This window comes from Crinia signifera, chromosome 3 (assembly GCF_055691185.1).
Source record: "Crinia signifera chromosome 3, ASM5569118v1, whole genome shotgun sequence".
Taxonomy (NCBI): domain Eukaryota; kingdom Metazoa; phylum Chordata; class Amphibia; order Anura; family Myobatrachidae; genus Crinia; species Crinia signifera.
The window spans coordinates 166145139-166433496 of NC_139219.1; the positions used below are offsets into that span (position 1 = coordinate 166145139).

The 288358-nt window shown below is 44.1% G+C and overlaps 3 protein-coding genes and 1 long non-coding RNA gene across 17 annotated transcripts; 2 read left to right on the forward strand and 2 right to left on the reverse strand.

Annotated features, from left to right (window-relative positions):
* Positions 1-6435: 6435 nt before the first annotated feature.
* On the forward strand, positions 6436-156668 carry LAMA4 (laminin subunit alpha 4). 2 transcript variants are annotated; one of them, XM_083176871.1, is made up of 40 exons: positions 6436-6979; positions 35354-35455; positions 48997-49124; positions 51846-51926; positions 65554-65768; positions 68356-68456; positions 71043-71223; positions 74712-74804; positions 78293-78444; positions 81017-81127; positions 83784-83895; positions 92099-92266; positions 94311-94507; positions 98941-99057; positions 103781-103929; positions 107831-107972; positions 109682-109778; positions 114111-114209; positions 117440-117625; positions 119662-119801; positions 120852-121016; positions 122071-122216; positions 123667-123829; positions 124931-125064; positions 130389-130560; positions 130642-130773; positions 131156-131295; positions 132959-133094; positions 134836-134973; positions 141029-141162; positions 142203-142361; positions 143986-144139; positions 147449-147642; positions 148105-148294; positions 149583-149738; positions 151403-151562; positions 153827-153957; positions 154692-154785; positions 156237-156356; positions 156475-156668. In XM_083176871.1, the coding sequence occupies exons 1-40, from the start codon at positions 6779-6781 to the stop codon at positions 156618-156620; spliced, it is 5736 nt and encodes a 1911-aa protein (XP_083032997.1). In that variant the 5' UTR covers positions 6436-6778; the 3' UTR covers positions 156621-156668. The 2 variants fall into 2 exon arrangements, with proteins under 2 accessions (XP_083032997.1, XP_083032998.1); XM_083176872.1 differs by lacking the exon at positions 6436-6979 and adding an exon at positions 32106-32421.
* A 26095-nt stretch (positions 156669-182763) lies between these two features.
* TUBE1 (tubulin epsilon 1) lies at positions 182764-239033 on the forward strand. 10 transcript variants are annotated; one of them, XM_083176875.1, is made up of 16 exons: positions 182954-183074; positions 188206-188279; positions 190948-191000; positions 199642-199699; positions 203567-203682; positions 206697-206818; positions 207284-207471; positions 208281-208450; positions 209236-209376; positions 210750-210890; positions 218088-218262; positions 218937-219053; positions 225308-225433; positions 235941-236102; positions 237509-238292; positions 238788-239031. In XM_083176875.1, the coding sequence occupies exons 1-13, from the start codon at positions 183020-183022 to the stop codon at positions 225362-225364; spliced, it is 1467 nt and encodes a 488-aa protein (XP_083033001.1). In that variant the 5' UTR covers positions 182954-183019; the 3' UTR covers positions 225365-225433; positions 235941-236102; positions 237509-238292; positions 238788-239031. The 10 variants fall into 10 exon arrangements, with proteins under 10 accessions (XP_083033004.1, XP_083033007.1, XP_083033006.1 ...); XM_083176878.1 differs by lacking the exon at positions 182954-183074 and adding an exon at positions 182764-182917 and having other exon boundaries at positions 237509-239032; XM_083176873.1 differs by having other exon boundaries at positions 237509-239033.
* Positions 223217-242292, reverse strand: CCN6 (cellular communication network factor 6). The gene is made up of 5 exons (XM_083176883.1): positions 242008-242292; positions 239926-240214; positions 237112-237354; positions 231082-231275; positions 223217-225627 (listed from the first exon to the last, which is right to left on the reverse strand). Exons 1-5 carry the CDS (start codon positions 242197-242199, stop codon positions 225346-225348), a joined length of 1200 nt encoding a protein of 399 aa, XP_083033009.1. The 5' UTR covers positions 242200-242292; the 3' UTR covers positions 223217-225345.
* A 16053-nt stretch (positions 242293-258345) lies between these two features.
* On the reverse strand, positions 258346-286921 carry LOC146063939 (uncharacterized). 4 transcript variants are annotated; one of them, XR_014471714.1, is made up of 5 exons: positions 285898-286391; positions 281320-281451; positions 277536-277752; positions 260246-260364; positions 258346-258683 (listed from the first exon to the last, which is right to left on the reverse strand). It is a non-coding gene; the product is annotated as an uncharacterized LOC146063939 (long non-coding RNA). The 4 variants fall into 4 exon arrangements; XR_014471712.1 differs by lacking the exons at positions 258346-258683; positions 285898-286391 and adding an exon at positions 286621-286921 and having other exon boundaries at positions 258995-260364; XR_014471711.1 differs by lacking the exon at positions 258346-258683 and having other exon boundaries at positions 258995-260364.
* Positions 286922-288358: the final 1437 nt, after the last annotated feature.

Consider the following 288358-nt stretch of genomic DNA (forward strand, 5'->3'; position numbering starts at 1 on the left):
TACCTGTTTCGTTTTCCCAATCAATGTCGGGTAAATTAAAACCCCACATAATTAATACCTGACCCTGATTTGATGCTTGTTTGATTTGGTTTAAAAGAAGAGACTCTTCCCTTTCATTTATATTTGGTGGTCTATAGCATACCCCTATTATAAATTTGTTTTTTGGTTTCTTATTATTGTCGGTTATCTCTGCCCACACTGTCTCCGAGTTGTCGTCTTCCAGGTCTGTGCTCATATTTTTCTCACATGATGTTAAGTTATTATTTACATATAGGCACACACCCCCGCCCCTTCTATTTTCCCTGTCTTTCCTGTAGAGTGTATATCCCTCCATGTTTAATGCCCAGTCATGCGAATCATTACACCATGTTTCTGTAATACCAATGATGTCGTAGTCATCCCTACTGATCACCGTTTCAAGCTCCCCGATTTTACTCACTAAGCTTCTTGCATTAGCCAGTAAGCATTTTAATTTATGTTTATTTTTAGATATGGCTCTAATATTGTGATTAGTTTCACCCCAGGACCCATTTGAATTCTTTACTAGCTTCCTCTTTCCCCTCTCCCCTTCAATAGACTCTCTACAGGCCTCCCCACCATGCACACTGCCTGCCCTCTCCATAGTTCCGGGAATTCTTCCTCTGTCATTCCCTCCTTCCCGTATACTAAGATCATCTGTACCTAAGAACTGTAATGGGGTAACGTGACTGTTACAACATAACATTTTATTACATGACATTCCTGATGCACCCTGAGAGTTACCCCCGATTATACCCTTGTTATGTCCCAGGACTTTGTCTATGTCTCCGTCCCCCCCCCCCATCTCCTTCCCCCATATGATTCCTGATCCCAGTCCGGCTTCTCTCCCTGATGGTCCCATAATGTCTTGCTGCCCCCACCCCCCCGTCGCCTAGTTTAAAATCTCCTCCAACCCTCTAACCATCCTTCCCCCCAGCACCGCAGCCCCCTCCTCGTTCAGGTGCAATCCATCACGGCAAAAAAGATGGCGCCTGACCGAGAAGTCCGCCCAGTGTTCCATGAACACGAATCCCTCTTTCCTACACCAATCCTTAAGCCACACATTTACCTCCCTGATCTCCCTCTGCCTCCCTGAGCTAGCACGTGGCACTGGTAATATTTCCGAGAAAATTACCCTAGATGTCCTCGCCTTTAATTTCTTACCTAATTCCCTATACTCTTTCTTGAGGACATCCCACCTACCATTGACTTTGTCGTTGGTGCCGATGTGCACCAAGACCGCCGGGTTGCTCCCAGCCCCTCCCAACAATCTATCGACTCGGTCCGCGATGTGCCGGACCCGAGCACCCGGGAGGCAACAGACCGTGCAGCGATCGCGGTCCCGATAGCAGATTGCCCTGTCTGTTCTCCTAATGATGGAATCCCCTACCACCACTATCTGCCTTGGTACCTCACTAACTGTCATCCCGTTTGAGCTAGAGGGACCGCTCCTCTGGTTGCTAGAGGGAGCCGTCTCCTCCAGCTCCGTCATTTCGTCTCTATCCTCCCCCGAAACTTCGTCCAACCGGGCAAATTTGTTCGGGTGTGATAGATCCGAGATGTCGTTCCTGTCCCTCCTGTCCCTCTTGTTTCCCCTTCTAACCGTGACCCAGCTGGCTACCTGATCCTCCTCCTCTACCAGTGACCCCATCTGCAACTCCTCCACCGTTCTATTTAGGCTTTGCTCAAGATTGGAAATATCCCTCAGTCGCTGAACAGTCCGCTCTAGATCAGTGACCTGGGCTTCCAGGGCGGACGTTCGCTCACATCTCGTGCAGATGTATTCGCACTGGGACTCTTGCTCCAGGTGCGCATACATCATGCACAACATGCACTGAGTGAGATTCTCAATCAGGGCCCCACCCATTTTATCTACCTCCCTGCGACTAACCCCCTAGTATACAGTAGAGAGTTAAATTACAATGCAATTACACACAACAAGTTAATTTTTATCAAAATATAAGAAAGTTGATACTTATCTGTTACTGCAGCTGTGTCACACTCCTGGTGTCCTCACACCTGTATCTGTCCGCTTCCTCTGTAATTTCTTCCAGTTGCACGTTTTCCACAGTGGCCCACTCTCAGATCATGCAGCACACTATCACTATACTTTGTGGACCCTTTAACAGGTCAGGCACCTGGGCTTCAAGCAAGAAGAAAGAAAAAAAAAAAAAAAAAAAAAAACAGAAGGGACAGAAGCCTCTTGCAACCCGGTTTAACCCCTTCCTGGATGTAACTCCTTCTTGGATATAACTCTGCACTTATTTAAAAATGGCACTTAGAATAAAATGGCAGTTCAAAATTCACAAGTTCATTACATTCACTTGCCCCCTGCTGTTCTTATACTGCTGCTACTAATCAGCTACCCACCTGAGCAGATAACCACTCCCACCTTCAGCAAAAGTCTGAGCAAAAAATAAAATAAAAAAAAAACACAGTTTAAACACACAAAATATACAATCCCCTCAGGTTAATCCCACAAATCACCTACTAAACACACCACTCCTTCTTGGATATAACTCTGCACTTATTTAAAAATGGCACTTAGAATAAAATGGCAGTTCAAAATTCACAAGTTCATTACATTCACTTGCCCCCTGCTGTTCTTATACTGCTGCTACTAATCAGCTACCCACCTGAGCAGATAACCACTCCCACCTTCAGCAAAAGTCTGAGCAAAAAATAAAATAAAAAAAAAACACAGTTTAAACACACAAAATATACAATCCCCTCAGGTTAATCCCACAAATCACCTACTAAACACACCACTCCTTCTTGGATATAACTCTGCACTTATTTAAAAATGGCACTTAGAATAAAATGGCAGTTCAAAATTCACAAGTTCATTACATTCACTTGCCCCCTGCTGTTCTTATACTGCTGCTACTAATCAGCTACCCACCTGAGCAGATAACCACTCCCACCTTCAGCAAAAGTCTGAGCAAAAAATAAAATAAAAAAAAAACACAGTTTAAACACACAAAATATACAATCCCCTCAGGTTAATCCCACAAATCACCTACTAAACACACCACTCCTTCTTGGATATAACTCTGCACTTATTTAAAAATGGCACTTAGAATAAAATGGCAGTTCAAAATTCACAAGTTCATTACATTCACTTGCCCCCTGCTGTTCTTATACTGCTGCTACTAATCAGCTACCCACCTGAGCAGATAACCACTCCCACCTTCAGCAAAAGTCTGAGCAGATAACCACTCCCACCTTCAGCAAAAGTCTGAGCAGATAACCACTCCCACCTTCAGCAAAAGTCTGAGCAGATAACCACTCCCACCTTCAGCAAAAGTCTGAGCAGATAACCACTCCCACCTTCAGCAAAAGTCTGAGCAGATAACCACTCCCACCTTCAGCAAAAGTCACTCCTTCTTGGATATAACTCTGCACTTATTTAAAAATGGCACTTAGAATAAAATGGCGGTTCAAAATTCACAAGTGCATCAGTGTGTTAGAACACAGGCCACAGAGTGAACTAGTGCATAAGGGATTGTGTCAGTGTGATAGAGCAAGACAGCAGGGTGAGGAAAATTGTCAGTATAAAGTATGCAGGCCACATGGTAAAGGAGAGCATCAGTGTGACAGATGCAGGCTGCGGGGGTGACAGAGTGAATATGTGTGTGATAGAGTGCAAGGTGAGGAATTGTGTCAGTGTGGTAGACACAGGCCACAGAGAGCAGTGAAAGAGTGCAGGTCGCAGGGTGAAGGAGCGCGTCAGTGTGATAGAGCACAGAGGGCAGATTGAGGGAGTGCATCAGTGTAATAGAGCACAGGCTGAGGAATTGTGTTAGTGTGATAGAAGGCATGGGGCAGGGTGAGGGAGCACGTCAGTGTCATAGACGCAGGCCGAGGGTGAAGGAGTGTGTCAGTGTGATAGAGCAAAGGGCAGGGTGAGGGAGTGCATCAGTGTGATAGACGCAGGGTGAGGGAGGGCCTCAGTGTGATAGTAGCGCACCCGCAAGGACGTATTGTGTCTACCTATAATTGGCAAGAAAGTGCATATGAGGCTCTACCTGGTACAATGTGCATAAGTGCTCTACTCGGACTCGGGGCAATGTGTACAAGTGGCACTGTGTGGTGTAATGTGAATAACGGACACTACTGTGTGATGTCATGTGTAATGTTAATTGGTACTATTATGTGACTACACCCCTTCCCCATTAAGCCATGCCCTTAAATGTTTGGAGCATACCTTCAGTGCACATTGACCTTATTTTATGTATGGGGGAGGGGGGTGAAAATTCCCTTTCTGGCACAAGGCACTGTAATGTCTGGCACAGGTACACATGGTGAGATGGCAGTGGCAGCAGTAACAATGGTTGCAAGTGTCTTTAATTCAGCACCATCACAATCATCCCCCAGAGCTGCCCGGGACCTTCACTGGTGGCAGGTTCACATGCAATATATATTGTATTCAGTCCATTTACATATGATATATCACATGCAGGGCCACCAAGAGAAATCCTGGGCACCGGTACAACAACTTCCTGGGGCCCCCACGGACTAAACTCCCTGCTGACCCGTTGTTACACCACTGCTTCCAAGGTGGATACAGGGACAAAAATTGACACCATAATGCCTATTACACATGTCACACACCCATTACATATTATATCACATGCCATAATGCTCATTACACGTTATGCCACACACCGTAGTGGGCAGTACACATTATGCCATACACCGTAATACCTATTACATATTTTACCACATGCCATAATGCCCATTACACGTTATTCCACACACCATAATGCTCATTGCATATTAGGGGGTTAGCATTCTCGTTGCCATGGGATTAACCTGCTCTGCCAGGGGTTAACATTCTCTGCCAGGAGTTAACATTCTCTACCAGGGGTTAACATGCTCTTTGGCATGGGATTAACCTGCTCTGCCAGGAGTTACATGCTCTGCCAGGGGTTAACATGCTCGTTGCCATGGATTTACATGCTCTGCCATGGGTTACATGCTTTGCCAGGGGTTAACATGCTCGTTGTCATGGAGTTACAGTACATGCTCTGCCAGGGGTTACATGCTGATTTCTAGAGTTGGATCTCAGCCCCAACAGCATGTAGGGAGGCAGCAGACACAAAGAAATCAGCCACCCACCTTGGAACACAGTGACCTGGACATCGGTGGGGAACCAGGTCTGGGACTGCTGGGATGGAGACATGGCACTGGCACCTGCTGCTGCTGGTGGTGGCTGGGATTGGAATGTGGGGAGTGGGGTGGGCTGGATTCTGTAGAGTGGGTGGTACTCCCGTGGGGTGGGAGGTGGCCTCTCTCTGACCCAGTTCCTCCCGGCACCCAGGGACTACCTACCTCCTGTTGCCAAGCCATGGTAAACTCCCAAGTCACATGGCTGGCTCTAAGCAGACACTGGAGTAGGAGAGCGGAACGACACTCAAAAGGACCTCTGTGATGCTGCTGCCCCCACGCCGGCACACATCTGGACTCCCAATGCCGCCGCTGAACAGCTGACTCTGGTGCACTCAGACCCACCAAATAAAAAAACTGTGTGTCCAGACCAGGGCCCCCCTGACAAGCCCGGGCCCCGGGTAAAGTGTACCTGCTCCCCCCCTCCTCTCGGCACCCCTGATCGCATACGATCCCAGCCAAGACTGCACAGCCTGGATGTGATAAAACAAATCAGTTCTGCAGCCACACATCGCTTTAGACCTGGTGTCAAAGGCAGTGCCTCACCTGGCTACCTTTTCTGCACATCTCTTATCAAAACTCAGTGAATTTCCAGCAGTATATACTGCTGCACATGTGTATAATGCTGGCATGTACCCCGCGGCTCATACATTGTGTGCAAATCTTACTCTGGTACTTTCTAGGGACTCTTGAGCCATTTACCTCACCGCATGTCCCTGCCTGAGTCGCCACACTATAAGATCAACTCCATGCCGACATGGATAGTGGGGGTATGAGCGTACTAACTATAGTGGGCGCCCAACTAAGATATAAGTACCAAATCATCAGTTTTCAGCTCCTTAAACAGCTAGTCAAGCAGACATGTGACTAATTGATATTTAGGCTGTTAAGATATGATGATTATTATTATTTATTTATTTTTTCAATTTTAATCAAAACTCTACGCAAATGTAATACAAAACCATTGCACAGAATATTTATAATTTCTAATGTTTTATTGAAGTCTTGGTTTTATAGGGTTAATCCTTGCCTGTAATCTGTGTCTTCCTCTCGCAGTGGATACGTGTGAGTGACAGCATGCCTGGTTACATTATCTGTCACTTTGTTATCACTGATAAGACAGCAGCACAGACTAGTGATGCACATTCAGTAATGATACTGTATAGCTGTATCCAGTACTTTAACAATCTCTTCATCCGAATATATATAGTGCTTCCAGAGGGAGGTCCTAACATCGAAGGTAAACTTCATTGCAGAGTGGCACCCCAGTGTGTGCAGTGTGTATCCTGACACAGAAGATAAGGTGCCTAGGGGCTTGTGGAGCAGTGCACTGCACACTGCTGTGTGAAAGCTCAGTTCCCTGCACTCATTACATTATACTCAAGGGAAAGTCCAGCAACTGGCAGAAAGCGGTCTCTTGTATGTGAGGGAAAGGGCAGCTAGCCAGTGACACCCTTCTCTGCCTGACATCTGGAAAGTAACATTACAGCAGCAGTTTATACATGTTAGAAGAGAAGAGGGTGTGTGCCTGACTGAGAGCTGGACTTGGATTCTGTAGAGAACGGGAAATATTACTGAATGCAAGGAAAGGATGGCTGACAATTCCCTAATGTGGTATGCTTTTATGCTGATGACTTTTTTGGGACATCTTTACCCTTGCAATGCCTCACTTGAAGGTAGCGCCATTCACTTGGAAGCTGAAGGTAGCGCGTCAGCCAACAGCATACAGGACTTCAATGCTATAGTGGTGCAGCCTCCTTCCATTCCTACCAGACTGATTCCAGTATCACAGGTACTGTAACAAGCTATCCATCATGGATCACTGTTTTATAGTAGATGCAGCCTCCTCATGTTCGTGTGTGCTACCTTCTCATGTTCACACTGTATGTGTATGTGATACCTTCTCATGTTCACACTGTATGTGTATGTGCTACCTTCTCATGTTCACACTGTATGTGTATGTGCTACCTTCTCATGTTCACACTGTATGTGTATGTGCTGCTACCCCTTCTTTCTCATGTTTATGCATGCTGCAGCTTTCTCATGTGCATATGTGCTGCCTCCTCATGTTCATATGTGCTGTCTCCTCAGGTTCATATGTGCTGCTGCCTTCTCATGTCCATAGGTGCTGCATCATGTTCATATATGCTGTCTTCTCATGTTCAGTTCACTGGAGCTGTAGTATGTTACATTCAGTGGCTGTAGTTCTAGCCTAACGTTACCGCTGTTTCTATTAACACTAACAGTGTTCATTTAAAATGTAGATTTATAAAATAAAGAGTAGATATATACAGTATTAGGACTAAACCTACCCTAAGAATAGGCTGATGTGCCACATATACTGGGCCACTAAGTAGCTGTCAAGGACAATGTATGAAAAACACCAGGGGTTACTACAAGCTTAATAGGAAATTAGTTTATAGCTATAAAAATAGAATTGTATGCAATACAGTGTTGTTATGGGGCACCAAACTGCGTATTAAATATCATTGGCAAAGAGAGCTGGAATAGTGTATGAATAATTACACCTATAGAACATGGTTATTATACTAAACACACACCAGCTTGTTCCCCTCTGATTACTAAAGGAGCTATTCATACATAACGTGAAAACGTGACATGCTGCTTTATGTGATTACATTAATAGCGTTAGCATGTATTTATAGGGGTTTCAATATAAAAAAAAAAAAAAACATATTTGGTTTAACTACACTTTACCTTGAAAACGTCAGTACCTTCACATAGTATCTGTGTGGGCCCCAAACTGTGACCTACAGGTCAGGACCATGACATCATGGAGAACAGACTAACAGCCGTCACACTGTGTGATTTAGACGTTCCAGGTCTGCAAGGGTCATTTATTAACTTTTAGTACCAACACTAGAATAACAAATGCCCCACAGTATACAGTATGTAAATAGTATCCTGTTCCTCTTTAAAGGAAAAGCTAGTAACATGCAACATGCTGTAGAAATATGAAAATGTTTGGCAAAAAAAAGGGCAAATGTCAGGTGTGTGTGTTTTTACATAGGGACTGATTCAGACCCGATCGCATGGATGCAATTTTGCAGCACAGGCGATTATCGGATGAACGCGCATGCACACAGTACGCTGTGCACATGCGCCAGCCGTCCGTGCGAAGGCAGCCATCACTTGACACCCTGTGGCTGTTTGGGGGAGGTCCACGACCCCCATAGAGGGAAACTAGAATAGGTGGCGAGCTTAGCTCACCATCGTGCCCGCAAAGGGCTTTGTTGCGCTGGCCACGCTGTCTGAGACCAGGCAGTCGGGATCCCGATGTCGGGATAATGACTGTCGGGATCCCGACTGTCGGTGAATCATACCACACCCGGCCCGGCAACAGGGAGGGTGAAAGAAGACATCCGTCCCAGGCCCGGATGATCTGAGGGGCCCCAAGGCCAGCCCCCCGCTCAGCCACCTGCTCGCTTATTCCCGCACTCAGATCCATCCTCGCTCAACTACAAATCCTTGGATCACATGCCCAGTCCTGCCGATCCCCCCTAGTGGAAACACAAATAAATGTTCAATAGGCTTAAGCTGGCCATACATCTACAGATCGATTGTCAGATTAGGCTGGTTGGAACAAAAACCTGGTAATATCTGAATGACTGTTTTTGGCAGTTTTCCGGCATTTCAAAGCAAAATGGTCAACTCTCATTTGCTCTCATCCATTACCAGGATTTTGTTCCAACCGGCCCAATCTGACAATTGATCTGTAGATGTATGGCCAGCTTTATACTGTACATTGTAATGTCCAATAACCTGCACATAAATGTTTAATATGAGCAATATGGGGAGGTGCGCCATCCTGCATTAAAAGTGATGTCCCGAAGCATGATGTCAAACATTTATGTGCAGGTTATTGGGCATTACAATGTATAAGCCTATTGAACATTTCTTTTTATAGCTTTAGCCCCACTTTTCAGCAAATTAATTAAATAAACTATTTTTTTATTACAAATGACCAGCGCATGATTGGAAATATATGCTCATTCAGAGCAGTAGAACGCACTCCAGAACCCTCTGAAGTAGGTCACTTATTTTTTTCCTAATCCTGTATATAATTTGTCATTCAAGTGCTTATTCTGAAACTAGGGGGCTATTCAGATGTGCGTGGTGTGGGCCAAATTCGCTACCCAGGCCGATTGTTGGGGCATGTGTGAATATGCGCATTGTGCTCGTGGTGGGCAGCTAATGTCTCATGATGAATTCAGTCATCTCTGGCCAGAATAAAAGTAAGTCTAGCCTTACTTTTATTTGTGAAGGGATAAAAAAATAATTTGATGGTGAACGACCATCGAATGATTTTTCTTTCATCTGGCCTCATGCGAGCGGATATGTATGCTAACACATTTGCTCACCATCAGGCATTGGGGCCCATCAGTAGTTTTCCCTTGTACCCCTGTGGCCCTGTTAAACCCTGCCATGGGAGGCCCAGCAGTGTTGGATTAAAACAAAGAAGAAAGGGCAATTTTTTAGGTGCAGTCACATACGAGATGTACAGTACAGCATTGGATTAGAGAAAAGTATGACACAATCTAACTGGCATAATAAGTGGTAGCAAAATAAGAACAGGTGACAATGTGTACTAATAGCTGAGCTCCTTATTGGTCCATAAGGTCGCACTACCTAAACTGGTTGCAGTACGAGCAGTCGAGCATCGGTTGTCACAGTAAAGATTACCTCATCATACAATACATGGGGTTCCAATGATATTAGGAAAGATGCAGCAGAACTAAATCATATAGAAAAGGCAGGTGAGAGGGGGGGATTTTTGCAAGGAGACCAAACTCCCACTTTGCAGCCCTAAGAATGATCTGTATACAGTACAGTACATCTAAGATATTTGTAGACACAAAAATGAATGCATACTGTACTACAGGTACTTATAATTATAATAAAATTAAATTAATTAAATTAAATTATAATATCGGTTGCATATACTTAGCAAGCAGGTACTACAGAGAGTGAAATTTAATAGGATGAGAGATTCAGAAAGTGAGAGATTTGGTAAGAAATGTCCAGTTTTTTTAAAGCAGCAATCATTTACACTGCAAAAACAGTTTGATTTTGCAGTGTAAATGATTGCCGCTTTAAAAAACTGGACATTTCTTACCAAATCTTTCACTTTCTGAATCTCTCATCCTATTAAATTTTACCCAGAGTGTTTTCCCTGACTGGTTTGGTGAGTGTGCCAGTAACAAAACGTAATACATCAATGTGAAAACCAAATCTCTAATACAGTTTTAATTATATAAACTGGATCATGTCTCCCGATTGCTAAAAGGATTATTACATACCTCCCAACAGTCCCGATTTTAGCGGGACAGTCCCGATTATTAGGGCCTGTCTCACTGTCCCACCCGCGGACGGCAGTGTCCCATGGTGAGGGGGGGCTGTTGGGAGTCCCCCCTGTCGGCTGCTAAGCAGCGGGGAATAAATGCTGTGCGCATGCGCACAGCGTCTATTCCCGCAGCCAGGGGGCTGGGGGCATGGCTAGAGGCTCACAGAGGGGTAGATTTATTATAGCGGCGCTAAGAGCGCCGCTATAACACTCCCTGCTTCGCCTCATTAGCGAGGTGAAGCAGGAGGGGACACCGACAAGATCTACTAAGATCTTGCCGCCGAAGCGGCGGAGCGTTAACTCCCCCCTCCGGCTATGCCTCCTCAAGCTGACAGAGCGTCAGTTAACACTGACGCGCTGTCTGCTTCTCCCTGGCCGGCTGGTCTGCGCATGCGCGGGATCTCACTACTCACGCGAGATCCCAGCGCAGCTCAGAGCCAACAGCAGGGACAGCGCTGTCCCTGCTGTAGGCATAGGGCATCGCCACCTGCAGCTGTCGAAGTCGATAGCTGCAGGCGGCGGAACGGTCAGCGATGCTGAACGTTCATAAATTAGATATGCAGTATGCGCCCTGTACTAAAACTAGTACATGCGCTATGACGCCGTCCCCCCACCGCCGCCGTTACAGCACCCGCACAGCGGGTGTGATAGATCAGGGGAACCGCTATCCCCTGCCATAAGGCACGGGAATAGCGCATATACCCCTTATCGTCAGATCATAAATCTACCCCAGAGCCTCTGGGTCATGCCCCCATAGCGGCAAAATGGGGGCGTGGCCTCGCGGGGGAGATGTGAGTATAGGCCACGCCCCGAAATTAGGCCACACACCCCGAAAATTTCGGCAAGCATCAGCTGCGTCCCGAGTCCAGCACCGTGAAAGTTGGGAGGTATGTTATTATACACCTCTTTGCTTCCAGGAATATTATGTCTTTGTTTTAATTTGTACAAATTCATAGAGGTATTGGAACACACTGCTTTGTGTGATTACATAAATATCTAACGTAATAATGTCTAAAAAATAAAAGAAACAAAAGCCATACATTTTCTCTTACTGATGTTTTTGATGATAGTCATACAGGCTTCTGTCCAAGAAGACATTTTAATGTTCTGAGAATCTCATAACCTTTTAGCATTGGGAAGATCACACGCTGTACAAAGGGATATTTAAATTGTAAAAAATTCCCAAATGTTCAGAACCCTAGTATATTGGAATCCGCAGCAGTATACAGAATAAAAGCTAGTAATGAATGAATCAATACACCATGTGTATGTGGCCCCGCCCCCAACCCACCTCTTTTTCACTCCCGAGATGGCCCCGCCCCCCTGTCTAACTGAGCTGGCTGCCCTCTCCCGGAGAGCTCAAAAGTCGGTAAGTATGGTATAGTGGGCCAGATGAACTAAGCTTCAAAAGTGATAAAATGGAGAGCGATAAACAGCCAGCCAATCAGCTCCTACCTGCCATGTCACAGACTGTGTTTGAAAAATGTCAGGCAGGATCTGATTGGTTGGTTGTTTATCACTCTCCATTTTATCACTTTTGAAGCTTAGTGCATCTGGCCCAGTGCCTGAATCCAATGCTATAAAATTCTTTTGGATAAAGTGCAAAATGTTAAAAGTAGACATAATACTGTTATTTACAGTGAGATTATAGGGGTTATTGAATTGGTGCTTTTTTGTGTTGTTTTTTTAAGGGCAAATTTCAGTTCGACCTATTGAATTGATGTGCAAATTTTTCACTTAGGCGATTCGGCACATGCGAAAAACACATAGATCAGAGAATCTTTTCCTATTTTCCGGAACAATTGTGCGGTTTTGCCCATTTTTTAGTAATTTTTCACCCATGCCTTGGAGATGGACTTAAATATGGGTGAAAACACCTGCAATTGAATTCAATAGCAGCCAAGTAGTCACGTTTTTTCGCCTTGGCAAAAAATGTGATTAATTGAATATCCCCTATAGGTTCCAGCAAATCTGTCTGGCATCCCACCACTGAGAGAGCCACAACAGCCAGAATGTCCAAACATTAATGAGCTGCACCCATAGCCTGCTGTAAAGAATATACACTCGCGGGTCCAAGCGCAGTGTGAACTGGACCCGTGACCGGTTCACAACACTGTAAAGGAGCCACTAAGAGATGCTGTTGCCCCGCATCCAGATGACGTCACCCGTTCGGCTTTATGCCTTGTCGGGTGACTAGTGTGAAAGCACTTGCAAGCCAGGTCGCACCTGGGATTTTGGACCCAGCTTGCAAGCGCTTACAAGTGTGAAAGGGGTATTACCTACTCCATGGCTCTGGTTGGCCCCTTCTCTAGATAAATATCTTGCTCTCCCAAACTCATGGACATACAGACCTCTCTCAGCCAATTAGCAGGTGGTTTCAATGGCAGCACCTGAGAACTAAAGGTTCAAAATTGATAGCATTTGGTTGACAACTGCTTTTCCAATGGAAAATTTAGCATTTTATAATTTTTCAGGTTTCAACTTAATTTGAGACTTGTCAGATGACAAGTATATATACTTTGCATACGCAGGCCCTGACATATGCACACTTTTCAAAAATGGTAGATCTGTCCGCAGAAGGAATCACATGCCACCAGACTGTCTCTGTTTGAGAGCATTGCACTGATTGTTATGTATGCAGGATTTGACTATTGTAGCATCTCATTTACCCTATGATGAGCCAGCTAAAGCTATGGTCACAAGGGCAAGTGTGTTTTATTTCCTATGCTGGGTAACTGAGCCCTTGAGATTAGTCATACTGTTTTCTTTGATGGAAACTGCACAGTAACGTTAAGGGGAAATCTAAACCACACATGTTTTTGTTTAAAGTGTTTCAGTTTCTCACGGAGATATTAATGAGAATCAGCTGTCAGAACATAAGTAATCAACCTGCACACAATTAATGGCACGACAGCAAGTTAAGGATTTACTGTCTTACATAGCTGCCTTCCATGCACAGGGCCTCATTCCATGTGTTCCTAATTTCACATAACACATGTACTGTAGAAAAAACACATCCTTTTTTGTTGTCATCCTACAGAAGCATACCCTCCAACATGGCCCATTTCATTCGGTACACAATGCTCTGTTCCTGGACGTCCCTGGTAATGTATGATTGTCATCACCTGTGTTGAAACACCCTTCTCTTCAATTACCTAGTTACACACAGGTGATGACAATCATACATTACCAGGGATGTCCAGGAACAGAGCAGTGTGTACAGAATGGAATGGGTCATGTTGGAGGGTATGCAGAAGTTACAATAAGGTAAAATTGTATGTTATCTCCAAATCCAACCATTATTAGCCAAAGCTTGCGTGCATTACAATTATGCATTTAACATGTATTATTTATGCTGCTTTCACACCGCAAAACCTGCTTAGACCAGGTATTTAAAACGTTTTTTTTTAAATGGGTCAGAGCAAGTTTAACCCCTTACACATCGCATGTAAATACCTGGTCTAAAGCAGGTTTGCGGTGTGAAAGCAGCATGATCTTCTTTGAAGTTGCATTTACTCATCACTGGTAACCGGCGCACTACTGGACCCAGCCACTCACAGAGATAGCCGCCCAACCGGAGCACCGCTGAGCTCGAAACAGCGAGATTGCCATAAGAACCTGCCGTACAAACACGCTCAGCATCTACTTTGAAGTGGCACCCAGCGTACGAGAGCTACCAGTCAGCCGCACACAGAGGTAACTACTCAGCTCTAACACATAGAGCACGGACGGCGAGGCTGGCTTTAGGACTTGCTGTATCAACACGCCTGACGCTTACCTTTAAGCAGCACTTGGTGCACTACTGATTCCAGCTGACTACATACTGAGCCAGCCGCAACGCCCTTCAGCACAGGCAGCAAGTCTGAGCATTATAGAGATTGTGGGTGGGTCAGATCGTACAGGACGAAGATCTCAGTATTGAACAATTATGTGTTAAAGAGAGACCCCCTGTTAGCTTTATATAGAGAGTTTATGTATAACGCTTGGGGGTGTGCTACCACTGGGACAAAAAAATTGAGATAATTAAAGGGGGAGAAAGGGACAGTTTGTCACGGTAGTGGTGCACCGCAGTAAATAAGAACAACTTAAAATTTAACTTTTAATAATTCATCACATAAAATAGAGGATGCTGCGAAATATGACAGATTACATATAACAAATAACAAGGACAAGTGAACAAAATAGTGCTAATTAAAAACTTGGGCTCATGCGGCGTCCCTTAGCACTTAATTCCTATTATCACAAGTTAAAGCGTCTCCCTCCTGTGTGTCGGCTGATTTGCCTGTTGACACCAGGGGGACGTACTTAGTAGATATAGACAATCCTGTCTGTAAGTTATTCTGTTGTGTCACAATGTTGCCGTAAACAGATGTTCGTGTTTTTGTAACAATTTTTATTAAATGAAACGAGTCATTGTCTGAGGTGTAGCGTGAATAACAAGTCTTGTCCACCAGTCATATGCTGGAGTGAGGACTAAAAATGATATAAGCTAGATGGTATGCAGCGGGCAAAAATCCCTAATATGTGCTGCTAATCTAATACAAGAGATGACAATTTAAGCTTATAGTCTATAAGTCGAGTGACTGTATTTTATTGGGAAACCCAATTATGACCAAACGCCAGAATTACTGAAAATATGCCGTATGGAACTCTACAATGTGAATTCCGCAATAAAGTTGCGGTTGGTTCTCTAGCCGGCAGTTCAGAGTATAATAGCAATTTTCAAGTATAAGCGTGCCGCTGTGCCCTCCTGATGGTTATGGTCAGTCTTACTGGGAGGTGCAATTCACCTGAGGGTGGCCGGCTACGTTAAATTGCTGAGAGGCGGGGGATGGTAGGACCTGTATAGTGACTGGGATTGGGCAGCAGGCAGAGATCGCCTGGTGTGTGCCGCAGTTAATCAATTAAAGAGGTCAGCTACTAAGTGTACATAGCATAACTACCATCATAGAAGAATGGTTCAGTATAGGCGATGGTCAGGTATGGGAAATTAAAGATTAAAGCCGTATGGAACCACACACCCTGCACTTAGCATCGGGGTTGTGTGAAGTTCTCTAGCCGGCTGCTTGGATGTGCTCGTGTCACGCTGAAACACCTAGTATGTACACATAAATGTATACCAATTGTACGATGGCAAGTAGTTAGTATGAGCGTGCCGCTGTGCCCTCTTGTGTGCTAACACCGACCATACGGGTAAACCCTGTGGTTAGGTACGGTTCTCACGGGCTACGCTCTAATGAAAACACTGCAGCATCGCTGTGGACAGACAGAAATTTTTTTTTAAGCTAGACATTAGAGTCCTTAAAAGGACTAGTAAAGCAGACCTGCCCTGAAGAAGACCTGCGAAGCGTACGCCGGCCACCATAGCCGTGCGGACGCTCCCTAAGCCTCCTTATCCCTGTCTGCTTTACTAGTCCTTTTAAGGACTCTAATGTCTAGCTTAAAAAAAAAATTTCTGTCTGTCCACAGCGATGCTGCAGTGTTTGCATTAGAGCGTAGCCAGCCGCCCCGTGAGAACCGTACCTAACCACAGGGTTTACCCGTATGGTCGGTGTTAGCACACAAGAGGGCACAGCGGCACGCTCATACTAACTACTTGCCATCGTACAATTGGTATACATTTATGTGTACATACTAGGTGTTTCTGCGTGACACGAGCACATCCAAGCAGCCGGCTAGAGAACTTCACACAACACCGATGCTAAGTGCAGGGTGTGTGGTTCCATACGGCTTTAATCTTTAATTTCCCATACCTGACCATCGCCTATACTGAACCATTCTTTTATGATGGTAGTTATGCTATGTACACTTAGTAGCTGACCTCTTTAATTGATTAACTGCGGCACACACCAGGCGATCTCTGCCTGCTGCCCAATCCCAGTCACTATACAGGTCCTACCATCCCCCCGCCTCTCAGCAATTTAACGTAGCCGGCCACCCTCAGGTGAATTGCACCTCCCAGTAAGACTGACCATAACCATCAGGAGGGCACAGCGGCACGCTTATACTTGAAAATTGCTATTATACTCTGAACTGCCGGCTAGAGAACCAACCGCAACTTTATTGCGGAATTCACATTGTAGAGTTCCATACGGCATATTTTCAGTAATTCTGGCGTTTGGTCATAATTGGGTTTCCCAATAAAATACAGTCACTCGACTTATAGACTATAAGCTTAAATTGTCATCTCTTGTATTAGATTAGCAGCACATATTAGGCATTTTTGCCCGCTGCATACCATCTAGCTTATATCATTTTTAGTCCTCACTCCAGCATATGACTGGTGGACAAGACTTGTTATTCACGCTACACCTCAGACAATGACTCGTTTCATTTAATAAAAATTGTTACAAAAACACGAACATCTGTTTACGGCAACATTGTGACACAACAGAATAACTTACAGACAGAATTGTCTATATCTACTAAGTACGTCCCCCTGGTGTCAACAGGCAAATCAGCCGACACACAGGAGGGAGACGCTATAACTTGTGATAATAGGAATTAAGTGCTAAGGGACGCCGCATGAGCCCAAGTTTTTAATTAGCACTATTTTGTTCACTTGTCCTTGTTATTTGTTATATGTAGTCTGTCATATTTCGCAGCATCCTCTATTTTATGTGATGAATTATTAAAAGTTAAATTTTAAGTTGTTCTTATTTACTGCGGTGCACCACTACCGTGACAAACTGTCCCTTTCTCCCCCTTTAATTAAGTCTGAGCATTAGCTGGTCCCCTCTGAGCCAGTGCAGTGCATATTTAATGAGCCGGCCGCTCATTACATATGTGCATATGTAATGAGTGGTTGGCTCATTAAATATGCACTGCGCTGGGGACCAATAGTGCTCACTGCTGCCTGGGTATCGTTTCAGACCCGTTCAGACAGCAAAAAAAACGGGTCTGAAAAGGGTAGGACCCTGCTTTTTTTACCGTTTCCAAAAAACGTTTTTTTGGAAACGGTTAAATCACTCTGCACCTTTCAGACCGCATATATTACCATTTTAAAACGGTTAAAAAACGGCAAAATACAGGTTTTTTTGTGCGGTGTGAAAGGGGCATTAGTGTGGGCAGGCAGGGAAATTAAAATAGTTTTTTTTTTATATCAGTATATAGTTACGGTTTCATGTCCATTTAACTTGATTTACACTTCATTGTATCATTTTGAATACTAGTTCACAATCGCAGATATTGGCATAGACCAGTGGTTCCCAAACTGTGTGCCGTGGCTCCCTGGGGTGCCTCGGGACACATGCAGGGGTGCCGCGGCTTGGTGGTCCAGGACAAAGTCCAATTATTAATGCTAATTATTTAGGAGCAAAACCAGTGCTGGGGGCTGCCAATCATAGAATGTGTACAAACAGAAGCAAATCCTGCCCTTTACCACATAACTGACCCTAAGAATCGCATATAAACCCATATAAACCCAATCTAATAAATTTTTTTGGACCTGGGGGTGCAGAGAAAAAAATTCTGATTCTCTAGGGTGCCGTGAATCAAAAAAGATTGGGAACCCCTGGCATAGACACATCCCAAAATGTGTTTTGCCATCACTCCCCATTCGGACATGATCGCACGGCAGTGAATTTGCAGTGGCCAGGGATCAGGTAGATGCTGTCCCATTACAGTGAGATCCCGCCTTGCAAATTTATATGCTCACCGTGAGAATAGATGTGTACGGCTGTGAATCTACTGAGCGCATATGTTCAAATCTAATCATAAGCTGCTCACCATCAAATTACTAATCACCACTGATTGCAGGCTCTGAGTAGCCAGGGACTTACTCAGTAGCTTCTAAGAAATCAACTATGATTGAGGCCGGAGCTGACGTCAGACACCCTCCCCTAAAATGCTTGGACATGCCTGCATTTTCCCTAGGCATGCCTGTGTGTATTCTGGCACGCTTGTGGGTTTTCCTCAGTACACCCATTAACTGGCCGGTTACACCCCCAGACATCGGCTTCCTGACAATAACCGCGTGAACAGCGTCAGCACCCACATTGCATGCAGCCCAGGCGCATGAGCAGTGTTTCAATAATCATCCGTTGTGCGAATCCACACAGCAGCGTTCAGGTCTGAATCGGGCCTTCTTATTGGTGCATCGTACAATGGTGTTCATATAGAGTTGCAGTACAGGTTCAGATGTGCACACCAAGAAGTGTATTACAAATGTGTTGGATGTACCTAGGACTAGGCGGTTACAGAGGCTTGGCTAATCATTTACAGATGTAAAGTACTGTAGTACTGGTGTGTTGCTAAAAGTGGTTGCATATAGAGATGCTTACATTGGAGGCCATACTGAGATAAAAGTGGTCTTTAGGGGATATCTGATGGTGGCGTCTGAAGAATACACAAAGCATGATTATGGGGTCTACAGACACAGGGAAATTTACTAGAGCTTCTAAAAGAGGTGATGTTTCCCGTAGCAGTAACTGTGTCCATTCCAAAATCAGGCACTATGAGGAGTGATTCTGCCCACCTCAGTCGATTCCATGGTCTGTCTGTCTGCCATTCATCATATTTAATAATAAGACTGTTTTGGTCATTTAAGACCTATGTCAAGCATTACATCGTACCAGTCCGGGGTTGGCAGGCAGCAAATGATTTTGGTGTCACACAAACTATTGGTTTGATTTAGAGTTTTTTTCTGTTCATTCATTTTGCATTTAATTGCTAAAAATAATCTAACACTTATTTTAAAACACAGCTCTTCTATTCCCACAAGTGATGAGTGGTCGAACTGTTCTAGGGGAAGTGTGCGAGGCGGTAGAAACACTAAGATTGTGGGTTTGGAACCTGGAAGTAAGCCAGCTGTGCCAGGAAGGTTCCTACCACTTAAAATAATTGATAATAAATTAATATGATCTAATGGGGCAGATGTATTAAGCCTTAACAAGAGATAAATGCAAGGGTGATAAATAGAGATAAACATCCAGCCAATCAGCTCCTTACTGACTTTTTTCAAACACAGCCTGTAACATGGTAGTTAGCAGGTGATTGGCTGGACGTTTACCTCTCTTTATCACCCTTGTATTTATCTCTTGTTAAAGTTTAATACATCTGCACCAATGTTTCAATGTGGTGGTTTGGGCCATATTGCTGCCAATTGTTTTCTTACCTATAAACCTATGCAATGTGATACTACTTATGTCAATTGCAGAGTGTTTTCCTTTGGTCAGCTAGCCTGCACTGCAGACTGAAAGGCTGAGACAGATAAGCAAATATGTAAAGTCAATATAGAAGGTAACCGGTAGAGGCTCTGTTAGAGTATGGTAGCCTGATTACTCGTATGAAAGACGAATTGATGAACCCATAAAGTAAAAAACTGTTGGTGTGACTTATTTACAAAGGGACACTTCATATTATGTTGCTACAGTGGTTAACATACAGCCACATACCATTAAGTATGGTATGTTCCCTCAACTACTAAAGGGAAGGGGAACTGCTGCTGGGGTAGTACTTTATTAGCTACGACCACTAATACATACAGCGAACGTGACACGGGTCGCTCATCCCAGGCACCCATTCACACTGCACTTGACACGGGTCAGAGCCGTGTTCAACCCTGGTCATTTTCAGGGTTGAACTCCCGTGTTGCTCGACCCGTGTTGGCCCTTTCAGACTGCACCTCGACCTGTCTTGGGGCCGCAAGAACACGGCAATAACCCAGGTCTGGATTGTGACCGGCTATTAGCTTGCGGTCCAGCGGGGTCCAACGGGAGAAGGAGACTTGAAAATAGCGGCAGACAGACCTGCTTTGTGTCCTGACTCCTGTGCCACCCGGCCATGGCTCACACAGCCGATATTGTGAGTCTTGGCCTGGAAAGGCGCAGGAGTCAAGACACAGAAGATGGTGTGGGGGGCTGCGCACAGTAACAAAAATAGCTGTTTGCTATTTATGTTATTTATGGTATTTATGTTGATTCTGTTATCAATACCTGCCGATGTATCCCCACATTATAACACACTCGGTGTCTCAGATAGTTGTATATCTGTGGTGCCTTTGTGTTCACACTGTAAGAGGTTTAATTATTTAATTATTTATTTATTTACAGTTTCTTATATAGCGCAGCAGATTCCGTTGCACTTTACAATGGTAGACAGTGATAAAACAAACTGGGTAACAACAGACAGACTTGGAGGTTAGAGGCTTACAATCTATAGGGATATAGGAGGGAAACACAAGAACAGGCACCAGTAATAGCATAGCAGTCCCAACAAGTTACAAGTCCAGAAGGGAAGCTATATAATACATAAGTGCCTCACAGGGTTATGCGTGTAGAACTTAAATATGATAGAGGTAACTTTTCAGGGAACACTTGAAAGTTTGGAGGCTAGTAGAGAGTCTTATTGTGTGTGGAAGGGCATTCCCATAGGGTGGGAGCAGCCCGATGAAAGTCCTGTAAGTGAATGGGAGCTAGTGATCCGTGCAGAAGAGAGACGCAGATCTTGTGTAGAGCGGAGTGGTCGAGATGGGAGATATTTTGTGATAAGTAAAGAGATATAAGCTGGTGCAGTATAGTTAATAGCTTTATATGTGAGGAGAAGTGTTTTATATTGAATACGGTAAGATAAAGGCAACCAATGAAGGGACTGGCAGAGCGGATCAGCAGACAATGAGCTTCTTGCAAGGAAGATCAGCCTAGCAGCAGTATTTAAAATGGATTGCAGTGGCAAGAGTCTGTTTTTTGGAAGACCAGTTAGGAGACTATTGCAATAATCAATGCAGGATATAATGAGTGCATGGATAAGAGATTTGGTAGTGTCTTGTGTGAGATTGATTTGAAACACCTGTTGTATTCAACACGAGCATATATGTGGAATGTAATTACAATTGGACTTCTGCACTACTGTACAGTATATACACACTAGGACAGGGGTTCCCAATCTTTTTTAAATCACGGCACCCTAGGAGTATCAGAATTTTTTCACGGCACCTCTAGGCCAATAAAATATAATTTGATGGGGTTTATATGCGATTCTTAGGGTCAGTTATGTGGTAAAGGGCAGGATTTGCTTCTGTTTGTACACATTTTATGATTGGCAGCTGCCAGCACTGGTTTTGCTCATAAATAATTAACCATTAATAATTTGAGTTAGTCCTGGACCACCAACCCAGGGCACCCCTGCATGTGTCCCGAGGCACCCCAGGGAGCCACAGCACACAGTTTGGGAACCACTGCACTAGGAGTTAGTAGTTAATTATAGCAACATAAGAACTAACATATATTTCAATAACCATAAAAATTATAAAAGTTATAAAATGTCTTAAACATTTCTTAAAAATTTAATAATTATAAAATTGTTTTAAAAAAACATTTAAAAAAAAAGTTTTAATGTGTTTATATAGATGTGCTGATATCATGCTGAAAATTCAAACAATAGAAGTTTTATTCCAACAGATTAAATTTCCTCATGCCCCGACGTTTCGATCCACAACTGAAGAGAAGCTGTTGTGAAGGGGTGGGGCTGTAACTCTGCAAGTGCAGCAGGAGGCCAGCAACCGAAGGTCCTGGCTCCTTGATAAAGGTCCAGTTGTGGACCAAAACATTGTCATGATAAAATTTAATCTGTTGGATTGAAACTTCTATTGTTTGAATTTACAATCAATTGAATCTTCTTGATCCTATGGAGAGTGTTCTATCCCTTGCATGAAAGTGTTGGGGTATTTGGACTGTTTAGGAGGTCTATGGTCACACATATCAACCTCTTTTGAACACTCCAATTTTGTCTCTATCAAGTGTGAGTGTGGTCTGATTCCGATATATATATATATATATAGTCTTCACACCTTGATAAAGAGACCAAGTCTTGAAAAGTTGGGTTATCCAGGTCGTCAGTGTCTTTATTTGAGTGCCACCGCTCCCACCACGCTACATATTGAACCCCTGCCGGGGATTTACTGCGGGGGGCACCAGGTCATTTTTGCATCTTCCAGCAGACCAGAGGAGTGCCGCAGCCATCCAATTGTTGTATATATATATATATATATATATATATATATATATACTGTATATATATATATATATGTTTATATATAGTCGACAGGTTGGGTGTGCTGCAGCACAATAACGGAGGCAGATCAGCGTAGGTACAAGTAAATAATTTACTGCGTGGCAACAAACATCTCTAATGCCGACGTTTCGGGGTTCCGTATGCCCCGTTTTCCTTGAAAACGGGGCATACGGAACCCCGAAACGTCGGCATTAGAGATGTTTGTTGCCACGCAGTAAATTATTTACTTGTACCTACGCTGATCTGCCTCCGTTATTGTGCTGCAGCACACCCAACCTGTCGACTATCTCCCACTAGCTGCGAGCACCGGAGCACACAAAGATAGAAGCTGGAGTGCCGGGCCACACCTGTAAGCTATGTTATATATATATATATATATATATATATATATATATATATATATATATATATATATATATATATATATATAGGGAAAGAGATGTGGCCATTTACTGCGCTAATGGTGGGGCAGCACTTCTATAATGCCCAGCTGTTACTAGAGGCACAAGAGATAAAAATGGAAAGAAAAAGGAATATATGTGCTTCCTAAGTTGTTTTTTCACCTTTCTATTAAAGCAGATTTATAAAAGGTAGTTTTTTATTCAACACATTGGTACATAGATTTACAGTTCAAAATAATTTTACAATCCAGAAGACAATAAAATATGATGATCCAACATCAAGTGTTTTTCACAATGAGGATTTCACAGATATAACCCTACGCGTTTCGTCCCTTGGGACTTCCTTAGGGGTGATCTGGATCATGCGTTGTACGGATGTTCTTTGAGGTCGCAGATAGAAATTAGGACCGATAGGGTAGAATGGTTGTTACAGAATGTTACGTTCTCCATGTAGAACCTTTTTAACATGAAATAAGTTCCAGGATAGCCAGGGGATACATCAAATCTCGCATACAGGGATAATCCGCTTATTGGTGAGTATCACTTTAAGGCAGCCTTTTTAGAAATGTGTTGCTTCCAAATGGGTATAATAGTCCGAAATACAGGGAAGTGGTGTCTCCAGATGAAATGCTGCTTTCATCTGGAGACACCACTTCCCTGTATTTCGGACATTTATTAGATAAAACATTTTTTAAGACACTTTTCTTCCTGGTGATGTCAGACTTCACCAACAAATCACCCAGGCTTTTTGGTTTGGAATAACATGGCATAATTGGGGTTGATCTTAGTTTTAGATCATCATCTGCCTGGATGATTGGCCAATGTTTCCTGACCTTATTCAGTACAAGATTCCAGTGTCAGTGGAACTGGTTCACCCATGGTAATTTATCACTGAGCGTTATAGGAGCCTCCAGCTCTATTAGTTGCTCTCTATTAAAAGATAGAACTTTCTCCTTTATATGCATCAGGTCTGATAGATTATAGCCTCCCAACACAAAGCGCAATATTAATTCATCGATCTGTACAGTTGCATTTTCTATTCTGTCATTAATGTGCATTATGCGCAGCATCTGCAAATAAGGGAGGCTATATTAAAAAAATGTTAGGATGGCAGCTGATGCTATGTAGGAAGGAGTTGTGATCAGTGTCTTTTGTAAAGACAGTTGTATGGATGCCGCCATCACTAACTGAGATCCTCACATCTACAAAATCAATATAGTCCTGATGTATTTTTTGGGTAAGCTTGACTGGACTATCACTCATATTATGGTTAGATAGCAGTTCTACAAATTCTAGCTCAGATCCCTTCCAAACCAACATCAACTCTTCAATAAATCTAGTGTAAAATAAGATTTTACTGGAAACTAAATGATCTGCAAACAATTATTTTTTTCACAGATGACCCCAATGGCACAGCCCTTAGTTTAAAAGGTAGAACAGGCCATCAAAAATAAAATAATTTTTTGACAAAATAAATTCAAGCATGGTACAGTATGATATCAATTTGGTGTAAAATCAACAGACATAACCAAATATGTAATCACCAAAAAATCAGCAGTCTCCCTGATTTTCAACATTGTTTTACGTGACTTAAACATATGTTTTCCGTGCCAAATCACATCGTTATCTAACACTCTCCATTTAATAGGGTCAGGGTGAGTGGCTGCTGACCAAACACATGAAATGATTACTTTAGCCAGTGTGGAGAGATAAAGCCACAAACAACATGTTTCTTCTAGATTCAAGCCAAATAGGCACATTCTAGGATTTAAGCAAGAGAGAGAGAGAGAGAGAGAGAGAGAGAGAGAGCGAGAGAGAGCTGTTAGCGAAATATCATTCCAAACTTGAGACACCATGAGACAACTACACAACAAGTGCCAAAATCCTGAATTCTCCTCTTGATGTTTTTTCAGAAAGTGTTAACTCTGGGGGTGTGGTATAAATTACCGACAGTCGGGATCCCGACAGTCATTATCCCGACGTCGGGATCCCGACTGCCTGGTCTCAGACAGCGTGGCCAGCGCAACAAATATTCATTAGTACCACTGCTATTTTAAAGCAGGGTTGGAGGAGAATATTAAAGTCGGCAACCCTGTATTAAAGTAAATATGCTGCTGGAGATAAGTACTATTTGAGTCCTGTGTATTTTTTCACTGGACTCAGTTGGGATTCATTCAGCATCCTGCAGTCAGGATGCTGGTGTTCACAATACTGATGCTAGTATCCTGACTACTGCCAGGGGACCAGCACTGGAATCCCAACCGCCGAATGTAATTTTGCCAGTGCAGGGTAGAATTAGGGCAGGTGGGGGGGGGTTAGGTTTGGGCCCTAGGTTAGGGTTAAGCATCGGGAACGGATGGGTAGGCACATAAATTGGAGGATTGGGGTTAGGTTGCAGGCTGGGTGTTAGGATTCGGCTGCTTGGTGCACTGGCTGGAGTGCAAACCTTGTAGATCATTCTGAACTGAAGCCCCTTCCTAGAATGTTGATGCATGTTGATGCCACACAGTTACAAAAGAAGCAGGTTTGCATCTGAACAGTGAACAGAGCTAGTCTGTGGTAATGACATACAGTAGGTCAGTACTGGAATGTGTAATGTGCCCTTCTCCCTGAGATGCCTGTATATTGGGGCAGTGCCAGATTAAGGTCTAAATGGGCCTGGAGCTGAAAATTATCAAGGGCCTATTATACGCAATAATTGGGATTGTTGCCAGCATCTAATAACGTTGGGGGCATGACCAGTGTTCTGTTTGGGTGGTCTGCTCATGGGTGTGTCTCTATTTGTGTAAATACTTTCAAATAATTATATATGCCTGGAAAAGGCAGGGGGCTGGCATAGGAAAAATGCAGAGATATATATTGGTGGGTGCCCTCCAAAGGTGCACCTGCAGGATGCCGATGTCCTAAGATACTTGCGAGATGAGGCGGCACTTCAGTCATAAAAAAAAACCTGAAAGCTGAAACTTGGAAGACAACCTTTCAGTACCTTTTATGTGGTCACCTAAGTTTACCACACCATATACCCTTTATACAAATCATGCAACACAATAGTAACCCCCTTATACTGTACTTGCCTCTTATACATTATGCCACATGAGCCAAAATTCACACCGACTGAGCCAAAATTCACACTATGGCACACGGATCGAGTCAAAATTGCCATAGATTATGTCAAAATTCACATTTTGTCACATGGATTGAGCAAAATACACACTATACCAAACAGATTGAGCAATAATGAACAATATCCTTCATATACAGGGGCATTGCGCGGCAAAGGCGCGCATTAAAAATTTGCACCATAATGCCCATTACATGTGAAGCCACACACCGTAATGTCCATTACGTATTATGCCAAACACCATAATGCCTATTAAAAATTATGCTACATAAGTGCTGCTTACCTACATGCTCATTGCCCAGGGCTCCATGCTCATTACCAGGGGTTCCCTGCTCATTGCCATGTGGGATTACATGCTCATTTCCAAGGGGAATACATTCTCACGGTAACTGGGGGACAGCCGCCTCTGGGCAGAAATGACAGCCATTGACAGCCAAGCACAGAGCAGGGGGCTGCTCGGCTGTATTCAGAGCACTGCAGGTCCCGGCTATTTGAAATAATACCCCTTTCACACCAGAAAATGCTGGCCCCTTTAACACTAGCCTAGTCCCTGAATTTTCTGATGTGGGGGGGGGAGAGGAACACACACACACACACACACACACAAAACACACTTTAAACAACCAACTATATCTTTGGAACCAACTGACCCATTTACATGTGGGATTCGAATGATCTTGGTCCTGTGATACTGGGCTGTTTGGTTCCAGAGAAATCTGTCCTCAAACAACATGAACAGCCATGAACTTACATTTCAGAAATGAAAAAATCGGTTTACCTACAATATCTCTAGAACCAATGAACCCATATGGACCAGCCTGGTATCAGATCGAAGGCCCATCGATTTGGGTTTGACTGAGTGGGGGTCTGAATTAGCGGGTCCCATGTGATCCTATGGGGAAAATGTTCCAGGTTTGCCTGGCAGTATCTCCGGTTTCTGGGGGGGGGGGGGGGCTAGCGATGCGGGGCCAGGCTCGTTGGAAAGCCCTGGCCCTCAGCTACAAGATGGGCCTATTTTGATAGTGGGCCTGGAGCTGTAGCTCCATCAGGCCCATTGTTAATCCAGCCCTGTATTGGGGCACAAAAACTTTCTGCTAAAAGGTGTTAAAATACTGTCCAGAGAGAAAAAGTACCAACCGACTATCTCTTACTGTCATTCTACAGTCTGTATTTGAAATATGACGATTTGGAGCTTATTGTTTGGTTATTTATATCTGTCCACTTTATCTTCACAAAGTTTAGTAAATAGACCCTCCATAAAGTGGATGGATATTAAGGGGACAATTCAGACCTGTTTGCACAGTTCCAAATTCGGCCCCTCCACATTGGCGAAAATGAGCATGTGCAGGACCCGGCTGAGAGTGCCTTTGGCTAAATTTCTCAACGGCGAGTGACAGGCAGGGGGCGTTCCTGAGTAGACCCCCAGCATTTCATGGTTGTGCCCACAAAAATGAATTGAAGCCGATCTGTGCAGCTGGTGAGTAACTCCTGGGTCACGCCGTGTCTGAGAGCACCAGGCACAGTAGGAGAAATCATATGATGGTAAGTAACAATTTCTCAAACAGATGTGTAGGCACAGGGATTCGAGCGCGCAGGGGGGGTGCATTCGTGTGGCGATGTTAACCTGTTCTCTAGGCTGCGAAAACCACCTATTGAGCAGATCTGGATCTGGCCTAAGTACCAACTAACCAGCTCCTTCCAGTCTAGACACACCGCCTATAAACATGGCAGTTAGGAGCTGATTGGCTGGCACGTTTCTCCTTCCACTTTATCTCTTTCCAAGGTTTTATAAAATATCTCATATTATATAGAGGATTTTTTTTCTATCTATCTTTTCAAGAACAGATGCAATAAGATATTCTGTCTTATAAGCATGTTATGGTAGTGTCACGCGCATGTCACAGGATTGCACTGGGTTTACACTGTATACTAGTTTTAGAGGCATGGCTTAAGCTAGCATTAGCATAAAGTCACAGAGGCAAAAGATGCTAGAGCATCCGACTAAGGCCCTAAGCACATTTGCCATCTGATTCATAAAATACTGAAATACTCCATGTTGTAATTCACATTTGATTTATGCCATAGGATGGAGGGATATATATATATATATATATATATACACACACATAATTATATATGTATGTATATATATGCTTATACTGTAGCTTTCTGACAACCTTTTCATAAATAGCCACATTAGTATAATGTAAATAATTTGCCCATTAACTTAGCTGTCCCACAGATAAACTTCTCAGCAACCACATTCCACATCTTCAGTGCTAGAGCACAGACTTTCAATATTGTCTGCCTCACTATATATGGAGAGATGACTTCTATTTATATATAACATAGTCATACGCAATCTTTGAGGTCCAGTTAGGGTGACCAACTTTCCAATGGGCCAACCCGGGATGGGGGGTCTGGGTCATTATGGTGTAGGTATCAAGTCCCAGACACAGACATACCCCTGAATCATATACTGTAAAACATAATAGACATTGAGTGTTTATTATCTTCAAAACTCACACTGGCTGGCTGGCTGGAATCACACACTGGGGCACAGGCACTGATGATGGTGGCGTCGCTGCTCGCACCTGCCACCACACACAATTTGCTGCTGTGGCCCTGTCTGCTGTCCCTCCTCCACTACTCCCAGCACGTGCTGGCGGAGGTGGGACAGAGTGGGATGTCACGGCGAGCACTGATCCGCCCGCGTCACCGCGTGCGTCATGTGGGGGTGCGCCGCGGCTGGCCGGGCGGACATGACTTAAGTAGCTGCGCCTGCTGACATCATTGCCAGGGCAGCGGGGCGCGGCTGCGTGACTCAGGGAGCTATGTATGCGGCGAATTCGGGCGAAAAGTATGTAAAGACCGTCCGTCGTCCAGCCAATCTGAATGCAATGCTGCTGCCCCTAGGCATAGGCTGCCGTCCTAGGCAATTGCCTAGCATGCCTATGCCTAGGGCCGGCCCTGGCTGCCCTTCAATCCACCAACAATTTTAGTTAGTTAAAACCGGGACTTTCCACGTCCCTTGATGGGTTTGGCCGGGACTTGGGATTTTAGCAGTCAAAACCGGGACAGTCCTGAGCAAACCGGGACGATTGGTCACCCTAGGTCCAGTCCCAAACATTATAACACATTGTAGCACAAATCTCATTTCAGAAAGATGAGAGATAACTTTAAGTTTGTAAGTACAGCCTTGAGACCATAGTCTATTTCTAGAGATAAAAGCCCTACTGTAAATCCACCATTAAATATTTACAGTAGCTTTGGAAATAAGGCTACAGTTCTCTTTACTAACGAAGCACCCAGCCAGTGATACTTTAGCTATCTCCACAGGGTGCTTTTGGAGGGGATTACGCCTGTGTGAGGAAGAGGCCCATGTGTCTGGGCCCCCTCTTTTCTAGCTGGAAGCGCTGTAGACTCTTTACAGTAGGGGGTACTTATGTAGTATCTGGGCTGCCGATTTTTTGATTGTATGCCTTAAGTTAAGGCATACAATCAGATGCGATGCGATGCGATATCGCATCGCATCGCATCCGATATCGGATGCGATGACCCGATTTTTCCATAGGAATCAATGTTAAAATGATTCCTATGGAAAAATGGGTCCTTTTCATACCCCTACTATCCAAGTGGGCATGGAGTTGGATATAAACCTGTGGCGAGCGTAGCGAGCCACCGAGCCCGAAGCGTGGCGAGCGAAGCGAGCCCCGCGAGGGGACGGTATTCGTCCCCTCGCGGGGCTCGCTTCGCTCGCCACGCTTCGGGCTCGGTGGCTCGCTACGCTCGCCACAGGTTTATATCCAACTCCATGCCCACTTGGATAGTAGGGGTATGAAAAGGACCCATTTTTCCCATTGAATTCCATGTTAAAATGGACTCAGTCCATTTTAACATTGATTCCTATGGAAAAATCGGGTCATCGCATCGCATCGCATCGCATCGAATCGCATGGTCGCATGCGATGCGATGCGATCTCCCGATCCGACCCGATTTAGAAATCGGCAGCCCAGATACTACATAAGTACCCAGTAGGGTTGTAAAGGACCCGAGCACTGTTCCAGAGTCTACTGCGCATGCCTGAAAAGCCAGGAAAATATCTGCAGCACCATTTTCCTGGTTATTTCTGCAGCGCTACTGCAGCCAATGTGAGACACTAGAGCAGGGGTGGCCAAATCGGTCCTCGAGATCTACCAACGGTCCACATTTTCCAGGTTACCTAGCTTGTTCACAGCTGCAGTCATTACGAACTGTCACATTTTCAAACCAGCTGCATTCATTCCTACTATAGATCCACAGGTTGCCTGGAAAACATGCAACGTTGGTAGATCTTGAGGACAGATTTGGCCACCCCTGCACTAGAGGGTAAGTACAGTATAGAAAAAATGGGTGTGGGGTGTGGGCACCCCTGGACCTTGGGAGGCTATGTGCACTGAACACATTGCACTCATTATAAATATGCCAGTGTATCTCCAGGTACTTCTACTTTATATATATATATATGCAGACCTACTTAAGGTTCCTTGTGGTCCTCATAAAAATGTGTCCTCTTACACCCAGATCTGAGGGGAGGCGTATGAAAATTGGGCATCCCTCTCACCCCCTGGAAAGGTGAGCAAGTCCCCTGTGAACTCCGCAGTCCCCCACAAGTCCCCTCAGCAGGGAGATCCGAGGGACGCGATTTATGCAGAATTGCATCATCATGGCTCTGTCCCCACTGCACAACATATGTTTAGCTGCCTACAGTAAGACCCGCCCCTAGACACTAACATCCTGCATGCCCCTACTATTGCTTCATCCAGATAGTTACCCTCTTCCAGGAAGAGGGCAGCCAGAAAGTCGGCTAAGTTGCCCTCAATATGCCATATGAGGTGAAACCCCTTTGCTGACTGAGCCGCTATGAGCAGTATATAAGAGATGCAGCAAAACATCAATAATAGGGGTGAGGTATATGATCCTGACAGTCGGGATCCCGACAGTCATTAGCCCGATGTCGGTATCCTGACTGGCTGGACTCAGACAGCGGGGCGAGCGCAACAAAGCCCCTTGCAGGCTCGCTGCACTCGCCACGCTGCAGGCACAGTGGCTCGCTACCTATTCTATTCTCCCTCGTGGGGGTCGGAGAATAGCTGGTGGTCGTCGGGACCCCGAGTGTCTGGGTTTTGACTGTAGGGGTTCCGATGTAAGGGTAATGACTGTCGGGATCTCGACTGTTGGGAAACTGTCCGGCACCCCAGTAATAGTGCTCTAGAGAAGCCTGGTTGCAACTACAGTATAACTGCACAGGAATTTGATTTCAACTTTTGGTATTGGATATTCAGGAGATGACCTACTAGTACAGTATAATTATGAAAAAATTAAGTTTACTAAAATATATCATTGACCAAAAATTGCCCTTTGACATGAGGTGTGTAGTGTTACAGAATAGACGTCATGAACATTTTTGATCCTGTCATTGTGGGCCACATGTGTCAAGCTTCAAAAAGTGATAAAATGGAGAGTGATAAACAACCATCCAATCAGCTCCTAAATGGCATGTTACAGTCTGGGTTTGAAAAAAAGCAGTTATGTGTTGATTGGCTGGTTGTTTATTGATCTCCATTTTATCTGTCTGGTTAGGGTTTCAAAGTGCCTCCAAGTTGTTGTGGCCATTCCCTGATCAGCTGGGTTTATATACACCATGGCCTTGTCACCCTAATACCTGGGCAAAATATTTTTCATGACACACCTGGTGACCAATCATGCCCTGCTCACATGAATAGAGAATGTCATATATGGACATTTAACCATATTCTGTGCCCTTTCCCACCCTACTGCACAATACTGACTGTCTGAACAGTTTGTGACTTGCAGCAGGGAAAGGGTTACAGTCACTGTGCTGTAGCTGGCATAGGCTGAGACAATTAACAGCCAGGTGCTGTGACTGTTGGCATTTGGGCGGCAGCTATCTTAAGGGAGGGTGTGTGAGGAGACGCTGCGCAAGTGAACTGTCAGAGACACTGTTCCCAGGGACCAAAGTTTGTGAAACAGCAACGGGAGAGAAGCCTGAGACTCCCTGAGCAAATCCACAGCTTCCGGAGGTGGAGTAGAGGCCAAAATCCCATTACTCGATGCAGCCCAGGGAGTGTGGTGATGCAGCTCCCTTTGATACAGGGGCATAATCACCTTCATAAAAGCCTCACCTTTCTCTTCCCCTGGAGAGGAGAATGGGGATCCTTATTGCTGGTGATCCAGAGAAAAGGTGTCATGCCTCCCCTCTCATTGAAAATGTGGCACCCTCATTTGGCAGCACCTACAGTAATCACTGATAGTCACTTGCAAATCCCACCACTGTAAGTGAGGAGAAAGAGACATGGTAAAAGTTGCATATTTAATGACACTATGCCAGGACAGTAATAGTGGTAGTGGCTGCTGCATGAGTCAGAATGTGAGGATACACATAGAGAGGGAGAGTGACTCACACCCTTCATAATTGTATAGTATATGTGATAAAGCAGCAGGATTTGTCCAGTTTCATATCCTTACCTATTAGAACAGAGAAATACCCCTTTAAAGTCACAAAAATAACCCAGGTCGAACCCAGGTTGCTGACATAACGACCCGGTAGACGTGCAGTGTGAGATTGCCAAACCTTATAACCCGGGTCAAGCAACCCAGGTTTTCGACCTGAGTTATAAGAAGGGTTAAATGTGAATGCACCGGACCCAGGTCAGAGCCAGGTTGGACCCGTGCTTGCGATGTGAAAGAGGTATTATAGAATCTTAGGGGTTTATTTACTAAAAGGCGAATTCTAGTGAAGATGGGATGTTGCCAATAGCAACCAATCAGAATATACTTCTTATTTATTTAGCACCTCCTAGAAGATAATAGACTCTGGTTGCCCATAGCAACAACCCATATTCAATAGAACATCTATCCTAGTAAATAAACCGCCTAGTGCAGCCATTAGAGGAGATACCTGGCCTCGGAAGTAAAAATTGTTACAAGTAACAATTTTGTCTGACTGTTACATCTGCCTCCGCCTGCAGTGAACATGGTTTTGTCCATTACAGAGAGAATTTGCTTTTGAGAGTGAACCAGAATCAGGCCCTTACACCCTTTAAGAAGCTAGAGACACCAGGGCCAGTTTGTAGTCTTGTCCTCCTAATCTTAAACCTGATATAGTTGGTTTGAAACGTATTGCCCTGGCTAGGGTTTGTATGCATAAAACAAATAGTAAAGGAGATAAGGGTCAACCCTGTCTTGTGACATGAAATATACTAAATTAATCTGATATTGCTAATTTTTGCTGACGGAAGTTTATAGAGTGCCATGATTCTATGGAGACAGGTGTGACCCAGCCCCAAGTGTCATAATACGCCATACTGTACATGAAATCCAAGTGTACTTTTCTCTGTAGAATGCTTTTTCTGCTTCTGTTGATATAACAATACATGGTGAAGGAGATCAAGAGGTATAGTGAATCACATTTATTACTTTTAAAGTGTTGTCTCATACCCTCAAGGTAGCCATACATTACTATGATTTTGCCCAATTTCACCCATATCCGACGCATTGGGCTGAGAATTTGGGTGAAATCGTACAAGTCACATGTCTTCTACCCACTCTGATCCAATGCGCGATCCCGTGCCCCAGATCACAAGTGCTGCACATAGGACTGCATGCGATATATCATATCTGATCCTGTCGCCCTGGTAGGTACCAAGCAGTTGAAAGGGGATTGTGTGCGACTTTGAGGAGAAGTCATACAAGTGTATGGGGGCTTTAAGACAAAGCCCATCTGATCTCCATGGATCAATTTAAAAAATGTAGACAATTTGCAATTAATTTGGCAAATATTTTTTAAATCTATGTTTAGTAAAGAAATTAGACTGTAACTAGAACATAGGCTGGGGTCTTCTTTACCATCTGTTGGTAGGACCATTATGTAAGCTTCACAGCAACTCTTATGATAAATTAATTTTATCGAATATGGCATTGAAGGCCTGCTTTAGTAGCTCTTATGATAAATAAATGTTATCGAATATGGCATTGAAGGCCTGCTTTAGTAGCTCTTATGATAAATAAATGTTATCGAATATGGCATTGAAGGCCTGCTTTAGTAGCCTGCCAGTTTGTCCTTAAATAGGTGATAGAAAAGCCATCTGGCACTGGGATTTTGCCTGCAGGAGAGGATTCAATAACTTTAGGAAAAGGAAAAGGGTTCATCCAGGAATTCAATATCCTCTTGGCACAGGACAGTGAAGTTAAGAGACTCCCGATTTTTGGGGTAGTCCCCCACAGCCCCAGAAGATTAGGTGGCTCTCCCACATCCTGCCCACTGCCTAGTGAAGTGGGCAGGATTGTTTATTACTCACCGGCAATCACAATAGTCTTGGGAAGGGTCGGGGATAAATGCATGGATCATGTCATTCAGCTCAGCCCCTCACTGTAGACCCTCCCTTAGCTTCCAGGAGGTTAGGCAAGAATGAGTTAATGATTTCTGTGGGTAGTGCACTAGCAGTGCGTGACCGATCTTCACAACATTATGGAGGTGTCATTCTGACACTAGACTGGCACCTCTCCCCAACCCCACAATACATACACCTCAGGTGGCAAGAAGTGGGAGAAGTAGAGTGGAGCAGAAGGGGATTGTGGAGACAGTAAATTATCATCAACATGGAATAGATCATAAAGTGTATAACATCTGTTTATTGTACAGTAAATCATACTGTAGTAGTAATCATTCATTTTTGGAAACCATGCATATAAATACTATTATATTAAGTACAGTAACTGAGCAAAACACAAACAGTGTGGGGAAACATCCTAGCATCAGATAGAGTTAATTTACATGATTTATCTTCTTGCTGGCCTCGATAGCCAGAAATACCAACACCCTCTCAAAATGCTTAGTATCTGATGCCATATTTGGATAGAAGAAATGCTTATTCCTGCCCAGTGTTAAAACAATTCCTGAAAGCCAGTGAGCAGCATTATGTTCCTTTGTGCCATAAAATGACTGTATATGTTTTTGCCCTACAGCTAACTACACAATTCTGATTCTAATTATGGAGTGCACAATATAAGATAGATAAATAAATAAATTAGAACCTTTCCTGTTTCTAGTATAAAACAGGTTCTGTACACAACACAGTAGATTTAACTCAGATGAGCCAAAACCATTTCACTACAAATTTGAAAACTAAAGATAACTAAATAAGAAGTAAAAAAAAAGTCTTAAAGATATATTGCTTACCATGCCATGTGTGTTTATTTGTACAGAGATGTCAACCAGGATTTTACTATTCAGTTTCTGGAGAATGTTTGCCGTGTTCATGCAATGGAAACTCACACAAGTGCCTGGATGGTTCTGGGTCCTGTATGGTAAGATCTATTATTCCATCTATTTCCGTTTTATTGTTGTTTGCTGGAATAGTTTAAACATCTGTGTTTATGAATTGGAAATATAAACAACATAGAAATGTTGCCATGTAGCAATGTGTTTTTAGCACATGCTATACACTTACAGTACATTTGGTGACCAGACCTATCCCACTGTAAAGGCCCCCATGCACTAGTCCGATTTGGGCCATTTCACCCAATCCCGACGGATCGGGCTGAGAAATCAGCCCAAATCGGATGTGTTTTGACATCCCATTGATTCCAATGCGTAGTCTTGTGCCCATCGGAGGTCAGACCTTCATGTGGTCCGACTGCCGACTTGGTCCCCCTTCCAATGACAGGGGACAGGGTCACATGTGATGCATCCTATGTACAGTAAAAGGCATGCGATCCTGCTGCCCAGGACATTTTCGGGCAGCTTAAGGGGAATCGGATGGCCATACACTGCTGCAAGACATCAAACCTTAAGGTTGCAACTTGTAATCCGTCAGTATTCATCTTTCATGCATTTTATTGCACTTTTTTAATACAGGCAAAATAATATACTTTAGTGGAGCACTGGCCCAGCCTCTGGGCTATTACTAATTTTATAACCCACAAAGACTCTACTCACTATCCTACATGTGTCTGTGACTCCCATACATGGAGGATAGCCACATTTTGCTTGATGCTGTGACAATGATCTACATCCCAAATGTAATATGTTTTAGACCTAGAGGTTGTGAAGACTGGGGCATGAAAATGCAATCAAAGAGGCTCACTAAAGGGTGTGGCCAGTTGCTAGAAGGGTGTGGCCATTTCAACAGACAGGACTGGGAAGGCATTAACAGGCAGGGGTGCTGGGATAAAGAGGAACAATTTGGAGAAGGGCTTAACACAGCAAACTGGCAGCAACACTGTTCTCACAAGAAGAAGCCTCAGTCATACCCCTGCCGCAAAACTGCCGCAAAAATGGCGGGTAAGAACCGGGTCAACGGCGGTGTAATTAGGTCACCCCGTGTCCCTTTACACAGTACTTCTTCCCAGGTCCTGACCTGGGTTGAACATGGCCTAGTTAGAGGGCAGTGTAAACATGTACGCCAGGTCATCCGACCTAGCCACCATTTACATCAATGGGGGAAGTCCAACCTCTGGGCTGCAGCGTCCGCAGGTTGAACGGGGGGGGGGCACAGCCTCTGCTGCTGTCTGCTGTACTCCGTAGACAACAGCGGTGGCAGGGAGAAGGTGAACGGAGGCCTGTGTGCGGCATCCATTCACCTCGCGGATGAGGGCTGGGGGGGTGCACGGGGCTGGGGACAGCCCAGCAGCTTACCTTGGTACTGGGCTTTACCCCAAGCACGGCGATCTGCGATCCCAGCGGGGGAGGTCGCGGTCCGGCGCTTGGAGATGATGTCATCTCCAAGCGCTGCCTCCATCTACACTGCGGGTAGGCACCGCAGTGTAAATGATGACAATCCCAGATCCAACCTGGCTTGGATACGTTTTCCAAATGCTTTGTCGGATCTGGGATTTTTGGTGTAAAAGGGGTATCACCCAGCCAGGCAGAGCAGGCACAGTCTCTAAGGGTCATACAGTATGTGCTAATCCTTGAAAGGTGATTAAGTGGAGAGTGATCAAGTACCATCCAATCAGCTTCTAACTGCCATGTTACAGGCTGCGTTTGAAATGTGACAGTTAGGAGCTGGTTGGTTGGTATGTTATCACTCTCCATTTAATTATTTTCTAGGCTTAATACAGATGGAGCCCCTCTCAGTGACTGCCAGCACTCACCAGAATGTCCCCGCTGGTGAGCGCTGTCAGAGAGGGACTCCATTAGACTGGGACGCGTGAGCGTCTCACACGCATACGCGTCCCAGTCAGTCGGCGGCTGTGCGGCAGGACCCTGCCCGTCTCCGCTTCAGGGAGACGGGCAGGGTTAGGGGGGAGGTGCAGGGAGGTGGGGGGCATGAGGAGAGCTCTGTGGGAATGGGGCGCACGAGCCCCCATCCAATGACTCTATGACGCAGGGGGCGATTCTATCTCCAGCCCCTGTAAGCATGACAGCGGCTCCATCTGGTACTTCTGGCCCAATGAGTTACTCCCATGAGGCTGATGCTGATTCTGTGCGTCAGAGGAGCATGTAATGGGCACATGCTCCTCAGACCCCCAGCAGAACCATCACCATCATCACAGTTCCTTTCCTCCTATGGTAGAGGGCATGGCTACAAATAAGTTCTCCTAGGTTTTCCCCAAAATCTTTGTCAGTCTAGTTCAAGCCATCCTAGGGGTATATTTATCAATGGAGGCAGTGGGGACCCATTCCTTCTCGCCAATAAGTAACTATTTTATGGCCTATTAAACATAAAAACATTGTCAGGGCCTGTCCAGATATAGTGGTTGGCTATAACTATAATATTACTGCTGACTAGGGCACTAGTAGAAGCATTGACACTGCAGGGATGGAATCCGACGATGGTGTGAGCAAATGGTTCCAAGGTCCAAAAAACTTGGTAAATTAGGCCAGAATGCAGTCCCCACTGAGCATATCCAAAACTGGGATCTGTAGCCAGAGCAGTAGAGAGCCTGGCTGAACCCAGATACTTTACAGGGTTTGCGGTTCTCGAGAGATATGGCCATGCACCCTTACAATAAAATACAGAAAATATAGTAGTTTAAATACCTGCCTAGCCACCTTGCAGCCCCGCAAATGGCAGCATGTGTTGGGTTGAGAAGAGCTGCTGTTGTAAGGTAATGGGTGCCCTGCTGCCCCCCCATCAGACCTGGACCCGGGTAATTAGTACCCACACACACACACACCCTGCTCCCGGCGCCACTGTCTGTAACCATGGGTATAGCTATACTGGGTGCAGGAGGTGGCAATTCTTTGGGGTCCAGAGACTTAGGGCCTCATTCTGGTTCACTCTTTCTGAGAAAATCCTTCTTAGATGGACAAAACCATGTGCACTGCAGGGGAGCAAATGTAAAATGTGCAGAGAGAATTAGATTTGGGTGAGTTATTTTGTTTCTGTGCAGGGTAAATATTGGCTGCTTTATTTTTACACTGCAATGTAGATCTCACTTTGAAGTAAAACCCCACCCAAATCTAATTCTCTCTGCACAAGTTACATCTGCCCCACCTGCAGTGCATGGTTTTGTCCATCTAAGAATGATTTTGTCAGAAAGAGTGAACTGGAATAAGGCCCTTAGGCAGAAGCAATTGGATATTTTTCATTTTTATTCAACAGAAAGCCCATGTCCTAGCTTTACATTAGTTTGTGTACGCATCAACCTGCTAGCTGGGTCACACGAGAACTTATACAACGAGACAGTGAATAAAATAAAGCTAGCTTCTCTTTTTATCAATAAGATTTGTAAATTTAAACCATAAACTAAAATGTATGTTTCACATCATAATTTCCTCACAAGTGTTTATACGGGTCAGGTAACCTTGTCAAATTAAATATGGAATTTTCCCATGGCAATTTCACTACATTTACAAAACATCTGTCTGCCACATGTTAACTGTATGCCGTTATTTATTACACTATTATTTATTATGTTTTAAGTCCATATAGAAATCCCTAAATACGAATAAAACTTTTTAAACTAAAGCATAAAATACGATATTATTGATGAGATTTCTGTACTACAGTACTTGCTGAAGCCTGATAGTACAGCGCCATATTTGCAGAAGATATGGAACCCATTTGTCACTCACTATGCATGACTAGTAGCTTTCTTGTCTGGGATCTGCTCTCAGACTGACCATTGCCACTGGTCACTGTTACAGTACATGTGAAATAGTTCAGACCAGTGTTTACCACGACTATGCTTCCTCTTATATTTAATTTTCCATGTTTTCCCTATTAGACCATGTTGAACAGGAAGTCAGTAAAGATGAATATGAATCAACAAGTGAATCATTGTTTGGTGCTGTTCCAGAGGAAGATACTTGCATTATTAAAGTTAGGTCATGCCCATGAGAGGTCTATTTCCAGTCCTCAAATGCTTGCAGTAGCTTGAAAGTTCCATTTCATAAATGGGCATTGGGCAGGAACTAAATAATGTTGGAAGATTCCACGTAAATAGGAAAAGATTAACAAACTGTCCACAAATGATGTAGCCAAAGCAGTGCGTCCTCTTGCATCCATATACTATGGAGGTCACTTAGGGCCTTATTCTGATCGGTGCGGATATTCCCGAATTCTTTCGGATGGCGTTTTTTAGCCGTCTGCGCATGCGTGGCGATCGCTAGGCGCATGTGCCACGCATGGTCTCCGTACTTGTTCTCACTAATCCCGTACAGAACTGTGCACCGCATACATTCGGGCAATAGGGGTGTGTTATGGGCGTCATGCGGAAAGACACAGGGGCGTAGTTTCAAAGTGGGCTAAACTGGGCGGAAACATGGGCGGACACGGGGGAGTACACATATATTGGTAGGCGTGCATTCGGACAGCACGCCGAATGCACGCGAACAAAAAGGGAAGAAATGTGCGGTGTCCAAAAGGTTACTTTTGCTTTGCGGACACCACTCGGTCATGCGCTAGGCAATCGGAACGCCTAATCAGGACGGACGCACCTCAACCAATGTCACCTGAACCCAATACAATCACATACTTTACCCATGACTTGTTAATTACACGCTTCTCACTGCTACAATTGGAAGCATTGCAGCTTAAAGGGAACATTACATGCTGCACTTGTCACACACTTTAACACTGCAAATAATGCACACAACTTAATAATATTAATACTAATACACATGCCACTTCTGCATTAAATTAAATCTAAATTAATACAGACATTTGTGGGGCCAAAATAACATTTATTACAGCTTTCCGTACGTTCTCACGCGGTTCTCACGCGGTAAGACCGTGCTTGTGCGGGAAGACCGTGCTCGAATCTGTACGTTTCCCCCGCACACGCATGGTTTATATGTCGTCCGTACACACGCCCTGTTCTTAAAGAGTGAGTCCGTCCGAATGCGGAGGACACGTGGGCGTTTCTACGGACGATGGCCGCACGCTGCCGCACAGCGATGCGTGCGGCCCGCACCGAAAGAATTCGGGAATATCCGCACCGATCAGAATAAGGCCCCTAGAGTAGGACACATTAAATGCATGTCGTAAAGTATGCCGCTTTCACATTCATATACTTTGAGTTTTATATCGCTTGCAAACAAAATAGTCTATTAATTGTGTCATCTTGTATGCACCTTTTAAGTGCGTTACGGTATGCTCTAAGCTATTATGATACAGCTGCAGTATGTATCATTGGAATAATGCTCAGGGCATAATTACATTAATTCATACCTCTACAGCAGGCATTCCCAACCACGGTCCTCAAGGCACACCAACAGTGCAGGTTTTAGTGATATCCAGGCTTGAGCACAGGTGACTTAATTAGTACTTTAGTGATTCTGGTTAAACCATCTGTGCTGAAGCCTGGATATCACTAAAACTTGCACTGTTGGTGTGCCTTAAGGACCGTGGTTGGGAATGCCTGCTCTACAGTGAACAAATCACCGGGGCTCATACCCTGAGCTGGCTCCTGCTAATTAGGGATGGACACTGATGGTCGATGTTTCAGAACCATCAATGTTTTTCAGATGGTAGTGTTTTTGGCATTTAATGGTGCCCTTCCTATGTTTGTCACCATCGAATGCTAATCATTTGATGGTGTGCCAATGGTGGCTGGTTTTTTTCTAATTCCCAATAGCAATGCATCCCCTGGCTGCCGTGTCTGTTTGAGGGAAACTTCCTAGGTTCATTGGAGGCTGTCTGACTCTCGCTGCTTCAGTCATGAGCCTGCTTAGTTCCCCGCCCCTCTCTAGGGTTGCTGCTAGACAACATGGCCCACTGCTAGCTCTGATTGGCTCTCACTGACTCAGAGAACCAATCAGAGCACAGACTTCACCCTGCAGCAGTGCCAGGTTTCAGTGTCCATGTCGACTGTAGAAATTCGGGTCACATTTAAAAAAAAAAATCCCATGTCAACCTTTTTACTGTACTGTAGTATTACCTAATACTTGTGTCGACCTAATGACCCTGTTGACTTAACCCATGTCTACCTACAGTCATGTCGACCATCCTGCATGTCGACCTTAATGCATGTCGATCTAATGTTGTGGACCTAATGCTTGTCAACCATCATGCTGTATACGCAATGATCCATATCTATTCTAGGGGATCCAGACCGGGGAAAAAAAAAGAATGTACACACGCCCTAGCAAAATAACGAAAGTATCCTGTGCATACTACCGTATCACCTGTAGAGAACTGTAACCAACAGCATCTCTCAGCAAACACTTTCTGGAACTAGTACTTTAAAAAGTAGCTGAAGAAAAAAATAATTGGAGTCCTGCTCTCAACTAACTAATACAGGGGGACTATGATTGTATAGAGGGCCTGATTTTGGTTCGCAAAAGCAAACTCATTCTTTAATGGACAATCCATGTGCACTGCAGGGGATGCAGATGTAACATGTGCAGAGAGAGTTAAGGTGCCCATACACTAGTAAGATTTATCTTCAGATCTGGCTGGTTGGAACAAAAACATGGTTATGGATGAGTGACAGTTTGTCAGTGTTCCAGCCTTTCCAAGCAAATGGTCAACTGTCATTTGTGCTCATCCATCACCATGTTTTTGTTCCAACCAGACAGATCTGCAGATAAATCTGCGTGTATATGGCCACCTTTTGATTTGGGCGGGGTGTGTACTTCAAACTGATATCTATATTGCAATGTAAAAAAAAGCAGTTAGTATTTAGCCAGCACAGAAACAAAATAACTCACGCAAATCTAATCTCTACACATGTTACATCTGCATCACCTGCAGTACACATGGTTTTGTCCATTAAAGAATGAGTTTGCTTTTTTACCCCATTTGGGGTAATTTGCCCCAGTACCCCAGAATCTGGCGATTCCCTGTGCTGGCTGAGAGGCGCTACATCTGTATATACATATACAGTATATATATATATATATATATATATATATATATATGTGGAGAACAGACTCTTGTTTCGCGCCTCCAACCTAGTAGCTGATTCAATTGGGCTGCCTTACCTACAAGGACCCCTGTTGGATGGGGACAAAAGGGAATATGGATGGCAGTTGTGGGTTGGCGCCCTTTTTTTTAGACCTTTAGTGATTGGGTCTATATAGTTTAACAAATTCCAAATGAAAAAGTAAAGTCCAGAATTTATAAGTATTTATTAAAAAGTCTCTTGTTCCACACTTCAGTGGTGATTATTTCAGACCATAAAACGTTCAGTAATATATTTCACAATAGCGAATATACGATATCAACGCGTTTCGTCCCAACATGGGACTTCATCAGGGGTTCGCGAAAAGCATTGACATAATTTCCACAGCTTTCATAGGTTGAGTATGACTTATCAGATGTTATGAACTAGGTCCTTAGAAATTCAGAGGTACACTGTAGCTTTAAGACCTTTTTTTCCTCAATGGTTCAATCGGTATAATGAACTTTATAAGTCTGCATGCACATGAACGAATAGCTTGGTGGTTGTGGGTTTCCAAGGTATTATTCCCGATAGTTTATTAAAAAAACTGATCCAATAGTACAGATGGTTCTGTTGTGTAGGTAATGATAACCTATGTGGAATCAGGAGTAAGCACACTCAATATGCCGTTCTTGGACTGCTTGGATTAAGCTTCTTATTGACAGGTGGACCCTCTCATTATGAGGCCGACCTGGACCAATATATGATCGAAGACAGGTACAATCAGTATACAGCTGTATATAATTCAGAGTGTGGTTTTCACTGTCCTTTCTGAGGTGTGTGCCAGTGGAAAGGTTCAGTGGGAATGACTTTCCCACTGAACCTTTCCACTGGCACACACCTCAGAAAGGACAGTGAAAACCACACTCTGAATTATATACAGCTGTATACTGATTGTACCTGTCTTCGATCATATATTGGTCCAGGTCGGCCTCATAATGAGAGGGTCCACCTGTCAATAAGAAGCTTAATCCAAGCAGTCCAAGAACGGCATATTGAGTGTGCTTACTCCTGATTCCACATAGGTTATCATTACCTACACAACAGAACCATCTGTACTATTGGATCAGTTTTTTTAATAAACTATCGGGAATAATACCTTGGAAACCCACAACCACCAAGCTATTCGTTCATGTGCATGCAGACTTATAAAGTTCATTATACCGATTGAACCATTGAGGAAAAAAAGGTCTTAAAGCTACAGTGTACCTCTGAATTTCTAAGGACCTAGTTCATAACATCTGATAAGTCATACTCAACCTATGAAAGCTGTGGAAATTATGTCAATGCTTTTCGCGAACCCCTGATGAAGTCCCATGTTGGGACGAAACGCGTTGGGATCGTATATTCGCTATTGTGAAATATATTACTGAACGTTTTATGGTCTGAAATAATCACCACTGAAGTGTGGAACAAGAGACTTTTTAATAAATACTTATAAATTCTGGACTTTACTTTTTCATTTGGAATTTGTTAAACTATATAGACCCAATCACTAAAGGTCTAAAAAAAAGGGCGCCAACCCACAACTGCCATCCATATATATATATGTATATATACATACACACACACACACACACACAAATGCACAGAATAGCCTCTCTGCATTTTTAGATTTATGTTATAGGTTGGGCCTTTCCTGTTTAGTTGTCACTTTTTCCAGCAGCTGTTATAAAACATTCAGAAAAATTGTGATGAAGAGCTAAAATGCAATTTTTTCCAGTGGTGGTGATAGAAGAACTCTGCGTTATCCAACTATTACAGTCACCATGATGCTGGACTACAGCCAAAAACAATCTTGATTTTGTAAATCACAGATGGCCTTTGTTGTCCTATATATACTGTATGCATAGTTATGCCGCTGTGAGCATCAACCGCCTATGTCAGTTTTTCTTGACCAAGAAAAATAGTCCTTCACACAGTGGCCCGTGCAACTCCGATTTTGTTGATTTTAGTGTGCTGATGTCCACACAATGGTTCTGACCACATTAGTGAGATCTTTTCTATTGTGCGGGATTTCTGTGGGGATTCAAAGCACCTTGAAGTCTGACACCCAGTATGGGGTAACAAATTAAATTATCTAAAGAATTCCTAAACAGTAAATGATGGTCTTAGGTCTATTTTAATAGTACTATAAACACATGATCGGTAATGTCCATTATTATACATTTTTAAGACATAGACATAGATTTTCATGTGGTTCCACTATGGCAGAATCCAGGCTCATTCATATACATTCTGTAAATAAAACATTGGTATTGCTTACAAATCCGAATCATGCCGTATGTCAACAAAGTTATTCTATATATACATTACTGTGACAACTATTACTGTATCTGTAAATTGAACCGGAGACCAACTGTAAGGGGGTATAGCAAGGGGTCCTATTTGTCAATGTGACCTGATGGGTATGATATGGAAGAGCTGCACTGTCTAGATCGACATTAGGTTGGCCATGTATGGTCACCATGTTCTAGATCGACAGGTAAAAGGTAGACAGTGGGCAAGTCGACCTATACAAAAAGTCAGCAGGATTAAAAGGTTGACGAAACAATATTTGACACAAAAATGGTCAACACAAGTTTTTTTCTTTTTAAATTGGGATTTCATTTTGTATGTTTCACCATACTGTATGTGACCACAATCATTAGAAACATGTACCCTTGCAGGCTTGTTTCCCTTGCCATACATCAGGCAAGGTGGCTCACTCATCCCAACAACATCCCATCTTTAATACAACTCCCATCTTAGTAAATTTACCCCTGTGTGTTTTCGGTACTTGTGTATTATAGCGGCGCCCATCGCATCGCATACCATAAGGCATGCGATGGTATGCGATGCGACGCGACGCGATATCGCGCGATATTGTACAATGTCATACAATTTTAAAATTGTATGACATTGTGTATGGTATACAATGCCATACAATGCGATGCGATTAAAAATTGTATAAGCACCCTAATGGGTGCTTACAATGTTAAATGCACCCCCACGCCACCCCCCCCCCCCCCACTATAAACGTGAACCCGAAGCGTGGTGAGCGCAGCGGACCCGCGAGGGGCGGCGGTACGCGTCCTCCGACATTTTCATACCCCCACTATCCACGTCGGCGTGGAGTTGAGAATAGAAAGTGGGGGTATAGTGGGGGTATGAAAAGGTCGGAGGACGCGTACCGCCGCCCCTCGCGGGCTCGCTACACTTCGGGTTCACGTTTATAGTGGGGGGGGGGGGTGGCGTGGGGGTGCATTTAACATTGTAAGCACCCATTTGGGTACTGGAAAAAGACCAATTGTACATCGGGGGCGCCGCTATAATACACAAGTACCGTGTTTTCTCCCAGCCACTGCCCTGTTTTTTCTAAAAGCAGGTTGCTTTCAGGGATTTTGCTTCACCTGCCCGAGACGCCGCACTTGCTGGCTTTTTGGGCTAATTAGTCCCAGCTAGCCTGTTACCTGAGATCAGTGATCTATTGTAATAGGATATCGGCCATAATTTAAAAACATATTTCTAAGAATGGGGAAGCTACTTCTTGACGTTTGTACTAGCGGTAATAGTCAGTGTTTGCAATCACAAGAAGCTCTTGAAGTATGGCAAAGCAAATTGTGTATTTTTGGGATTTGAGAAATAAAACCTTTACATGAAAATGATCAACATTAACTAACAGTTTGATACCTTATATCCCTTTCTGACCCGGGTTTTTGCCGGGTTGACCGTGGTCACTGTGTGGTGTGAAAGCACCAACAGGAAAAACCCAGGTCCAGCAACCTGGTATTCCAACTCGGGTTAAAAGAAGGTATTTACCCAGGTCGGACCCAGGTTGCTGGGCAGTGCAAACGAGTAACCCCGGTTGAGCGTCCTGAGTCCTGTTTATACTATAGGGAGGAGGCAGCATAAGTTCCAAGTACTTGCTTCCTCCTCCGCCCCCCTATGATACGCCGAGGCTCTGCCCCACCCCCGTGTGACATCAGCGACCCACCTCACATATGCCAGGTCGCTCCCGGGACGGACCCCTGTCCAAATCCCGGGTGTGATCCTCCATTTGCAATGTGAAAGGGGTATTAGTCAAACTCAGAGTTTCTACTCTGTCTGGTTAGCAGTAATCGGTGGGTAGTCATAGAGACATGCTCAGCATCGGCAGCATTTCAAATGTTGTAGCAGTGCTCAGCCAATCAGAGCTTGCAGAAAGGCAGCCAATCAGGGAAGCAGCAGCAGCTTCTAATTGCCTGCCGGATCATAAACTACAATTGACTGGCAGCCAGCGCTACATTTTGAATGCCACTGATGATGAATACACAGGTACACACTCCCTATATCTAATTTTTGTTCCCCACACACCCACACTCACTGCTCTCTACTCCCACCCTCCGTCACTGTTCCCTGAACCCTTCCTTACTGCTCCCTACTCCCATCCTCCCTTACTGCTACTGTAACTACACCTACCCTTCCTCGCTACTCCCCATACCCACCAAAAATGGGCCAGGTTTGGCCCCCATAGTGCTGCCCTATTCTCCAATGCATACTTGTTTTCTTATTGCTCAAGAGGAAAGTGCCTGGTTATTGACTCCTATACAGTATAGGGCTAGCACTCACATTTCAGTTGCAGATTTTACTTGAAAACCCGCTAAAGAACCAACCATACAGTCAAAATGTTATGGCAGCCGCAACAGCCGAACAGCCATTTCATGCACAATCAATTGGTCTTTTTCCAGTAAAAATACTGCTACTGAAATGTGAGTGCTAGCCCTTTTCAATGAAAAAGTGAGTATGTATATATATATATATATATATATATATATATATATATATATATATATCCACCTATGCCGGCACTCCAAGTAGTCAGCTGCTCCGGTGCCACAGTTTAGTACAACTAGTGGATCCACGAAAAGAGCACTCTGGAGACTTTTCTTTCAAATCAAAAACAAACTGTATTGCAGTATAACGGTATTAACGTTTTCAGGACCTCAGTCCCTTCCTCAGGTAGGTAACATATATATATGTTACATACACTATCCTTATCAATATTGATCTTCTTGTACAGTATTGCAAAGGCAAGTAAGTGCTGGTCCTTTTCTAGGAAAAAGTGAGTGTTTTTTATATATTATAAAATGCCCATACCAATATTGATAGTCTTCCAGTACAGTCTAGCAACAGCTCCACGCAAGTATGTGAGACACATACCCATGATCCTCTTCTATTCTTAGATAATACTACTCCTTCACACCATAAGCACACCATAAGCAGCTGATTGAACAAATAGTAAGTCTGACTATAGTAATGTGACACCCCATTGAAGCTGTAGTATCATTTAATGCATCCCTGGTTGGACACTTGAAACTTGCAGCAAGCATACGGTTAACCTTGCTCTGAATGCTGTGTCAGGCATAGGGACACTGTCCAATCAGTAAGAATGGATCCCAGGGAGAGTGAGATAGCTTGCACTGTGGCAGTTACACCTCTGCTATGGGACAGTTGGCAGTTGGGTGGTGGTCATCTCAGGAGCCGCCACCCAACTGTGGTATGGGAGGGGAGCTCTGCACAACTTACAGATAGCCAAGTTCTATTCTAGGTGACCAGAGATCATTATTGTAGTAGCACTGATGTAGTGGTGAACTAGGCCACGCTACCCTCTCTTTTAAAGGACAGCCCCGGCGATGGCCTCCCTTTGGAATGACCAATGGTGGGAGGAGCTCCTAACTGTCTGGGTATATGTGTGCCAAAAATACCTGTTATGAGCTGATTGGCTGGACATTTATCACTCTTTATCACACACGCGTTTATCTCTTTTTAAGGCTTAATAAAAATATGCATCTGCCCCATATAATGCATCTCCCCCTTAGCTTCAATGCTACATGCAAGCATAGATTTTTGGGACAAAAAATGCATAAGTACTTAATAAGTTACATTCCAATCAGCGGCTCCTTTTATTCACGGATACCACTAGTTGAACACTACAGTTTTTAATTTACAGTTTTAAGAAGCATCTGCATTGCACGGAGCATAGTAATACAGTATTCAGCTCTCTAGAGACCTGCAATTAATAGTCGCCACTGTCACAGCTATGGAGAGGAGCTGTGGGCTAAGGATATATAGTTGTGTCGCAGAAGTTATATGGAGGCAGTTACAAGGGCTGTCTGACTGAGCTGGAGACAGCGATATATTTAAAAAAAAGTAGAGCTTTGACCTTTTGAAGTCAGTCTAGTTCTTTAAAGCTTACATACGTTCTAGAAGGCTGCGACCTTTCAAAACTGGGACCACTGAATAAGAACTATAGCTCTTACGATTGGGTTCTCCAATGTAAACTATTTTATAGACATAAAGCAGTACATGGGACCCTCCCCATTAGTAATGCAATGTACTGTATATGTTATTACTTTGATTGCTTTTGTTAGTTTGATAAGATTGTTGGCAATTAATAATACATTCTGGAATGTTTTGTGCTAATGTGTATAATGTGTATATAAAAATGTGTATTAAATAAAATTAATTTTATGTTTACTTTTTATTGTGCATAGGATTGTCAACGAAATACGACAGGGAAGCAATGTGAACGATGTCCTACTGGTTACATGGCTGATGTGGTCCAAGGAGTTCTAAGATCCTGCCTACAGTGTCCCTGCCCACTACAGTTTAGCTCTAACAAGTAGGTGACATATCTGTATGAGCATATCATTTGTTTTATCAGATGCATTACTGATGGAAGTAATGAAAAACACAGCTCTCAGTATGTCTATCAAAAGCAGGACTTTCAACTGAATGCTCAGTAGTAGTAGTAGTAGTAATAGTAGTAGTAGTAGTTACAATACATTATTTTTAGGGCACATGGGAAATCTTTGGGAAATGTATGGAGATGTTGCATCCTATGGGAGAGTTACCGTTAATACATTATTGTGTCTACTCAGAACACAGGCATGATAAAGGCTAACCATGTTTACGTACATGCTCAGTATTAGAAATCCTGTGTTTAGAAAAGAAAATCCTTAAATGACTCCAAGCAACACTTGTGTACAGCTCGCCATAGAGAGATGCAGGACTTGCAGCTGTGTATGAAGCGTGAGCTTGGATTACTATTGGCTTGCTTCCTAAAAAGCATCACATGCCTCATTGTGCACATCAAGAGCTCTTACACGTTATACTTACACATGCGTGACAATTGTAAGACAAAATAAGTTGCTGACGGCTGTACAGATATCTACTCATTGATGGCTACAGTATAATAAATAGTGTATAATACTGAGACTTTATTCATTTCCTAGGGTTTGGTGAATCTTATTTGTAGTGCAGGAAGAATTGCATTCACCAATTATAAAGACCAGCTCCATGTACCATAGAAGCAGGAAAGGCATTAATGTGTATGACACATATTACATTTTATTTAATGAAATGTGTGTCAGCCATTGTGTGATACGTATTGCATACAGACTGTTTAAAATAATGTTCAGATGTTTCCTCTATTAACAGTATGAGAGTTTGTTTTTCCTCTAGGGGAAAAAGGGGGAGACACAGTACACATGATGTCATCACAGCTCTGATGGGAACCGTTACTTTCTGTATCGTTCCCATGAACTGGATTCTTATTAGCTTGTAGTAGGAGGAAGCAGATGTAACAATTCCTCTCATTACCCCAGATGTCTCATCTCTTTGTGCAAGTCCAGAAAGAGTTCCCAAAGTAGATATGCCTGATTACTGTAATACACTGAACACTAAGTTATAGTAGATCCTGACGTTATTTACTTTGGTATGAAGATAGCTCCCTGGAGCCGGATGAAGGCTCATTATCGTGAAGTAAAACAATAGAGCTGCACAAAAGCAAAATGCAGCAGAGGAAAAGTCAGTTAAAAAGGAGATATTAAAACGGCAGGATGTGCAAAGAATGGGGAGGTCAAAAAAGCAAAGATAATTGAAGGATATCCAGCTTTTAAGTGGTGCTATGTACACCAGAGCCGGCCCTAGCCTAAATGACACCCTAGGCAAGATTTTGGTTGGTGCCCCCTACCACCGCCACTAGTTCCGCCTCTGACCCTGCTCCCCTTTCCCAGTACCATCAACAGTCATCATAGCAGTCATCATTTTGGTGCTCCTACCCGCAATATTTTAAATAGAAACAGTGCACACATTTGGTGCGCAGCCCAAACAGGGGTGTGTTTTTGCTGGGAAGGGGCATGGCCACACAATAGTACCCCCAATTCACATTATGTCACACAGTAGTGCAACTTTATTCACATTATATCATGCGATGGTGTCCCTTATTCACGTTACATCACACATTAGTACCACTTTACCTTATATACATTTTTCCTCACATTAGAAAAAAATCCTGAGAAAATATTGTATTTTAAGCACCTCCATGGCCACACTGCAACGCAGCACAAAGCAGTGTGTGCTGGGCAGAGGAGAAGAGCTTCAGCTGCTGCTGACTTAAGGGAGGGGGCCCGGGGCCCCCACTGGGCCCTTCCATCAGACTTTGGCCTGGGTAATTTGTACCCCCTACCCCTTTCTCTCAGCATCCCTGATAATACCACACAGTAATGCCGCTTACACATGACACACATTATTAATGTCCTTATAACCATAATGCCCCTTACACATTATGCCAACCTTTATTAATGCCCTTCATACACATAATGACACACATAATGCCCCTTACACATATGTTGCACATTATTAATGCCCTTATACACATGACACACATAATGCCTGTTAAACATATGTCGCACATTAATAATGCGTTTATACTTGACACAAATAATGCCCCTTACACATATGCCGAACACTATTGCACAACCAACCCACCCGCAGACCGCACTCGCACAGCCGCTAACACTGTGACCTCTGCCTCTGCTTGGATACAGATGTTTCCTCATACATCTTGTCTCAATAGGCCATGCAGCTCCTGGCCAGTTCTGCTAACGTTGGGTGCCTTTTTTTGCTGAAAATTCGTCTTATTTGCATTGTTATGACCAGCACACACAAGGAGTTTCCAATTATTAAAATAATATGCGGCATGCCTATATTCTGTGAGCGACTGTGGCTGTACCTGCATACGGAATGCTATGTTACATTGATTTCCATGAATACACTTTTTCATATGCAGATACAGCCTCACTCACACACAGAATATAGGCATGCTGCATATCATTTTAATCAGCAGAAGCTGCTGATGCCCCTAGGCAATTGCCTAGTTGGCCTATGCCTAAGGCCGGCTCTGATGTACACTATCAAGAATCCTATTTATTTTACTTCGAAATATTATATTATTTAACATCATTTGGAGTACAATTATTCAAAATGATTAAATGTATCTAAACATGGACATACAGTATAACCTACTCAATGTTTGATTTTTCTTACTTCTTACTTATAGTTTTGCTCTTACTTGTGCGATAAAGAGAGGTTCTGTGCGCTGTATTTGCAAGGAAAATTTTGCTGGACCTAAATGTGAAAGGTAAGTGCTAAGGATCTGCCTTTACATATTTGCCTCACTACCCTATAGCCATCATAGGGGTCCGGAATCATGGGGGGGGGGGGGTCACTGAGCATTTATCATTGTACAGGGTAACTAAAGACTGCATTTAAAAATAAAGAGGCCGGTTTTGTGCCATGCTTAGAGAGAACTCTTATGGTACCATGTCACAATATGATATCATATACTGTATGTAATACACATCTGCAATTCAGTTCTCCAAATAATCTGCAAAATGCTAGTGTTATTAATATGGTCATTTATTTGTATTACTGCTATAAACTGAGAATTAGCGCTGAAGTTATTTCTAATTCCTATCCTTTCAGAATGTTGTTGTTTTTAACATGATAGGTCAAATGCAATAGGGTGTTATTTTTGATAATGTTTTCTATTTTTGGGGGAGTAAAAGTCGCATGATTATCGCAAATCACACATGTAATAGGGTGTGATAATAAAGCACACATTTTTACCGTTACCAAAAAAAAACACACACAAAACATGTCTAAAAAAAATGCACAATAGTAGGCCAGGCTGGCTGGCTCCACCAGTCAATAAGATAATACCACACCCAGGGCTCACTTTTATATAAGTGCCAGTGACCGAGCCATTACTCCCAACTGATCACATTTGCGATTTGGTGCAAGTTTTTTCAAATGTACACCCTATTACATTTGGCCCGATATGTTGGTTAAAATAATTTTAAGATAGAATCCTATATAATAAAAGTCTCACGCTGCTCCTCACCTTTATAGGTGGAATTCAAATGTTTTGGGTGACAGTGGCTACTAGATGGCGCCTGAAGGAGCAATGCAATTGTTGTTCCGATGGGGCGTACACAGCCGGCACTGACATTACTGTTATGTTGTTCCATCATTTTGACCGACTGGAAACTAGTTATGATATAAAATGACATTTGAGCAGACAACTTTTCTGAAAAGTTCACATTTCTCTTTTGGCCTTTGCAAAATGATTCACCAGCTCATTGAAATTCAAAGGTTTTCCCATCTCCTAGAACACACTTTTCTCACCTCCTGATGTACAGTAACATACATGGCATAACATAGAGATGCTCAGTGGAAAAAAGACGCAACTAAAGGTGGCCATACCTTTATCGCAGCAGAATCCCAATCCCTCCTGAGCCACCGGTCCTTTCACATGCCAGTAATCTAATGCGACCCCGTTCCCTGCCGCCAGGAGGGGGAGCCGGGTCAGAGGTCCGACGGACAGCAGGTCCGACCTCTGGCTCAGGTCCGATGCGCACGGGACCACGCATTAGATCCGAGGGGGAATGTCAAACACATCCGATTTGAACAGATTTCTTGACCCAATCCGTCGAGATTGGGTGAAATCGGCCCAAATCGGTCTATTGTATGAGCACCTAAAGCATCAACCACAGAGTGTATGAGCTTCTAAAATTAAAAAGAATGCATACTGTAGCAACCAGATTCTGTCATTTCTCTATTGTATCCTAGAAAATGATAGACAGATTCTGATTCTATTGGTAACATCACCTCTTTTCCCTTTTAGGAGCTTTAGTAAATTTACCCCTTTGACTCTGACTGTGGTGCATTTCCATATAGTAGTTTACATTTTCATAGGTGGCTTGACATGGTGCAGGTCTGTATGTGATCCACAGTTAGGGAAGCCAGCTCTGCCATTTGTCCTGGAACATTATTCTCCAGAAACATAAGAAGCAAAAAAATATGTGAATGCATGTTAACCAACATGATTATAGCAACACAGCAACTACAGTGACAACCTACAGTACTTGAACTTAAAAATCAATCTAATATTAGATTAACGGATTGTCTGTTACAATGTATTATGTTGAAATCCAGATGTTTTCCCCTATGTTAGTTTGTAGTTTTAGATGGAAATTCCATGGAATGTTCTGTCTGACTAGCTCAATAGTGTATTTCAATGAACATATTCATAAACATACTGTATCTTTCTGAGCAGACAAAGCTGTAATTGTTTAACGGCTGCCAGTTTTGCAATATGTAATATATCATTGATGTGTTCTGTGTGAATTACTTTCTGCTTTGTGCACTGAAAATTGAGCAAAGTAGGATTACAGTATCATGAGATATAATTGTAATGTTAGAATTTGGGGTAAAAAGAAAATATGATGCCCCCAAGCCCTCATTGGTGGCCCTGTCTCTGTCTATAACCTTAGTCTACAGAGCATTTGCCAGGAAATGGTCCCACCACTGCTTTTCCTAATTATGGACCATTCAATGGTTTCTATAATTGCCCACACCTTTACAAGCAGAATTGAGCTTTTCTCAAAATCTAGTTCTTTCTCACTGGGTACAATTAAATTCCCAACATGGCCCCAACTGTGTATAGTTTGTGTATTTTCCCTGTGCGTGTGGGTTTACTTTGGGTACTCCAATTTCCTCCCACAATCCAAAAATATACTGGTAGATTAATTGGTTTCCAACAAACTTTAACCGTAGTGTGTGTGCGTGTTATAGGGAATGTAGGATGGTATTCAATTAAGTCTGTTTTTTTTTTTCCGGTTAGCCAAAAAATAAAACAGACTTTAGTATTCAATTGCGGCCATTTATGGACAGTTTTTAGTCATGTTGTTCCTATGCAGTTTTAATGTTTTTTAGTCAAGTCAAGACTGCATTGCGAAGCATGACTAAAAAACAGTTGGAAACAGACAACATTTAGACAAAAAAGTGTGGATCAGTGAGTAATATGCCCATCCATGTGTTTTTTGACTGTGCTAGATTTTTTGACACTCAAAAAAGCTGGACTGTTACTGATTAGGGTGAATATAAATTCAATCTAAAACTGGCGAAAATCGCAGACACCTCCCTTAGACTGTAAACTTCATGAGGGTAGTAGGTACTGATGTGAATCCCAAAATGTTTTGTGTAAAGTGCTGTGGAATATGTGTGCACTATATAAATAACGTAATAATAATAATAATGATAGTAATAATATTATTATAATATAGAGAGCTACCACTTATGCCCCTTTCCCACTGCAGCCTTAAAACGGAATTTCTTTTTCGTCCACTAGGGGGCACAGGAGTTCACGCTGGGTATGAGAGGTGAGGTAGCAGAGCGTGCACCAAAGGGTTACACCAAAGGGTTACAAAAATGTACCCAGCATGCTCCCTGCCTCCCTTCTCCCTCATAACCCGCCCCCTGACCCTGGGTCACCAGTTTTTTCTTTGGTGCCAAGGAGAGAGCAGCACCATTATCGCGGCTGTTAGAACAGCCATGGGTTAGAGCTGCTGCGGCGGGTGCTCTTTTAGTGAATCACCGGCAGCGCAGCTCCATCACTCGGCGGCGGCAACGGCAGCGCTGGCGACTGGGCTGGGGACTTCCGTCGCGGGACCCTCTCTCGGAGGCTCCCGCATGCTGCACTCCATCCCCGGGCAGGTAAGCGGCGGTTCCCTGCTTGCAGGGAGCCGCGTCTAGCAGCGATCCCCCCCCGTTTGTATGGGAGTCAGCGGGGGGGCAGGCAGTGGGGGTCTGGACTGCTCCACCTTTCCACTAGATCACCAGGGACAATTAGTCAGGCTATGTCCCGGGGGTTGATGCCTGAGGGGGAGGTTAGACAGCCTGGGAACCTACAGCCATACACATTGGAAATGTTGTATATTGGGCCTGGTTAGTACTTGAGTGGGAGACCACATAGGAACACCAGGTGCTGTAGGTTAGTCCCTCCCCCACCCCTGGGGAAGTGCTGAGGCTTGCTCTCTGATTGCCCCAGGTGTCCCAGCTCCTCGTTAAGGTCCTAATCAGCAGCCATTCTGGCACTTGCTGGGTTTAGAGACGGAGGCTGCTGGGATTCTCCCCCACACCCTGCTCCTGGAAGCCTGGTGTGTGTGTAGTATTTCTCCTCTCCTGCTGCTGGCTGGATTGTTGAGCTCTGCTGATGTCTTCTTTCCAATATCATTGGAAGCTTGAAGACAGCCTGGGATCTACAGCTAATGCTGTATATTGGGCCTGGTTAGTACTTGAGTGGGTGACCACATAGGAACACCAGGTGATGTAGGATTGCCCCAGGTGTCCCAGCTCCTCATTAAGGTCCTAATCAGCAGCCATTCTGGCACTTGCTGGGTTTAGAGACGGAGGCTGCTGGGATTCTCCCCCACACCCTGCTCCTGGAGCCTGGTGTGTGTGTGGTATTTCTCCTCTCCTGCTGCTGGCTGGATTGTTGAGCTCTGCGGATGTCTTATTTCCAATATCATTGGAAGCTTAAAGACAGCCTGGGATCTACAGCTAATGCTGTATATTGGGCCTGGTAAGTACTTGAGTGGGTGACCACATAGGAACACCAGGTGATGTAGGATTGCCCCAGGTGTCCCAGCTCCTCATTAAGGTCCTAATCAGCAGCCATTCTGGCACTTGCTGGGTTTAGAGACGGAGGCTGCTGGGATTCTCCCCCACACCCTGCTCCTGGAGCCTGGTGTGTGTGTGGTATTTCTCCTCTCCTGCTGCTGGCTGGATTGTTGAGCTCTGCTGATGTCTTCTTTCCAATATCATTGGAAGCTTGAAGGCAGCCTGGGATCTACAGCTAATGCTGTATATTGGGCCTGGTTAGTACTTGAGTGGGTGACCACATAGGAACACCAGGTGCTGTAGGAGAACTAGGAGGGTGTAATGGTTAGCATTACTGCCTCACAGCACTGAGGTCCTGGGTTCGATTCCCACCATGGTCCTAACTGTGCGGAGTTTGTATATTCTCCCCGTACTTGAGTGGGTTTCCTCCGGGTACTCCGGTTTCCTCCCACAATCCGGAAAAAAAATATATTTTTGCCCCAGGTGTCCCAGCTCCTCATTAAGGTCCTAATCAGCAGCCATTCTGGCACTTGCTGGGTTTAGAGATGGAGGCTGCTGGGATTCTCCCCCACACCCTGCTTCTGGAGCCTGGTGTTTGTGGTATTTATCCTCTCCTGCGGCTGGTACTCTGATGCTGTCTTCCTTCCAATATCATTGGAAGAGATGAAAGTTTGAAACACTGTCACCATTCATAGTATTGGCTTTGCATATACGGTGTCTCCTTTTCAGCTTGCTGAATTGTTGAGTTTATCTGCCCATACCAAATGGCTTTGCTAAAGCTTTGTGGGTAAGGCTGCAAGTGTGTTGCTTGGGTGTCAGTGTTGTAACTGCTGGTGTTTTTTGTCTTTTATCATGGACAGTATGCCTAAGGCCAAACCTGGCAAGGAGACTCCATCTCCGATGCAGCGTACCTGTAGGGTATGTGTGGACATACTCTCTCGGCAGGGGGAGGATATCTGTTCCAGGTGTTTGGCCCTTGAAGCAGATCTTCTGCTGCCTTCACAGCAGGAACCGGCCTGGGCTTCGACCTTGACTCAGGTATTGACATATTGACCGCTTGTCAACTCCTTACCTCCTGCGCCCCTGCCCCCTGTGCCCATGCCCCCTGTGGCAGTGGCCAGCACCAGTGTTGGGGCAGCTCCTGCTTATGTAGAGCCCCCTTGGTGGCAATCCTTTGCACAATCTGTGCAGGAGTTGACAGCTACTCGGGCGGGCAGGGATTCCAGGAGGCAGTGTAGGCAGCAGAGTCCCGATGCGGGTTCTCCGCGTTCCGATTCGGATTCCAGCTCAGTGGCGGAATCCGCAGGGGCCGATGACACTTTGTCCTCAGCGGAGGTAGAGTCTCTGATGCAGGAGGTTAAGGCAGTCCTCCAGAGGGAGGATGAGGCTCCTGCCCCTAAAAGTAAAGACCTGCTTTTTAAGCGTCTTAAGAAAGTATCGGCCCAGCTCCCGCCTTCGGCCCTCATGGAGGATTTATTGGAGACTGCGTGGTCTCAACCGTTTAGAAAGTTCCAGCTTTCCAAGCGACTTACTACTTTTTAACCTGTTCCTCCCACAGAGAGGGCTAAGTGGGAAAATCCTCCCCTGGCGGATGATCATGTTGCGCGATTAGCTCGCGCTTCAGTACTGCCCATTTCAGATTCTTCATCTTTGAAGGACCCCTCTGAGAATTTCCTCAGGACTGCTTTTCACAGGCCGGGGCTATTGGGTGTACCACGCTTGCCGCGTCATGGGTGGCCAAGGCAGTGTCTGAGTGGGCGGGCAAGGTGGAGAGAGGTTTGTCCGACGGCACTAGTCCTTCCTCTAGATTTTCCTCATCCACTAAGGGAGCCAAGCCCTGCACCAAGCAGCTCTGGGCTACCAGACGTCCAGTGGCTAAACAGGTCAGGGAGGTGGTCTCCAGGGGCTATGCCCTGACATTCCGGTTCCCCCCTCCTCAGTGTTATTTTTGCACGGGTCTTCCAAAGGACCCAGCGAAACGACAAGTGCTACAGCTTTCCATCTGCTCTCTTTTGGACTTGAACGTCATTGTTCCAGTTCCTCAGGAGCAGAGGGGTCAGGGGTTCTTCTCCACCCTATTCTTGATTCACAAACTGGATGGTTCTCACCGTCCTATCCTGAATCTGAAGTCGCTCACTATTTTTCTGCGAGTGCCGAAGTTTCGCATGGAGTCCCTGCGTTCGATCATTCTCTCACTGGAGCCAGGGGACTTCATGGCCTCGCTAGATATACTTCACATCCCCATCCGACAGGAACATCAGCACTTTGAGGTTCGCCCTTCGGGTCGAACACTTCCAGTTCAGGGCGCTACCTTTTGGTCTATCTACGGCTCCCAGGGTGTTCACCAAGGTGATGGCGGTCAGGGCTGCACACCTGCACCGGCTGGGGGTTCGGATGATTCCATACCTGGACGGCCCACTGATTTTGGAAAGTCCCCAGACCTACTACGGAGTCATTTGCAGGTCGTGATTACACTTCTGTTATCTCACGGTTGGAGGATAACCTGGAAGAAATCGTTTCTTACTCCTTCCCAAAGGACACTTCACTTGGGAGCTCGGCTGGGCACTCGGTTGTAGAGAGTATATCTTCCAGAGGATAAGATCCACTCCCTTCAGAGGAAGATTCATTCCCTTATAGGTCACAGAAGGGTCTCAGTACACAAGTGTATGGTGGTGTCTTCGACATGGTAGAGTATACACAGTTTCACTCACGCCCACTTCGGCTTTACACTCTCAGCCAGTGGACAGGAGATCATACTCGTCTAAGGAGTCAATTGATCACACTGCCCCCGAAGGTTCGCCTGTCTCTCACATGGTGGTTAAAGACAGACAACTTGTCTCAGGGCCGCCCGTTTTGGATTCCAACCTGAGTCTTGCTTACCACGGATGCCAGCCTACGGGGCTGGGGAGCGGTTTGCAATTCCCAATCTTTTCAGGGTCGCTGGACGGCTCAGGAGAGTCGCCTTCCGATCAATCTCCTGGAATTGAGAGCAATCCTTCTGGCTCTTCAGAGGTTGGGGTCCCTCATCCGAGGGTGCCCTGTAAAGATCCGGTCCGACAGCACCACGCCTGTGGCCTTTATCAACAGGCAGGGCGGGACATGCAGCAAAGGAGCGATAAAAGAAGTCTCCAAGATATTCAGGTGGGCGGAGAAGCAGATTTCTGCAATCTCTGCAGTCTTCATCCCAGGGGTTCTCAATTTTGAGGCAGACTTTTTAAGTCGGCAAGATAGTGTACGCATTCCCCCTGTTTCAACTCCTACTTCGCCTTCTGTGGAAGTTCAGGAAGGAGGGAGGAATGATGATCCTAGTGGCCCCAGATTGGCCCCATCGAGGTTGGTACGCGGATCTATGGAACCTGTTGGTAGCCTCTCCTCTGAGTCTACCTCTGCGTCCAGACCTAATTTCACAGGGGCCATTCCGACACCCGGACTTGAGTCGCCTAGCTTTGACGGGCTGGCTGTTGAGGTGTCTCTCTTTAGAAGTTTTCCGGGCACTTCAATCGTCTCCTTTCGAGCCTCTGGAGGAGGTGGATCTGAAATCCTGGAAGGTGGCTTCTTGTTGGCTATTTCCTCAGCACGAAGGGGGTCTGACATGAGTGCATTATCATGGAAACCGTCTTTTCTGGTATTTCACCCGGACAGGGCGGTTTCTTGTACCAAACTGGATTTTCATCCAAAGGTGGTGTCTGAGTTTCACCTTAACCAGGAAATAGTGGTGCCTTCTTTTCCAGGTTCTTCTGAAGCTGAAGCTTCTCTTGATGTAGTCCGTGCGTTGCAGATTTATCTTCGCAGGACTAAGTCAACTTGTAAGTCGGGTTCACTGTTTGTGTTTTATGGGGCCAATAAGAGGGGCTGGCCCGCTTCCAAACAGTCCTTGGCGAGATGGCTCAGATCAGTGGTTCACCAAGCGTATCTTTCCGCACTGATTACTCCCCCGGAGGGGATTACTGCACATTCTACCAGGTCTGTGGGTACATCCTGGGCCGCTCATCGAGGCGCCTCGGCTGAACAGCTCTGTAAGGCGGCTAGTTGGTCCTCTTCCCAGACCTTTATCAAGTTTTATGCATTCGATACCTTTGCATCGGCTAATGCACAGTTTGGTAGACATGTGCTTTCCGCAGTCCAGGAGCGTCCCCCACCCGTGAGGGGACAGCTTTAGGACGTCCCAGCGTGAACTCCTGTGCCCCCTAGTGGACGAAAAAGAAAATAGGATTTATGGTCTTACCTTGATAAATCCCTTTCTTTGAGTCCATAGGGGGCACAGGACGCCCTCCCAGACGCACCTAGTAGCTGGGCTTCCTATGTAGGAAAGTTCCATGGCTTTAGGGCAGGGGTGGGGAACCTTTTTTGTGTCAAGGGCCAATTGTATGGTGGAAAAATCCTTCGGGGGCCATATGTAAAAATTTCTCTTACAAATTGTCCTGCTGCAGCCGTCCCACGCTCCGGCGGCTGCCGCTGAATAGGACTGACAGTCTCCGGCTGCTGTTAATTAAGAGGAATCTCGCAAGAACTACCGACCTCTCACGAGAAGTCCCCTGTACTTGACTCCCGGGAAAGCTGCTGGGTGGGTAGGAGGGCCACTCAGACCGGCAACGGGGGCCGCATACGGCCCCCGGGCCTGAGGTTCCCCACCACTGCTTTAGGGCCTGTATGCTATGTGGGTGTGCGTTTGCTCTTCCTTCTTCTCTGGCTCTGCTCCTACCTTGGGCTTGCTAACGAAACTGGTGACCCAGGGTCAGGGGGCGGGTTATGAGGGAGAAGGGAGGCAGGGAGCATGCTGGGTACATTTTTGTAACCCTTTGGTGCACGCTCTGCTACCTCACCTCTCATACCCAGCGTGAACTCCTGTGCCCCCTATGGACTCAAAGAAAGGGATTTATCAAGGTAAGACCATAATTCCTATTTTTGCCGATTTTTGAGGGCAAAATACCGTTTAAGGCTGCAGTGGGAAAGCGCCAGAGTTTTAAAGTTAAACGGTATTTCAACCCGTTTTCAGAGCAGGGTTTTAGCCGGTAATCTACCGTTTAAGAGGCAATGGGAATGCCTCTTAAACGGTTTTACCAGCAGATGCAGCGAGGATGGCTCATATTTGAGCCATCATCGCTGAATCTGTATACAGCAGCCGGGCTGAAAGATGCGCCACCTCCCCGCCTGCAGCGTCATATACTCACCGCTGCTCACCGGCGCCATCCCGCTGTCGCTCACCGGCGCGTTCCCGCTGTCAATCACCGCCCGGCAGTCCTGCTCCCCCGCCCGGCCACACAAGCTGGGTGCTCCGCCCCTCCCGGCCTGCTCGCCACGCCCCCCGCCTGCTGAACACGGAGACCTGCTCGCCCCGCCCCCCCCCCGCTGAACACGGAGCCAGTAACGGAGTATCAGCCAGTAATATATACATTGCTGGCACAGGCCAGCAATGTATATATTATTGGTACCACTGCACACCAATGATTATTTATCAGCCAGTAATATATACATTGCTGGCACAGGCCAGCAATGTATATATTATTGGTACCACTGCACACCAATGATTAATTATCAGCCAGTAATATATACATTGCTGGCACAGGCCAGCAATGTATATATTACTAGCACCACTGCACACCAATGCTGTAAAAACGTTTTGAAGAGCTAAAACGTTTTACCTGCAATGGGAATGGGACTTAAATGGCATTTCAAACTGTAATCTGCTGCAGTGGGAATGCTAAATACCGTTTAAGATTACCTGTAACTTAAAACGGGTCTGCAGTGGGAAAGCAGCATAGTTTCATGAGATAAAAAAATAACAGGAACACCATCTGGGGTGTATAGATTCTATTCTAAAGATTATTATAAAAAATGACTATGATAAATTATTATGTGTACAGTGCCGTGTCAAATTGTACCAGTCTTGTATATGACAGTGGGCCAGATACACCAAGCTTCAAAAAGTGATAAAGTGGAGAATGATAAACAACCAGCCATTCAGCCCCCAACTGCCATGTTACAATCTTGGTCTGAAAAATTACAGTTGGGATCTGATTGGCTGATTGTTTATCACTGTACACTTTATCACTTTTTGAAGCTTGGTGCATCTGGCCCTGTATCAGAGATACACTACATTTGCTTTAACTACTTTTGCATACCTCCCAACTTTCCCAGTTACCGCGGGTTTTTGGGGACGTTCCCGGGGGCGGAGGGGCAGTTGGGAGTCCGGCCTGCCGCCCGTTAAATAGACGCTGTGCACATGTGCACAGCGTCTATTCATGCCCCACAGCAGTGAAAACGGGGTGTGGTCTCGCTGGAGCATCGCGAGTATACGCCACACCCCTTAAGCTAGCCAATGCCCCCAAAATTTTTGACGTGTGAGCATCCCTCCACCGACTGACTCAAAGTTGGGAGGTATGCTTTTGTTATTTCTGTATAGTAAACAGATGGATCATTTCATGTACAGCACATATCTGTATATGATTGTTTTACATGCTTTGCCCACTTCTGCCCTATTGTCATACTAACCTTATATCATATTCCGGTACTCTTTACCTAGAAGGGCGCCCATCGCGGGCATTGCATGCACTAAAAAATCGGATGCGACCGACGCGATGCCCGCGATTTCCCATAGGGAACAATGTTAAATGTCCCAATTGACCCGATTTTCCTGTTCAATGCCTCAATTGACCTGATTTTTCCATAGGAAACAATGTTAAATGGGCCACAGAGGGCAAATGGCACCCTGAAGTGTGAAATGGCCCCCACAATTGTTAACGTCACCCCACGATCAACGTCAACCCGAAGCGTGGCGAGCGCAGCGAGCCCGCGAGGGGTGGCGGTACGCGTCCTACGACCTTTTCATACCCCCACTATCCATGTCGGTGTGGAGTTGAGAATAGAAAGTGTGGCGAGCGCAGCGAGCCACCGAGCCCGAAGCGTGGCGAGGGGACGCAGGTATACGCGTCCCCTCGCGGGCTTCACAGCTGTCCGCGGGGCTCGCTGCGCTCGCCACGCTTCGGGCTTGGTGGCTCGCTGCGCTCGCCACACTTTCTATTCTCAACTCCACGCCGACGTGGATAGTGGGGGTATGAAAAGGTCATAGGACGCGTACCGCCGCCCCTCGGGGGCTCGCTGCGCTCGCCACGCTTCGGGTTCACGTTGATCGTGGGGTGGCGCTAACAATTGTGGGGGCCATTTCACACTTCAGGGTGCCTATTTGTCCTCTGTGAGCCATTTAACATTGTTTCCTATAGAAAAATCGGGTCAATTGAGGCATTGAACAGGAAAATCGGGTCAATTGGGACATTTAACATTGTTCCCTATGGGAAATCGCGGGCATCGCGTCGGTCGCATCGCATGCGATTTTTTGGTCGCATGCGATACGACCGACGTGATTTTTTTTTACTAACGATGCCCACAATCAAAATCGTGGGCGCCCTTCTAGGTAAAGAGTACCCATATTCCATATCCTATACCTTTATACCATTCAATGTGTTGTTGTACTACAGTATATGCTACTGCACTTTAGTGTAATCTGATACATTTCTACATAATGCAAATAAACCCAATAAAACCTATGAATAATGAAAATAATTATAGAGCAGTGGTTCCCTGGGGTGCCCCTGGACCCCTGCATGGGTACCTCGGGTTAGTAATCTAGGACCAATTCAAATTATTTATGATCAATGTAATAGACAAAATCAGTGCTGGTTGCTGCCAATCATAAACTATATGTACAAGCAGAAGCAAATCCTGTTCCTCACCACATGCGATTTATCACATGTAAAAAAAATATCAGGGAGCTGCAGGGCGGTGAGGAGCAGTGGGGGCGGGCGGCTGGGGAGGAAGAAGCAGTGGGGCAGCAGCGCGTTACCAGATTGAGGCGGGCGGCGGTGACCATCAGTGACAGTGTCACTCTCCACTGTCCAGCGCTAGCGGGCGGGCAGCCGCGGCTATTACATCTTTAAAATAACGTGTCAAATGACTCTCCGGCTTTTGATTGGCTAAGATAGAGCACTCTCAGCCAATCAGCGGCCGCGAAGGGAGGCCACTGATTGGCTGAGAGTGCTCTATCTCAGCCAATCATTAGCCGGGCAGTCATTTGACACGTTATTTTAAAGATGTAATAGCCGCGGCTGCCCGCCCGCTAGCGCTGGACAGTGGAGAGTGACACTGTCACTGATGGTCACCGCCGCCCGCCCCAATCTGGTAATGCGCTGCTGCCCCACTGCTTCTTCCTCCCCAGCCACCCGTCCCCACTGCTCCTCACCGCCCCGACTGACCTACATCGCATGTTCCGCCGGTCCGACCCCGGGGGCCGGGTCCGATACGCACGGGACCGCACATCGGACCCGACCCCATGTCATGAAGAACCGATTTGGGCCGATTTATCGGGCCGATTGATCGCAATCGGCCGAAATCGGTCCAAATCGGGTTGATGTATGCCCACCTTAAGGATGACATATACACACAATCTGCCTAATGTTATATATTTTTTGAAAAATAGTTTTGGCCTATGGGTGTTGTAGAAATATTCTGAGACTCTTTGGTGCCTTGATTCAAAAAAGTTTGGGGACCACTCTTTTAGAGGTATAAATAATTTTTATGGACCCTGCATCCAGAACTGTAAGAGTTGACGTGAGCTACTTACTGGATTAAATTATTCTTGTTGACTCAGAATAGGCCGAATTTGGCCCCATTCCGATGGTGGTGGGGGTCTGCACATGCGCGTATTTGGTGGAAGACCTTCGGGTGCATGTGAGGGGATATGTTTGTGTACATCCAATCGAATATCACCGAGGGGATTTGGCGGCGCGGTGGGGGTGGGGGGGGGTATTTTGCCAGGCGGCGTGAAGCTGCTCGCTAAGCAGTGAATGACTGCTGCTCAGCGAGCGGTCCTGAATCACCCCCTAAGTCCGCTGACTTCATCCAAGGAGCTCGGAATAGGCCAATGGGGACTGCTGAGATGAAAGTGCAGAATCTCGCACAGTGCTAGCATCTTCAGGGAGGATGATAGCTGCAAAACGATCTTTTCCCTTGTATAGTTTAGGATATTCAATCATCTCTAGAGTAATAAAACCATTTGCGTACAATGGCATTGTTTGTTATGGATTTTGTAACCAGTTTGACTATAAATCCTATTTTCCATGCCAAAAGAAGCAATCTCCATCAATATTAAGTGACACTAGTCCATAAATAGTAAATCGCTGAATGCTGCAACACTTAATACTGTTAACAAAATATTTCCTAATGTTTAGAGTACAGTTTTACAATGTGATTTACAAGGATTTTTCAACCAGAGAGTATAGTTTATTACGGATACTTTCTTTTTATTGTAGGTGTGCACCGGGCTATTATGGAAACCCTCTACTAAGAGGTGGCACATGTAGGAAATGTGACTGCAGCGGTAACTCAGATCCTAACCTGATATTTGAAGACTGCAATGTGGTGACAGGACAATGTTACAGCTGTTTTGGTAACACCGCTGGCTATCATTGTGAGCGCTGCGCATCAGGATACTATGGGGATGCTAGAGTGGCCAAGAACTGCACAGGTACTGATCACAGGGTATGAGGGTGTAATGTAATGAGGGCTCATGAATCTGCTAACACGCCATTCTTACTTTTCATATAAGTAGGTTACATTAGCTATTCATTTTACTATTACAGACGATAGTCCTTTCTGTTAGACTGGCTCTTCTTTTAAAAGGAACAATATTTAAAATATAAAAGTTGAGTATGAGAAATATAGAGTGGTGCTTGTTCTTACAGGAACATCTAATACTGTAAGTAATGCTGCGGGCTGAGTTATACTAGTAGGGGCTGTACATGTACTATTGGGAAGAACACATTAACTAATACCCCTTTCACACCGGCCACCCGGCAATTACCTGTCATTTTTGAGTGCCGGGTTATTTTGCCGGGTGAAGCCTGGCCCCAATTCACACCAGAAGCAAATTCCCGGGTTAAAGCTTTTGAACCCGGGAAATTGTTGAAAAACCTGGGTTTTTCTTTGGTATGAAAGGGTCAACACGGGTTTAAATCCCAGCACTCTGACCCTGGTTAAGAGCAGGGTCGGAGTGCCGGGATTTAAGACCCGCGTGGACCCTTTTACACCAAAAAAAAACCCAGGTTGAAAATCTTTGCTTCTGGTGTGAAAGGGGTATAAGCCTTCTAATCTCATCGCATACATAGTACTGATTAGAAAGGGGACATTCAATTACCATGTTCACACAGTTGGGATATAAGGAGACTGTATGGGGGAAATGTATTAAGATGGAAGTTCTATTTCACATGGGATGTTGCTATTGACAACCAATCAGAATCTATTTATTTATTTAGCACCTTCTAGAACAGCGGTGGCCAACCCGCGGCTCGCGAGCCGCATGCGGCTCGCCGCGCTGTAAAGTGCAGCTCCAGCCTCCCATCCCGTCTGCAAAGCGGGGTTTTGAACTTGGCGCCAATTCGGCTGCCAAATTCAAAACGCTGCACCGGCGGCCAATAGGAAACGGGCGCGGCGAGCAAATCAGCGCTCGCCGCGCCGTTTCCGCCCCACCCCCGGCGTCTGACATCAGATGCCAGCGGGAGGGCGAAAAGTCTTCTCCACGCCGGCGGAGCGCAGGAGCGCTCCTGAAGACACGAGAAGCCGCCGGAGGATGGCGCAGAAGACGGCGGCGTGGAGAAGAGTTCCGGCGCCGCTGAAGAGGCCAGAAGACGCCGGGATCAAGACAGAAGATCTCCGGCGCCTTCTGCAAGAAAAAAGAAGATGGCTCCCGGAGAGGCCAGCGGGGGTGGGAAGCAAAAGAGCTGACGAAGCTCCCCCCAGCGGCCTCTCCCAACACCAGGTAGGGGCCTTTGGCCTCCTACCCTCCATCCACCCTAGACCACCGGGTGTCGGGCACTAGGCCCGTGGGCAAATTCAGGCCCTTCTGGCCTGTGTGCGCATTAGTCGGGCCCTCTTGGCCCGTGGCTCATTTGTTTGTTGGGCCCTCCTGGCCCTCTAGGTGGGCCCTTTAGTTAGGAAGCTGGGCCCTCCAGCATAGGTGTTGCACTGCGGGCAACACCTGTGCTGGAGGGCCCAGCTTCCTAACTGTGGGGGCATATGATGTTTGGCACTGTGGGGGGCATATGTTTGGCACTTTGAGGGGCATGTGATGTTTGGTACTGTGGGGGGCATATGATGTTTGGCACTGTGGGGGGCATATGATGTTTGGCACTGTGGGGGGCATCTGATGTTTGGCACTGTGGTGGGCATATGATGTTTGGCACTGTGGTGGGCATATGATGTTAGGCACTGTGGGGGGCATATGATGTTTGGCACTGTGGGGTGCATATGATGTTTGGCACTGTGGGGGGCATATGATGTTTGGCACTGTGGGGGCATATGATGTTTGGCACTGTGGGGGGCATATGATGTTTGGCACTGTGGTGGGCATATGTTTGGCACTTTGAGGGGCATATGATGTTTGGCACTGTGGGGGGCATATGATGTTTGGCACTGTGGGGTGCATATGATGTTTGGCACTGTGGGGGGCATATGATGTTTGGCACTGTGGGGGCATATGATGTTTGGCACTGTGGTGGGCATATGTTTGGCACTTTGAGGGGCATGTGATGTTTGGCACTGTGGGGGGCATGTGATGTTTGGCACTGTGGGGGGCATATGATGTTTGGCACTGTGGGGGGCATATGATGTTTGGCACTGTGGTGGGCATATCTGGCACTGGGGGCATAAAGTTTTGTCATGTGGCCACTCTCCTTGTGTCATATGACCACGCCCCTGACCACTCCCCCGATCACGCCCCTTTTTGGTGCGCGCGCCTTCGGCGCGCGCATGATGTTGGCTCTATGGCTTGACGACTGATATTTTTCGGCTCTTAACCTCTGACCGGTTGGCCACCCCTGTTCTAGAAGATAATAGAAAGCATCCCATGTGAAATAGAACTCCCATCTTAGTAAATTTCCCACTTATGTTTCAAATTCTCACATTCAATAAATACAATAAAAATATTCCAAGAAATATGTAGAATAAATCGCAGGTATATTGCTTTTTCCCCCCATGGATAAAAATGTAAACCTGGGGAGTACAGTATTCCTGTAAATTTTGGGCAGTTTCTTTCATAAATCGTGCTATTGTTTCAGAGTGCCGCTGTTCAAAGTGTGGTACAGAATTCTGCAATGATGTAACAGGGAGATGTCACTGCAAGCCAGGCGTAACCGGAGCTGCCTGCGACCGTTGCGAAGTGAGTAGTAGGTCACTATGTATCAGGAATCATTGTGATAGTAGCACACTGTACACTAGACGATAGTAAAAAACATTTTCAATACTAAATAACAAGCATTTTTCCTACACTGTGGCTAAATACATATAAGGTGGTGGCTGCACTAGGTCAATGACAGCATAAAAAACTGTAATACAGCTAATTTAATAAAGAGGTGTGCATTTAATACAGAATAAAAATTACACAATAATAATCAGTAAAAAGCTCAAAACTGAGCGTAACGATTTTGCGAAAAAAAGCTGCATCCAGAGTAATAAAAAGTGATTGGATAACGTCACCTCAATTAGTGCAGTGTCCCTCTTTTTGTACCCAAATGAGTATGTCTGAGTAATGGATGGTGTAGTGGCGTCCCTTTAGATGCTTCCTCCAATTTAATTGGGGGTGGCATTCCGCCAAGAAGCTCGAATATCTGAAGCAAGTGGTTGGGTCCACAATCCCAGAGCGGCAGAATTCCTCAGTCACAGTCACTGCCAAGCGCGGGTAATACGGATTTGGGAGCGAGGGAATCTCTGAGGTTTTCAATCTGGCACCTAACAGCACTTTGGAGGAAAGCCACCTATATGTCTGCCTCACTGGGATTGTGGACCCCACCACTTGCTTCAGATATTCCAGCTTCTTGGAGGAACGCCACCCCCAGTTAAATTGGAGGAAGCATCTAAAGGGACGCCACTACACTATCCATTACTCTGACCAACTCTTTTGGGCCCAAAAAGAGGGACACTGCAGAGGTGACGTTATCCAACAACTTTTTATTACTCTGGATTCAGCTTTTTTTCGCAAAAACTTTTTACTGATTATTATTGTGTAATTTTTTTTATTCTGTATGCACACCATTACTTTTTATTACATTTGCTGTATTACAGTTTTTTATGCTGTCATTGACCTAGCGCAACCACCACCTTATATGCATTTGCCTTTTTAAAGGGACTGACACCCCTTTTTCGGTTGCAGCTTGACAAAGCAACACATTTACAGGCTCCCCCACAGATACGCAAGTACCTGTTTCCCAGTTTTCTCTACTGTGGCTAAATAATTTAAATTTGTTCTAATTTTATGATACATTATGGGTAAAAAACCCACCAGTGATGTATCTTTTTCATTATAAAAAATCTATGAAACATTATTCACACTTAAGAACTTTAGTTTGTACGCTGAAAGATTCCCATATTGACTATTGCAGAATCCATCTCACTGCTCTTCCCCTAATATTTTACCCTTATTACAAAACGATCTATTACGATTGTTGTTTATTTTGTCAGTCCCTGCATGTGCTGTCTGCATTTTATAAAAATTCTATATACAATACTTCTGCTAACATACTGTACATAATAATTTACAAACATCCACCAACATACATCTCTTCCCTTGTCTTACAATATCTTTCAACTCAATCCCTCCACTCTGCCCAAGATCTGCATCTCTCATCCACACGCATTACCTGCTGCTCTTACTGGCTACAGGACTTTTTTCCTGCACTTAAGGTGCCCCCACACGGTTAATTTTGTGCTTGTGTGCGTTATGTACTAGATCGCATCATATCTAGTTCAAATCGCATGCGATAAGCTACAACAGTAATCTAGTACAAAAATTACTGCCTGCACATACTTTTTTGACTTGTGCGTGTTAGCCTTACTCAGCACTTTTCCCCTTTGAAATCTCACTGGATCAGTACACAATATCTGGTACTTAACGTCATCTAGGCCCAAGTAAGTTTACAGTTTGTTCAAACTTCTGTTCCTTAATGTAAAGCAATGTTAATTAGCACTCTGTTGTTTCCTATTCCATTGCGGCTTTGTCCCTGCTGCTCTGCCATGTTCCCTCATACTTACATATTCCTGTCAGCTTGTCCTCCTGTCCTAGGTCTATTCCTTCTCCATCACTGTGAGTGTTGCGGTTGTACAGCACAGAGGCTTCCACTGTGCAATCCACATAGATGAGATCAACCTCCTGAAATTATTTGGCGGTCCTCCTTTTACAGGTCTGCCCTGTGTCTTTCCCAGTGGGAACCATTGGGGCACATGCCCAATCTTCCTTCCCTCATGCATTATGGAGAAAAGATTAATAACAATAATTAGATAGATCTATTAGACTAGCCTAATGCTGTGTATACACAGTGCGATACCCTTGCTATTTGAACCCGATCCGATCGGGACTAAATTGCACAACACGCCAAATGCAGGGAATTTGATTTTGACTATATAGTACAGATCTATACTATATAGTCATTGCTGCACTATTTGGATATTCCAATTCAGCTGAATGGGTGCGCACATCGGCATTGAATCAAGATCAAAAGCTATATAGTCAAAATCAAAGAGTTAATTGCACCGTGTTACACACCATTACATGTAATGTTGGAAAATAAAAATAGAGTGAAAAATGTATTGTGTGACATCTGTAACTTAATATACTAATTCCTGCCATTGACAAAAGTTAGCTGTTACACTTTCACTTCCACCATCAACATGTGTTTTTTCATTCTTAAGCTGCTCGGTGTGGAAACAGACCACCATGTCCACTCACGTTTCATTGTTTTGTTTTTTTCAGATCGGGCACTATGGTTATGACAGTTGCTTGGGCTGTCAGAAGTGTGAGTGTAGTGCTGCATCCATGGATAATTTCTGTGAACCCGTAACTCAACAGTGCAGATGTAGACCTGGTGCAGCTGGCCTGAAATGTGAGAGGTGCAGGTCTGGATACTGGAATTACAGGCCATCTGGTTGTCAGAGTAAGTGCCTCCAAAACAGTACATGTGCATGCTAGCTATGCCGCTCAGAAATGAACAAAATGGCACAATGACATGCAAGGTGGTGCTTCATAATTATTTTCTAATTGTGTGCTATACATTATTTCAGAACATCAAACATTTCATTCTTCATATTATGTCTAGTGCATTTGCCCATATATTATGTCTAGTACATTTGCACAAAAAACTCTGTATCATGGATGAACTAATGTGGTCTTACATATGTAAAACTACAGCTTGCAGGAGAGCAGAGAAACTGCATCCTTCTTACCATGATTAGTTCAGCCTCCCTGCCGGTAAGGGAAATTAACTAAAAACACATAATAGTCAGGACAAATTTTGCTGTTTCGTCCTTCCAATGCTACTAAAAGAAAAGCACATGTCTGTAATGTTTAGAGACAGGATCTCTTCCTGTGTTTCAACTGGAACATATTAGGAAAAGGTTATGATTTGGCTAAACAAGGCATTCAAATTGCCTATTCCACATTCCGGAGATACTGTATGACACTTTTCTTTTTCATGATGCCAAGACATGGGAAATAGTGAACATACCCATGTCATAGTAGCTGGAAAACAGTGAGCGTGTCATATTAGCTGGAAAAAGTCTTTCCTCCCTCCCTTCTTTTTTTGTAGTCACCTTTAAAATTGTAAAAATCACATCACCTTCTTTACAGCTCCAGACATAGTACTATAGGTGCATTTTTTGGTACTTGTTTCCTAGCACGGCGCCCGTCGGGTTGATCGCATGCCTTTAGTTTAAGGTACTTAAGGCATGCGATCGACGTGATGGACCTGATTTTATGTCAATCACCAGTCTATTTGCCGGTGAAAGAGAAAATCGCGTTGATCGGGTCCATAATGGGCCACGATGCGATCAACGCGATTTTCCCATAGAGAATAATGTCAAATTATTTTTAAAGTTAAAATTGGGTTGATCAACCCGATTTTACATAGGGAACAATGGGAAATTGGCCATTATGGCCAATTTCTCATTGTATATGGTTAAATAGTATGGTTAATGCCCCCCCATTGTTAACGCCACCCCACTATTGACGCCAACCCGAAGCGTGGCGAGCGCAGCGACCTCGTGAGGGGCGGCAGTACGCGTCCTCCGACCTTTTCATACCCCCACTATCCATGTTGGCGTGGAGTTGAATTTATATAGTGTGGCGAGCGCAGCGAGCCACCGAGCCCAAAGTGTGGCGAGCGCAGCGAGCCCCGCGAGGGGACGCGTATACCTGTGAAGTTATGCGCGTCCGCTCGCCACGCTTCGGGCTCGGTGGCTCGATGCGCTCGCCACACTATAAAAAATCAACTCCATGCCAACGTGGATAGTGGGGGTATGAAAAGGTCGGAGGACGCGTACTGCCGCAAAGTACTGCCGCAAAGTACTCGCTGCGCTCGCCACGCTTCGAGTTGGCGTCAATAGTGGGGTGGCGTTAACAATGGAGGGCCATTTCACCCATCAGGGGGGGTTGCTATTAAAATGGGGGGTTTTGGGGCTTTCTACATTGAAATCAAGGTAAAAACGTGTTTCAGGGACCATTTTACATTGATTCCAATGTAAAAATGGGGTCGATCGCGTCAGTCGCATCGCATGCGATTTGGTTGGCATGCGATGCGATCGACGCAATTTTTCCGACCCGATCAATACAATCAAAATCGTGGGCGCCATGCTAGGAAACAAGTACTTCTTACGTACTTTAAAAATGACCCCATTCTTTACTCATGGTGATTCTCCTTATGCACCACCACTCCCAGATAGCATACTTGACACAAAAACTTACCATCAGTCTCTGTTCACTAACCTCACCACCCTTATCACTCTCACTACCCACAGCACAGCATGCCCCTGCACACTAAAATGCCCCCTTGTACACCAACATAGGCCTGCAAAACATATTCCCCTCTTATACACTGAGATGCCCCTGCATACTAACATGCCTCCCATGCACACCAACATACTCCTCCTGCACAATAATATACATCCCCTCTTGCACACTAACATGCCTCCTGTAAACCTACATGCTACTTTATTTCCTGCAGTGCTGACTGCCACACAGAACCTGGAAAAGCAGCAGTCACCAAGCAGCGTTGAGCCTAGACTCCCTTTGCTGTAAGGACCTGGTTCTTATGATGAAGTGGAACTACCACCCCTATATATAAGCAGACTATACCCTTCACTAAAAGGACGTTTTGCCCCCAATAATGCTTATATAGGTAAGCTAGTTCCCGGTTACCATAAGGACTAGGTCCTTACAGCGAAGGATAACTACCCAGCTATGTACAAATAAGGCTATTTCTCTTTCGACATATGGATGTTTTTGCCCCAAAGTGTTCAGGTTCTTCCGTAGAAAGGGATCTAGTCGTTCCCTCCATGCAGTGTGTGTACCGTCTGACTGCAACATTAAATGACACAACAGCAGTAAGCAATCTGTTTCTGATTGGGAACTACTTGGGCTAAATATCATCTATGGTGATCTGTAAATGAACACTGTATCAGAGGTTATTTCTCCCTACCAGCGCTTGCCCCAAAGCTTAAACTTCACCTCCCACTACACCATTGCACCTGGAAATAAAGCCTGTACATGGTATGTACATGCAAGTCTCATAGGCAAGGGGACAGAAGTCAATAATTATGTGCTGTAATCTAGGAAATCATTTGGAACAAAATTCAGCATGAAAGCTAGATGTAATGTAGAACAACATAAAAACCTGAAATAATGAAAAACCTTTGTGCCATTGAGAAAAAAAGAGACCAAAAAGGTCAATGTTAAAATGAACAGATTGAATGATACAACTTGTCCCTCAATATTTTAATATGCAAAAATATGAAATGTTTTGGTCCATACATGGGAATTTTGCAAGCATATAAACTTTGCAAATGTCTATATGTACTCCACAATGTTGCATACTTTAGTATGGGCAAATATATTATACAGAATACATTTTGTATGGGCAAACCTGCTCTTTTTGTTTTGGTAGTAATAGTTGATAAATGGGATGAGTTATCTAAGCAGAATGAAGCAGAAGTTTGCAAATAGTTAAAGTGTTGTGATGATTTTGCTTCATTGAAAGTAATGGGCCATTTGGACAGAATAGTTTGTGCCCAGTCTGAGTATAATTACTTTTCTTTTGAAGCAAATCCTTAATAGTTAATGTTTAACTGAAAGTCAAAAAGCAAAAATAACATTTGTGGGCCCATAAAAAAAATTACTATTTTGAATTTCTATATTCTCCTAATTGATAGATAAACATAGCATTTTCTTATTGAGCAACTCCATATCAAAGACACATTTGCCATTATTTTGATCTGTTAATAAAGGTCACTATTAAATTCTTTCAATTGCTGATACCTACTGTAAAATGAGAATTGCTTCAGGAAAACACAGATGTTCTGCATTATGTGTAATACTAAACATGCGTATTTCCTTCCTGAACACAATTATCCCTCTTTTATTGTCTTTTAGAATGTAACTGTGGTGGCGGTCCATGTAACAATAAAACAGGAGATTGTTTATTAGAAGACCCTGATAATCCAAGTGGATCAGATTGTTCATTCAGTAAGTTACTATCAATCATAATGTTTTCTCTTACTTTAAGAAAATAAACTAATTTTGTCATTAATATTATGTCATATGTCACTATTATTATTGTTATACTTTATTTATATCATGGCCCTAAAAAAGTACATAAACAAATGAGCAAAACAAGAAACCAGTGACTTACAATACAAGACATTGCAGAACACATACATCGTTTACAAACATTGCTTCAGCTGCGGTCAGAACACTCAAATAAGCAGTAGGGTACTAGAAACCAAGGGTTAGGTGCCATTGTGGGGAGTATGGAGTTTATGATAGTATACATGAGGAACATAGATTTTAAGAATACAGAACAAAATGTTAGGTCCCTTGTACTGCAAGTTATGTGCAGCCTTGTTAATAGATTTATGCCCATGAATCTGGATGTTGGCTTTGTCAATTAACAGAGAAGACAGGAAAGCTTTTTTGTTAACCCCTAAAAGATTATCCTTAGCTACTGCTATTTCTGGCTTAGGAAATCCTTTTGATTGAAGTCATGTCCTCGCTATATATCATGTTACTGGAGAATGCTGATAGATAAACTCTGGTTGGCTGGAGGGAGAGTCACATTAAGGGCCTTATTTTGGTTCATTCTTTCTGACAAAATCCTTCTTAGATGGGCAAAACCATGTGCACTGCAGGTGGGGCAGATGTAACATGTGCAGAGAGAATTAGATTTGGGTGGGGTTTTACTTCAAAGTGAGATCTATATTGCAGTGTAAAAATAAAGCAGTCAGTATTTTCCCTGCACAGAAACAAAATTACTCACCCAAATCTAATTCTCTCTGCGCATGTTACATCTGCACCCCCTGCAGTGCACATGGTTTTGTCCATCTAAGAAGGATTTTGTCAGAAAGAATTTACCAAAATAAGGCCCTAAGTGACACGACACAGACCTGCTTTCTCTCTTTTACAGCTAAAGACACAACCAGTATTGGGTAATCAAGCACAACTGTATTCATACTAACACATGGTTACCAACACCAGATTAAAGGCACATCATATTTTATATTTATTACTCTAAACTATGGACCCGAGTTCAGCAGCCAAGTTCATTGGACATGCTACATTTTTTAAAGCGGCAATCGGTTACAAGATAAATCCATGCCTTGCAATTTTCTGCCCCTTTGAAAAGTTCATCCAAGTTTGGCCAGCATCCCACACAGCCACTGAACTTGTACACTATCCGACACTTTATGTTTATAATCAAGGAGTGTGTGGAAAATAATATGACACTAGCTTATGGTGGAGTCGTAGATGAGATGTGTCACAACTGGGGAATTGGTGGACCCAGGAGTGACTTAGATGGTTAGCTGAATACTAAATGGTAAGAGTTCACGGAAGCAAGTGGGTAAGTTTATTCACACAAAGTAAATGGCTGTACAGATGAATGCTTTAAAGAAGGTGAGTAACAGAAACAATTTAAATACTTGAGATGGTAAAGTAGACTGTGGTTTTGACACTGAGGAACTGCAGACTGACTGTAATAACAAGAACTGAGGACTGTGACTTTAAGACAACACTGAGCAATACCATGCACACTGAGGACTCGGAAACAACTCTGAAGAATACTGTGCACTCACTGTGGATTCGGAGACAACTGTGAAGAACTTGGAGACAACTGTGAAGAATTTGTAAATGACTATGGAATATACTGAGACCTTGGAGATGACTGTGAAGAACTTGGAGACAACTGTGAAGAACTTGGAGACAACTGTGAAGAATTTGTAAATGACTGTGGAATATACTGAGACCTTAGAGACGACTTTGAAGAACTTGGAGACAATACTGCGCAGACTGTGACTTCGGAGACTGCACAGAGGAACACTGCGCAGACTGAGACTTTGGAGCAGACAGAGGAGTATGAGTCACCTGAACCGGAGAATGACCAGAAGACTAGGCCGGATACTATGGAATATTACAGCAAACAGCAAAATGTAGCAGGTGGGGGAGTATGGGTGTCTGGAACCAGAGATTGACCTGAAGACTGGACCAGATACTCTGGAATATTACAGCAAACAGCAAAATGTAGCAGGTAATGGAGTATGGGTGTCTGGAACCGGAGATTGATACTCTTGGATATTGCAGCAGACAGCAGAATGATGCAGAAGGTGCACAGATGCTGGTACCGGTACTGGTGCAGGTACTGAATGTAACGTGGTGGGTATGTGCATATGGTGGTGGTGGGCAGAGCCCTCAGTGGGAACCGCTGTTTAGGATGGCCACAGTGCACCCTACACTGACTCTATTGACCATCTCAGGCAGGTGACCGTACACTGCAGATTGCTAGGCTTCTCCTGTAGTCCCAACATTCGAAGGAGCGAGTTAAGCCCACTCCAACCCAGATGCAACCACGTTTTACATGATGACAAGTCTACGGCGACCACAAGAGATAGTGCCAAGAGGAGATTAACTAACTGGCACTATCTGGGAGGAACACCCTGCTTGACGGCACCAGGCCAAGGACGGGGAGTGTGACCTAGTCACAGACACCAGATACGGATGGAACGGGGTGCCACCAAACAAAACACACTAAAGTAAACACATAGTACACAATAACTTCCGGTACCCCAAAACAGGTTCTATGCATTTATGAGGACTATGGAATCCTGTAATGAAAGCTAAACTACATTGTCATGCTTAGTTCCTTTAGGTACCTACATCCTGTAGTGAAAGCTTGTTCCTTTAGGTACCTAAACAGTAACTTTAAAAGACTACCTCTTTGATTTTTAGATGCAAGTGCTTTTTGTCATTTTTGGGGATTTTAACCCCTTCTTGAGTAATTTCCTTTTCATAGTAATAGCTTCTTGTTTAAACTATGCCTTTACAGAACAATGCCATTTTTAGTGTGTGAATTGTCCTCTTGGAACAAGTGGTTGCTTTTAGAAAAATATAAGTATTGCAATCTGTGGGTCTTGTATACACTGTTGATTCAACTTGTTCTATATGTTAATAGTTAAATCAAAAAAATTGACCTCTTCTACATTAAAGTAAGATTATTATTCAAACCATTAGTATTATGTTAACTATAAAAAGCCTCCAGAGATGTCTGGTCTCCTTGACAAGTAAATAGGAAGTCATCAGTGTAGCACCACCATTGGACATCCCCAGCCATGCCCATGCCAAACAGAAAGTTCATCTCATCTTGACAGGAAAATATTGGCATAGCTGGGGGCAAACCTGGTCCCCATGGCAGTCACAGCTTCCTGATTGTAGTAATTCCCATTAAAATTGAAAGAGTTGTTACTTAAAATAAACATGATGCTATCCAATTTGAAACGCTGAAGCTGTAAGTCAATATTGCTATGTAACAGAGTTTGTTTAACTGCTTCTATGCCATCTGTATGTTTAATGATGGTATATAATTAAGTGAAGTCCCCTGTTACATTCCTTCTTCTTATGTGCAGCTCTGACTGTTTCATAAACCTTATTGTACTCTCAAACTAACTACCCTCCTGTTTTCTTAGATTGTGACAAATGTATCTGGGACCTGATTGATGATCTCCGACTCAGTTCTTTACTAGTTAACCAAACTAGGTCAACAATACAGAGCATATCCACTGGAGTTGCAGTTAATAGAATTCTTAATGATATTAATTCCACCGTCTTTCACCTCACGGTATGATATTCCTTTTGTTATGCTTGTGTTTGGGTCTTTTGACCATTATCTTGAATTATATGCTATATGTGTCTATTATGGTTTTGTAGATTATTAATCTAAATCTCTTAAAAATATTAGTATTAGTGCACAGTGGTAATAGAGCAGGCAAAATTTGTTTCTTGTACTGACAATGAAAAAGCTCATGTTATACATGTACAGTACAACAACAAGCATCCAGTTTCTCATTGGGGATCATCAGCTCTAACCACTTACCACTTATCTAATAGACAAGCCAGATTCTGCAGCATAAATCTCCCAGCCCAGGGTTACATACATTTTTTTTAAACACTAAGCACCTCTCAACTTCAAAATGACGTACAAGTGTTCCTGATTATCAATTCTGTGCCCCCCCTCCCACACAGTCTACATTACCCCTGCAGTCGACTCATAGCCAAACATTCTATCATAGCGCCTAAACCCTCGCAGTCTAACTCCCATCAGCATTATAACTTCCCCTGGCACCTGATGTGTCCAGATTAAAAGAGATGCCAGACCATCAGGTGCCAGTAAATAGGTATTATTTTATCCCCTGAGTGTGACACTAGCAAATTAGGACAGGAATACCAAATAGCTTATAATGTTAGGTCAAAACTAGGGTGTGCAAATGGTGTCTCTGCACTGAGTGCAAAAGCAAAGGCCTGAGTACAGTACTGAGGGCTGTATATTCAATCTGCTATGACACACTGCAGCCAGTAAAGCCACTTCACAGCTGTTTGGTGGTTCTATAGGTACCCTCTAGCTCGGTGCCGAAACTAGAAATTTTAGCGCCCTGTGCCAGAAAGAGAATTGATCCCCCCCTATACTGGAAATAGGAACAGTGCACACAGAAGGCACAGGCAAACATTTAGGGCATGGCTTTGTGCAGAAGGGGCATGGCCACATATTATTTATTTATTTACAGTTTCTTATATAATGCAGCATATGCCATTGTGCTTTACAATTGGAGACAACAGTGATTAAACAAGCTGGGTAGAAACAAACCAATATAGAGGTAGGATAGCCCTGCTCGCAAGCTTACAAAATCTGTACCAATTCACATTACACCACACAGTAGTGTCTGTTATCCACATTACACCACACAGTAGTGCCACTTGTACTCACTGCACCAGATATAGCTGCTTAGATGCACTGCACCACGATTATGCTCACTGTAATCTCAATTACTCATAGTCACACACTGTAATGCCTATTACACAACATAATGCCTATTACATATTATATCTCACACACCATAATGCCCATTACAGATTAATGCCCATATGTTGCACACTGTAGTGCCCATTACATATTATGGCACACACCATTATGCCCATTACACATTATAACACACACTGTAATGCCCATTACACTGCACACATAATGCTTTTTATACATTATGTTGCACAACGTAGTGCCCATTACATATAATGCCCCCAGTAGTGCCTATTACACCTACTGCCCCCAATAGTGCCCTTTACACATTGGCCACAGTAGTGCCCCTTACACAATGCCCCAGTAATGCTCAACATGTTTTGCGACCCAAGTGGGAGGGCAGTTTCCAGTTCCTACTGCCGGTGTTCACGAATGGAGGAGAGGCAGCTCTCTCTGCAGAATGTCCTCATGTAGGGTTCGGTAGCCTATGTGCTGTTCTGTAGAGAGTGTTAGTTCTATTGTACAGGTTTGCTCATGACCTGGTATGTCACAGATCATTCTTGCAAGTTGCAGGTATATTAGATAATGGCTCTCCAGTGAAGGAAGTTAACATGCTGAATTCTTTGGTGTGCAGTGCTGCTTATATATGATTCTGTGCCTTGACATTTAATAAGAACTTTAGTCAGAGACTACTGTTCACAACCAGACAGTAAGATTATGGGGAGGGTATTCAATCCCCGGCAACCATCTCCCCATGGGGGAGATGGCCGCCGGGCCCTATTCAATGTTGTATTCCCCGACAGCATTCAGCAGGGTTTTATTGGCAGAACGAGCCCGACTTCACAAGCAGTCGGGCTCATTCTGCCAAGAATGGTCGGAAAGTGACAAGCTGCCGGCTGCAGCTCGCCTCTTCCCGGCCTCAACTCGCGGCCACGCCCCCTCTCGTCCCACTGCAGGTGGGCCATTGAATCCCGCCTGCATGTTCTCGAGCGAGCTGACCGAGAACGGGACAGGGGCACGGCGGTCAAGCAAGCTCGACCGCCGTGATCTACACATTGAATACCCCCCTAAGTCAACTCTACCTTGAAGCTGCACATCCAGAAACTTATTGTACAGTACACCCCTTTGTATTTCAAGGAAGGTAAAGGGCAAGTACCTGCACATAGTGCTTTTACTCACACAAAATTAGTGTTTTGTATAACTTAAGAATCTCACATACAATGTAAATCAGTTCAGTTTGCTTACCTGAATGCACAGTTGCATTTGAATGTGATAGAACAACACAGTAAAAAGGAAAGTAAAAAATATAGCAGTCATAGACTTGTGCTTCAAACATAACAATGCATGTGTTTTTTATTATGTGTTTGTTATGGCTCTGGTGTTTTCTTTATCATTAAAGGAAAGACTAGAAGAAAAGAAGAACCACTCATTGTTTTCAGATCTCCAGATTGATAATGTAGAAATAGAAGTGAACATTCTCTTGGCGGATGTCAATAATATTGCACAGAAGGTTAGTACTGTATCTAAACAGAACATCTAAGTACTGACTACAAGCTTACAGTTATAGGTAAAAATGTAATCCCTACAGCTGTACTTATATTAGGGGGAATCCGGACACCCCGAATCCGAACTCGCAATCCAAACCCATTTGGGAATTCTCGCCTAGTCTCAGAGAGCGGTTCTCTGGACCTCGCGAGATCCTACTGTCGGATCTCCCGACATCCAGACCCTTTAACCACTTGAGTGGTTTGCCCGGAAATTTTCCAGGCTCACCTGCGCTGCTGCAGCGGGCTGTCCCGGAAAATTCCTGGTATACCACTATGTAGTAGGTGCGGGACAGTGGTGCCTTGAGCAGAGCACCACTGGCGCACCACCTTTATTGCCCTCGCTCCGTCACACACACCCCCTTCCAGTTGATCCCCCCCCCCGGGTCCCTCCGCTCTGGCGTACCCGGCGATCGTATGCCGGAGCTCCCCCGCGGCCAATCGCCATACTGTAGTGACGTAGGCGGCAGGCTCTGGGATGTTCGGGGGGATCCGGAGTTCAGGCACCCGAGTCCTCCTGAGCCCCCGCGAAACATCCCCGAGCCTGCCGCCTGTGTGATGACTGACAGGCAGCTGCGGCAGGGGAGCTCCGGCGTACTAATGCCGGAGCGAAAATGAGGAGGGGCGGCTTCCTATGACCTGTGGTGGGTTTTGCTGGGGCAGGACAAACCTGCCCTGGTAGGTTTATCCTGCCCCAGCAAAACCCACCACTCAAGGAGTTAAAGGGGCAGGCGGTCGGACGCCATCTTCACTCCAGACTGGGAGAGTGAAGAGGCAACACGTCCTGGCTACTCGCCCGCTCGCCGTCCACTCCAGTGATAGTGCTGTCTTGTCCAGTGACTCTGGTAGTGCTGTCTTGTCCAGTCCAGTGATAGTGCTGTCTTGTCCAGTCCAGTGATACTGTGTGTATAGTCCAGTCCAGTGAAAGTGCTGTACAGTGCATAGCTCTATAACTCACCTAACAACTGAAGGTAACGTTCCCGTATTAGTCTCTTTGTGGGTAGTAGGTGGGTGATTGGTTACTATGTGACGATTGATAGATCCAAAGGAATAACACTCACCTAGGGAATATTCCCTATATGCACATAAGGGTATCTTTGTCAATTCGCGATTATGCCTCAGAACGGAGGGTCCACCAACATCCAGGAAAACAGGATATTTATGAATGTCCTTACCACCAACGCGTTTCTGACACACAGTGTCCTTTATCAAGGACACCTTGATAAAGGACACTGTGAGTCAGAAACGCAATGGTGGTGAGGCCATTTACTGGCTGCCTTATGCTGTTCCATTTTTGCCAGCTTCCTTCCACTTGACTCATTCCGGGTGAGGCCCATATGGGGAGAAGAGTTTATCAGCAGTGTTTTTTTCTTGAGGGGGGGGGGCACTCTCTCAAGGACCTTGGCACTAATTGGTATACATATATATATATATATATATATATATATATATATATATATATATATATATATATATAAATAGAAATGGTTATTTGTATAATTTGTATAATTAGAACCTTAGATGGCTGCTGCAGGTGTAAAGAGTCTGCTGAACTCCAAGAAGGAATTTATTCAAGCAATTGTTTTGTTTGGGGGATACACACTGCACTGTCAATAAGGTGATGGGTTTCTTTACCTTGTGACTTATAATAAATATCCTGTGTTTCCTGGATGTTGGTGGACCTTCCATTCTGAGATGTTATCGCAAATTGACAAAGATACTGTACACTTATGTGCATATAGGGAATATTCCCTAGGTGAGTGTTATTCCTTTGGTTACTACATGACCATTGAGAGGTCCAATCACCCACCTACTACCCACAAAGAAACTGTTACGGGAATGTTACCTTCGGTACTCTTACTTTGTTGCATTTTTTTCACAGTACTGTATATACTGTGTGCATATATATATATATATATATATATATCTCAAGCAAAAACCCCAATACTCCGTTAGCTGCTATGGCTATCAATACCTGGCTCATGTGCCCTCCCCTGGCATAGCACACTCCAAATGTATCCAAAACAGAGGTGGCACTCCAACATTGTAAGATCGATAAAACAATGTTATATCAGTTGTTTCTACTAGAATAATTGCCCTTGTAACAATGCATCATTTGATGACAGTGCATTATGCTTAAACATAGATGATGGTGTCAGTGCCAGTGTTCTCACGGAGGACACTGGCCCTGACAGATCACCCAGTGGCACATCACTGTGCAGCTCTGTGTGCTGAGTGTTCTGAGCATTCTGGCATGGCTCAGAATGTTCATTTCCCCATGTGTGTGCCGCTTAACCCTATCGCACAGCTATTATAATCTGTAACCCTACTCCTATGTGTAAATAAGGCAAAACACACTAGCAGTATCTTTTATCTTGTAAGAATCTTTGTTATGGACATCTTAATGTAAGAATCATTTGTGAAGCAATTCCTTTTGTCCTTTATAATGCTTTGTTGTGTCAATATTATTTGTGTACTGTATGTTATATTGTTCTTTTTATCATTGCTGTCGTTATGCAGCTGTGTGTGGAATGAGCTACCCCTAACATGGAATGTAATGCATTTTACATCAATACAGAATGTAATTTTTTGTGTATTTATGTTGACATTGGCTACATGTAGGGAAATTTAGCAGAGATGGAAGGCCAGAAAATTCAAAAAGATACCTTGGAAACTATGAGGCGTGCAAAATTGACGGGAGAACAAGTTAGTGATATAGAGGATGGCATCCAAGGTAAATAAAATAATATTGTTAACTCAGTCATCGTAAGTTCTGTGTTATGTTGTTGCAGATGTGTTATTCTGTGATAGCTCTTCTTGGTTAATTTTGCCTCAGCATAGTAACTATGTATTATATTAGACACAGTGGATGGCAGAAACTAGGGGAGAGGAAGGATGGCTGTGCAGGGTGATGCCACAGCCAGGTGACACTTATTATAGAAGATCCCCTGGCCAAAACTTCCTCCTGTGGCTGGTCAGCCCTGGATAGTTCCCTGATGGAGTGGGAAGCCCCCAATAAAGGCCCTACTCCAGGGCACCCCTGGTCTGGACTGAAGCTCGGGGCTGTCCCTGGTATCCCAGGGCTGTAGGTGCCGGGCTGGTCTTTAAAGTGTAAAATTAAGAAATAAACAATAAAGTCTCCTCTGCATGCAGGGACTTGGAAAACCACAGCATGTTGGACATTAATGGGCCTGCCGGGATTTGTAATCCCACTAGAGCCCGAGGCTGGATACTCGTGTGGGGAGACCCCATGCTGGCTTTTTTAATTATTTATTCTACTTTTTACACAGAGAAGCCTGCATGGATCTGACTGATCCGTGCAAGTTTCAGCAACAGACAAATGGAAAATGTGGTCTATTTTCCATTCGTATTTTGAGCTTAATTCAGGCCAAATTCAGAAATTGAATGATAGTAAATGAGGCAACCACCATAGAACTGATGGCCATATATGACCGAGTTCTATCTATGGTGTACTCATTCGTACAGCCAAAGTTGGCTAAGCTTGCTGTTCGCAAAAACGGCAATTCAGACGAATTCTGCTGTTAGTAAATTTGCCAATGTGTGGATCCCATCTGCAATTAACATTGAATGGGTACAAATGGGTGCATTAGTAACTTTACCCCATTAGGGGGCAGATGTATTAAGCTTTGCGAAGAGATAAACTTGAGATAAAGTGGAGATAAATTGGAAAGAGATAACGCACCAGCCAATCAACTTCCAACTGTCATATTTCAAACACAGCTGATTGGCTGGTGCGTTATCTCCTTCCAGTTTATCTCCACTTTATCTCAAGTTTATCTCTTCACCAGGCTTAATACATCTGCCCCTATATCTCTTATCTCCATAATTCCTTAGTAAAAGTAGGTTCCTTAATTGAGAGTACTGGATAAGACTTGTATAAAGCAGGTGATCAGTTGAATAGTTCCCCTAGTTCTATATTGATAACGGTTTGTTTTGAAAAAGTCTATATTTTACTTTTGAAGCTATTACCCATTGAAAACTACCAACCTCTGCTCACCTAACTACAACATGTCAAAGTAACTTTATTAAATTAAAATCCTTAAAATTTCATGCACAGTTTGGGAAAAATATATACAGTAGAGATATATTTCTTAATATAAAATTAAGATTCCTGTGAAGGGCCACTATTTTCTATTTTATTTTAAATGTTTTTAGCTTCAGTATATCTCTTTCCATAATGCTTCAGTAACAGGTTCCATAATTGGGAGGTCTGGATAACACTTGTATCAAGCAGGGGATCTTTTTCTGTAAAACATAGTAGCTGGAAACGGGATTTAAAAGACCTAGTTTTACTATATATTTATTGCATGTTTCCAGTTACAGTTCACATTTAATGCTCTATTTGTGAGGGCTGATGATCTGTAGATACATCATGGTGAGTTTAACTAAAGACCTCCTAGCTCTGGATTACCTTGTTCAGGAAATGAATAGAGCATCTTGAGCCTTATTAAATGGTTTTAGTGTATAGCCAGTAGAATGAGACTGATACATGAAAGTGCTTTAATATTCACTTTTAAAAGCAGTAAAAATGTACAGGCGCAGTGAAAGCTTTTTATGTTCATTCTCACAGACACATCACACAACATGTTGTGTGACTGTGAATTCACTGTAGCAATACCCATGGCTTCAAACGTAATTATGCCTTTTCGGTTACAACACTTCAAAACCAATGTTTAGTTGGACGCATGTGCATTCAAAAAATAACCTCTAAATAACTGAATGTAAAAACAGAGGGCCTCACGCACATTCCTAATAGGCAGGCGCAGGATCAGCCATTTGTTTACTGAGGGATACCGCTAATGTGAATGGACTCAGCAAACCACGCTTTATAATGAATCAGCATTTCTGGCCAGTGAACTAGGCCCTTATTCTGGTTCACTCGCAAAGGCAAATTCCTTCTCAAATGGATAAAACCATGTGCACTGCAGGTGGGGCAGATGTAACTTGTGCATAGAGAATTAGATTTGGGTGGGGTGTGTACTTCAAAGTGAGATCTATATTGCAGTGTAAGAATAAAGCAGCCAGTATTTTCTCTGCACAGAAACAGAATAGCCCACCCAAATCTAAATCTCTCTGCACATGACCCCCTTTGCCTTTGCGGGTGAACCAGAAAACCCCCCTAGTGTATTCATGGAAGTGTTACTTCTCATGGGAGTGTCATGAGTGTGTAATCTGACTTCCTTCAGTGAGCTTAACATGTGGACGAGTTCGCCAGAGATACGTGATGCCAGCTGAAGGTGGAACTTTTTTTGTTAAAAGCAGCAATCATTTACAATGCCTTATAAATGATTGGCATTTAAAAAAAAAAAACACCCAAGTTCGGCATCACGCACCTCCGACGACCTTGGGCTGTAGAACTTTTGCACCCTGAATCGGCTGAATGCAAGTCCCAATTCAAATGATAATGGCAGTGGATGTAAAACCGTCAGTGAGATTGGCTGACACATGCAGATTGAAAGTAAATACAGGTGGATTCTGACATTAGCATAGCAAAGTAAGAAGGATGCTGCAGCCAAACATAAACCCATAGATGCAGTCACTCAGCATCAGGCCCAGAGTATTAATCCCCACATGCTGAGTTGTAGGCTTCGGTAGATGCATCCAGTTCTACACCAAGTAGTATATTACAGATAAGTTATATCTAGTATACTTGTATACAATCAACTCATAGCAATTAAATGCATTGCTATCTTTGGTTTAAATAAAAAAAACTATAATAAAACAGATATCATTTTACAGTTTGCACACTAATTAGTAGAAATCAGTAGAAATAAAAATACACCCCAAAACAACATACTGTAAAAGAACATTATGTGAGGGGTGTGCCATAAGATACTTTACTGTTTACAAACAAAAGTGAACATTAATTTTTTTCTCAAACCACTTGATGAAGCAGCTGGGCCTGTTTGAAGTAAGTGCGTCTGTTACATGTTGGATGAAGAACTCCACTGCTGCTTCCAATGGATGATCAAGCTCCTGGGGAATCCATGTGCCAGAAAATTAACTACTTCCCCGGAATTACCAACCAATGGGGCATCCAGGTGCAGAACCCTTGCTCAGACTAAGCTTTTTGTGAAGTATCAAGTGGATGGATACCCATCAGATACCTTCCTCCTTCCTTGACTTGGCCACAGTCACTTTGGTGTCACCCTCAACCAGCGGCACCAACCAAGTAGTTCAGGGGGGACCACTTAGCATATATAAACATATATGTGATCATATATGGGTAATTATGTATTAGCAGGACGCCCACTAAGCAAATTGCTTTGTGGGCAATTCTGCGCAAGAAAATCGCATTGCATCGCATGCGTTTTTTGCGTGCAATGCGATCGCATGTGATGTGATTTTCCTATGTAATTTATTCACTGCTTTCTACACTCGAGCGGTGCGATGAGATCACATCACATGCGATCGCACCGCATGCAAAATCGCATGCGATCGCATGCGATTTTATAGGGTTCAAAGGCATTTACTTTACTATACATTTCTATGAGATGCAATGAGATTTAGGCACCCCCCACTATCCACGCCACCCCGAAGCGTGGCGAGCACAGCGAGCCCCGCGAGTGGTGACTGAACGCGTTCTCCCAACATTTTCATACCCCCACTATCCACATCGGCGTGGAGTTGACTTAACATAGTGTGGAATACTTGTAACGTAATCCGCGTCTGCTCGCCACGCTTCGGGCTCGGTGGCTCACTGCGCTCACCACACTATATAAAATCAACTCCACACCGACCTGTATAGTGGGGGTATGAAAATGTCGGGAGGACGCATTCCGCCATCGCGCGCCACGCTTTGGGGTGGTGTGCATAGTGTGTGGGGGGGGGGTGCTTAAATCTCATTGCATGTCATAGAAGTGTATAGTAAAGTAAATAGCATTGCATCCTATAAAATCGCATGCAATCGCACCGCCTGAGGGTAGAAAGCGATCGCATTGCACGCAAAAAAATGCATGCGATGCGATTTTCCTATACATAAGTACCCATATATGTAATGTACAGGTATGTGTGATCAATGGTTTCCCCAGGGATAGGCTAAGCCCCCCTTCTCTACGTAGTCAGCAGCCACCACTGCCCTCAACTACATTATATGCAATATATTATACTTCAAGGCACACAGACTTAATTGGGGATAGACTACACCTTATCGTGTCTCTTCCTACTCCTCAGCATCCTGTTTCTCTGGTTTTCATTATTCTCTACTCTGAGCCATATTCATTTGACCTCTGTCACATTGTCCCTGACAGCTTTTGCTATCTACTTAGCCTAGGTGTCACTTCTTCTGCGTGTTATTAGTGCAAAAAAATGTGACATGTGAAATGAGGTGCAGCAATACAATCCATGCTCTTTTTCTGTGCAAACAATAAATGTCAGAGATAACGTCCATTACATAATAGGCTGCCACTTTCTTTTTCAGTGTTCAATTATCCAATGCAACAAATATGCAGAATCCAGCTGTCAAATAGATGATTAAACCAGATAGCTCTTTTTATCTTCCCAGGCTGCTTTGCTTCTGAGTGTCTGAGTTCTCAGTGTGAGAGATGCAACAACCATTCTCAGTTTCAAAGTAGAGATGGCCAATCACCAGTCCCATATGAATCTTTTGGATTTATGTAGGATCATAATCTCTATATTCAATTCATAGAATAATCAGAACAATCATATTAATCTTCTTCATGGTTGATTTTATTTCACTGTTGCACAATTGGGAAGCCAGGGACTGTGCAAACGTGCAGTTAATGGAAAAAATAAAAGACTGTTCATGCGCAGTGAATGAAGAGACTTTGGGGACCAGAGAAGAAGATTCCTGCCAGCATCGCAATTTTAGTATTGATACCATTCATACAGAACATACAGCTCTGGAATGGATCCTAAAATCTTGATACATTGGGCATTAAGATTAGTAAAGACTTGATATCAATGACCATCCCTATTAAAAGTACTTTAGATTAGTGATGGGAAACTTCATCCACATCAATGTTAACATCCCATAACATTAGTCCTCCATTTGGGACTGTGACAAATAATTTTGGATAATTGCATTGAATGCTACACCTCATCTCTTATTCTGCTCCCTTGTTTTTCCTCCCCACTGCATAGCTCACTGAACCCCTACATATATCTTGATTTCTAAAATGTAAAAAAAGAATGAAGGTAATCTTCATTCTTTTTTTACATTTTAGAAATCAAGATATATGTAGGGGTTCAGTGAGCTATGCAGTGGGGAGGAAAAACAAGGGAGCAGAATAAGAGATGAGGTGTAGCATTCAATGCAATTATCCAAAATTATTTGTCACAGTCCCAAATGGAGGACTAATGTTATGGGATGTTAACATTGATGTGGATGAAGTTTCCCATCACTAATCTAAAGTACTTTTAATAGGGATGGTCATTGATATCAAGTCTTTACTAATCTTAATGCCCAATGTATCAAGATTTTAGGATCCATTCCAGAGCTGTATGTTCTGTATGAATGGTATCAATACTAAAATTGCGATGCTGGCAGGAATCTTCTTCTCTGGTCCCCAAAGTCTCTTCATTCACTGCGCATGAACAGTCTTTTATTTTTTCCATTAACTGCACGTTTGCACAGTCCCTGGCTTCCCAATTGTGCCACCCACACATCAGCCATGTAGTCCTCCCAAAATGCAGCTAACTTCCACATTCACTTTCTGGATTTTACTCAAATTTCTCACTGAGGCCCTTATTCTGAATCGTGCGGCCAGAGCCGCACACGGGGCTCCGGCCGCACAAACAAATCCCCGCCCACGATACGGATCGCCACGGCCGTCCCGTCCGTACACGGACGGCTGGCGATCCGCAAGAAAATGGTGGGGCGTACGCCTCCACCATGGTGGGAGCTGCCCCCTGCATTCGATGGTCGTCGACCATCAAAGGCAGGGCCGCACGCCCCACCAGGTCCCGCAAGCTGAGACCACACGGACAATCGTCCGTGTGATAGCTTGTATGGGGCCGGAGAACTGACATCCGGCGACGTCAGCTTTCCGCCCCCATCACTGGCGTCATACCCTCATTAGCATGCATACGCCCCACGTTTGCATGGGAACGCCCATGAAACGCGGGGCGTATGCATAGGGAAATGAGGGTATGAAGCCCCTCACGCCCCTATACGCCCCCTTTGCGGCGGACGAACTACGTCTGCGGCGAATTGGGCTGCACATGCGCAGATTGACCTCTGCGCATGTGCAGACTGAAAACATCGGCGGTACGGCCGCACGCGGGCCGTACCGCACGATGCAGAATAAGGGCCTCAAATATGCCAATCAGACCTTCCAGTAACACTAAACATAAATGCACTTCTCTTCTTCTATGATGATAGCTGATGTACTTGAGAGGTGAGGGATAATCCCTTACTTTGTATATAGGCTGCTAAATGAGCACTTGGGGAGTATCATGAATTTTACAACCTTACTTTGTAACAACCGTACTCCACCAACTCCTCAACATTGCCGTTTATAGCTCCTTGACTTTTACACAGGCTACAAAGGTTTTTCCTTGGACCTTTTCACAGATGCAGCATTATTTAAGCAAAGTTATAGGATCAACTCTATTTAAGACATAAAGGGGGAAATTTACTAAAGGACATTTGTAAAAAAAAAATAGGTGTATTTGTATCCAGAAATACACTTATTTTTTACATTTACTATCCCGAAAATACGGCAATTCGTATTCGTATTAATGTGCTATCAATACGACTATGAATTGCCGTATTTTCGGGATAGTAAATGTCAAAAATAAGTGTATTTCTGGATACAAATACACCTATTTTTTACAAATGTCCTTTAGTAAATTTCCCCCAAAGTAGCAGAACCTGATTGATAGACTGCTGTTGGCTCTGCCGGGGCTTCTGGATTCCACAGTTATACATTGGTGTTTCACCTACTGGTTATACTTACTGTTTTTATAAAACAAATTGGCCTATATTTTCTGAAGTTGGTGGATACAGCATCGGAGAAGGAGACTGAGGCACGACAATTCTTTAAAACTTGGGAATTTAATATTGATTCCTTACTTCAACTGATTAAAAGCTAAAATTTGGATATGCCTGGAGCATTTGACTTGACATGACCTACACCAAATCGTTGGTTACTCCTTCTTTCAGCTCTAATTTTGTTGTATCTGACTCCTGAAAAGTAACATTCTAGGGATATTTGGGTGGCATGAATCCTATCTTCTCATTTATTTATATTTTGTTATGGGATGGCTGATTCTGCATGGTCTGCACTCTCGGCCTGATTCATGTTTGTAAGTAAAGCAAAAAATCAAGCCCTTATTCTGGTTCACTCGCAAAGGCAAATTCCTTCTCAAATGGATAAAACCATGTTGCACTGTAGATGGGGCACCTGTAATATGTGCAGAGAGAATTAGATTTGCGTGGAATGTGTTCAAATTGAAATCTAAATTGAAGTGTAGAAATAAAACAGTCTAATATTTGTAAGCTACATGTAATGCAGACAGTATTTACCCTGCACCTAATAAATATAAATAACCAGTGGTCAAAGTGGGCCAGTATGCAATAGTATGGCATGCCGGCAATTCTTTCAGGAAGCCAGAAGTGTTTTCTTTTTATTAAAACATTGTGCAGAAGCAGTGCAGCAGCAGACAGGGAGAGTGGCTAGCCTGCTTGATGCTGCTCTGTTCTGGGGTGCCTCCTGTTCAGTCCTGCTGAAGTCCTCCTGCCGGGTGCGCACAGCTGAGCTCTAAGTACTGCCGCCACTGGAGCCCATGCTGCTGCCGCTGAAGTCCACCTGACGGACATTTAAATTCTGAATTTATCATTTACAAAATAAAAGTGTTATACTGAGCTTAATTTCAACTTATATTTCAAAGTATAATTGTATATTTGTTTACTTGAATAAATAAGTTCTTATGGAAGAAAATTATTTCCACAGATACACTTCAAAAACTGCAACATTATGAATCCCTTCAAGGGGATGTGAGCCCATCAGATCGTATTAAAAACATGAAGCAAGCAGAAATAATGCTCAAGGACCTTTCCCTCTTAAACTTTAACCTGCAACGTATACTGGTCCAGGAGGAGGCAGGATATGCAGAATACCGTAAGCTATGCCGATCACGTTCATTTCTATTACACTGAGAAAAAGGTTTTAGGACAATGCCTTACGGTAATATTAAAATATACATACAAATCAACATGGTGTAATAAATGTCATCTCGTGTCGACTTCTTTGATGACAATCTGTCCCTTACCCTCCACATTTCATATTTGGATACAGCTGGCATCGCATATATACTGTGTATATATACTGTATATATAAAATTATATCAATGCCACAACACAATGAGTATCAGCAGGTAAACTGTATCACAGTATTTCAATCCTCTGCACTAATCCTTGTCATTATACAGTAAAAGTAGAAACAATTCTTAGAAGTAGCAGCTGTACCACTAGCTGTACTCATGCCATTCTGCTAGCTCCTTTGTGAGGATGTTCATGGCATCTTTAATACTACATTAAATCTGTATATGGTTTTCTCTGGGGTGGGTCATATAGATGTTTCCTCATACATCTAGCCTCAACACAGATGCCTGCCATGATGAGCTGCAAGGTTCTGTGCAACGCTGCTAAGATGCAATAGGAGACTGTGCTGCGAGCAGAAATCTAATAAAACTAGGTCTTGATGCTGTTTTGTGCCCTAGAGCGGTGCAAAACATGTCAATGCCGATCTATTGTATGTCGACCATTTTCAGGTGTTGACTTAGGTTAACAGTGACCATTAGGTTGAACAGTGACTAAATCGACACCTGGAAATGGTCAACATACCCTAGGTCTGAATTAACAGAAGGTGGGTACAAGCTTAAGGTCGATGTGGACATGGACGACACCCACAAGGTCAACACAAGTTTTTAAAAATTTTTGGGTGTAGATAACTTGGTTTCTACTTTACTTCTCAAGTGGGCTTTGTGGGTTATTCTGATTGAGTCGGACGGCTGCGTGTGCAGATGGACAGCCGATGTTTTGTGTGTGCGCATGTGCAGAGGCGCTTCTGAACACGGCGTGAATTCCGTGCGGAAAACAATCGTGTGGAACCAATCCGAGCAGGGGGTGGAGAGGGGCGTGTAGGGATGTTTGGTCTCATTACCATATGCGTACGTATGAAAACGCTGGGCGTGCGTATGGAAATCCGGCCGTGATGCACGTGTGGCGGGCGGACAGCTGACCTAGCCGGATGTCAGCTGGCCGCCCATATCCCTGCTTTCACACAGAAAAATGTCCGAGTGGTCTGGACCACCTGGGGCTGCCTGACCGCTTGGTCCATCATTTAATGGTCGGCGACCATCGGAGGATGGGGGAGGTTCCCACAGGCCACCGAGTGGGTGTTCACATGAAACATCCACTCGCGGACCATTCGCTTGGCCTCCTACCGCATTCGGACGGCGTGAGCTATCCATACGATAGGCGGGGTTACGAACACTCATGCCCATCTGAAATACGCATTCGTCCGATTCAACCAGAATAAGGCCCTTAGAGTGAGAGTATAATAGTGTGCTGAGCGCAGCAAGGCGCAGTGCCTGAACCATGGCGAGCACAGCGTGCCATGCAAGGGGACGCAGTACACTAATACTGTGTCCATTTCAAAATATGTCGACATAGACACCAAAAACATGACAAACTGATGTCGACCTTGTGGGTGAGGACCATGTCTATGTTGAACTTAAGCTTGTATCGAACTTTTGCAATGTAGAGCTATGGTATGTTGACCATTTTCAGGTTATGCAACATGTTTATTTAAGTATATTTAATTCAACATCAGATCGTCAAAACTAAATGTTTGTGTTATTTTTTTAGGGTTAAGTTTAGATTTTGGGTAAAATATGCATGAAACTATGTTTTCATTCTGGTGTTGGCCTGCTAAATGTGAAAATTATGAACATGTCGACATTTTAACCATGTAAACATTTTGCTTGTCGACCTAATGTCCATGTTAAAATTCTAATTGTTAACATTCAGAATGTGTTGACATTCTGGCATCCACAACTGCACCCACCTTTGTATTCAGTTACAGTAAATTCAGGCTAAAATATCTGTACAGTATAAGGTGTATACACATGACTCTGTGACATGACCTTTTTATTTTTCAGTTTTAATTGAGGTCAAAGAGGACTGGTTGCAGATGTACAACAACACGCAGTCTTTGTTCCCTATTGTGATGGAGCCTCTTGCTGACTACAATAATAAACTCAGTGATATTCAAGAGGCCATAAAGGAAGCTCATGAGCACGTCATGCAAACAACAGATAAAAATATGGAAAACAGTATCAAGCTCCATATGCACAATGTAAGATTATATTTTTGCAGCAAGATAAGAAAAATCTAGGTTTTCACAGTCAGACAATTTCTTAAGAGAGTAGACCACTCTCTATGCAAGGCTAAATCAAAGGCTGTTCCACCAGTGTGACTCTCCAGAGGTGCCACCCTATAGAGCATTGGTTCCTAAATAATTCACAACTGAAATAATTAGTTCCAACTGTGCATCTGGGGATCCATGAGAGCCAAGTTTGGGAACCACTTCTAAACAGGGTGCAGTGCAGCAGCCACCACTGGAAATCATACACAGTTTCGAGGACACATCATAGTGGCAGCAGTTGGAACCCTGCCAGCCAGAGAAGGAAGATAAATTCCATTGGACATGTAGTTTATCTTTTATTACTCAGACTTTGAGCAGTAAAAGCTAAACTATTAATCCAATGAGGTATTGCGTCCTTTAAAAAGATGGACGACACTGGAGCGAGCCAGCTATTTCAGCTGCTTGGAATTACCAGAAATATGGAACATTGTGTTCTGGGACTGGGACCATGTGGTACATAGGGAGACCGGTTTGAAGAGGGAGAAGTCTCAACTGCAAGGTAGGACAACCCATTGGCAGATCAGGGGGAAAGATCGCTTCAAATTCGCAGACAGACTCTGCAATGAATTGATGCTGGCTGCTGCAGGGATAGTGCATATTAGATCAGTAAGCAGCACAACATGACACAATATTGAAATTAATCACATGTTTCATAGTTTTAGATGTAGTGCATACTGTAGTTGCACAAAGTTAGTCTGAAAAAAGGTTCTTGATCTGTTGTCACCTTTGTGTTTAGGAAACAAAGAGCACATAAGGTTTCATTTATTTGCAAATATAAAGAATGTAAAGGTCCATACACACTGGGTGACTATGCCCAGCGTGTATGGACAACGATGATCGCTATCATTGCTGGGGGGGAAAACCTCTCAGTGCATACACACTGAGCGGCATTCTCCCTGCCCGGCGCTGTCAGCGGGGAGAGGACAGCTTTGCATAGCGCAGTGCTATGCAAAGCTATCCTCAAAGCCGCTCATCTGCTGGTGATACCAGCAGATGAACGGCTTTCTCGGCGATGATGCGGGAGCACGCAGCAACATTCACCACTCATCGCTGGACCATACACACTGGGCGGCTTTGAGCTGAAAGCCGCTCAAACCTGCTGTTTTGAGTGACTTTCAGCTCAAAGTCACCCAGTGTGTATGGGCCTTAAGTAAGGTCAAGCTGCCACAGTCGAATCCTGCTCCTCCCAAGCAAAAAAAGAATTTCCATTCATTCATGATGTAGCAACCCACTGCCTCACCCCTGCATCCTGTCACCTCTGCATCTTCAAGGCATCACTCTCTCCCCATCATACAGCATTCCCTTTGATGCCATACTCCTTGTTGTTTCTAGAACTGCCTCTATGGAAAAATCTGGCGATGCCCCATAGAAGCCAATGGGCTTCTATCGCAACCCTCCGCCGCCCTGCGCCGACCCCCCGCCGCCCTGCATCGCCCCCTCCCCCCTCACCTGTGTCTGGGCAGCACAGCGCAGTGCTGCCCGGACCTGTGACCTCCTCCCTGCACTGATCCTCTTCCGGGTGCAGGGAGGAGGAGAGCCCGGCGCAGCAGCAGCAGTGCCGGGTGTGGGAGGAAGGGGAGAGCCGCCGGGACCTGCTGGGACCCGGCGACTCTCACCGCAAAGGACAGCTCATAACGCAAGAGCTGTCCTTTGCCTTAAATATCGCATATGTTACAGCATATGCGATAATTAAATATGCGATGGGCGGCGAAGGGGGGCGGAGATTCTTAGAGAATCTCCCCCTATGTGAGGCCTTGATTAGGCATTTTGCATCAACCAGATCCAGCAGCCCCGTAGTGCTGGTCCGGCACCACCTTGCCTCTAGCCTCACAAAGTAAATGCTGTGGGAGCTGTGGCAAAGCAGGAAGGGGACTGCCAGGAGAATTCTAAGGGGAGATACCCTGCAGCTTTCTTGCAAAAGGATGTCAACATACAGTAGGTAAAACAGCTTGGTAAGTGCACACCACACGCTACGGCAACGTCACCCAAGATGGAAAGGTCCAAAAGTAGGCACATATAATATCAGTTAAGTCCTGTATAATGCACTATATAATTGTTGTAGTGTGTTCTAGGTCTGTGATCTGATAAAATAAAAAAATACTTCTCCAAATTTGAGGATATTGACTGACTTCCGTTATCTTAATCAATTTTATGCTGTGACTGTCAATTTTTTTTTTTTACTTATCTAAAATATATAATAGAGAGTCAATTTGTTAGAACTATGCTAAATTCCAATATACTTTAAAAATGTTTAAAGAGGCATACACACAGGGCAATTTTTGTCTATTTTATAACAAATCTGTCTAGATCGCTTAGAAATTAAGCATAAATCACTCTGTGTGTACACGCACCCCTTAGAGATGATGAAGCACAATTTTGCCCGCCCCCATCGCCGGGAGAGATCTTTAGCACAAGTAGTCAAAATTTTACTTAGACCATTTAGCAAGTGCATACAAAACATTAGTTAGGACAGATTGCTTAGCACACATCGCTATGTGTGTATGGGCCATCTAAACACCGGGAATTTCAAGGGAAATCCACTAGCCTAATTCGCTTAGCACACATCACTAAGCACAATATGAGCTTGTTTACGCCCCTAAAGTAACTAAATTACTAAATAAAACAATCTAAATATATTTTCTGATTGTCTCACCAATATTTACTCTGACATATACATATTCTGGTTCACTCGCAAAGGCAACTTCCTTCTCAAATAGACAAAACCATTTGCACTGCAGGTGTGGCTGATGTGCAGAGAGAGCAAGATTTTGGTGAGTTTTTTTGTTTCTCTGCAGGGTAAATACTGGCTGCATTATTCTTATGGTGTGTACACACGGTCGACATGCTGCCGTGCGATGCGAGTCCCGATGCGACCTGGTGGCATCGGGACTCGCATCGCACGGCAGCATGTCGACCGTGTAAGAACATGAAGGAGAGCAGAGGACAGTACCTGTCACCAGGGTGCCGGGATGTCAGCGACACCCGGGGCCGCGGCACATCAAACAGCTTCCCCCCCGCCGTGCAGACATCAGGCCACACCCCCCGCCCTCCTTTGATGACTTCTTCTGAGTCATCAGCCTTGCAAAGCAGCCCCAGGAGAAGCCCCTCTCCCTCTGGCCGCCGGAGCTATAGTGAGTATTCAGGCACAAAGACTATATAGTGCAGATCTGCACTATATAGTCTTGCCTGCCCTCACTATGTCGCTGCCGATTTGCGCTCACTTGGGAGCGCGCATCGGCAGCGCATCGATCTCGCAAGCCCTGAAAAGTATACAATCGGTATACGATATGGCTTCCGATGTGCACTATATCGTCAACATCGGAAGCCATATCGCACCCGTGTGTACACACCTTCACACTGCAATTTAGATTTCAATTAGAGATGTGCGGACTCGGATTCCGGAGATCCGAGCCCCCACGAACGTCATCAATCCGAGCAGCGCTCGGAGCTTCCCGCCTGACTCGGATCCGTATCAGTCCAGGAGTTCCCCCATGTGTGCTGTATAATTATATGGGTGCCCTCATGTGTCCCGTATTAGTCCAGGGGTGATGCTAAGTGTTCAGTATCAGTCCAGGGGTGATGCTAAGTGTGTCGTATCAGTCCAGGGGTGCCTGCATGTGTGCGGTGTAATTCCATGGGTGCCCCCATGTGTCCCGTATGAGTCCAAATGTGCCCGCATGTGTGCCGTATAATTCCAGGGGTGAGCCAAGTCTGCCGTATAATTCATGGGGCGCTGCCAAGTGTGCTGTATTAGTCCAGGGGTGATGCTAAGTGTGCCGTATCAGTCCAGCGGTGATGCTAAGTGTTCCGTATCAGTCTAGGGGTGATCCTAAGTGTTCAGTATCAGTCCAGGGGTGATGCTAAGTGTGTCGTATCAGTCTAGTGTTTGTGCCGCACACTTGTGTGGCTTAGCATAGTTATCCAGCTACCTCATTGCAACCTTTTGGCCTAAAAATAATATTGTGAGGTGTTCAGAATAGAGTGGAAATGAGTGGAAATGAATGTTATTGAGGATAATAATAGCGTAGGAGCAAAAAAAAAAAAATTATGCGATTTTAGCAGTTTTTATGCGAGAAAAGTGGCTGGTGCACATCCCTAATTTCAATTTGAATACACCACACCCAAATGTAACTCTCTCTGCACATGTTAAATCAGGCCTACCTGCACTGCATATGGTTTTGTCCATCTGAGAATGAATATGCCTTTGCGAGTGAACCAGAATAACCGCCATAATCTTGACTAATGGTTAGTTGATGCCTTTACTGGGTTCATTTCATGTTTTTTAAAACTAAAAAAATTTAATCATTATGTACTGTAGCTATTCATTTTTGTTGCATTCTTACTGAGAGCAGCTTTTTCTCTAGGCACAGATAGAAAATGTGAAAGATACAGAAACTTCTGTCAATAATGCACTGACAGAGGGCTGGACAACACTGAATGACACCCACCGTATCATTGACAACATAAACTATGTGATCAAGGTACAGTAATATTAATGTCATACTGTTCAAAAGCTTTACAACATTGTACAAATGATGGCGTTTTTAATTTTTTTAATACTTCCTAAAGTTTTTTTATTATTTTGTTTAGGTCAGTGTTGGCTAACCTTGACACTCCAGCTGTTGAACTACACATCCCAGCATGCCCTACATCATTTTTAGCATTGCCAAATAGTAAAACTGTAGCATAGCATGCTGGGATGTGTAGTTCAACAACAGCTGGAGTGTCAAGGTTAGCAATTACTGGTATAAGGGCTTATTCAGAGTTGATCGCTGATGTGCGAGTTCACAATCTTTTCGATAGTCAAAGGACTGCACATGCATTTGGATCGTTGCATGCATGTGGAAGCCAAAATACTGTAAAAAAAATGGCAAAAATATCTGAATGCAATCCTCTCCCAATATGCGTTTTTCTGGTGTGTCAGGAAACAAGCAGGCTTGCGCAGGCATTATGAGGAAGGATGTGAGACGTCAGCACCAGCCTCGATCAACTTGTCTCTGGCATAGAGTTGTGGAAGGATCAGACTTATACCCCTTTCACATCGCAAATGCCACGCTGGATTTGGACATGGATCTGTCTCGGGAGCGACCTGTCATTTGCACTGTTGGTACTTGTGTATTATCAGGGCACCCGTTTTAATGTAATTTGCATACGATATCGCATCCGATTCGATCTGCTATGCGATTTAGCTGCTGATTTGCGTCCGATTTTCGGCCGATTTTTGGCCGATTTTCGGCCATTTCCTGCCGATTTGCATGCTATTTCATCCTTGCACACCCCCAGGGGTTCTTGTGTATTATCACGGCGCCTCCGATTTCCATCGCAGGGCATTTTACAACCACAAAATCGTGTCGCATCGCATGCCATATGATCGCATGCGATGCAATGAGACGCGATTTTACCTGATTTTTAATTGTACAGGCACCCAGACCCGTTTCTACATTGTACACCCACCCTGATGGGTAATGACAATGTTAAATGCCCCCCCCCCCATTGTTAACACCACCCCACTATCAACGCCAACCCGAAGCGTGGCGAGCGGCGGCGGTACGTGTCCTCCGACCTTTTCATACCCCCACTATCCACGTTGGCGTGGAGTTGATTTTATATAGTGTGGCGAGCGCAGCGCGCCACCGAGCCCGAAGCGTGGCGAGCGCAGCTGTAATACTTGTGAAGTAATGCACGTCCGCTCGCCACGTTTCCGGCTCGGTGGCTCGCTGCGCTCACCACACTATATAAAATCAACTCCGCGCCGACGTGGATAGTGGGGGTATGAAGAGGTCGGAGGACGCGTACCACCGCCGCTCGCCATGCTTCAGGTTGGCATTGGATTTGCGGCAGATTTTCAGCTGATTTTCGGCCGATTTCGCGGCAAGTACCGCACTGTTTGCTACTCACAGCAACCCAGCTTATTGCTGGGCTGCTGACGTCATCCGGATGGCAGGACGGCGATGTGTCAGGCGAGAGAGGAGGCAGCACTGGAGTGATGCTACTGATTCTCCATAGGAGCAGAGGCGCTGGAACGTTTTTAGGTTGGGGGGGGGCAAGATATAATCTCATTTTGGCGCCCCCTAAATTGCTATATGTTACCCCCGGGCACTATACACACTGGCAGCGGCATATATGCATGGGCATTATACACAGGGCAGCGGCATATATGCGTGGGCATTATACACAAGGCAGCGGCATTTACGCGTGGGCATTATACACAGGGCAGCGGCATATACACGTGGGCATTATACACCGGGCAGCGGCATATACATGTGGCCAGAGACACCAGGACTGACATTAATCCAGGGGTTGTCATTTACTCGTAAAAAGTGGAAAAAGTGGCAGTGTCACCCCCAAACAGATTTATGTGATTATGTCTGATTATGATAATCAGACATAATTACATAAACCTGTTTGGGTGTGAATCCAGGGGTAAATGACAACCCCTGGATGTGTCAGTCACTGTGGAAGGGAGGGTGAGAGAAGCAGCATTGGCGGGCGCACATCTTCCCTGCCACCCGCCCGGCTATATTACTGATTAATCAGCTGCCCACCCGCCCGCCAGGCTATATAACTGATTTATTAACAGCCGCCCGCCCGCCCCTATATTACTTATGTATTATCCAGTGGTGTAGCTAGGTGCCACGGTGCCCGGAGCAAGGGCATGTTTCGCGCCCCCCCCCCAATTTGTAGTAGGTGAGGCTCCTGCTCCGTGAAAAGTGGGCACGGCCCAACATTATACCACACACCGTAATGCCCATTGCACATTTTAGCAAACTTTGTAATACCAATTACACATAAAGCCACATGCCATAATGACAATTACACATAAGGCCACACATGATGCCAATTGCATACTATAGAACACACCGTAATGCCCGTCGCATACTAACACACCGCAATGCCCGTCGCATACTAACACACCGCAATGCCCATCGCACACTATTTAACAAATCGTAATGTCCATTACACATTTAACACATAAGTGCCACTTACCTACATGCTCGGTGCCAGGGGCTTCATGCTCGATGCCATGGGCTTCATGCTCGATGCCAAGGGGGACTGAAATTGCTCGTTGCCAAGGGGGACTGAAATTTGCTCGCAGGGCGGGAAGGTGTGAGTAAATGATAGTGCAGAGCAGGGAGGGTGGGAGTGATAGTGCACAGCAGGGTGGGTGGGTGAGTGAGGATAGAGTGCACAGCAGGGTGGGTGGGTGGGTGGGTGAGGATAGTGCACAGCAGGGTGGGTGAGGATAGTGCACAGCAGGGTGAGTGAGGATAGTACACAGCAGGGTAGGTGGGTGAGGATAGTGCACAGGTGGGTGAGGATAGTGCACAGCAGGGTGGGTGGGTGAGGATAGTGCATGGGTGGGTGGGTGTTGAAGGATAGTGCACAGCAGGGTGGGTGGGTGGGCGAGGATAGTGCACAGCAGGGTGGGTGGGTGGGCGAGGATAGTGCACAGCAGGGTGGGTGGGTGGGCGAGGATAGTGCAGAGATTAGTGCACCCCACCCCACCCACAGTCGGCAAAGCAGCAGCGGTGCTTTCCGCGCACCCCCTCCCCGCTGTCACCGGGGTTGCCCGCTCCCGGCTCCCTGCTGTGCACAGTGCTGCTATTCAAAAGTCACTCACATCTCCCGCTGGACCGCGCTAGCCAATAGGCGCTTGCGGTCCAGCAGGCAATCAACTGGTGGCTACTGGACCGTGAGCGCCTATTGGCTAGCGCGGTCCAGCGGGAGATGTGAGTGACTTTTAAATATACCACGTCTCCTGGGGGCAGCGGGCAGCCGGCGGGGGAGCCGCACTGACTTGGGCACCTGAGCGGGCGTGATGGCTACGCCTCTGGTATTATCATCCGCCCGCCCGCCCTCCTATATTACATACCAGGCGCCGTGGATGGCTGCTGCTGCTGCTGCTGCCGCCGGGGAGATGTGTAGAAGACGCGCCCGCCAATCACAGTGTATGTGGAGGGGATGCGCCGGCAGTGATTGGCTGGCGCGTCTTATGCACATCTCCCCGGCGGCAGCAGCAGCAGCCATCCCCGGCGCCTGGTATGAAATATAGGCGGCCGGGCGGATAATACTTCTTTAATATAGGCGGCTGTAATATAGGCGGGCGGGCCGGACATACTGGCGCCTCAGTAATTTTGGGGGGGGGCAAGCTGCCCCCTCGCCCCCCCCGTTCCGGCGCCACTGCATAGGAGTGAACAGAACCCGGGTCGTTCAACCTCGGTTACCCATTCACACTGCCCAGCAACCCGAGTCCGACCCGGGAATTAAGAGGTGTACACACGTGTCGATGCGGCAGCCGTCTATACCGATTCGATGTCGATGGCCGACGGGAGCCGGCATCGAACAGGTTTACACCCCATAACACTCCTTTTATCCGAGGTCAGATTGCTGGGTTTCTGGATATTCAATATGGCCCTTTTACACTGTAAGCGGACTCATGTCGACCCGGCAACAACTCGGGATCAACCCGGCTTATTTGTGCGGTGCGCAAAGGGTATTACTTACATTTGCACAGACTGGAAAAATCATTTAATGGTTTGTGAACTAAGTACAGATGTGCGACAGGAGAGTAGATTTGCACAGGACCAAGTTTTCTTTCTGTCTGGGCGATAGCTAATCACTTGCAGTCATATGCAACTTTGCAGATGAGCGATCAGGACTGAATCAGGCCCATATACAGTAAGCTTTATGATAACAACCCGATGTGCTAACAGTATTTAAATATTAAGAAAAATGTCCATTCTCACATTTTCATGAACAATAAACTACAATACAATATAATGAACAAATATTTTACGTTGGGAAGTACTTACATGTTTTCAATGTATCAGGCAGTATTTTTAGTTTAGTACAGATTTTGATACACTCGGGTATATCTACTAATATGGGAGTTCTGTTGAAGATGGGATGTTGCCTATAGCAACCAATCAGATTGTATTTGATGCAATCTGATTGGTTGCTATGGGCAACATCCCATCTTTAATAGAACTCCCAACTTAGTAAATGAACCTCTCAGAATATAGTCAGAAAAAAATAGATTTATGAAAACCCATGGAAAAGGCATTTTACAGTAATTTATAATGTAGCTGTCACATAACAATAGGCAGCACATAACTACCTACCTAAAAAAAGATTTTTCGTTTCTAGATTTGGTGTAACATTAGCATTAAAATGATCTAATTTATCATATTCTGTTTTACACAGACCTTGTCTGGCCATCACGCTGAAATAGATGGCGCTAATAATACTCTACAAGAGAAAATAGCTAATTTATCCCGCGATGTTGAAGATATAGTCCAGCAGGCCCAGATCCATGCACTTAAGCTTCATAGAGAAGCCGATGGGCTGACCAGGTAAAGTGGTTTATAAAAGACGACACACATCTATCTAGGGCCTGATTCTGGTTGGTTTGCAAAAGCAAATTCCTTCTTTAATGGACAAAACTATGTGCACTGCAGGTGGGGCAGATGTAACATGTGCAGAGAGAATTAGATTTGGGTGGGGTGTGTTCAAACTGAAATCTAAATTGCAGTATAAAAATAATGCAGCCAGTATTTACCCTGCACAGAAACAAATTAACTCCCCCAAATGTAACTCTCTCTGCACATGGTACATCAGCCCCACACCCACCTGCAGTGCACATGGTTTTGTACATTAAAGAAGGACTTTGCTTTTGCAAACCAACCAGAATCAGGCCAATAATGTCAAACACATGCGATTTGGCCACTTTTCACCTGATTTCTTGGCCTGATTCATCGGAATCAGATGAAAAGTGGCCAAATCACAGTGGTTTGTTTTTTTCATGTTCTATTTTCAGCATAGTTCTTGCCCACAGACATAAAAGTACATGATCTTTATTGAACCAGGCAATACATTTGTCATTTCTGATACATTGCTACAAATATGAGATACATTATCATGAAAAATGTATACACTTGCAAGTTATTTTCATTTATTATATGAGTTACTGTATACTGATTTATACCCTCCCAACCCCACCCTTACTAGATATATACCCCTTTCCCACTGCAGGCTTTACACGTGTAAATGCCGTTTTTTTAGCCTTTTTAAACGGCTAGAGCTGCAGTGGGAAAGCTCCAGGTTGCTTTACACGGGTAACAAATACCGGTTTTTGTTACCCGTGTAAAAAGCAGTGTTTTTAACGTGTAATAGCCGTTTTTTCGGCAGTGGGAAAGGGGTAGCCCTTTACCCGTTAAAAAAAAAAACGGCATGGGGTCCCCCCCCACTGCCGAAACCAGCACCAGGCTGAAGGAGCCGGGGCTGGTAATAAAAAATCAGGAAACCCGACAAATAGGGGTTCCCTGATTTTTTACAACCAGCCCCAGGCTCCAGGTCCGGGGCTGGTTCCCAAAATACGGGGGACAAAATGACTAGGGGTCCCCCGTATTTTAAGAACCAGCCCCAGGCACAACCAGCCAGCAGGGTAATGCCACAGCCGGGGGACACTTATGATATAAGTTCCCGCGGCCAAAGCATTAACCCTACCGACCAGTCAGCCTGGCCAGGGGCCCTGGGGGAGTGGGGACCCCCCCAATAAAGGGGTCCCCCCCCTCCAGGACTTACCTGACCAGGCTGAAGCCTGGTGCTGTCCCCGGTGACCCTGGAGCGGTGGTCACCGGGCTGATGGTATTGTGTAAAAAATAGAATAAAATTGTCTTTTACTGGTGAACTATGAGTCCCAGCAAGCCTCCCCCGCAAGCTGGGACTTGGAGAACCATAAGTCCCAGCCTGCGGGGCATTAAAGGGCCCGTTGGGTCTTGTAGTTCCACAGTAAAAGAAAGAGTTAAATAAACACACTGACACACGTGAAAAATAAAAGTTTAATACATACATAACACATACATACTGATACTTACCTATCTTGAGCCCGTAGGTAGCCCTGGTCCTGATGTCCTGGTCCGTGTCGGCGTCTGTATCCAGTCGGCATCCCTGTCGGCGACGGCGTCGGCGGTCCGGAGTCCGAAGAAATCCATTTGGGAAGCTGTGGAAGGAAATCCTACTCACCTGTCCCAGCGCGACGTAGTCCAGGTAAGGTCTTTGCAAAAAAAACAAACCGACACCCGAACCAAGCGGACTGACGGAGACGCACGGTGTGTTTGTTTACATCGTGCGGCTCCGCCGCCCGAATGCCGCTATTGGCCGCCTTGCGGCCTAGCGGCTCCTGATTGGCCGCTAGGCCGCAAGGCGGCCAATAGCGGCATTCGGGGGCGGAGCCGCACGATGTAAACACCGTGCGGCTCTCAGCTGTGTCCGCTTGGTTCGGGTGTCGGTTTGTTTTTTTTGCAAAGACCTTACCTGGACTACGTCGCGCTGGGACAGGTGAGTAGGATTTCCTTCCACAGCTTCCCAAATGGATTTCTTCGGACTCCGGACCGCCGACGCCGTCGCCGACAGGGATGCCGACTGGATACAGACGCCGACACGGACCAGGACATCAGGACCAGGGCTACCTACGGGCTCAAGATAGGTAAGTATCAGTATGTATGTGTTATGTATGTATTAAACTTTTACTTTTATTTTTCACGTGTGTCAGTGTGTTTATTTAACTCTTTCTTTTACTGTGGAACTACAAGACCCAGCGGGCCCTTTAATGCCCCGCAGGCTGGGACTTGTGGTTCTCCAAGTCCCAGCTTGCGGGGGAGGCTTGCTGGGACTCATAGTTCACCAGTAAAAGACAATGGTTTTTATTCTATTTTTTACACAATACCATCAGCCCGGTGACCACCGCTCCAGGGTCACCGGGGACAGCACCAGGCTTCAGCCTGGTCAGGTAAGTCCTGGAGGGGGGGGACCCCTTTATTGGGGGTTCCCCACTCCCCCAGGGCCCCTGGCCAGGCTGACTGGTCGGTAGGGTTAATGCTTTGGCCGCGGGAACTTATATCATAAGTGTCCCCCGGCTGTGGCATTACCCTGCTGGCTGGTTGTGCCTGGGGCTGGTTCTTAAAATACGGGGGACCCCTAGTCATTTTGTCCCCCGTATTTTGGGAACCAGCCCCGGACCTGGAGCCTGGGGCTGGTTGTAAAAAATCAGGGAACCCCTATTTGTCGGGTTTCCTGATTTTTTATTACCAGCCCCGGCTCTTTCAGCCTGGTGCTGGTTACGGCAGTGGGGGGGACCCCACGCCCGTTTTTTTTTTTAAATTCTCCCCCCCCCCCCCTATCTTTACACTGCTTAAACGGGTTTTTAAACGGGTAAGTGTGAATGTGACAAAAACAGCTTTTAAACGGTAATTTACCGTTTAAAAGCTGCAGTGGGAAAGAGTCTTTATGGCTCTTACCCGTTTAAAGACCCGTTTAAAAAAAACGGGTCTTTACCCGTGTAGGCAGTGGGAAAGCAGCAATAGATTCCTTTTAGAAGGAGTGCATTTGCCTTATATTGATGAAAGTTGTTTTGTCAATTATTTGCAAGTTAGTGCACAGCTTATTATCATTATTTTATGCTTTGTGTGTCTTACTTTTTGGGTGTCATTATTAAGATAAAAGTGAAGTTTATGTGCTGGCTGCCTTACCCATGGATCATTAGGAGCTGCATCACAGGACACAGGCTTACAGTGCTTAACCCGTGTTACATCAACAAGCTAATACCCACACCTGTGAAACTAGCCAATAGCAGTCAGGGGAAAGTTTATTGAAGATTGACAGGTGAGCGCTGTAAGCCTGTGTCAGATGGAGCGCTCCCGGTTCTTGCCTTGTGATCGCCAGCGCAGGGGTGCTCCATCTGACTGGGATGCGCGTGCGGGTCCCTGCCCATCTCCACTTCAGGGAGACAGGCAGGGATAGGGGGCCGGCTCCATCTGTACCACCATGGCTGCTGATCCCGGGGTTTGGGAGTCAGTGCTAGGGTGACCAACTCATCACTTTAATCCGGGACACATATTAATTACACAGATTCTGTGGCTGGCTTTCACCTGGTTTTAAACTGCCACACCTCAAGACTCCATTTCACCTGGTTTTAAATTGCCACAGAACCTGTGTAATCAATATGTGTTCCGGATTAAAGGGATGAGTTGGTCACCCTAATCAGTGCATATATTAAATACAACTTTAAATGTATGCTGATATGTGCTGGCAAGCTCATGGTCAGACTTTGGTCAGCACTGCAGCCCACAGGAAAGCAGCTACCACTAATTTACACATTTAAAAAGAAACACATCTGAAACTGACAGCAGACTTCAAAGAGCTTCTCTACACAACTGTACATAATTCTCGCACATAATATTTCCATAACTGCAGTGATTTGAAGAATCCGGACACAAATGGACTGGTACAAAAAGCATTTGACGCATCCAACGTCTATGAGAAAATTGTAACCTTGGTTGAAGATGCTAATGAGACATCTGTTTTAACTTTGAACACTGCTGAAAGAGCTAATGATGTAAGTTACAATGGTTTTCTGTGTTTATTGAATCCCTAATTCTATCAGCACCTGTTCCTAAACATCCCTTGGCTGTGAGCTTGCAGTTCTTTGGTGTTATTGCCAGATCATTTATCCAATTTGCTCTGTTGTAAGATTTTAATGAATGAATGCAAATCTTCAATTTAAGCCCATATCGGCCGGATTTTTTGTGTGTACAAGGCGATAAATCGCAAGGAGCGCGCTCCCGTAACCAGCCCTTAATGGTCACTTGCAGTTTGATTTTTCAGTGTTGACTTGTCAGTCAAAATTGAAAAGTCTCTGGGGAAATGGTACACTGTGCGTTATGGTCGCTGATCGCTGACCAATAATAAGCCAGAATTGCTTAGCGACCATATTGCGCCGCGTGTACACAAGACGTTCATTATATTTCTTTAGAAGGAAAACGATGTTCTATTTTATTTAATGTGAGTCTACTGTATTTTACCATGTGACATGTAAAAGAAAATATTTGAATATAAACAGTTTATATTATAGCTCAGTGATAGATTATTTTAAACTGGTTTTGATATTAAAACAATGGAGTAATGGAGGCTATATTAAGTTTTTTTTACAGAGAGTACAGTTAAGGAGCCCATATACTTGTCCAATTTGGGACGATTTTGTCAGATCAGACGGATACAGCCAAGAAATCGGCCCAAATCGTATGTGTTTGACACCTCATCCGACTTGATGCGTGGTCCCGTGCTCATCGGGTTGGACCCTACAGATTGAAGCTGCTGCAGGTTCAATCTGTCAGATCTGAACCATCAGTGGAATATCGCTGGTGCTTTTTAGCACCCACAATGTGTTGGTCCGATCTGTAGGTGTGAGACAGCAGTGAAGCACCGCTGTCACACACCTATGTGCAGCAGTAGGGTCCGGGCAGCAGGGTCCCTGTGACACTGGGCAGTAAGTCAGCCGCGTCTGTGCGGTGGCTGAAAACTAAGTAGTGCTATTTGCTCTGCTGTCACACACCTATGTGCAGCAGTGGGGTCTGGGCAGCGATATCCGTGCGGGGCGGGCAGCGGGGTCCACTGCGGCACTAGGCAGTAAGTCAGCAGGGTCTGTGCGGTGGCTGAGAACTACTGTAAGTAGTGCAATTTGCCGGGCAGTGGCGTGAGAAGTGCTGCTGAATTTGAAAAGACTGGCTGGACGCTGATTGGCTGAGATTCAGCTAATCAGTGTATATCCTGTCTTTTCAAATGTTTTCAAATGCAGCAGCGCTTTCCACGCCACCACCCGGCAAATAGCGCTACTTAGTTCCCAGCCACCACATTGACCCCGCTGGCTTACTGCCCAGCGCCGCAGGGACCCCTCTGCCCACCCCACAATGCACGGATCCCCCTTGTGTACTATAAATGTAACATTTACATTACTACTACAACTGTCAACCCTGGATTTAATTAGTCACATATCCACATAGTCACATAACTTTTTATCCTCGTTTTACCCTTGTGCATTTACTGTATTAGTTTTCCCTGGCGTAAAACTAGCATGTACTGTATGCTACATTTGTATAATAGCAAATTGCAAACATTTATGGGCATCTTTTGTGCCTGTATTTTCTCACACACATTGCTTACAACTGTACAGCAGTACCACTGTAATAAAGATAATGTTTAGAATCATTTTAAAATGTACATGGTTATAAACTTTGTTTCATTACTTAATAAGCATTGTTTTTCCAGGCTGTAGATGGTATTGATAACCAGATAAGTTATCAGAAAGTTGAGAGTGACCGACTCTTATCTGAAGCTAAAGACCTGCGGGAGTCCTTAGATATTAGTAAGTGTAAACACTAAATTACTGCAATGGTCCTGCACAGTCTAAAAATAAGTGCCATGATAATCTTATTAAAATGATAATTTATTTATTATTATTTATTAACAGTTTCTTATATAGCGCAGCCGCTTAACAGAGTATACAAACAGAAAAGAAAAATAAGTCCCAAGGCGCAAACGCCTTTCTTCAGCCGGATCCACAAATACAGGGTCACCACTCAACCCCTTATTCGGAAAGCTTGTTTGGAGAATTGGACCAGGGGCGATGAAAGGTCTGTGTACACAATTATCCAGTGTTCCTCAAGAAGACGGGATATGTAAAATAAATGAATAAAAGAAGAGTGTGTGAGAACAACTTCTATTCAACCCACAGGGTGTAAATGAGAGTCTGGGGTTGGGTCACTAGAGCGTACCCTCACTCACACTAGAACAAAGAGGATGGTGCACATAAAGGTTTCTTTATATGGGTTCACCACGGGTGTATTTCCAAGCGAATAAAACTGCGTACCGTACTCACAAGTAAGTATACCACTATAAGCACATCTGGGTATCTTTATGGAAGGGGACTCCTGTCATGGAGGACAATGGCTCCCATGTACGAATACAAGCAAACAAAGGAAAACACTTTCAGTGTCTATACATTTATTCAAGCAAGAGAATACACAAAACTGGGATCTGCAAAGATGTTAAAAGAGGTCCGGTACCTTGTGGCTGGGGTATTGGCCTTATACCCCAGACCGTCAGCAAGCAGTATCCCAGTACAAAGAACAGCAAGTGTGCTCCTCTCCTGTCTTCTTGAGGAACACCGGATAATTGTGTACACAGACCTTTCATCGCCCCTGGTCCAATTCTTCAAACAAGCTTTACAGTCCCTGCCCCAGTGGAGCTTACAGCCTATATTCCCTACCACATGTACACGCATACACAGACATTCTAGGGTTAATTTTGTTGGAAGCCAATTGACCTACCAGTATATTTTTGGATTGTGGGAGGAAACCGGAGTACCCAGAGTAAACCCACGCAAACACAGGGAGAATATACAATCTCCGCACAGTTAGGGCCATGGTGGGTATTGAACCCATGACCTCAGTGCTGTGAGGCAGTAATGCTAACCATTACACCGTCCGTGATACCCCATAATGAAATTATGATCAAGTTATTATTGACCTAGCCCCTAAAAGTGTAGGTGTACACTTGAGGCGATTCTTTTAAAGGATTTTGACTATATCGTCAAAACACTTAGTAGGTTTGCCTGAATCGCCCCGTGTGTTCACAGTGGTTGATTGCAATGTACGGCCCCTGCAGGCTAGAATATTTTCACTACACTTTGTATTTGGACTGCTGGTCCCGGGGCTGGCAGGATGAAGTCTCTCCGACGGATGAAGTACATCTTGATGCACACAGTGCTCAGATGAAATCACTGTGGCTGAGTCCTGTGTGTACACGGCTTAACTGTGGAAGATGACAAATCACTATAGTTCCTTATGTGGTCAATACATTATTTTTTTTACTGCAACAGAGTGCAGCTGACCACTGTTTCTCTATTTTGGCTACCAACATGAGCAGTAGCAGCAGACTAGCAGCAGCCACTTTGTAGACATAAAGGTCTATTGCCGCCCATACACGCTGCAATTCCCGGCAGTGCGATGTGTGCTTTGAGGTGCGCGTTTCCTTGGCACCTCATCGCACAGTACAAAAAGTATGTGCTGCACATACTTTTTGTACTTGCTTTTCATCACATCGCATCGCATTGCATGTACTAGGCATGCACAAGGCATGCAATGCGATGTGACGGATGCTATTTAAGTCCGGAACGCACGTCGGGATCGCAGCTTTAGTACTAAGCAGCTTTAGTACTAAGGAGAGAGATAAAATGTACAGAGATAAAGTACCTAGACAATCAGCTCCTAACTGTCATGCTGTGTTTGATAATTAACAGTTGGGAGCTGGTCGGTTGGTACATCTCCGCCCACGTTATCTATCCCCAAGGCTTAGTATTAGATATTAGAAGGAATAATAAGTGATAAGTAAGGCTCAGCACGGGTTCGTCAAAAATAGATCATGCCAGAATAATTTAATTAGCTTCTATGAGGAAGTAAGAAGGGGGCTGGACTTAGGGAAATCTGTTGATGTAATACTGCTTGATTTCACTAAAGCTTTGACACGGTGCCTCATAAAATGTTATTAATGAAACTGGGTAATTTAGGGTTAGGAGATAAAGGGCCTGATTCAGATCCATTCGGTACTGCGTGCATTCGCACGCAGTACCGATATTGTGCGTCTGCACATGCGCAGGTGGGTATCTGCACATGTGCAGGCGTATGGTGCATGCACCCACAGCGACCTTTTGGGTCGCCGGGTGCATGCACCCATGCCGGCGTCGGGGGGGGCGGAGATGGGCGGGGGGGGCGCCGGCCTGCCCCATTACCATATGGGAACGCCCAGCGTTCCATGGGCGTTCCCATGAGAACGCTGGGCGTTCTCATGGTAATGAGGCAGTGACACGGGTGTGGGGGGCGGGTAGCTGACATCACCGGATGTCAGCTGCCCGGCCATATCCACGCCACCGTGCACGCATATATACACAACTGAAAAGTCACTTATATATGCGTGCACGCTAAACATCATTCGATGGTCGGTGACCATCGAAAGATGTGGGCGGTTACCAGAGCCATGCGAATGGATGTTTATGCAAAACATCCATTCGCAGCTGTTCGGGCGAAGCCGCACTTTGAGGGGGCGGCAGGTGGGCGGTCGTTCGCCGGGCGGGGTTTGGTGGACTCGCAAGGCTGCGAATTCGCAGCCTTGCGAATCAACCTGAATAACCCCCAAAATTTGTAATTGGATTAAAAACTGGTTGCACAATCGGGGAGAGAGAGTAGTGGTAAATGGCATACATTCCAGCTGGGGTAAGGTTCAAAGTGGAGTCCCCCAAGGTTCAATATTGGGACCTTATATATTCATTAATGATATTGGAAGTGACATAGGAGTAAAACTGCAATATTTGTGGATGACACAAAGTTCAGTAAGGAAATTAACTCAGGAGAGGATGTGGAAACAATACAAAGTGACTTAATTAAACTGGAAAGGTGGTAAATGCAGTTTAATGTTGAAAATTGTAAAGTAATTCATTATGGGAACAAAAATGAACAAGCTACATATAGGCTAAATTGACTTATTATAGGGAATTCTGCTGTAGAGAAGGACTTAGGGGTCATCATAGATGAAAAATTGGGTAATAGTGCTCAAGTGCAGCAGCAAAAGCAAATGGGACACTGGCATGCATTAAAAGGGGTATGGATTCAAGGGATGCCAATGTGATAGTGCCTCTTTACAAGGCATTGGTGAGACCACACTTGGAATATTGTGTTCAGTTCTGGGCACCGCACCTTAAAAAGGACATAAATGAATTGAAACAGGTACAGAGAAGGGCGACTAAGCTAGTAAAAGGTCTTGAATCTACAATACAAAGATAGGTTAACCAGGCTGAATATGTTTTCACTGTAGAAACTAAGGATGAGAGGTGATATGATTAGTATGTTCAAATACAGGATTGGGAATCACATGGAACTGGGAGATGATTTGTTCACTAACAGGTCTATACTTGGGACACGTGGGCATGTACTGAGGCTTGAGGAAAAGAAATTCTATACTGAATTAAGGAGAGGATTCTTCACCATTACAGCAGTAAAATTCTGGAACTCATTGTCGGTGGGGGTGGTTACAGCTACTACTATTAATGAATTTAAATCAAAACTGGATACATTTTTGGCCACTAAGGGAATCCTATAGATATGACTTACTCAAGTCAGAAGTTACAAGTTATATAGGTTGCACTCAATGGACTAACGTCTTTTTTCAGCCTTAATTACTATGTTATATAGACCTCTTGGTATTTAAAAAACATATATATGCTGTTCGCATGCTAGTATCAGAATAATACTATTGGGGATAAGCTTTGATTAGGTTAAATAAGTAAAGATTAAATACTTTCAAACAAATCCGGGGAACATTTGCAAAAAATTGCTGCATGCAATAGTAAAATATGTTGTCAGTAGCAACCACTCTGATGTTTTCATTCTTTTTTTTTAACTGCATAAAAGCGACAGAATCTTAATGGGCAACACCATTTCTTCACCAGTACAACAAAAGTGTATACAAAGCAATATCCATAAACAGACACTGAAGTAACTGAGCCCCCCCACCCCCCATACTTCCATGCAGTATTGTAAGGATTTTAAGACATTGTTGATCCTCCTCAAGTGTACTGCAACATTGGAAAATCTGTCATTATTCTTCTTTTTATATACATTCTTACTGTATGTTTTATGCCTAGCTGATACCAAACAACGAGTTGCTGTTGTGGGTTACAGAAAAACAGCCTTGAATGAAAGATTGGCAAATATTATTGCTCAACTTCAATTAACGGAGGACGGTAAGCACCAATACATTTTGGCCATTATAAAATATTGATTTTGACAATATTAATATAAAGAATAACTAAAATATGTTATTGTATGGCAACAGGACTATAATTTCTGACTGCATTAGAAGATTTTAATATTTTTTTTAATTAAAAGTGTGTGTCTTAGGGTGGTCATTTTGTAATTGGGCTAACCTGTTCAGTCAGAGCTCCCCAAGCTCTTAATTATTGGTGGATAGCGCTGACCAATCACCATCAGAGCAGGAAAACCACCATGTAGTTTGGCTTTCTGGCACAGTTAAACCCAATGTAAATCAAGCTTCCAGATAAGAGTGTAACAGAAGAGGATAAATAAGCTAGTTGGTCTGCATTATTGCCCACTCCTGTACTACAGATATGGGGTGGTTTGCCTTTTTATAGTCATTAGAAAACTGGGATCAGCACTGTTAGACACCAGAGTGTGTGGATATGCTTTGAAAAGTCACCAGAGTTGTGCAGATCTGTAGTGTGTACTGTCTTCTGGACAGAGCCAGCACTGGATAAAGGTCACTAGCATGCACTGTATTTTCTATAGTGACCACTGGAGTGATGTATGAATTGAATATAAGATAATCTTTTTTTTGTATAGTTAGTAGAATGACCTGTGTATTGGACAGATGTCTGTAGAAGGCCTTGTGTGAAGAGAGCAATGTATTTTTATATGCTCTCTGTGTTGTAGACATCACCAAAATATCCTCAAATGTAGTCAGATATCATACATATGAGTGTGAGAATGCTTACTAAACTAGAATAATAGATGGAAAAATTGTTTATTGGATACATTTGTATGTTTCTAGAATGCTTTCTGTATTGTTTAAAGGTCAGAACAATGATCTATGCATTGTATATCTGTCACAAAATGGCATAAATATTGTGGCGAATTCTATATAATAGGTTTAACATTAGAATGGTGATCTGCTGTCTCCTATTTCCATCTAATTTGAAATATAGTGCATTGTTACATAAAAACATTCTGATCAAAGAAATGTACTCTTATGCAACAATAAGAAAACCATCTTACCAGGCCCCATATATACGGTTATGGTCTAGTGTCCCCACCCTGACTTCAGTATGTCCCTGAACTACAGTCTGTTTGTCATGTGTTGTTGTCATCAGTAGTGGTATGACTGAGCTCACATATTTTGACACAAAATTATTAGATGCAGTAAGAGAAAATTCCTGATAAATAGTTATGTGCTGGATATATTATAGATATATTATAGATAATTCATTAAACATTTATACTCCATCTCCATATTTATTTATCATAAAACTCAGACACTTCCTTTAGGTGAAAGCTAAACATATGTAGTACAGTAATGAGAAGTGTTGAAGTTATGTGGAATTTTTACTCTAGATTTGTATATGTATTAAGAGGTACTGCCATCTGCTGGTGGCTCAATGTTAATGCATTGTGTGTCCTCACCTTTTATAAATTTGATTCAGAAATTATACAATATATCATTGGTTCCAAAAATGGTGTGTAGGCACCCTGGGGAGGAAGAAATAATATGTCCTTTAACTGTTCTATTTGCACTTAGAACACTTTATTCAGTGTATATTGACCATATGAGAAATATAAAAATAGCAATAATAGTGTAATAATGTAACACAGAGATTGGTTGCTATATGCAATGGCCCATACACACTAGCAAGGGCATAACTACCAAGGGGTGCAGCTGCTATGAGGCCCAGAGCTGAAGGGGGCCCATCTTTGCTGTCTTAGTAATATGTTTTACATACATTTATCTCCATCAGTTGCTAAATAGGGGGCCCTCACAAACTTTTGCTATGGGGCTCACGAATATCTAGGTACCCCTCTGCATACTAGGTAATCCTAGCCGCGGCTGATATAGTTAATGATATTGTCCGTGGCTGGCCAATGTTAATTGTACACAATGAACGATATCAGTCAATTATATAGTTCAGTGGCATCACCGGGACCCGGTGGACATGCAGGCCATTGGCTATATAGCTTTATTGACTTGCATGTTCAGCGTAGAGGGGAAGCCATTATTGATGCCTGGGATTGTGCATTGTTAATTATATTAAGCGTACACACTAGAGGATATTGTAAAATCAGAAGGCCCTTTTTGAGAGATATATTTTACAATATCTTCTAGTGTGTATGGGTCTTTGCTTCTAAAAACTCACACTTTAGTAAATTTACCCCAAAGAGTCAAATACTCCATAAAAAAATGTTGTTTTTTTTTTTTTATTTAGATTAAGTGTACATTCCAAACCCTTTGTGGTTTTGGAAATTTTGGGTAAAGGACCAATTGGCACTAAATGTTTTCCAAAAAAAAATATATATATTTATTTATAACAGATAAAAAACAATAATAAAAACAGAAATAAATGTCACTGACAAATCCACATACAGCAGATCCTGAAAAGGTGCAATATGTAGCAACATATGGATAATGCTGTGAGTCCCAAATAGTGCCCTGTTAGTGGTACACAGGCACTCAAATATAATATCATGTACAGTTAGGGCAGAACTCTATGATGGTACTCAATAAACATAAGGTAAATGAAAAAGCATTGTTATTGTAAAAATACCACAGTGTACACAGAGGCAAGTAACTAGAAGGTATAGGTCCATGCAGGTTGGAGTACAGGAGTAGTCTTACCTGGGTAAATATGGATGGAGCTGCTAGTGGTTACTAATCAGAGTGCTATCTTGATAACACACTCTACTAAACATAAAACTATGGGAAAGTCCATACTCTGTGATAGCCATGGTGGCTCGAAATGCATCAGTAGCACAGCAAAGAGGTTACAGTGCAACCTCTTTTGCTGTGCTTCTGATGCGTTTCAAGACACCAGTCTTTTTTAAGGTTAGTATCTGGTTGCAGCTCAAAAAATCCTTTAACGAGGAGATTGCCACCTGGACTGGAAGTTCACTGTTCTGTCACTTCTGGTCAGCGGCTAACTGTATCCTGTGTTGGTTCCTGGCTTCAGAGTGTTTTCACAAACTTTCTTTGTTCCACAAAATGTGTTGCAATTTAACATATATAAAAAAATTGTGTCTATCTGTCCACTGTAAACTGAATAGATTTGAGTAAACCCCTCAATATAGCCATACAATCACATAGGTTTCTCTACACCTTTAAAATAAAAATACAAATCAAACTAAATGTGTTAAACCTACTGTATCAGTTCTGATATTTATAATATTTTACTGAATATGCTTAAAACAGATAACACAAGAAAGCGCCTAGAAATGTCAAAACTTACAGCAGAGACAGCCCTAAACATCAGTGCCACGGTGTCTGAGATTACTGATCCCATGTCAGAAAATGCCAACATGTGGGCAGAAAATTTAAGCAATTCCGATTTTGATGCCTCTGCTTATAACTCTGTTGTAATCTCAGCTGGAGAAACAGGTAAGGAGTTATCTTCTGGCATATGATAACACTAAGGGATATATTTACTAAAGTTTCTAAAAATGAAAACAGGTGATGTTGCCAATAGCAACCAGTCAGATTTTGCCTATCATTTTCTAGTATGCAATAGAGAAATGATAGACAAATTTGATTGGTTGCTATGGGCAACATCACCTCTTTTCATATTTTGAAGCTTTAGTAAATGTATACCTTAGTGTAAATTTCTTAAAAAGTGTTATATGCATTATAAAAATACTTATGAACATACTTATTATTATAGGAATATTACATATTTAGGGTATTATTTATCTCAATCTGCATCCACCAATAATGTATTACCTTTCAAGAAAGCTCCATTCCTGCGAAACCTCTCTTATCGGGGTATTTTTTGTATCAAAAATACCCAGAGTAATGACATCCATGACCGATATCGCCATTTCCACTGGCAACCCCCTCCTCATGGTGGGCAGTGCCCAGGCTAGTCATGGAAGAGATGGAATGCACCTATTCTAGATAGATGCCACCACAAAGCATAGTATTTTGAATCATATTTTTAACAATGGGTGTAGTCAAACTTCCATTTTTGGTTATGCTGCTTCTAGCACCAGGAGTATGCCTAACCCTCAACCCTTTCTCTAGTAGCTAACCCAAACCTTCCCTCCCATAATGTAACCCAAACCTCCCTTCCCAAAGCATTACCCAAATATCCCCTCCTAGAGCCTAACCCTATCCCTCTGCTGCCAGTCCATGCAGAATGTTGGTGTTTCACATGATTGTAAACTTAAAACACATGCTAACATTTTCAATGTTGACATTTAACAATGTCAACATCATAACTGTTGACATTGTGGTATCAACATTTAAGTATTCAGAATTTTTTTCTTTTTACTAATTCTTACCATTAAGCACAGTGCGTTAGGTAGAAGTACACTGCATTTTCAGTTTGCATATTTGGGGAGCACAATACTTAATTCTAGTTTAACATTACCATATCTCTTGTTTAGAAAGATAATATATGGGTTTCATACTATACAATCATTTTGGTATTACTATTGTCGAAGTTAGTAATTTCAATGAATCATTAAATTGTAATGAGCCAGCATTTTAGGCAGTATAATACACATGTAAATATACAATACCCCTCGTGATAGAGCTTTAACTCTAATTAGAGGAGGGTACAGGGCAGACAAGGTGCGTAACTATAGTGGGTCCTATACCTACTATAGTTATACTTTACCTCTGAATGTATCCCACCTGTCAATAGAGGGTATGCTGCATAATGTGCCATTGCTATGAGGACTGAAGGCTTAGGGTTCCTCTACTACACCCATTAGTGTACCTTCATACACGTGCACAATGCTTGGTATGACACAAGGGAAGCCATCATGGAGCAGTGTTATGACATGTGCCCAGTCACATATATGGTGGGGTGGACTCTGTAGGCAGAATTGTGGGGGATGTTGTGTGTCAATTGTGTTCTATTTACCATGTATTTCAGCTCACACTCATTCTGAAGCTACAGGTAGTCATCCGATTACACTGACCAATCATGTAACTAATTTACCAGATGGGATGGTGGCATTAGCAAGTTATTGGGGACACATAGTAGTATAATGTGTGTCTTTATTATTGTTGCACTGTGTTGTATGATGTGAACGTTGGGTACTGTAATGCTGCATAATATTTCTTGATGGTACTATAATGTGGCATAATATAAAATGGGTGTACTCCTTGGCATAATATGAACACCATAATGTGGCATTATATAAACTTGAAGCACTGTATGGCATAATGTGAACTCAGGGCACTGTAATCTGGTATAGCATGAACTGGAGAGACTACAATATCTTACAGTATAAACTAGGACACTCCGTGGAATAATGATTTGGGGGCATTACAATATGGCATGATGTGAATTGCAAACACTGTGTGGCATAATGTGAACTGGCGGACCTGTAATGTGGCATAATATGAACTTAAGGCATAGGGCTTCATACATTCTTTGAACCTACAGTAATCCGTGTGTCCCATTACAGTGAAGAACCTGACAGAAGTTATGCCCTTGCTCCTCACTAAACTGAATACTGTTGAACACAAGCTTCCATCAAACAACATCTCGTCCAGCATTCACCGCATCCGTGAGCTCATTGCACAGACAAGGAGTATAGCTAGCAAGGTAGGGATGGTTCAGATTAATTATGAAGGTTGAGTTCATAATATCTACTACTGAACTGTGTACTCTTATCCCTATAATATACATTAACATCATTAATATTATTGCTCTTTTGCCAATATACTTCTGCAAGGTATTAACGTTTATATCTGAGCTCACTGGGGTTTTGTGCTGCTATTGATGAAAGCATAGAACTATGCTTGACACGGTACAATGAGTCTGGTCTAGATAGGATAGAATATAGCTCACTAAAAATCAAGCCTCTTATAACTCACCAACCACTTATCAAAATGATCTTAATAATATTGGCAAAAAACAATTGCTATCGACTCACAGCAGGTATTACTTTTATACATCAAAATTAACAACAATAAAAACAACAGTAATATACATGTGAAGGCAGGCGCAATTAATGCTGGTGTATTGTTACTGCTGCACATAACAGCTGTTACATGATGCTATATTGATTGATTCTATTCTTTATATTGTATTGTGATAGTGATTTAGCACACAGTTATGCTTACAGGGCCATATGTAATAGGGTGTGAGAATCAGACAGGGCCAGATGTATCAAGCTTCAAAAGTGATAAAATGGAGAGTGATAAACAACCAGCCAATCAGCTCCTACCTGTTATTTTTCAAACCCAGCCTGTGACATGGCAGGTAGGAGCTGATTGGCTGGCTGTTTATCACTGTCCATTTTATCACTTTTGAAGCTTGATACATACTGGCCAAAGTGAGAGATTTTGGGAGAGTTTTCCCTTTCCCTGCAAGAAATTATATCCACATGATGTAATATATTTGATAAAATTAGGTTTATTTCAACAATACAAATATGCTGGGAGGCTAAGAAGAGCCACTCAGACACAGGCATCATCAATTACAGGTGACTGGGTGAGCACTGTCCAGGGTATCTGAAGCAGCACGGACACTGCACAGCGCTCTGGGCTAAAGCCTGATGTCACCACTAGTCCTGTAGGATGAGGAGGAGTACAAAGCACAATGATTTTCTCTGCTATATAACCACTGTCTGTTCTCTGTTTTAACCTCCAGGTTCAAGTATCAATGAAGTTTGGAGGCAATTCAGCAGTCAATGTCAATCTGAAAACAAACCTAGCTGATCTAAAGGCGTACTCCTCCATCAGCCTGTACATCAATCCAGATGCACACCAGAAACAGCCGCAAGACAGATTCATCATGTATCTGGGACATAAAAATGTAAAGGATTATTCGGAATACACTTATTTTTATTGCTTTAGAAATCTTAATTTCATGTTCCAAGGATTAGTCCCCACTCTGGTGCCTTTCACTAAACACACCAAGGTTCACGTTTGTTCCCTGGACACACATTTCTTCACTATTGTGGGTAGGAAAAGAGAAAAAGCTGCATCTGCAACTGACTTTTAGTAACACAATGGGGGAATTTTACCAAGATGTGTATTCTACTTCACATGTGATGTTGCTATGGGCAACCAATCAGAATCTAATTTTTATTTATTTAGCACCCTCTAGAGGATCTGATTAGTTGCCCATAGCAACATCACATGTAAAGTAGCATACACATCTTAGTAAATTTCCCCCACTATCTTGGAAACTCTGACAAAGAACATGTAACATAATAGCAAGTTGTTACTGTAGGTCTAATAATTGGGTGATTTTAGGATAACATACTGTATAAAAGACATACAAATAAGTATCTACACTATGTTCTATGCAGTGGCATAACTTCAAAAATTGCGCCCCCCCCCGCCAAAGGTGATGATGCGCCCGCCACCCGCCACATATACATGCTACATGTATACTTACATCCTCCGGAGTCCGGCTGTCATCGGCGCGGGTGGGAGCTGGGATGCCTGTCAGCGCTGCAGTGGTCCCGGCTCCCATCCTGGCTTCATTCTGATATGAAGAACAGACCATCACAAAATGTCCGCCCCCATACAGCAGACAGTTTCAGAGAACTGTCTGCTATATGGGGGCGGACATTTTATGATGGTACATGCTTCATATCATCAGAATGAAGCCAGGACGGGAGCCGGGACCACTTCAGCGCTGACAGGCATCCCAGCTCCCACCCGCACCGTACCGCTATTACAATAGCACCGCAGCCCCCCGGCGCCCGCACTTACACTGCGCCTCCCCGCGACCGCGGAGGCTGTGGTGCTATTGTTAAGCCACTGGTTCTATGTATCTATGCTCTTAAGATTTATACATTAAAAGTTTTTATTTCTTGTTGTCAAAGAAGGGATATTGCTAACAAGATTTTATTTTATAGGCCAAATCAGACTACATGGGTCTCGCAATAAAGCGCAATAATCTGGTATATGTGTACAACCTGGGAAGTGGAGACGTGGAGATTCCTCTGGACTCCAAGCCTGTTAGCACGTGGCCAGGATATTTTAGTCTGGTGAAAATAGAAAGGTAATGTATGTGTACCATACAACATTGAACATTGCATGCACATTGTGCTTTCCGTATAGCACAGCCCTTTACAAACACATACCTCCCAACAGTCCCGATTTTATCGGGACAGTCCCGATTGCCAGGGCCTGTCCCGATGTCCCACCCGCGGGCGGCAGTGTCCCGCGGTGTGGGGGGGCTGTTGGGAGTCCCCCCTGTCAGCTGCTAAGCAGCGGGGAATAAACGCTGTGTGCATGCGCACAGCGTCTATTCCCGCTTCCGTCCCGCTTCCGGAACTGCGAATGTTGGGAGGTATGCAAACAGCAAATGCAGATCAAATGGAACAGAGAAGTATTGCATTACTCTAAAAATTATTTGCAGGAACAGATTTCCTTAACCCTTTGTGTGAAAATATCTCTGTGAGTGAGAGATGTTCAAATGATTTGCTAAAAATGCCACATTTCTAATATATATTCAAATAAATAAGGTTGTATAAAAAAAAATTATATTTCCTATATATAGTAAACATTACAGGTCATTATGATGAATTAAAATGTTTGCTTGCAAATTTTCACACCTAATTTGACAAATTCACTTGGCACTCAAAGGGTTAAAAATGCAAATTATGTAACAAGGTAAATGGAACGGGAAAAATCTTTAAGAATCTTTAAGAATCAGCATACTACTAGGCAGCAAAGCATTGGCTGCATCAAAAAACACAAAGGGGTGCTGTGCAATTCAGTATACATGATGTGGGCAACATTCCTCTATGCCACAGGTTCTCAAACTCGGTCCTCAGGACCCCACATAGTGCTTGTTTTGCAGGTCTCCTCACAGAATCACAAGTTAAATAATTAGCTCCACCTGTGTCATTGAATAATGAATGCACCTGTGCACCTGCCGGGTGACCAGGAAAGCATGAACTGTGTGGGGTCCTGAGGACCGAGTTTGAAGACCCCTGCTCTATACAATGATGAGTGCAGAAAGAACCAGACATCTGAGATGCTTCATAAGTGTACTTTATTGGAAGAAGTTCTAGCACAGGATATTTTGATATTAAGATTATCATATGCAAGAAGGAAAACCATAATCCTGACTTTTTTTATTGAAAATATTATTATATAAGTAGAAGATACACTTCTAAGGAGAAATGACTCACTTAGTAGAGCATTCTAATGTTCATGAAAATGCACAAATTTGTATATATATTTTTTTAAACTTACTGTAAACAATCTTTTTTTTATTTGACTATCAATTCTCAGCTTGCATATTTTCTCAATAAATTAGTATATTGTTTGTACATTAATTTATATATTTTTAAACCGACTTTTTGTTATACAGTATGTATCTAACTGTAGAGCATCACCAAACTTTTTTTCAAATTGTTCTACCACAGTAATTTTTTAACATATCTTATTTAGATTTTATTAAAAGTTAAGTTTTATACTTCATAAATTACATTTTCTTCTAGATTGGGACGACATGGCAAAGTACTTTTGACTGTACCTAGTCAGAGCAGTACAGCAGAGGAGAAGTTCATCAAGAAGGGCGAAGCTCCTGGGAGCGATTCTCTGCTTAATCTGGACCCTCTGAACACTGTGTTCTATTTTGGAGGAGTGCCCAAAGAAGTTAAGGTATGAGTTGGGTATCTAATCATTTTTACATGTTGTACACTATATTTCCTATATTCCTTACATACACTGTTTTACCTATATACACTACATTCACTATATTCCCTTCAATGTAGTCATAATAATCATAAATTAAAATGAATTGATGCTTCCAGTGTCTGTACCTGTTTACTAGCATATTTGATTATGCAAAATGATGAACTCCTGTACTACAGTATGTACCTTTGAAAATGTATATTTTAGCATTTATTTTGTCACTGTGGCCTCAGCAAGCATGAGACTAGTGTTTACGCACATCCTAAGGATGTGCACTTACGCACATCATTACTAACAACCCCTCTACCCCCGTCATCTGTACATCCATGTCAATTTTGGCTTCATTTTAGCTATCGACCTGCAAGTGAAGCGGCAGCAGTTGACGCCACTGAACGATATCGGTAACAATATCGTTCGGTGTGTATGGGGCTAGAAGAACATTTGGAGATTATGGACAGAAATGAGAAAACTACACATGATAAATAATACAGCATTCAAAACTAACTACATGCTTTTTACTGTTTAGTTTCAACTGAGAATGGAAGTAGTTCCTAAACCTTCTCAAAATATAGCATCCCAGAGTCTCAGCATTATAAGCATGCCAACCATAAATCATAAGTTTCTTATTAACTAATCAACAAAAACTATGAAATTAAGTAAATTGTGTTTACTCGTCATTCTTAGTTTTAATTACTTGGCAGATAACATGTTGTGCTTCTGTTTGTCCACATTTTTATAATTAGCAGCCACAAATGGTTTTGCCTATCACGTTGACCATAAATCATTTGATTTGGGACTGTGCCACTACCCCATGGCACTTCTGCAAGTGCCCTGCAGCTCCTTGATGTGGCATTACTCTCAGCGTGCAAACCACAGGGTTTAAGAAATTCCTGTTATAGAAATAAAGGATATATTGTAAGCATCTCTATAGACATGAGATTTACTGTACAGATAGATTATTACTGACAGGGCATATTTATTAGCAACTAATAACACGGTGGTAGGCTTTGTGCCAGACATTGCTGGTGTGTGATTTACACTTGCTTACTGGTGATTTGTTTTCTTCAGATCCCGGACAGTTTGAACCTTCCCGGCTTTGTTGGCTGTCTGGAGCTCGCTACTGTAAATAATGATGTTGTCAGCTTGTATAATTTCCAGAACATACATAACATAAATACATTCACAGCGCCACCTTGTGTCAGGTAAAGCAAATGTCACACTTTAACCAGAATTAATTTAGTATTGTATATGATTTGAAAATGCAGAGATGTATTTGTAAGCAGAGAGGTGCGTAGATCATAATGACATTTTTTTTTTCATTTTTAAAATATAATTGCTTAGTAATAAGCATTAGCTAAATTCTCAAATAGGAATTGTTAGGTCTTGTTCACACATATGCCCTTGGAAAATGGGCAATACCTCCTCACTCATTTTACGGCACTTTTTACATTTATCCCAATACAATGGGAAAAAACTATTTCACAACCTTTGTGATTAAGCTACTGTAGATCTGCCTTGTCTTTCAGAAATAGTTATTTACTTATTTATATGTGTTGTATTTCGGGGCAGCAAGCTCCTGCAACTGCCCCACCAAAATGGGCGGCAGGTGGCTTTGACAGGTGCAACTTCAAAGCATGAGCGTGGAGACTAGTGCACGCATTTCATCACGCATGTCGCACCTGCAATAGGGCAGAAGATCGATGTGGCTGGGTACATCGCTACATGCTTATGTGTTGCTCTGCATGGGTCACACATGTGTGACACCATCCTTACTGAACTTTGCCTTAGTGAATTCATCCCTTCGCTTCTGCATTTTTGGTCTAAGGTGTAGACACTAAGGGAGGAATTTACTAAGATGGGAGTTCTATTTCAATAAAAAATTTTCCCCTAAAGGACCCCATACACTATGTGATTTGGGCCCAATTTCACCTGTCGGATGGATCAGGCCATGAAATCGGCCTAAATCCCATGTTCAGACATCCTTACTGACCTGATGTGTGGTCTTGTGCACATTAGGTCGGAGTCGGGAGGTTGGACAGGCTGCACATAAGATTTGATAAAACATTAGTGAATGTGGGCAGGGGACCAGAGAGCCGGGTATGGGAAGCTGGGCGGCGGGCTCACATACAAAAAAGAACCCCATACAAATGAATCATCAGCCAGTGATTGGCTGAGAGCTTTCAGACAATCACTGGCTGCCCATTCATTTGATTAGGTTTTTTTTTTCTATGTGCGGCCGCCCAGCTTCCCATACCTGGCTCTCTGGTCCCCTTGCTGTGTTCATTGCCCACTGCCTCTCTGTGTCCCCTGCCCGGCTCTTCGCTAACAGCCCCCCTTCCCGCCCCCCCTTTCTCTGCCTGCAGCTCCCCGGGAACCAGTTCTGGAGGAAAATCTCCAGAAGGATATAAATACATTAGAGACTGTACAAAGAAGGGCAACTAAAATGGTGCATGGTCTACATCACAAAACGTTCCAGGAAAGGCCAAAAGATCTTAATATGTATAGATTAGAGAGAGAAATGAAAGTGGGGACATGATAGAAAACGTCAAATATATCAAGGGCTTTAACAAGGTACAGGTGGTAGACATTCTTCACAGGAAGAAGAGCAACAGAACACAAGGGCATGCACTGAGACTAGAGGGAGGAAGATTCAGGGGAAATTTGAGGAGAAATTACTTCACAGAAAGAGTAGTAGATACTGTAAGTGGAATAGAATCCCATCAGAGGTGGTAGAGGCAAATACAGTAGAGCAATTTAAACATGCTTGGGATAGGCTTATATTGATATCATTGCAGCTCCCCGGGAACTGCATGTTTCCAGGGATCTGTACTTGGACCAGTGAATTTTAATGTCTTTATTGGTGATATTTCAAATGGAATTGAGGGTAAAATGTGCCTTTTTGCAGATGACACAAAGGTATGCAACAGGTTAGACACACCAGGAGGGGTAAAACAAATGATTGATGGTCTATGTAGATTAGAGGAATGGTCAAGAGCATGGCAACTACAGTTTAATGCCAAAAAATGCAAAATCATGCACTTGGGTCTCAAAAATCCAAAGTCTAAATATAGTATAATGGAAACCTGTGAGGAAGAGAGGGATCTAGGTGTCACTATTGCAGGGGACTTAAAGGCAGGTAGGCAATGTAACAAAGCAATGAAGAAAGCAAGTCAGATGCTTGGTTGCATAGGGAGAGGTATCAGCAGTAGAAAGAAAGAAGTAATAATGCCACTGTATAGGTCATTGGTACGACCTCATCTGGAGTACTGTGTTCAGTTCTGGAGGCCAAATCTCCAGAAGGATATAAATACATTAGACACTGTACAAAGAAGGGCAACTAAAATGGTGCATGGCCTACATCACAAAACGTACCAGGAAAGACTAAAAGATCTTAATATGTATGGTTTAAAGAGAGAAATGAAAGTGGGGACATGATAGAAAATGTCAAATATATCAAGGGTTTTAACAAGGTACAGGTGGGAGACATTCTTCACAGGAAGGGGAGCAGCAGGACACGAGGACATGCACTGAAACAAGAAGAAATAAGGATCAAATATGGTTGAGGTAACATGTTTAAAAGAAGGGGCAGAGTAGATGGGCCAAGTGGTTCTTATCTGCCATCAAATTCTATGGCTGACATTCTATGGGATGAGAGTTTTTCGCACGTCACTTTTTCGCCCATTATCGCACTTTTTTTAAAACGCATTTTTGCCTTGGATTCGCATATTTAATGAGGTGCGTGTTCCGGCAAGAAAAGTGCGATAATGGGCGATTTTTCGGCATGAAAATGTGCGATTTTTAGGCATGAAAATGTGCGAATTTGAGCTTATGTGCGATTTTGTGTTTGTATAAAAATAAAAAAAAATAAAAAATATTGCGTGGGGTCCCCCCTCCTGAGCATAACCAGCCCCGGGCTCATTGAGCTGGACCTGGTTCAAAAAATACGGGGGACAAAAAGCGTAGGGGTCCCCCGTATTTCTGAAACCAGCCCCGGACTCTTGGACCGGTCCTGGTTCCAAAAATACGGGGGACAAAATATCTGGGGGTCCCCCGTATTTTGAAACCAGCACCGGGCTCCAACAGCCCGCAGTGTCATGCCACAGCCGGGGGACACTTTTTACATAAGGTCCCCCGGCCGTACCATGAGCACCGTGGCTGGTCAGCCTTGGACGGGGTACCTGGAGGAGTGGGGACCCCCCCAATAAAGGGGTCCCCCCCCCCAGGCTTCACCCGTCCAGGGCTGAAGCCCGGGGCTGTCACCGGCGTCCCTGGCCAGTGGACGCCGGCCTGATGGGGTTAAATCTTTCAATCCTAACATTGCTTTATACAGGAGGACTACAAGTACCAGCAGACCTCCCCTGCAGGCTGGGACTTGGAGAACCACAAGTCCCAGCATGCGGGGCATTAATGGGCCCGCTGGGACTTGTAGTCCACCTGTAAAAAGAATGTTAAAAGAAAACACACACACAGAAAAGTAAAACTTTATTACATACACACACACACACACACACACACACATCTCACTTTTACACCCACATACTCACTGATCCAGGATCCAGCGCTGGTCTCCCTTCTGCAGAGCCGGCTACCCCCGCACTGACAGCGGGGACAACCGGCTTTTTCCGATGGAGCTAACACCTTCAGGTCGCGCTGGGACAGCGCGACCTGAAGGTGTTAGCTCCATCGGAGAAAGCCGGTTGTCCCCGCTGTCAGTGCGGGGGTAGCCGGCTCTGCAGAAGGGAGACCAGCGCTGGATCCTGGATCGGTGAGTATGTGGGTGTAAAAGTGAGATGTGTGTGTGTATGTAATAAAGTTTTACTTTTACTTTGTGGTTCTCCAAGTCCCAGCCTGCGGGGGAGGTCTGCTGGTACTTGTAGTCCTCCTGTATAAAGCAATGTTAGGATTGAAAGATTTAACCCCATCAGGCCGGTGTCCACTGGTCAGGGATGCCGGTGACAGCCCCGGGCTTCAGCCCTGGACGGGTGAAGCCTGGGGGGGGACCCCTTTATTGGGGGGGTCCCCACTCCTCCAGGTACCCTGTCCAAGGCTGACCAGCCACGGTGCTCATGGTACGGCCGGGGGACCTTATGTAAAAAGTGTCCCCCGGCTGTGGCATGACACTGCGGGCTGTTGAAGCCCGGTGCTGGTTTCAAAATACGGGGGACCCCCAGATTTTTTGTCCCCCATATTTTTGGAACCAGGACCGGTCCAAGAGTCCGGGGCTGGTTTCAGAAATACGGGGGACCCCTACGTTTTTTGTCCCCCATATTTTTGGAACCAGGTCCGGCTCAATGAGCCCGGGGCTGGTTATGCTCAGGAGGGGGGACCCCACGCAATATTTTTCTTAAAAAAAACCACACATTTTTTACCACAGAACCATGCACAGATCTCAATGATCTGTGCAGGGTTCTGGCCAACTCGCATATCAGAACCTGGTCTGATTTTTTGCCGAATTTAAGACACATTTCCCAAATTCGCATCTCATTAAATATGCGATTTGTATACTTTTCAATGGGAAAACATCTGGAAGCAGGTTCCGGCGCGAGTTAAAATCGCACTTTGTAAAAGTGCGATTTTGCGGCAAAATCTGCGATTTTTGCAGTTTTCCGCATCTCATTAAATATGCGAAAACGGGATTTCGGCCGTTTTTTGCGCAAATTTTGCCAAAAAACACAAATCTCATCCCATAGAATGTCACCCTATGTTTCTATGATAAATCGCGTGTGACTTCCTCCCTTTCCCAGGGAGCTGTCAGGATGATTAGGGGTCACTTGTCTATGTACAGATGGGTCAGGTCCCATCTTTGCAGGGGATGGCGCTGGCGTCGCCAGCCGCCATCCCCCGCCAGCGCCATGGCGATGGTGAGAAGGGGACGCACGCGCACGAGAGGGCGCGCGCGTCCCCTTCCGACGGCGCTTCCATCAGTTCCCCGGGTCCCCGCCGGCTTGCCGGCGGTAACCCGGGGTCCCCGCCGCCTGCCCGCACCCCCCACTAACCCCCCCTAACCCTGTCCGTCTCCCTGAGGCGGAGACGGACAGGGTTTCCGTCGCGCTAGCGACGGAGACTGAGACGCGCGTGCGCGTGAGATGCACGTGCGTCTCAGTCTCCTCGCTGGCGAGGCTGCTGGCGGGTCGCCAGCGCGTACGTTCTGGCGACCCGCCAGCAAGGATGGGTACAGTAACATACTGGGACTTGCGAGAATCAATAATTGATTTTAACCACTTTATTTACATAAAATCAAACAACATTTGTTACATACTGTACTTATCTAGGGAGTGTTGCCCTTTCTGTCCTCCCATGGTGGCAGAGGATAACTGCAGCCAGAGACATCACTCACTGTGGAGGCACTTTCTGTACTGTGTATTTGTGTGCGCTCATTTACTGTTTATTCAGGAGAGATGTGCTGCACAAACAGGCCTTTAGCTCTGCATATATGCATAAAGTGGGATATGTATTCTACACTTTGTGATTTACTCTTCGATATAAAGTACCATTATGATAATAATACCTTCTTTTTGTTTTATAGAAATAAGTTGGCTTTCACCCAGAGCCGCGCTGCCAGTTACTTCTTTGATGGTACTGGCTATGCTGTAGTACGCAATATTGAAAGAAGAGGCCGCTTTACACAAGTCACTCGCTTTGACATTGAAGTTCGAACACCTGTAGATAATGCGCTTATTTTCCTAATGGTGAATGGAGTAAGTACTTTGCTACTTATGATGCTATAATGGATTATAGTTTTAATTCAATTTACCCACAACAATTTTATTATTCCACAGACTAAATTCTTTAGCCTGGAAATACAAGATGGCTACCTAAGGCTGACGTATGACTTTGGCTTCAGTAAAGGCCCTGTACTTCTTGACGACTCAATGAAGAAAGCCCAGATTAATGATGCAAGATATCATGAGGTACTGTATTTTCTCAAGCCCTCACCATTATTTTCTATGCTTGAGTAATCTGTATCTTTAAACAGGTACTACAACACTCAAAATAAAAATACAGTACGCTGGAGATTTAGGTACTTGTGTAGTTTCATGGCGCCAGTATGGCGCCGTGCGTCTGAGTTCCCTTGTGGGGCTCGCTTCGCTCGCCCATGCTGCGGGCTCGGTGGCTCGCTACGCTCGCCACGCTATTTAAAATCAACTCCATGCCGACATGGATAGTGGGGGTATGTTGTATGTAATTGTTGCATAATTTTCTATATTGAGAATACAGTATCTGTAAACATTATTTTGCATAATGAAGCTCACAGATGAACCACAGACTTCACTGCCAAATTTCATTTTCCAGATTTCTGTAATTTATCACAATTCCAAGAAGATGATTTTGGTGGTTGACAGAAAACATGTGAAGAGTGTTGACAATGATAAGACTTCAATTCCATTCTCTGACATTTACATAGGTGGTGCTCCTTCACACATTCTGGAAAGGTATGTACATTCTTCTCAATAACAGGATAGAAGACTGACTGTGGGCAAGAAAGCTGTGTCAATAAGGTTATTATTGGAACAGAACACAATTACACTGACAATCACATGCACATGTTGGAAGCACAGTAAGTTTATTCATGAGAATCACACAAAGCTGTCGGGAAAAAACACATTTTACAAAAATAAAACTCTACGGTAAAGTTATACAGTATTCTAAAGTATGTGTCCCATTCGTAAAAGATGATCATTTTAATTTCTTGTTTTAACATAACTTAACACTTATCAATTATTAACACATATAGTGGGTGGTAAAAAAGAGGCTGATTTAATGGTGAACGTTATTTCAATAATTTCACAATTATCCTATGGTTTTGGACTGCGCGTATGCAGATCTGTGGATGCAATGTCGATCATTTTCCCCCAAACACTGCAGCATGGTTGACATGCCGCTGGAGTTTTGGCAGCAATGATGAGGCGGCAATACGACACCATTAGGTCGACATGCATGACATGGGTTAGGTTGACAGTTCATTAGGTCGACACAAGCATTAGGTTGACATGGGGAAGGTCAATAGTCAAATGTTGACAAGGGGTTTTTCACCTTTTTTGTTTTGAGCTGACACGTGCCGACAGGTGGTATTTCATGCCCTAGCATCCACTAGGGCGTGGTGGGAGAATAAAATAGGCACCGTAAACGAAGCACTTTTTTTAGTATCCATGTCGACTGTGTTGAAATTCGGGACAAAAAAGAGAAAAACCCCATGTCAACCTTTTCCCCATGTCGACCTAATGTATGTGTCGACCTCACCCAAGTCGACCTTCAGTCACGTTGACCTTCATGCATGTCGACCTTCAGTCATGGCAACCTTCATGCATGTTGACCTAGTGGTGTCGACCTAATTGCTGTCAATCCCATTCCCCATAAAACGGGGTCTTTTTGGCCTTGATTTCTGGCTTGTTTGATGTCCCCTCAGGTCCAATGCGCAGTCCCGTGCGCATCGGACCTGTGTCGGGTGGTCGGACCTACCGGCCCTCCAACCACCTGACCTTGGAGCTGGCGGCGAGACAAATTGTGAGGGATCGCATGCATCCCTGCCTCCTCGGAAGGTCCCAGGCGGCTAGCAGGGTATTGGGTGTCCGTACGCTGCTGCGAAACATTGCAGCAGTGTATGGGCACCTTTATCTTCAGATGTAGAAGTGGATCAAGTCTGCAATAGATGTCTTTTTTACTTCAGACACCTACAGCAGCTTTTACACAGACACAGCAGCTGTGCTACTACAGGCTCTTACCCATCTGATTGCCAATTGAATTTGTCAAAAATAGTTGTGAAAATTGCCAAGCAAATGTTTTTTTTCATCATAATGACCAGTAATGTTTCCCTTACACAAGAAATATAATCTTTTTTTACACAACATGATGCTGGCATTTTTAGGGGATAGTTTGCACATCTCTCACAGAGAGTGAGTAAAGTAGATGATGAAGTAATGAGATTTTGTGTTCTAAAATAAAGTTGTTGTGAGCATTATGAATACTGTAGCTAGCAGTTAGATCCAGAGCACATTATTCTGTAGAACATTATAAATATAGTACAACTGAGAAGTTATTATAAAATGTAAAGCTGCTACTATTAGCTATGTAATAAATAATATTTATCATCTGCAGTATGAGGACTCACCTAGCTGCAGACATTGCATATCGAGGATGCATGAAAAGTTTCCAGTTCCAGAAAAAAGATTTCAATCTCTTAGAAGAACCAGAAACCATTGGAATAAGTTATGGCTGCCCTGAGGAGTCACTTGTAAGTTGTATGATTTACCGGGTTTGTAATCTAATAATTGCTTTTAGTTTATAGTCAAGAAGCTAAAAAAATGATTCATCGTACTGTACTGAAGATCAGTTTATGCATTGCTAAGGGCAACATCAACTATTTTTATTCACAAGGAGAAAGAATGCAGGTGCACTATTCAAACATTATTTAGCTGGCCTAGTAGTGTCCGATACCCTACACTTTAAATGTTAGGGACTTACCCGATTATGAGGTGCCAGTGCATTGTGGGTAAATCCATAAAATTATCCAAGGAACCTCTATTTAATTACAAAACCTATTGTAAAAATATATTACAATTCTAATTAGTAAAGTTTGAATATCACACATGCATTCTTTCTCTTTAGGTATGACATATTGAGGTGGATCCTATTAGCCCCAATGATTGCATTAGGTGCCTCACTTTCACTTGTCGCACAACAGTGAATCATTTGTTATGAATTCAAAGGATGAAAATTTGTGTGGCTGGCATTTAAATGCCATGGTAAAAGCATCTCACATCCTACACAATTAATAGGATCAACCCAGGGGCAAACGCAGGATTTATGAATGAGGGTTTCCAGTGAGTGGGTGGGGCCAAATATAGGGGGCGGAGATGGGGGGTATTATGCGCTCTGTAATCTGCCATTGTGCCTTCTAATAATAAAGTGACATGCAGTATAGAAATGGTGGCATTCACCATTTACAATATATAGCATGGCATCAGGCAGGCGGCACTCTTATGGACTTGCAAGGATGGCATACAGGACACATGTCTGCTTATCGATGTTTCAAATTTTTGTCCTGTACCATCATTGCAATTCCATAACAGTGTGTGTGTGTGTGTGTGTGTGTGTGTATATATATATATATATATATATATATATATATACACATATAGATTTCCCAGATCTCACATCTTACCCTGGCAATGTAGACCCCCACCTCCAAGACAAATATCCCCCCAGCACAGTAGACCCCCCTGAGACATGTCTTCCCCAGCACAGTAGACACGCGCCCACCTCTGAGGCAGAACTTTAGACCCACTTTCTGCATAAGATAGCTCTACCCCCAGTACAGAAGATCTACAACCTGGTGGGTTGGGAATTGGAGCGCTCTTTTCTCATACAGTATGTCAGCTCCTCTGCAGACAGGACGCTGATGCTCTACTTACAAAGACAGGCAGACCGGCTGTAGTGCTGGGCGGCAGCTTTAGCTCACCCAATTAGTGGTGGCAGGCAGTATCAGTGAGATAAAGATAGAAATGACCTGTGAGTGTGATCCTGTATGTGGCGGTGTATAATGCCTAATTGGCTTGCCAGTCCTGGCAGCAGCTCCCCCTACCCCTGGATTCAGCCAGCTCACAGCAACAGTGCAGCCGTCTCTGTGAATGAGGAGGCAGCTGCCGCGTCCCTGACTGCTCCTCCGGCTCCACTCCAAAAATAAAAAATGAGTCACCTTTGTCGATGATCGGCAGCAGGAGAGGGGTTCTAGGTACTCAGAAACCCCCCTGCTTGCACTACTGAAACCCCATTGTACCTGTCATCCTATTGCATGGCGACCATTTGGTGTTGTCCTAATTACTGTCAACCTAAGTAATGTACATGTACTATACCACACCACATGACATTCATCTAAAGTTTAACTAAAAAATGTAATGTCAATTTCATAATATATTTTTAAACTTATAAATAGCTGTTAATTATGTCATTGATTATTCCCTTTTTGACCATAGATGTCTCGGAGTGCATATTTTAATGGACAAAGCTATATTGCATCCAATCAGAAGTTAGCTCCCTTTAATGCTTTTGAAGGGGGTTTTAGCTTTACCACATTACAGCCAAGTGGACTCTTGCTCTATCACTCTGAAGGGGTGAGTACAAATTTGTCATCATAATAATTGTCTTTTATGAAATACGTTTTGTTTTTGTTTTGTTTTTTTAAATATAGACTATCATTCATAGTAAAATGCTAGGTTATTTGTCAATAATGAACTTACATTGTATGTTTTCAAATATGTAGAGGCTTGGTATTACTGGGTAACTGGGAGTACTTATTAGAACAATATAATATTTTCTACATAAAATATTTTTACAGATAGTTAAATTCTGAATGAGATATCATCAGAACAATAACATATTTTAAAGCAGAGTTCTCATTCAAAGCACAATCCTTTTCACATAGCAAACTGCTGAAAGTAAGCCCAGCAAGCAGTAGGAGTGTGAGGAAGACCAATAGTAATGTCTGCTCATATAAAGTTCATAAAAATTATTTCTCAATAGTGTCTAGATGTTATACAGTATGTACCCCGGCCTTTTGCACTGCATTCCAGACACTGATCTCCCTCCTGCAGTGGAATACAGGGATTTCTTAGAAATGCAGGAACACAGCAGAGTGCAGGCTATCCCTCCATCTCTACAAAGAATACAGATAATGCAGGATAGGGTGTGATCCTCTATGCCAGTGGTTCTCAACCTTTAATATGTCCTAGCAGCAGTGGCGTAACTATAGCTCCGCAGCCCCCGCAGTGGCGGGGAGGCGCAGAGAAAGTTTGGGCGCCGGGGGTCTGCGGGGCTATAGTTACCCACTGCTGTCTGCGGTACCTGCCTGCTGTGCTGTCACAGTCCCGTCTCTCCTAGCGCTGGCTTCTGCTTCTATAATGAAAACGGACACTTAGAAAATGGCTGCCCCCATACTGCAGACAGTTTTCTGTCTGTAGTATGGGGGCAGCCATTTTCTAAGAGTCACTTTTCATTGTTAGCAGCAGGAGCCAGCGCTGGGACTGCAGACAGCAGCGGGTGGGCAGGAATGGGCAATTTTTTTTGCGGCGGGGGGGGCGCATAATAAGTAGTTACACCACTGCCTAGCAGGTTATGTTTTTAGGAATTGTTGTGGAAGCAGGTGTGATCATTACTGACCCAGTCAAAACGTTACTTACCTGGGCAGGATTAAAGAAGTCCACAAAATATGACCTGTCGGTGGTATTTGGGGACTAGATTTAAAAATCACTGATCTAGACTATATTATACTAATAGCTGACCATACATCAGAACGATTTCAGGCCCAAATGCACAATTTTGATGGGCTGTATGGCGCATTGTGTGTGTTTGAGTGCATATCGTGAGGTGTTTTGGTACAATGCTTGTACAGATACAGATCTTATATGTTGCACGTAAGATCTGAAGATGCTGCTAATGGACAATATACTGGGAGTTGCAGATCTTATGTGAAATTACACACAGCGGGTGACATTCTATGGGATGCGATTTTGCTTATTTTGCGGTAATTAGACCACAAAATGGCGATATCGCATTTTTCATAGAAATCGCAAATTTAATGTGATGCGCTCAGGGACTGAAATCGCATATTGTGTGCGTTAAGGTATGCTGAATAAAAATGCGAGATTAATTCGCATTTTTATCGCATCCAGATGTTTTCGTATAGAAAACTATACAAGTCGCTTATTTAATGCAATGCGCATTTGCACATCGCATTATTTAGGCGACTAATTATCGCACTTATTTCAGACCAGGGTCTGTTAGGCGAATTAGCCGGAACCCTGCACAGATCGCAATGTTCTGTGCAGGGTTCTGCTGTAAAAAATAAAAGAAAGGGTTAAAAAAAAAAAATACCGAGCGCGGGGTCCCCCGCCCGAGTATAACCAGCCCCGGGCTCACTGAGCCGGTGCTGGTGACATAAAATCAGGGTCCCCGACAAATAGGGGTCCCCTTGATTTTATGAAACCAGCACCAGACTCAAGGTCCGGCGCTGGTTCCCAAAATACGGGGGACAAAGTGACTAGGGGTCCCCCGTATTTTAAGAACCAGCACCGGACACAACCAGCCAGCAGGGTAATGCCACAGCCGGGGGAAACTTATTATATAAGCTCCCGCGGCCAAAGCATTAACCCCCTGGCTGGTCAGCATGGGCAGGGGTCCTGGGGAAGTGGGGACCCCCCCAATGAAGGGGTCCCCCCCCCTCCAGGACTTACCAGCCCATGCTGATAGTCCGGGGCTGTCCCCGATGCCCCTGGGTGGTGGGCATCGGGCTGATGATTTGTGTAAAAAAAAAGAATTACAACTATTGTTTTATACTGGCGAACTATCAGTCCCAGCAAGCCTACCCCGCATGCTGGGACTTAGGGAACCCCAAGTCCCAGCATGCAGGGCATTAAAGGGCCCGCTGGCACTTGTAGTTCTGCAGTGCAAAAAATAGTTCACAAAATCACACTGACACACTGTAAAATAAAACTTTAATACACACAAAACACACACACACTGATACTTACCTACCTTGAGCCCGTAGGTCGGTCCCTGGATCCTGGGTCCGTCCTCCGGGGCTCCAGGGCAGAAGAGTCCGGTTCCGGGGCCTTGGTCCTGGTTCCGGGGCTGGTCCTGGGGTTCCGGGGCTCCTGGGCTGCAGAATCCGGGGTCCGGGATCCGAGGTAGTCCCCAGGGGTACCTAAGGAAGCAAATCCAACTTACCTGGTCCCCGGCGGCGACCTCGGACTCCTCACCGGTGACTGCGCTTCTCCCATCTGGTACCCGGCTTGCAGGACTTTGACCGGCGCTGAGATGTTTCCTCCTCGGCGTCTCTGGACAGAATGATTTCTTGGCCAATCAGGAGCCGAGAAAGTCGGCTCCTGATTGGCCAGAAATCATTCTAACTAGAGACGCCGAGGAGGAAACATCTCTGCTCTAGATGCGCTGAGATGTTACTTCCTCGGCGTCTGTATTCAGAATGATTTCTGGCCAATCAGGAGCCGACTTTCTCGGCTCCTGATTGGCCAAGAAATCATTCTGTCCAGAGACGCCGAGGAGGAAACATCTCAGCGCCGGTCAAAGTCCTGCAAGCCGGGTACCAGGTAAGTTGGATTTGCTTCCTTAGGTACCCCTGGGGACTACCTCGGATCCCGGACCCCGGATTCTGCAGCCCAGGAGCCCCGGAACCCCAGGACCAGCCCCGGAACCAGGACCAAGGCCCCGGAACCGGACTCTTCTGCCCTGGAGCCCCGGAGGACGGACCCAGGATCCAGGGACCGACCTACGGGCTCAAGGTAGGTAAGTATCAGTGTGTGTGTGTTTTGTGTGTATTAAAGTTTTATTTTACAGTGTGTCAGTGTGATTTTGTGAACTATTTTTTGCACTGCAGAACTACAAGTGCCAGTGGGCCCTTTAATGCCCCGCATGCTGGGACTTGTGGTTCCCCAAGTCCCAGCATGCGGGGTAGGCTTGCTGGGACTGATAGTTCGCCAGTATAAAACAATAGTTGTAATTCTTTTTTTTTACACAAATCATCAGCCCGATGCCCACCGCCCAGGGGCATCGGGGACAGCCCCGGACTATCAGCATGGGCTGGTAAGTCCTGGAGGTGGGGGACCCCTTCATTGGGGGGGTCCCCACTTCCCCAGGACCCCTGCCCATGCTGACCAGCCAGGGGGTTAATGCTTTGACCGCGGGAGCTTATATAATAAGTTTCCCCCGGCTGTGGCATTACCCTGCTGGCTGGTTGTGTCCGGTGCTGGTTCTTAAAATACGGGGGACCCCTAGTCACTTTGTCCCCCGTATTTTGGGAACCAGCGCCGGACCTTGAGTCTGGTGCTGGTTTCATAAAATCAAGGGGACCCCTATTTGGCGGGGACCCTGATTTTATGTCACCAGCACCGGCTCAGTGAGCCCGGGGCTGGTTATACTCGGGCGGGGGACCCCGCGCTCGTTTTTTTTTTTTACACTTTGCGCTGTCCTGCAAATGTGCGATTTTTAGACATGAAAATCGCACATTTTCAGGACTAAATACAGCGCACCACTTCGCTGCAAATCGCCCCCTTCGCACTTTTCAGCCTCCAATGCGCATCACATTAAATATGCGCATTTTGACTGAAAAATGCGATTTTAAAATAGGCGATTTGCGGCGATGTGGTGCGCAAATAAAACATGCGCATTTAGCGCATCCCATAGAATGTCACCAAATAGATCTATTGTGTGTTTGGGAAGCTGCTGGAGACATTGTTATATCTATTGAAAATAGATTGTATTTCTTAATTATATATAGCACCTTCTAAAAGATAATAGATTGAATCTGATTGGTTGCTATGGGCAACATCCAATATTCAATAGGACTCCCCTATTAGTAAATTTACCTCATATAGTTGACCATAGCAACATCCTGGGCCAAATGTAATAGGGTGCGATTTTTTAGAAATGTGTGCATTTTTAGGCAAAATTGTAAAAAAAATTGCACATTTACCAAAAATCACACATGAAATACGGGGCGATTGCACAATTTTGCCATGATCAAAAAAATCACACATCAGAAATCGCATCCAGATGTTTTCACATTGAAAAGTATAGAAATCCTAAATATACAAGGGTGCAATTTTTTTGAAATGCACAGCAAACCTTATCAAAAATCACCACAATAATAGACCATATTCTGGTTGATGAGTTTGACAGAAGCATGCACAGATAAGTCAGATCCGTGCCTGCTTCTGCCTGGAAAAGTGTACAAATACTGTAGTTTGAAGAAAATAAAAAATGGCGTGGGTCTCCCCCTCACAGGCATAACCAGCCCCGGGCTCTTTGAGCTAGTCCTGGTTCCAGAAATATAGGGAAAAATAAATAGGGTTCCCCAGTATTTTAAAAACCAGCATCAGGCTCTTGGACCGGTCCTGGTTCTAAAAATACGAGGGACCAGCACCAGGCGCCAAGTCTCCCCTGCATGCAAATACTTGAAGAACCACAAGTACCTGCTTGCGGGGCAATATAGGGCCTGCTGCGACTTGTATTTCCACAGCCAAACCATTCTACAATAAATACACACACCATGAAACTGAAAGTTTACTTACATACATAATGTACATTATACTTATCTATATTCCCACTAAATTTGGTCCTCTTCTCCAGTAGAATTTAATAGGGAGCTGTAAGCCAAAAAAAATTAACTTCCTAGATCCAATGTTGATTGTGTCATCTTTGTTCCAAGTAAGCATCCAAGGGTTTAAAAAAAAAAAACTCTGTCCCGATCCCTTGGACTGAGGAGCAGCATGTGGGTTGACAAATTTAGCTTCTCCGCTTAACCCACCGGGATTCCCACTAACGTTAGTCAATGGGAATCCCCTCAGCCAATTAACGAATGAGCTCTCGCTGGGAATTGGCTGGCCGCATGCCATTGAAGTCAATGTTACCCTACTGACTGTTGGAGCCCAGTGCAGGTTTAAAAAATCTGGGTGTTCCCTACTTCTTTTGTCCCTGTATTTTTGGAACCAGGACCGGCTCAAAGAGCCCGATGCTGGTTATGTTCAGGAGGGTTGACCATACGCCAATGTAGAATACATGTAGCATATCACATTTTGCAGTGTAATCCAGGTCTGCATGGAGACACCCCACTTTTCCAATCACAGTGACAACAAACTGTGTGAAGTCTGGTCTGGGATCTATTCTGAAGGGTGTAAGAGGAGGAATAGGGTGGTGGTTGGGAAGGAAAGAGGAATTGAAAAAAATATTTAAGCTTTGCCTTGCACAACAGCTAGTCTACAGTAAAGGTGGAAAGTGTGCACAGGTGTCGTAATTAGCATTGCTAGTTCTAACTTGACCAGCCATCATTTTAGCTCATTTAGTGATACCAACACCGGGGCATATTTTTCAATCCCGGAATTCGGGATTGGAAAATGCTTAATCCTAGGATTCCTGGGATTGGCCTCCCTAATAAATTATTTAGGCGTCTAACACACTGCTACTGAGCAGTATCGATAGACAGCACCACTGTGGTAGTCTCTTTCCAAGAAACAGCATGATAGCTTTCACATTTCTGACTTTCTACAGATATAAATGTTTGCAGGCGAATTACTGCTTGTACAGTACATGCGAATAATAACACTGTGTTTGCTGCTTGTGGTATAACACAAATATACTTCTGTTTATTTTTTGCAGGCTGATGTGTTTTCTGTTTCCATTGATAAAGGTTTTGTAGTCTTAACTATAAAAGATATAACCGTCCAGTCGAAAAACATGCACTACAACGATGGTAATAGTCACTTCATTGTTGCATCAGTGTCACCAAACAGGTACATGATCTTCTTTAGTAAACATTTATTCTTCCACTTAAGTTTTAACATAAACACCAGACTTTCCTTTATGTAAGCTTTAATAATTGTAGCTCGTTCACTGCAATATTTATGATTAGAAATACATTTATGTCCTCATACTCCTATCCATTAGTGCCATATGACGCAAGACACCTGGCAGAACTTAGGCACTCTGCCACAGGTAGTGTTTCCCATGCTTGAATAGCTGTATAGCGATGCGATTGCAAAAATGTGTGGCGAGGCTTTGCCCTGTGCTGTCCTGTCCATATGCTAATGCTGGGATTTGTAGTTTTGCGATTATTTGCAAACCTACAACTCGAGCTGAAGGCACCCTAAGAATAATCCCTGATAACTGCCAGCATAGGGGGGAGGAGTGCACCACATCAGTCTAATTAGTTAGCCCCCAGAAAACTAGCAGCGGTACCTCGAAAGTATTTAGGATTAGTAATTCTGTTGCAAAAGAATTGGTATAAAGTATTAAAGTAAGATGAGCATTTTAATAAAAAGTTGCATGACATGACTAAATCGCAAGGGATTCGTTTTTAAGTGCAAAATAATTGGTATTGTAACTATGGTATTAGATTCATATACATAAACAGTTGCATGGCACGGCTTAGCCACAAAGTCTGCTTGATAATAGGTGTATATGGACAAATCTGTATATCAAAATTTATTTTATTTACATTTCAGCAGACATACAGTAGATATGGTTCAAAGGTTGGGCAGTTGGAGGTGCACTTGGTTAATAGACAAACTGCATCATACTGTAGCGGAGGGGCAGGATGATTCCCATCAGCTGCCAGGGTCCTTGGACAGCCCCCAGCATAAGAAACAGGGCCGTCTTGCATTTATACCCCCAAAATGATATGTACCAGGGGACGTTGGCACAAGTCCGTTTCACACATACTAATCTCCCATGGACACTTCTGATAATGTTAGGAGCTATGGGTTAATAAAAATATCAAATGAAAATGTAAATCTCAGTACTTTAGTGATGGATACACAAATTTTTCTTGCAGGTATCATCTCCTGGTGGATGAGTCAGATATCAATTTCCAGGATATGGATAAAAAAGACATAACCCCTCCAGAGACAAGAAAGTTCTTCTTTGGAGGCTCTCCTAGTAGTGGATCACATGCTAATTTTACAGGATGCATCAGCAATGCTTACTTCAACAGGTTTGTCCTCCCTGATATTAATTGACCAGCTTGTGTAGATGTAAAAACTTATAAAGGGTAACATTTTGAAGGAAGCAGACTTTTTGGGGTTGAAATAACACCTACATCAAGAACAGAAAGATAAGATTATATGCCTTATATATTATCTCCTAGTGAGTATGTTTAGAATTTACAGTTCACTGGCATGCAGCCTTACTGTATTTCTTTCTGGGTTTTGGTATATTTTGTTGACAATAATCACTTATAATGTCAACATCCTGTCTTATGCTCTTTAGAAGGTTTACAAAATGTCCGCCAAAAGAAAAGTCCAAATTAGAGACGTATATAAGATGTTCCAACCAATTACATGCTATATTTTAACACTACAGTTGTGAAACTTGACACCAGGGCCGGCGCTACCCACTCAGCAGCTCCTGCAAAGCAGGGAGGCGCCATGCTGAAAAGACGCTGTCTCCCTCCCTGCTCTGCTAAAGCTGCCTCAGCCCTCACTGTCTGCCTCCTGCACGCCGCCCGCAGCACCTGTCTGACAGCGGGCAGCAGTATGGAGAGGCTGAGCAGCTCCCTGCACCGCGCAAACACTGTCCTCCTCCTGCGACCTGCCCCCTCTTCCTCACGGACACTTGCGCTGAGGCATGTAGCGCTGTCTATGAATGCCTGGATGACATGTCATGTCCGGATCCGCACCCCTACCAATTGCTCCCTGCGTCTGTCAGCTGTCAATCAAATGACGAACAGGCAGCAGCGCTGCCTCCCTCTTCTCAGTGTGCTGTGCCAGTGCCACTGCCAGTCCTCAACACTCCGCCCCCTCTATCTCCTCCCCTCACCTTCCATCTCCTCCTCTCCCCTCCTTTCCCCCTCAGTCACGAGTGCTGCACATACTTTTTGTACTGCTTTCGGATTGCATCGAACACACATTGCATGCATGCCGTGCGATGCGATCTAGCACATAACGTATGCGATTCTCCCAGCGTGTATGGGTACCTTTAGTGCCTGCAACATTTTGCCGAACAGCACTGAGATGGTGTATGCATCCATGTACATGCACCCGAGATCCTCCATAGGATCGCATGTTGCATACACTCTCACAATCGGGCTGCAGCTTGTTGCAATGGCAATGTGAAAGGGCGCAAAATGTATGGTTTGCAGGAGGGCGCCGGACACCCTAGCACCGGCCCTGCTTGACACACAATAGCACATCAATTATTCACAAGAGTGTCCAAAACATCACTGCTATGAAATGCAATAACCAATCACACTTCTCCTGTCACACTGTAGTGGTGCAGTCTGACACATGGAACTATGTTTGCCATGTTATAAACCACATCCTGAGATGCTGACTGAAATACTTAACTCTACAAGTAATATAGATTGGAAGAGTTCTAAGTAATCATTATCATTATTTATTTTTTACTTAATTACATTTTGATAACAGTATTACAACTTACTGTATTTTAAACTTTTGTCATGCATATCTGGAATTGTGTTTAAAAATGCATGCTAAAATACTGTGTATTGGGAAGAAAATTGCATTAAGATCACAGTGGATTAACATGAAAATCACTGACTACAATTAAAAAAAATATAGATATGTAAATATTGTTTTGTTCTACTTGGCTTATTGTAGAATTGACAGAGATATAGAAGTTGAAGACTTTCAGAAATACACAGAAAAGGTTCAAGCATCTTTGTATGGGTGCCCTGTTGAAAGTCCCCCAATTGCTTTAATCCATAAACGTGGCAAAAACTCTTCAAAAGGCAAAGGAAAACAAAAAAATAGAGTAAGTAAAAATAATTGATATGTGTTTATAATGTAGGTAGAATTACTAATACTGATTGATTTACTTGAAACAGGATAGTAATGACAAGGGTTCTACTCTAAAGATTGGTATAAAGGTTATATATTGGTGGCAGAGGTGGACTGGGCTGGGCGGCAGGGTGCCATCTGCCCCCCGAGCCACTAAAGTTTTAGCTTTCCAGGGCCGCAGCCACAGTTACATATAAGTGGCAGACAGTGATGTTCGATACAGCGCCAGCCGCTCAGTGTGTGCAGCAATGCAATCGGCAGCTGCAGCTTGTAGCTCCACCTGCCTGAGCTTCTTCCCCAAAGATGAATCTATATAACAGCAAGACATGCAGCTGATTGGCCGCACCACTACACGATTGAAGGCTGCTGTGAGGGAGAAGCGCAGGGAGCAGCCTCCGATTGTATAGCAGCACAGGCAGTGATGAAAGATACAGCGCCGGATGCTCTGTGTGCCACTCATAGTATATGTGACTGCGGCTGAGGACATCCAAAGTAAAGGTGTGTTTGCTGACACTGGGGAGGATTGACAGATTGTTGTGAGCAGGGCTGGCCAGGTTTCTTACCTCAGAGATAAGAAAAATAGGGATACCCTCCACCATAAATTTGCGCTATAAATGAATATAACTCCCCTGTTTGCAGGCCCGTATCTGGGTTGCGTCTCAAATGTACATGATGGTTGAGTATGAAAGACAAAAAAACAGAAAGCTCCGCCCTCGTATAATACTGTTGGATTGCAGGCACACTCATGCCAATTACAGGTCAATCAAGAAACTATTAGCGGTGGATAGAATGGTCGGGGAGTTCCCCCTTTCTAAACACTCACACTATCTGGAAATATTAAGGTATATCACAATATGGCCAAAACGATCTCTTTATTCTGTATGGATATTCCAATAAGGACAGGGATTCCCCCTTTCCATGTACTCACTCTTTGATGGTTTGGAAACAGAGTGTCAAATGGTCTTTCTCCTGTGTGCTGAGGCCAACAAAACTCCACCAGATAAAAAATGAAATGGACCCTTTATTCAAAAATATTCAAGTTAAAAAACAAGCTGTGTCGCTCATCTAGGGCTGGCTGACGTCACAGAGGTCCAGATGGTATATTTCACGGGGCCCCGTATGTAGTCCCTCTGGTGGCTATCAGGTCGCCCGAATAAGTTCAGCTGTTACTTATCCAAGGCAGTGACCCAGGCATTTCGCAGATACATATGGCGGCTGGCGGGGGATGGCAGCTGGCGATTCTGCCGCCATCCCCTGCAAAGACAAGCCCGGCTCCATCTGTACATTTGAGACGCAACCCAGATAGAGGCCTGCAAATAGGGGAGTTATATTCATTTATAGCGCTAATTTATGGTGGAGGGCATCCCTATTTTTCTTATTTCTATACCTATTGGAGGTCTCGTGTTTCCTCCAAGCCCTTACTGTGACTTACTGCTATACTGCGCAGTAGGAATCCCACCTACCCCTCTTTATCTTCTTACTTTAGAGGCGGACAGCGCTACACGCAGCAGCACAGCCTCCTGAGTCCTTCACTGCTGCTGCTCTATGGTAATAATGAGGGGTTAGGGGATCGTGTGCTGCATCAGGATCAGTGGATCCCAGGACATGTTCCTCTGATCCAAAGGGTTGGGGATACTTTGGGCACCTCTCCATTCTTACTCCTGCCTGTGGAATAGGAGGGAGCTGCACATTTCTGACATATCTGTCTTAGTCCTGACAGTCCCTATATGGTATATGTTTATGTATATGCCTATGTGACCCTGTCTGTATGTGTGCAATGGGTGCGACTATCATGGGCATTACTATATGTTTAAGAGACACTGCTACCGTGAGCATTACTCTATGTGTAAGGGACGCTACTACAGTGGGAATTGCTCTATGTGTAAGGGACGCTACTACAGTGGGAATTGCTCTATGTGTAAGGGACGCTACTACAGTGGGCATTGCTCTATGTGTAAGGGACGCTACTACAGTGGGCATTGCTCTATGTGTAAGGGACGCTACTACAGTGGGCATTGCTCTATGTGTAAGGGACGCTACTACAGTGGGCATTGCTCTATGTGTAAGGGACGCTACTACAGTGGGCATTGCTCTATGTGTAAGGGACGCTACTACAGTGGGCATTGCTCTATGTGTAAGGGGTGCTATTACAGTGGTAATTACTCTGTGTATAAAGGGTGCTACTTGTGTGGGCATTACCCTATGTGTAAGAGGCACTACAATGTGTTTGCCTATTTTCCTGTGGGGGGCCTATGTGTTCTTTTTCTGTCATGGCTCATTTATGTATTTTTTTCTGTGGGAGCCATTGTGGTGCTAGTACACCATGGGCCGGGGAAAGCGCCACGAGGTGGACAGTGACAGTGTAAAGTGAGGGAACTGTAGGGGGAATGTGTCAGTGTGGACTGCTAAGGGGCCCAGTGTTATATATGCTTGGAGGACCTGAGACAGCTGTGTAGGGTGCTATCAGAGAGATATGGCGGGAGGGTTTGATAAGATGGACATGGAAGGGCAATCAGAGTTATGCAGGCAGAAATGGAAAGTGCAATCAGAAAGTTATGAGATGCAATAGAGGCTGTAATAAGATTTAGAACATTTTTTATTTTTTTTGCTACATCCATTTTGCCATTGCCCTTGCGCAGAACTTGATGTCTGCATGGATAGTTAAAAAATATTGAGCAGTTGATTGACTAATTGCTGTAATTTCAGAAGAACCTTTTCAGTTGTCTATTTTAAATGTAACCATCCTATCCAACTAGCCTTGAGATTACCTCAAAACAAAAACCAGAGTATTCAAAATAGGAATCTGCCCTGGAATTGTTTTTTGCCCAGAATCTCCTACCTATTTACAATAAACTGGACAACCATGCCCATAGATAAAGAGTAGCTGAAAATTGATTTATGTTCTAGCTACCTTGCATTCACACATTATCATTAGAGATGGAGGTAGTTCTTAAACGTAGCTTTTCATGCTACAACATGGGTCTCTTAGAAGGTGGTTCACCCACCGTTTTAGCTTGGTAATTTGTCTTACTGCCACTCATTATAGTTTCCTTTCCCTTTCCTATGTCATAATGTCACCGTAACCTCACACCATTGGATCATGTCTCTTGCTGTTGTCTTTATTATCCTTTTTTACTCCTGCTTTGTAAATTAAAAATTATATATCTTTAATATTGTCTTCATCCTCTTCTTAGTCTGATATATTTTTTTATTTTATATATATATATATATATATATATATATATATATATATATATATATATGCTCTCATTCTCCTATACAGGTTGGAAAACATAAAGCAAAGTCCCCACAGAGAATAGTTGAGACTAAGGGTATACAAACAGAGGAAAAGCCAGACGATGCCTCACAGTGTTTATCATCTAGCACACAAAGAACCATTAGAAATGCCTATCTCTACGGTGGAACTGCAAGCAGTCGCCATGAATTCAAGCACATTCCTGAACAATTCAATCAAAAGTAAGTTGTGGGCTATGTGATCATCACATGTGTGATTGCAGCATAGTATCCTGCCCCTTGAGTATGGTGGCAATAAGGTAAAGAGCTGTCTCAGAAAAGGACATGGTAAATTCATAAAATATACAAAACCAACCTAATGTGTTGGTTTTGAAAAAAAAGAAAGTTGGTGCATTGGTTTAATTTTGAATATTACCACTGCAGCATTGATATTTTATTTTTCTATTTATAATAATCAGAATTATCCAAATCAGACACAATACATATGTAGTTATTTAAATAAAATGACATAATCTTTTCATCATATGACCTTATGTCCAAACACTACATTAACAGATTATGAAGCTGATGTAGAGAAGCCCCACTGAAATTACCAGGATTGTATAGCAAAACTTTGAAATTGACTATAATGCATAAAGAAGTGGCTGTAAAACACATCAATGCATTATTTTTTATACTTGGTAGATCTGAATTGTCTTTCCGCTTGAGAACATATTCATCCCATGGAATGGTCTTCTATGCATCAGATGAAGAAGAAGGGAACTTTATAACTCTTTTCCTTGCTGAAGGCCAGCTACACTTTATGTTTAATATTGGCCAACAAAAGCTGACAATTACAAGCCAAGAAAAGTATAATGATGGTGTATGGCACACTGTAAGTCATGGTTGTTTGCAGTAATAACTCATTTCAGCTAGTCCTATTGTAATATATATATATATATATATATATATATATATATATATATATATATATATATATATATATAGTTGATGTCGCATGTGATTTCCCCTGAACTCCCCAGCAGCTTCCCGGGACTCCTGTGTTTAGGATTTTGTACACAATTGCTTATTTTCCCTTAAGGCCCCCATACACTATGCGATTTGGTCCCGATTTCACCCGATTCAGATGGATCGAGCAGTGAAATCGGACCAAATCGCATGTTTAGACACCCGGTCTGACCCGATGCACGGTCCCGTGCGCATTGTATCGGAGTCGGGTGGTTGGACCGGCTGCACATAACATTTGCTAAATCAGGGAGCTCTGTGAGGTGGCTGGTGGGGGACACAGAGGCGGCAGACGCCGGCGAGGGAGACAGGCAGGGGGAGCCGGAGCAGGGAGCTGTCAGTGCTCCGGGCAAGTTGTAGGGAGCAGGGGATGCTACGAGGCGGCTGGCGGGAGATGCTGCTAGTAGGGCAGATGCAGCGGACACTGCGGGGGACACAGAGGCAGCAGTAATGTAGAGCCGGGCAGGGGGAGCCAGGAGCTGTCAGCGCTGGAAAAAAAAGCCCATACAATGAATGGAAAGCCTGTGATTGGCTGAGCGCTCTCTCAGCCAGTCACCACCTTGCAGCTCCCCGGGAGTTGCATATGATACATTGCATGCGATGTATCATATGCAAAACTTGGCACATCAAGTGCCTAATCGTGTGTCCCCCTCCCAGGGAGCTGCAGGGGAAATCAGGTCCGACTTGTCCTTAGGACAAGTCGGACTAATGTATGGGGGCCTTAACAATATATCTTAAGATATATCTTATGCAACAGATCACAAAAGATATATCTTTAACACACACATTATACTCATGATTTATGGGTTGAATAGTTTAAAGGCCACTTTTTATGCGATTCCAACGTATTGCTGTGACGGATCGCATGAAAAGTGACACATCTGTAGCTTGATCTAACAACCAGAATTAGCAACTTTTAGCACTATATCTATTTTCCACAAAATCCAACTTTCCATGGCCTAATTCATTTCCTGACATTCTGATTGTTAGATCGAGCTACAGGCGGCTCTGAATAGTGGAAGTTTAACTGTAGCTATCCTGTTTATGGAAATTATATAGCGTAGAAAATGATGATCCTATGCTATTAAGTCTAATATTTTTTATTTTCATTTTCATTTCCTCACTAATTTAATGTTTTGTATTATATTTGGAACTAGGTTATATGTGTCCGTGACAATAACAAAGGCAAATTAATAATTGATGGGCTACGATTGCTGGAAGACAGTCTTCCTGCCACCAATGCCACATGGAGTGTAGCTGCCCCGCTTTATGTTGGTGGTGTGGCCCCTGAGAAAGCTGTGAAGAATGTACAGGTAATGATCCAATAAATGAAGACCAATAGCAATGTTAGGAATTAATATTGTGTAAGTCATATTTTCTGTGTTGTGCCACAATCTTATGCTAGTGCTAGGCAATTATTGTAGGTTATTGCTTATGAAGTACAATGGGAGTTTTAGGTTGTTTTTTAAATAATTCTTTATTTTGGAATGGTCAACCAATAGAGAAACAAACATAAATACAAAAGGGCCACAAAAGCCCGATACAGACCATTGTTTTTAAAATGTATTAGCAAGTAACAGTAAAACAACACAAGATAGGTGGATAATGGAAGGTTGAAGTAATTATGGAGGGTATGGGAAGAAAAAGTGATATGACAATAAATTCATTTTTCCAAAGTTGGAAATAGTAATGGAAGTGGAGATTAACTTTACCGCGCATGAATCTACAGCTCCAGGTCTCCACATAAAAATAAGCCTTTCATTATAAGTATTACAATTGGATTTCTAGTTTTCCTTACAAAACTATTGTCACAAACTATGATAACTAAGCCTACCAGCTCAGGATTGGCGTGACTTGACACAAGGGTGCGGAGTGTTACTCCAAGCCCCCTCCAAGCCGGATTTGGGATTTTATGGCACCCGACATACAGGTCACGGCCCCTTGGTCAGGTTCCCCTTCTTGAGCTGGTATATACCGGAACAGGATATGGAGAATCGTAGTCGTCTAGCCAGGTTGAAAGCAGAATGGACAAAGCAGGTACCCAAGGATAGGGCAAAGAGAGTCCAAGGTCAGGCCGTGTCATACACAGGAAAGCACAATTCACAGTACACTAGGATGAAACTGAAGAATGGTCACTAGGCAAGCCGAGATTATGCACTGGATAACACAGGTCAGGTTCAAGCAGGAGAGTGGTCAGGAAATTAGCCGAGCGCAAATACGATAGTTCGGAATCTCAAGGCAATGGACAAGGCACGGGAATGCTGGAGCTGGTGTAACCTATACTCTGGCAGGGATTTGACTGCCAGAGACTTCCTCATATAGGGAGCTAATGAGCTGCAGCTGTCAACACTGAGCTAGAGCCTCCGAGGTTCCCAATCAGTGAGAGCTGAGCATGTCTCACTCAGGTACTGTAATCAGTCTGCAATGGCCAGACTACCCAAGATTGATTGACAGCATAGAGCAGAGCAAGGCAGAGCTGAACTAGGAGGACAATCGTAACCAGGTCAACACCAAACATAATAGAATGTTGTGACAGTTATGCAGTTTGGCTATTTGTTTGTATTGAGACTGTGGGGCTGCTATTATAGGGTGTGTACACACCCCCTGTACTCTGGCCTCACCCACACCGCACTGGTCACAGCTACTCCCCTTCTCAGTATAGGCCTTTTAGCATTTTCAGCCATACAAAGTTTAGGCCGTTTAGTAATTATAGCCCATGGCCCATTTAGCTCTGAATATGAGCCTGTGTATTCGAGTGGTAAAAGAAGATGGAAGTTAAGTCATGCTTTCAGAAATATTAATTACAACCTTTTATAAACACCTTTAACTAAACAAAATGTTATTTAATGATTTGAAGACAATATTATGTTTTTTGGTGTGAACAAAATGTTTTTTTTTTAGTACTGTATTTTAGATTTTTTTAAAACTTTTTTATCAAACTAAATCCTGATGTTATTGCACATTTCTATTTTCTTAGATCAGTTCAGTGTACAGTTTTAATGGGTGTCTTGGAGACCTGCAGCTGAATGGACACTCTGTAGCCTCCCCATCTCAGACATTTAGTGTGACACCTTGTTTTGAAGGTCCCATGGAATCTGGATCCTATATCTCATCAGAAGGAGGATATGTGATTCTAGGTAAAGGTTGAATGAATGAAAACACTGTAGTGCATACTAGCCATACTCTTTAACAGAACCATCTTAGTCAATATTAACCAGCCAACAATAGTTACTGTAGCTGGGATTAGGGAGGCCAATCCCGGGCCATTTTTTCAATCCTGGGATTCAGGATTGAAAAACTGTCAATCCCGGGATTCCCGGGATTGGCCTCCTGATATGCCCAATGATTAATAAAATTACCTTTAACCATAGAGGAAATGTGCAGCGGCATGCAGCGGATGAGATGAGGTGACTCGGCGGGCCGGGGAGGGGATGGGTAACACTGGGTCTGGGCAGAGGCGGTGGCGTGGGAATCAGTGTGTGGCTGTGCAGTGTGATGTGATCTCTCACATCACGCTGCGCAGCCACACAACCTTGTTGCCAGGCAGTGCAGCGTGATATTAGTGGTCATGCTGCACAACCACACAGTGTTCAAACACCGCCGTGTCTGCCCGCCTCCTCCCCTGCCCGCTCAGCGCTACACATGAAAAGGGGATCAAATGCGCATGTGCATTTCGATCCTGTAATCCCAGGATTGGAGATTCAAATCCCGTCCAAAAATGCCCTAAATCCTGGGATCCCGCCGATCCTGGATTGGCATCCCTAGGTGGGATGACATATGACACTTTTAAGATCAGCAACCAATCATGTGCTATCTAGAATTTATAAAGTTAATTTGATACAGTGATATGTAGTAGCTGATTGGCTGCTATGGTCAATTTATCCACTCGTTGGATGGCTTCATACAGCTCCCTCAAATTCACTAAATGAAAATAAAGTGTTACATTGTTACTGTAGTATTTATGCCTAAAACTGTTAAAGCCCTACTAGTACTTCTATTGCTTCTGTTAATATTATTAGTATTATTAGTAGTAGAAGTAGTAACCTAGACATAGTAGCAGACATTCCCTGCAGCACAATGGCTACTAACATATTTTGACCTCCCTCTTAACCACTTTTTGCTAGTGAGAACAGGAGTAGTAGTGTAAGACTGGGGCATGAAGGGCCCAACAGTGGAATGTAGTAGTAAGGGTCCATGTGTATGGTTGTGGCCAGTCTCCAGAGGGTGTGTGGCTAGCTGCCATGGAGGCTTGGCTTACCATTGGAGAATTCATGGTCTGGAACCCTTGATAAATATTATAATATACTAGGTTAATATCCGCAATACACTGTAGACTATACACCATAGTCATGTGCATTATTTATTAACATATGTGTATTGTATAATTCAGCTGCACAGTTTGGAACCTGATCCCTAGTGGAAGTGCGCTCCCAGGCAGTGGTGCCAACCAAAGGATTTTCCATTTACCCCTGTAGGTCAGTCCAACCCTGGGAGTAGTTACATTTAAATATCACATACATATATATATATATATATATATATATATATATATATATATATATATAGTCTGTGGGGTCGCGGCCTGGCACTCTCCAATACTTGCTCAGCTGCCCCGGTGCCCTCACGTGCAGTGAAACAATGGTAGGAAATGAATGGCGGCACTCTGAGGTCTTTTCAAAAATTGTATTTTCAAAAGATGGTAGCTAACGTTTCGGAGCTTGCGCTCCTTTGTCAAAGCATACAGGTCTCACCTGCTTTGGGGATGGTCAATTCCCCAAAGTAATAAAAAACAAGAAACAAACAAAGAAAAGCAGCGCTAAAAGTACCATAAAAAGTATATGCATCAATGAATAAAATATATAGAATTTAATAGCATATTAAAAATACATGTATAGAATACATAAAACATAAATTGTTGGACCTATAGGAGTAATGTAGTCACCACGGATGAGTTGATTAGATCTGCACTGATCAAAGCTTGCATCCGAATGAATTCAGAGGAAGTCCGCCTAAAGTTGTTTATAGATGGATGGATGCTTGGTTTACAGCCAAGATGGATGCTTGGTTTACAGCCCGACAATAGTTGTAATTTAGCCAGCCCAAGGTACCTTTTTGTAGAATGCAATCCAATGTCCAGGAGTCAAATGTTTCAAGAACTCAATGGATGTCTGTGATACATTGAGGATTAGTGGAGCATGGAGAGATGCACTTTGAGGTAAGTCTGATAAATGGTTTGAAAACCACTGAACTAGAGATCCTGCTGAGCCTGGATCTCTAGTTCAGTGGTTTTCAAACCGTTTATCAGACTTACCTCAATGTGCATATTATTTATTTAGATAAACAGTTATTAAATAGCAAAATACATACAGTACTTACAGCAATATGCTTTTATGTTTTGTAGCTGAATCCTTCCATAGCGGAGTAGAGTTTGAGTTTGTAATAGAAATTCGTCCTCGAAGTAGGTCTGGAATATTGTTTCACGTCCAAAACGTGAATGGTGAATACCTAAATATGCACATTAAGGATGGACAGGTAATAATGTCATGTTTCATTTCATTACTTTGGTTATCATGTATAATATATAGACTAAAATATTTTCATACCAGCTGACCCTCATCTCTTTTGTTTTATCATAAGACTTTTGGCAATTCCATTCTGAAGCACTTTTTAAATATGCAGAGTCTGTTTATTGGGTACATACCAACTGACAGATGTATAAAGCAATATTGCATATATACTGTACACATTGCATATATATACTGTACACATTGACCAATCACAGAGTACTTTTTATTTCTTTTATTTCCTGGACTTTATGTGCCTAATTCTGAGGTATTCTTGTGTGCATCTATTCCAGGTTTTGTATCTGTAACTTTTTGCAAATAGTACTACAAGTGATTCCCTGGTGTACGTACATACATACATACATACATACATACATACATAAATACATGTATCTGCACGTACAAGGACTGAATGGTCTCAAATACCACTTGGTGCGTCTTTAGATCCTAAACAGTTGCACCATCCAAACTTGCATCAACTCTATAGCAAGCAAAGATTATTTATCGGAATATGGCCCATGTGAACAATCCTGCGTCTGTGTATGCAACCACTATATATGATAAAAATAATAACAATAATAATGATCCTTATTACAGTATATCTATTATATGGAGTTTATTTTTATCCCAGTGAAACAAATGTAGCATTTTTTGGTAATGTAATATTATTTCTACTAAAGATATGTTTATGTTTCAACATAGGTTGTAGTGAAAGTGAAATTTGGCAATAAAGGGTTCTCTACAAATGTTGTACCGAAGCAAAGCCTCTGCGATGGGCAGTGGCACAGAATTGCAGGTATGTAAAAAGTACCTTTGCTGTAAATGTGTGAGTTACCGGAAGGTAGCAAAATTACTTCTGTTTAGGGGCATATTACAGTACGTGTATCACTATATATGCTCATGCACCATGTGTAATGACAATTAGCTTGTATTCATAGCCAGGATAAAGGGGGAAGGGGGGGAACACAACAGGGGATACTTTACCTCCGGCCCTTTTCTGTGTACCGCGTCCCCTCGCATGGCTAGGTGTGAGGTAAATGTATGAAGCAGTAATAAGGGAGGAGAAGTGATAAAGTGCCTGCTACTCTATCACTGGCCAATCAGCTCCTGACTGTTAAGTTACAGACTGTGTTTAGAAAGGGACAGTTAGGAGCTGATTGGCCAGTGATAAAGTACCAGGCACTTTATTGCTTCTCCCTTATCACTGCTTCATACATCTACCCCTGTGTTCACCGTTCTTCGGGCACAATGCCTCGCTGCGTTGGGCACACTATTATAATTCAATTCTATGCCCACTTTCATTGTGAAGTAAGAAAGAGTCAGTTAAAAAAATCATGACAAAATTCTCGACCATGTTCATATCGACCTTTTGCTTGGGTCAACCTAGTGTATATCAACCATTCTTTGGTGTTGATCTACTCACTGTTGACCATTAGTGGTCAATCTAGTGACATTGTTGACTTGTCGACCAGATACCCACAATCCATACCTCCCCACATGACCCATACCAGGATGGACAAAATCCTCTCTACCTTGACTTTACTACCTCTGTTAAAATTACTTTATGATAAATTAAATAGTTTAAGCCAGGTGACCAAAATCATATATTAAGTGGGAAGTCCAGAGCATTTTGTTCCGCCTGGATTGGGACATGTTGGGTGGTATGCACAACCTAATATACATCCTCCACCCCTTCACCTGGCCCCCCTATCTTAAATGCATGCACCAGTCCCAGTGACTGTCATCTACTTAGTACAGGCGCAGTGACTGTAATTTAGCTTCTATGGGCTGCAGCCGAAGCAGTACTTCTTAAATGGCAGACCGTATTAGAAGTATTATTGTGTTTTTGTTCTTGGAAATGTTTAGGATCCTGGAAATAGTCTGCTCTTTGGAGATTATTCTGGTTCACTCGCAAAGGCACAATCACTGTCTAATGGACAAAACCATATGCACTGCAGGTGGGGCTGATGTAATTTGTGCAGAGAGAGTTAGATTTGGGTGTTTTATTGTTTCTGTGCAGGGTAAATACTTGTTGCTTTATTTTTACACTGCAATATAGATATCAGTTTAAAGTAAAAACCCCACCCAAATCTAATTCTCTCTGCACATGTTACATCATAAATACTGGTTGCATCACCTCCAGTGCACATGGTTTTGTCCATTAGAGAGGGATTGTGCCTTTGCAATTGAACCAGAATAACCACCTTTGTTGTAAAACCATGCTTACTTTCTTGTGTATTCTTACAGTCATAAGAAAAGCCAATGTGGTGCAACTAGATGTGGACTCTGAGGTAAACCATGTAGTTGGCCCTTTAAACAAAAAGCTTGTCATCCTTAAAGAACCTGTGTTTGTTGGAGGAGTACCAGGTAAGAATAGGAACAAAATATCTTACTCATGCTCTTCACATTTTATATTTTTATTTTACTACATTTCCGGTGTACTAGCACTTATTGACATGTTTCTGTATTTTCTTCTTATCCTTAGAGTCTTTGCTTGCTCCAAGTCTGACTACAAGAACTTCATTCACAGGGTGCATTCGCAACTTTGTGATTGACAAGCGGCCAGTGAACTTCAGTAAAGCATCCCTTGTCAGTGGGGCTGTCAGCATCAATACTTGCCCTTCGTTCTAACAGTCACTGTGTACAATAAAAGTTTGTAATAAATCTGTTTACTTTAGATTGTTGGTTTTAATGCACATGAAATTCAGTATGATGGAAAAGTTTGGGCTACAAATAGCATATTGTGTGCTACACAGCCTCAGACAGCAGCCCTATTACGATTATATGGGTAAGCAGTCCTCAAATGTGTAACCATTTTATTAAATGGAATACCTGGCTATGTTGGATATGGTCTTTACATACAATACATTTTAGTATATACAGAATGGATTGCCAAAGATGAAGAAATTACTAGTCAAAACACATGAACATATGTTACAAAATAAAGTGCTCTTCATATATATGGTAATACCAATCTAGTTTAAAAGCTTTGTCACCTGCAGTATAGCTTGTTTTTTTATTTTTATTTAAGCACATCTTAAACTGAAAATAAATCTGTCATATTGTGGAAATTATTGTGTTAGCTCACTTACATTGAATCAAAAAGAGACAGTGCCTACCTGTGAAATAGGTATGATTTACAAAGAAAAGAATAGTGGGAATAGATGTTTTAAATTGAGTCAAAGAGGTAATTTTACTAAAGACCCCCATACATTAGGTCGACTTGTCCTAAGGACAAGTCGGACCCAATTCTCCTGTGAGCCACCCGGCTGCTCCCCGGGAGGCTCACATACGATTTGGCACTTCATGTGCCATTCTTTACATGTGATAAATCGCATGGCAATAGTGGAACTGGTCATCGATACTGTAAAACTATGCAATGGTTGACCATCGATATTTTTACCTATCCATGGTCATCTATTTTGTTTGACTGATTCAAAACATGGGGGTGGGGCTTTGCAGGGGTTGGGACAGAGCAAAAGAAAAACATCGGTTTTGCTGTGCTATCGATGGAGGGAAACCATCTGGATCTCCCCCATCGATTGCAAAAGTATTCTACAGCAGCCATAAACCATCAATTATTTAGAATCATAGATGGTTGATGGCCATCCCTACAGGTAAGGGGATGGGACTCACACTAAATTTTCCAGCAGCAGAGTGGGTCCGGAGCTCAGCATGTTCTCAGCTTGTACATGGTAATCTCCTGGAGACTACAAGGCAGTGGGGACCTGACACTGTGCCCTGGGGGACTACTGAATTTCCACCTCAGTGTTTACCACAGCAGGTGTTAGATGAGGCTCCTGTATATAATGTATACTCCTGTTTATAGTGATTCTTCTTATAGAAGCTCTGCTTTAAATCCATGTCTCTTTTGAGAAGTATACAATACGCTATGGGCCTCTGTAAGCTTTGAAGATCGTAGCTTACTGATCACGAGAGCCCCCCCACCACCACCATTTCCCCTCGCAACCATGGGGTGGAATGTGCTATGAAAATACATCCCCTCGCATGCCGCCGCTGCCGGATAAATCCTTTGATGGTCGCCAACCATCTAATTATTTCTCCTGGCTTCAAAGTAAAAGTTATTGGAAACAGACTTTTATTTTTGAGCGCCGGGACAAAGACAGGGCTGGGCAGCTGACATCCTGTGAAGTCAACCGCCCTCCCCTGGCCCACATCATCCCGTACACATTCCCAAGGGAACGCCCAGTGTTTTTATGAAGCGGGCGTTCCCATGGCCTGCCCCGATCCCTGTAAAAGGCTTGCCGACAATTTGCCAAAGCTATTTGCAAAGGGGACCTGCACATGCGCGTAAAAGACTATGCTTATGCGCAGTCCCACAACCATAGGCACCGGGCTGAACTCACTGTTTAGCGAGTAGATTAGAATCACCCCTATATTTACTTCTAAATCAAGCTCATTGCCTCCTCTGCAAAATGCTAGCACTGGTTCAGGACAACGGGTAAATTATTTATCCGTCAATAAAAAGTTGAGGTGCCCATACACGGTGTGTTTTTTGGGTGCAATGCACGCTCCTGCGCACATCCCATCGCGCAGCTCAAAGTGTGCTGCGTGTACTTTTTGAACTAGGTTGGGCTCGAACTGCACACAAATCACATGCGAACAATTATTATTTACAGTTTCTATAATGTATATCAAAGAGTAGCATCTGTGGTGTTCAGGCAAGCGCTTTTCAAATGCTCATCAATCAAGCTCTGGTATAAAATACTACAGAAACAGTATAATATGGAAAACCAATACAATGCAAAAAAATAACATTAAAAACGATGACCATTATACTGTATACTGTATGTAAAATAAGAATAATCTAACAAAAAAGAACAGAGACATTCTTACTAAGCTTACCAGCAATCAGGATACTGGCAGTCAAAATCCTGGTGCCAGAATCCTGACATGGGTGGAAATGCCAATGCTGAAATTCCTACAGCCAGCACTCTTAGCTTTAGGCATCAGGTGGGAAGGGTTCGGGGGAGAGGGAAATTATGCTCTCAACATTTAAGATATCCAAATTGAGACCCCAAAAAGATATATGGTCTCAGCAGCTGTTCCCAGCTGCTCTGCTAAGCCGGGGTTGGGGGTGATAGTTTAGTTTTAAGCACTGGAAGTAAGGTTAGGGGGCATGGTTAGACATTACTCACAGCATCTATTCACCATTGCTCTACTAAGCAGAGCTTGCGAGTGACAGGGGGACTCCCAACAACTTGCAGTTGGGACAGCGGGACAGCACACAAAACACAGGACTGTTGCATGAAAATGGGGACAGTTGGGAGGTATGTATTCATTTATGTGTCTTTAAGCAAATGCTGCTTAAAGAGTTTTTCTGTGGTATACACTTAAGTGTCTGAACATGCAAGGACTGAGACACCCTTTGTCATTATACCGATTCTTTCCTCGTTAGATGCACCCTCAAAAATCTACACCAGCCCTTTGGTAAGTATAATGTCTCTGAGTATGCCTACTATATGAGTGGTTAAGCAACTGTGTGTGGAATATCTTTCACCAACACTTACCTAACATGCCCATAAAACAGACCATCTCTTTGTGTACGCTAAGGCACCTCCCTGTCACTGCTCAGAAATCATGCACACTACATTTCAAAACATTTCTGTTTTTAAATGCAGAGGAAAGCCCAGCATTCCCCATGCTTCCCTTAAACTGGGTACTCATTGGACCATATATTGGCCATTCATTGAATTGAATGTCTTTCACAGACATACTGCATCTGCAAATATATTGGTATTGGTGCATTATTTTGGCCCTTATTCAAATCTGATTGCAGTACAAATTTGTTCTCAAAATGGGCAAAACCATGTGCACTGCAGGTGGGGCAGATGTAACATGTGCAGAGAGAGTTATATTTGTGTGAGTTATTTTGTTTCTGTGCAGGGTATATACTGGCTTAATTTTCTTCACACTGCAATTTAGATTTCAGTGTCAACACACACCACCCAAATTTAACTCTCTCTACACATTACCTCTGCCCCACCTGCAGTGTACATGGTTTTGACCATTTTGATAATAAGGACCTCTGTGCGTAAGGGCCAACTCATTGATTACGCAGATGGGGCGGGTTATTCAAATGATGTACCGCAGTCCCAGCAATTGCCAATTTGCAAATAGATGTGCTGGATGCACTGTGACCCTACTGGTGAGACTTCCGACACTGTCTGGGTGTCTGTGTCTGCTGGGTTTTATGTCCTGTGGCTCTGCTGGCACCTCTAGTCTTGAATAGTAAAGCTCCCAACATTCTGCGGCCATTGTGTTCCTTGCAGTGCCCTGACTGTGGAGAGTGGATGTTTCTGCCACACACCTGTGCTATCTCTGATGCATCAATCTGTGTATCTCTGCCACCCGGGTGGGATTGGATGGGGGAAGTAGTTGGTGCAGATCAGTGGGAGCCCCGGCAACTGGCATGCACTTTAGACGAAAAAAAATGCAGAGTCAGATGCACCAAAGTGCAGAAATGTTTAAGGGGACAGGGGCTATAACAACTAACCTATGAGCAGAGAAGGTTTACTCTTTTCGAATCCAAACCATAGCAGTGACCCAGTTGGGGTTAAATCTGAATCATGGCAGCAGTCTCCCAGGGGTCAGCTCAGGGTGGTGCAAAATTCATAACTAGCTGGTGCAGGTTCAGCCTGGGCACTGGTGAGGTTGTAAACAATGCTCCCAAATGAAGGGTGCAGCTCCTAGGTGCAGTCTCCTCACAGTAAGAACTGGGTACGCACCAGCATTAACAGTGCCCTATTGGAGCCATCAGCAGGAACCTCGACTAGTGTGAGCCATCTTCAGGTGGCTCCAGCAAGAGTCCCTGATGTTGTGTGCTCTTACCAAGGGGAGAGCCATTACCGATAGTTGCCTTGACCAGCATGTGCCCCAAGTGGTTTTGTGGGCACACCACAGCATTAACAGTGACCTATAGGAGCCATCAGCAGGAACCCCAGCTAGTGTGAGTCATCTGCAGGTGCCCCCAGCATGAGTCCTTCCATCGCAGGATTGAAAGGGTCAGGTTCAGAACATGGGACCCAATGGGTTGGCATACCTAAAACTACTTCAGAACATCATTAAACTTACTCAGAACATTAAAATGTGTATCCTCGCCACACTTTGGGAAAGATGGCCCATTCAGCTTGCTGCAGGCTCATATTCTTAACAGATGTCCAAATGGATAGTAGCATATCTCCCAGAAAGCGTGGCTTCGTGGTAATGCCAGCCACGCCGTTGTTTAGTCCATATGAGGACATGTTCAAGAGCTCTGTGAGCCACTGGCCATACACTTAGCTTTCCTGCCTGCTGTGAATAGATGCTTTGCGGATGCACACAGCATCTATTCACCGCTGCTCTGTTATGAAATGAGAAGGGCATGAGCGACAGGGGAACACTTGGGAGGTATGTAGTAGTAGCCCAGGGAGGCCCATGTTCTGATTTTGAGCCTGAATTAAATAAATCCAAGCTTAACACATATGGTTTAATTAGAACCTCAGTCAGTTTGATTATACCATCTGTGCATAAGCATGGATAGCCTTAACCTGAACTGAAGCCCCATACATCATAATTGCCTACCCTCCTGGAATGGTTGGGAAGCTCACGAAAATCGAGTCCCCCTACTGCGAACATATACATATGCCGCACACAGTGATGCCCATTATACATATGCCGCATACAGTGATGCACATTATACATATGTCGTATAATGGGCATGCCCATTATACATATACCGCACACCGTGATGCTCATTATACATATGTCGCACACTGTGATGCTCCATTATACATATGCCACACACCGTGGTGCTCATTATAAATATAAAAGTCAATGTGAAAGAGCAAGATATAATTTAAGAAGACTGCACTAATACAGTGTCTGTCAAAGAGGCAGCTACCAGTGCCAATAAAAGCACTGAATAGTGTGGCATTCGGAGCCTGCAGAGTTTTCAACAGAGCCCATGTGTGGGAAAGGTGTCCCACCTTTCAAAATGGACGCCGGACCCCAGTCCTCACCCAAAGCTCAAAAAAGGTCTGTGTATTCTACTGGAGAATTTGTGAGGTGCCTTAGCAGGAGTTGTTTCCCCGGAGCAGCTGCTTAAATATAGGGTTAGTCACTCCCTATTGGATTGAACAACAGAAAAAATGAATGAATAAAGGACTCTAAACAATAGATTCTTTCCTTTTATATAGACTGAAAAACACATGATTACATTACATACATATACTGTACATAAAATAACATTTAAGAAATTAATAAAAAGGAGGGTATCTCACTTAACACATTTACTGAATCCAGGGGTACTGTAGGTATTTGATGATATGTCCTTTTTAAGGTATGTGCACTTTGCTTTACCACCGTTAAGGTGCCATTTGGATGACCGAATGTCCCAATTGTATAAAGAAGTAGAAATACAGGTCCTCACTATTAAGTACAGACTCTTGTATAGTTGCCGCTGGAGGAATCTGTGGGGTTTCTCCAAAGAATGGGATGTGTGGCTGAACCCAAGCCCCTTTCTTTGTCCCGTGGCCCCAATTGTCCACTGGAGGGTTGGGTAATGGGCAGCTCTAGTGTCTCTGAATGAATTTAACCCTATGGGCAGCTGTATGTCCTAGGGCTAACTCAAATCTGGGTGATGCAGTCTCTCAATAGAGAATAAGTCCTTGTCGGTCCTCAAGGGGTCCCCAGAAGTTGGAACCCTCTAACAGGTGGCTGGATGGAATGGCTCACCTGGAGGAAGCTGTTTGCGGGTTATCCGAGTTGGAACCACATTGGGTAATGGATGGGTCTTGGGACAAGCAAGTGGCAGCAGACTGGTGGGGGGCAATGTAAAGTACCTCTTGGTCCAGTCCTGGAAATGTCAAAGCAAATCACTGACGCGTTTCGCCACTGGCTGTGGCTTTTTCAAAGGAGAAAAAGGCACAGCCAGTGTCAAAACGCATCAGTGGTTTGCTTTTAAATTTCCAGGACTGGACCAAGAGGTACTCCATATGGAAGCAGTATGAAATCCCGGCGGTCGGGATCCCGGCGTTCAAAATCCCCCCCCCCCTTGCGGCCTCGCTGCGCTCGCCACCCTCCAGGGGTGTCGTGGACACCCCAGGAGGGAGAAAGTGTCGGGATTTCGGCGGTCGGGATTCCGGCGTCGGGATTCTGAATGCCGGGATCCCGACCGCCGGGATTTTAACTGCATCCCCTCCACATTGCCACCCACCAGTCTGCTGCCACTCGCTTGTCCCAAGACCCATCCATTACCCAATGTGGTTCCAACTCGGATAACCCGCAAGCAGCTTCCTCCAGGTGAGCCATTCCATCCAGCCACCTGTTAGAGGGTTCCAACTTTTGGGGGCCCCTTGAGGACCGACAAGGACTTATTCTCAATTGAGAGACTGCATCACCCAGATTTGAGTGAGCCCTAGGACATACAGCTGCCCATAGGGTTAAATTCATCCAGAGACACTAGAGCTGCCCATTACTCAACCAAAGCTCCTCTGGTAGCCTTTGTCGATCAGGTACCAGGACTTAGCGGCAGGAGGTGGGTCTGTAGTCCCCAGCACAGGCCCGACTACAGCAGTGTGGGTGGACTACAGAGAGCGGGAGCTAGCTTTGCTCCCTCCAGTAGACAGGCGACGCCCCCTCTGTCCTCTTCCAGTTGGCGTGCCCCTTCATTTGCGCACTTCCGGGTTTTCTGCATACCGGTTGGTCATACGCGTGTCAGGAGCAATCGTGAATGTAGGACCTGTCCCCACTGTAGCAGCTGACAGTCTCCTCTCCAGGCTTCTCCCTGAAAGGAGACATTAAATGTCGGCAAGTATATCTAGTACACCCTAGATATTGTTTCTGAACAATATTGTCAACTATTTCAGAGGTGAACGAGATACTGCATGACAGGTAAGATATCATGTAATAATATCATTCAGTGATGTCAGCTGGACATGCAGTCGTTGATAATATTGTCGAGATTGAGCTGCATGTACAGGTGATGTGGAAGGGGTTGTTTTTAACAACTCGCTGGTCCGTGCTGCATTAACAATATTTAGTGCACACCATACCCTCCAACATGACCCATTCCATTAGGTACAAAATGATCTTTTCCTGGACTTCCTTACCAGTGGCATTTACAGAGGTGGGGCTCCAGCACAATCCAAAATTCAAAGGGGGGGGGGGGCAGGTCACATCAACTGTCAGTGAGTCAGGACAGTGATGTTTGGGGTGGCAGTAGGTGTAGCTCCTTTTTAAATATTGGACTGTGCTCCCCTTTTTAAATATTGGACTGTGCTGCCACTGGCAGGGAAATCAAGCAACAGAGCATTTTGTACCTAATGGAATGGGTCATGTTGGAGGGTATGGCACACACTAAAGCCCTGTACACACGGGGGGAGATATATTGCTCAGTTTCTGGTCGCTGATGAAACAGAAACTGCCGGGGGGAGCCCGGCAGTGGAAATCAGCTGGTCGCAGGAGCATGTTCCTGCGACCAGCGATCACTACAGGGGTAAAAACTTGAGCGCGCACCCGGCGATATATCGCCGGTGCACACTCCCATCGCGGGCAATATGGTCGCTCAGCGACCATATTTCCTGCGATATTACACAAAATCGCCCCCGTGTGTACGCACCTTAAGAGATATTACATATCATTTCATACCTCCCAAGATGACCCTCTCCAGGAGGGATAGAATGCTCTAGTACTGGAGTTCCCTCGTAATCTATGATTGCCATCACCTGTGGTGAAACACCTATCTTTACAATGAACCTGTTCAAAACAGGTGATGGCAATCATACATTAAAAGGGAAGTCCAGGAGCAGCGCATTGTGTCCCTCCTGGAGAGGGTCATGTTGGGAGGTATGTAATTTCTCTCAAAAGGGTCAACATGAGCGACAGTGTTTGAAATATTGCTTACTTGTATGAGACTTAAGTCTACCCTGAAGACAGACTATGAGTCGGATTGGTTTGGAATCAGTTATGGGGAAAGGAAATAACACCTACTATGTCATACCCTCCAACATGACCCATTCCACTGGGTATGGGTAAAAACGGGATCAGGACAAGACAAGAGGGGGGGGGGTGACACCTGTCACCAGGGAGAGGAGGAGGGAGAGAATAAAGACTCCCTGTATGGTCCGGGCATGTAGCAAAAACCGGACGGGCCAGACCACATGGGGAGGCTGTAATCTTCCCTTCCCCATGTCCCCCTGATAGCTATCACAGGGACCCCCCCTCCCGGATAAGACACCTCCCGGACCGGACACTACAAGCTCCAGACTGCAGATTTTGATGTCCGTCCAGCGGCCCGGGGTTTAGTCCGGGTCCGGATTTTACATAGTTCCCATTCCATTAGGTACAAAATGCCCTGCTTCTGGACTTCTTCCTTAATTTAGGATTGCCTTCACCTTTGCTGAAACACCGTTATCATCACTGAGCTATTTCAGGGTTGCCTACTTTTGAAAAATCGGTACTTCTTTACTTTCACGGAGCCACTAGAAATCGCGGGCATCGCGGCCATTGAATGCACTAAAAATCGGGTGCGACGCGACCGACGCGATGCCCGCGATTTCCCATAGGGAACAATGTTAAATGGCCCACAGAGGCCAAATAGGCACCCTCAAGTGTGAAATGGCCCCCACAATTGTTAACGCCACCCCACGATCAACGTGAACCCGAAGCGTGGCGAGCCCGCGAGGGGCGGCGATACGCGTCCTACGACCTTTTCATACCCCCACTATCCACGTCGGCGTGGAGTTGAGAATAGAATAGTGTGGCAAGCGCAGCGAGCCCGAAGCGTGGCGAGGGGACGCGGATACCTTCACAGGTAAACGCGTCCCTTCGCGGGCTTCACAGATATCCGCGTCCCCTCGCGGGGCTCGCCACGCTTCGGGCTCGGTGGCTCGCTGCGCTCGCCACACTATTCTATTCTCAACTCCACGCCGACGTGGATAGTGGGGGTATGAAAAGGTCGTAGGACGCGTACCGCCGCCCCTCGCGGGCTCGCCACGCTTCGGGTTCACGTTGATCGTGGGGTGGCGTTAACAATTGTGGGGGCCATTTTACACTTCAGGGTGGCTATTTGGCCTCTGTGGGCCATTTAACATTGATTCCTATGGAAAAATCGTGTCAATTGAGGCATTGAACAGAAAAATCGGGTCAATTGAGAAATTTAACATTGGTCCCTATGGGAAATCGCGGGCATCGCGTCGGTCGCGTCGCACCCGATTTTTTAGTGCATTCAATGCCCGCGATATCCTATCTAGTGGCGCCGTGAAAGTAAAGAAGTACCGAAAAATCATTTCAGGGAGAAAAAGTAAAAGCCAGGGGGTGGGCCTTGCATCGCCAGGGGGCGGACCTTGCGTCGCCAGGGGGCAGTCCAGAGCAGGCACGGAAGAGAGCCGGCACAGCCGGGAAGCTGGTCCTATAACTTCAGGAGAGGGCAGCATTCCTGGGCCGGCTCCAGCAACCCATGTGCAGGAGGTGACAGAGGATAAGGGTGTCCCTGCAGATGGCTGCGCGCAGGCAGGGTCTCCTGCATGCAGGGAAGTAGCCCTGTAGCCCAAAGGAGAACTGTACAGCGACCTGTCACAGAGGAAGGGGTGCTGTCGCGTTTGGAGGTGGGCTGCCCTGCACATGTCCTAGATCAGTGTTTTTCAACCAGTGTGCCGTGGCACACTAGTGTGCCTTGAGCTGTTCTCAAGTGTGCCCCCACATCTAGAAATGCCCAAACCCATTTACAGCCACCACCAGTTCAAATGTTATTTTCTGGTCTCTTCTTTTTATGTAAAGGGCCAATGTATTTTATTTTTGTTACCTGTGGGGACCAGTGTGATTGTTTTTAATGTGGGGGCCAATAGGTTTTTTTTTCCCTGTGGTGGCCAATGTGTTTTGCCCTGTGGGGATCTTAGGGTGTGCCTTGGCAATTTTAAAGTCTTATTTAGTGTGCCGCAAGGTAAAAAGGTTGAAAATCACTGTCCTAGATAGAGATGCAGAGCAATGTAGGAGATGTGCACCTGCCAGATGTGTCAGAGAAGGGGTGCAGCCCGATGTGGGTGGCTTCCCCACAGATGTATTTGATGCAAAGCCGCTGCAGCACAATGTAACAGCTGTGTACCGCCTGCATGTCCCTCAGCGGGCCAGTGATGGTCTGCAGAACACAGATGATGAGCTGCTCCCTACAGGCATCCTGACAGAAGGGAGCTCACTGCCTGGGGAGTACCTTGTGCATCCTCATACCCTCCAACATTTCCAATGAAAAAATCGGTACAGGCCAGGGGGTGTGGTCATATATAGAGGCGTGGCCATTTGTAAAGGGGTGTGGTCATGACCCTTTTATTTAACATTACATATCACACTTAAAAATACATCCCGGGCTGGCTGTCCCTACCTAGAACAGTCCCGTCGGCTGTGTCCGGCCGGAAGAACACAGGTTCCATTACTCCCCGCTGTCAGTTTCTCCATGCTGCGGCAGATCAGGCCGCACGTTGGTGACGTCACGCTGGTCATTCTCTGATCCCGGCAGCAGCGGCTTGTGCTTTGGTAGATAGGGGGGCGGTGTGGGGAGGGGAGAGGACAACACTTTCAGTCACTGGCTGCTCCCCACAGCCGTGACGTCCCACAACAGGAGTCTCTGGGCAAGGGGAGGCGGGCCTGCCATGTCCCACCGCCGTTCACCCTGGGAGATGTAGTCCTGGCCGGCTGCTCTCCCACGCTCCCTGGGAAGCAGCTGGCGATGTTATGAACTACATCTCCCAGAGTTAGCCAGAAAATTGGTACAATCGGTACAGTTCGTTTTAGCCGGTACAGACTGTTAAAAAACGGTACTGTACCGGCTAAAATGGTACAGTTGGAGGGTATGCATCCTGCAGCCCTGCATGAGGAAGGTGGAGCGCAAGTGTACCCTGAATAATATGGAGAGAGTAGGCGGCAGGGCAGAGAGGAGCCCTACTTTGTACCTGGGTCTGTGCAGAAGGTGCATGGGGCCATGCCCATTCCAGGTTCAACGCACAGCCGCAGTTCCTCCGCAGTCTGGATAGTCAGTGCGACGCTGCCGCCAGCGTGATGACGTCATCGCCGGTAACGTGCATGCGCAGCCGCAGTCCCTTCGTAGTCTGGAAGCGTCAGTGCGACGCTGCCGTCAGCGAGATTACGTCATCGCCGGTAACTAGCGCATGCACAGCCCGCATCGCGGAAGCGAAGGGGCTTCTGCAGGAGAAAGGGACCCTCTTCCGGGAGTCCGTGAGATGTCCCAGAATTCTGGGAGTCTCACGGACATTCCGGGAGAGTCGGCAACCCTGAGCTAATTCCACACAGGTGACTGCAATTATCAATTAAGAAAGAAGCCCAGAAACAGTGCATTTTGTACCTAATGGAATGGGTCATGTTTGAGGGAATTATATGTACAATTGTCATGAGTACATTATAACTATACAACAGTAACAAACATTTCTCGATTGCAGCCATATGCTGTTCTATATTAATTCTGTCCACCTCCCCATCATGGCCGCTTATCTGCCCGGCCCGCCTATACAGTTTTGTCTCCCGAACAGACGAGGCTGAAGTTGGCTTCTTATTCGAGCTCCAGCTTCTTATTCGAGCTCCAGCTTCTTATTCGAGCTCCAGCTTCTTATTCAGAACAATCACTTTTACAAGGGTTAATGAATCATGGACCACAAATTTGACTGCAGAAATCAACACAGGGGGGTCACGTACATATGACCCACTAGCAATTTATTTTGACCAACAAGGATTTGGGCAGAAATTGGGCACTAAAGTGGGCATGGGTCCCAGAATCATCATTTTGAATAAGTAGCTGGTGTTCTGCAAGGGTGAAACAGCGTTGGTCAAAAAATCTTACACTTGAAATACACACAGGGGGGTCACTTACATATGACCCACTTGCCATTTCTTTTGACCAACAAGGATTTGGGCAGTAAAAGGGCACTAAAGTGGGCATGGGTCACAGATGTCATCATTTTGAATAAGTAGCTGGTGTCCTGCAAGGGTTAAACAGCGTTGGTCAAAAAATATTACACTGGAAACCCGCACAGGGGGGTCACTTACATATGACCCACTTGCCATTTCTTTTGACCAACCAGGATTTGGGCAGAAATAGGTCAGTAAAGTGGGCATGGGTCCCAGAATCATCATTTTGAATAAGTAGCTGGTGTTCTGCAAGGGTTAAACAGCGTTGGTCAAAAAATATTACACTGGAAACCCGCACAGGGGGGTCACTTACATATGACCCACGTGCCATTTCTTTTGACCAACAAGGATTTGGGCAGTAATAGGGCAGTAAAGTGGGCATGGGTCACAGATGTCATTATTTTGAATAAGTAGCTGGTGTCCTGCAAGGGTTAAACAGTGTTGGTCAAAACATATTACACTTGAAACCCACACAGGGGGGTCAGATACATATGACCCACTTGCAATTTCTTTTGACCAACAATGATTTGGGCAGGAAATGGGCACAAATATGGGCATGGGTTCCATATATCATTTTGAATAAGTAGCTGGTGTCCTGCAAGGGTTAAACAGCGTTGGTCAAAAAATATTAAGCTGGAAACCCGCACAGGGGGGTCACTTACATATGACCCACTTGCCATTTCTTTTGACCAACAAGGATTTGGGCAGAAATAGGGCACTAAAGTGGCCATGGGTTCCAGAATCATCATTTTGAATAAGTAGCTGGTGTTCTGCAAGGGTTAAACAGCGTTGGTCAAAAAATATTACACTGGAAACCCACACAGGGGGGTCACTTACATATGACCCACTTGCCATTTCTTTTGACCAACAAGGATTTGGGCAGTAATAGGGCAGTAAAGTGGGCATGGGTCACAGATGTCATTATTTTGAATAAGTAGCTGGTGTCCTGCAAGGGTTAAACAGTGTTGGTCAAAACATATTTCACTTGAAACCCACACAGGGGGGTCAGATACATATGACCCACTTGCAATTTCTTTTGACCAACAATGATTTGGGCAGAAAATGGGCACAAATATGGGCATGAGTTCCATATATCATTTTGAATAAGTAGCTGGTGTCCTGCAAGGGTTAAACAGCGTTGGTCAAAAAATATTACACTGGAAACCCGCACAGAAGGGTCACTTACATATGACCCACTTGCAATTTCTTTTGACCAACAAGGATTTGGGCAGAAATAGGGCACTAAAGTGTGAATGGGTCCCAGAATCATCATTTTGAATAAGTAGCTGGTGTTCTGCAAGGGTTAAAAAGCGTTGGTCAAAAAATCTTACACTTGGAATCCACACAGGGGGGTCACTTACATATGACCCACTTGCCATTTCTTTTGACCAACAAGGATTTGGGCAGAAATAGGGCAGTAAAGTGGGCATGGGTCCCAGAATCATCATTTTGAATAAGTAGCTGATGTCCTGCAAGGGTTAAACAGCGTTGGTCAAAAAATCTTACACTGGAAACCCGCACAGGGGGGTCACTTACATATGACCCACTTGCCATTTCTTTTGACCAACAAGGATTTGGGCAGAAATAGGGCAGTAAAGTGGGCATGGGTCCCAGAATCATGATTTTAAATAAGTAGCTGGTGTTCTGCAAGGGTTAAACAGCGTTGGTCAAAAAATATTACACTGGAAACCCGCACAGGGGGGTCACTTACATATGACCCACTTGCCATTTCTTTTGACCAACAAGGATTTGGGCAGTAATATGGCAGTAAAGTGGGCATGGGTCACAGATGTCATTATTTTGAATAAGTAGCTGGTGTCCTGCAAGGGTTAAACAGTGTTGGTCAAAACATATTACACTTGAAACCCACACAGGGGGGTCACTTACATATGACCCACTTGCCATTTCTTTTGACCAACAAGGATTTGGGCAGAAATAGGGCACTAAAGTGGGCATGGGTCCCAGAATCATCATTTTGAATAAGTAGCTGGTGTTCTGCAAGGGTTAAAAAGCATTGGTCAAAAAATCTTATACTTGGAATCCACACAGGGGGGTCACTTACATATGACCCACTTGCCATTTCTTTTGACCAACAAGGATTTGGGCAGAAATAGGGCAGTGAAGTGGGCATGGGTCCCAGAATCATCATTTTGAATAAGTAGCTGGTGTCCTGCAAGGGTTAAACAGCGTTGGTCAAAAAATCTTACACTGGAAACCCGCACAGGGGGGTCACTTACATATGACCCACTTGCCATTTCTTTTGACCAACAAGGATTTGGGCAGAAATAGGGCAGTAAAGTGGGCATGGGTCCCAGAATCATCATTTTGAATAAGTAGCTGGTGTCCTGCAAGGGTTAAACAGCGTTTGTCAAAAAATATTACACTGGAAACCCGCACAGGGGGGTCACTTACATATGACCCATGTGCCATTTCTTTTGACCAACAATGATTTGGGCAATAATAGGGCAGTAAAGTGGGCATGGGTCACAGATGTCATTATTTTGAATAAGTAGCTGGTGTCCTGCAAGGGTTAAAAAGTGTTGGTCAAAACATATTACACTTGAAACCCACACAGGGGGGTTGCCTACATATGACCCACTTGCAATTTCTTTTGACCAACAATGATTTGGGCAGAAATTGGGCACTAAAGTGGGCATGGGTCCCAGATATCGTTTTGAATAAGTAGCTGGTGTTCTGCAAGGGTTAAACAGCGTTGTTCAAAAAATATTACACTGGAAACCCGCACAGGGGGGTCACTTACATATGACCCATGTGCCATTTCTTTTGACCAACAATGATTTGGGCAGTAATAGGGCAGTAAAGTGGGCATGGGTCACAGATGTCATTATTTTGAATAAGTAGCTGGTGTTCTGCAAGCGTTAAAAAGCATTGGTCAAAAAATCTTACACTTGGAATCCACACAGGGGGGTCACTTACATATGACCCACTTGCCATTTCTTTTGACCAACAAGGATTTGGGCAGAAATAGGGCAGTAAAGTGGGCATGGGTCCCTGAATCATCATTTTGAATAAGTAGCTGGTGTTCTGCAAGGGTTAAACAGCGTTGGTCAACAAATATTACACTGGAAACCCGCACAGGAGGGTCACTTACATATGACCCACGTGCCATTTCTTTTGACTAACAAGGATTTGGGCAGTAATAGGGCAGTAAAGTGGGCATGGGTCACAGATGTCATTATTTTGAATAAGTAGCTGGTGTCCTGCAAGGGTTAAACAGTGTTGGTCAAAACATATTACACTGGAAACCCACACAGGGGGGTCAGATACATATGACCCACTTGCAATTTCTTTTGACCAACAATGATTTGGGCAGAAATTGGGCACTAAAGTGGGCATGGGTCCCAGATTTCATCATTTTGAATAAGTAGCTGGTGTTCTGCAAGGGTTAAACAGCGTTGGTCAAAAAATATTACACTGGAAACCCTCACAGGGGGGTCACTTACATATGACCCACTTGCCATTTCTTTTGACCAACAAGGATTTGGGCAGAAATTGGGCACTAAAGTGGGCATGGGTCCCAGAATCATAATTTTGAATAAGTAGCTGGTGTTCTGCAAGGGTTAAACAGCGTTGGTCAAAAAATCTTACACTTGGAATCCACACAGGGGGGTCACTTACATATGACCCACTTGCCATTTCTTTTGACCAACAAGGATTTGGGCAGTAATAGGGCAGTAAAGTGGGCATGGGTCCCAGAATCATCATTTTGAATAAGTAGCTGGTGTTCTGCAAGGGTTAAAAAGCGTTGGTCAAAAAATCTTACACTTGGAATCCACACAGGGGGGTCAGTCGTTAACAGGTGGGTCATATGTAAGTGACCCCCAGTGTCAGTTTGAAGTGTAATATTTTTTGTCCCTTGCAGGTAACCAGCTACTTATTCAAAATAATGAAATCTGGGACCCATGCCCACTCTAGTGCCCATTTTCTGCCCAAATCATTGTTGGTCAAAAGAAATTGCAAGTGGGTCATATGTAGGCAACCCCCCTGTGTGGGTTTCAAGTGTAATATGTTTTGACCAACACTGTTTAACCCTTGCAGGACACCAGCTACTTATTCAAAATAATGACATCTGTGACCCATGCCCACTTTACTGCCCTATTACTGCCCAAATCCTTGTTGGTCAAAAGAAATGGCACGTGGGTCATATGTAAGTGACCCCCCTGTGCGGGTTTCCAGTGTAATATTTTTTGACCAACGCTGTTTAACCCTTGCAGAACACCAGCTACTTATTCAAAATGATGATTCTGGGACCCATGCCCACTTTAGTGCCCTATTTCTGCCCAAATCCTTGTTGGTCAAAAGAAATGGCAAGTGGGTCATATGTAAGTGACCCCCCTGTGTGGGTTTCAAGTGTAATATGTTTTGACCAACACTGTTTAACCCTTGCAGGACACCAGCTACTTATTCAAAATAATGACATCTGTGACCCATGCCCACTTTACTGCCCTATTACTGCCCAAATCCTTGTTGGTCAAAAGAAATGGCAAGTGGGTCATATGTAAGTGACTCCCCTGTGTGGATTCCAAGTGTAAGATTTTTTGACCAATGCTTTTTAACGCTTGCAGAACACCAGCTACTTATTCAAAATGATGATTCTGGGACCCATGTCCACTTTAGTGCCCAATTTCTGCCCAAATCCTTTTTGGTCAAAAGAAATGGCAAGTGGGTCATATGTAAGTGACCCTTCTGTGCGTGTTTCCAGTGTAATATTTTTTGACCAACGCTGTTTAACCCTTGCAGGACACCAGCTACTTATTCAAAATGATATATGGGACCCATGCCCATTTTTGTGCCCATTTTCTGCCCAAATCATTGTTGGTCAAAAGAAATTGCAAGTGGGTCATATGTATCTGACCCCCCTGTGTGGGTTTCAAGTGTAATATGTTTTGACCAACACTGTTTAACCCTTGCAAGACACCAGCTACTTATTCAAAATAATGACATCTGTGACCCATGCCCACTTTACTGCCTTATTACTGCCCAAATCATTGTTGGTCAAAAGAAATGGCACATGGGTCATATGTAAGTGACCCCCCTGTGCGGGTTTCCAGTGTAATATTTTTTGACCAACGCTGTTTAACCCTTGCAGGACACCAGCTACTTATTCAAAATGATGATTCAGGGACCCATGCCCACTTTACTGCCCTATTTCTGCCCAAATCCTTGTTGGTCAAAAGAAATGGCAAGTGGGTCATATGTAAGTGACCCCCCTGTGTGGATTCCAAGTGTAAGATTTTTTGACCAACGCTTTTTAACCCTTGCAGAACACCAGCTACTTATTCAAAATGATATCTGGAACCCATGCCCATATTTGTGCCCATTTTCTGCCCAAATTATTGTTGGTCAAAATAAATTGCAAGTGGGTCATATGTATCTGACCCCCCTGTGTGGGTTTCAAGTGTAATATGTTTTGACCAACACTGTTTAACCCTTGCAGAACACCAGCTACTTATTCAAAATGATGACATCTGGGACCCATGCCCACTTTACTGCCCTATTTCTGCCCAAATCCTTGTTGGTCAAAAGAATTGGCAAGTGGGTCATATGTAAGTGACCCCCCTGTGTGGGTTTCCAGTGTAATATTTTTTGACCAATGCTGTTTAACCCTTGTAGGACACCAGCTACTTATTCAAAATGATATATGGGACCCATGCCCATTTTTGTGCCCATTTTCTGCCCAAATCATTGTTGGTCAAAAGAAATTGCAAGTGGGTCATATGTATCTGCCCCCCCTGTGTGGGTTTCAAGTGTAATATGTTTTGACCAACACTGTTTAACCCTTGCAGGACACCAGCTACTTATTCAAAATAATGACATCTGTGACCCATGCCCACTTTACTGCCCTATTACTGCCCAAATCATTGTTGGTCAAAAGAAATGGCACGTGGGTCATATGTAAGTGACCCCCCTGTGCGGGTTTCCAGTGTAATATTTTTTGACCAACGCTGTTTAACCCTTGCAGAACACCAGCTACTTATTCAAAATGATGATTATGGGACCCATGCCCACTTTACTGCCCTATTACTGCCCAAATCCTTGTTGGTCAAAAGAAATGGCAAGTGGGTCATATGTAAGTGACCCCCCTGTGCGGGTTTCCAGTTTAATATTTTTTGACCAACGCTGTTTAACCCTTGCAGGACACCAGCTACTTATTCAAAATGATATCTGGAACCCATGCCCATATTTGTGCCCATTTTCTGCCCAAATCATTGTTGGTCAAAAGAAATTGCAAGTGGGTCATATGTATCTGACCCCCCTGTGTGGGTTTCAAGTGTAATATGTTTTGACCAACACTGTTTAACCCTTGCAGGACACCAGCTACTTATTCAAAATAATGACATCTGTGACCCATGCCCACTTTACTGCCCTATTACTGCCCAAATCCTTGTTGGTCAAAAGAAATGGCAAGTGGGTCATATGTAAGTGACCCCCCTGTGCGGGTTTCCAGTGTAATATTTTTTGACCAACGCTGTTTAACCCTTGCAGAACACCAGCTACTTATTCAAAATCATGATTCTGGGACCCATGCCCACTTTACTGCCCTATTTCTGCCCAAATCCTTGTTAGTCAAAAGAAATGGCAAGTGGGTCATATGTAAGTGACCCCCCTGTGCGGGTTTCCAGTGTAAGATTTTTTGACCAACGCTGTTTAACCCTTGCAGGACATCAGCTACTTATTCAAAATGATGATTCTGGGACCCATGCCCACTTTACTGCCCTATTTCTGCCCAAATCCTTGTTGGTCAAAAGAAATGGCAAGTGGGTCATATGTAAGTGACCCCCCTGTGTGGATTCCAAGTGTAAGATTTTTTGACCAACGCTTTTTAACCCTTGCAGAACACCAGCTACTTATTCAAAATTATATCTGGAACCCATGCCCATATTTGTGCCCATTTTCTGCCCAAATCATTGTTGGTCAAAAGAAATTGCAAGTGGGTCATATGTATCTGACCCCCCTGTGTGGGTTTCAAGTGTAATATGTTTTGACCAACACTGTTTAACCCTTGCAGAACACCAGCTACTTATTCAAAATGATGACATCTGGAACCCATGCCCATATTTGTGCCCATTTTCTGCCCAAATCATTGTTGGTCAAAAGAAATTGCAAGTGGGTCATATGTATCTGACCCCCCTGTGTGGGTTTCAAGTGTAATATGTTTTGACCAACACTGTTTAACCCTTGCAGAACACCAGCTACTTATTCAAAATGATGACACCTGGGACCCATGCCCACTTTACTGCCCTATTTCTGCCCAAATCCTTGTTGGTCAAAAGAAATGGCAAGTGGGTCATATGTAAGTGACCCCCCTGTGTGGATTCCAAGTGTAAGATTTTTTGACCAACGCTTTTTAACCCTTGCAGAACACCAGCTACTTATTCAAAATTATATCTGGAACCCATGCCCATATTTGTGCCCATTTTCTGCCCAAATCATTGTTGGTCAAAAGAAATTGCAAGTGGGTCATATGTATCTGACCCCCCTGTGTGGGTTTCAAGTGTAATATGTTTTGACCAACACTGTTTAACCCTTGCAGAACACCAGCTACTTATTCAAAATGATGACATCTGGGACCCATGCCCACTTTACTGCCCTATTTCTGCCCAAATCCTTGTTGGTCAAAAGAATTGGCAAGTGGGTCATATGTAAGTGACCCCCCTGTGTGGGTTTCCAGTGTAATATTTTTTGACCAATGCTGTTTAACCCTTGCAGGACACCAGCTACTTATTCAAAATGATGACATCTGTGACCCATGCCCACTTTACTGCCCTATTACTGCCCAAATCATTGTTGGTCAAAAGAAATGGCACGTGGGTCATATGTAAGTGACCCCCCTGTGCGGGTTTCCAGTGTAATATTTTTTGACCAACGCTGTTTAACCCTTGCAGAACACCAGCTACTTATTCAAAATGATGATTCTGGGACCCATGCCCACTTTAGTGCCCTATTTCTGCCCAAATCCTTGTTGGTCAAAAGAAATGGCAAGTGGGTCATATGTAAGTGACCCCCCTGTGTGGGTTTCAAGTGTAATATGTTTTGACCAACACTGTTTAACCCTTGCAGGACACCAGCTACTTATTCAAAATAATGACATCTGTGACCCATGCCCACTTTAGTGCCCTATTACTGCCCAAATCCTTGTTGGTCAAAAGAAATGGCAAGTGGGTCACATGTAAGTGACCCCCCTGTGCGGGTTTCCAGTGTAATATTTTTTGACCAACGCTGTTTAACCCTTGCAGAACACCAGCTACTTATTCAAAATGATGATTCTGGGACCCATGCCCACTTTAGTGCCCTATTTCTGCCCAAATCCTTGTTGGTCAAAAGAAATGGCAAGTGGGTCATATGTAAGTGACCCCCCTGTGTGGGTTTCAAGTGTAATATGTTTTGACCAACACTGTTTAACCCTTGCAGGACACCAGCTACTTATTCAAAATAATGACATCTGTGACCCATGCCCACTTTACTGCCCTATTACTGCCCAAATCCTTGTTGGTCAAAAGAAATGGCAAGTGGGTCATATGTAAGTGACCCCCCTGTGCGGGTTTCCAGTGTAATATTTTTTGACCAACGCTGTTTAACCCTTGCAGAACACCAGCTACTTATTCAAAATCATGATTCTGGGACCCATGCCCACTTTACTGCCCTATTTCTGCCCAAATCCTTGTTGGTCAAAAGAAATGGCAAGTGGGTCATATGTAAGTGACCCCCCTGTGCAGGTTTTCAGTGTAAGATTTTTTGACCAACGCTGTTTAACCCTTGCAGGACATCAGCTACTTATTCAAAATGATGATTCTGGGACCCATGCCCACTTTACTGCCCTATTTCTGCCCAAATCCTTGTTGGTCAAAAGAAATGGCAAGTGGGTCATATGTAAGTGACCCCCCTGTGTGGATTCCAAGTGTAAGATTTTTTGACCAACACTTTTTAACCCTTACAGAACACCAGCTACTTATTCAAAATGATATCTGGAACCCATGCCCATATTTGTGCCCATTTTCTGCCCAAATCATTGTTGGTCAAAAGAAATTGCAAGTGGGTCATATGTATCTGACCCCCCTGTGTGGGTTTCAAGTGTAATATGTTTTGACCAACACTGTTTAACCCTTGCAGAACACCAGCTACTTATTCAAAATGATGACATCTGGGACCCATGCCCACTTTACTGCCCTATTTCTGCGAAAATCCTTGTTGGTCAAAAGAATTGGCAAGTGGGTCATATGTAAGTGACCCCCCTGTGTGGGTTTCCAGTGTAATATTTTTTGACCAATGCTGTTTAACCCTTGCAGGACACCAGCTACTTATTCAAAATGATGACATCTGGGACCCATGCCCACTTTACTGCCCTATTACTGCCCAAATCCTTGTTGGTCAAAAGAAATGGCAAGTGGGTCATATGTAAGTGACCCCCCTGTGCCGGTTTCCAGTGTAATATTTTTTGACCAACGCTGTTTAACCCTTGCAGGACACCAGCTACTTATTCAAAATGATGACATCTGGGACCTATGCCCACTTTAGTACCCAATTTCTGCCCAAATCATTGTTGGTCAAAAGAAATTGCAAGTGGGTCATATGTAGGCAACCCCCCTGTGTGGGTTTCAAGTGTAATATGTTTTGACCAACACTGTTTAACCCTTGCAGGACACCAGCTACTTATTCAAAATAATGACATCTGTGACCCATGCCCACTTTACTGCCCTATTACTGCCCAAATCCTTGTTGGTCAAAAGAAATGGCAAGTGGGTCATATGTAAGTGACCCCCCTGTGTGGATTCCAAGTGTAAGATTTTTTGACCAACGCTGTTTAACCCTTGCAGAACACCAGCTACTTATTCAAAATGATGATTCTGGGACCCATGCCCACTTTAGTGCCCAATTTCTGCCCAAATCCTTGTTGGTCAAAAGAAATGGCAAGTGGGTCATATGTAAGTGACCCCCCTGTGTGGGTTTCAAGTGTAATATGTTTTGACCAACACTGTTTAACCCTTGCAGGACACCAGCTACTTATTCAAAATAATGACATCTGTGACCCATGCCCACTTTACTGCCCTATTACTGCCCAAATCCTTGTTGGTCAAAAGAAATGGCAAGTGGGTCATATGTAAGTGACCCCCCTGTGCGGGTTTCCAGTATAATATTTTTTGACCAACGCTGTTTAACCCTTGCAGAACACCAGCTACTTATTCAAAATCATGATTCTGGGACCCATGCCCACTTTACTGCCCTATTTCTGCCCAAATCCTTGTTGGTCAAAAGAAATGGCAAGTGGGTCATATGTAAGTGACCCCCCTGTGCAGGTTTCCAGTGTAAGATTTTTTGACCAACGCTGTTTAACCCTTGCAGGACATCAGCTACTTATTCAAAATGATGATTCTGGGACCCATGCCCACTTTACTGCCCTATTTCTGCCCAAATCCTTGTTGGTCAAAAGAAATGGCAAGTGGGTCATATGTAAGTGACCCCCCTGTGTGGATTCCAAGTGTAAGATTTTTTGACCAACACTTTTTAACCCTTGCAGAACACCAGCTACTTATTCAAAATGATATCTGGAACCCATGCCCATATTTGTGCCCATTTTCTGCCCAAATCATTGTTGGTCAAAAGAAATTGCAAGTGGGTCATATGTATCTGACCCCCCTGTGTGGGTTTTAAGTGTAATATGTTTTGACCAACACTGTTTAACCCTTGCAGAACACCAGCTACTTATTCAAAATGATGACATCTGGGACCCATGCCCACTTTACTGCCCTATTTCTGCCCAAATCTTTGTTGGTCAAAAGAATTGGCAAGTGGGTCATATGTAAGTGACCCCCCTGTGTGGGTTTCCAGTGTAATATTTTTTGACCAATGCTGTTTAACCCTTGCAGGACACCAGCTACTTATTCAAAATAATGACATCTGGGACCCATGCCCACTTTACTGCCCTATTACTGCCCAAATCCTTGTTGGTCAAAAGAAATGGCAAGTGGGTCATATGTAAGTGACCCCCCTGTGCCGGTTTCCAGTGTAATATTTTTTGACCAACGCTGTTTAACCCTTGCAGGACACCAGCTACTTATTCAAAATGATGACATCTGGGACCTATGCCCACTTTAGTACCCAATTTCTGCCCAAATCATTGTTGGTCAAAAGAAATTGCAAGTGGGTCATATGTAGGCAACCCCCCTGTGTGGGTTTCAAGTGTAATATGTTTTGACCAACACTGTTTAACCCTTGCAGGACACCAGCTACTTATTCAAAATAATGACATCTGTGACCCATGCCCACTTTACTGCCCTATTACTGCCCAAATCCTTGTTGGTCAAAATAAATGGCAAGTGGGTCATATGTAAGTGACCCCCCTGTGTGGATTCCAAGTGTAAGATTTTTTGACCAACGCTGTTTAACCCTTGCAGAACACCAGCTACTTATTCAAAATGATGATTCTGGGACCCATGCCCACTTTAGTGCCCAATTTCTGCCCAAATCCTTGTTGGTCAAAAGAAATGGCAAGTGGGTCATATGTAAGTGGCCCTTCTGTGCGGGTTTCCAGTGTAATATTTTTTGACCAACGCTGTTTAACCCTTGCAGGACCCCAGCTACTTATTCAAAAGGATATATGGGACCCATGCCCATTTTTGTGCCCATTTTCTGCCCAAATCATTGTTGGTCAAAAGAAATTGCAAGTGGGTCATATGTATCTGACCCCCCTGTGTGGGTTTCAAGTGTAATATGTTTTGACCAACACTGTTTAACCCTTGCAGGACACCAGCTACTTATTCAAAATAATGACATCTGTGACCCATGCCCACTTTACTGCCCTATTACTGCCCAAATCCTTGTTGGTCAAAAGAAATGGCAAGTAGGTCATATGTAAGTGACCCCCCTGTGTGGGTTTCCAGTGTAATATTTTTTGACCAACGCTGTTTAACCCTTGCAGAACACCAGCTACTTATTCAAAATGATGATTCTGGGACCCATGGCCACTTTAGTGCCCTATTTCTGCCCAAATCCTTGTTGGTCAAAAGAAATGGCAAGTGGGTCATATTTAAGTGACCCCCCTGTGCGGGTTTCCAGCTTAATATTTTTTGACCAACGCTGTTTAACCCTTGCAGGACACCAGCTACTTATTCAAAATGATATATGGAACCCATGCCCATATTTGTGCCCATTTTCTGCCCAAATCATTGTTGGTCAAAAGAAATTGCAAGTGGGTCATATGTAAGTGACCCCCCTGTGTGGGTTTCAAGTGTAAGATGTTTTGACCAACACTGTTTAACCCTTGCAGGACACCAGCTACTTATTCAAAATAATGACATCTGTGACCCATGCCCACTTTACTGCCCTATTACTGCCCAAATCCTTGTTGGTCAAAAGAAATGGCACGTGGGTCATATGTAAGTGACCCCCCTGTGCGGGTTTCCAGTGTCATATTTTTTGACCAACGCTGTTTAACCCTTGCAGAACACCAGCTACTTATTCAAAATGATGATTCTGGGACCCATGCCCACTTTAGTGCCCTATTTCTGCCCAAATCCTTGTTGGTCAAAAGAAATGGCAAGTGGGTCATATGTAAGTGACCCCCCTGTGTGGGTTTCAAGTGTAATATGTTTTGACCAACACTGTTTAACCCTTGCAGGACACCAGCTACTTATTCAAAATAATGACATCTGTGACCCATGCCCACTTTACTGCCCTATTACTGCCCAAATCCTTGTTGGTCAAAAGAAATGGCAAGTGGGTCATATGTAAGTGACCCCCCTGTGCGGGTTTCCAGTGTAATATTTTTTGACCAATGCTGTTTAACCCTTGCAGAACACCAGCTACTTATTCAAAATAATGACATCTGTGACCCATGCCCACTTTACTGCCCTATTACTGCCCAAATCCTTGTTGGTCAAAAGAAATGGCACGTGGGTCATATGTAAGTGACCCCCCTGTGCGGGTTTCCAGTGTAATATTTTTTGACCAAAGCTGTTTAACCCTTGCAGAACACCAGCTACTTATTCAAAATTATGATTCTGGGACCCATGCCCACTTTAGTGCCCTATTTCTGCCCAAATCCTTGTTGGTCAAAAGAAATGGCAAGTGGGTCATATGTAAGTGACCCCCCTGTGCCGGTTTCCAGTGTAATATTTTTTGACCAACGCTGTTTAACCCTTGCAGGACACCAGCTACTTATTCAAAATGATGACATCTGGGACCCATGCCCACTTTACTGCCCTATTACTGCCCAAATCCTTGTTGGTCAAAAGAAATGGCAAGTGGGTCATATGTAAGTGACCCCCCTGTGCGGGTTTCCAGTGTCATATTTTTTGACCAACGCTGTTTAACCCTTGCAGGACACCAGCTACTTATTCAAAATGATGATTCTGGGACCCATGCCCACTTTAGTGCCCTATTTCTGCCCAAATCCTTGTTGGTCAAAATAAATGGCAAGTGGGTCATATGTAAGTGACCCCCCTGTGTGTATTCCAAGTGTAAGATTTTTTGACCAACGCTGTTTAACCCTTGCAGAACACCAGCTACTTATTCAAAATGATGATTCTGGGACCCATGCCCACTTTAGTGCCCAATTTCTGCCCAAATCCTTGTTGGTCAAAATAAATTGCTAGTGGGTCATATGTACGTGACCCCCCTGTGTTGATTTCTGCAGTCAAATTTGTGGTCCATGATTCATTAACCCTTATAAAAGTGATTGTTCTGAATAAGAAGCTGGAGCTCGAATAAGAAGCTGGAGCTCGAATAAGAAGCTGGCCGAATAAGAAGCCAACTTCAGCCTCGTCCCGAACAGTGGGTTCAGCTGCAGCAGGCCAGGGCGGGAAGGTGCCCAGCGAGGCGCAACCGTTGCCTTGGCGCCAGTCTCCGCTGCGTCAGGCGAAGTAACGAGTCGCTTTTTGTTTATTGGTGCAACTGGTAAAACGAGTCCGCAGTGTACAGGGACCGGACACGAAGGTTCCTATCGCAATTTTGAAGAGCCTCTGGTGAAATGACCCAGTCTATAGTGGTACAAGGTGGGTGTCCGCTGGGCAGGGCTGCTCATGTAGGAATGTGGATCATTTGCTGCTATGTACGGTAACCGTGTGCCCGCGTTGACGAGATCAGAGGGCGCATAAATGTGCTGCGTGGCTCTCTGCCTTTGGCTAAGCAGCTGCCGCATACCTGAGTTCTGTAAGGAAGTAGTTACGTTATTAGGATTGTTTACGTGGGTGCAAGTAGTGTGTGTTACCGCATCATATGGATTCCATGTGCCAAGGTGTCACTACTGTGTAGAGCAGCGTGTATCAAAGGTCGCTGGCAGCAAGTCACCTACCTACCGTGTACATGACTAAGTTAATAATCCGGTTTTTACATAGTCCCTAATGCAGGTTACTATAAGAAGATAAATAAGACAAGCCATAAGCTTTGACATTTAGGTTTTATTATGCAGGATATACATATTTGCAAATGTGACAGTTTACAGGGACTACTGTATAAGCCTAATTTAACTCTCCACATATATAAATGAGCACTATAGTCTCCTCCTACAGCCTCCTGCCAGACTCTTTTCATAAATACAGCACCTTTTAACGGTTCCCGAAAGATGTCTAATGCCCCTTTCCCACTGCAGGTCTAAAACCGTAAATTGCCGATCTTTCAGCGCAATTTACCGTTTAAGGCTGCAGTGGGAAAGCGCCAGAGTTGAAACACCGGTTAAAGATAACCGGTATTTCAACCTGTTTAAAAAGCAGAGTCCTACACGGTTAAATACCGTTTTTAAGGCAGTGGGAATGCCTTTTAAATGGTATTTAAACTCCAGGTAGTCCCTGTGCCTGATGAGAACTAGTAGTTCCCACTTTGCGCATGTGTCATGAGCGCAGTGCATAATAATAAGCCGCTCATTACATATGTGCATATGACACATGCGCAAAGTGGGAACTACTAGTTCTCATCAGGCACAGGGACTGCCTGGACCCCGTATGGGCCCCCGCTGCCTCCCCACTGCCCTGCATCCCCGGCCTGGATCCCCGTGCAGGTAAGTACAAGGGGAGGGGAGATGGGGGCACAGGGGGTTAGGCACTCTTTACACTGGGGGGGGGGGGGGTTAGGCACTCTTTACACTTGGGGGGGGGGGGGTTAGGCACTCTTTACACTTGGGGGGGGGGGGGGTAGGCACTCTTTACATTTTAAACGGTTCACTGCAATGGGAATGGTACTTAAACGGTATTTAAAACGGTAATCTGCTGCAGTGGGAATGCTAATACCGTTTTAAATACCGTTTAAAAATACCAGTACTTAAAACGGGTCTGCAGTGGGAAAGCAGCATCATAATAGATTGAAATGCAAAGTGCATGGCTGCAGGCATTGCACACATTACACCAGGTAGAGCCCCTCAGCCACATATATGCAGAGTGCAGCTGCGGGCGGGCGGCCCTGCACTACTGAAAGTGTACTTGCCTTGGGGCGGTTGCATAACTATATTTACAATGTTATTGCAATATTGATTCATGCCCCCTACATTATTTGCCATTTTCCCCCAGTTCAACTGCTTATACACATGATGCCCCCAGTAGTGCCATTTAAGCTTTTCAGGCAAGGCATGTCTCGAGTCATCATTGACTCCTCCCTCTCTTTCACCCCCCACATTCCTGCTCTCTCACAGTCTCTTGCCGCTTTCACCTCTGCAACATCTTGCGCATCATACCATTTCTCTCCACTGATGCGACCAAAATTCTCATTCACTCTCTTGTCATCTCCCGCCTTGACTACTACAACATCCTTCTCTCTGGGCTACCTCTCGCCCGCCTCGCCCCTCAATCCATTTTTAACGCCTGTTCTAGGCTCATCTTCCTCTCCCGCCGCTCTACCTCCTCCTCCCCCTTCTGTCTATCTCTTCACTGGCTCCCCATTCCTTTCCGAGTTCCCTTTAAACTCCTCACCACCACCTATAAGGCTCTTTCCTCCTCCACCGCTCCTTACCTCTATTTACTGATCTCTATCCACACTCCCTCTCGTCCTCTTCGCTCTGCCGCCGACCACCGCCTGACCTCTCACCCAATCACCTCCTCCCATTCCCGTGTCCAAGACTTCTCTCGCGCTGCCCCCCTGCACTGGAACAACCTCCCGCCACCAATCAGGCTTTCTGATTCCCTTAGCTCCTTCAAGCGCTCCCTCGTAACCCACTTCTTCTGACTAGCCTATCCCTCCTCCTCCTAACCTCTTTCACTCCTCCTATCCTGCCTACCCTACCCCTTCATCCGTTCCTACTTATCTTATTGTTTTTCGTTCGTCCGCCCACCTCCTTTTAGTCTGTTAACTCTTATGAGTGGGGCCCTCCTTCCTCACGTACTCACCCTACCTATTTTCCTCACCAGCACTCCTGCCCTGTTCTTCCCTTCCTCTACTTCATCTTCAGTCTCCTAGACAATTTCGACACCTACTTCAGAACTGATGCTGATTTTAGTTCTCCCAGCTATACCCCACATTTCTAACTCTGCACAAGTTACATCTGATTTTGAGAAAAAAAAATTGCTTTTCCGAGTGAACCAGCATCAGACCCCATATGTGTGCACCTTTAGGCTGATTTGTGTTGTTGAACAGCTAAGTATCCAGCATTGCCCAGGTTTAAATATTCAAGTTAATAAGTTATCAATGAGTTGGATGTCATTTTCATCATTTAAAGAATATTAAGCAGCTCTTTTAACACACCCATGCACTTGCCGCCCAGTGTTGTTTTTTTTTGTCATGGGCCACAACCACCATAAACCTGTGTTGCAACATTGTAGCCATTATCTATGAGACATGTAAAAACTCATACACACCGGGCATTGTCAGAAAACAGCAGCTAACGCCAGGAGAGACTCGGAATGCAGTCAAATGATTGACAGTAAAAAAAGGTCAACCACTGTTGGTCGACACAGCAAAAAAAGGTCAACAAAGGCAAAAGGTATACATGGGAAAAGGTTGACATGAGTTTTTCATGATTTGGGATCTTAGACCGACTTGTTCATGCTTTACCATCTAAGTGGACATAGAGTTATATTATCAGAATCCCCTTTATTGGCCAGGAATGCTAGCGTATACTAGGAATTAGATTTGGATTGCTGTGCAACATGCGGTAAGGTAACAGTTCAACAGTGACAGTACAGATATACATAACACATACAGGTATACGCTAGATGTACCCTGGGGATTATAGAGGCAGGAAACGGGTGCCAGATGGCTGACAGACAGTTGGAATTCCGTGAGTCATTACACCGCAAGGGGCTTCGTTGCGCTCACCAGGCTGTCTAGTCCGGCCAGTCAGGATTCCGACGTCGGGCTAATGACTGTCGGGATCCCAACTGTCTGGGTCCTATACCACACCCACAGGAAAAATATATTTTCTGGCCAGCACAGCACCTAGGCAGCCATCAGCGGTGCCACTAGTCATTGCAACAGCCAGGCAGGTAACAATACACGCAGAGACAGTACAGTTATCACACAGGGAACATATACCCGCCGAGCTGCACAGCGCCTAGGCAGCCATCAGTGTCACCACTAGTTGTTGCAGCAGCCAGGTGTGTAACAGATAAGCAGAGACAGTACAGATATAGATTGCTGTGCAATGTACAAGACAGGGGAGACACAGAGTTACATACGGCTGAGCAAGGGCGTAACTACCATAGGTGCAAGGGGTGCAGCTGCTATGGGGCCCGGAGCTGAAGGGGGCCCATCTTTGCTGTCTAACTAATATGTTTTACATACATTTATCACCATCAGTTGCTAAATAGGGGGCCCTTACAAACTTTTGCTATGGGGCCTACAAATATCTAGGTACAGATAGGGCAGGTCCCATCTTGGCAGGGGATGGCGATGTCAGCCACCATCCCCCGCCAGTGCCATCTGCATAACGAGAAGGGGACCCACGCGCGTCCACTTCCGATGGCGCTTCCAGCCACTCCCCCGGGTCACCGCCGGCTTGTCGGCGGTAACCCGGGGTCCCCGCCGCCTGCCCGCACCCCCCCCTAACCCTGTCCATCTCCCTGAGGCGGAGACGGGCAGGGTTCCTGTCGCCCCGCCGACGGAGATTGAGACGCACGCGCGTCTCAGTCAGATGGTGAGGCAGGCCGCTGGCGGATCGCCAACACTGACGTTCTGGCGATTCGCCAGAAAGGAAGAGGCCTGCCCCATCTGTACGCCTCTGCGGCTGAGTGCACCACTTAAATTGTACTGTACTGGGGGCAGTGGCATAACTATAAATGTAGCTCCCCCTGCCAAATATGCCCCCATTTCCATATAACTGTAATAGATGTGGTCTTGGAAAAAACCTTATACCCCAGTTCTGCATACTGCATGCACCGACATCAACCACCTCAGGAAAACAAAATCTTGATTCATGCCCCTCACTTATTTGTCATTTTTGATCCTAATTTTAATGTCCATTACACATACTGTAGTGCCCCTTACATATTATGCCACATACTGTATTGCCCCTTACAGATTATTCCACCCACTGTAATGCCCACAGTGCTCCTGCTTATCCACATGATGCCCCTGTAATGCCTCATACACAATGCCCCCAGTAGTTCCCTGACACAATGTCCACAGTATTGCCATTTACAGATAATGCTCCCAAAAGTGCCACTTACACTACGCTACCAATAGTGCCCCTTACACAGTGCCCTCAGTAGTGCCATTTACACATATTGTCCCCAAAAGTGCCTTTTATATTATGCTCCCAGTGTTGCTCACAATCCAGGTTGGCATCCACCACCTTCACTTCTGCTGCTATGACGGGGGGAGCAGAGAGTGAACCGCAGAGCACTACCCTCCTCCGTTCCTAGTGAGTCCGTCAGACATTTCGAATATATTGCTGTCTCATGAGCCAGTCGGACCTCATGAGCTGGCCAGGGCGCCACATTTGTCACCCTTGGTGTGATAGACCCTCCAGCAGTTGGTGTACTCCCCACTCAGTAGCTGAGTACACACCACATACAGCACAGAGGTAGAGAGAGCCGCCCTGCAGGTGGTGCGCCCATTGTGCAAATACGCTGTGGGCCAAACACCACTGGCACACAGGTAGTTACGGCCCTGCCGTCAGCTTTCTTCGAATTTCAACATTTTTCATAGCGACATTTCAGATGACGAATTGGTGCCTGTTGACATGGTAACTGTGGACAATGCAACTGGATCCATCTCCATACTTTTTTCTTCTTGAATCAAGAATTGAAAACATTGTAAAATAAAAGTTGCTACTGCGGCATACCATTAAGTTCCATTACAAAAAGCACTGAATAGAATTTATATAGTGCATGAAAGTAAAGCTGTTATTCTGTTGTAGTTGGGCAGTGTGGAAACCAGATTGGCTGCAGGTTCTGGGACCTAGCTTTGAGAGAACATGCAGCTGTCAACAAGGTAAAGTGGAGAGTCTTTATTGTGATCATGAACGTAGTATGAAAGTTTTTTTATTTTTTTTATTTGATGACCAGTATTGCATGTCTCATTAGTTTTAATGCTATAAGCATGGAAATAATATGGTACTTCCTCATCTTTACTGCCACCGCTTACGCTACGGAACTTACGTACCCCTCGCCACACTGCAGGCTCCATTTCACTTGCCACAATTTTACTAAAGGTAATAGATGGTTGTGTGGACACAGGAGGGTGGTGTGAAAGTACCTTTAGTTGCCTGAGACAGGTGGCCAGACCTCAGCAATTTCTTTCAGAATAGCGGCTAACGTAACTGGCGTAGTGGTTGCCGCAAAGATAAGGAAGTAACAATAATATAAACTTAAATCATGATGTAAGTCACATGATTAATAAAAAAAAATCCTTAATTGCAGAAGAAAAACTAGAAGCTCTTAAGTTTGTCAAAGAAAAATATCCACATTGAAATACCCTTCTACCAACACTAGTGAAGTTCTAAGCAAAAGCAACCCTATTCAATGACCTCGTGTTAGACCAGGGATGCAGTTAATATCCCGGCGGTCGGGATCCCAGCGTTCAGAATCCCGACGCCGGAATCCCGACCGCCGAAATGCCGACACATTCTCCCTCCTGGGGTGTCCACGACACCCCTGGAGGGAGAAAAAATAGTGTGCCGAGCGTAGCGAGGCACCGGGCCCGCTGCGTGGCGAGCGCAGCGAGCCCGCAAGGGGGGGGGGGCGATACACGTCCCCCCCTTGTCGGCATTTCGGCTGTCGGGATTCTGAACGCCGGGATCCCGACCGCCGGGATTCAATACTGAATCCGTTAGACCACAATGTTGTATCACCAGTGGCAGATTGGTACAGAAACTGTAGCTTATAATGAAAATCTCATGGTAGCAGTACAGCAATGGCTAACAGCTGAAGCATTGTTAGCTTTAGTAGAAAGATTATGAATGTAAAGGTATTTTTTAATTGATATATATTTTTCCTTTGTTGTGTAATAAAAACCTGTTATTTGTCAGTAGAAAGAAAATTTCCCACATTTGGTGTGGTTTAGCCATTTACGTACTGAAAAAGATGTAAAACTTGTGTTTCTTAAGGTGATCGATAAACCTAAGTAGGCTTCTTCAGATTTACCAATCAGTCAAGGCAATTACCAACTTATGTCACTTTTAACATCATTGCTGTTTTTTTGTTTTTGCAGTTTGTGATTTGTGTGTAGTTTGATGTGCCATGCCCAGTGATCCCTACAGGATTACAGGAGGGCCAGGCGCTGGGGGGGGCGGCGGCCCGTGCCAGCAGACATGACTAATGCGTTAGAGCTCCGGACACCGTTAGCGGGGTCTGACAGGGGGCTGGCTGTTTTAGCAGGGTGCAGCTAAACGAGATAAAACAGCCTAGAGTGAACACTAATGCCCTGATTCATGGTGGCACTGTCAAGTCATTTAAATTAAATATATTAAAGTTACAGTATTTTAAAATAAATTTGTATTATTGTTTTTACATGGTTTATTAGTTTTCTTGATAATTTTTTATAAAAATCCAATTTAAATAAATACATTTGATTTTTTTTTTATATGGTGTGCACACACGGCAAACCAGAGGGGCACAATTTAGACTATATAGTGTAAATCTGCACTATATAGTGTTGCCTGCCCTCTCTATCTGGCTGCCGATTTGCGCTCACACGGGAGCGCGCATTGGCAGCGCATCGGGCTCGCAAGCCCTAAAAAACATGCAACTTTGCTTCCGATGTTCCCTATATCGGGAACATCGGAAGCCAAATCTTACCGTGTGTACACACCAATACTCTGATTTTTTTTTTTTCTATAAAATATTATTAATATAATCTATTCAAATAGAGTTTTGAATGTTCTATAATATTTCTCAAAGATTACAGTTTTGGATTACAGTGAATTTTGCAGTATTCATTAAAATGGCAACTACTGTAGTTTTTGTTTTTGCTTTGTTTTATTAATGTCTTTTTAAATATTGGCTATCAAAAATAGGAGCACCCTCCTCTGACCAACTAGGTGATCCCCCGCCACCACCACCACCACTCTCCAACTGTTTTACTCTTAAGCGGTCCCTCAGAACCTACAAATTTCCAGTATCTACCTCCCTCTACACATCTGTCTGCCTTTAGGGCCCTATGTATCATATCTGTACCCCATATCTACCCATTTGCACATTGTCCAGCCTCTAACTGTACGATTATCACATGAATTACTATTTATTAGATCAGCGGTTCTCAAACTGTGGGTCCTGACCCCAAAGTGGGTCCCGAACTTCTCAACTTGGGGTCGCAACTCCATGTTACTGACCATCAGGCTGATGACTTTTCTAATCTCAGTCAGGGATTCAAAGAGTCTGAAAACTGTTGAATTGTCTGTTACTGTAGACTCCTCCCATCATGTAGTGCCTCCACAATGCTGCCATGTACGTGCTGTCTGCTGACCACACATGTGATGTGATGACCTTCTGCAGTAACTTGCTGGGGTCCTGTCATTATTTTTATTTTCTGATGGGGTCCCAGAGCAAAATAGTTTGAGGACCCCTGTATTAGATGAATTCTCACTCAGGAATTTCTGTGATTTTTGTTGTTTCGGCATCCTTCAAAATGAAAGCTAATACAATAAATTTTCTTCTTCCAGAAAGGAATTTATGATGAAGCACTCTGTAGCTTTTTTAGAAATATTGATACAAGGTAAATTTCAAAGAATATTATTATGCAAATCTTTGTATGAAAAACTACAATGTGTGGCAAGGAAACGCATGCGCTGGATAAGCTGAAGTCTTGGTCTTTATTTAGTAGCAGGTAAACAGCTTGCCAGGTAACCAGCATCAGTAAGGAAGGGTTCAGCATTACAGCATTCAGGTATCACAGCATAGTACAAACACTTCAGAATGCTCCAGTGATCCCTACCATAGCCCACACCCTGGCTGTTTCACCATAAAGAGCAATAACCTCCTGCCCTGGAAACACTTTTATCAGAAAGCCAAGGTGCTGCTAATCAGCCCAACCTTAGCTACATCAGTTTTTCTGCCACAAATGGTTTATTTATTTATTAACAGTTTCTTATATAGCGCACACATTCCGCAGCGCTTTACAGAGTATAGTTGAACATTCACATCAGTCCCTGCCCTATTCTCTACCACATGTACACACTCACACAGACATTCTAGGGTTTTGTTGGAAGCCAATTGTCCTACCAGTATATTTTTGGATTGTGTGAGGAAACCGGAGTACCCGGAAGAAACCCACGCAAACACGGGGATAATTTACAAACTCCGCACAGTTAGGGCCATGTTGGGTACCCATGACCTCAGCGCTGTGAGGCAGTCCGTCATTTACAAATACATTAATATTGTAGTATCTTCAGACACATTGGGTGAGATTTGATAGAATGAGATTCAGAAAGTGAGAGATTTGGTGAGAAATCTCTAGTTTTTTTAAAGCGTAAATCATTTACACTGCAAAACCAGTTTGATTTTGCAGTGTAAAGGATTTCCGCTTTAAAATACTGGAGATTCATTACCAAATCAGTCACTTTCTGAATCTCTCATCCTATTAAATCTCATCCATTTTTCCTCTACCTCCCCCATGGCAGCCAACACCTGTGGGTTATCTCCCTTCTGGGTAGTACTTGGAAAGGAAAAAAAGACGTCCGGCCTCTATATAAGGCTCCTCCTCCTAGGCCTCCTTGTCTTTTTTTCCTTTCCAGCAGGGTAGTGCGTGGAGCAGCAGGGGGAAAAAATCCTGCAGGAAAGGTGTTTGGCTTACCCCAGCGACAGAACTACAATCCCCGACGCCTAGAGCGCACCGGGGATTGAGAGAAGGTGAGACCGGCCTTCAGAGGTTAAACAGACCTCGGGTGCTGCATGCCGCTTCCTAGTGGAGTGGGCTCAAGCGGCGGCGTCCTCAGGCGGCACGAGGGCTTACAGTGGTGCGCGCCTGGTCCGGGTTAATCAGTACGTGAGACCGGACGGACGTCATAGGGGGCGCGGCGCATATGTATGACGCGGCAGCACACGGAAGACGCCGGAGTCTCTCTGCTGCTGCAAGCGCGCTGTTGCCGGAAGATCCCTATACCCAGTACAGCCAGCCAAAAAGTGAGTACGACGGGCGTCCATGCGCAGGACAGGTACTTGGCAGTATCAATGGCGGTGCTAACTTATATATATTGTTAGCAGGCAACTAAAAGCTATTATGGAGGAAGAGAAACGGCCAGTCGTTAAAAAAACGGGGTAAGCCAACTGTAAGCCGGGTGTAAACCTGTATCACTAGGGGGAGTGTGGCTTTGGGCTAAACACTCGGGATGTGTTGTTTTTTGCACAGGTCTGATTCCAGCAAGGATAAAGGGGACCTTAAAGCAAAACACAAGAAAATGCACGTGGCTAAATGTCTGATGTGCACAAAGGATTTACCTGACGATAATATTGGCAGCGTATGCAAGCAATGCAAAACACCTCAAATACCCCTAACCCAGATGACGGGTTTAGTCGACATGCTCAGAGTGGCCCTTACTGACACCTTTGTAACCAAGGAAGACTTGGTTAAGGCTACAAGTAAAAGAAGCAGGGCAGTGTCAAGTGAAGGCTCTGCAGGCTCGGCAGAAGAGTTTGAGGCAGGGGCCTTGGCAGATGAAGATGAGGTGATAGCTGATAAATCGGATTCAGATTTTAACCCAGATATGGTAGAAAATCTGATATTACTGATACATAAATCTCTGGAGATAGAGGATAAACAGGAGAGCATTCTGCCTCAAGATTTATTGTTCAAAGACAAAAAGAAAAAAGGGAAATGTTTTCCATTATCTCAAACTCTTAAAGACGCAGTAGCGGAAGAATGGAAATTCCCAGACAAAAAAGTATCAGTGCCTTTGAAGATTAACAAAATGTACCCATTCCAGAGTGACCAAGTCACAACCTGGGAGGAACTGCCCAAGGTAGATGCAGCAATAGCAAGAATCTCTAAAAAAACAACACTTCCTTTGGAAGATGCAAATATTTTTAAAGATCCGATGGAACGGAGAATAGAGCTTGGGTTAAGAAAACAGCACTTAACCACGGGAGCAGCCTTAAAGCCAGCAGCATCTATGGCTATAACATCAAGAGTCCTTAGAGGATGGTGTCAACAGTTGGAAGTCGACTTACTGGACGGGATCAAGAGATCGGAAATATTAAAGGGTGTGCAGAACATACAACTAGCAATAGAATTCCTTTGTGAAGCTTCTATGGACTCTCTGAGGTTGGCGGCAAGGGCAAACGCCACAGCAGCAGTGGTGAGACGAGCACTCTGGCTTAAACCCTGGGCTGCGGATGTGCAGTCCAAAAACAAGCTACTAACATTACCTTTTCAAGGAGATTACTTATTCGGAGCTCAGTTGGATGAGATAATAACGAAAATCTCTGGAGGAAAATCGGTATGGCTACCTCAGGACAGAGCGACAAGGAAAGGTGCTGCTAATAAGCAGTTTAAATATCAGCCTCAGGACTATAAGGAAGCTAGAGCTTATCGCCCGGGTAGAGGCTACAGAAGAGGAAATTGGTCATCAAGATCTAATTTTCGTGGCCAAAGGGGAAGAGAAAACAGATTTTTCTCAAAACAGAACACCCAATGACGCCAGTCCACAGACTGTGGGGGCCAGGCTACTTTATTTTGCAAAAATTTGGGAGAACTCGACATCGGACAGATGGGTTCGAGAAGTGGTAACAGAAGGTTACAAAATAGAGTTCAAAGCCAAACCAGGAAAGTTCTTTACAGAATCCCCGGTGCCCAAAGAAAAAGCAGAAAGAGAAGCTTTACTATCAAGTCTCCAAGTCATGATACAGCAGAAAGTGGTGGTGAGAGTTCAGGAATCACAGGTAGGCGAAGGCTGGTACTCCCGTTTCTTTGTGGTACGAAAAGTGACGGGAGGATTCCGAACAATATTAGATCTAAGAAGATTAAACCGGTTCATTCAGGTACGGGCATTCAAAATGGATGCGGTGAAGACAATCCTACCAGATCTAAGCCAAAATATGTTCATGACAGCCATCGACTTAAAAGATGCTTACCTTCATGTGCCAATTTACATAAAGCATCAAAAGTTTCTACGCTTCTCAATAGAGGGAATAAGCTACCAGTTTACGGCACTTCCATTTGGACTGGCAACCTCCCCAAGAACATTCACAAAAGTCTTGGTAATTGTGATAGCGGTGCTAAGAAGGCAAGGCATAATGTTATGGCCTTATCTGGACGATATATTGATCGTAGCAAAATCAAGGGAACAGGCGGTGGTCCATACACAGAGGGTATTGGAGTGCTTAAAGGACCACGGTTGGTTGATAAACTTGCAAAAAAGCAAGCTCGTGCCGTCAAACCAAAGAGATTATTTGGGAGTGACGATAGACACAAGGTTAATGAATGTGAAATTAACCAAGGAGAGGCAAAAGAAGCTAATAAGCTTTCTAAAACCGATGGTGAAAAAATCGGTAGTCTCATCAGAGATGTGCATGAAGGCACTAGGTCTGATGTCGGCAGCACTAGAGACTGTTCCATGGTCCAGATTCCATATGAGGAAAATGCAGAGATGCTTCCTATCCCAATGGGATGGAAACAGCAAGAACCTAACACAAAGGATTGTGCTGGGAAGCAGAGCAAAAGAAGACTTGAGATGGTGGTCGGACGGAAGCCGATTGGACAGAGGAAAATCTTTTGCCGGGGCACAACAAATAGTGTTAACTACAGATGCCAGCCAGACAGGTTGGGGAGCGACATGCGACCAACAGATGGCACAAGGAGTATGGCCAATCAAGTTTCAAACAGCACACTCGAACTTGAGGGAGATGCGGGCAGTATATCTGGCTTGCAAAGAGTTCAACCACGCTCTAAAAAACAAAGACGTGGTGATACGTTCGGACAACAGCACGGTAGTCTCCTACATAAACAAGCAAGGAGGGACAAGGAGCCAACATGTGATGAAGGAAGTAGAGAAGCTGTTAATCTGGGCCGAAAACAATGTCCGAAATATGTCAGCAGTATTTCTGGCAGGGAAGGACAACACCCTGGCAGATGGGCTCAGCAGAACTACATGTGTTCCGGGGGAATGGAGTCTAAACAAAGAAGTCTTCAAAATCCTAATAGGGAAATGGGGACTTCCAGAAGTAGATCTCATGGCCACAAGAGAAAACAGGCAAGTCATGAAGTATTTTTCAAGGTTCAAAGAACATCAAGCGTCACAAATAGATGCCCTGACTTGCAAGTGGCCAAAGGAATTGGCATATGTTTTTCCTCCCCTTCCTATGGTACCAAGGTTGCTAAGGAAGATACAAAAGGAAGAGACAACAGTGATAGCAATATTACCATATTGGCCAAGGAGGCCTTGGTTTCCAAAGTTGCTTCAGATGGCAATAGACAAGCCCTGGAAATTACCAGAGAGGCCAGACTTATTGATACAGGGGAAAGTTCAATCCCCGCAACCAGAGTCGTGGAACTTGACGGCGTGGCTGTTGAAGTCAAAAACTTAAAAAGGAGAGGTTTCTCAGGGACTGTGATTAACACACTGTTGAAAGCGAGGAAAGAGTCCACATCAAAATCATACTATAAAGTATGGAAGAAGTACAGTGCCTGGTGTGCGGAAAATCAGCAGTCTCCAGGGGAGATACCAGGGATCCTGGGATTCTTACAAGGAGGACTGGAAAAGAAACTGTCTCTGAGTACAATAAAGGTACAGATTTCAGCACTGGCAGCTATGCTCGATAAGAATATAGCAGAAAACAAGTATGTTAAAAGGTTTATACAAGCAACCAGAAAGATAAGACCAACTTTCAAAAGTCCTCTAGCACCATGGGACCTGAATATGGTCCTTAAAACACTAATGGAAAAACCTTTCGAACCCCTAATGGAAGTTCCTATAAAGTACGTGAACTGGAAAGTGGCATTTCTGGTGGCCATAACGTCGGCCAGGAGGGTGTCCGAATTACAGGCCCTATGGGCAGAGGAGCCATTCCTAAACTTTTTTGAAAGTAAGGTGGTGTTGCGGACAAACCCACAGTTTCTACCAAAGGTAGTCTCAAATTTTCACGTAAACCAAGAAATAGTACTTCCATCTCTCTGTGAAAATCCGAGCAATGAGAAAGAGAGGAGGTTAAACACGTTGGACCTAGTGAGGGCCCTTAGAGTATATTTAGAAAGAACAAAGGACTTCAGGAAAACAAAGAATTTATTTGTTTTATCAGAAGGATGTAGAAAGGGGTCAGGAGTCTCAAAATTGACACTTGCCAGATGGATCAGGTGCTGTATTCAAGAGGCATACAGGATGAATAACCAAGCTTTACCATCAGGGTTAAAAGCGCACTCGACGAGAGCACTAGCCACATCTTGGGCTGAAAAAGGAGAAGCGTCCATTACAGATTTGTGCAAAGCAGCGGGTTTGGCTTTAGCTCATACCTTTACGAGGCACTACAGAATAGATGTGCTGGCCTCGGCAGACGCAAAATTCGGACGGAAAGTGCTAAGTGCAGTAATTTAAATAACAAGGGTTTGTAAAAAAAAAAAAAAAAAAAAAAAGAATTTTTTCTTTTTCTTTTGTGTTGTGCGAGATATGTATTTATGTTGCATTATTCTCATGTATCGGAGGGAACCCACCCTTATAAGTACTGCTCGGGTACCTCCCACAGGTGTTGGCTGCCATGGGGGAGGTAGAGGAAATATCAGATTGTTACCTGATAATATGTTTTCCTCTACTCCACCATGGCAGCATATATTCCCGACCCTGTGTTGTTAATTGTTGTTATGCAATAACTATGAGTTTATATTTAAGCTGGAAAAATGAAGACAAGGAGGCCTAGGAGGAGGAGCCTTATATAGAGGCCGGACGTCTTTTTTTCCTTTCCAAGTACTACCCAGAAGGGAGATAACCCACAGGTGTTGGCTGCCATGGTGGAGTAGAGGAAAACATATTATCAGGTAACAATCTGATATTTACAGTGCATTTCACATATCAACATTTCAATTGTCGACATTCTAAAGATGACGACCTGTTGACATATCAACATGGTAACTGTGGACTATGTAACTGGATCCTGTCTCCATACTGTGGGCAAGCCTTTAATTTCTGAAATTACGTCACTATTTTCTTCCGGTTTGTGGGGTCTGGCAATATTTCGTGTCTTTCTTTACTCTTTAAAAAAAAAGGGTACTTGTTTCCTAGCACGGCGCCCACGATTTTAATCTTATGCCATCGTTTTGATTGCATCACATTTGACCCGACCGATTTATTGTACAGGCACCCTGATGGGTGATTACTATGTAAAATGCACCACCATTGTTAACGCCACCCCCACTATGAACGCCAACCCGAAGCGTGGCAGGCGCAGCCAGCAAGCGTGAGGCGGCGGTACGCATACTCCGACCTTTTTATATCCCCACTATCCACGTTGGTGTGGAGTTGATTTTATATAGTGTGGTGAGTGGACGAGGATTACTTCACATGTATTCCGCGTCCCCTCGTTTTTATTTTGATATAGTACACAATCTACCCTGTTATAGGTAATCTCTACTTTATTTAATCAATCTCTTTTTTTATATATATATTTTTTAGTTGTTGAAGCAATAGCACTGAATAGTACACATACAAAGTATACATGTGAAAAGAGATGATCATTTCAATAGTTACAAATGAAATCAATAAAGTATTGTTAAATAAAACTGGTCACAATAACATGTCTTGTGTTCACTTATTTAACAATTTGAATATGTCAATAATACCTAAGTATATAGAATGTACATATTGTATGTAGGCATTAGTATAGAGCAATTATACTGAAGGGTAGAACAATAATTAAAGCAAGAAAAAGAAAATATATATTTGTCTGATGCTCACATGCTGGGCAGCTCCATAGGGGGATCACCCATTAAGATACGGTTCTCGTACCATTGAGTTAGATGCATGGTATTATGGATCTGGGATTGTGTTGAAATAGGTAGGGTAGTAATATTTCCCACGTGTTAAAAAAGGAAGCAGCTTTCTTTTCCTTGTCAAATATGGTTTCAATCCAATCCATACGAAAAATAAGTTTTTTTTTTTTAAATATATATATATATATATTGGGCGATATGCCGGCACACTCCACTCCAAGATCCCTTCTGCCCAGGTGCAGGTAAGTAAGGTACAAGGTACGATACAGGCAGGCAATCAAACCGCACACACAGGACTTGTCTTCTCAATAATAAAAATCAGGCATCAGCCAGTTGACTTGAACTGGCTGATGCCTGATTTTTATTATTGAGAAGACAAGTCCTGTGTGTGCGGTTTGATTGCCTTATATATATATATATATATATATATATATATATATATATATATATATATATATATATATATATATATATATATATATATATATATATATATATATATATATATATACAGTATATATATATAGCGTGGTCCGGCACTCCAAAATAAAAGATTAGCTGTCGCTGGTGCCCTCACTGAAGCGGGGAATCCACTGCATGTACAGTGTATCCGAGGTGCGGCACTCAGCTATGAACATACGCTGTGGGAGGCGAAGGTTTGGACAACGTTTCAGTTCTTTTAATAAACTGTTTTCAAGTCAAGTACTTGACTTGAAAACAGTTTATTAAAAGAACTGAAACGTTGTCCAAACCTTCGCCTCCCACAGCGTATGTTCATAGCTGAGTGCCGCACCTCGGATACACTATATATATATATATATATATATATATATATATATATATATATATATATATATATATATATATATATATATATATATATATATTAGTTGAAAGTTAACAGGGGCTGGTTGAATCCAGTCTCGTAAAAAAAGTTTTGTTTTTTTACTGCTGCATTTATTGCATTTATTTTACATCCTGGAGCGAATTTCTGGAGGATATCGAAAACAGCCCATTCTGGAGTAAATGGTATGAAATTAATTAAATGGGTTTCAGCATCCCTTCTAACTTGTCTCCATAAACTCTGAACCACTGGGCATTCCCAAAGACAATGATATAGATCTGCCTCCTCCCCAGCACATCTAGGACATACATGATATTCCAACAAGCCCATTATTTTTATATATATATATATATATATATATATATATATATATATATATATATATATATATATATATATATATATATATATATACATATATATATATATATATATATATATATATGTGTTATTTATAAAAAAAAAAATATTTTCTGTACGACTAGGTTTTGAAACATTAAAATGCATAGTTAGTTCTCTGTCATTTCTGCTAAAAGCATAGAAAAGAAGTTATAAATGGTGAAGCTATTAGTTTTAATATGTTGCATTTGTCTTTTTCAGAGCAGAAACTGGTGGAACAGATGTTCAGCGAGGGAAGATTTGCTCACTTAAAGCACGGGTACAACAAATAATGCTGATTACTATTGTACTTGCAATATAATGCAGCTATTAGGATATGACTTAAAAACACAATATATTAGTACATGCATTTCAATATATAAATGTTCTTACTCTGTTGCAAACCGATTTGCTCTCTTAGTTTAATGGGTAGAATTCATGTCTTTACTTAAACCTACACTCCTGAATAGCCTGGAGAATGTAGTATTTCCTGTGTTAAATAGGAATCCAGGTTTTTCTATACAGATTTCATTTTGACTTCATACTGTAAATAAGCAGACATTTTTTATGTGATTAAGTAGTATATTTAAAACTCTCTATATGTTTATATATTTATCATACAGTATGTTACTTGGACATTAAGTGATCATTATTTATCTTGAAGTAGAGATGTGGTCACTCGAAAACTGCTAAACTAAATAATACATTTACTAAACTGACACACAGTGCGATTCAGGGTCACTTTCTATTCAAAAGAGAAGAGCAGGGAGTTGTGTGTTGCGCAATTATCAGCATGGGGTAGTCACTCCCCTAATAATGGGGCAGATTTATAAAGCTTGGTGAAGTGATAAAGGCCCTTATTCTGATCTGTGCGGATATTCCCGCATTCTTACGGAGCGGTCCGCACGCCACGGTGTTCTGCCGCGTGCGGCCATCGTCCGTAGAAACGCCCACGGGTCCTCCGCATTCGGACGAACTCACTCTTTAAGAACAGGGCGTGTTTACGGACGACATACAAACCATGCGTGTGCGGGAGAAACACTCAGATTCTGCACGGTATTACAGAGTATTACAGAGTATGCTCGGGAATACCGCATCCGAACGGGAGCCAAGCGGTGCTACCGCACGTAAGCGGAGTATTTACGCCAAACAACCCACTATTATGTATCTTCTGCAATACATCACATGACCCACTTATTCAATTACCTATCCTCATAAAAAACTTCTTATTTTGAATTGGAATCAATTAGATGCCAATATATCCTTACAAGCATGCCTAACACATGTATTGCACACATTAACCCTTACAGCAATTGAAGTGCAATGGTTTCTATTAAAGCACTGACAAGCGTCCTATTAGTGAGTAATGAGTAAAGGAGTCGATTCTATTGGGTTCAGGTGTTAATGCTTGTAGTCATTAGGCGTACGTTCGCCTACCGCATGAACGAGTGGTGTCCGCAAAGCAATAGTACACTTGTGGACACCGCACATTTCTTCCCTTTTTGATCGCGTGCATTCGGAGTGGTATCCGAATGTACGCCCCCCAACATAAGTGTACTCCCCCGTGTCCGCCCATGTTTCCGCCCCGTTTTGCCCACTTTGAAACTACGCCCATGTGTCATTCCGCATGACGCCCATAATACGCCCATATTTCCCGACTGATTGCGGGGAACAGTTTGGGACGGGATTTGGCCGAACTGGTACGAAGTCAAGGCCTGGCACATGCGCGTTGCGTTCTCCACGCATGCGCAGACGGCGTAAAGACGCCATCCGAAAGTATGCGGTAAAGTACGCGTCAATCAGAATAAGGGCCAAAGTATCTGGTTTTTATCACCGGCCAATCAGCTCCTACCTGTCATTTCTCAAACCCAGCCTGTAGCTTCACAGGTAGGAGCTGATTGGTCGGTGATTAAAAAAACAGACACATTATCACTTCACCAAGCTTAATAAATCTGCCCCAATATGTGTTAAAGAAAGAAAGATGTTACCAGCGCTGGCTGAATGATTTACAAGAAAATTGATTGTAAAAAATATATTTTTAATTTCTAATGAAAAAACATTAATCTAAATAATCTGTACCACAATATACATTTCAAAACATAATATAAGCAATAAAATATATATGATATAATAAAATTGAGTATTATCCTCAGGAGCTGAATTTGCTATAGGTGTATAGAAGGTCACACCATTCCAACTGGGTGTAATGTTAGGTTTTTATATTATATGGATATGGATAAATGCTGCTGGACTCATTCCATGATGATGAATAAATGGAGGAGATGGGAAATGTAATTTCTTGCATCTGCAGATGTATCCCTTGTATCTTCATATAAAGTGCACTTTAAATTGACAGGAGTTCTGGAGTCCTTGAGAAACTGCACCTCAATATACTGGTTTATTAGGAGCAAAGCGAATGTCCCAGATGCAATGTCCAGTTAAGGTCTCAAACAGCAGCCAGTGGATGGTGAATGCCAGTTGGGGTGATTTGGAAAATGCTCTAGTCTAGACTATAGTCCAAATTGAAATAGAAAGTGACCCTGAATCACACACATGTATTCGATCGAGATACGGCCCCGATTCGTGGCTCTACGGCATTGAAAGCAGAAATAGTCTGTGCAGGCAAACCTATCGGCTTCAATCTGCTAGTTCGAAAGGAGGGCCATGCGGCTCAATGCAGCAGGGCCCCCCTCTCGCACAGCCGTGACATTGCACCATGTGTACACACATATTTGCTCAAGACAGGTGAGATTTTGAAGCAGTGAAAAGTGAGCCAATGGAGAAGTTGCCCATTGCAACCAATCAGCTGATATTTCTTTTATAGAATGCATTTGATAAATGTTACCTCAATGCTATTGTAACTGCACTTTAATGTTCATAGTTTTACAAGTGATACTGATAATGTGGTGGTGTCCAGCTGGTGTCCACAGTTTGTAACATTCCAGTAGTTTATTTGCTTCTGTTATGGTGGCTTTATGTAAACCAGCAGTTTGTTGATGTATGTCCTCATCTGTGAATTTACTATTCACATGAATCATGGAGGAAGGCCCACCAGTTTTTCATGTAGGAAGGACCAACAGATTTTCAATAAAGAGCAGGGAATTTTATTTATTTTTTTGGCAACAAACGAGGGATTATTGTCACGCGTGTCACAATGTGACAGGTCCAACTAAGCCAGAGTATATTCCATGGTTCACTGGAACACACTACTCCGAGCAGAAATGTTGTTCCAGGTGACAAAAGCTGCTAGTTGACAATTCCCTGAGGAAGTAGTCTATGACAAAATGCGTGGGGTGGTTCATTTTTTGTTGAAAGTTCTGCATACATCACTCCCATTGTAAGTCGGGTGTACAAGTTGTGCTATCTATCTGAATGTAACCAAATTAATTGGATTGGAATAACCAGAATCCATCATGTCAAATAAGAAAGAATTGAGGACCAAGGAAATTAGAGGAGCAGGCAGACCCAGTTGAAAGAAGAGCAGCATATACTGTATACTAGTACTTGAATGTAAATTGTATGCATAAATATTACAGATATTGTAGATACATTTTAATTGAGAATACTACACCATGTTTATATATGTAGTGTTCATTCTAGCACCCGCTATCTTTGATTACCCATGCAGTTCCTCTTCCCTGCCTGGTGTATCGCTGTCTGCTGTGGTGTTTCTAGCACAGGTCTGGTTTGCATATCAGTGCTGATATACAGACCACAGTGTGCTAGAAGCACTACAGCAGACAGCGACACCCCAGGCAGGGAAGAGGAACTGCATGGGTTTTCAAAGATAGCAGGTGCTAGAATGAACACTAATATGGGTCTGGGGATGTAGTCATTAGATTGACATTAACATTCATAATCATGTGACCACTGGGACCCACCCTGAAGAAACCACTGCAGGAGCAGGTAAGTAACCCCTGGGCCACCAGGGAAGATATTTTGTCATTCTAACATGTCATCATTTCATCAGAGTCTTCATACTGAAAGTCAACAGTATGACCATGTCGACCTTCTTATGTCTACATTATGAATGTTGACATGCCATTCCATGCCCTTGTGTGTTCTTATATGTCTGCTTAACCTCATGGACTGGATACATGTGTTGTTTCTTTTTGCCTAATGCCTCTCTTTTGTTTCTTTTTCCCAGGCTGTCTTGATAGATATGGAAGAAGGAGTAGTTAATGAAATATTACAAGGCCCACTTCGAGATTTGTTTGATAGCAAGCAGTTCATTACGGATGTATCTGGCTCTGGAAATAATTGGTGAGAGCTTTTTTTTAGCATGAACTGTGCATGAAATGCCTGTATTATTACATTGGTAAACTGCACTGGCATACACACTTACCAAAGCTGGTGATGCAACGGGAGCGACAGCAGGGGGAACTGCAGCTGCAACATGACCGTCGTTAAGGAGGACTCCATTGTTAAGGAGGACTCCCTCGTCTGAACATGGTCAGACGAGGGAGGTGGTCATTACCATGACTCGCAGAAGTGTGCAATGTTAACGATATGGTGTACACACTACAGTGATCGGGAAAACCCCCAAAATTGTGGGTCCCTGGGACCCCTCACTTACAAAAATTGGGGTCCTACCTGAACTTTTCTGGGTCCCAACGGAATAAAGCCTCCTCTCCCCTTTCCTCCAATATGGCACATACAGAAGCTGCCTCCTCTCCCCTTCCCCACCCAACATGGCACATACAGAAGCCTCCTCCTCTCCCCCATATGGTATATACCCTGAGCTGAGGGCTGATTTACGCAAGTACAGATTTGGGCACCCTCACTGGCTATTGTGGGTCTGGGGGGGGGGGGGGGGGAGTATCAATTGGCCCACTCACAAAAAGCAAGATTTACAGACATATAGTAGAAAATACATAATCTGGAAACTGGGTTAGTGTGCGCTGAAGGCGCACGGCCAAAGTGTAGGGCGTGGCTTTGTGAGGAAGGGGCTTGGCCACATAATTGTACCAATTCACATTACACCACACACTTATACACACTGTGCCAGCTAGAGCCAGTTGGACATAGGATTACTTTGGAACTCTCTTCCTGGAGAAGTGGTGTCGGCAGACACTATGAATACGTTTAAAATAAGGTTGGATAAACATTTATTGGTTAAAAACATCCATGGGTACGAATAAGTAACATAATCGGTACTTGTGTAGTTTCACGGCGCCTGAGTCCCCTTGCGGGGCTCGCTTCGCTCGCCCATGCTGCGGGCTCGGTGGCTCGCTATGCTCGCCACGCTATTTAAAATCAACTCCATGCCAACATGGATAGTGGAGGTATGAACTATCCATGTTGGCATGGAGTTAAGTTACTTTTTTTAACATAGTTTGTGGCGAGCATAGAACCCGGAAGTAGCACGGCGCCATGCTGGCGCAGTGAAACTACACAAGTACCCATAATCTGTCTTTAAAATATCAGAACATACTATACAACAAAGGATAAGCTACTATAAACATAGGTTGAACTAGATGGACGCAAGTCTTTATTCAGCCTCACCTACTATGTAACTATGTACTCATTATGCCCATTATGTATTATGCCACACACCGATATGCCCGTTACGTATTATGCCACACAACATGCCGCACACCATAATGCCCAGTACATATTATGCAACGCACCATATTGGTTCACATCCCTGCGGTCCTGGCTGCTGCTGCCTGAGTTGGGCAGGGGACTGGCTGATGTCTCCTCAGCTGGCCTTCCTTAGTGTTAGCAGGTGCTGCAGTGGAGGCTAGACACCTGGGGAGGTACGGGACCTTCAAGGAGGCTGGGCATCCGGGGGATGGGGGCCCGGGAGCTGCGGAGACTGAGGCAGGCTGACTGCAAGTGAGCACAGCTCATTCCTGAGTGCTGTAGTGGCAGAGGAGGCTAGGCACGTGGAGGTGAGAGCGCGTATCTGCAGGGAGCACAGCTTGTCCCCGGGTGCTGCAGTGGCAGCGGAGGCCAGGCACCCGGAGGTGAGAGGCTGCAGCAATGCTGACTGGCTGTGGGCGGCGAGCACAGCTTGTCCCTGGGTGCTGCCGTGGCAGCAGAGGCCGGCCCCCCGGGGGCTGGGAGCTGCAGGGAAGTCTGGCTGCAGGCGAGGAGCATTGCTGTATCACAGCCGTGTTATCTCCTCTTCAGCTCCCGGCCCTCGTTCCACCCCAGTATCTCCTGCGCAGTGCGTTGACGTGTTCCCGCCATCATCCTGCTGCCAATGCGCTGCTGCAGTTACAGACCCGCCCAGGAGCCCGTGTCCATCCTGACACTCACTGCCCGCCGACCAATCTGCGTGGACCGTGTCCCAGGGGACCTGCCTGTTTTAAAAAAGTGAGTCCCTTGCCGGCGTTTGTGGGTAAAATACGTGCTATAGCGCATATTTGCAAACCCTGCACTAGCCCTTTCTGAGCGATGTTGTGAACTATATCGTCTAGTGTTTATGGGGCTTATGTCACATTGAATAGTGTGTTCAGATATGACCTGTCCAGGAGAGCAAAGGAAATTGTATACAATATCTTATCGTATACCATCGATGGAATATGTTAAGATATTGTTTGCAATTTCCCTCGCACTCCCGGACATGTGATATCTTATGTACACAACAATACGATGTGACATACGATCAGAATATGTGCAGAGCATCAACCAATATCTTACCATCATGCCTGCATGCAGGACTATCATACAATGTCTCATAAGATGCATGGGAGTGCACATTTAACGTCACACCATGTGTACAGGTACACATGGTGTGACGTAAAATGTGCACTCCCATGCATCTTATGAGACATTGTATGATAGTCCTGCATGCAGGCATGATGGTAACATATTGGTTGATACCATATTTTACTGAATTGAACTAAATCATAACAATTGTGTACAATATTGCATAATGTGTATGGGCCCTAAGATCTGGCTTTCAGGGTACAACTCAATAAGGGAAATTTACTAAGATGTGTATTCTACTTCACATGTGATGTTGCTATGGTCAGCCAATCAGAATCTACTTCTTATTTATTTAGCACCCTCTAGAAGATAGTTACTTCACATGTAAAGTAGAATACACATCTTAAATTTCCCCCAATATGTTATACGAGGAGAAAAAAAGATTTCAAATCCTTTTAGCAAAAAAGCGTTAAGAAATTATTGATGATGATTGTCTTACAGAATGAAATATGAAATATAAAAAGTAATTAATTCAATTGTCGCTTATAAAAATGTTTTATAATTTATAGATATAAAATATTTGTATTTATGCTAACATGCAATTTTATTTGCATATGCAGGGCAGTTGGCCACAAGCTGTACGGTTGTCAGTATCGAGAGGAAATTGTAGAGAATTTAAGGAGGGCAGCAGAGCAGTGCGATTGTCTGCAGTGTTTTTTTGTGATTCATTCCATGGGAGGAGGTAAAAACTATATCTACTGTAATTGCTGTACGTGCGTAAACATTTACATGTCTAATAAGTATAATTTGTACAGAGGAACACTGGGAATGCAATTGGCGGCAGAATGGTTGAGTTACCGATGCGTTCAAATGCTGGCAACAGCAACCGACTTGCACCCTTCCCCCAGCCGATTTGCTCGCCTATTTTCTCAAAAGTGCTTACTACCCTATGGGGGTGGTGAACCCTTTTTTAGCAAGATCCAGTTGCCATAAAGTGCGGCTATTGCCATGTGGATTCAGGCATGAAAACCCACTTTGCATTAATTGGATTTCCCCCGTAGTGGGGACCTTACTGTTTTATCAATTATAGGAATAATATAGCAGTTAATTTTTTTTTGTTCATAATTTCAAAGTGTTCTCAAATAATAGATAATTGTCATTATGATTCATTCATTCATTCATTGTTGAAATTGTTTGTCACTGTCAGGGACAGGATCGGGGTTAGGCACGTTCGTACTGAATGTACTTGAGGATGAATTTCCTGAGGTGTACAGATTTGTTACCTCTGTATATCCATCAGCTGAAGATGATGTTATCACCTCTCCGTACAACAGTGTGTTAGCCATGAGAGAACTCACTGAACACGCTGACTGTGTGCTGCCCATAGAAAATCAAGTAAGATCCTTAAACTGAGTAAATCTTAAATCTGTCTGACTCTTGTCTGTAGGTAGGTAATTCATGCTTTGAAATATATATTTTATTTATTAGTTGAGATTTTGGTTAAGTATACTAATGTTACTATGTACTAGAATTGAAGTATTTTATTTTTCAAAATCTGCTTCTGCTGCTTTGAGTGTTGATGGATATTTGTTTGATGAGCTCTCTCGTGCAGGGTCCTTCATTCCCTTTGTTTTCATGCCTGACTTCTTATTGCCACTTTGTATGTTCCTGTTTTCCACATTGCCTTACACTGGGCAGATAATAATTGGCAATAATAATGTAACTTGGTATAGTGTGTAGAAGGAGGGTTTGATAAAGTTTTGCCTACTTTGTGCAGCCGTCCTTCTCAGCTGATGCTTTTGGGATTCTACCCATCCCCTACAGCAGCGGTGACCAACCTGTGGCTCTTGAGCCGCATGCGTCTCTTTTCTTAATGAGATGATCCTTTATCGTGGATAGAGAAATATATTGGAATACACATAATCAGTTGGTCTTTTTGTGCATTGCCATTAGAATGGTGAAGAGCACAGTTATGTCCTGCCAAATGCCATATGCAGAAAGGCAAGTGTCCAATAAACCCTGATTTCTAGCGAAGTGGACACCATACTGTTCTCTGGATCTAATTACCCGTGTACAATTGGCCTTGGGTGCTGGTATCATTTGAAAACATAATTCTTTATTTGCCATTACCATTACCAACTTTACTTACCAGATATCATATACGTTTTTGTATAATAGTATCTTGCTCTATTTTTCTTATTAAGTCATTAGTTGACATCGTGAACAAAATCCATCAGATGGCTAATTCTGGAAAGCTTGGAAGCGTGAAACCAAACAGCCTTATTTCCACTAATAAAGGCGGTGTGAAAGAGAGTGAGAAACCATTTGATGCCATGAACAACATTGTGGCTAATCTGCTTTTAAATTTGACAAGGTAATATCCTTCAAGTAGCTCTAATTATAGTAATTGGATGTCAGAACTCTCCAAGACTGATAAAACCATTTACTGTACCTGTCTGTATCCCTGCCACCTGTGCCCACTGTCAGCCACAGAGTCCCAGTGCAAACTGCAAATCGAATGTGGACATTTTCTCTGTTACTCACCAAATTGTAGGAGTTTCCTAGCTGAAGGAACATCCTGTATTGTCATTGGTCATTTTACCCTGGGTGTAACACAACTGTTTACAATTGACAAGATTCATAAGCACATGCGATTTGATACTTTTCAATCTGATGAAATCAGAGGAAAAGTGCCCAAAACGTGCTAGTGTATGGGCACCGTAACAAATGAACTGTTCTATCACCATCAAAAACATCCAGAGGTACAAATAACAATTGAAATCTGTATATAAATAAATCAGATTTCAGTTTATATAAGGGATGAAACAAACAGATCATGCACTTTAATAACAAAGGTTGAACTTGATGGATGCAAGTCTTTATTCAGCCATAACTACTATATTATACCTTGTTGAATTCATTGAATGCTTAAAAGCAATCCAGTTTCGGTTTAGTGATCAGCAAAATCTTGATGCAAATGCCCCTGCCTCGGGCTGCTTCTGTGTAAGCAAGGTTTGTTTAATACCGAATGCATTGAAAGAAAAAAATATATATGACTGAAAGTATTGCATTTATACATATATGGTGAAAGATAATCTAAAGTGTACTATATGAAACCTTTTTAAAATGTGTCACCATAACTTTCTTTGCCTTCTTCAGCTCAGCAAGGTTTGAAGGAGCACTTAATATGGATTTGAACGAAATTAGCATGAACTTGGTCCCGTTCCCTCATCTACATTACCTGACCTCAAGCCTGACTCCTCTCTACACGCTTGCTGATGTAAATGTGCCTACCCGAAGGTGAGATCTATGGCAAGTAATGTATCTCCCACTATTAATACATTTTTAACTGCACAATATATATCCCACCCTGTGGCCACAGAGTCCTGTGGGCAAGGGGGGGGGTGGGACAGTTGAGGGAGCCAGTTATCAAGACTGGCTTGCTTGGCATCTAGCACTGAAGGGAGGGGAGCTGGGGCTGCCCAGCTACTTAGGGAGTGCTAAAATGGCAATGGTGGGAATTCATAATGTGAGGCCATGCCCCTCCACCTAATGCTCTACTCCGTCCACCTGACGCTCCAGCAAGGCAGATCCTGATTTTCAACCTCTGGCAGTTGGAAGGTATGCAATAACAGAGATTTTTCATCTTGAATAGTTAACAATACTTGATTATTCAGAGTTAATGCTGGAAGTCACATGGACATTAGACAATAGGACCGGAATAGTAAAATAGATCTACACTGTCTAGGTAGACTGTCAGTAGGTCAACAGCATGTGATCGACGTGCATTAAGTTGACAGTGCTTAAGGTCAACATGGCAATGGTCGACATGTTTCTTTGTCAAAATCGTGTTTATTTCATGTTCTATGACCACCATCAGTAGAAATGTGGACCCTTGCAGCTCGCTTTGCTTGCCTCTCTTTGAGCAAAGTGGCTCAATAATAATCCACATGGATAATAAATCAAGCAAATGTTCAGACCCAGGTCAGCGGCGGTGTAAATGGGTCACGCCGTGTCCCTTTACACAGGACTTCTACCCAGGCCCTAACCTGGGTAGAACACAACTAGGACCTGGGTAGAGGGCGTTGTAAAGTGGTACGCCAGGTCATCCGACCTGGCTCCCGTTTACAACAATACCGCAGCGTCCGCAGGTTGGATGGGGGGGGGGGAAGCCTCCGCTGCTCTCTGCTGTACTCTGCAGACAGCAGCGGAGGAGGTGAATGGAAACCTGTGTGCGGCATCCATTCACCTCCCGGACGAGGGCTGGGGGGGGGGGCTGGGAGCAGCCCAGCGGTTTACCTTAGTGCTGGGCTTGCCTCCAGCGCAGCGGTCCGGGTCCCGGTGGCGGCGATCAGAGCTTGGTAATGATGTCATCTCCAAGCAGCAGCTCAGGAATTGCCTGCGCCATGTGGGGGGTTGCGGCAATGTAAATGGTAACAAACACCGGGTTGCACACGGGTTGAAGCTTGGTCCAAAAACCCGGATGCGACCCGGCGTTTTGGTATAAAAGGGGTATTCCAGAGCCTCTGCTTTACCTATATAAATAAAAATGCAAATAAAATGCATCTCCTTAATTCAATTATAATAATGTAGTTTATGTAATTTGTATTACTTTATTTGCACTGGTCATTCGCAAGTTTCCTTGCTTTACACCTTGTGTGTTTAATTTAAAGGTTGGATCAAATGTTTTCAGATGCTTTTAACAAAGATCATCAGTTAATTCGAGCTGACCCGAAACACAATCTATATCTTGCGTGTGCCTTGATGGTCAGAGGAAATGTCCATATTTCAGACCTTCGTAGAAATATTGAAAGGTTTGTATGAAAAACATTACACATCTAAGATTTAAATAGTTTTTTAGTTTAAAATGCACCTAGTGTGATCGGTATCCACTAACACAAGTGAAGGGGGTCTAAACTGCTGTAAAAGCTACAGATGTGTTCTCTTACATCGTGCCTCAATACGCCACCAATGGTGACAGGCATCCTTTTTTTCGCCAAATATGGGTTTTCTCCGCACTGCAGTGTGAATAACACAAGCAGACTCTTCTGATTCTGAGTGTTACTGCACCTGTGCATACAAAAAGCTACATTACAGCTAATGCTCGTGCTGCATTGCTATGTTCCATCTAATACAGCTTTCCATATGCAGATACAGCCGCAGTGACACACATTTTGCAGATAAGGTGCATATTAATGAAAAAATGCATGTACAGATGCTTGGCGCTACAGAGTAATGCCACGGCATGGCGTGACTAGTAGGGCTGATTAACGTGCAAGTAGGCTAGGCGTATGTGGACACATCTGTATAGTTATTGTTGTCATTTTGTGACATTACTATCCATCAAAACTTAGCACATATACATGTGAAAAGAATAACTAACAAAGGTAAACTATCTTTAAATAATTCCTATAGCTTCAATGTCCTTTATTCATGGAAATTTAGCTCAGCTAGGCATCAGACTACATAAAATATTCCTGAAACAGGCACTCCAGCTGACCTCACACACGGGTATATTTACTTGTCATTTATCCAGCATCTACAATACATTAACTAGAACCTGATTGGTTGCTATGGGCAAAATCTGCACGTTATTACATGTATACCCATACTATCTGCAAGTAGCCACTCTTCTCACATATCTGTGAGAAATATGCAGATTTCCTTCTCTACAGTGACTTATCATCTAAATATGTCACATCTTTGTTTCACAACTTCTATAAAAGCAGATGGCCTGTGGCCTTGTGTTTCTAGTCGCATAACTCCTAAAGGATTTCTACAGCCTGGATCCATTAGCCCATATGGAATGCATTAATAAAGTTACAGTAATATAAATATGAGAATATACCATTCATATAAGGACATCATTGGCAATCCTCTTGACCAAAAGCACACAGCTTTAAGCACCCAAAAATGGATAAAAACACAACATTGGGCTATTCTGCAGTGGCCTTCTGGGAGCCCTGATCTAAATGCTGTCGATCGTACCTCTAAAAAGACAACCCTGTTGTACATTTATGGATCCAAATTTGGAAGGACTGAGATACCTACTTGTAGCATCTATAGACCCTGCATTCCTATCTGGGGAATCTTCATATTCACCATGGAAACCAGTGACATGGCAACTAAAGTTTCTCCTATTTGAGCATTTCAGGGTATCTGTACACATGTTAGTTTAACGTCACATTTGAGACACTCCCTTAAGACATAACGGGTGACATTTATTAGAGATTGATGTTGGGTTTTTTGGCGATTTATATCGCAAAAACGGCGGGGTTTTTTTTTGTGTGTGTGTTTTCTTTTAACATTCTTTTTACAGGTGGACTACTAGTCCCAGCGGGCCCATTAATGCCCCGCATGCTGGGACTTGTGGTTCTCCAAGTCCCAGCATGCGGGGGAGGTCTGCTGGCACTTGCAGTTCTCCTGTATTAAGCAATGTTAGGAATGAGAATTTAACCATATCAGGCCGGCGTCCAATGGCCAGGGACTCCGGTGACAGCCCCGGGCTTCAGCCCTGGACGGGTGAAGCCTGGGGGGGGGACCCCTTTATTGGGGGGGTCCCCACTCCTCCAGGTACCCCGCCCAAGGCTGACCAGTCACGGTGCTCATGGTGCGGCCTGGGGACCTTGTGTAAAAAGTGTCCCCCGGCTGTGGCATGACACTGGGGGCTGTTGGAGCCCGGTGCTGGTTTCAAAATACGGGGGACCCCCAGATTTTTTGTCCCCCGTATTTTTGGAACCAGGACCGGTCCAAGAGTCCGGGGCTGGTTTCAGAAATACAGGGGACCCCTACGCTTTTTGTCCCCCGTATTTTTGGAACCAGGTCCGGCTCAATGAGCCCGGGGCTGGTTATGTCCAGGAGGGGGGACCTCACGCCAATTTATTTTTTTTTTTTTCATCACAAAATCGCACATTTTAAAAAAATCACACCTTTTCATGACTAAAAAAATCGCACTTTTCATCCCGAAAATCGCCCTACATCGCACTTTCTCGCACTTTTCATGCCGGAATACACACCTCATTAAAAATGCGAATTCAGGAAAAAAATGCGATTTTAAAAAACGGCGATATATGGCGATTTGAGTTAAAATCGCATTTTCGAAAAAACGGTAAACACAATAAATCTCGCCAAACGTCTTCATCTTTTTAACCACTCCCTTTTCACCTCCCAGTAACTGCCCTGGACTGCCCCTTACTTTTCTGTTACCATGCATCTTAATTTGATCTGCAAAGCAGAATACATGTGTGTTGCCATTAAGGGGCAAATTTACTAAAGGAAATTTGTAAAAAAATAGGTGAATTTGTATCCAGAAATACACTTATTTTTGGCATTTACTATCCCAAAAATACGGCAATTCGTATTCGTATTGATAGCATATCAATATGAATACGAATTGCCGTATTTTCGGGATAGTAAACGCCAAAAATAAGTGTATTTCTGCATACAAATACACCTATTTTTTTACAAATTTCCTTTAGTAAATTTCCCCCTAAGTTGCACCACACATGTATTCCGATTTGCAGATCCAAAGGGTAGACAAAATACACTCCGCTCATGCAACCCATTATTTAAAAATGGGTACTCTTTACCTAGGACGGCGCCCATCGCGGGCATCGCGTCCATTGCATGCACTAAAGTAACGGGTGCGACGCGACCGACGCGATGCCCGCGATTTCCTATAGGGATCAATGTTAAATTTTTCAATGGACCCGATTTTTCAGTTCAATGCCTCAATGCCCGCGATTTTGCCATAGGAAACAATGTTAAATGGGCCACAGAGCCCAAATAGGCACCCTTAGCAGTGAAATGTCCCCCACAATTGTTAACGACACCCCACGATCCACGTGAACCCGAAGCGTGGCGAGCGCAGAGAGCCCGCGAGGGGCGGCGGTACGCATCCTCCGACCTTTTCATACCCCAACTATCCACGTCGGCGTGGAGTTGAGAATAGAATAGTGTGGCGAGCGCAGCGAGGGGACGCGGATACCTGTGAAGGCCGCGTAGGGCCGCGTTTACCTGTGAAGGTATCCGCGTCCCCTCGCAGGGCTCGGTGGCTCGCTGCGCTCGCCACACTATTCTATTCTCAACTCCACGCCGACGTGGATAGTGGGGGTATGAAAAGGTTGGAGGACGCGTACAGCCGCCCCTCGCGGGCTCGCTTCGGTTCGCGTGGATCGTGGGGTGTCGTTAACAATTGTGGGGGACATTTCACTGCTAAGGGTGCCTATTTGGGCTCTGTGGCCCATTTAACATTGTTTCCTATGGCAAAATCGCGGGCATTGAGGCATTGAACTGAAAAATCGGGTCCATTGAAAAATTTAACATTGATCCCTATGGGAAATCGCGGGCATCGCGTCGGTCGCGTCGCACCCGCTACTGTAGTGCCCGCGATTTTTTACACGCGATGGACATCGTGGGCGCCGTGCTAGGTAAAGATTACCTAAAAATGTTTGCGTCCTACTATTTTTATTTTGAGGTCCCATCATCATTTATTGTTATTAAGGCCAGTATCCTAAGTAACATTGTTTTTCGCAACTTTTTCGCTATTTTTCCTGATGTTTTCCCAATCTTTTTTTATTGGGCTATCCCATTAGGATCACCTGATAATAAACACAAATTCATCAGTGAAACCTGTGAGGTTTGGGCAGCCGCAGTCCTGTTTTCAGGAATTTAGCTTCACCTTAAAATCCCAGATAAGCTGAGGCACACGCAGGCTTATCGCAGCTAATTGGATAGTCCTGGCTTGTCTATTAGCGGCAATAGATTACTGCCCTAAGTCTAATGTAGCTCATACACTTATGAGATATAGCATGCAATCATTCGATTTCAACCACATCTGTTCGATAAATTGAATGATTGTATGCATTTTTTAAGGACCATGCGGCGCGATGCGTGAACCTCCCTTCGAATGTTGCGTCGATAAGATAGTATGTGCTGCACGTAATATCTATTATATTGCAGGAACGGTCGCATGAGGTTTTTAATCCGCAGTAGGGGGGGGGGCGGAAGGACTGCTTTTGTCGGGTTTAGGGAGAGGGGGCCGGAGTGACCGCTTGTGACATCCACCTGGGTAGTTTAGCACTGTGAAGGAGCGCTAGTGGTCAGCGATGGTGGCAAAATAAAAAAAAAAAAAACAGTTTAAACCACTGGGCAGCCCTCTGATTGGTTGAGCTCTCTCAACCAATCAGAGGGCCGCCCAGTGTTTAAAAAAAATCTAATTCTGCCGCCGTCTGCTAGTGCTCCATCACAGCACTACGCTACTCCACTGCCCTCTTAAAGCACCTGATCGCACTTTGATGTCTCGACACATCTGATTGCTAAAGGGTAGCCATTAGCCCTCCCTACATGCCTACAAATATGGTTTGAGAAAGGGGCAGACTAGATGGGCCAAGTGGTCTTATCTGTCATCAAATTCTATGTTTCTATGCTATGAGTCTTCCCTAAATAACGCTTAAATGTTCCTCAGACTTCCCCACATGGCAACAAATCACCCACATATTCCATAGTACCCATCAGATCCCCCAAAGATATCCCCACATGTCCCTCAGATAAGCTTCGCATGCCCACAGGCCATCCTGTGTGTACTTTTTATAATGCACATCAAATCCTGCTAGTAGATGACTGTCCATATCCTGTGGAAGTTGCATAGTCAGGTAACGGTTGATGTGTGAACACAGCACAAAGTTCAGAGATTGCTCTATCCCACTGATTTTACACTCATGCAAACTATTCCAGAGCTAACCCCCTTCTACCCAGTGGCCTCCATTTCCCCAGTTGACACTACACATATATTCCAGCAGCACTCCCTCTCCTGTTTTGCCCAATTATCTGTGTTCTACCCTTTGACATAAATCAGGGGTAGGCAACTTGTTACACTCCAGGATGCTATGGTACTACACATCCTAGCATGCCCTGTCACAAATTTAGCGTGCACAAGTTTGGCATTGCATACAGAGATGTGTAGTCCCACAGCAGTTTGCCTACCCCTGATAAATAATGACACACCACCAGCGGCAGCTGCTGCCCACGGACTGCAGGGGCAGATGGCCAGCACATATAAGCATTCATCTAAAGTTGTATGGAATATCTATGCTGGCTGCCTTATCCCAGGATCAGCAGTTATAGGACACAGGCTTACAGTGCTCAGCCGGCCTTTCATCAATAAGCCTTCCCCGACTCCTGAGATACTAGCCAATGGGAATTTCTGGGTGGGATTTCTCTGTCCCGTGCTGCAGCAGCGGCTGCTGATCCCCGGGTAAGGAAACCAGTATGTTTATATGTGTATTTGAGGTGGTCTTGCATTTAAGGAAGCAGGACCTTTTATAGGTAATTTTTCACATTAAATTAGATTTATACAATTTAAGTGGTTGTGAGGACTAGACCATGGTAATTATGATCCTAATTCGGACCTGATCGCAGCAGCACAGCAGACGATTATCGATTAACTGTGCATGCGTATTGGCCACAATGCATGTGTGCAACGCCCGCTAGTGAATAAATCCAGCAACTTTTTTTACTTCACTTGCCATTCGCAATGTAATTGATAGGAAGCCGCAGTCTGTTGTTGGTAACCACCTGATTCATAAGAGTGACAAGAAAACTCTAGGCATGGCAGAAAAACCACTGGGAGTGTTGGGGAAAATGCAGGTGTGCCCAAGCGGTTTAGAGTACAGTGTGTGACGTGTGCTCCGGGCTCGCATTTGGCTGATTTCATCACTGCCACCGAGTAATACAAGGGCTACTCTGCGCTTGCGATGACTGGGGCCTAGTGTAAAAATCATTCAATGGTGAGCGACGGTATTTGGACAGATTTACACAGATGCAAATACTTTGCTAGCCATACTCCTCTATTCACACAATGGGCACATTAATTGGCTAGGCAAGATTTCATCTGGTGGGGTGGCATCTACCTGAACACTGGCCGCTGCAAATTCCCGGCAGTGTGATCAGGTGTGACTAATAGTGTGTACACACGGTTCGATATGGCTTCCGATGTTGACGATATCGTCAACATCGGAAGCCATATCGTATACATATCGCATACTGATTGTATGCATTGTAAGGGCTTCCTAGCCCGATGCGCGCTCCCGTTTAAGGAGAGATCGGAGGGGAGATAGAGTGGGCAGCACACTCTATCTAGCACAAATCGCAAGCATATCGCATGCATCGTATGTGCCTTGCGATATGCTTAAGATGCGATGTGCTATACGATTTCCAGGGCCCTATCAGTCATCCTGTTGTTAAGTCAAAATCGCTTAGTCAAAATCTTAAGCAAATCTTAAGGCACATAGGAAATCGCATAGTAAATCAAATAGGAAATTGCATAGCAAATTGTATGGTAAAAAGTCAAAATCTTAAGCATATCTTAAGGCATATCTAAAGGAGTAGAGAAAAAAAAAAAAAAAGGGAAAAGTAAAAATCGGACAAAACATCGAATCGTACATCGGATCGCACAGAACATCGAACCGTGTGTACACACTCTAAGGCCCTATGTGCTGATATGCAGTGGAGACCTGAGAAGAAGATGTACTTTTACACATACGGTAACTGCATATTGCATGTCCATCTGAATGTGATTTTACACATAAAAACAGCACATTAATGTCTTGTATAAAAGATTTTATTTTAATAATATAATTTACAGGAGATATGTTAAATAATATATACTTACATATTGATGAACATTATCATCATTATTTTTGCTAGTTAGCTATAAGAGTTTAAGATACAGTAGGATTGCTAATGTATTCTAAGTATATTAAAAAGGCTAACATCTCCTCAGCTCTGAAGTGAAGCACTGCCAGTGACCAGTAGAGGCCACTCAATGGACCAAATTACTACTTAACAGAAAGTAAACGCAAAATGATCTGTTTCAAACTTCCTGGACATGAGGAGAGGGAGCTGTGAAGACAGAGATTAGAATAGGAGCAGATAGGAACTTAAAAATGTATACATTTATAAAATAAGCATGCACATATGTAATAATAGTTCCCTGAAATTACATTCTTCAGGCTGAAACCTTCTCTGCAGTTTGTCTCCTGGAACCAGGAAGGGTGGAAAACGGGTTTGTGTTCTGTCCCACCTGTTGGCCATTCCCACTCACTACTGGCACTAGCAAACAACACCTGTGTGAAACCAACATTTCTAGATCTCAGAGACCGATTTAATAGACTGTACAGAAAAAAGGTATGTATGTATGTATGTAAAGGCTAGCAATAATTCCAGACATGTTTTAGTGCATAAGGAGGTGCTATTGTTATTGAATTCTAGAGGTGTACCAGTATGAACCTGACATTTTTGCTTTTTATATTGCCAAAATAAATTTAGATGGTAAAAATACACTTTCAGTGATGTACTATAAGTAGACCATAGTTTAATATTTACACTATCTATATGTAATTGCTATTTTTAAAGATAATGAAGCAAAATGATTTACAACATAAGCAGCCATATTATAATTCATGGAATTTGTGAATGATTCTCCTAGTTTGGAAACAGAGATAAATGACTTGAGAGATTATATATAGATATATAGAGAGAGATTATTATTTATTTATATATATATATATATATATATATATATATATATATATATATATAATACCCAATTGTAAAGTGCAAAGGAATATGCTGTACTGTAAAAAAAACTAAAATTAAATAAATTTGTGTGTGTGTGTGTGTATATGTGTGTGTATATATATATGTGTAGTGACTTGATATAAAGATGCAGAAACATTTAGTGCCACCTGACAGGGCATACAACAGTTACTCTAGTCTTTATATGCTTGTACACAAATATGAACAGTATCAGATACGTTTTCGAGACTGCTGTATTTTAGTTTCATATTTCATTATCCTAGGCTCACCTCCACCATTACTTACAAGTGGATGGCATGGAACAAAGCTGTTTTACAGAAGCCTTTTCATCTTTATCATCGTTAATCGAGGAGTACAATCAGCTTGATGCATTGAAAGGTGTATGTGTACCTGATACGCCTAGACTTAACATAGCCGTATAAATATCCTTTTCTGTTTACTTTTTGTACTTTTTAAAGCAATCATAGTGTATAATTGAATTAGGGTGTGGTATGGATTCCGACGGTCAGTATACCGACAATGGAATCCTGACTGCCCGTACTTTGCCAGGGGGGTGACCGCAAAAAAGCCCCTTGTTTGTTTGCTGCACTCACCATGGTGTTTGAGGGAGAATAGCACCTGTCAGTAGGGATCCCGACTGTTTCAACAATCAGGATTAGGATGTCGGTATACCGACCATCGGAATCCCGACTTTCTGGATGTCATTCTGCGCCCGCTCATTACATATACTGTTCCAGAACTGCATGTCATATACATCAACATTGCTTATTTTGTCTCGCACCCATGGAGGTGCACATGAAACGTTGCCATATTGTACCTACGTCATATGGAAAAATTGTGCCAAGCTAAGCATTGTGGCATTGCTCAGCGGCACATCACCTGTACTTGAATTGACCCCTAAAGAACATATATTTTATTTCTATAACTAATGAAGTGATTTTCAACGTAAACATTTTTCATGTACTTTTTATAATACTTTAAAATGGATAATAAACATTGGATAAAGAACATGTAACTACCCTTCAACCAGTGATCAGAATATTAAATAAAATAAAATTATATTATCTTAACTGACATAGCTAAATAAATTAGAAAAAATTATATTTTCTATATTTAAAAAAGTTTCATGCTTGAAACCCCATTCTAACTATTATACCGTCTTTTTGTGTCAAGCAAGTGGTAAATTTACTAATGTGCCAGTTTAAAAAAGTGGAGATGTTTCCCATAGCAACCAGATTGTAGCTATTATCTTCTAGAACAGGGCTGGGCAACACCGGCCCTCCAGATGTTAATGAACTACACATCCCAGGATGCTTTGCATTAGTTTTGCTATATGGCCATGCTGAAACTGATGCAAGGCATGCTGGGATGTGTAGTTCATCAACATCTGGAGGGCCAGTGTTGCCCAGCCCTGTTCTAGAAGATGCTCGATAAATGATAAGTAGAATCTGATTGGTTGCTACAGGTAACATCTTCACTTGGATAAACCCGTACTCTGGTTAATATACCACAGGAGATTGCAAATCTCCTCCTCTGGATTTCATTAAGTAAACACAGGTCAGTTAATCTATTTTGCTGGTTCACATTCACATTTTAGAAATTCTGAAAACATTATTCGCTGGGAGTATTTGAGTTGAAACCCTGGGTGTAATAATTCTGCAACCATGTACTTTGTTCTACCCCAGCATTGTTGGTCAACTGGTATTTTGCTCAGAGCCCAGTCTTTGATAGAAACACTGACCCCAACTTCTCTCAGACTTTGCTTTGGACAGAGTGATCCAAAGCAGTTTGTGTTTTCTGTTGAGGGATCATCTCAGCCTCCTTACACGTTTACGTAATGATTTGTACAATCTAGACTTAGATAGCCTTAATAATGCAGACTGGGTATAATTGTAGAACATTATTGAAAGTTGAGCAATATAGTTTAAATTGACATATTTTGTATCTGCAGTATTAAACCTAAAGTTTGCAATAGTTTTTTTTTTTTATAGTTACCATCCTGAACAAAATAATGTTGTCGTTTATTAAAATATATATTTTAAAAACAGTAAATAGTGATTTATATATATTTTGTATACATGAAACGCTAAACATTTTATTTGTAAAAGTTTGATTGTATAGTATTGCATAAAAACTTATTTTGTTACTTTGTGAGTTACTTATTTGTGTACATTTTCAAAATATTAAGAGCCAGAGGGGCTTATAAAGGGGTGTACAAACGCTTCGATTTTGAGAGGTTTTCTATGCAATTTTGCTTAAAGAAGCAAAATCGAATAGAAATTGAACAGTTTTAAGACTCTTTCAGTTCACATTCAGGGGTAGATTTATTAAGTGGAGATAAGGGGCATATGCGCTATCCCCATGCGCTAAAGCAGGGGATAGCGCTTCCCCTTATCTATGACACCCGCTGAGCGGGTGACTAGCGTGCGGCGGTGTGGGGCAGGAGGCATAGCGCAGCTACGATATTTCGTAGTGCTCGCCTGCCTCCTGCCTAATTTATGAACGGTCAGCATCGCTGACCGTTCTGCCGCCTGCAGCTATCGACTTCGAAAGCTGCAGACGGCGATGCCATATGCCTACAGCAGGGACAGCGATGTCCCTGATGCTGGCTCTGAGCTGCGCTGGGGATCTCGCGTGAGTAGCGAGGTCCCGCGTATGCGCAGTCCAGCCGGCCGGGGAGAAGCAGACAGCGCGTCAGTGTTAAATGACGCGCTGTCAGCTTGAGGGGACATCGCCGGAGGGGGGAGTTAGCGCTCCCCCACTCCGGCGGCAAGATCTTAGTAGATCTTGTCGGTGTCCCCTCCTGCTTCGCCTCGCTAATGAGGCGAAGCAGGAACTGTTATAGCGGCGCGATAGGCGCCGCTATAATAAATCTACCCCTCAGTTCGATGCGCGCTCCCGTTTTCTCTATATCGAATAGAAAAATAGACTGTGCAGGCAAGGAAATATTGAATTCCATCCACTACATCAAATTACGTACACTGTGCCTTGAATGCAAATCGATATAGAATGCAAAAGTGCACATTGATTGTGAAATCGAATGAAAAGCAAAGGCCAAATCGAAAGGGGATGGAACTGGGGAAATCGAAAGCAAATCTATGCTTGTATACACACCTGGTGATGGAACAATTGTGGTATCTAGCACTACACCCACATTACAATAATCAGAAAAAAAGGGAGATAACAATGGTCCTTCTGTATTATGAGAGTCTTTCAGTTTGAGATTAACGTGACGTGGTGACAAATCTAGTTACCCAGTCTCTCTATCTATCTATCTATCTATCTAGTATCTAGACAGAGAAAGATCTGCATTTACATCCGGATCAGGGGCAAATTTAGGGGTTCTCTTTTAAGATCCAATCTTTTGGCTATGAAGGTCAAATGAGAGCACTCTCCATCATAATAATACATCAAGAATCAGGCTTTGCCTGCTCTTAGCCTGCATCGTAAGCATGACAACAGAAGCATGAGTTTGACTGGAGAGAAGTTCTGAAACCATCTCATCTCCTATTTTACAGGTACATGAATCCCATTTGAACATCTGATGCTTTCATTTAAAGAACAGTCTGCATTGTGAATTGTTTTGTTACTTGGAGCCTGCAACTTCCCCCTTCCACTAATTAGCCTGTTGAGGAATTTGTGCAAACACCAGCCCCTCCCCCTGTACCAGCTGACCCAAACTTTCCTTTAATATTGGAAATGTTTGCAAGCCTGCTTTAAAGGCTTTGCCTGCTCTTAGCCTGCATCGTAAGCATGACAACAGAAGCATGAGTTTGACTGGAGAGAAGTTCTGAAACCATCTCATCTCCTATTTTACAGGTACATGAATCCCATTTGAACATCTGATGCTTTCATTTAAAGAACAGTCTGCATTGTGAATTGTTTTGTTACTTGGAGCCTGCAACTTCCCCCTTCCACTAATTAGCCTGTTGAGGAATTTGTGCAAACACCAGCCCCTCCCCCTGTACCAGCTGACCCAAACTTTCCTTTAATATTGGAAATGTTTGCAAGCCTGCTTTAAAGGCTTTGCCTGCTCTTAGCCTGCATCGTAAGCATGACAACAGAAGCATGAGTTTGACTGGAGAGAAGTTCTGAAACCATCTCATCTCCTATTTTACAGGTACATGAATCCCATTTGAACATCTGATGCTTTCATTTAAAGAACAGTCTGCATTGTGAATTGTTTTGTTACTTGGAGCCTGCAACTTCCCCCTTCCACTAATTAGCCTGTTGAGGAATTTGTGCAAACACCAGCCCCTCCCCCTGTACCAGCTGACCCAAACTTTCCTTTAATATTGGAAATGTTTGCAAGCCTGCTTTAAAGGCTTTGCCTGCTCTTAGCCTGCATCGTAAGCATGACAACAGAAGCATGAGTTTGACTGGAGAGAAGTTCTGAAACCATCTCATCTCCTATTTTACAGGTACATGAATCCCATTTGAACATCTGATGCTTTCATTTAAAGAACAGTCTGCATTGTGAATTGTTTTGTTACTTGGAGCCTGCAACTTCCCCCTTCCACTAATTAGCCTGTTGAGGAATTTGTGCAAACACCAGCCCCTCCCCCTGTACCAGCTGACCCAAACTTTCCTTTAATATTGGAAATGTTTGCAAGCCTGCTTTAAAGGCTTTGCCTGCTCTTAGCCTGCATCGTAAGCATGACAACAGAAGCATGAGTTTGACTGGAGTTTGGACTGGATTTGGACTTACACCCGCACATGGCATCATTTTATTTTTCACCAATTACCATCTCTCTCAGCCTCTAAGCCGATGAAAGCTATGTATTTTCTTTGTTTACTGTCTCTTTACAATGATTTGTACCATGTACCTCCGTAACCACTGTTTGCAAAGCCTGTATGCTGTACCATCACTAGTTGCACACCCGTTGAACAACAAGCTGGCAGGGTGTGCCAGCTTTGGAAGAAAAGTGCTGCATCCGGTTGAACTCATGCTTCCGTTGCCATGAAAATAATATTATTACTGCTGCCTTTGAGCAGCATGATCAAGATGGCGCCGCTGATGGCTGCCTAGGAGCTGTGCAGCTCAGCCAAATATGTTCCATGTGTGATAACTGTACTGTCTCTCTGCTTGTATTGTTACCTACCTGGCTGTTTCTGTGACCAGTGGCGCCGCTGATGGCTGCCTAGGCGCTGTTCAGCTTGGTGGGTATGTGCTCCCTATGTGATAACTGTACTTAATGTTACCTTCCTGGCTGTTGCAGCGACCAGTGGCGCCGCTGATGGCTGCCTAGGCGCTGTGCAGCTCGGTGGGTATGTGCTCCCTATGTGATAACTGTACTTAATGTTACCTTCCTGGCTGTTGGCAGCGACCAGTGGCGCCGCTGATGGCTGCCTAGGCGCTGTGCAGCTCGGAGGGTATGTGCTCCCTATGTGATAACTGTACTTAATGTTACCTTCCTGGCTGTTGCAGCGACCAGTGGCGCCGCTGATGGCTGCCTAGGCGCTGTGCAGCTCGGCGGGTATGTGTTCCCCACATGTAATGTCTTAATGTAATGTATGTAATGCCTTCACCCCCCCACCTTCATCCCTGCTTGATGCTGCACTGTAAATCCACAAAAAATTCCTAGTGTGCGCAAGCATACATGGCCAATAAAGTTGATTCTGATTCTGAGAATCAGGAATACATCAACGTATAATTTCAGTATTCATTAGCTACTGTTTGGCTGTATAGCGTATGCCTCTTAATGACCAATTTTCCTGTTTTTGCAATGCTTTGATCCAAATGGAAATGTATCTCTAATTATCCAAGTGGGTTACATATTTCAAGAAATACATTGTTAATCCATAGTTCTTTTTCCACAATTGGTGCAGCCTGTCTTAGTTACCCCTACATGTAATTTTAGGTCTCACAAGTGTTTCTTCAATTCAGTGGAATAGAATATAGACACTATGCACACATTTATAACTGCACAGGGTAACAAAATATTATTTCCTATAGCTAATAGGAAAAGGTTCAGTATTAACAATCTGTTTCTTAATTCTTCCTTAATAAATTACACTCACTGGACAATGATCTTCAGATTCTGATTCATTTCACAAAATATGGAACCCTTGGGTAGTCTCTCAGCTCACCCCCTCCCCTATTGCCTTGTAATAGCCAACTACTGTATATGTATTCACTTACTCATGTTCCTATCCTAAGGATCCTTGGGGGCCATACCCAAATAGAAAATCTGCACCTGCTATAAGGCTGGTGTAAGTTTTAATGATGCGAACAATGGTGGAGTCCGAAGGTGTACCAGATGGTATTACAGTGCCTACAGAATGTAAAAGTGGGGGAACTCAGTCCTTGCACATTCATACACACAGATGTACACCAGCAAAAGCTTTTGTATTGGCATCTGCATAGTCATGGACTGCAAATAGACGCAGTGGCAGTCGCATCTGTGTCCACATCTGAATCAGGCCTATAAGCGAACTAAGATGCAAGTGAGGAAAAAGCAGCTGTGCAATGTACCTTGCTATATAATTCTTGCAGAGGTTACCCTGCAGCTCAGTACAGTGAGGATACCAGGCTAAATAAGTTCCTGTATGATTACTAAATACTTAGCATTGGGTACATTTATAGCCTTTCATTTTCTGGTCCCTGATTTTTTATTTTATACTACAATTTCAGTGTCACATCTACCTACAATATTTACATGATGAAGTCAATCACAAGATTTTAAGATGAGCAAACATGTCTCCTGGGTCAATGCAAGTCTTTTGGCAAACACAAGATGTGATCCACATCATTTTCCAGGTAAACGAGCCTGCGTTTGGGCAATGGAATTGGACCATTATCATTTTAGATTTGTTTGGTATGCAGCATCTTCGATCCGTGCACACGCCACAGTAAGTGGGACGATAAATTTGCGGTGTGGAACACTGGGATAAATTCAGTTTAACAGGTTGAGGATCACGGAAGGTAGGCTGGCAGGTTTTCCCTTTCGGAATCTGTAAATGAAAAGGTATCCTTTAAGTCTGTAGTGCTGTTTATAAATTGTACTGCAAGCTAATCATGCGCTACGTTCAATTATAGGGGCGGTGAAGTAACATTGTATGACAAAACACAAATATTTAAAATATACAAAGTAAAGTTCAGACAATGATATTAGGAATGCTGCATTTCCTCACAAGAATACCACAGTGCAGTCCTGCTGATAAGCCAGTTGCACCACACTTTTGGTGCCGTTGTCAGTGACATACAGTTGCAGTATATTACACAAAGGCCCTTATTCTAGTTGATTTGGACGGATGCGTATTTTGAACAGGAACTGAGTGTTCTTAGCCCCGCCTACCATACGGATTGCTCACACCATCCGAATGCGGTAAGACGCTGAGCATACGGACCGCGAGTGGATGTTTCATGTGAACACCTCCTCCATCTGTGGGAACCTCCCCCATCCTCTGATGGTCGCCGACCATCGAATGATGGACCGAGTGGTCATGCAGCACCGAGTCCTCCTGAGCACTCGCACATTTTCCGTGTGAAAGCAGGGATATGAGCGGGCAGCTGACATCCGGGCTATGTCAGTTGTCCACCCCCCACACGTGTGTCACGGGCGCATTACCATGCGTACGCCCAGCTTTTTCATGGGAACGCCCATGAAACGTGGGGTGTATGCATATGTAATGAGCCCAAACAGCCCTTCATGCCCCTCTCCACCCCCTGCTTGAATGGTTCCGTACGATCGTTTTCTGCACGGACCACACTCCATGTTCGGATGTGCGAGGTGTTCGCAAATGCACAGATACGCCTCTGCACATGCGCAAATACCAAACATCGGCCATCCGACCCAATCAGAATAAAGGCCAAAGTGTGTACAGTATGTGTTCCTTGACCCCATGAGACATAAATGAGGGAGCCTTGCTCTGCCTCAGTGTTCTAGGTGATGCGCCGTATCAGCACAGGGCTAATGAATACCTGGGAGAATGAGCCAATAAAAGGTTGAGACAGAATGGGAATCCCCTATACCGTTCAGTGTGTATACCCAATACACATTGCCGGTGTAAGGCTTCTCAGCACCCTAGGCAAAACTTCAGCCTAATCCCCCCTTCCCCCCTTACTGCCACCAATACCCACTTTCCAACTCATTTAAAGTATACTTGGCGAACATTCCAGAATGGCAGGGAGGCTACCAAAAATTGTGTGGTCCTCCCAGCCCCCTGGAATGGAGTGAAAGTCCCCTGCTTTCCCTGGAGTCTCCATTTGCATTTGCCACCCACAACAGAGTACAAGGAGGAGGGGGCAGCAAAGTACGGAATTAAGCCCCAAGGGAAAGTATGGAGGTGAAGTCTTACAAGTTCCACAGCAGCCATCTGCATTAAGTACAACAAGGATCTTCAGAGACATCCTTGATTTTTTGATTGGCAGACTTGGTGGCGCCCCCCAGATCTTGGCGCCCTAGGCAGCTGCCTAATGATAGAGCCGGCCCTGCAAATACGTGCACCCCCTTGATGGTCACGTGACATCTGATTTATGTGCTGCACATCATCACTTGCTGAAACCCCAACAAGTTATCACAAACTGGCCACCACAAGTGTGGTCCGCAGAGCGCACATGCACAGTAGCAGGGGCACAAAACAAGTGATGTGACTTCTAAAAGGATGGGAGGCAGTGGGTAATGGGAGGTGGAAGATGGTGACGGCAGTGGGTGTTTACTTAATGAGTTTTCCCCCTGCCCCCACCCCTTCACAGACACATTCCATAGATTATGCGCTTAGATCTCCACACCTCACCCCCCCCCCCTTCTCCCCTGCTATTGCTTTCCAGAACCGCTCCTCCTCGTGCCCATGGATGACCCACCATGCTGCACTTACTTACAAGAGGTTCTTCACAGATTCAGAGTCTTCCTTATTGAGAGCTGGCTCCCCTGAGTCTGACTGCATTAACTGTATGTTTCCTACAGCTCAGAAGCCCCAGGACACAGAAGTGCCCTCACTGCGAGCTGTATGGGTGCAGAGCTGCCTGTTGACTCCTTGAATCTCTAAGCCAGTGATCCAAGGAGTCTGGCTGAGAGATCAGTGGAGTCATTAGACTGACAGTTATCAATATGGTGTTGCAACCCCATGCTGAGATAGTCAGGACCTACTTTGGGGTCGCAACTCACAGTTTGAGAACTGCTGTTCTAGAAAATGAATGATTTAAATCCACATTAGCTTGCAGGGACGTGCAGTCAGGGGAGGCAGGGGAGGCAGTGCCTCCCCTGTCATAAATGGTTAAAATAACTAAATAATACAAAGAAAATACTTATGACACATATTCTGTGTTATAAGTATTTGCTTTATATTATTTTAATCATTTTTACTACATCATTTTTTATTATTATTATTGGTTCGGAGGCATCGAGAGCTATGCCTCTGGCTCTCAATGTAAAATGTTCAGAAAGAGGGGGCGGGCAGGGGGCAGAGCCGAGCACCGGGCTGTAAAAGCCCATTAAAAAAGCTATAAAAGCGGCACCTATAGCAATGCCTCAGTGACAGGGACGTGCTTTTTGCCTATATCAAAGGACGCCCCTGTCACTGAGGCAAATGTGACTGGGCATCAGATGATCCTGAAGGATCCAGCCACCAATGAACAATCCTCAGCCACTTACCCACTCCCCTTCGTCTTCCCAGGCACCCGGCACCGGCAAACCCGCTCCCAGAATAGCACCTGACACTCGGCATCCACCGGGGGGAGAGGAATCGGATCCTGCGCTGCTGAATATGTCCGGCGCAAGTTAGCAATTTAAATCCTGCTGGTGGGGGGAGAGGGAGACCCAGCTCCAGGACAGGGAGACACAGCGCCGGGACAGGGGGAGAGGATCCTGCGCTGCAGAATATGTCCGGCGCAAGTTAGCAATTTAAATCCTGCTGGTGGGGGGAGAGGGAGACCCAGCTCCAGGACAGGGAGACGCAGCGCCGGGACAGGGGGAGAGGATCCTGCGCTGCTGAATATGTCCGGCGCAAGTTAGCACTTTAAATCCTGCTGGTGGGGGGAGAGGGAGACCCAGCTCCAGGACAGGGAGACGCAGCGCCGGGACAGGGGGAGAGGATCTGACACTGGGCATCCACCGGGGGGGAGAGGAATCGGATCCTGCGCTGCGTGCGCCCTTATGTCCGGCGCAAGTTAGCAATTGAGAGGGAGACCCAGCGCCGGGACAGGGAGATGCAGCGCCGGGACAGGGGGAGAGGATCTTACACTGGGCATCCACTGGGGGGAGAGGAATCGGATCCTGCGCTGCATGCGCCCTTACGTCCGGCGCAAGTTAGCAATTGAGAGGGAGACCCAGCGCCGGGACAGGGAGACGCAGCACCGGGACAGGGAGACCCAGTGACCGTAAGAGGAAGTCTGCACTGCGGGGGAAAAGGAGACCTGGTGCCGGGTGCGGGGACAGGAAGACCCGGCATCTGGAGGAGGAAGCCCTGGAGGATTTGGCGCTGTGAAAAAGAAGCTACAGTGGCAGGGGAGAGGGAGTCCCGGCGTTTTGGTGAGGAACCATGCACTGCTAGCCCCGAGAAGAGGAAGCGCTGCACTGTGAGGAACTGTATACTTTCAAACTTTTATCAATGCTGTGTAACCACTGCCTGACCTCCATCATCCCCCTCTAATCCTCTATAAACCCACCCTCTGGTCCTCTGTCATCCCTTTTGCTCTCTACAACCCCCCCTCCCCCCCCACCCCTTTCTGGTTCACTACCACGGCAGCCCCCTTTGGTCCTATATCACCACCACCCCCCACGGTCCTCTACCAGCCTACCCCCCCTCTATTCTTCTACCACTGCCCCCCTTTGGTCCTCCATCACTCCCCCTCTCATCCACTGCCATTGCTCTCATCCTATACCACCCTGTCATTCTCCCCTCAACCTCTACTCTTACCATTGACTTCTACCCCCTTCTCTCTTCTCCTTTACTACCAGCCCCCTCTACCCCCCTCTATAACATTATATCCTGATGAAGAACTGAAATAAATTGTTCGAAACGTTGATGTAATTCTGCAACTTTGACTACTGTTTTGTGGAGTGCCGCCCCCTGGACTCCTGTGTGCATCCCTTCGGGGACCTGGAAGGCACCGCAGCTTCTATTTACTGTCGAGGAAGTGCTGCTCTCTACTGTACATATATATATATATATATATATAGTGGGGGTCTTTACATTTTTAAGGCTTGAGGTTGGGGGTTAGGTGTGATAATCAATGTATTTGGAGTTGATATCAGAATGCCGGTGGTCAAAAGACCGCCCTCAGCATCCCAATAAAGAGAATCTTATCAGGGGCTCCACAAGTTAACCCACCATCCCCTACAGCCTGACCGTAACCCACCATCCCCTACAGCCTGACCGTAACCCACCCTCCCCTACACCCTGACCATAACCCACCCTCCCCTTCAGCCTGACTATAACCCACCCCTCTACTGCCTAAACCTAACCCCTGTATCCCAACACATAAACTTCAACCCCGCTGTGCATCCTAACCCTAACTCCCCCTCCTTATAAGTGCCTAAACCCCCCTCCCCACAACCAACCCTAAGTTCCCACACTAGTGCCTAAGCCTAACCACCCACTCCTTTCTCGGCCACACTCAAGCAAGCACAATTGAGGTGCAAGCTGTTGGTATGTATTGGTATATGTGTATATATATATATATATATATACAGTGGTCGAAGTGGAAATTTTGAAGTGGGGGTATGGAAATTTTGAAGTGGGGGTATGGAAAAGTAAAGAGTGAATATAGTGCGCACCTTCGGACACCCCCCTGTCCATCAACGTCCCCTGCCAGACTGCCCCGTTGTACAGGGGTATTACAAAAGCACAATATGCGCTGCTGAGTGATCAGAGAGCATCTTCAGATTAAAGTGGCGGTATGGCATACCCCCGTATACCGCCCCACTTCGACCACTGTATATATATATATATATCCTACACATGGGGAGTAGGCCCAGCCAGTGGTGCGGTGCTGGCATAATGGCCTCTGCCTTAAATGCCCTGGGCACCTCATAGGCTTTACCTGGCCCTGCACACTGAGGAAAAGTTACAGCAGCCACTGGGCACAGTGGAGTAGCTTCCTCCAGCAAGGACATCTGGGGTAATTGCAACTCATGGCCAAATATCAGCTCGTCGTGGCTGCCCTGCCAATCCTCCTAGATTGTGCTGCTTGTGTCCTACCCATTTGTAGCTACAGGTGAATATAAAGTGTTAAAGTACTACAGACTTTTCCTTAAAATGTTTGTAAACGGAGGTACCATTCTCTGCTGTGATAGATCGATAGATACGCCTGTATAAGTAACATTTAAACGTCTTTAAATACCCTCCCTAGTCGTTTAGTGTGTATTGGAGCTTAAGTCCAAGATGACCACCGCAAACTCTGGCTCTGATACTAGCCAGTGCCTCACCAGCCACTGAACTCACCGCACGTCACTGTTAGCTTACCTTCACACTGCTGACTAGAGTGATATTACATGGTCGCAGGAAGCAGAGTCTTCTGTCCTTTCTCATTTCACATTTGCTATTTTCATTGGTTATGCGTATAGATATCCCCATGCCACATGTTTTTGAGCATGGACTCCACTGAGTTGCCTGGACAAGACATTTTTTTTTCCAAACAAGTGGCAAAATCTTGTACACTGGAATAGAGTATAGAAAGTTTATTATGTTAAAAAAAACAATCCCCAATAGAAGAACTATCAAATACTTAGTTCTGAATTCAGACAGCTGATATCCTTATGCATGGTTTGATACCCATCCTCATTAGCATGCATTTACACCATCCCTATTTACTGTAGATTTTTTGCTGCAAAGCTGCACCTGAAAGCAGACATTTTACTCTTCTCGAGAACTCTTTATATCCAACAGTTCCATCAATACCCCTTCTATGATACTTTCTAATGTGAGCATGCCTGTTACACCCGTTACATGGAAATACGACTGAAATGTGTAGGCTTCTGCAGTACCTTATTCTTCCATACACTAGCGGGATACACACTATAAGATTTTATTTCCAATCTGACTGGTTGGAATGAAAATATGGTAATTTCTGGGAGCAAATCGCAATTGACTGTTTGCTCCCAAACATGGAAAACACAAAAATGGTCATTCAGACAAATTGGTTACATTAATTTATGCAAATGACTATTTTGCAGTTTATGGGAGCAAATGGTTGATTGTCATTTGTTCCCAGACATTTGGGTATATTCAACGCCCCTGACGGAGAGCTTTCTCTACATCTGCCTCTTACAGTGTAGTGCAGGGGGCAACACATGCATGTGCTCAAATGCCAAGCTCCGAAACAACATCTTTCATCAGTCACACCGTATGCTGTTCTCACAGCAAGTGGTGCCTCAATATTAGAACAACCAAAGTACATTTCTAATGTAGGTTTACAGATCATTCATTTCTCATTGATTGTGTATGATCAAATGAATGTATTTGAAAATGGTCCTGGCATGTTAACTTTTCAGGGCATTGAGTGTCAATCCAGTATATAATAATGTTACATAGCAAAAATATTAATATTAAGAAAACAGCAAATGTTAAAATGAAAACCAGTCTGTGATAATTTGTGAAAATCAAAAATTATTCGTAAATAAGACAAATACAGTAGAAACTTAAACACTCATTTGATGTAATAATAACTGATGCCACCACACTGGTGTTGATTGCATTCAGGGCAATGTGTTAGAGGGGTGGGATTTGTAGGATTATACTGTATTTGGCCAGATTTATAGGTGTACCTGGAAGGTAGACATTGGTTTAAAGATGTCAGAGCAGGAAGCAGGTTAGAAGCCCAGCAAATATCTGCAATACATAAAGGCATGTTATAATCTTGTTATTTTGTTTGCAAAATACATGTTTTCTCATGTTGTCATGATAAAAAAGCGAAAGCTGGCATAGGTTAAAGCATAAGACAAGTAATCTAAATACAATGTGGAAATTAGTTACCTTTCGCTAATTCCTTTAATGTACCTTTATGTGTTAACTGAATAACAAGTACATGGATATTGATAGGATTAGAATTTTTTTTAAACTATCCCTTTTCAAACCAAGTTTTTATATTATTCATATATGGTGGATCACAACTACAGTACTTACATCACAAGCTCCAATAGTACAGATAATTCTGACTCAAAGTACACATATTAACCTAACAATTGCCAAGTATTGGGATTTAAATGACTATACTGTAAACGCCCTCTGTATTGATTGTGTGTGTGTGTGTGTGTGTGCAGTGGCGGATTCAGGGGGGGGGCACCCGGGCACGTGCCCCCCCTGTCATTCATTTTGTAGATGAGGACCAGAGCTTTCCAACGAGCCCAGCCCCATGTCTCTAGCCCCCCGGGAACCAGAGATATCGCCTGGCAAAGCTGTAACATTTTTTCCCCATAGGATAATATAGGACCCGTCAATTCCGACCCCCACCCGGTTCTGACGGCTGCCAGTTCCCCCCCTGGCATCACAGGAGATTGTAGTTGATGTCATTCAATTCCAAATCGCTGGGCCTTCAATATGATACCAGGGTGGTCCATATCGGTCAATCGTTTCCAGAGATATAGCGTGTAAATCGATTTTTTTATTTTTGAAATGTAATTTCATGGCTGTTCATGTTCTTTGAGGGCAGATTACTCTGGAACCAAACGTTCCAGTTTCACTGGACCAAAATCATTCAAAGCCCAATCAAAAGTTCTTCAATATGATACTTGTCTCGTGTAAATGGGTCAGTTGGTTCCGAAGATATAGCCGGTTAAATGAGATACCTGGTTAAAGGGGGGCAGGGGTGGTTTTCTCTCCCCCCTCACACCAGAAAATGAAAGGACTAGGCTGGTGTAAAAGGGGCCAACCTGGGAATGCATTTTCTGGTGTGAAATGGGTATTATTTCAAATAGCTGGGATCTGCAGTGCTCGGAATACAGCCAGGCTCTGCCACTGTCAGTGGCTATCACTTCTGCCTGGCAGCGGCTGTCCCCCATTTACCGCGAGCATGTATTCCCCCTTGGCAATGAGCATGTAATCCCACATGGCAACGAGCATGGAACCTCTGGCAATGAGCATGGAACCCTTGGCAATGAGCATGTAGATAAGCAGCACTTACTGTATGTAGCATAATTTTATAGGCATTATGGTGTTTGGAATAATACATAATGGACATAATGGTGTGTAACTTAATGTGTAATGGACATTATGGTGTAAATGTTTAATGTGCGCCTTTGGTGGACAATGTCCCTGTTTATGAAGCGTATTGTGAATTTTGTCTTAATCTGTGTGGCATTATGTGAATTTTGTCTCAATCCGTGTGGCATTATGTGAATTTTGTCTCAATCCGTGTGGCATTATGTGAATTTTGGCTCAATCCATATGGCATCTTATGAATTTGGCTCAATCCGTGTGGCATTATGTGAATTTTGGCTCAATACATTTGGCATTATGTGAATTTTGGCTCAATCCATTTGGCATTTTGTGAATTTTGGCTCAATCAGTGTGCTATTATGTAAATTTTGGCTCAATCCGTGTGGCATTATGTGAATTTTGACACAATCCATGTGGCATTGTTTGAATTTTGGTAAGGGGCAAGTATAATGGGGTCTAGTATTTTGTAGCATAATGTGTAGAAGTTGTATATGGTGTTGTACACTACACTCAAGGACACGCCCCCTGTTGAGTGGCCACACCCCCTTTTCCAAAGCGCGCCTTCGGCGCGTGCACAACTACATCCTTCACTTTTGTTGCCATGGTGGGCCTATTTTTAATCCCATTCCCACCCTCTCTCTGCCGCTCTCTTAGCATGTACACAGGCACCACTAACACTGGCCCTCCCCCACCTAAACCCTCTTTTATCATGGTGCCCCCCCTGTCATTTTATCCTGGATCCGCCCCTGTGTGTGTGTGTGTATTATATAGTTGTCTAAATCAAGGCACTTCAGTTTTATTGCCCTCCAATACATTTCAGATAAAATTAAAAGTGAAGTAAGAAACAGCAAAGTTTATGCTTTTTTTTAGGAAAATTGTTTGTCATCATCAACTCCTGAACTACCGTTCAGAAAGCCCTTATATTGTCTAGCGTGTATGGGCCTTTAGATCTGATTTATGGTTCCCTTGATAATTTAAGGGTCACAAATAGGGAGATATTTCACATTGGAATTGTGTCTAATCAACACAGATAAGTTACCTGCAGACTTTGGAAGCACCTGCGTGACCCGGGATCCGTATGTGATTTTCATATGCCTGTTTGAACTGTTTTTCGCTTAACAGTTCTGATCCATCTGGTAATTACCCTCTTCTAGAGCCTATGCACAACAGTCTAGTGTACTTGTATGCCTACCCATATGTGTGGAATTTTTTTTAATTGTACCTGTTTTATGAGATCTTTTGGAAATTAAAATACAGTTTTATGCGATGATGTTCTATGTTTGTATCTTCACATATATTATCCCTTTGGTATTGTGATACGGATTCGCCCTTGTGGGGATACAAGAGGAAGTGCATGAGGAAATCCTGAGAAGGGAAGTAATTCATGCACATTATATAAGCGCTGGTTGAGGGACTGTTTCAATTTTCTATTACACATTACGGTGTGTGGTATAATATGTAATGGACATTACAGTGTGTGGTGTAATATGTAATGGGAATTACGGTGTGTTGTGTAATATGTAATGAGTATTACAGTGTGGCATAATATGTAATGGTTATTATGGTGTTTGACGTAAAATGTAATGGACATTATGGTGTGTGATGTAATATGTAATGGGCATTATGGTGTGTGGCGTAATATGTTATAGGCATTGCTGTGTGTGACAATACATAATCTTGTTGCAGTGACTAAGGGGCTCAACCAAGCTGTAAAAATATTGTGTAACATTGCAGGCTCAGCAAGGCTGTAACCAATGGAGCAAGTAAGAGATTTGGCATACCTTTAAAAAATATGTCGTGTGCTCCCCACTACATCCACCACCACCTGCTGTCATTTAACTGTTGTAACAATAGGTGAGGAAGGGGGGCCCTGCCTATTTTGTCAGTCCTGGGCCCCAACATTTCTGATGGCAGCCCTGGTTGTACCCACTTGTGAAGCATGTGTATTGCCTGCTGTTGAACCTTCTAAGCTGTGATGTGATTTGCCAAGCTGTAATTACCCGTATGCTGTTTATCTTTTGGAACTAAATATGGTTTATCTAGTGTATGTGATCCATTTTTGCAATACATTTGTAAGCAAAGACATACCGTCAGGGGACAAAAGCATACTACTGTAGTGAACTCTGATATATACTGTACACACATTTTATTTTTTTTTTTTCACACAGCAGGCGTGACAAGTCATTAAAAGAAAGCAAAGAATCAGAATGCCACAGGCTCTAACAACAGCTGTAGATACAGAACCTGAAGGATGTCAGACACAGGATGTTAGCATCAGTCCAGCTACCTTTGGTCACTCAGCCAGAAAACACAGTTTTTGGCAAAATATGGTAAAGCAACTTAATACTCTGATCACACAAATTATAACAAGCCTCTTCCTAACATCATATACCTTAATAATAATTGTAGCAATAGGTGTGCGTCAATAAAAGGGCATAAACTATAAATCATTTCATATTGTAAGTTACATAATGAATCAACACATCAAAACAAAACCCAGACATTTCTTACAGCATACAGTAATACGGGTATTTTCAGACAGTACACAACATGTGTATGCAATTTCTGCCTGGGCTGGCTAGAAGCAAGGATATACCTATGAGCTCTCATGCAAAAATCAGAAAAGAGTAAAAGTGAGATGTACAGTGATAGGTGCAGGAGATTACAGTCGGGATGGTCACTACTTGCCAGGGTGCTGCAGAAAGATGAAGCTCTAATGGGATGCTGCTTTTACATTGCAGTGGACTTTATATGGTATTTCTAGATGTGTTCCAACAAATGTAAAAAAAAAAAAAAAACATTTAAATGAGAAAAAGTACCACGTCATTTTTTTCTCTTCAATGCCACTTACCTTATTTACTATACTTATATTTTATTAAACATTAGTAAATATATCTGTGGCAATAGACAGTAAAAGCCCTGTCTATCCCTCCATCCAAAGAATTACTTGCAAATACGTGAAAATGAGTCTACTCATTGAGGTACAGCGGAACTCAATAAAGGGATTTCTAGCACACTTAAATGCTCCTAATTGCCGATGAACTGTGGTCTGCAGTAGGCGATGTTAAAGAAAGTATTTGAATCCCTTTAGTACATATGTATTAACAACACTTTTAGAGAAATCTTGTGGTATAGCTTTAAAAAAAAATGGGGGTTTAGTTTGCATTTAAAGGTGTTAGGAAGTCCCTATGTGATAATGATGATGCCAATAATTAAAAGTTAAAAATTTGAATATTAATAGCTGTTCATATTAACAAGTTTACATCTGTGTATTTACATGTATAAAATATAAATACCGATGTAAAGATTGAACAAAGGAAGCAAATACTTGTAGCATACCAGGTATAAATTTGTAGTCTGACGTAGTAGGGTCCTTCTCTAGAGCGCAATTGGACAGCTCAGATTTCTTCTTGGTGACATCTGTGGACTCAGCACAACGGCTTCCATCTTGCTTGGAATTGAGTAATGGGGTGCATCCAATTGTATCACTTATGCAAAGACATGTATAAAATGGACTTGGCTGAAATGCCTGGCCATTTTGATAAAGCACACCATTGAGTTCACATCCAACAGCAAATATATCTACAAGTTCAAAGATGTACAAATCAGTTACTGGCATGTTTTATGGAGTTCACAACACATCAAAATTATTACCCTTGCATTGTGTACACATGCTGTTTATTAAATGCTGGCTATGATTTTATGATTTAACACAATTGCCCCCACTATCCTACAGCCCAAACTTCTCTCCCTAGGAGTTCCAGAATCTACCTGCTCCTGTATTGTGGACTTCCTGATGACACGGAAACAGGTGGTTAAAGCCGGAGCCTTCACATCCACCATACGTACGATCAGCACTGGTGCTCCCCAGGGATGTGTCCTTTCTCCCTCTACACTAACGACTGCATCTCGAGTGACCAGTCAGTAAAAATAATAAAATGTGCTGATGACACCACCATCATCGGCCTAATCAAGGAGGCAGATGAGTCTGTATACAGATGGGAAGTGGACAGGCTTTCACAGTGGTGCGGCAGAAACAACCTGGACCTAAACCCCATTAAAACAGTCGTAGTAGACTTCAGGAGAAAACTTTTAAGGTCCCACTAGTGATTTCCAACAGAGTAATGTCATGGGTAAAGACCTTCAAATTCCTTGGGACAAAAATCTCTTGCAACCTCAGATGGGAGCCCAACATAACTTCCATTGTCAAAAAGGCCCAACAGCGGCTGTTCTTCCTGAGGCAACTTAAAAAATTCAACATTCCGCAGGGGCTGCTGCAGCTCTTTTACACTGCTATTGTGGAGTCTCTTCTATGCTCCTCTATTATAATCTGGTATGGAGGGGCCAATGAATCTGACAAACGAAGCCTGCAAAGAGCGGTGAGGACAGCAGAGAAGATTATTGGGACGGCCCTCCCCCTGTAAGGAAACAATACTCAAGCAGGGTCAAGAAGAGAACTGGGAAGATCGTGGTGGACAAACTCCACCCTGGCCATAACTTGTTTGATATTCTCCCATCAGGTAGATCAGTGGTTCCCATCCTTTTTTCTCTCCCGTACCCCTTGATTAGGCTTTTCATTGATAAGTTCCCCCTCCTCTCATTTTGAAATATGGACAATACTTAGCGGTATGCGGATCCTTATGCATGTCCTTATATTAAGGAGGAGCGGAGGAGTAGTATACAGCAAGGAATCATGCCCTTCTGTGTCTAGACACTGGTTGTGTACTATCTCCAGGATTCCCGCTACCACCAGTAGGATTAATGCCGCTGCTTCCTCCACCTTTGTCAGTGCTGGGCAGATGAAGGCTGATGTCTGAGGGCAGCATGGGAAGCTCCCAGTGGATTGCTGGTCAGGCATATGACACAACATGGTTTGTCTCCATGGCAATGGGTCTTCTTCAGCCATCAAAAGACCTTCTCATCGTCCGCCATTAACAATATTATATTCAAGTACCCCCAGCTGGTCTGCAGAGTACCCCCAGGGGTACTAGTACCCCAGGTTGGGAACCACTGAGGTAGATGCTTCAGGTCCATTCCTGCCAAGTCGTCAAGAACCGCAAAAAGTTTCTTCCCGATAGCTATTTAACTATTGAACAATGTACTCTAAGATACTGCTAATCTAAACATCTAACCGCTCTGTCTAATCTTGCAAATCATAACATGTGAATTGTCATTTGTATGCGCAACTGATGCAATGTATATATGTCCTGTTATCCCTCTTGTACCATGCTTAAAGTTCCTAGTAAATGAGAGTATACATGGCCAATAAAGGGATTCTGATTTTCAAAGTTTTAGTTTTGTATTACATTTACCAGTGTGAAGTGTACGTGCTCTACTATCAAATCAAATGTCAAAGGAAAACCTGTGGTTGTTATTGAGAAGATTCTGCAGCATTGCCCTTTCCAGAATAAATCTGTAATTACCTCTTACTAGAAAGGTGGGCCTGGTCACAGTATGTATAATAGGTAAACAGTCCCCATTTCATAATATGATCCATGTCTAGCCTATTCAGTATGGTGCTATAGCCGCATGTGTGGGGGAGCACAAAAACTTATTGGGACTTACAGTACTGTACCGCTCTGAGAGGTTCTCATACAAATTCTGAGCTTGAAACTGTTGTTTCTTACCAAAAATAAAGACCCCGGAGCTGTAAATTTCAGGACAATTAGATTCCACCACCATGTTTACCTATGTATAAGTGTTTCATTGACTAACGTATAATTTAGCACGCATGCTATGAACACCATTGAATTGAAAAACAAATCTTTATATTAATGCCAGAGACTTAATACACCCAACATCCCATCTTAACAAGAACTCATGACAGCAGACACACAATTCAAATTGTAATACCCATTAAACGCTGGGCGTACCCACAGGCAAGTACCCCTGCCCACCAGCCGCAAGGTTGGGTGCGTGCACCCAGTGAACGGTTTGTCCGCCATGGGCGCATGCACCCAGCATCTGCACATGCGCAGACGCAAAACATTGGCCCTGTGCGAACGAAGGGGCAGATGCGAATGGACCAGAATAAGGTGCAAAAGCCCAAGAACCCCTCCCCCCCCCTATTAATTATGAATGTGTTACCATTTGTAAACCATAAACCCAACTATTATAAAATCCCAAAAGAAAACTATATAGGAAGTTACTTACATTTACAAATTCCAACTTCAAATTTAGGTGAATCAGCGGAGTAGTCACAATATAGACCTCTATGGTGATCACAGACATCTGCTTCATTACAACTGTCCCCCAGCTGTTTAGCACAAATTTTACAACATCCACAGCCATCCTTGACCAGACTTACTCCCACCGTACATGTGTGCTTATGCGAGCATTTGCATGGCCAGTGACAAAACTCCTTGCGCTGAGTAACCGCGGTCTCTGCTGCTTTGTCCCCAGTCATCACGGAATTTACAGGTTCTTCAGCACTGGAAACAAACTGGAAGACATTACACTATATGAGAAAAAGGACAATGCTTTGATTGTATAGTACATGTACTTTTTCTTAAAACTGAAGTGATATTAAACTTCTTTCCTCAGTTACTTTCATCTGTGTCACCCAAAATGTCAAATGATGAATTGCGTTTGCATGAGAAAGACTATTAACAAAGACCCCCTTTCTGACCCTCCATTGGCCCCCTAGTTCAAATCGCACGATGTTGTAGCGTATCTCATGCTATTTGACATAGGTGCAATGTGATCTAGTACCAAACTCGCCTAGCACATATTGCCGTGTATAGGCACCATTACATTTTAATATTATCTACCCACTCTTTCAACTAGTTGGCTGGTTGTAATGAAAATCTGATAATGTATGGAAGCAAACTCTGATCAGCTGTTATCACCCAAACACTGGAATAAGGACAAAAACAGTCATTTGGACAAATTAGAAAATCTTTTTGATTTGACCAATTTGTCTGATTACTTGTTTTTGTATATGTTCTGGTGTTTGGGAGCAAATGGTCCATTGGCAATTTCTCACACACATTATCAGATTTTCATTCCAGCCAGCCAACTAGTTGGATGGTTACACAGATATTCTTAATCTGGGTACACATCTAAAAATGTATCTGTGCAACCTGTTTGGTGGGAGCAAAATTCTGGTAATGCATGGGAGCAAATGACAATCGACCATTTGCTCCCAAACACTGGGAAACAGATAATCGTCCATCTTTGCCTACTCGAATAGTTTCCTCTCCAGACTTCTCCTGGAGAGATTATTCAGATGGACAGTGATGGGGCAAAGCTACTTGCATCATTAGGCCCCACCCCTTGCTGGAATATTGCCACGATTGGTGGATATTTGCCTTAGGGGATTTTCATAGAGACACATCAATAGCCCCTCATAATTTAGGAGTGTGGCATTCCCTATATTAATCACCCAATTCTGCTAAATTCACTAGAAAGTGGATGTAATGTGGGAGGGATGCCCACTCTTTCAGGGGTGCAGAGGACTGTGTGAAAAGTTGGGTGTTTCTCCCAGTTTCTGAAATGGTCATTCAGACAACTTGGTTTAATCTGTTTGATGTAACAAATTTCTTTGAAGACTCCTTTTTTTAATCCTTTTTCCCTCATTTGTCTTATGCTCCAAGACATGACCACATCAGACAGATTGGACAGATAATTCTTTTGGTGCGTATCCAGCTTTAAGGTATAAGGTCATCTTTACTTAACAAATGCAAATGAGAGTTTTACTCCCAGAAATTACCACTACACTGACACTTATCGCCCCCTCCCGCCTTAAACAAATGACAGCATATGCCAGAAAATGAGCATTTAGCATATACAGTAGCTTCAAAACAGGCTGTAGCGTAAACTGAGGAAGTGTCATTGGTTTCTGCTGTGTTAGGAGTGAGTCTAAAAAACTATTTGTCAAAGCATCCTACTCAAAGTTTCTATGAATTTTTAATGATGGAATCTATGTACTGTAAAATGGTGCCAGCTTACTTGGTTAAAAAAAAGAAAAAATATATAAGCAGAAGAAAAATTCATTAATTTAAGTGATTATCCTACAGTAACATGTTGGCCATTCATTATTACATTTTTAAGAAGTCCAGAAATATGCAAATCCCACCAATGACGGCTAAAAGAGGGCAGGAAACAAAGTTTTTGCAGTAGGGAAAATGTCTGCCATTTCTGCAGGCTTTTTCTTCACGAACTACATTTAACCAACTGTGGTCAGATATACAGTACGTAAAGACAAATAATACTCTTAAAAAAAAAAAAACTTACCTGCTGATAGTATACAATAATGAGGGAGAAAAGGAGCCACTGCATGTTCTTGAAGCCCGAAATATATGTGAGTGATAAAAAGTCTGCGGAGCTGAATATGAGGCTGTACACAAAGCTCCCCTCTGTCTTCCCTGAGCACACATAGATCCTCACACACACACATACATTCAGGACTACAGTCATCTGCGTCATGTGCCCACAGGCTCAGGAGGCCTCACACTCATCTCTTTACTTTTCCTTTATTTTTGTTGAACTGTGTTTACAAAAACATTTAGTAATACAGGGTTCTATGTATTAAACCTTGAAGAGAGATAAAGTGGAGAGAGATAAAGACCAGCCAATAAGCTCCTACCTGCCAAGTTACTGGCTGTTTTTGATTATTGACAGTAAGGATATGGTTGGGAATTTATCGCTCTCTACTTTATTCTGTCTCCCAGGATTAGTACGTAGTTTCCTGAAATTATTTATATTTTACTTTAGATGACTTGCATAGGATATGATTATATCATTTATTTTATAATGCTTAGCATGGCTTGGTTTCATTTTTCTGTTTTAGTATTTGTTTAGTTTTGTTTTAGAAATGATTTTTATTATTACTATTATTATTATCATCATCATTAGTAGTAGTATAGTAATTATTTAGAAGATGCTAGAAAGTTCCACATTACCATGAAGTGGTTAATAGAGCAGGTCAACATAAAACATGGGGGAAGAAGTATTGAGCCTTAAAAAAAACTAGATCAACGCAAGGGTAATAAAGGAGGTTATTCTGGTTGGTGCGCCACGCTGTGCGGACATCGTACGAAGAAACGCCCACTGGTCCTCCGCATATGGACGGACTCACACTTTAAGAACAGGGCATGTTTACGGACGACATCCAAACCTTGCGTGTGCGGTGGACACACACATATTCTGCACGGTCTTACCGCGTCAGAACGGACGGGAACCTGCCTTTCAGCATATATTTGTGTGTTTTGTAATGGTCCATTTAAGCTGCAATGGTTCCAATTGAAGCAATGAAAAGAGTGTAATTAATGAGTAATGAGTAAAGGAGTGGATTGTATTGTGTTCAGCTGACATTGGTTAAGGTGCGGCCGTACTGATTGGGCGTTCCAAATGCATAGCGCATGACCGAGTGGTGTCCGCAAAGAAATACTTGCTTATGGACACCGAATATTTCTTGCCTTTTGGTTCGTTTGCAGTCGGTGTTCTGTCCGAATGCACGCCTACCATAATTAGTGCACTCCCTCGTGTACGCCCATGTTTACGCCCAGTTTAGCCCACTTTGAAACTACGCCCCTGTGTACTTACGAATGACGCCCATAATACGCCCATATTTCCCGAGTGAATGCGGTGCACATTTCTGTACAGTATTAGTAAGAACGAGTATGGAGACCTTGCGTGGCACATGCGCATAGCGTTGCCCACGCATGTGCAGAGGGCTAAAAAACGCCATCCGAAAGAATTCGGAAAATTACGCATTGGCCAGAATAAGGCCGAAAAAGTGTGATAAACATCCAGCCAATCAGCTCCTATCTGTCATACCATAAGCTGTGTTTGAAAATGGCAGTTGGGAGCTGATTGGCTGGACTTTTATCACTATTTATTGGGTATGGGTCATTGGGTCAACAGTATGAATGTCAACATATATTATTTGACCAGCAAAGGTCGACAGGGCTTAAGTCGATACATGAAATAGGTCGACAAGCCTAATGTCAACATGCACAAGACACAAGCACTAGGTCAGTAATGGGAAGATTGACCGTCAGAAGGTCTACATGATTTTTTCACTTTTTTTTTTTCGTGTCTATGAAGGCGTAAGTGGACAGGTGGACAAACAAAAACCCACAAATTGTGACAAACTCCAAACATTGATTATGCAAGAATGGGCGGCTAAAAGTAAGTATGTGGGCCAGAAGTTGATTGACAGCATGCCAGGGTGAATTGCAGGGTTCATACCAAAGAGGGCTCAGTACTGTAAATATTGACTCTTTGCATAAACTTAATGTAATTGTCAATAAAAGCCTGTTACACTTATAAAAATATGTGGTATCAATGTCATAGTAGATTGTATATATATATGGAAGGTGCACATTTTTTATGCAAATGTCCCTTGGCATTCAGATTTACTGCTATACAGTATGCTTAATATGGGACATTGACATATGAATGGGATGCTAACTTAGAACAGTACCAGAACAACTGTCACAACACTTATTTACATATATACTATAATCAAATGCATCATTGTTTCCATGAATAACTTGTATTCTAACCATTTGAGTGGCAAGTGAATTGATCAAAATTGGTGTGAAAATTGCAAGCAAACATTTTTATGCATCATAATGACCTGTAATGTTTACTTTATATTGGAAATGTAATCTTTTTTACACAACGTTTTTTGTTTGAATTTCTATAACAAATGTGGGCGACGCTGGCATTTATAGCTGCTATTTTGTACATCTCTCACAGAGATGCTGGACTCAAAGTGTTAAATGACTGGCCATGTGTTGGGGACATGCATAATCCTATATAAATATATGAACATTCCATGGTTCCATTAGCTTACTTACCTTAGTGTGATGAAATGGCTGAGCAGAAATGTCTATATTCACAACAAAATATATGTCTGTCCTTGGTAACATACTTTCTGGGGTTGATTCCGGTTGACATGCAGCGCTGTTACCTGCAGACATGTATTACCCCCCCCCCCCCCCCTCGCATGCTGTTTTGCATAAACATCCATTCACAGCCTACGGGGCCAAACCCACATCATTCGATGGTCACCGACTACCGAATGATGTGGAAGGTACACACAAAACTAAGACCCATGAAACATTGGGCTCCCAGTGAACACTCTGTTTTCCGTGCTTGCTCGCACACAGTGCATGCACAGTTGCAAAACAACGTGCACCCGTGCGAAGTCTGTGTATATGGAAATTTGCACATAAACCTTATAGACATAAGTGGGGGGTTCTCCATCCAGAGGTATATTAGGTCCCGCTCTGTAATATCTGCAACTACTGTTGGTGGGCACTCAGACAATGTCTAACTTTATTGACTAGTTTATTCTATGACTTTTTTTGGTGTTCTCCGGATATGATATTATGCATTAAATACTATTACATATATTTACAATGCAAATACCCCAACAAAAGAGTTTACTTTCCCTCTTACTTTTGTAGTACAGTACTTGTGGCTCTCGGTACCACCACCAACCATGAATATTATCGGAAACAAATTAATTGTGTATTGTGTGCACTGATATACTTGGCAATAAAGTGATTCTATTACCCTGAGTGTAAGGGATTTACGTCTTAAACCCCCCCCCCTCCCTCGCCATTCCTGGAGAGATAGTGTCAGGCAGGGCTGCCACCAGGAATTTTGGGGCCCGGGACTGATTTTCAGTCCGGGCCCCCCACCACGGACCCCCATTATCCTTCACTTACCGCCCGACTCAGCATGTCCCGAAGCAGAGCGTGGCTTCTTCAATACAGGACGCCAGCAGCCAATTAAAATGCAGTACTGGCGGGTGAGCCAATCAGAGCTTGTGTACGGGCAGCTGCTCTGATTGGCTAATGGTACACAAGCGCTGATTGGCTCAAAAGCAGAGGCAGCAATTTAATTGGCCGCTGCCTTCCTGTATTGAAGAAGCCAGGCTGTGCTTTGGGACCTGCTGAGGATAGAGCGCAGCGCAGGCAGCACACAGCGGAGGGTTGCTGTGGGTAAAATAATCTGCCCGGACCCTTCCAGAGGCTGGGGCCCAGGACAGCTGTACCCACAGCACCCCCCTGTCGGCGGCCCTGGTGTCAGGAAGAGAAAGAGACATAGTCAGGGAGAGGAAGAAGGAGAGTGAGTCAGGTGGAGAGAGAGAGAGACAGTACCATGTCAGACAGATAAAGAGAGATGGGTGCAAGAGATAGTGTTAGGAAGACAGAGGAGGGAGAAAGTCTAGGGGAAAGGCTGTCACTTGCGCAGGGGGAGGGGTTATCCAGTACATGCAGGAGAGACCAGGCTGGGGGATACACAACAGTTGAGGGGGAGCAGGCTGTCAAGCTGGAGATCAGTGGGGAGAGCGGACTGGCTCACTTGCGGGTGTAGGGAGCAGTGCCGGTGCAAGGCGCCGGAGCGCCCCAGGCAGGGGGGGGGCGCCCCGGCGCTCACCGCGTCCAGGGGTGGGGGGGTTTTGAGGAATACGGCCGGCGTGCTGATCTGGGGGGGGGGAGGTATACGGCCGCCGTGCTGTTCCCTCCAGTGCATATATAATTACTCACCTGGGTCTAGCTCATCGGGCGGGAGGGAGAGCTGGAGGTCTGGCTTAGCGGGCAGGACGGAGGCCTCGCAGTTCAGTCCCGGCGCAGTGTGACTGACATCTTCCTCCACCCGTACCGTGTACAGCCGCTAAGCCGGGCAGCGCTGAGCACTTGGCTCACCCTCAGACGCTGCCCGGCTGAGCGGCTGTACGCGGTGCGGGTGGAGGAAGATGTCAGTTAACATGCACCGGGACTGAACTACAGCGCAGCGAGACCTCCCTGCTGCCCGCTAAGCCAGACCTCCAGCTCTCCCTCCTGCCCTGCTCCCAACTACCGCCCCCCAGTGGCTGGCGCCCTAGGCAAATGCCTAACACTGCCTAGTGGTGACGCCGGCCCTGGTAGGGAGTGCATCAGCGGCGGGTCACCACCATAATGGTGACCTGCTGAGCCTATACATAGGAATCCCATGTCAGGCCTACCCTGACTTTTCCCACCACCTGCCCACCCACTTTTACCTGCAGCTCTTTCAGTAAGGTAAGGGCACGACACAGGCTTCTTCTTCCACCCAGGTCCACACCTCTGCGGTGTTACGTTATAGAACTTCAAAAGGGTGTAGGGGATTGCCTGCTGGGCCCTCGCCCTTCCCCCCTCCCCCTCTATTGTTGCGCCACTGGATCTTGTCAAATACTTTTCTGTGTAGCATATTTTGTGTAGCACAGTTCATGAGGACTCTGGAGGAGATGTACTATGCCTCGGAGTGAGATAAAGTGGATGGAGATAAATTACCAGCCAAAAGCTTCTTTCATGGTTCAAGCACAGTCTGTGGCATGGCAGTTAGGAGCTGATTGGCTTATACATTATCAGTAAATAATAATGTATGGACCAGCAATTAATAAGGACCAGTAATAATAATGCAGTAAATCTATAATGCTACATAAAGCCAGTAAGGAAGGTAGGCTTAGGAGAAAATAATGACCACCTACTCTAGCCCAGGTTGTAGTTGTCAGCCAGTCCCTGGACTAGAAGGTCCTTTGAATTGATTATTGTTACCATGTGGCCATGTGGTGACTGATGATCATCTTGCTGTCATGATGATGGGCCTATTTGTATGTGGAGGCCTGGAGCTGCAGCTCCATCGCCCCATTGCTAATCTTGCCCTGTGTACGCTACTGTAAAAGCCCCCATCCACTTGTGCGATTGGGACCCTTTTCCTCCAATTCCGAGCCATCGGGCTGAGGAATCAGAGGAATAGAGCCCAAATCGCATGTGTTTAACCTCCAAATCCGATCCAATGCGTGTCCCCATGTGCAACGGATCAGAGCCGGATATTGTCAGTGATGCACCAAAAATCCTGCAGCAGGGAATGGGATCGCATGCGATATGTCTCATGCAAAAGGGAAGATTCCCAGCGGCTCAAGGCAGGATCGGCTGTGACTTCTCCCCTCTGAGAAGTCGCAGTAGCGGATGAGGGGGCTTTAGTGTGAAACAAATATACACTATTATGGTTTTTCCATGAAGGTGAATGGGCATTACATTGCTATCCATGTTGTATTACAGAATGTAACCTGAACTCTCCTTAATATGTACATTGTTGTACCAAAGTTGTAAGCACATGTTGTAAGCACATGAATATATATTTAATTAAAAAAATATATATATATTTTTTTTTACACAGCAGCCAGCAGGGGGCGCCGGAGCCGAGCCACTCATTACATATTCATATATTCACTGCACCCGATCGTTACGATCGGGTGTAGTGAATATAGGTCCCCTGCTGGCACCCCTGGGGGGCAGCCTGTGCTGCCTGGCACCCGGGGAGCCCACCTCCCCCCACAAACGTTCTGGGGCAGGCAGAGAGACTTCCATCTCTCTGCCTGCCACCGTCCTCATGCTCCCTGCGGCATTCGCCGCAGGAGCTCATACTCGCTGCCCCTGACTCGTTGGGCGGTATTCAATGAGCCTGATTCGCCATGTTTTTATGGCGAATTTGTGCTGTTTGGCGAATTTTGGACTAAAACAGTGAATCACCCTATTCAATGACCACATGGCGAATACATTTGAAGGTTTTTTTCGCCATGATTCACCGAGTAGCAATCGCTATCTTTTGATGGAGAAGTGAAATGTGAACTTTTAAAATAAAGTGTTTTGTTTTTTACATTTGGTGTAAAAAAATCAGGAATTTTATTCTGAGGAGGGGCATGCTACTTTTATTCATGTGCTGTAAGCACATGAATATATATTTAATTTAAAAAAAAAAAAATATATATATATATATATATATATATATATATATATATATATATATATATATATATATATATATATATATATATATATATAGCAGCCTCAGTACCAGAAGGTACTCGGGACGGCACTCTTGGGACTTCTCATTCAGGACAAAGACTGCAGACCACGGCAGTGTAAGGTGTAAGCACATGAATATATATTTAATTAAAAAAAAATATATATTTTTTTTTTTACACAGCAGCCAGCAGGGGGCGCCGGAGCCGAGCCGCGCATTACATATTCATATATTCACTGCACCCGATCGTTACGATCGGGTGTAGTGAATATAGGTCCCCTGCTGGCACCCTGTGCTGCCTGGCACCCGGGGAGCCCACCTCCCCCCCACAAACGTTCTGGGGCAGGCAGAGAGACTTCCATCTCTCTGCCTGCCACCGTCCTCATGCTCCCTGCGGCATTCGCCGCAGGAGCTCATATTCGCTGGTCAGGGGCTCGCTGCCCCTGACTCGTTGAATACTGGAGCCGGTGAGGCTCCGGAACGAGGCGAATGTGCAGCGAATCCAAAAAAGGATTCGCTGCACCTCGCAGGTATTCTCATTGAATACCGCCCGTTGAATACCGGAGCCGGTGAGGCTCCGGAATGTGGCGAATGTGCAGCGAATCCAAAAAAGGATTCGCTGCACCTCGCAGGTATTCTCATTGAATACCGCCCTATGTGTGACCGTGATTACTGAGTGGGTCTCCAATGAATGGGGTTATGTCTGCAGGGCTGGATTGTAAACTTACTGCACAATTGTTCCTGTCTATCTGGGCCTCTGCTCTAAGCTGTTAAGGGTTTGCTGCCACTCTCAGATACTCTGTACTGGGTGGTCACCGCTGCTCCTGACTTGTTACCTGCCTCAGCGCTACTCAGCACTCCACTACTCACTGCTTGTCACACATCTCAGCATTACTCAGCAGTCCACTACTCACTGCTTGTCACACAGCTCAGCATTACTCAGCAGTCCACTACTCACTGCTTGTCACACATCTCAGCATTACTCAGCACTGCATTACTCAGCACTCCACTACTCACTGCTTGTCACACAACTCAGCATTACTCAGCACTCCACTGCTCACTGCTTGTCACACATCTCAGCATTACTCAGCACTCCACTACTCACTGCTTGTCACACAACTCAGCATTACTCAGCACTCCACTACTCACTGCTTGTCACACATCTCAGCATTACTCAGCACTCCACTACTCACTGCTTGTCACACATCTCAGCATTACTCAGCACTCCACTACTCACTGCTTGTCACACATCTCAGCATTACTCAGCAGTCCACTACTCACTGCTTGTCACACATCTCAGCATTACTCAGCACTCCACTACTCACTGCTTGTCACACATCTCAGCATTACTCAGCACTGCATTACTCAGCACTCCACTACTCACTGCTTGTCACACAACTCAGCATTACTCAGCACTCCACTACTCACTGCTTGTCACACATCTCAGCATTACTCAGCACTCCACTACTCACTGCTTGTCACACAACTCAGCATTACTCAGCACTCCACTACTCACTGCTTGTCACACATCTCAGCATTACTCAGCACTCCACTACTCACTGCTTGTCACACATCTCAGCATTACTCAGCACTCCACTACTCACTGCTTGTCACACATCTCAGCATTACTCAGCAGTCCACTACTCACTGCTTGTCACACATCTCAGCATTACTCAGCACTCCACTACTCACTGCTTGTCACACATCTCAGCATTACTCAGCACTGCATTACTCAGCACTCCACTACTCACTGCTTGTCACACAACTCAGCATTACTCAGCACTCCACTACTCACTGCTTGTCACACATCTCAGCATTACTCAGCACTCCACTACTCACTGCTTGTCACACAACTCAGCATTACTCAGCACTCCACTACTCACTGCTTGTCACACATCTCAGCATTACTCAGCACTCCACTACTCACTGCTTGTCACACATCTCAGCATTACTCAGCACTCCACTACTCACTGCTTGTCACACATCTCAGCATTACTCAGCACTCCACTACTCGCTGCTTGTCACACATCTCAGCATTACTCAGCAGTCCCTCTCAGGATTCTGCTCTCCTCTCAAAAACCACAAAGACCCTCTCCTTGCACACCACCTGTGAAAATGAAAACTCTCCCCAAATCTTTAACTTTCTGATTCTCACACCCTTTTACATTTGGCCTATAGACTATGTATAGCAATTGTTAGTTTTTTTTTTACACAGGCATAACATACCTTTAATAAAGCTGTACCTGTTACAGTGAAAGGGGTTGGGAGCTGAGAGCCCATCCGTCTACCACTCCAATTTATGCACCACTATACCTTATATTGAATACAGACCAGCCACAAACCTTTGGGAATTTTCACAGGTCCTAATACTACAGCAAGTCTCCTTCTCTCCTGCTGCCACCAATAAGGAGGATATAGTACTGCTGCTATGCATTCCAAGTCGGATTAAATCCCCAAGTGGTCACTTTGTGGTAAATATACCTTACTCTTCCACAGAGAGATACATTGGAGACTGTATATGACGGAACGGATCCCTACTGATCCATCCAGCCCACATGATTTGTCATAGGTTCCTGTGGTAATAATTGTGTTTTTACATGTTTGTTTATGTGTATTATTAAATGTAAATTGTATTTTAATTCCTCATTGGTATTTAGTGCTACTTAATTGTTCTTTTCTTTTACCTATACAGGGACATACTCCCTCCCTCTAAGTAGCTGCTTGGCGAACCATCCCCTGCCAGCACCCAATCTGCTACTTAGATAGCACTGTTTCTGATTCTCACACCCTTTTACATTTGGCCTATAGAGTATGTATAGCAATTGTTAGGTTTTTTTTACACAGGCATTAAGTTAAGTGACATGTTTTAAAGAGAAGCTTATGCTTCCGTATCCCATTTCAGGGATGGAGAAAGGGGCATCGGGGTCAGAGTGCGGTGAGAGAGACGGCGGTGGCTGCTGACTGCGGGGTCTCTCACACACTGACACCCGCTAAGTTTGGCTCCCTCTCCCCGAGCTCTGACTCCGCCCACCATTGGTGGAGCCCCCGCCATCACTAATCTGTCAGTCATTGCCAGCCCTGGGGACACTGTGTATATCCCCGACCGCAGAACTCAGCACCTGCAGCAGTGCTGTGAATATCCACGGGAGGGTAATCATAACCTGGTCATCGCCTACACTTGTCATATGCTTTCTAGCAAGCTCGGAGGAGTAGGTCACTGGAACCACAGGCATATAATATAAGCACATCCTACTGTATACTACTTCCCAGTTAGTACGTGGCTCCAGGGTGACCATGTAGAACAGCAATAATGGCTAATGTTTCTGCTTAACTGAATCATGAGACTTCTGGTGACTCAATGCAGAAACCAACTGGCAATGGGCATTGGCTGGTCTTAGTAGCCTGGGTTTGCTTCTGTGATAGCTTGATAAATACAAGCAGTACAATATATACATGCTATAAGAGATGATAAAAAGGTGATAATAAGATGGAAAAATCACATGTTCCAGTCATCATTAAAGATTAGTTAGTTGTGTTCCAGAGGCAAAGCATGATCCAAGACTATATAGACAAACTGCATTAGCTGTCTAGTCTATGGTGGTAGGACTAAATGGCATGCATGTATCAGTAGGCAATAAACCAGCATAGAAAGCGAATCCTAAACCCAAAACCATTGTACAAAAATATTTGCACTCACTCACATATAACTGTATATAAACACCAAAAACTGTTTTGCAGGGGGGAGAAAAATGTCTAGTTACACCAATAGGGGCATATATAGTTCTTGGTAGAGGACGGGGAAGAGTCAGGCCTGGGAGAGGAGTTGGGACTCAGAAGGGGAGCTGGTGCCTCCCTTATACAAGTTAATGGATGGCAGGTTTGAGTGTATGCACTCTCCCTGCTATTTCACGAATTGTGTACATTGTGGCAATGAAGAAGCAGGATGCATCTGTAGATTAAGGAATGTAAAATGTTCCATTCATAGGGCACCCACTATCATACCCTTTGCGAATTCTGATAATACATGTCACCTTGCCATGAGCAGCGTCTAACTGACTCACGGAATTTCACATTACAACATATGCAGGTCTGGGCATTGCCAAGACGTCACAGTACAGGTTGAGTCTCCCTTATCGGTATATCCATAAAACGTAATATTTGAAAAACCCTAGGTTTTTTTTTTTTGGGGGGGGGGGGGTTCTCACATCTTTTTCATACTTACCTCGTCCCCCGGTGTCCATGGCAGTCATCAGAATCCTCTTCAGCGGCATCCCCGGTCCCAAGGATGCATTGCTTGGGCGCACTGGTTAAATCCGCAAAAATCCCTTATCCAAAATGCTCATGGTCTTGAGCACTTCGGATATGGGATACTCAACCTGTATTGTGCTACCACCTACCATTAATGTCAAATACTGCTCATGCCTTTTGACATGTCACTGTATAATGCACAAATCTGCAGATTTGCTGACTCAAATCTAATTTTTAACTTTAAAAATTATAATGACTTATTTATTAGTAGCAAACAATTATTGTAAAAAATGGATATTTGTGTATGACCACAAACAGCATAGTTTTATTGCATATTGCTGATAGGTTTGATGTCCATTAAAAGATTATATTCAAAAAATTATTAAGTATGGTCTGCCACCTGCTGGAAATAAATGATACATCACCAATTTCTAGTGAAAAGTTGTACTCGATACAAATAAAATCTCCATTTTAGCCATTTATTTTTTAGGGGGAGGGGGAATTAAAAATGTCCATATATATTAGTGTCAAAATCATTGATGTTCGAACACGCAAATTATGATTTTTTTTTTTTTAGTGTCAGAGTTATACATTTTTGATTTATTAGGCTATGCAGCCAAATGTAATAGCCTCTCTGAGTTTGGGAGCCGTACGAGATGCTGGCCAAACTCTAAGGTTTTTTTTAAACAGGCAATCATTTAGAAGTCATTGTTTTGCCTAGTAAATGACTGCCCCTTTCAAAAAAAAAGAAACCTCAGAGTTCAGTCGGTATACCAAACTCTAATACAAAAAAAAAAAAAAAAAAAAAAACAAGAAGATCCTCTAGGTCAGAGGTCTCTGTGAATACACTCTCCAGCATTGTTAGGGAGAGAAAGAGAGAGAGGGAGGGAGAGAAAGAGAGAGGGCATAGCCGTAAGTACACATTTTAGTGCTGTGTCAGAAAAGAAATTGGCGCCCCATATATTAAATAACAACAGTGTGCATCAAAAATATAGGGCTTCATGGGGAAGTGGCATGGCCATAAAAAAGTAACAATTTAGGTTATGCTGCACAGTAATCTCCATTACTCAAATTACACCACACAGTAGTGCAATTTATGCAAGTTACACCAGGTAGAGAACCTCATATATATTACTCCAGGTAGAGTCCCTTATCTACATTATGCCAGGCAGAGCCCCTGTTATGCATTACGTCAGACAGAGCCCTCTGACATTATACCAAGTAGAGCCCCATAACACATTAATCCAGAGTCTCCATTACACATTAAGCCAGACAGAGCTCCATTACACAGTATGCCAGGCAGAGCCCATGTAACATATTATGCCATGAAGAGCCTCTTATCTACATTATGCCAAGCAGTGTCCCTGTTGTACATTACACCAGGCAGAGTTTCTCATACAGAGGAGTGTTATGCTATTGACGGCAATTGTTCTTAGTGGTGCTAAAGTGGAGTTATGGGACTTGGATGCAGCCAGGGCCCCACAGCAGCGGCACTACCTGCACACTCGGTAGTTACAGCACTGTGCCTTGTCCTAGTCCCCAAGAATCTGGTCATATGTAGCATTAAAGTTGCTCTTTTGACTAAGTTCCTGAAGCCCTTATAAGCGCTGTGACAGTCAGACACTTAAAACTCACCTTGCCACAGACTTCCAAAACTTCTCCATTGCTTTATTGAGGCATGTCCCTAACCACCCCAGGGAACTGGAGATAATAAAGTGGTATAGTTGGGCATTTTACCCAGAGGCACAGGGGCTGATTTATGAACATTATTTTTACAAAAAAAAATTAAACAAAGTTGTTATCACACCCTTTTCAGAGTATTTTAGTATTGTCTAACTGCACCAAACCCTTGATTTGGCATTTTATAAGTAACCAGATTGTATTTCCTATACTTAGAATGGTAAATACGATTTGACAAAATGTACAAAAAGTTTTTTCTAAAACACTGCAGTGAGGGCCTAATACGCATGGTTGGCTAATTAGAGACTTCGCAAATTGAGCGATTATGGAACATCTGCACATGTGTACCGATCACAATGCACATGCACAAAGGAAATTAGCAACTAAAAATGCATATGGATCGTAAATGCAATGTAGCTGCAGATTGACTGTCAGGAAACCAGCATTTGGAGGTGATAAAATACCGCTCTCCGGATGTGTCTGAAAAAATGCAGGCACATCCAAACGTTCTTGGGGCGGGTCTCTGAAATCAGCAACAACTACTTCCGGCCTGTCTTAGTCGCAGATTAGTGAAAGCCTCAGACCTACTCATATTTGCTCAGATGGCAAAGTCTCTTTGATGTTTCTGGATTTGTGTATGGATCAGTGAGTGGATAGTGATTTGCATGGGGTGTTTTTTCTTTAAGACTGGGCAATGGCTTTTTCCTCGCAGTCCATTGAACATTTTCTGCTTAGCGATCCAAGTTGAATGAGGCCCTTAACCCTGTGATAATAACTCCAGGCAAGGCATTAGTAGTAGGAGTTTGTTTATTAAGGCGGCACAAAGTGTCCGCAGTGCCGTACATAGCAAAAAAAAAACTAATTACAGCTAAATAGGGGTATAGCTGGTAGAACTAAAATCCGCATCAATTCTGAAGTAGGTGTTGAAATTGTCGAGGAGACTGAAGATGAAGTAAAGAAAGGGAAGGACAGGAGCACAGGTGAGGTAAAGAGGTAGGGTGAGTACGTGAGGAAGGAGGGCCCTACTCATGAGAGATAACAGACTAAAAGGAGGTGGGTGGACGAACAAAAAAACAATAGGATAAGTAGGAACGGATGGAGGGGTAGGGTAGGCAGGATATGACGAGCAAAAGAGGTTAGGAGGAGGAGGGATACTGTGAATCCTGTCTTTTTTCTGTCCGTAGTCAGAGAAAGCAGTGCAGGGACCATGTCAGTATGATTAGCTATGCGTGTCCGACGGACACACAAGCTGATCACTGTGTAATCAATGTAAAATCATATTCACCTACCCATTGTCCGGTGATCAGTGACTCGGTGAGGGCTGCCAGTCATTGGGGCTCCATGCTGCTTCTGTGACTGCTGGTGCAGTAAAGTGATGCTGCAAAGTGGCAGCTCATTTTACAGCACCGGACGTCACAGCAACAGGGAGCCACGATTATCTGGCGGCCCTCTAAGAGCTCTGATCACTGATCCTTAATATGATCAGGTTTGGGAAAGGGAAGTCTCAGTGCAATGGGGTCTTCACAACGGGCCACATACCTTCCTTTTTGTCCTATTTTCAAATGTATTGTGTTTGAGTAAGAATGTGCTAAATATCTGTAAGACTTCTAAAATAACCTGTGTTTCCCCCTAAGCTTTCCCTCTATCTCTACTCTGCTTCCATTTGCCTGGGTTGCTTTGTAGAATAAATTAGTTTGAAAAAAAAAAAGATTAAAAAAAAAAATCACAAAAGAGATTAAATGAACCTTGAGTACCAATTGGGAATTGAGTCAGAGGAACGTGTGTGTGAAATCCCTGTAAGGAAAACGGCTGCATCATAGCCCCATCAATCTGTGTATCATTCTGCTCCAGGCGCTCTTCCATATATTCCAATAATAGTATGCTTCAGTGTGATTCTCCCTCCAAAAGGCTTCTCTGCTTGATTACTCATGAAAGAATGTCGAAAAGAATAAGAGCCCTTGATTCTGGTCTCACTTGATGGACCATGTGATCCCAGGAAGAAAAGTGTATTTTCCTTTTCACTCTTCAAGGCATGTATATAATCAAATCTTTCACAACTGGTTATGATTCAATGACTAACATTCCTCTCAGGCATTGAGAGATGGCAGCTTAATGAAACATACTCAGGGGGACTATTCAGCACATTGCAGCCCATCTAGAATTACCCAGAAAAAATGGTAACCAGGAACCCAAATGTACTATGTTGCATTTGCAACTGTGAAATTCTGGCAACAAAGCTATTTTTATTAAGTGTGCCCAATAGCCAATTAACATAAGAAATACATTTATTTATTTTAAACCTACATTACTGAACATCTGTTAAAAATAAATAGTTTCTTATAACTCTGAGGTGCATGTCTATTGTAATTTTTAGGTATTTTCAATTTTTATTTTTTTACCATGCATTCATTTAGAGTTTATTCATTTTATATTTTTGTGTGTTTCTTGTAATGCGACCTCCTTTAACAGAAGTGTAATTAAGCTTTGCTTTAAAAAATAGATATATTTAGATCCTTACTCTTATGGTAACAGTAGCAAAAAAGGTTATCCTCAACTCCTGGATAAAACCCCACTGACCCACGGTGCCACGGTGACAGAGGTGCAAACGCTACTATTAAAATATTTATACTATGACAAGTATGATCTCCTCAGACATACCAACCCCTCCTCTACCTCACAGTTCTATTCCACCTGGGACCGAACCTCGTAGCCGAACCCCTGCCCACAGAGCTGAAATCTGTAAACTATTGGAAGTACCAGTAGGGGCAATATAGCCTTTCAAACGATGCATTGCTGACCATATGTCATGGATGATCAGTAGCTGCAATACCCCCCCCCCCCATTTTTCATTTCCCCCCATTTTCCCATCCCCCCCCCCCCCCCCATCTCCATCGCTCCTCATCCCCTACCCATACGTTCCCTCCCTTGTTCCACCACTGAAAAGTTAGAAAAGATTAGGATAAGAGATGTAAGTTGTTTATTCTTAGGCCCTTCGGCAGGGACGAAACTAGGTGTTTCGGTGCCCAGGTCGGCAGTCATTTGGTCGCCCGCCCCCCCCCCCCCCCCAAAAAACCCCAAAAAAACAAATCACTGCCTTGGGGACAGGCATCGGGGGTGCGGGGACTGGAGAAGGTTAACTCCGGCTCCTAGCGCTGCCGGGCGGTGGGCGGGAGGCAGATTTTGAAAAGACTTGCCGGATGCTGATTGGCTGAATTCAGCCAATCGGCGTCCGGCAAGTCTTTTTAAAATCATCAGCGCTTCCCACCGCCAGGCAAATAGCGAGCGGCTGTGTATGTGAAAGCTGCCGCTACACCAGTCCCTGGACCCCCGCTGCCAACATACCTGTGTGCAGCCAGCAGGGGTAGGCAGCGTCCAGGGGTCCAGGGACTGGTGTAGCGGCAGCCATCATGTGCAGCCAGCGGGGGTAGGCAGCGTCCAGGGGTCCAGGGACTGGTGTAGCGGCAGCCTTCACTCACTCCGTCTCCTAGCGCTATCTGCCTGGCGGCGGGAAGCGCTGATGACTTTTAAAAGACTTGCCGGACGCTGATTGGCTGAATTCAGCCAATTAGCGTCCGGCAAGTCTTTTCAAAACCTGCTTCCCGCCCACCGTCCGGCAGCGCTAGGAGCCGGAGTTAACCCACCAGTCCCCGGGACCCCGCGAGGACCTGGCATTAACCTACCAGTCCCCGGACCCCCGCTGCTCATCCCAGGGACCACGCCGCCGGGACACCACACTAGCATCCCCACCCTCCAGCGCCCGGTGCGTGTGACCCCCTAGCCCCCCCCTAGTTACGGCCCTGCCTTCGGTAACCATCTGAGATATCTATTGGTGTTTTCCCAGGTGCCGTTATACTATTTACTCCGCCAGCATTAGCCACAGGTGGTACTGAAGCTTGATTATATGTGAATGTTATTTCTACTAATATGTCTGATCCACCTCAGGGTGATTTCGTGATTAAGTTTATGCTCATTTCTTGTCCTTAATAAACATCGTTTAAAAAAAAAATATATATATATATATATATATGTATGAACAAACAAAAGTCTGTGAATCAATAGCGCTAAGCCAAATACTTGTAAAACCAGTAGAAGTCCAGAAAGGCAACACTTAGTGGACAAAAGACACCAAAGTCCAAATTCGGGACTGCAGCTCCTTCCCAGTAGATCCCAGGACTCGTTGGGAATGGAAAGATCTGTTCAGAAAAGAATAAAGGAGGAGCGCTCCATAGTGTAACACAGTACAATTTTTTGGACCAATGTAAAAGGATAACGAGACATAAGGTAGGACTCGTACCACAAGTAAAACAGCAGTGGACTGGTTACCACGTGATATGTATCATATAGCCAGGCAATACTCCTACCTATATATTATATAAATATATATATATATATATATATATATATATATATATATATACAAAGCAGGGTTCCAGGAAATCCAAGAACAGACACGGCACTGCAGCTTCTTGATGAAAAAACAAACTTTGTTTATTTGCCTCGACGGGCCGTTTCGGGGCATACACCCCTTTCTCAGGAGAATGCAAATAGTACAAAGCATACAAGCAACATACAGCGTTTAAAAAGGAGTATTTGGCGCCACACTCACCTAATTACCTGCAGAGTCCACCCCAATCCACCGCAGCTGACACGCGCGCACACAGCAGTGACGTATCTGGCTCACACCCATCTACGTCACTGCCATAGCAACGCGTCCCAGCCAACAGTAGCCATGGTAATGGACGCCGCTACTTAACACCGCTATAGGACAGCGCACGGAGTACCAGCCAGGAGGGAACATGCACGACGTCTCTCACTCTGCCGTACATGTCACCACCCGACGTGCATCCCCGAGCTATCCACCGGCATCACAGCCAAGCCCCCGAGTCTTCCCATCAGAGACCTCCCACGTCTCAGCGGGATACACCGCGGGCAAGGCAGGGAGCCGGTCACAACGGTGTCAGTATTGGCAATCAGGGGAACGCCGCGCCAACAATCCTACATATACATAACATAATTACAATATTGCACCATGTAAATATCACAAAGAAATACCAACACCCTATACCAATTAAGAAAAAATCAAAATCATTGCTTAGAAACAAGCAAAACATACCCTGTTTACGAGAGAAAGTACAATCAGGAGAATAAAGCATACATTTGAATAAACTGACACAATGTGTCGACAATGATTAGCAAGCACAACAAAGTACCCTGCTCTATTGTGCAAAACTACTCCATACAATTCTTTCATTAAGACCAGTTGGAGAAACTGTCTTTAATCTATAAATCCAGCTAGCCTCTAGTTTTAAAAGTTGTTTAACCCTATCACCACCACGATTGGATTCTGGTACATGGTCTATTATTTGATATTTCAGAGATGCCAGTGTGTGCTTCATCTCTCTAAAATGCACAGCCACAGGCTGATCAGATTCTTTACCGGCTAGGGCAGCCTTGATAGTAGACCTATGCATGCCCATTCTTTCTTTGAATTTACGGGAGGTCATCCCAATATAACAAAGATGGCAAGGGCAAGTTATCATATAGACAACGAACCTTGTGTCACATGTTAGCACATGTTTAATGCTATACATTCTGTCAGAGTGTGGATCTTTGAATTTACTACCAGCAATAAGATGGCTGCAGGTCACACATCGAGGACAGCGATAACAGCCGGGCTTCTTGACCTTCACTTGTGGGTTGAATGTAGAGAACCCCGTAACATCAGTATGGACCAATATGTCTTTTAGGTTTCTACCTCTGGTATAACAGGAGAGTGGGCGTACATTTCTGAATCCAGGCAGATCTTTATCAGTGGCCATAATGGGCCATAGTGCTTTGCTGGCAATAGGGACGACTTTACTAGAGGTGTCAAATCTGGAAATAAAAGGAAATACATTGTCGGATTTTTTTATATTAGATTTCAATAAATCAGGTCTCTTCAATTTAAGGGCTCGGTCCTTAGCTGACCGTAGTAGAGACAGAGAGTATCCTCTCACATGAAATTTGTCAATTATTTTGTCAAGCTCCTCACTCAATTTAGTGGCATCACTACAGATGCGTACCACCCGAACCATCTGTGAGTAAGGGAGACCCTTCTTCAGTTGTGGGGGATGGTGGCTGCTCGCCAGCAGCAATGTATTTCTCTGTCGGTGGGCTTAGTGAATAACGCTGTTTTAATGGCACCATTATCCAAGCTCACCGTCACATCAAGAAAGTCCACCGCCTGACCACTAGACGTGTAGGTGAACTTGATAGGAGAGTCAAGCAAATTAATTTCTTGCATCATCACTTCAAAAAGCTCCACTCCACCATTCCAAAACATAAATAGGTCATCTATGTATCTACAGTACGCCTGGATGTGCTGGCCAAATCTATGCTGAAAAAATACCTTCTTCTCAAATTCAAACATGAACACATTAGCATAGGCCGGAGCTACCGCCGCTCCCATTGCACACCCGGACGTCTGCAGATACATAGAGCCATCAAAAATAAAGTAGTTTCTAGTGAGGACTAATTCAAGAAATTTCAAGTACAATTCCACATCAAATTGAAAAGAGTCAAGCTCACAGATAAAATTGCGCATAGCTGACAATCCTTGATCATGTGGAATAGACGTGTAAAGACTTGACACGTCCATTACACACATGATGGTGTGAGCCTGTACATCATCACATTGCATAATATGGTTCAGGAAACTAGTAGTGTCACGCAAGAATGTAGGTTGTACAACAATAAATGGTTGAATCAACATATCCAACAGTTGTGACACCGGCTGGAACAAACTCCCCCTGGCAGAGATGATCGGCCTACCAGGAGGAGTGTCCCTGTTCTTATGCACCTTCGGCAAGGTGTATAACACCGGTATCACAGGACAGTTGGATTTTAGAGCAACAGCGCACTTAGCATCAAGAATTCCATTTAGTACTGCTGTGTCGATTATTTTGAATAACTCAGACTGGTATTTTAGCGTGGGGTCAGAGTGCAATTTTCGATATACTTTGACATCCGCAAGCTGTCTATACACTTCTGTGCAGTAATCTGCAATGTTTTGTATAATGATACTACCCCCCTTATCGGCGGGGCGTATCGTTATACTCCTATCACTGCTCAATGATTTAACTGCCTCTTGCTCTGATCTAGACAAATTTCTGTGTATGACATTACTTGCAGCATTAAATCTCGTCATAGAGTCATCCATTAATCGACAGTATGTTTTAATTGAGCTATTAGAGCTCGCAGGATCAAACTTGGAAATGCGCTGTCGCCTAATAAATGAAGCCACAGTACTAGGCTCCTGGACCACCGCTGAATGCTGAAAGTGTTCCTTGAGTCTCAAATTCCTCCCCATTTTATGCAGATTACACTGCCACTCAAAGTTATCAAGTAAGGTAGTCGGTATAAAGGACAAGCCCTTAGAAAGTACCTGTATCTCCATATTAGACAATTCTCTCGAAGACAGGTTGAAGATCAGTTCATCTTTTGGCTTGTGGCTCTTAAAGAGCCTCTCATTCTGCCCCCCTCTTCTCGTTCTCTGGTTCCAGTGGGGCGTCTTTTGATAGCCCCTAAAGGGGGTCGTGCAGCAGAAGGGTCATCAGATTCGGGCCAGGCAAAATCGCTGTCACTCTGGGACGATGTATGTCCCTGATCGCGTCTTCCTCTCTTATTACGCCAGGTATTTCTCCTTGGTTGGAAGTTACGCTTGGGATTGCTCTGTCCCGAGGTCCACCTGTACACGATGTTCTCTTCGTAATCCTGTTGTACAGTCAGTAGTTTGGACTTCTTGAATTTAATCAGCTCAGCTTTATAAGAGTCACATTGTGACTGCAGCTTCTTGAATAGCCTCTCATGTTCCTGTTCGCTTAGAGAGGTAACATGCTCCGAGGTAAAAGCTTCCAATTTATCGCGTGTCATTTTTAACTCGCGTCCGGCTTGCTCAATCACCAGAAGCATTAAGTCCATACCACATTTGTTAAGCACGGCGATCCACCTGCGGCAAAACTTAGGGCTTGACCGCCCTATCGTCGGCACATTCCGCACACGGAAACCGCGGGGGATTAATTGCTCCCTGAAGTAGTCAGAGAGAGACTGTCCATGCAACAAAAAATCAATTTCTCTTTTACGTAGTTTTAGCAATCGATGGTAAATATCTTCGCCATTCAATACTGCATCATTTAGCGAGTCTGTAAATAATATATCCGATGCCTCTGCTGCTGTAAAACTTAGGGTCTCACCCTTTGGCAGAATCAGGTTAGCAAAAGATGCACTTACATCTATGTCGGCATTTCTCTGGGATGACTCCATAGTGTCACTAGGGGTCAGCAGGTAGGATTGTAGTCCGTTTCAAACAGTGATGAAATTCACTTAGAGGATGTGCCTTGTCCCTCACGGTTTAGTCAACACGACGAACCGTACACATATGTCCAATTGGACCGGCACTATCACCAATGGTTCAGCGTAGGCTGCGTGCCTTTGCAGGTATACATACAAAGCAGGGTTCCAGGAAATCCAAGAACAGACACGGCACTGCAGCTTCTTGATGAAAAAACAAACTTTGTTTATTTGCCTCGACGGGCCGTTTCGGGGCATACACCCTTTTCTCAGGAGAATGCAAATAGTACAAAGCATACAAGCAACATACAGCGTTTAAAAAGGAGTATTTGGCGCCACACTCACCTAATTACCTGCAGAGTCCACCCCAATCCACCGCAGCTGACACGCGCGCACACAGCAGGGACGTATCTGGCTCACACCCATCTACGTCACTGCCATAGCAACGCGTCCCAGCCAACAGTAGCCATGGTAATGGACGCCGCTACTTAACACCGCTATAGGACAGCGCACGGAGTACCAGCCAGGAGGGAACATGCACGGCGTCTCTCACTCTGCCGTACATGTCACCACCCGACGTGCATCCCCGAGCTATCCACCGGCATCACAGCCAAGCCCCCGAGTCTTCCCATCAGAGACCTCCCACGTCTCAGCGGGATACACCGCGGGCAAGGCAGGGAGCCGGTCACAACGGTGTCAGTATTGGCAATCGGGGGAACGCCGCGCCAACAATCCTACATATACATAACATAATTACAATATTGCACCATGTAAATATCACAAAGAAATACCAACACCCTATACCAATTAAGAAAAAATCAAAATCATTGCTTAGAAACAAGCAAAACATACCCTGTTTACGAGAGAAAGTACAATCAGGAGAATAAAGCATACATTTAAATAAACTGACACAATGTGTCGACAATGATTAGCAAGCACAACAAAGAACCCTGCTCTATTGTGCAAAACTACTCCATACAATTCTTTCATTAAGACCAGTTGGAGAAACTGTCTTTAATCTATAAATCCAGCTAGCCTCTAGTTTTAAAAGTTGTTTAACCCTATCACCACCACGATTGGATTCTGGTGCATGGTCTATTATTTGATATTTCAGAGATGCCAGTGTGTGCTTCATCTCTCTAAAATGCACAGCCACAGGCTGATCAGATTCTTTACCGGCTAGGGCAGCCTTGATAGTAGACCTATGCATGCCCATTCTTTCTTTGAATTTACTGGAGGTCATCCCAATATAACAAAGATGGCAAGGGCAAGTTATCATATAGACAACGAACTTTGTGTCACATGTTAGCACATGTTTAATGCTATACATTCTGTCAGAGTGTGGATCTTTGAATTTACTACCAGCAATAAGATGGCTGCAGGTCACACATCGAGGACAGCGATAACAGCCGGACCTTCACTTGTGGGTTGAATGTTGAGAACCCCGTAACATTGTACTATTTGCATTCTCCTGAGAAAGGGGTGTATGCCCCGAAACGGCCCGTCGAGGCAAATAAACAAAGTTTGTTTTTTCATCAAGAAGCTGCAGTGCCGTGTCTGTTCTTGGATTTCCTGGAACCCTGCTTTGTATGTATACCTGCAAAGGCACGCAGCCTACGCTGAACCATTGGTGATAGTGCCGGTCCAATTGGACATATGTGTACGGTTCGTCGTGTTGACTAAACCGTGAGGGACAAGGCACATCCTCTAAGTGAATTTCATCACTGTTTGAAACGGACTACAATCCTACCTGCTGACCCCTAGTGACACTATGGAGTCATCCCAGAGAAATGCCGACATAGATGTAAGTGCATCTTTTGCTAACCTGATTCTGCCAAAGGGTGAGACCCTAAGTTTTACAGCAGCAGAGGCATCGGATATATTATTTACAGACTCGCTAAATGATGCAGTATTGAATGGCGAAGATATTTACTATCAATTGCTAAAACTTCGTAAAAGAGAAATTGATTTTTTGTTGCATGGACAGTCTCTCTCTGACTACTTCAGGGAGCAATTAATCCCCCGCGGTTTCCGTGTGCGGAATGTGCCGACGATAGGGCGGTCAAGCCCTGAGTTTTGCCGCAGGTGGATCGCCGTGCTTAACAAATGTGGTATGGACTTAATGCTTCTGGTGATTGAGCAAGCCGTACACGAGTTAAAAATGACACGCGATAAATTGGAAGCTTTTTCCTCGGAGCATGTTACCTCTCTAAGCGAACAGGAACATGAGAGGCTATTCAAGAAGCTGCAGTCACAATGTGACTCTTATAAAGCTGAGCTGATTAAATTTAAGAAGTCCAAACTACTGACTGTACAACAGGATTACGAAGAGAACATCGTGTACAGGTGGACCTCGGGACAGAGCAATCCCAAGCGTAACTTCCAACCAAGGAGAAATACCTGGCGTAATAAGAGAGGAAGACGCGATCAGGGACATACATCGTCCCAGAGTGACAGCGATTTTGCCTGGCCCGAATCTGATGACCCTTCTGCTGCACGACCCCCTTTAGGGGCTATCAAAAGACGCCCCACTGGAACCAGAGAACGAGAAGAGGGGGGCAGAATGAGAGGCTCTTTAAGAGCCACAAGCCAAAAGATGAACTGATCTTCAACCTGTCTTCGAGAGAATTGTCTAATATGGAGATACAGGTACTTTCTAAGGGCTTGTCCTTTATACCTTACATGATAACTTTGAGTGGCAGTGTAATCTGCATAAAATAGGGAGGAATTTGAGACTCAAGGAACACTTTCAGCATTCAGCGGTGGTCCAGGAGCCTAGTACTGTGGCTTCATTTATTAGGCGACAGCGCATTTCCAAGTTTGATCCTGCGAGCTCTAATAGCTCAATTAAAACATACTGTCGATTAATGGATGACTCTATGACGAGGTTTAATGCTGCAAGTAATGTCATACACAGAAATTTGTCTAGATCAGAGCAAGAGGCAGTTAAATCATTGAGCAGTGATAGGAGTATATATACTTCAGATGTTCATAACTGTGTTGACCCAGTTGGAATAAAAAAACTTATTTTCTTTTATCACAAGGCTGATTTGTGATTACGGAGAGTGCTCCGCATCCGCACCGCTGTGTGTGGATATTCTGGACTATATATATATATATATATATTTTTTTTTTTTGATAGCGGCAATAAAATAAATATTGAGGCAGATGTATTAAGCCTAGTAAAGTTATAAAGTGGTGACAAAGCGGTGATAAAGTGGAAGTGAATAATGCACCAGCCAATCAGCTGTGTTTGAGCTAACAGTTGGCTGGTGCATTATCACCTTCCACTTAATCAGCTCTTTATCACTTTACCAGGCTTAATAGTACGTTTTCTTTATATAGCGTGCTTTGTCAAACATCTGCTCCATTACATTAATTCAATGTGGCAATGGCCTGAGAGGTTCTGCTATACTTAACATCACATAGAGTAAAATATTTTAGAATGGGGAATCCAGGTAATATACTGTATACAGTATATTTTATTTAGCGCAATCATTTTACATCACAAATATGCATTCATATAAAATGTGATCTTAGGACCTTAATCAGCATGGATTGATAATCGGCATTGCACATGGGCAGGAACAAATAGCACAGGCACTTTAGTCTGAGAATGCAGGTACCAGCATTCTTCAACATAGCAGCGCCCTATTCACAGCATGCTGAATTAAATCGACCTCTTTGTCTCTCATTCCCCTCACTCTCTTATTTCCTACACTCTTCTGCCCTACTAAGGTGGTGGGGGAATATTTTGCTATGGGGCCCACAAGGTACTAGTTACACCCCTGAATCCACTCCAACATAACAATAATTACCCTCCACGCAAGGCCCAATATAACATAATCCATCAATAGATATCATTAGCACCAGCACATAGTAACACCCCATTTAATATTGGAATCACTCAACCTAACACTAATAAAATACTACATAAGATGAATATGCAAAGGCTACCTTGTCAGCCACAGTCAGGTTTATACTATGATAAACAGCAGAAAATCATCTCTTGTTGGAACACTGTGTGATTGTGTGTTATGATGTAAGAATGTGACACGAACAAATATTAATTACCTTTATGTCAACTCAGATCTAATATTATTAAGTTACATTTATCATATATATTTTATTAGACACATAATAGTCCATGTTTTTCCGGAGCTCATAATAAAGGGTGGTTTAAGAAATCTCTCTCTCGTTAGGGTTTGGCATCATTCCAACCCTTACCATATTTGATTCAGATTGTGCTAAGCCAATACCTAGAGCAAGGTACAGAGTACAGCACATCCATACAGCACATATATTGTGTGTAGCACCTTTCTATATGCTGTTGTAAGTGCGATGACCAGGGAAGATTGCAAGTGGCAAAGCATGAGAAAAGATTATTTATTCTGTTATATATGTAAATCACGGAACTCCTTTGCCTACAAATTAGTTGTTTGTATTGTCAATACTGATATTTAAAGTATGTGTTATTATTGCCACAAAAGTAAGGGATAGAATTGTTTCTGTTCCTACATGAGTCTCACGGTATATAGGCATCTATTCACGAAGCAGTCAACGAGTGGAAAAGCCTTCTAGTGAAAAGATGCCCATAGATAACTTGATAAATGTTGCTTCAAATTGAAACAATGTTTTTTTAATGTTTTTTTATGGAACCAAAACATACTGTATATTGTGTTATATGTGGTGCAGTACGGACGGTGTACTCCGGTTTCCTCCCACCGAATACAGATTGTAAGCTTCACTGGGGCAGGGAATGTTCAAATATTGTCTGTAAAGCGCTGCAGAATATGTACGCCCTATATAAGAAACTGTTAATAAATAATAAATAAATAAATATAAACATTGCATGAAAAAAGCATTGAACGTTAGTTAAATATTAACATTTGTCAAGAATACAATAAACTGTTAATTGTTCACAAATTACAATGTGAGGTTTTTTTTTTTCTGGCTCCAGCTCTTTCACATTTGACATGGGTCGACCAAAAAAGCTCTGGTGCCTTAACCCTGCACCTTGACCCGGGTCCACACACAGCAATAACCCAGTTCCAAAGTGTAATGTGAAAGGGGAATTAGATACAATTGCTAGTGGAAACAGCCAAGTTACAGTGTGTTATTATCATAGTGAATGATATTATTATCCTGATTCAGCATCATTATTCGCTACTGTGTTACTTTATGTATTGTGGTAACCTTTAATCCACAAAAGCTAAAAAGTAACAGTTACACTCTAAAAATAACACTCTAAAATAAGTGATACAGTTTAATAAAAGTTGCTTCACCTGTTAGACTTATCATTGTATTACAGATCCTGGAGAGTGTCTTGTCTTTCTGAAGACATGACTAATTAGAGGTCCTGAAGCTAAAGTACTCTCCATGTTGCAACATGAACACCCACCACTGGGGGAGTCATATATGTGGGGTGTCATTGTTAGGGAATGTGTATTGGCAGGAGAACAAGGGTATAACTACCATAGGTGCAAGGGGTGCAGCTGCTATGGGGCCCATCTTTATTGTATACGTAATATGTTTTACATACATTTATCACCGTCAGTTGCTAAATAGGGGGCCCTTACAAACGTTTGCTATGGGGCCTATGAATATCTAGTTATGCCTCTGCAGAAGAATATGATTGTAGAGAATTTGAAAGGATTTTCTAGATTGGATGTGCATCAGTAAAGGCCCCCTTACACTTATCCAACTTGTCTGAGGGACAAGTAGGGCCTGATTGACTTGAGATTTATCCTATGTGCAGGAGGATCAATCTCTTGGTTGGACGCATTGCGCACAGAAACGTGCATCGGGTCCCACAGCATCAGGCACATAAGATTTTGTCAGACAGGCACATCAGATTTTGTCAGATAAATTGGCCCAATCCATCTGAATTGGGTGAAATCTGACAAAATCTCACAAGTGTAAGGGGCCCTTAATAGCAGAATATCAATATAGCTGCATTTTTTTCAAAGTATTTACCCGAGGAGTCTATGCAATGTTGCATGTGCTCAAACCGCTTTGTGAAGCAGCTGCACCAGTCAGAAATCAGTATGTCTTCTACACATGTGTCCAGTTAAGTTGATACTGCAGTGCATGCATGCGGTAGTATTCTGGGGATGTGGGGTCCACTTGGCAACAGTGGTTTGGTCCTGGGGTTGAAATGCAAGGCCCAGGATTCAAGAAAACTTACACGATCTAATAAAATTCATTTTGACCACTATCATGATGGCCATTTAACCAAGCCAACCTATTGACCATGTTGACCAATAGTGGTCAAACTATTGTCTGTCGACCTAATAACTGTCGACTTAAAGTCCAGATCCCGAAAGATGCCTTGTACACCGTTTATGATATATTTTAGGTTTAGGTCAGACATGTAAGTGCAATAAATGTACTATTTATTATAAATGTTGATTTGTTTTCATCAAAATAATCTTATGCATTATGTAATACGTGAAATACTAATTGTAGCCGACCAGGCACATGTTTGAGCATCACATTGTTTCATGTTCATTTGCTATTTTCCTTTTAGCTACAGTAAGTTTTTTGTTCCTAAGTTGTAAATACCAATGACCTATTTTTTCCATGTAAACATTACAAGGATGGGGGTTTTGTCCAAAGGGTATAAATACTGTATGTGGTTTGCACAAATGTATTTAAAGCAGATTAGTTCTTAAAGTGTATCTCTCATGCAAGACTGCATAATTTATCATTAACAGAATTTTCTAAGCAATGTTTAATTGAAATGCACAGTAATTAACACACCAGTCTAGAAAATGTATTTGCACAATTCTGCCCTTTCTAGCTCTATCTCTCATGTAAAATTGCTGTTGCCTTGGGCTTTCATAGAGGTCTGCCTCTGTGTAATCTGTTCATACTGTATGACCTTGCTGAGCATGATCAGGGGCTTCCACTAGTTGGATTTCCATGGAAATGTCACAGACAGATGACAAATGGTCCGGGGTGCCTATCTGAGTGCTTGGGTTCCTGGTGTGGCTTTTACCAAAACAATTTACTAAATGCCAAATATATCAGAAATAGTAAATTCCAAAAATAATAAACAAATGACAAATTACAAAATGCTACAGATACATAAAAAAAGACAAAGGCATTGCCCATTACACATTAGGGGGGGGGGGATTTGCTGCTTAGAGAAAGTCTGGGGATTATACCTACAAGCGAATCCCCATCAACACAAATGGCACTAGAAAGCCACCTCATGGGTCTGTTGGAAGAGCTGTCCAGATTAAAACAAGTGAAGGATAAAGTTCAAGTAATGCTAATTGCATAACCAAACCCAGGTACCTCAGCTAGGGCCTTATTTTGGTTCATTCTTTCTAACAAAATCCTTCTTAGATGGACAAAACCATGTGCACTGCAGGGGGGGCAGATGTAACATGTGCAGAGAGAATTAGATTTGGGTGAGTAATTTTGTTTCTGTGCAGGGAAAATACTGACTGCTTTATTTTTACACTGCAATATAGATCTCACTTTGAAGTAAAACCCCACCCAAATCTAATTCTCTCTGCACAAGTAACACCTGCCCCACCTGCAGTGCACATGGTTTTGCCCATCTAAGAAGGATTTTGTCAGAAAGAATGAACCAAAATAAGGCCCCTAGTTTGATAAGTGGGAGCTAATTAATAGATATCTCCTGCATTCACAGTAAAGCTGTGTACACACGGGGGCGATAAAGGCTGAAATCGCTGGAAATATGGTCGCAGGCGACCATATTGCCAGTGATGGGAGTGTGCCCCGGCGAGCGCTCCTGTTTTCAGCCCCATTCTAATCGCTGGGAGCTCCTGCGACCAGCTGATTACCTCTGCGGCACCGCCCGGCAGAGGTTCCCTTTCATCAGTGACCATCTCTGGTCGCTGATGAAAAGGAGAAACTGAGCAATATATTGCTCAGCCATATATTGCTAGCAATATGTGGCTGAGCAATATATCTCCCCCGTGTGTACGGGGCTTAAAGGTGAGTACACACGGGTGAAATTTCATGTAAAATCGCTGGGAATATGGTCGCTGAGCAACCATATTGCCAGTGATTTGGAGCGCAGCTGGCGATAAATTGCCAGCTGCGTGCTCCCGTGTGCACTGCCTAATGGTCGCTGGTCGCAGGAGCATGCTCCTGCGACCAGCGGCTTTCCCCGGCGATCGCTGTGCCGGGAGGTCAGCGCCGGGGAGATCAGCGTTGATCTCCCCAGCCCCGTGCCGCTGCTTCCTCCCTCCTCCCATCAAAGTGACAGCAGCAGCGTCTGCTGCTGCTGCGCTCCCCCTCTGCCCCGTAGCAGTGTCACCTTTTCATGGCTGATGAAAAGGAGACACTGAGCAATATGATTGCTGGGGATATATTGCTAGCAATATATCCCCAGTAATCATACAGTATTACCCAGTGTGTACACAGCATAAGATATATATCTCCATATAAAGTTTGACATGACATGTTGAAAATGGTCGCTGAGCAATTTTGGCTTAAATCTCTCTGCAATATATTGCTCAGTGTAACGTCCCATACACACAGGGTGATTTCAGCCATAATCCCGTGTGTATGGGGCCAATGTCGCTGGTAGCACTCTCCCGAGACCAGCCCTGGGGTGGTCGCTGGTCACAGGAGCATCTCCCATGCCCCCCCATCTATAATGCCGACAGAGCTCTCTGCAGTGAGTATGGAACACTGGCACAGCAGCAGGGAGAGCTACTGAGCATGTGCAGCAGCAGCTCCACTTACATGGCCTCCAGCACTGAGGGATATCCTCCTGTGCTCCTCTCTTGGAAAGTGCTGTATGATGCGTGTGTATATTTGTATGTAATGTATGTATGTATGTATGTATGTATGTATGCTCTGTATGTATTTGTGCATGCTCTGTTTGTATGTATATATGTACTGTATGTATGTAGTTTGCATGTATGTTTTATGTGTGTACGTATGCTGTGTATTGCATGTATTTATGTTGTGTGAGTTTGTACATACCTCCCAACTGTCACGATTTTAGAGGGACAGTCCCGATTTTCGGGTCCTGTCCCGCTGTCCCACCCGCGGCAGGCATTGTCCCGCTGCGGGGGGTGGCAGTTGGGAGACCCCCCAATCTAGTAGAATAGACGCTGTGCGCATGCGCACAGCGTCTATTCTCGTATGAAAATGAGGTTGCGGCTAATTAGCATAAGCTGCACCCTCATTTGAATACGCCCCGCCCCCTTTTCGGGCGTGTCCCTATTTCTTCAGGCCATAAGTTGGGAGGTATGGTTTGTATGTATGTACGATCAGTATGTATGTATGTATATTAACTGGTTTTCTTTAGTGCTGTGCTCTACCCTTTATGGTTGTGAATTGGCTATAAATAATTAACAGTAATGAATGACATGCACTCATTATTTCCTTACTTTTTACATGTAGTAAATGCAGTAAATTGAGTACTCGGTACCAAAAAGAAAATTGAAATAAATGAAATAGAATAAAAGGTACTTGTGTACTTTCACGGCTCCCATCGCATGCCATCGCATGCCAAATGTAGTGGCATGCGATGGCATGCGATAGGATGCGTTTCTTGCAGTTTTTAAGCATCTTTAAAAATCGCATGCGATTTAAACAGAAATGCATGCAAATGCATTGAAATTAGTATCAAACATGTTTAATGGCCCCCAAATGTCATTTTTGAGGCTGTACCACCCCCACTATCAATGCAAACCCGAAGCGTGGCGAGCCCGCGAGGGGAGTTGGTACGCGTCCTATGACCTTTTCATAATCCCACTATCCACGTCGGCGTGGAGTTGAGAATAGAAAGTGTGGCGAGCGCACTGCGTTTGCGGCACGCAACAACCCCCGCCCCCCCTATTTAGGGCTGCTTCAAGCTATTTCCCGGGCTGCTTTTAATTCCCAATCCGCCCCTGGATGGATCACGTGGGGCAGCGCCATCCTATGGACCGTGGGAGCAGCTGAGTGCGCCGGCGCATGCGCACCAGCCCTCCCGCGGCCATTTTGGCTTTGGGTGGATGAGATGCTGGCCGCGGCCATCTTTAATCTGGGCACAGTGCCGCGGCCCAGCATGAGACGGAGAGGCTAGCTGCTGCGGCTGGGCGCAGGTAGTTAGGGTGGGCGCCGGGCGGCCACTTATGCTACAATATGTGCCGGCCCACCGGGAAACGGCTCGGTTTCCCGGTGGGCCAATCCGCCCCTGCAATATACTAATGTCTCATGACTGGAAATTGATTCTTTCAGCCCTGGCAATTCTCCTACAGTCCTTCCAACTGTGAGCACCCACAGCCTTTCCCCTGTAGGCACCAAGCATAGTAATGACAACACAAATATCAACTACAGGCAAAAAAATATAACATGCCAAACATTAATTAAATTAGTAATATAGCGCTGCCTAATAATATAATATATTTATATAACTACTCATGCATATCACAAAACTGCCTTGAAATGCATCATTTCTCTTTATAATATCATCAATGCTATCTCATTATTTTTTTTAATGTGTGTGTGTAGCAGTTAGTACAGTATATAAAAGGATCTCTACCACTGTACTGTAAATGCCGGTACTTATGTATTATCTGGGCTCCCATGTTAAATGCACCCCATTTTTTCATACCCCTACTATCCAACTACGCATGGAGTTGATTTTATATAGTGTGGCGAGCGCAGCGAGCCACCGTGCCCGAAGCGTGGCGAGCGCAGCGAGCCCCGCGAGGGGATGCGGTCTCATAAGAAAAACGGGAGCCCAGATAATACATAAGTACCTAAATGCCTAATCCTATCATCTGACCTGGTGTGTATGTTTCTTACTTGAAATTTTAGGCCTGTTCTTACATTATAATATATTTCTATACATTTCAAGAAGCATATGTTTGATATAATGAGAGCTTCTACAATGCAAAATAAAACTGTGGCTCAATCACTCAAGATATGCTAGAACCCAGAACAATCTAATTCTACACACTGACAATTAGAGCAGCAATTACACTATAATGGAAGACATTTAAGGATCACAAAAGGATTTGGCTGCCATCAGTTTCTGCTGACGACGTTCATTTCATTGATGGATGCTGGTTTTATTCTTGTGTCTGTTAATGTTCTGTAAATATCCAGATGTGGTGATGTTCTTTTTTGATCCAGAAATATATTTTCTTTTGTCCTTGATAGTTTTAATTGATGAAATTTTTTTAATTGCTGGTGATCACAGAACATGACTACTAATTTATGTAATAGATTTATGTACAAGGTAAAACTCACCTGTACGATGTTTGTTGTGGGTACACGTAGGCTGGGAATTCCCCTGCAGCTCAAAAACCCAACATCATAGAGTTTCAATTAAGATTAGATTTAGGCAAACTTGAGTGCTGTCTGATAGATACATTTACTAAAATGGGAGTTCTGTTGAGCATGGGATGTTGCCCATAGCAACCAATCAGATTCTACTTCTTATATATATATTTAGCTCCTTGTAGTAGATAGCTCAGAGTTTCTAGGCCACATTGTCAGTGATCAGCAGCAGGGAGACGCTAAGGGCAGCAACACTTTAATCAGATGATGACAAGAATGTCTTGGATAGCTAGCTGGCAATCTCATATGGGAATCATTCATGTTCATACTCATAGATGTAACTATATTGAGTTACCATTGCCAGGGCCGGCGCCACCACTAGGCAGCTCTAGGCATTTTCTTAGGGCGCCGGCACCTGGAGGGCGGCAGTTCGCCCCTCACCCCCAGCACTGTGGTACCTGTGTAAAAAAAACTTCCGTCCCCGGCGTCCCTGCTGAGTGCTGGTGCGTGCAGGGGTGTCCGTGCCGCCGGGGGAGCCTGCGGCGCTGTTATTGTGTATAAGCTTGTCGCGCCCGGCGGGGGCCCTACAGTGAATAGAAAATAACTAGCGCTATGCGCGGGAAGCGCTAGTTATTTTCTATTCACTGTAGGGACCCCGCCGGGCACGACAACAAGCTTATACACAATAACAGCGCCGCAGGCTCCCCCGGCAGCACGGACACCCCTGCACGCACCAGCACTCAGCAGGGACGGACGTTTTTTTACACAGGTACCAACCCCCCCCCCCCCCGGCACCGGGGCGCCCCCACCTCGACTCGCCTGGGGCGCTCCGGTGCCTTGCACCGGCCCTGACCATTGCTATGGGGCCCAGAGGCAAGTTCCACTACATGCCATGGGGTGCAAGTATGGCGGTACGGGGTGGTACGGCGTACCGGTAAAATATATATTGCCGGTACCCCGTACCGCCATAACAAATAGCCAAATATACCTGCAATGCGCATGCTCGCATATGGAAGTGGTGGGGGGCGTGGCTTCCGCCACCCCGCCACAGCTGATTGCCTTTGGAGGGGAGCGCATTGTGCGTCTCTCCTTCCCCTCCCTGTGTCACTGTGACACAGTCGGCTGTCAGCCAATCAGTGCTCGTGGGCTGGCAGCCAATCAGGAGCCAGTCCACGAGATAGACATGGGGCAGGAGACGCGAGATGCGTTCCCCTCCCCAGAAACATGCAGCGGAGGTAGGGGGACTAGAGGAGGACCGGACAGGACACAGGACCTGACACAGTGAGTTGCTCACTGTATTGCAACTATTTCTGTGGCACTGGGGGCATATGCATGTGTGGCACTGGGGGCATATGTGTGGCACTGGGGGCATATGTGTGGCACTGGGGGCATATGTGTGGCACTGGGGGCATATCTGGCACTGGGGGCATATCTGGCACTGGGGGCATATGTGTGGCACTGTGGGGGCATATGATGTCTGGCACTGGGTACATATGTGGCACTGTGGGGGCATATGATATCAGGCACTGGGGGCATATGTGTGGCACTGTGGGGGCATATGATAACAGGCACTGGGGGCATATGTGTGGCACTGTGGGGGCATATGATATCTGGCATTGGGGGCATATGATATCTGGCACTGGGCGCATATGTGTGGCACTGTGGGGGCATATTATATCTGGCACCACGGGCATATGTGTGGTACTGTGGGGGCATATGATATCTGGCACTGGGGGCATATATCTGGCACTGGGGGCATATATCTGGCACTGGGGGCATATGTGTGGCACTGTGGGGGCATATGATATCTGGTGCCACGGGCATATGTGTGGCACTGTGGGGGCATATGATATCAGGCACTGGGCGCATATGTGTGGCACTGTGGGGGCATATGGTATCTGGCACTTGGGGCATTTCTGGCACTGTGGGGGCATATTAGTAATGGGCATCAGGTGTGCGGTGCAATGAGCATTATAGCATGGGTCATATGTATTGGGTGTGTGGCGCGTAAGAGGCATTACTGTGTAAATTTTGGCCGTGTGCCTTCGGCGTGCAATATTCCAGACACTCCCTCTAGTCTCATATGACCACGCCCTGACCACGCCCATTTTTCGCCGCGGCACAGTACCACCAAGTCATTTTTCCTACTTGCACAACTGTACATGCCCACCTGTATATCCCCATATGTTGCACCAAATCACTGTACTAGATCATTACACTACATGCCCCTATAAGCTGCACTAAATCACTAAGCTACATCCCACCATGCAATGCACTACATTACTACACCACATCCCTCTATACGCTGCACAGCATCACTACACTACTGTACATCCCTTACACACTGCACTATATCACTACATTACACCACTCTACTACATGTCTCTTTACACTGCACTACACCACTACATACTCTATATGCTACATTACATCACTTCACTACATCAACTACACCCACACTACATCAACTACACCCACACCCCCTTTGCTGAAGTTGTAATGAGAGTCTTAAGATCCATTGCAGGTCACCACCTGTGGACCATGTGTGCTAGGCCATGTAGGTTAATTGGCCACTAACAAAATTAACCCTAGCGTGAGAGTGTGTGTGTGTGTGTGTGTGTGTGTGTGTGTGTGTGTGTGTGTGTGTGTGTGTGTGTGTGTGTGTGTACATGTGTACATGTGTCAGGGAATATAGATTGTAAGCTCCACTGGGGCAGGGACTGATGTGAGTGGCCAAATATTCTCTGTACAGTTCTGCATAATATGTGTGTGCTGTTTAAATAACTGGTAATAAATAATCACATTATATATATTCAATAATAAGTTAAAAATGTATATGAAAATGCTAGATGTTTAAAAATTAGTAACTATTGAGGATTGCAACTTGTAATGCTGCAAATGCTCTAAAATGATACAAAGTCACCAGGTATTATGAAGTGATTAGACAGTATGGGAAATTTACTAATATGGTAGTTCTGTTTTACATGGGAAATTGCTATGGGCAACCAATCAGATACTATGGGGGAAATTTACTAAGATGTGTTTTCTACATCACATGTGATGTTGCGATGGGCAACCAATCAGATCATGTCTACTATCTTCTAGAGAGTGCTAAATAAATAAGAAGTAGATTCTGATTGGTTGCCCGTAGCAACATCATATGTGAAGTAGAATACACATCTTAGTAAATTTACCCTTACTGTATATCTTATCTTCTAGAAGGTGCTAAATAAATAAGTAGATTCTGATTGGTTGCCCATAGCAACATCCCATATGAAACTTCCATCTTAATAAATTTCCCCCTGTTGTCTAAAAACTGAGAATGTGATCCCTTCTTTCAATATCTGAAGATTGCCCCCTTGCTTATAAATAAATGATATTTGTCAAAAATGATTAATAAATAATAAATGATTTATTTACATGTACCTATAAGTATAGAATGAGACTTTACTCACCCATGCATAATTCAGGAAATCCTTACAACTTGACCTGTTGGGTGCTCTTGAGGCCCGGAGTTACTGCAATAGCTTTGCCAACAAATGCTAATGTTGAGGGTGGAAACGATCGAACAGCAGATGTTTGCTTCTTGTAATAGTGCCCCACCCAATGCTTGTCATTATGCAAATGGTGCAGCCAAATATTCATGTTCTCCCATACTGCTGTCTTGTTCATCTAGAGAAGAAACTAGTAATTTTACTGTAAACATAAATTCTAACAAGTTAATATACCAACTCTAAAGGACTAAATGACCAGCACTCAGTTATGAGAAATGTGCTGTGGAAACAACGTTAGGGTGCTTGTAACGATGGCACACTGCAACCACAGCATTGCTTATTTTGTCTTATACAAAATGACATATTTGTGACCTATTCAGATTTGGCTGCATTCATACAGCACGTTGCTATTTGCAGCTTCCACTCCCTAGCTGCAGCTCTTTCCCCTTGACGTAACCCATGTGATATGGCTGAAGTATAAATGAAGGTGTGGTTTCACTGTTAGTTCTGAAGGTGCCTAAATCACAGCACACAATGCAAATGCATTACAATTTGGACAACGTGGATCATGTAAATGTAAAGCATTTCTTTTTTTATGACACCACTGAATTAAATATACCAACTCCCCATCCTCCAACTAAGTTTTAATCTGTCTTTATTTTTGTAAAATAAATCTATTTGTTATGGTTTTGGATGTGAACCCCAAGACGTAACCGCTGTTTAGAATGGTTATGGTGGAATGTAACAAACCGGGTGTGAACCCACAGCTGTGATCGCTGTTTAGGACGGCCACAGTGAAACCTACTCTGCCTCTTTTGGCCTCCCCTGATAAATGGCTGGCACCTGCGATACTAGGACTTTGCCTATAATAGCTACATCTGGAGAGGCAAATAAGGTCTGCCCCAACTCCAGTCCCACCAGGTCTTGGTTATGTCATAGTACCAGAGATATTTTAGGAAATGGTCAAAAGGTGAAGGTGACTAAAGGGACTTAACAGAAAAAAACAGCGAAGTAACGGCACACTGCCAACAACAGGGGAGAAAGGCAACAAAACATATGTGCGACCTTGTCACAAACCAAGGGACATAGTTGCACACCAAAGGTGACCTAGTCGCATACATAAAAATATAACAACACACAAACCACGATATTACACCGCACAAAAGCACAGCAAAAACATACACAGGAACAGAATAGTACAGAGGACAGGAAAATAACACTGCTGGGGTTAATGTAAGCAAATAGTACAGACCTGCAATAAACTAGAGGTCCCAAAGGGAAATAAGCAAGCATGGACTCAACAACAATGAGAACACTGTCCACAACATAGTACCTAACAAATGGTAAATAAAATGAAACCTGGGCTCCAATGTGGAGCACATACAGTTACCGGAACCAGACCAGAACTGGTAGAAAATGATACCAGGAGCAGATGAAACCAGACAAGCCAGGAGCAAGTGAAACCTAAGGAGAGTCAGGTGACTGCAACAAATGGAAGCTGGCAGCTGGATGCATGCATAGTGAAACAGGCCTGGAACAAAGGACACCAGATGACCCAGTTGACCGGACTGCTGGAAGCAGTAAGCAAGAAGCTAGAACTGGGGTAGCCAACTGTAGTCCTCGAGAGCTACCAACAGTTAATGTTTTGCAGGTCTACTTACAGAATCACAAGTGAAGTAATTAGCTCCACCTGTGGTTCTTTTCAAATGTGTTAGTGAGTAATGAGTGCACCTGTGCAGCAGCTAGGTTGTCTGGAAAATGTGAACTGTTGGTAGCTCTCGAGGACTGGTGTTGGTTACCACTGAGCTAGAAGCTGGGGGGCTGGTAATTGGAACTAGAAGCTACTAGCTGGAAGCTAGCACCTGGGAACAGAAGCTGAAGCTATAACCGGAATCAGGGTCTGAGTCTGCAGTGAATATAACAGGAGCAAGCACCAGCACTGCTGGAGAGGCACAAGCCTCCTGAAGCACAGATTACCTCCATGTGAACTGGCAGACCAGATAATGAGCTAAATCAGGCAACAGCCTTGTATGCAGAACAATCACACAGAATAGAGCTATAATAGCACAGAATCACCACAGGAGACCACCAGAGAATACCATAACAGAAACATGAGAATTCTGGAATGCTCACAGAAACTGACATAAAAATATTGAACCACAGCGGTGGCTCATGACAGTTTTCTGCAGTGAAAAACACTGCTGCTCATTTTACAATTTGTCTTAAGTGGGTGTGTTTTCACATATATGACCAATCACATGCAGTCATCATCATCAATCTTTTGGTCGACAGTGTCAGGTCTAGGTTGACAGTCAATATATCAACCACTATTGGTCGATACATAAAAAAGGTCAACATGCATTAGGTTGACATGGTCAAAAGGTCAAAATTATCAAAAGGTTAACATGAGGGTTTTTGGGGCAATGTTGACATAGGTCCACATGGACACCATATTAATGTACCGCATCCCCTTACATGGCTTGCTGCACTCGCCATGTGCACTCGCCTTGCTGCACTCGCCTTGCTGCACTCGCCATGTGTCAAGCACTATTATATCTTATATATATCACTATCTTATATTCTAGGAAAAAGTAATCTGCTAAGGTATACCTATCAAGTTCTTTTCCAAAGTCGGGACAAATGCGCGTGCTGAATGCGAGCACCCAAAACCAGGGTCAGTGGCCTCATGTCCAGGTGGCATGGCCTTTTGTTGTAGTGCATCTCACGAGGACACACCGCTTATTTTTCTGATAGGGGGCATGGCCAGTGCTCTAGGAGCTGCTGGTCATGCCCCTGTCCCTTGCTTCAGTGAATAGATGCTGTTGGCATGTTTGAGGAGGCAGTGGCTGTGTGTGTAATGTCATACAGCCACGGGGGGAAACTGATCCAGACATACCTGCGATGTCCGGACCACATCCACAATTTTGCCATTGTGTCTGAGGTCAGCTGAGTAGTTTCAGCCACTCACAGCATCCTTACACTGCACACAACTTCCACATCCAATCCTATGTTAGAGTTCCCTGTTTAAACTGCCACCTATCCATTGCCAGTACAAAAAGTGTTCAAGAACTCCTTAGCTCCCATGACAGAAGCGGTTCCCAATTGCTGAGCTCTCGCCTCTGTAATAATTCTCTCCATTGTTTCAACTGAGTGCTTCTATGGTATCCCAAAATGTGAAGTGCTACTGTTTATTTACATGACTAAGTTGTGATAGAGAGCAGCTCTCAAAAATCAAACAGGGCTGAAAAGAGTGGGCTTATGGTCCTCCTGCTGATTGGGGAGATATGGTATTTGCAGAAGTTTTTCCAAGACCCTGCTCATAGGGATGTAGACCTATGGGCTTTAGACTACTCAAAGAAGTGGGACGGAGTAGAGAAAATAAATAAATTCTGCAGTCCAGTCTACAAGGGGTTCAGACGGGAGATTTGTGAAGCAGCAGCAGCAGCCATGTAATAGTGAGGACAGCCTTTATGGGCTGACAGGGCATTTAGAGGATGGAGCTGATTGTCCTTACAGCAGCTGCAGAACAGGACTTTAATGATCAGTGGTGGTCGCTCTCTGCAGGGATGTTGTCAGACAGATTTAGCTAATGGCCTGGTTCTGGAGACCAGTCGGATGATCGCCTGCAGACCATGTTGACTAAATACCCTGCTATAAATGTTGTATTCTGCTAGTTTCTGTAGGTTCTGTCATCGCTATCAGAGAGCTACTGTCACAATCTATACTCTCAAGTCTTGGTTTTTACCTTTGTGACTGTCCTGCTTAGCGCTGAGGTCTGATCACGCTAATAATCATTCTCAGTGCTCTCTCTGGTTCGGAACTTCCTGTGGGTGTTTCTCTGTTCTCAAATTCTCCTGTGTCCTAAATGCTGGAGTTCCTAAAGAAAGGCTAGATTATTTTGCAGAATTTTGCAGATTATTTGCAAAAGAGGCCTAAAGAACTGCAATCTGATTTTGCTAGTGCATGCAGTGCCTTATTACCGAATAGGAAGAATAGGCAATGACATACAGTATGGGCCTTTAAGGGGCCCGCGCCCAAGAATCTAAATGATATTGATGTGAAATTGAAAGATAATTGTAATAAAGCTTTCTTCAATTGTTTCCAAAAGATAAAAAAATTAGTCAACTCAAAGAAATGAAAACATCACATTTAAAGCTCTATATAGAAATACTGTATTAAAGTAATGTACCCATGAATACTGTACATTACAATTTCCAGATCTTTTTCTTTTTTTAAAATTCAGTAATTTTTATTGAAATTTTTCATAAAAGAACAAAGTAAAACATAAACAAAAGACAAGTATTTAGCAGCTAGGGGTACATAAAAGTCTGTTTGTTATGCGACAGTAAATACAAGAAGGGCACAAGATCTATACAATTGGTAAGGTATATACAATATATTGTCAATGTAACAATTATCACTGAAGCAAATTTGTGTTAGCTGATATCCCTGAAGGCGCCATTTGGATACCATACTAAGGAGATATTACGGAGTCTATACGTTGTGAGAATAGTCATAGAATTGATCATATATTGAGACATAGGGGGAAATTTACCAATATGAAAAACCTAGTTTTTCGTATTGGTATTTCCCCTACGGCTGCATACGACTGTTTCAGTCGTATGCAAAGTCGTGTTCCGGAGGGGAAATTACAAAGCAGTCAGATACGACTGCTTTGTAACCCTCCGATGGTGTAACAATTCGTATTAGCGGCACATATATACGGCCGCTTATACGAATTATTTCTAGCAGTCTGCACGGATCAGTCAGATCCGTGCAGGCTGCAGAGTGTAAAAAAAATAGAAAAATAAATAAATATAAAAAAAACGGCGTGGGGTCCCCCCCACAGCCGAAACCAGCACCAGGCTGACAGAGCCTGGAGCCGGTAATTAAAAATCAGGGAACCCGACAAATAGGGGTTCCCTGATTTTTAACAACCAGCCCCAGGCTCCTGCTCTGGGGCTGGTTCCCAAAATACGGGGGGACAAAATGACTAGGAATCCCCCGTATTTTAAGAACCAGCCCCAGGCAAAACCAGCCAGCAGGGTAATGCCACAGCCGGGGGGAGACTTTTTATGCAAGTCCCCCCGGCCAAAGCATTCATCCCTACCGACCAGTCAGCCTGGCCAGGGGCCCTGGGGGAGTGGGGACCCCCCCAATGAAGGGGTCCCCCCCCCTCCAGGACTTACCTGACCAGGCTGAAGCCTGGTACTTTCCCCGATGCCCCTGGGCGGTGGGCATCGGGCTGATTATGGTGTAAAAAAAAAAGATAAAACTATTGTTTTTTACTGTGGCACTACAAGTGCCAGCAAGCTGGGACTTGGAGAACCACAAGTCCCAGCCTGCTGGGCATTAAAGGGCCCGCTGGCACTTGTAGTTCCACAGTTAAAAAAATAGTGCACAAAACACACTGACACACATTTGAAATAAAAGTTTAATACACACATCACAAACACACTGATACTTACCTATCTTGATCCCGTCGGTAGGTCGCTGGCTCCAGTGTCGGCGGCTCCGGGTCGGCGTCCTGTCTGAAGAAAATCCATGTTGGACCTGTGGAAGTAAATCCTACTCGGGACTTTCAGAGCTGGAGAGATGTTGCCTCCTCGACGTCTGGACTAAGAATGAATTCTTGCCAATCAGGAGCCGACTTTACTGGCTCCTGATTGGCCACTAGGCGGCTCCTGATTGGCTAGAATTCATTCTTAGTCCAGACGTCGAGGAGGCAACATCTCTCCAGCTCTGAAAGTCCCGACAGCCGGCAGCGTAAACAAAGAAGAAGACAGAAGACAGAAGAGAAAGAATAAAGTCCTGGAAAAGAAGAGCGAAGACAGAAGACCATCCATGGAGGACCTGGTGAGTAGGATTTACTTCCACAGGTCCAACATGGATTTTCTTCAGACAGGACGCCGACCTCGGAGCCGCCGACCCGGAGCCGCCGACACTGGAGCTGCCGACACCGGAGCCAGCGACCTACCGACGGGATCAAGATAGGTAAGTATCAGTGTGTTTGTGATGTGTGTATTAAACTTTTATTTCAAATGTGTGTCAGTGTGTTTTGTGCACTATTTTTTTAACTGTGGAACTACAAGTGCCAGCGGGCCCTTTAATGCCCAGCAGGCTGGGACTTGTGGTTCTCCAAGTCCCAGCTTGCTGGCACTTGTAGTGCCACAGTAAAAAACAATAGTTTTATCTTTTTTTTACACCATAATCAGCCCGATGCCCACCGCCCAGGGGCATTGGGGACAGTACCAGGCTTCAGCCTGGTCAGGTAAGTCCTGGAGGGGGGGGACCCCTTCATTGGCCAGGCTGACTGGTCGGTAGGGTTAATGTTTTGGCCGCGGGACCTTATATTATAAGTGTCCCCCGGCTGTGACATTACCCTGCTGGCTGGTTGTGCCTGGGGCTGGTTCTTAAAATACGGGGGACCCCTAGTCATTTTGTCCCCCGTATTTTGGGAACCAGCCCCGGACCTGGAGCCTGGGGCTGGTTGTTAAAAATCGGGGAACCCCTATTTGTCGGGTTCCCTGATTTTTAATTACCGGCCCCGGCTCCTTCAGCCTGGTGCTGGTTACAGCTGTGGGGGGGACCCCACGCCGTTTTTTTTTTTAAATTTATTTAATTTTTCTATTTTTTTACACTGAAGCCTGCACGGATCTGACTGATCCGTGCAGGCTTAAAGCAAATAGAACAGGAAAATGGTGTTCTATTTTCCTGTCGTATTTGCATGCCTGTTTTACACCACTAAGCAGCCGTATTATCAGTACGGCTGCTTAGTACATCAGGAACCACCATTCTTTTGAATGGTGATTTCTGTCGTATCCTATCGATGGTGTAGGACATTCGTATTTGTAAATACAAATACGAATGTTCCATCTTTAGGACTACGAATTGTTGTATTTTTGGGATTGTAAATCCTGAAAATACAAATTCGTAAAAAAAAAGGTGTATTTCTCCCTACGAATACACCTTTTTTCTACGAATCCATTTTGGTAAATGTCCCCCATAGTGTCGCAAAGGGCTATATTAACTATTATATGCATACCTAGCTATCTAAAAGGAATGACACTTTAAACAAAACCCAAAATTAATATGCCCAGTACGAACAATCACAGAACTCCAAAGCCCCAAAATAAACCTTCCCACAAAGCCCCCACCCTGTATAACCTATCCCCAACCTAGGCATACCTTGAACCCGAACAATTATCCCCTACCCAACTAACTATACTAATTACCTAATCACATACCCCACTCACCATCCCATGTAAAAATATTAAAGGGATAACTGGCAAGGGCAAATAAGGAGAAGTTTCGCAATAAAACAATTTGACAGAGTAGGTTCACTCCGGTTACTACACATTAGTATTTTGAGAGATAGGCAGTGTAAAATATACATGAGGAAACGCGGGTAAAAGGGAAACCATTTACTGCCTCCCTACTGCAAATCAAATAATTACATATAGTGAGTTAAATACTATCTGACAAGGCCACAAATAACAGAAATAGTATGAAACCAAGAGGAAATAGAAACAGCATTCACAATATCGAGACATATTAGAATATCAATCATTAATCCAGCCAATATTCTGCGCTATGAAAGGAGAAAATCTCAAAGACAGCCCTGTGAACATAAACAGCAAAAAAAAATAAAGGCAAAAATGTGCAGATACGGCACTCCAATCTAGAGCAATCCGGCCAGCTTTCAGTCCCCTGGAGGAGCAAGGCATACTTTTTGAAAGGTTGGCACGTCTCTCGAGGACCAATAGGAGAAAAACTGAAATATGTAACAGTCAAAGTCCAGGAGCAGATCAGAGTTTCTAAAGATAGAATATAAGACTGGAGGCAAATTGTGTCACCAGCATCACACACAGCTGTAGCACAGCAATTTTTCTTTAATTTGCGCAGGTCGACATAGGAGTACATGTCCAATGTAGTATCTGGGATTGTAACAGGAGAGGACAGAGAATCAGTAGGGATAGAAATATCTCCCATATCAACTATATCATGTCTTCCAAGGGTAGAAGAAGAGGATGGGACAACACCCCGTATATCATCCAACTGACGATAGAGGCAGATAGTGGCGGCTAGCACACCACCAAGTATATATATGACAATGGCAGCCATAAGGGACTCTTTAACGATGTTGTATGTTCCAAAAAGTGAGTGATCCAGAAAATCAACAGAAATATTATGAAGAAAGGTTAGGTTATGCAGTTACATGTACCAGGTCACTATCAGTGTCGTAGCCAGATGTCCAGGCAGGAAAAATGACGTCAGCACTCCAAATGCACAGCGACTGGCACCACTCACTTCCTTGACTCACCAAATAACTGTGTTAAGTAGCAGCAAAGGGTCAACGAAGATTGCAGCTGCAGGGCTGTATCAGCCTGCATTGAGTGCCACAGCCCAATGGACATTCGGGCAGGGCAAGATGGCGATTACACTCCACGTGCGGTCAGCGGCATAACGTATCTGTTGAGACCCCGTCCCGCTTACTCTGCTGTATACTCGGGAGAGGCACCATCCCCCATCCCCAGCCCGCCGAATCACCCGAGAGGATATCGCTATAATGGACATAGGGTAACTCGGCACGGAGATTCCCGGCTTCTGGGACCCGGATCAGCAGCAGGCCGCAGCTGGCAACCCCCTCGGAACGGTAGATGGACTCCACTGGAGCACACCCCCAAAGGTACCAAATGCTCAGGTACGTTGTCTAACATCTAATATGGGCATCAGAGCCGCCGACAGGAGCATAACAGGATCTTAGACAGGATATTCAGTGGGAGCTCTGTAAAACTGCGGCCTATTCCTTGCTCGGCCACGCCACACCCCCAGGCAGCTGTGGTTATTAGGCAGATTAAAAGGAATGCCCCAAAATGGCCAGAGAAAACACGTGCTGGTTATGTGGAGGTTATATCACACATATATTGTGGTCCCCTGTACTCCGGGGGTAGTATGTTCCACAGACAGATGGGCAGTACACTATAATGAAAATGTAGCCCTGTAGTGGTTGCAGGCAGGCTCAAGGTCCCCCAGCAGTACTTACAGCGTTGCCCAGTATCATAGACGGCATCCTCCAGCAGACAGTTCAGCGCCACGTTGCCAGGCAGGTTGGGAGAGTGGTACAGTTAACCACTGGCAGTGTTGGAGATAGCGCCCAGAAGAGATCAGCAGCGCTGGCAGCATCACACCAGCAGCCCTCACCAGGGGCCACATGCAGGACGCAGCGGCACTGAGCAGAAGGGAGGAGGCCGCAGCTGGGCTCCTTTCATGCTCTCCTGGGTCCAGGCAGAGCAATGTGCCAGACAGACTTCACTGTTGTCAAGCTGGTGAGTGTTGCTGGTGATATTGCATCTTCCCACAGCAGGATCTGCAGTATAGAGCTGGGGATGTCACGCAGGATGGCTGCACAGGATTTTTAGAGCAGGAGAGCACTGACCCCACATCCCACTCCATTGGCTCCGTAGCCACGCTCCCCAGTTTACAGATCTTAAGCCCCATACACACTAGAAAGGGGCATCTGAGTGAAATCGGTACTTGTTTCCTAGCACGGCGCCCGTCGGGTCCCATTGCATACCTTAAATTAAGGTATGCGATGGGACCCGACTGACCGATTTCTGGCTTTTTAACAGCTTTCCCGACAATGTAAAAATCGGGTCCATTGCATGCCATTATAATGGCGTGCGATGCGACCAATGCGATGGACCCGATTTTACATAGGAAGCAATGTTAAATGGCCCCCCATACCAGATTTTTCATTGTATAGCCACCCAGATGGGTAATTTGTATGTCAAATGCCCCCCCCCCATTGTTAACGCCACCCCACGAGGGGACACGTAATACGTCTGAAGTAATGCCACGCTCCGGGCTTGGTGGCTCGCTGCGCTAGCCACACTATATAAAATCAACTCCACGCCGACTTGGATAGTGGGGGTATGAAAAGGTCGGAGGACGCGTACCGCCGCCCCTCGCGGGCTCGCGTCGCTCACCACACTTTGGGTTCATGTTGATTGTGGCGTGGCGTTAACAATGGGGGGGCATACAATGAAAAATGGGGTCTGGGGGGGGCATTTAACATTGGGGCCAATGTAAAATCGGGTCTCAGGGACCATTTAACATTGGTTCCAATGTAAAAAATCGGGTTGTTCGGGTCAATCGCATGCAATTTGGTTGCATGTGATGCGATTGACCCGATTTTTGCAACCCGAATGCATACAATTAAAATCGGTGGCGCCGTGCTAGGAAACAAGTACCGTGAAATCTTTTAAATATAGTCTAGTGTGTACACTCAATATCGTTAATGATGTGCTCTTCAGAGCATTGTTAAGGACCCTTTCCATCTGCTGAACATGCAGGTCAATTTTGCTATATAGCCAAATGACCAGCATGTTCAGCAGATCCCAGTGACGTCACTAAAATATATAATTTACTGATATCGTTCAACACACATATTGGCCACCAGGTGTATACATGCAGCTAAATTAAAAACGTACATTATTAGGAGATAATTTCTAAAATGGGCCAGAGATTTTCATTGCCTAGGAGCCACAGGGTTTAATCTGGCAATGAGTGCATGTTCTTCCCAGCCAGCTGACATTTGCTATGTATTGCACGGCAAGCTGTTGAATTTGATTTGTTCTGATGGCAAACTAAGGGCAAACCCCACACCTTGGTCTACTGTGCTACATCAATCTAAATTTGCAGTTACATTAGTGCTTTTAATTCCAGCAAAGTGCAATGTTACTACTCCACTAGTAAGCATCCTAAGGAAAAGCGAATGTAAT

Bases quoted from the DNA above. Each gene is read 5' to 3' on its own strand.
- LAMA4 (XM_083176871.1), top strand. From the start codon at position 6,779: ATGGCTGACAATTCCCTAATGTGGTATGCTTTTATGCTGATGACTTTT. The intron at 109,779-114,110 runs GTAAGTGTAAAC...TTTTATGCCTAG, and splicing joins GCGGGAGTCCTTAGATATTA to CTGATACCAAACAACGAGTT. The intron at 142,362-143,985 runs GTTTGTCCTCCC...GGCTTATTGTAG, and splicing joins AGCAATGCTTACTTCAACAG to AATTGACAGAGATATAGAAG.
- TUBE1 (XM_083176873.1), top strand. From the start codon at position 183,020: ATGTGCTGCGTGGCTCTCTGCCTTTGGCTAAGCAGCTGCCGCATACCT. The intron at 191,001-199,641 runs GTAAATTTCAAA...TGTCTTTTTCAG, and splicing joins TTTAGAAATATTGATACAAG to AGCAGAAACTGGTGGAACAG. The intron at 199,700-203,566 runs GTACAACAAATA...TCTTTTTCCCAG, and splicing joins TTTGCTCACTTAAAGCACGG to GCTGTCTTGATAGATATGGA.
- CCN6 (XM_083176883.1), bottom strand. From the start codon at position 242,199: ATGACGCAGATGACTGTAGTCCTGAATGTATGTGTGTGTGTGAGGATC. The intron at 237,355-239,925 runs GTAAGTAACTTC...TTGAACTTGTAG, and splicing joins TGAAGTTGGAATTTGTAAAT to ATATATTTGCTGTTGGATGT. The intron at 231,276-237,111 runs GTATGCTACAAG...ACTCTATTCCAG, and splicing joins AGACTACAAATTTATACCTG to TGTACAAGATTTTGCCACTT.